At 50.9% G+C, this 249,429-nt stretch overlaps 1 protein-coding gene, 2 long non-coding RNA genes and 1 other non-coding gene across 6 annotated transcripts, besides 32 other annotated features; 3 read left to right on the forward strand and 1 right to left on the reverse strand.

Moving 5' to 3' along the window:
* Positions 440-599: an enhancer, noted in NCBI's record as "active region_19492". NCBI's record gives its function as "activates an Ori minimal core promoter by ATAC-STARR-seq in GM12878 lymphoblastoid cells {active_cell/tissue: GM12878}" and the evidence as "EXISTENCE:reporter gene assay evidence [ECO:0000049][PMID:35858748]".
* Positions 3,346-4,274: an enhancer, noted in NCBI's record as "H3K4me1 hESC enhancer chr3:13557470-13558398 (GRCh37/hg19 assembly coordinates)". NCBI's record gives its function as "activates a minimal SCP1, AML or CMV promoter by ChIP-STARR-seq in naive H9 embryonic stem cells {active_cell/tissue: H9 hESC(naive)}" and the evidence as "EXISTENCE:reporter gene assay evidence [ECO:0000049][PMID:30033119]".
* Positions 5,648-6,537: an enhancer, noted in NCBI's record as "H3K4me1 hESC enhancer chr3:13559772-13560661 (GRCh37/hg19 assembly coordinates)". NCBI's record gives its function as "activates a minimal SCP1, AML or CMV promoter by ChIP-STARR-seq in primed H9 embryonic stem cells {active_cell/tissue: H9 hESC(primed)}" and the evidence as "EXISTENCE:reporter gene assay evidence [ECO:0000049][PMID:30033119]".
* Positions 13,275-13,878: an enhancer, noted in NCBI's record as "H3K27ac-H3K4me1 hESC enhancer chr3:13567399-13568002 (GRCh37/hg19 assembly coordinates)". NCBI's record gives its function as "activates a minimal SCP1, AML or CMV promoter by ChIP-STARR-seq in naive and primed H9 embryonic stem cells {active_cell/tissue: H9 hESC(naive and primed)}" and the evidence as "EXISTENCE:reporter gene assay evidence [ECO:0000049][PMID:30033119]".
* Positions 19,868-20,491: an enhancer, noted in NCBI's record as "H3K4me1 hESC enhancer chr3:13573992-13574615 (GRCh37/hg19 assembly coordinates)". NCBI's record gives its function as "activates a minimal SCP1, AML or CMV promoter by ChIP-STARR-seq in primed H9 embryonic stem cells {active_cell/tissue: H9 hESC(primed)}" and the evidence as "EXISTENCE:reporter gene assay evidence [ECO:0000049][PMID:30033119]".
* Positions 20,492-21,114: an enhancer, noted in NCBI's record as "H3K4me1 hESC enhancer chr3:13574616-13575238 (GRCh37/hg19 assembly coordinates)". NCBI's record gives its function as "activates a minimal SCP1, AML or CMV promoter by ChIP-STARR-seq in naive H9 embryonic stem cells {active_cell/tissue: H9 hESC(naive)}" and the evidence as "EXISTENCE:reporter gene assay evidence [ECO:0000049][PMID:30033119]".
* Positions 23,341-23,841: an enhancer, noted in NCBI's record as "H3K4me1 hESC enhancer chr3:13577465-13577965 (GRCh37/hg19 assembly coordinates)". NCBI's record gives its function as "activates a minimal SCP1, AML or CMV promoter by ChIP-STARR-seq in primed H9 embryonic stem cells {active_cell/tissue: H9 hESC(primed)}" and the evidence as "EXISTENCE:reporter gene assay evidence [ECO:0000049][PMID:30033119]".
* Positions 30,739-31,276: an enhancer, noted in NCBI's record as "H3K4me1 hESC enhancer chr3:13584863-13585400 (GRCh37/hg19 assembly coordinates)". NCBI's record gives its function as "activates a minimal SCP1, AML or CMV promoter by ChIP-STARR-seq in naive H9 embryonic stem cells {active_cell/tissue: H9 hESC(naive)}" and the evidence as "EXISTENCE:reporter gene assay evidence [ECO:0000049][PMID:30033119]".
* On the forward strand, positions 36,501-125,780 carry FBLN2 (fibulin 2). Of its 3 annotated transcripts, none has more exons than NM_001004019.2 (18): positions 36,501-36,584; positions 57,691-59,037; positions 95,438-95,549; positions 96,889-97,018; positions 101,360-101,540; positions 105,452-105,661; positions 106,280-106,393; positions 107,106-107,207; positions 109,151-109,291; positions 113,821-113,955; positions 115,208-115,345; positions 116,281-116,424; positions 116,540-116,668; positions 117,196-117,321; positions 118,075-118,191; positions 118,705-118,833; positions 123,821-123,944; positions 124,938-125,780. In NM_001004019.2, the coding sequence occupies exons 2-18, from the start codon at positions 57,732-57,734 to the stop codon at positions 125,293-125,295; spliced, it is 3,696 nt and encodes a 1,231-aa protein (NP_001004019.1). In that variant the 5' UTR covers positions 36,501-36,584; positions 57,691-57,731; the 3' UTR covers positions 125,296-125,780. The 3 variants fall into 3 exon arrangements, with proteins under 3 accessions (NP_001004019.1, NP_001989.2, NP_001158507.1); NM_001165035.2 differs by lacking the exon at positions 36,501-36,584 and adding an exon at positions 56,116-56,456; NM_001998.3 differs by lacking the exon at positions 109,151-109,291.
* Positions 37,864-38,472: an enhancer, noted in NCBI's record as "H3K4me1 hESC enhancer chr3:13591988-13592596 (GRCh37/hg19 assembly coordinates)". NCBI's record gives its function as "activates a minimal SCP1, AML or CMV promoter by ChIP-STARR-seq in naive H9 embryonic stem cells {active_cell/tissue: H9 hESC(naive)}" and the evidence as "EXISTENCE:reporter gene assay evidence [ECO:0000049][PMID:30033119]".
* Positions 38,473-39,079: an enhancer, noted in NCBI's record as "H3K4me1 hESC enhancer chr3:13592597-13593203 (GRCh37/hg19 assembly coordinates)". NCBI's record gives its function as "activates a minimal SCP1, AML or CMV promoter by ChIP-STARR-seq in naive and primed H9 embryonic stem cells {active_cell/tissue: H9 hESC(naive and primed)}" and the evidence as "EXISTENCE:reporter gene assay evidence [ECO:0000049][PMID:30033119]".
* Positions 43,549-44,336: an enhancer, noted in NCBI's record as "H3K27ac-H3K4me1 hESC enhancer chr3:13597673-13598460 (GRCh37/hg19 assembly coordinates)". NCBI's record gives its function as "activates a minimal SCP1, AML or CMV promoter by ChIP-STARR-seq in naive and primed H9 embryonic stem cells {active_cell/tissue: H9 hESC(naive and primed)}" and the evidence as "EXISTENCE:reporter gene assay evidence [ECO:0000049][PMID:30033119]".
* Positions 45,104-45,153: a silencer, noted in NCBI's record as "silent region_14087". NCBI's record gives its function as "represses an Ori minimal core promoter by ATAC-STARR-seq in GM12878 lymphoblastoid cells {active_cell/tissue: GM12878}" and the evidence as "EXISTENCE:reporter gene assay evidence [ECO:0000049][PMID:35858748]".
* Positions 46,801-47,302: an enhancer, noted in NCBI's record as "H3K4me1 hESC enhancer chr3:13600925-13601426 (GRCh37/hg19 assembly coordinates)". NCBI's record gives its function as "activates a minimal SCP1, AML or CMV promoter by ChIP-STARR-seq in primed H9 embryonic stem cells {active_cell/tissue: H9 hESC(primed)}" and the evidence as "EXISTENCE:reporter gene assay evidence [ECO:0000049][PMID:30033119]".
* Positions 47,303-47,802: an enhancer, noted in NCBI's record as "H3K4me1 hESC enhancer chr3:13601427-13601926 (GRCh37/hg19 assembly coordinates)". NCBI's record gives its function as "activates a minimal SCP1, AML or CMV promoter by ChIP-STARR-seq in primed H9 embryonic stem cells {active_cell/tissue: H9 hESC(primed)}" and the evidence as "EXISTENCE:reporter gene assay evidence [ECO:0000049][PMID:30033119]".
* Positions 56,281-57,240: an enhancer, noted in NCBI's record as "H3K4me1 hESC enhancer chr3:13610405-13611364 (GRCh37/hg19 assembly coordinates)". NCBI's record gives its function as "activates a minimal SCP1, AML or CMV promoter by ChIP-STARR-seq in primed H9 embryonic stem cells {active_cell/tissue: H9 hESC(primed)}" and the evidence as "EXISTENCE:reporter gene assay evidence [ECO:0000049][PMID:30033119]".
* Positions 58,845-59,561: an enhancer, noted in NCBI's record as "H3K4me1 hESC enhancer chr3:13612969-13613685 (GRCh37/hg19 assembly coordinates)". NCBI's record gives its function as "activates a minimal SCP1, AML or CMV promoter by ChIP-STARR-seq in primed H9 embryonic stem cells {active_cell/tissue: H9 hESC(primed)}" and the evidence as "EXISTENCE:reporter gene assay evidence [ECO:0000049][PMID:30033119]".
* Positions 64,207-64,960: an enhancer, noted in NCBI's record as "H3K4me1 hESC enhancer chr3:13618331-13619084 (GRCh37/hg19 assembly coordinates)". NCBI's record gives its function as "activates a minimal SCP1, AML or CMV promoter by ChIP-STARR-seq in primed H9 embryonic stem cells {active_cell/tissue: H9 hESC(primed)}" and the evidence as "EXISTENCE:reporter gene assay evidence [ECO:0000049][PMID:30033119]".
* Positions 64,961-65,714: an enhancer, noted in NCBI's record as "H3K4me1 hESC enhancer chr3:13619085-13619838 (GRCh37/hg19 assembly coordinates)". NCBI's record gives its function as "activates a minimal SCP1, AML or CMV promoter by ChIP-STARR-seq in primed H9 embryonic stem cells {active_cell/tissue: H9 hESC(primed)}" and the evidence as "EXISTENCE:reporter gene assay evidence [ECO:0000049][PMID:30033119]".
* Positions 85,249-85,749: an enhancer, noted in NCBI's record as "H3K4me1 hESC enhancer chr3:13639373-13639873 (GRCh37/hg19 assembly coordinates)". NCBI's record gives its function as "activates a minimal SCP1, AML or CMV promoter by ChIP-STARR-seq in naive H9 embryonic stem cells {active_cell/tissue: H9 hESC(naive)}" and the evidence as "EXISTENCE:reporter gene assay evidence [ECO:0000049][PMID:30033119]".
* Positions 101,145-101,439: an enhancer, noted in NCBI's record as "tiled region #12774; K562 Activating DNase matched - State 8:EnhW". NCBI's record gives its function as "activates a minimal TATA promoter and a strong SV40 promoter by Sharpr-MPRA in K562 cells {active_cell/tissue: K562}" and the evidence as "EXISTENCE:reporter gene assay evidence [ECO:0000049][PMID:27701403]".
* SNORA93 (small nucleolar RNA, H/ACA box 93) lies at positions 105,757-105,924 on the forward strand. Its single transcript, NR_132775.1, has one exon. It is a non-coding gene; the product is annotated as a small nucleolar RNA, H/ACA box 93 (small nucleolar RNA).
* Positions 109,363-109,936: an enhancer, noted in NCBI's record as "H3K4me1 hESC enhancer chr3:13663487-13664060 (GRCh37/hg19 assembly coordinates)". NCBI's record gives its function as "activates a minimal SCP1, AML or CMV promoter by ChIP-STARR-seq in naive H9 embryonic stem cells {active_cell/tissue: H9 hESC(naive)}" and the evidence as "EXISTENCE:reporter gene assay evidence [ECO:0000049][PMID:30033119]".
* Positions 109,937-110,511: an enhancer, noted in NCBI's record as "H3K4me1 hESC enhancer chr3:13664061-13664635 (GRCh37/hg19 assembly coordinates)". NCBI's record gives its function as "activates a minimal SCP1, AML or CMV promoter by ChIP-STARR-seq in naive and primed H9 embryonic stem cells {active_cell/tissue: H9 hESC(naive and primed)}" and the evidence as "EXISTENCE:reporter gene assay evidence [ECO:0000049][PMID:30033119]".
* An 8,708-nt stretch (positions 125,781-134,488) lies between the features above and the next one.
* On the reverse strand, positions 134,489-141,554 carry LOC100293612 (uncharacterized). Its single transcript, XR_110033.3, has 2 exons — positions 141,467-141,554; positions 134,489-135,852 (listed from the first exon to the last, which is right to left on the reverse strand). It is a non-coding gene; the product is annotated as an uncharacterized LOC100293612 (long non-coding RNA).
* Positions 135,575-135,734: an enhancer, noted in NCBI's record as "active region_19493". NCBI's record gives its function as "activates an Ori minimal core promoter by ATAC-STARR-seq in GM12878 lymphoblastoid cells {active_cell/tissue: GM12878}" and the evidence as "EXISTENCE:reporter gene assay evidence [ECO:0000049][PMID:35858748]".
* Positions 138,097-234,011, forward strand: LINC00620 (long intergenic non-protein coding RNA 620). Its single transcript, NR_027103.1, has 6 exons — positions 138,097-138,209; positions 175,489-175,592; positions 205,064-205,136; positions 205,612-205,730; positions 223,012-223,204; positions 233,620-234,011. It is a non-coding gene; the product is annotated as a long intergenic non-protein coding RNA 620 (long non-coding RNA).
* Positions 141,910-142,410: an enhancer, noted in NCBI's record as "H3K4me1 hESC enhancer chr3:13696034-13696534 (GRCh37/hg19 assembly coordinates)". NCBI's record gives its function as "activates a minimal SCP1, AML or CMV promoter by ChIP-STARR-seq in naive H9 embryonic stem cells {active_cell/tissue: H9 hESC(naive)}" and the evidence as "EXISTENCE:reporter gene assay evidence [ECO:0000049][PMID:30033119]".
* Positions 149,725-150,019: an enhancer, noted in NCBI's record as "tiled region #4110; HepG2 Activating non-DNase unmatched - State 20:ReprD, and K562 Activating DNase matched - State 4:PromP". NCBI's record gives its function as "activates a minimal TATA promoter and a strong SV40 promoter by Sharpr-MPRA in HepG2 and K562 cells {active_cell/tissue: HepG2 | K562}" and the evidence as "EXISTENCE:reporter gene assay evidence [ECO:0000049][PMID:27701403]".
* Positions 162,474-162,975: an enhancer, noted in NCBI's record as "H3K4me1 hESC enhancer chr3:13716597-13717098 (GRCh37/hg19 assembly coordinates)". NCBI's record gives its function as "activates a minimal SCP1, AML or CMV promoter by ChIP-STARR-seq in primed H9 embryonic stem cells {active_cell/tissue: H9 hESC(primed)}" and the evidence as "EXISTENCE:reporter gene assay evidence [ECO:0000049][PMID:30033119]".
* Positions 168,948-169,493: an enhancer, noted in NCBI's record as "H3K4me1 hESC enhancer chr3:13723071-13723616 (GRCh37/hg19 assembly coordinates)". NCBI's record gives its function as "activates a minimal SCP1, AML or CMV promoter by ChIP-STARR-seq in naive H9 embryonic stem cells {active_cell/tissue: H9 hESC(naive)}" and the evidence as "EXISTENCE:reporter gene assay evidence [ECO:0000049][PMID:30033119]".
* Positions 184,623-185,242: an enhancer, noted in NCBI's record as "H3K4me1 hESC enhancer chr3:13738746-13739365 (GRCh37/hg19 assembly coordinates)". NCBI's record gives its function as "activates a minimal SCP1, AML or CMV promoter by ChIP-STARR-seq in primed H9 embryonic stem cells {active_cell/tissue: H9 hESC(primed)}" and the evidence as "EXISTENCE:reporter gene assay evidence [ECO:0000049][PMID:30033119]".
* Positions 185,862-186,481: an enhancer, noted in NCBI's record as "H3K4me1 hESC enhancer chr3:13739985-13740604 (GRCh37/hg19 assembly coordinates)". NCBI's record gives its function as "activates a minimal SCP1, AML or CMV promoter by ChIP-STARR-seq in naive H9 embryonic stem cells {active_cell/tissue: H9 hESC(naive)}" and the evidence as "EXISTENCE:reporter gene assay evidence [ECO:0000049][PMID:30033119]".
* Positions 187,965-188,465: an enhancer, noted in NCBI's record as "H3K4me1 hESC enhancer chr3:13742088-13742588 (GRCh37/hg19 assembly coordinates)". NCBI's record gives its function as "activates a minimal SCP1, AML or CMV promoter by ChIP-STARR-seq in primed H9 embryonic stem cells {active_cell/tissue: H9 hESC(primed)}" and the evidence as "EXISTENCE:reporter gene assay evidence [ECO:0000049][PMID:30033119]".
* Positions 215,441-216,027: an enhancer, noted in NCBI's record as "OCT4-NANOG-H3K27ac-H3K4me1 hESC enhancer chr3:13769563-13770149 (GRCh37/hg19 assembly coordinates)". NCBI's record gives its function as "activates a minimal SCP1, AML or CMV promoter by ChIP-STARR-seq in naive H9 embryonic stem cells {active_cell/tissue: H9 hESC(naive)}" and the evidence as "EXISTENCE:reporter gene assay evidence [ECO:0000049][PMID:30033119]".
* Positions 216,028-216,614: an enhancer, noted in NCBI's record as "OCT4-NANOG-H3K27ac hESC enhancer chr3:13770150-13770736 (GRCh37/hg19 assembly coordinates)". NCBI's record gives its function as "activates a minimal SCP1, AML or CMV promoter by ChIP-STARR-seq in naive H9 embryonic stem cells {active_cell/tissue: H9 hESC(naive)}" and the evidence as "EXISTENCE:reporter gene assay evidence [ECO:0000049][PMID:30033119]".
* Positions 234,012-249,429: the final 15,418 nt, after the last annotated feature.

Raw genomic sequence — 249,429 nt, forward strand, 5'->3', positions numbered from 1 at the left:
AACTGAAACCCAGAGAGAGCAGGAGCCTTGGGCCGAGCAGGAGCTGGGACCCACGGGGAGGTGGGTTCAGCAGGGCAGTGTCCACAGCGAGTAGAGCTTGGGTCTAGCTGCTTGGGTCTAGCTGTGCTGCCTTGGGTGAGGCAACCACCATCTTGAGCCTCAGCCGTTTCCCCCATCAGATGCCCTGGCACGTGGCAAATGCTCAGTTAATTTTAGCTAATAATATTACCTAAGTCAGAGTGAGAAAGGACTTTCTCATAGCCAGAACTGTTCACAGAGCACCATGATAGTGGCCAGTGCAGAAGGAGCGCTTGCTAGTTTTGGCACACTCTAGGCACCACGCTTGTATCAAATGGCTTTGTCCTCACGTAACTATGTTTTGCAGATGAGGAAAGGGGACTGGGGGAGGTTTGATGGCCCCCCAAGGCTCTCCCAGCCAGGGTGGTAGAGCCCGGGGCTGACACCTAGCTGGCCGCAGTCACCCCCACACTGGGTGCCCTGTGGGGTGTGACCTCTCACACCCCTCAAAGGGGTGCAAGTGGAGGCTTGGGGCTGTGGGAACCATCTGGGACTTCCCAGTTTCTGGGACTTTCCTAGCCCCTGCCAACCCTGAGAGGCTGAGTTTCTCAGGGTGTGCCCTGGTCTTGGAACCAGAGGGAAGGGATCAAGTGTGAGGGGGGCTCCTGCTGTGGCAGTGGGGAGTGTGCAGGGGCCTTGCCAGAGGCCCGCTCCCTTCTGGGACCCTCCAGCCAGTGTGCGCATTCCACCGGTTGTCTCGGTAACCGATACCAGGCGGCCAGACAAAGTTACCGTGTGTGTCTGGGAGGCTATTTTGTCTAATATGCTAAAAGGCCTTTGGAAATTCCTGGAGCCCATCTGGTCCTAGTTACCCCACAATATTGCTGCCTCTTCAGCTCACAGACAAGGGAACAGTTTTATTTCTCCTTTTGGAGCTCAGGAATGTGCCTTAAACACGAGCCGGCAGACGCCCACTTGGTGCACGAGTTCCTTGGTCACGTGTCACACTCATCGTCCTTTAAAAAAGGACTGCTGCTCTTTCCCCTTGGCTCCCCAATCCCAAAGGGTCCCTCCCAACCCCATTACCTAGAGAGTGATGTGGGGAGGGCAGATGCTTCGGGGGTGGGCCCGCCTGACTGCGATGTGCCCGGCCTCTGCGTTTTCTCTCCTGTGTCCTGGGGATGGGAACTCCTGAGAATGGAATGCAGCCTGGTGTGTGGTAGGTGTTTGGTACATGCAGGTTTCCCAGCTGGCTCTGTGAACTTAAGTAGGTCCCTTGACCCATCCAAGCCCCAGTAGCCTGCTCTGTAAAACCGGGCTGGAAAGTGTGGTACAGGAGTTTAGGAAGGTCTCAGCCACACCAGGGGATGTGGATGATTGGTCCTTACTCACCCGGCGCTTCTGCCCACCCATGGCTGCCTCCAGAGGGTGTGAACACATCCAGGGCTGCACATCTGAAGCCTCTCTTGCGGGCAGAAGAGATGTCTTCAGGTCCAGCTGCTCCCATGCTTTTTGCGGGGCCGGAGTGTGTTTCTTCCCTGGAGTTCTTGTCCCTTTGGGTTTTTCGGGTTCCTCTGGCCGCAGTGCCCAGAGGCTGGGTGTGGCCGCTCCAGGCTGGCTGAGTCTTGGCAGCTGCCCTACATGGTTGCCTGGGGCCAGGTGACATCCTTCTTGCTTCCTTGAAGAGCTCCCTCTCCCCAGTCCCAGGCTGGAACAGTCACAGTGCCCTGCCCACCTAGGCTATGATTCCAGGGGCTGTGTAAGTGTGTGATTCAAGCTCAGATAACCCTAGACCAGGCTTCTTCCAGGCTGGGCAGGCCTGCACCTCCATCCCCTGCATGGCTAGACGTGGCATGTACTTGTTTTATGAACCATGAGCTCAGTGGCTTGTGTGCCCTCCAAGTGGAAGCTTTAAGAGCCAGTGTGCGATTCTCCACAACCCCTTTGCCACAGCGATGGAGGGAGCACATTTCAAGCTGTAGCCCCCGACAGTCTGGGTCCCTGAAATCCCAGATGACTCAGGTCTCCCAGTCAAACCAGGGCTGACATCCAGTGTGAGCGATAAATAAACCTTGATTGTTTAAGCTCCTGATGCTTAAGGGTGGTTTGTTTCTGCAGCATAACCTTACTGATATCAGCCTGGCTGATACACTTTCCATTTCCCTGATCATAGGGATGGTTTAGAGATATCATGTGACTCAAGAGTCCTTACATTACTTTTACATTTTGAGTGGAAGAGGAAGGACTTTATCTTCTGAGTTATCAAGTTTTAGAGAAGCCATATTTCCCACCACAAACAGAAAGCCTGTCTGAGGTATGAAATAGTAAAACGAAGGGAGAAAAAGAAAAAACATGATGGAAAAGAGGGAATTCTGGTGATGTCAAGATAGGGCTGCCATGAGCATCTGCACAGGTTGTGCACTGCACAACTCTCGAGGCTGCTGTTACACGGTAATCACAGTAGATTTGTGTATTGATTAAAATAATTTTCTAGTAGGCACTAGTAAAGTATTTTGAAGAAGTGGAGCCTTTTTCTAATTTGCAAACAATTGCTGCAAAGGCTAGTGACCATGCCATAATCAAGACCCTGATTTTAATCCTTGAGTCCCCAGAGCTTCTCTAGCTCGATAAGTACTTGGTGTAATTTATTATTTTGGTGAATTCCCTTTGTTGTTAAGTTCTGCTCACAGCAGAACCATTGATAACTCAGACACTCACAAGATGCATCAAGCTTATTTTCTACTTTCCAGAGCAAACCCTTAGCGCTTTTAGAAATAACAGCTCAACAATAAGAGAGAGACAGAACAACCGTTAAATGCAGACATAAGAACAAGAATAACAACAAAATATCAGTTTGGGGCCATTTGTGTAGGTGCAAGTAACGTTCCCTATCTCACTGAGCACCAAGACCTTCACTGTACTGGTCTGTGGCCTGAAAATGGTTCACCATGGTAATTAACGCAGAGAAGACATTGTGTAGACTTCATGTCCTCTTAAAATAGTTAAATTATAACTGTGTTGTTGTCTAAAAGGAAAGACCAAAATTATCTAGAGAGTTCTCATCTGTGTGGCTTAAGCTAGATGAATAACGTATCATTGTAAAAGGATAGTGTCAGCCAAGGTCCAGCCCCCAGCTGTCCCCAGTGTAGGAGGTGGCCCCACTGGCAGCATCCCTGACACCACTCTGACCTGCTCAGGACAGCTCTTTCTCACTCCCCTAAATGCCAGGAGTTTCCAGAAAAAGTCTGGGGGAGGCTGTGGGCTCTGGGGTCAGACACTCTGGGGTGGGGTCCCTTTCCAGCAAGGTGACTCTCAGCAAGTGGTTCCCCGACTCGGAGCCTCGGCTACCGCTTCTCTAAAATGGCAATGGCCATACCCACCTGGGGGGCCATTGGGAGGGTCGGGCGGGCCTGGGAATGACCCAGCACACAGTAGGTGCTCAATGAGAAGCAGCTGGCACCAAGGTGGGATCTGGGTGAGTTCAGAGCCCAGGCACGAGGGCTCAGAATCTCAGCTCGGCCTTGCTGAGTGCTTGGGCGATTCACTTCGTCTCCCAGAGCCCCAGTTTCCTCAGCTCAAACTGAGATCCCCAGGGAGTTGAAACAAGCAAGCATTCTTGAGACTGTGTGTTTCCTTGCCTGTTCTTCCTGCCAGGCAGTAAAGGGGCAGGATTGGGTCTGTCCCTGACTCGACCCCCGGAACAGGGCCTGCGGTGCTTAGTAGGCGCTTGGTAAAGACTCAGTCATTTGCTCCAGTCGGGAGGGAAGTTGGCTGGTGCCTGCTGGGGGGCTCCCCCTGCCCTTCTGACTGTGGGGAGCAGGCCCAGAGCCGACTTTGGCCAGGCCGGGGTAGAGGCCTGCTTCTGCCATCCCTGGTGGGCCCCAGCGTCTCCTCTGAATCCCCACCCTGCTCCTGAGCAAGTGCTCCCATCCCCCACCCTGCTCTGGCGGCTTGGCATAGGTGGGACACCAAGCCTGGAGCTCCCGGCTGCTCCAGCCACCCGAGCCAGCCCCACAATTGTTTTTCCACCTGGAGCGTCCAAGGAGTTGCTGGCAGCCAGGCCAGGCGGGGGAGGCGGGGGGCGGTGTTGGAGGAGACATCAGTGGGCGTGGGAGGAACAGGCTTCACCCTTTCCATCCACAGGGGTACCGGTACTGGGATAAACTGGACGGCACTGGTCAGGGCCCACTTTCCTTTGACCTTAGGTGAATGACTTAACCGCCCCAGTCTCATTTACTTCATCCATAAAATGGGGATAATATTAGTAGCTGCCTCTTGGGGTTGCTGTGAGGAATAAATGCGTCAGCTCATGTAAAGCACTCAGAACCATGCCCAGAAGCAAGTGGTCTTGATGGCAGCCCTTGCTATAGGCACTCTAGGCTGGATGCGAGGGTTCTGCCGCACACAGCTGCCTGGTGTGGGCCAGCCACGTCCACTGTCTCTGCGTACCATGTGCACCCACAGCAAGCCTCCGGAGGTGACAGCCCCTCACAGAAGCTGCAGGAAGTAGAAGCGGAGTGGGTGGCAGCTCCCTCCCTTGCTTCCTCAGCTTTCTCTCCCCTTCTTTCTTCCACCAGCCTGGCAGGTGCCCCCAGAGGCAGGGGATGGGTCCCCTGACCTCGGGGAGGACCCCCAGCCCCATCAGCCGCGGAAATGGTGGACCCGCGGGCCCTGGGCTACTGCCATGCTGCAGCCCTCGGAGGAACTGAGCAGGGACAGGGCCAGCCTGGGTCACCCGATGCAGCTGCACAGATGTCAGGCCCGGCATAGCCGAGGTGTGGTCAGGCTAGGTTCCCCTGGGCCCCGCTATGGGAACAGGCTGTCCCGACAGCCTGGCTGCCATCCCTTGCTGCTGTTGTTTGGAAGATAGAGCAGTCATCAGCCCCAGCCCCCGGCAGCCCCACCCTCCCCTCGGCTTCTGCAGCTCCCAGGCCTGGGACAGTCCCTGGCTGACCCAGGTTGTGCACTGGGTGGCCTGAGGCAGGCCCTGACCCTCTGTCGGCCTCCATCTTTTACCTCTACTGAGAAACCGGGGGCGGAGCCCTCTGTCCCTGCTGCCCTTCCAACTCAAGGCCCAGGAAAAAGGACAGGAGGCACATGGTGGGGTCCGGGGCCAGGGTGCTCACATGTGCTTAGTGAGCACCAGGAGCCACCTTAGAAGGAAGGTGAGGGATCTGTAACCTTGGTCAGGACAGCCACACAGGAACTGTCTCCTGGACCCAGGAGGAGCAGCAGGACCCAGCCTTCTAGGCAGCAAGGGAAACTGAGGCAGGAGCCCAGTTATAGGGCCTAATAAACTTGATCCAGGAGGAGGCAGCTACTGCGTGGAGACTTGGGCTCCAAGGTCCTTGTGAATCCAGGGTCCAAGACCATCGACCTCCAGCCCTACCCACTGATGGGAAGGAGGCTGCCATCTTTCCCATGCCCGCTCAAGTGAGGCTCAGGCCCCAAGCATGGCAGGCTGGTTTCAGGGGCATTGAAAATGGGTCCTGGGTTCAATCCTGCCTGTGCCACTTCCTGGCTGTGTGACCTTGGGCAGGTCCTTTCTCTCTTTTTCTCCATTTCTTCTATAAAGCGGGACAGTAATGCCACCAACACAATGCCGTAGAGGTAAAGCTTGGCTGTCATGTACACCAAAGGCTTGGTCTGCAGTCTGACCTCTGTGCCTCTGTCTTCCTCCACCTCCCCTTATCCATCCAGAGGGCCCGAGGAAGGAAGCAGGCACGGGTGGGGTTTGCTCTGGCACTTGCTTCGGAGTCCTTGGATACCTCCAGGCAAGTCCTTGATGCTTTTCCCAAACGATGCCAGCCCAGGGATGGATTCTCTGCCTATGGGAACTTGGGTCCATCCCAGGAATGTAGGCCAGACGGTGGGGAGGAGAAAGTGCAGGGTGGAGGCTCGGCCAGCGTTCTACCAAGGTCTCTCGGGCACGAGGTGAAGAGTGGGCACCCGCCTGCAGAGGCAGTGCCAGGGACTGTCGGCCTGGGCTCAGCACAAATGTTGTGGCTGCCCCCCCAAGGGTTGGTGGCAGGAGGCCCGGGGAAGCCTGCAGGCGGGAGCAGATATGTTCTGCTTGGAAGGATGCTTGGGACAAAGCCAGCTCCGGGAGCTCCTCGTGTGGCTGGACACATGGGGCAATTCCTGGGCTAGGGGAGGAAGGCGGCGCCTGCTGAGGGGAGGGAGGGCATCTTGCCAGGGTTGGCAGAGTCTAGGGCCTGGGAGCTGGGACCAGGCATCAGGGCCTGGGGCCAAGGCCTTGGGAGGGCTGGCGAGACCCAGGCAGGCCCCAGCCCGTGGGCCTCGCAGACCAGGACTCTGGGTTCACTGTGCCTTGGGTGTCGCACACTCAGCCCTGAGTTGTCCTCAGGGCTGGTCCTTCCCTTCCCCGAGGCTGACCCTGGAGGGGCGGCTTCCTGGGTTGGGGGAAGCTTGGTGACAGTGCTTCGGCTGACTTTGTCTCCAGAGTCCCCTCTTCCCTCCCCAATGACTCCAGACCTCTGGGGGTGGGCGAGGCCGGGTATCCTTCCCTCCTCTGATACCCTGGCCCCAGCATTACTGGAAGTCCTGCCCCCAGGTCCTATGACACACAGGGCTGGACTGTTTGGAAGACATTCTAATGAGGACAAGAGGGAAATAAACACGGAGAGTCTGGGGAGTGGGACAATGGTGTGTGTGCGTCTGTTGGGAAGGCCTTCCTGCAGTGGTGCTGATGCTGCCGCCCGATACCCACAGGATTAGGCTGAGACTGCACTGCCCCTACCCCGAAACCCCATCTTTGCCGCTCCTGCCTCCCTGGCTGCCTGGCAGGCCTCTCCCAGCACTGCGGGAGTTCTGCCCCCATTCTCCTCCATCTCCTCTCCCAAGAGGCAGCCAGGCTGAGATTGGGGGCCCTTTCCCTCTTTGGTCCCCCGTCAGGAGGTGGGATGAGGTCCCCAAGGAGTCCCCACCCATTTGCAGCCTGAGCATTGGAGAGACTGCTGGGGCTGGGGCGGGGCCAGGGAGCTGGGCACCCACAGCGACCCCAATGGACCTCAGAGCGCCGCAGCCCCTGTCTCAGCTGCAGGAACATGGAGAGCGTGGGTGGAGCTCCATGCTAGCTTGCAAGTCCTCTAGCTCCGACAAGAATCAAGCCATCAGCTTCTCTTCCTCCTAGAGAGGTCCACTGGCTGCAGAGCCTCCAAGTGTCTGGACCCAGAGCTTCTAGCCCACCCTTGAGCAGCCCAGCAAACTCAGTGCTCTGAAAGCTCAGGGGCTTTCGGCCTGAGGAGCTATTCCAGCCCAAGAGGGCTTCCTGGAGGAAGAGACGTTTGAGCTAAGCATTCTAAGCAGAAGGAACAGCATGTACAAAAGCCCAGGGGCACGAGAGAGCAGGCCCCTTCCAGAAGTGGTGGGTGGCCATGGCTAGAAGCCTGGGAGACTGAGGACAGGGAAGAGCTTTGGTATTTTGGATGCCTTCTCCCCACTTCAGGCCTCATCTTGTTTTGGTCTTCCCCAGCCCCTGACCTGGGCCCCTCCCTGGCTCTGCTACTTGCTTGTTGTTAGTCTTGAGCCAGTTACCTTTTCTCTCTGAGTCTCAGTTTCCCTATCTGTAAAATGGGGTGGAGCCTCCCTCCTCCCACAGCTGTTGTGAGGAAAACACCAGCATGAACTTGGCTAAACCCTCTCCCAAGGCCTGGCACAGAGTAGGGCTAACAAGGGAAAAGTGAAAGAACAAAACAGCAACATCAACATAGTGTTTTCCCCTCCTTGCCTTCCGTTGGAACTTCTGTCCTCAGGAAACCTCAGTCCCATCTCCAGGGAAGAATAGAGATCCTGGGCCTGAAGGCTTTTCTGTTTTGGCCTCCCTGTGTGATGCCAAATGAAACCCACCTCCTTCCCGACCCTCAGTTTCCTCATCTGTGAAATGGGAGGGAGGAACCACAAGGCGGTTTGCAAATGACAGCCAGCCCCGCTGCAGTGTGTCCTCCTTTCTGTCATGAGGAAGACCACCTGGATCGCCTACACTGGGACACTGAGGCCCATGGAGAAGGACGGAGTCCCTGCCCTGCACATGCTGTGTGGCCCTGACAAGTCCCAACACTCCCTAGGCCTCTGTCTCCCCGCTCCTGCTCTTTCCAGGCTGTTCTTGGAACTTGCTGGATGGAAGGGACTCCAAGGCAGGGGGCAGAGAAGGCTGAGGGGAGGAAGGGCGCTTGCCCTGGGCGCCCAGGTGCTGCTGGGGTGAGACAGTGCTGAGCTACCTCAGGGGGCCCCCACCCCACCTGCATGTCCCTGCCCCCAAAGGCCTTTCCACCCCTTCAGCCCCACAAGGCAGGTATCAATCCAGAGATGACCCTGCTAGGCCCAGGGAGAGGCTGGCAGTGTAGCCAGGAACTCTGGGTGACTGCTTGGTACCAGCATCCCTTCCTGACAGCCCCACGGGACACTGGACTCTCAGGCCAGAAGCCCCACTCCCAGAGGGGCCAGTGTGTGAGCTGCTGGGAAGAGCAGCTGTCCCGGGCAGGGAACCTGGGGGTTCCTGAGAAGGGAGGTCATTTTACTACGCTCTCTACTTCTGCTAGAAACTTTCTGAAATAAAAACATACAGCGCAGACCCTGGAGAGCAGCATACACCTGCCCATTGTGGCATGAACCCTTCCACTCAGGCCTTGGTTCTTGACTGTTTTCTCCATGAATACATTAATTATACGGAAGTGATCTGCCCGTATGGGTGTAGATGTGGCAATCTGGTTTACAATTTTGTGTCACATAAATGTGAGCCAAGAGGCAGAAACAACCCAAATGTGCATCAGCTGATGAATGGATGAGTAAAATGTGGTGTCTGCACCCAGTGGAATATTATTCAGCCATAAAAAGGAATGAAGGACTGATGAGCCCGACCACGTGGATGAACCCTGGAAACATCATGCTGAGTGAAAGCAGCCAGACACAAAAGCCCACAGAGTGTATGCTTCCATTTAAGCCCACAGAGTGTATGCTTCGATTTGTCTCCAATGTCCAGAATGGGAAATCCATAGAGACAGAAGCTAGATCAGCAGTTGCTAGGGCGGGGAGTGGTGAATGGGGAATGAGTGCTAGTGGACGTGAGATTTTTTTGTTGGGGTGATGGAAGTGTCCTAAAATTGATTGTGATGATGATTGTATAATCCTTCAAATATTCTAAAAACTACTGAGTTGTTCATTGTATTTGTCTGTTCTCATGCTGCTAATAAAGACATACCCAAGACTGGGTAATTTATACAGGAAAGAGGTTTAATGGACTCACAGTTCTGCATGGCTAAGGAGGCCTCACAATCATGGTGGAAGGCAAAGGAGGAGCAAAGTCACATCTTACATGGCGGCAGGCAAGAGAGAGCTTGTGCAGGGGAACTCTTCTTTATAAAACCATCAGATCTTGTGAGACTCATTCACTATCGAGAGAACAGCATGGGAAAGCCCACCCTTCATGATTCAATTACCTCCCACCAGATCCCTCCCACCACACATGAGAATTATGGGAGCTACAATTCAAGATGAGATTTGGGTGGGTACACAGCCGAACCATATTATACACTTTAAATGGGTGAATTATATGATATGTGAGTTATATATGAATAAAGAGGTCTTTAAAAAGATATGTACTTTATGTGTTAATGTGAGTATGCCAGTATTCAACTATAAGGTGTTTTGTATTGGAAATTGTGAAAATAAAAATTATGGTCTTGGAGTCAGTGTGCCTGTGGTCCTAGGTGTGAGACACCCTCCCTGAGCCTCAGTCTCCTCATCTGTAAAGTGGGGATAATACTAGCACTTCTCTCACAGGGCGCTTGTGAGGATTCGGAGGGGGAAGCAGTCCGGGCTGCCACAGCTCTTACTGTTATTGTCGATGTTATCCTTGTTGGGCTGTGCAGGGAGGCCCTGCCAAGCTCTGGCAGATTTCACCCTGAGTTGGGGCCCTGCTGCCATGAGACAGCAGGTATCTATCGGTAGTACCTGAGAGACTTGGGTCCTCTCCTGACTCTGTCCTGCACAGCTGTGTGCCTTTGGGCAGGCTGGTGAGCTCTGGAAGCTCAGTTTCCCCATCTGTGAAATGGGAATGAAGCCAGCAGAGCTCCCCCACCTCTTCCTTATGTCCCCTCCTCAGAGAAGCCTCCCCTGGGCCCTGTTTTAAAAACAGCCATCCTGCTACTCCCTCTTCTTTTTCCCCATTGTATTTTTTTTTTCACTTGCCACTTCTGGACACAGATGTGTTTGTTTACCTATTTGTTTTTATTGCCTTTCTCCTCCCCCTGGAATGAGCCCCATGAGGGTCTCAGGCAGCACCGGGCACATGGCCAATGCTTGGAAATGTCTCTGGAGTGTGGAATGTATCCCAGGTGTCGTTGGCCAGGACAGGGAGCTAGCGTGTTCCCGCCTCAGGGCCTTTGCACTTGCTGTTCTTTCAGTAAGTATCCACATGATTTGCTCTCTCATTTTATGCAGTTCTTTGCTTACCTATCACCTTCTCAGGGAGGCCTTGCCTGATGTGCCTCATATTTACCCTCCCCTCGTGCCAGCCCCGCCCAGCTTCCCCCTGCTTCCCGTGCCACCAGCTGACCTTCTGCGTGTTGGCTTACTGATGGGCCTGCTGGTGGTCTCCCCACACAGTGGTCAGCCCCAGGCCAGCAGAGATCTGTGCGCCTTATTGCCTGCTGGGGCCCCTGTGTGCATGGTCAGCACTCAGCAAGTATGTCTTGCATTAATGTCATTTATTTCCTGGAGGAGTAACCATGCATGGAAACCCCTTGAAAAATACCTGGAAGCATAGACACCAAAACTCATGACCGTGGGTCTCTCTGGGCAGGGAGGAGAAGCCCTGATTGTCCATTCTGTGTTCTAAGGAGAGGCAGGCAACTGTTCAAGGGGCTGGGCCACAGCAGAAAATGGGGGACAAAGACCCTGACCTTCGTGGGGCCAACAGTCCAGTGGCAGAGGCACAAATAAATCCATGCAACACAGAGGTTCCCGAAGTGTGGTCCGCAGACCCCCAGGAATCCCAAGGCTCTCTTAGAAGATCCACAGGGTCAAATGGTTTTCATAATGATCCTAAGATATCATTAGCCCCTTTCCTTCACTGACATTTGCTCGAATGATGCAGAAGATGAGGAGAAAAGCACAGTCGGGGCCGTGGTGCACCTGTTGGTGGCCCCTATAGTCTTCACCAGCACACCTGGGTCACATCCTTGCTAAGCGCACAGACTAGCAGTGGTGTTGAGCCTGACCCTTGAGTGCACATCTTCTGAATATTCTTCGTGACAAAGTGGGAAGTGCACATAAAGCAAGCCCAAGTGTGATGGTTCTCAGAAAAAAGGCACACGTGAGATGTTTGAGTTGTCAGCCCAAATAGCCACGTTTATATAGAACCCAAGGGTTTCATAAAAATGGCAAGCTATGGTTATTCAGACTTGGTATCGTGGCAGATATTTTCTTGAAAATGATCAAAATGAGCTGTCGCTTCAAGGAAAACAACTGACAGGAATTGTTGCCAGTGAAAAGATTCCAGCTTTCAAGTGAAAATTAGAATGTTAGAAAACTGGCCAGGTATGGTGGCTCACACCTGTAATCCCAGCACTTTGGGAGGATTGCCTGAGCCCAGGAGTTTGAGACCAGACTGGGCAACATAACAAGACCCCATCTCTACTAAAAATATAAAAATTAGCTGGGCATGTTGGCGTGCATGCCTGCAGTGAGCTGTGATTGGGCCACTGCACTCTAGCCTGGGTGACAGAGCGAGACCTTGTGTCAAAACAAAAAAACAAACAAAAACTTGTACCAGCACCAGGAGCCAATACTTACAGACTTTTCTGATGAGATTGGCAGGGATATCAGCAAACTGTGATGTTTACTTATTGAATAATAAGATATGTCAACATTTGGAAGGTGAGTGAACCAATATTCTTTAAATGATCAACCCATGTTGTTACAATATGTGTGAAGGTAAAAAAAAAAAAAAGCCATTCAAAGAACAAGATAGACAGGCTGGGCGAGGTGGCTCACTCCTGTAATCCCAGCACCTTGGGAGGCCCAGGCAGGTGGATCATTTGAGGTCAGGGGTTCAAGACCAGCCTGGCCAACATGTTGAAATCCCATCTCTACTAAAAATACAAAAATTAGCCAGGCATGATGGTGTGTGCCTATAGTCCCAGCTATTTGGGAGGCTGAGGCACAATAATCTCTTGCACCCAGGAGGTGGGGGCTGCAGTAAGCCGAGATCGCACCGTTGCACTCCAGCCTGGGTGACAGAGTGAGACTCAATCTTAAAAAACAAAACAAAACTCCAGGTGCAGTGGCTCATGCCTGTAATCCCAGCACTTTTGGGAGGCCAAGGCAGGTGGATCATTTGAGGTCAGGATTTCAAGACCAGCCTGGCCAACATGGTGAAATCCCATCTCTACTAAAAACTCAAAAATTAGCTGGCGGGAGTGGCACGCGCCTGTAATCCCAGCTACTCGGGAGGTTGAGGCAGGAGAATCTCTTGAGCCTGGGAGGCAGAGGTTGCAGTGAGCTGAGATTGCGCCACTGCATTCCTACCCGGGTGACAGAGTGAGACCTGGTCTCCAAACAAAAAAAAAAAGACAGATGGATTTTCGTGTAACCAAGTATGAAAAGCTCTTCATATGGTTCCAAATTCTGCATCATGAATAAAGTTTAAGAAATTAACACTCGTTGAGTTTTGGTGTTATAGCAAAGAAAAATATTCACAAAGATCTGAAAAGTCTATTAAAATGCTCCTCCCTTTTCTAACTGCATATCTGTGCAAGGCCAGATTTTGTTCACATAGTTCAATGAAAACCACATATCGCAACGAACTGAATGAAGAAACAGCTATGAAAATCCAGCTGTCTTCAATTAAGTCAGACATTAAAAGGATTTGCAAAAGTGCAAAACAACACCACTTTTCCCACTGATTTCTTTGTTTTGAAAAATGTAGCTTTTTCATAAAAATGCTTTATGTGAACATGTATTATTTCTTTTAAAAAGATTCTCTTATACTTTGATAAATATTCTAATAATTCATCTGTCTTAGTTTTGAATACAGTAAATATCAGTTTTCATAACTCACATGAACTACAGCTCTTTGAAGTCCTTGATAATTTTTAAGAGTATGGAAAATAGGCTTGCCAGATACAATGGAAGTGTGTCCTGTGCAATATTTGGGAAGTAGTTGTTCTAAAAAAATTATTTGTTATTTATTTGCAATTCAAATTGAACTGGGCATTCTGTACTGTTATTTATGTAGTAAACCCGGTGATCCTACTAAAGGGATCCTGAGAGCAACATATTTGAGAACTGCTGGTTGGGAAGAAAAATAAATTGGGTAAGAATTCAGAGTGTTCCGCGTGATCAGGGCCTGTGTCATCGGGGCCAGCCACACGGGGAGGAGGGCTCTGGTTCGGGGCTTGGTGAGGGTCAGGGCCTGGAGTCTGGATGGGGCTTGAGGAGCCGGAGACACAGCAAGGAGGGAGGGAGATGTGGTCTCCTGTTGCGCTCAAATCTGTTCCAGGAAGGAGGACACCTCTATGTCCAAGAAGTGGGCTTGCAGAGAGGCAGGAACAAGCCCAGACTTGGGAAGCTAGTGCGTGGCATCAGGAGCAAACCCTCTCAGGCTTGACACAAAGCCCACGCCTGGCCTTTCTAGTTTCTTCTCAGCTGAGGACAGGGATGAGGATGGGAAGGGACGGCTGGCACCGGGCCTGGAGGTGGTGTGCTCGGCAGGGAGCTTCCTTCCTCCCTGGCTGAAGAAAAGGCAGCCATGGGGGACAGGGAGGAAGGGCAGCAGAACAAAGGCCTTTTGTGCAAGGGAGGGTTTCGGGCTGGCCCTGTCTGCACACAGGATTAGGGTCACCAGTCTGGTGGGCAGGCACGGGCTGACCCAGGCTGCCTGCCGGGCACGGCGTCCCTGCTGGTGTGGGGCTTGGCTGCTGCGGCACATCTGCGATGGGTGGACTTACAGCCATCTGGGCTGGGAAAGTGAGAGGGACCCTGACGAGTGTCCCTCTGGGGTCACAGGGCAGAGCCAGAAATGTCCTCATCCCCAGAGACCTCCTCCTCGGGTCAACCCTGCCACTACTTAGACCAGGGGTGGTGATTGCCCAGGCGGGACATAGTCAGGGTGAGGACCGAGGTGGTCTGGTGTCTCCAGGTGGGGGCCAGGGTATATGCAACAGTTTCCAGCCATAGGATCTGTGGGTTAGGTCAGAGGGTTAGGCCTGGGGGCGTCAGGCAGGACCCTTCCTCACAGCTAATGAAGTGCTAGGGGTGTGGCAGGCTAAGGTGAGAGGCAGGAACCGTCTGTCCTGGGACAGCCAGTAAGGGGTGCATTGGCTGCACCTGATGTGAATCAGTAATGAACCCGGCCAAAAGCCAGGCTGCTTTTTATTATCACCATGCTCTGAAAAATCTAAAAAAAGGTGAATGATAGAATATTGCTCCTTGTGCTAAACAATTGCTGTAGATACTGTTAAGTTTTACTAACATGTATGTATGCTCACATTAGCATATTCTGGTGACTTTTTTTTTTTTTTTTGAGATGGAGTTTCACTCTTGTCACCCAGGCTGGAGTGCAATGGCACCATCTTGGCTCACCGCAATCTCCGCCTCCTGGGTTCAAGCAATTCTCCTGCCTCAGCCTCCCAAGTAGCTGGAATTATAGGCATGCTCCACCATGCCTGGCTAATTTTGTATTTTTAGTAGAGACGGGGTTTCTCCATGTTGGTCAGGCTGGTCTCGAACTTCTGATCGCAGGTGATCCTCCCACCTCAGCCTCCCAGAATGCTGGGATTACAGGCGTGAGCCTGCGCCCGGCCGACTTTTGTTTTAATAAGCATGGAGAACTCAGTTATGCAGTCAGCCCCGAAACATGCCCATTCAATGACAAGCATGTGTTTGGAGAGTCTGTTTGTGGTGATTTAGGATCATTTGAGCAGCTTAATATAAACTTGTGTCTCTAGTTCCTGGTGCAGCTACCTACTCTTGCATTTAGGAAGTGGGTTTGAAATAATCAGTGACTGTGCAGTGATTAGAAAAAGAAACATGGCTGAGCCTGGTGGCTCATGCCTGTAATCCCAGCACTTCGGGAGGCCGAGGCGGGTAAATCACCTGAGGTCGGGAGTTTGAGACCAGCCTGACCAACATGGGGAAACCCCGTCTCTACTGAAAATACAAAATTAGCCAGGTGTGGTGGCACATACCTGCAACTACTCGGGAGTGTGAGGCAGGAGAATCGCTTGAACCTGGGAGGCAGAGGTTGCGGTGAGCCGAGATCGAGCCACTGCATTCCAGCCTGGGCAAAAAGAGCAAAACCCGCTCTAAAAAAAAAAAAAAAAGAAAGAAAGAAAAACAAAGAAACAAAAATTGAGTTATTTCAGTTCTTTCTCTGTGCCCACATGGAGTTTTTATTCGAGTTTAACATTTAAAACAGTGAAACAAATGCAAACAGAGTGAAATGGTTTTGCTTGGCTAGTGCACATTTTAGTTCATCCATACAATGTTTTCATTTTGTGATTACTACCAAGAATAACTGTAAAAGTGACCTGCTCTGAGTGTCCGATGTGCTATGTCTGCCACTGGGCCAGAGTAACCACAGAGAGAACCCGGATGGGGTGCAAGACCCTGAGGTATGCCAGGCAGAAGGTCACTCTGAACCCCAGGTCTGGGCGGGGAGGCAAGGCAGGGCCGGGGAGGGGGTGCTGAAGGCACAGCTGAAGTAGGGGTGGGAAAGAGGGCCAAACAGAGGCTGGAGTGCCACAACAGGCCAGGGTGGAGGAGTCTGCCAGGAGCCACCCCACTCCCACCTTCTGCACGTCGCATCTCTGTTAACAGGACCCTTGGCTGCTTCTGACGTCGCATCTCTGTTAACAAGACCCTTGGCTGCTTCTGCTGGCAGACAGCCCGGCCGCCCTGGAGCTGCAAATAACAGCTATTCTGCCCATGCCTCACCTCCTTCATCCTTTCTCTGCAATCTTTTGTTTGACCACAAGGGCAGAACTGGATGGAAGAGGAGGCCTAAGGGAAGGGAAGGAACTCTGACTGAATGCCCTCTCTGCAGCCCCTTGTGGCCTGGGCTTCTCCTGGGCTTCCCCACCCCTTTCCCCCCTCCCCACCCCTTTACTCCGTCCCCACCCCTTTCTCTTGGCTTCCTTCCTGGCTGGCTTCACTCTCCTGTCCCCAAGGTTTTGCCTTATCCTCTGGCTTTTTCCACCGATATCTGGACATTTCCCTAAATCCCACATGTTCCCTTCCCCTCTCTCTGTTAGAACCCCCAAGCACAGCTCCAGTCCCCATGACCCCCGTCTTTTCATCCTTGATGCCCTGGCCACTCCTCCCTGGACCCCAGCCCCTCCCTAGGCTGGTCACCACCATCACTTAGGCTACTCTCTCCACTCCCAATGACACTTCCAGCTCACCCCTGCTCCAGCTACTCCTCACTCCACGCAGCTCCTGCTGTGCAGCCACCTCTGTGCTCCAAGGAGGACCCCTGGGTCAGATGAAGACCTCATTGCCTCCCCAAGGGCCTCACCACACAGTGGGGTAAGGAAATCCCTCTTATCCCATCCCTCCACCTATCTCTCCGTCTCTCTGTTTCCGCATCCATCCATCCTTCTATATCTCCCTCTGTCCTCCCCTTCCTTCCTCTATTCATCTCTTTCTCCATCCATCCATCCATCCGTCCATCCAACCATCCATACCCTTTTCCCTCCATCCCTCCTGCCCTCCTTCCATTGAGCCATCCTTCCTTCTTTCAACCCATCATCCATCCATTTCTCCCTCTCTCCCTTCATCTACCTATTCTTCTCTCCCTCCTTCCATTCCTGCACCCATCCATCCTTCTATCCCTCTCTCTATCCAGCCCTCTCTCCCTGTATCCATCCATTCTTCCCTTCCTCCAGCCACCCATCTCTTCTCATCCTTCCCTTCCTCCATCCCTCCCTTTATCCATTTATTTATTCAATTTTTCCCACTTTGTGCCAGGCTCTGGCTTGGGCATGGGGGCTGAGGCCTGATTCAGACATGGTCCTTGCCCTTGCAGAGCTCAGTCTCATGAGAGAAGGGTAGTAGGAATACATCCAATGGAGAAAGCCCAGGGCAGAGAGCAATGCCTAAACCGGGCTCTGTAGGGTGAGTAGGAGTTTACCAGGAGAAAGAGTGAGTGCAAGGCATCAAGACAGAGAGAAGAGTATCTGCAAAGGCAGAGGTGTGAATGATGTGGTCTGGCTGGAGGGGCAGATGTTAGTAAATGGGGAGGCAGAGCAGCTGAGCTTGCTCACAGGGACCTTGAAGGCCAGGCTGACGCATTCAGACTCCATCCTGAAGGTGGTGGGGGCCCAGGAAGGCTTCTGGGCAGGGGAATAATGTAGGCAGGTGCATGCCTCCAGAAGGCCCTTCCTGGCCACAGTCTGGGATGCAAACTAGAGAGCAGTTTGGGATGCAGGTGAGGGCCTGTGGATGAGTCAGTACATTTCTCTCTGAGCATCCAGTCCCAACTTCCACAGTCAGGTTTTCATTTGGTGTCTGCTTGTAGCCTGAGAGTCCTGGGTTCAAGTCCTGATTCAGCCACTTCCTTAACCTTTCTGCCTCAGTTTTCTCAGCTGTAAAAATGGGAAGATGATGTCCTCCACTCCCCCAGCCTCAGCTAAAGGCTTACAAGCTCCATTGCTCACAGGGTCTCCGAGAGAGGGAGAACGAGTCCAGGAGGGCCAGCAGTATTTGGCCCTCCGCTCAGCATGGAGGAGTACAGGGAAGGGCAGGGAGCGGCAGGCCAGGCCCTGGCTAAGGGGCCACGACGTGGCTCCAGCTGTGGGAATGCAGGCCAAACCAGACCCGCTGGCTTTTCAATACAGAAAGCAAGAAATACAGATTCTTGAACTGTCGTGAGTTTTAAAGTATCCTGGCAAACAAAATGCTTTTGTGGCCCAGATCGGGGTTGCTGTGAAGATAAGCTGAGGCTGCACGTGTGGATGATGCCAACAAATGCAGCCCTTGACTCTTCTGCCCACCCACATCCCTCCCCTTCTTAAAAACAAGCCTCAGAAGGACTGAAAGCAGTCCTTCTGCAGCAAATCTCCCCAATCTCAGTGTCTGAGCTAGTGAGAGAGGAGCCAGTGCTCCTATGGTTTGACATAATTGCAAGCAGGAACTTGAATAGATATTTGTTCCCCTATGTTCACAGCAGCATTACTCACAACAGCAAAAAATGGAAGCAACCCAAGTACCCATCGACGGATGAATGGATAAAGAAAATATATGGTCTATTCATACAATGGAATATTATTCAGCCTTAAAAAGGAAGGAAATTCTGACCCATGCTGCAACATGGATGAGCCTTGAGGACATTATGCTCAGTGGAATAATCCAAGTCACAAAAGAACAAATACTGTATAATTCCACTTACGTGAGATCCCTAGAGGAGTCAAATTCATGGAGTCAGAAAGTAGAATGGTGGCTGTGGGTGCCAGGGGCAGGGGAAGGGGGAACGGGAGTCAGTGTTTAATGGGGACAGAGTTTCAGTTTGGGAAGAGGAAAAAGTTCTGGAGCCCGATGGTGGTGATGGTTGCATAGCAATGTGAATGTACTTCATGCCACTGAAATGTACATTTAAAAATGGTTATCATGCTAAATTTTATGCTGTGTGTATTTTACCACAATTTTTAAAGAAAAGTAGCAGAGGTTCATGTGAGGAAGGGAAAGGCAGGCCAGGAAACTGGTGTGTGGCACTGAGTCAGCTCTGCCTTGCTCCCCAACTCCAGGGACGGCCACCTCTGTAACAAGATAAGGCCTCGTTGAGGCTGGACAGGTACATTTAGTTCCACCAGGGTGGGGCCCCTTGCTACTTCTGTGTGATGGGCCTGGCATGAGAGGTGTTGAGGGACAATTGCCTGCAAGAGCAAACTGGTCTTGAAATAGGACCTGTACACTCATCTGGCCCTATCTTTAATTTTCTGTAGAAAATGAAATATTTAAATATACTTTATGATACTAAGGCAGTTCTTTCCACTGTAGCTTGTAAGGTGTTGCCTTCTGTTTTTTTTTTGTTTTTTTTTTTTGAGATGGGGTTTCACTCTGTCACCCAGGCTGGAGTGCAGTGGCATGATCGCAGCTCACTGCAGCCTCCACCTCCCAGGCTCAAGCGATTCTCCCGCCTCAGCCTCCCAAGTAGCTGGGATTACAGACGCCCGCCACCTTGCCCAGCTAATCTTTGTATTTTTAGTAGAGATGGGTTTTGCCATGTTGGCCAGGCTGGTCTCGAACTCCTGACCTCAGGTGATCCGCTCGCCTTGGCCTCCCAAAGTGCTGGGATTACAAGCATGAGCCGCCATGCCCAGCCTGGTGTTGCCTTTATTATACACATTTCCCTGTCTCTACTGAGGTGATCATATCACTTTCCTCCTTTTCCTTGGTAAGCCAAATGCCTTGCTCTTCTAGGGTTAAGCCAAATTTGCCTTCCTGGATACCTCCTGCTGGCGGGTGATGAACTGCCTTCAGAAGCGGCTGCCCTGGGTTTGTTAGTGTTTGTACTATCGGGTGCTGCATCTCTGTCTCTGCATGAGGCTGGCCTGTGCTTTCCTTTTCTCAAACTTACAACCTCCTATTGCTCAATCACCCCCACCCTGCTCCCCACCCAACCCTTGGCCATGTTCACCAGCTCAGCCATCTGAGCTGGACCAGACACCGAGACCAAGAGCTTGGCCGGGGCTGTGGGGCGAAGCTTCCTGGGCCCTTGGTGGGGATGAGCTGGGGGGGCCTCTGGGGAGGGGAGTTAATGATCCTGGGCACGAGGCCGGTGGCCACTGGGACATAGTCACCGAGGGTGATGGAGACTTCCCTTAGCCTGGAGAGTGGCCATCATGGTGCGTGGGTAAGTGGGGGGCTCCTGTGGCTGAGCCTTAGCCAGACTCCCCTTCCCCATAACCCCCCCATCCCTGGCTCTCCTCCCATTCCTCCTTCATGAAGGGAAGCTTCCCAATCCAAGCACCACCAGTTTTGGGGCAGCCTGAACTCTCTGAAGGGAAAGAATTCTCTTTTCCCTCCATCGGTGCTGTCCTCCTGGGCTCTATGGATTCTGGTGTGCCATAATCTCCATCTGTGGGACATCCCTGCACACTCAGATTGAAAATCCCCATCAGGCTTCTGTCAACTTCCACGCTCCCCCCTCCCCACTGGGTTTGGATGGATGCGGCCTGAGGCACCAGGGATGGGGTGGGGAGGGTGTGGCCTGTCTTTCCCTGAGGCTGGAGACATTGGGGAGGAGGCCGAGTTTGACTCTACTGGCCAATTTCTGTCTCTGTGCCTCCTGGCTGCACTGACCAGTCACCAACGCCAACAATGCCTTTGGTATGGCCTTTGTCCACCAGAGCTTTTGTGATTCTTCCAGAAGTGTTATTGGGGGAGGCCCTCTCTGCATTTGGCTTCTGCTGGACCCCATCCCACCAGCTCAGTTCCTACTCCCATCAGGGTCCCCTGCTGCTGTGGTCCCCCTATGGCCAGGCATCCCTCTCTGGTGTGGAACCAAGGAGACAGCCCATGTCAGGCTCCCTACTGTGGTGACATTTGACTTTCAGAAACGCATGGGACCAACCCTGCCACCCCCCCTTGTCCTGCGGCTCTCTCCAGTTCTCCTCTCCCCGTGCCGATGAGCCCAGGACACAGCACTGCCAGTCTGCTGCAGGAGATGACACCCAGGCTGAGAGGGAGGTGCCTGTCTCCCCACCTTGCAGGTGCCTTCAGTCTCCTGGAGATTTGGCTTTGGGCTTTCCTTTGGCTTTTTTTGGAGCAAGAAGGGAAGTGCCACTCCTGCCCCATAGCAACAGTTCACAAGCCTGGTGATTTCTGAGCTCCTTTTTTCTTCCTGGATGTCTGCATATTTAGGCTGGTAGGGCTGGCTGAGGAGAGGATCTTGGGGTGTTGGCAAGGGCTGCTGGCTCTCTTTAAAATGTGGGCGTCTGGTTGCTTCTTTGTCCTGAGTTTTGGGTCCTAGCCACTAATTCCTGCAAAAGGAAAGGGCTCCTCAGCACCTCGTTCTCCTGTAGGAGGCTCAGGCAAGGCTGGTGACCTGTCTAAGGCCCTGTGGTATGTTCTGATTCCTTCGGAGACTGGCATTACCACCTCCTGATTTCCAGATATGAACAATCCCTCTTGTCTTAACATCTGAGGACCTAAAAGAAGACCTGGGGCAAGGATCTGGGTGCAAGTAGTTTATTTGGAAGATTATCCCAGAGAGCACAGTGACGGTGTGAGGCAGGGAAAGGAGGAAGCCCACAAAGGGTGTGTTAGGCCTGGCACAGGGGCCACGCCTGTGATCCCAGCACTTTGAGAGGCCAAAGCAAGAAGATCGCTTGAGGCCAGGAATTTGAGGTGGCAGTGAGCTATGATTGCGCCATTGCACTCCAGCCTAGGGACAGGGTGAGATCCTGTCTCTAAATCGGAAAAGGCATGTTAATGAATGTCATCACTGGGAGCCGCTGGAGCTCAGTCCAGCCAGGATCCAAAGCGACAGTGCAGAGCACAGCTCAGAATTGTCCCAGCAAGAGACCTCCTGCCCTGTCCCCCATTGCTTGAGAGGGGCTCCTGGAGGCACTAACTCAGGACATGCCTGGGCTGCCCAGTCAACGTGGGCCAGATGAGCTCTTGCAAGCAGTGGTGTAGGTGACAAGTCATCTGTATATGCAGGAGCCAACCATGAGGCTGCAGGTGACCTCCAGCACCAGCTGAAGGACTATAGGCAGGATGTTGTCTGCACTGAACTACTCTAGCCATGCCTTTAGAGACCAGCAACAAAATAAACATCCCTGGGGGAACAGTGCACCACAGCCCTGTCTTTCATCAGCTACCGACGCCTGTATCATAAATGTGTGCACCCTGGCTTTTCACAAATTGAACATACTTGTGGAACTGGCACACAGCTCAAGAAACAGAACCTGACCAGCGCCCCCAATCCCTTTTATGCCCCTTTACAGGCACAACCACCCAAAGGGTACCTGCTCCCAACTTTTTTTTTCTTTTTTTTGAGATGGAGTCTCACCCTGTCACCCAGGCTGGAGTGCAGTGGCGCCATCTCAGCTCACTACAACCTCTGCCTCCTGGGCTCAAGCGATTCTCCTGCTTCAGCCTCCTGAGTAGCTGGGACTACAGGTGCACGCCACCATGCCCGGCTAATTTTTGTATTTTTAGTAGAGACAGGGTTTCACCATGTTGGCCAGGCTGGTCTTGATCTCCTGACCTCGTGATCCATCTGCCTCGGCTTCCCCACGTGCTGGGATTCCAGGCGTGAGCCACCGCACCCAGCCCCTGCTCTTCACTTTTAACAGCATAGATGAGTGTTGCCTGTTCTGGAACTTCACACAAAATGTACAAAGTGCGTATGCCATACTTGTGTACTCCTTTGTGTCTAATTTCTTTGGCTCTGAGCTATGTCTGTGAGCTACATCCACCTTGCTGTATGTAGTTGTGAATTGTGGGTATTCAATTGTGTGGTGGCCCCATGACGCACCTGCCCATCTCCACTGTCAGTGGGTGAGGAGTGGCTTCCGGTTTGGGGAGCTATGGCCAGCCCTGCTGGGGATCTTCTCGTTTGTGCCTCCTGCCTGGAGGACACACGCTGTCCTGAGTGGAAACTGAGGAGGGAGATTTCTGGGTCACAGCACGCACATATGTTCTGTTTTGGTCCCTTCTGCCAAACGGTTTCCCACAATGGTCGCGCCATCCGAAACTCCCGCTGGCGGATAAACATTCCAGTGGTTTCCCTTCTTTGTCCACAGTTGTTATTTTCTGAGTTTCTTGCCTCTTCCACAATTCCAGTGGGGTGGAGCCACAGCTTTTCCATCCTCCCGCCAGCCACCCTTGTTCATATTTCACAGGTGAGAACACAAAGGTGAGGGGAAGGAGTTCCTTACTCCACGTCACACACCCTGTGGGTGGCAGGATGGAGACTGAAGTCTCTCCGGAGGGATGCAGGTGGTAGGGGGAGCCTGGAGGAGCGTGGAGCTGATTTCGGCTGCGTGAAGTTGGCTGTGGGGTTGAGAGCCGCCTCTTCCTTGAAGTTGTCTGGCAGGCCGTATGGTGACATCTCTCCCTGCCCATTCTCGGGCTTGCTGCAGAGAGGCTGCACTGTGCCCACTCTTCTAGAGGGAAGGTCAATATGGGATTTGGCACTTGCTGTGTGCTTTAGAAGACACTGTGGTCTCAGGCAGGAGCCTTGGGGGTGGCCGTACCGTGGGGGTCAGGCTGCCTCTGCCCCTCCTGGCTGAGCCCAAGGGCTTACACCACCACCTCCAAGCATCCTGCATTTCTCATCTGTAAAACGGGCCTGAAAGCAGGGCCTGCCTGGCAGGTTGGCATGAGCCGTGCATGAGACAGGAAGGGTGTATGCTTTGCCTGGCTCCCGCAGCCCCATGGAAGACTCAGATGAGGGCCTGGTGCAGCCGGGGTTGGGGCAGGGGTGGAAGGGAGTTCTCCTCGAAGTCCGTGGCATCTGGCATTCTGGGCAGGGGCCCAGACATTGAGAAGGGTGCTGGGATGCTGGGATGCTGGCCGCCCACCTGCCCCTCCTCCCACATGTTGGCATATGGTTTTGTTCAGCAGGAGCCAAGCTGTCGGGGGAAGTTTCCTCCAGAGAGCCCGGGGAACAAGGCCCCTTTGTCTGGTCTGGGGTCTGCCTGCTCCCTAGGCCTGGAATTATGGGTCAGACCTCAGGCTGGCCATCTAGGGGCACTGTCTGTGATGGAGGAGGCCGGGGTCACCCTCTGTTAGATGAGGAAACTGAGGCAGAGAGAGCAAGAGACTGGTCCAGAGAGCTCAGTTTGCCAGCAGTGGAGGCAGGACTGGCTCTCTGCTTCCCAATCCAGTGTTCTCCCTTCTCCACCCTAAGATGGGTTCCCAGAAGTCCCTGGGTCCCTCAGAGAGTTTGTTTGTGTTGGTGGAGCCACTCTTCTTTAACAACCCCCACTCCTCCAGCCCATCCTTCCCTCCTTCCTGTCCTTCCACTGAGAGTTTTAGAGTTTTAGAGTGTGGCTGTGTGCAGCCACACTCCCAGCTACCAGGAATAGAAGTGTAAACAAAACAGTCATGATCTTGGCCCTCAGGGAGCTTGCCATCCAGTGGCAAAGCCTGACGAACCCACTGACATTGATGTCACAGGAGTAGTGCCCCGAGACAGGCGCTCACAGGTGCTGTGGCTGCACAGTCCAGGGGGTGAGAGTGAGCCAGGAGAGCTCCTGGGAGGAGGTGAGGTTTCAGTTAAGACCTGAAGGCTGACAAAGAAGCAGCCAGGAAAGAATGAGGTGCCCTGGGGGAGGGGCAGGGTGCTCCTGGCAGGTGGCACAGCACAAGCAGGAGCTGGGAGGTTGCAGAGAGCAGAGAGTGGGTAAGCCAGTGGAGGAAGCAGGAGTCGGGGGAGGGGAGACCGTGAGCGGAAACAGGAAACAGCTCCCATCAAAAACGGAGACACAGACTGGAGCCAAACCACTTTAGGACCTTGCCGGCCAGGCTGCCGAGTATGGGCTTGACTCCGAGGCCCACAGGGAGCCACGGAGGGCTTAAAATCAGGGAGTCCCATGGCCAGATTGTGCTTTAGAAATTAGTGATTGCAAAGAAGAAAGCAATGTTTTAAGGGGCAAAAGCCATGAGCAGAAATTTCACAAAAAAGAAAATGCAGATGGATGACGAACATGGCAAGATGTTCATCCTCATTAGTAACAAGGGACATGTGGACTAAAACCACACCAAGGTACCATTTCACACCTACTACACAGGCACACAAGAGTTGGTGAGGAGGTGGCACGCTTGGCAGCAACTGGTGGAAATACACATGGGCACAAACACTCTGCAGCAAGTATTTGGCATGAGCTGATGAGCCTAAATATGTGCATGTCCCATGACCTAGCTGTACGTCTGCCCTAAAGGACTCATACAAATGTCTACAAATGTCACAGGGAGACAGGCACGAGGCGGTTATAGCAGCATTATTTGTAACAGGAAAAACAAAACATGACAAAAACCAGAAAGCAATCTAAATATCCATAGACAGAGAATCATTCGGTATGCAAGAGCTGGTCAGTAGAATACTATACAGCACTGAAAAGGAATGAAGACCACCTGTAGGCACTGATGGATGCATCTCATCTCCTCAGTGCAATGAGGAACACTTAAAGTATGAGTCTCTTTATATCAAGTTCAAAAACAGCCCTAATTGAACAGATTAGGGGTGCATACAGAAGTGGGAACACTTTTAAGGAAACTCTGGGAGTTAGTGTGACTGGGAAGGGGCCCCAGAGAGGATTTCTGGGTCAAGAAGCCCATGCTTTTCACAGAACCCCTTTCTAGTGTTTGCACATGACCCGAATCAGCCCCTGGGCTCATGTCACATTCTCTCCTGCTGGCTAACATTTTTGCAATGGGTGTAACCTGCTTGTTTTATTATTAGTCACCAACCACAGGCGACTTGCTTTTCCATCAGACCCTCGCAGTGTGCTTGGCCTTCGGTTCCCAGCCTAGTGGGAGCCAACGACCCTATGAGATCTGGGTATTTCTGGGTATCTCTGGGCTCTCATTGGCTGGATCACAGGGGCTTCCACGACTTGACAGCCAATCACTGAGGAGCTTGATGAAGTCCCCTTCTGTCTGTTGAAAACTTTAGAGAGAACATATTTTAAAAATGTGTGCTAAATACATATCTGACAGTGTCTGAATTTAATGTCCAAGAAATTGACCTGAAACTCAAGGCTGCAAATTTACCCACCCTTTTGGGGCCATTCATGGATCGCTCTCCAGCATCTGGGAACAGCCCTCAGTTTCCACGTGGAGATTCCTCCCACCTGCTCAGGCCTCTGGACACATATATGACCTGGGCAGAGCCAATCAGCACAGCCCATCCCCACGGCAGTGACTGGTTCCAGGCCTGGGCACCTGAATTGAGTCCCTCCATTTGGGGAGAACCTTAAGACCAGTGCAAAAGTGCTGCATTCTAGCTGGACTTGAAGGGTTATGAGTTGAGTGACAATGGGGGAGAAACTTGCTCCTGGTAACATGTTTGAAGGACTGGATCAAGCTGTGCTTGAAGTCCACCCTTGTACTCTGTCGGTACTGAAGTCAATAGTTCCCTTCTTGACTTAGCCTCTTTGAGTCAAGTATACTGTGACTTGCAGCAGTAAGTCCAGACTGGCACCCTTTCCCAACTTGTCATTCACACCTCCTGAGCCAGAAACCTGTGTGTGTGTTTGTGTGTGTGCGTGTGTGTGTGAGCCTGCCCCTCCCTTTCTCTGGCTCCCAGCATCACACCAGTGTCCTCTCCCCACAGTGTCTCTCCAATCCTACCATTGCCCCCATGCCACCAGCCCTGTCTGAACCCCATCATCTCCCACCTGGACTCTTGCACCAGCCTCCTCCAGTGGCTTCCCACCGCTCTCAGAATAAACATGGAGCTTCTTCCCGTGCCCACAGGCTCCCCCGTGAGGCCTGACCCTGCCACCTCCTCGTCTCCCCAACTATCCCTTCAGTGGACTCCTCAGCTTCCGGATCCCTTTCCCAGAGCCCACTTAACTGTCCTTGAGCACTTCCTGTGTGCCAGGCCCTGTCTGATCCTTCCCACTGGTTAACTCATGGAGCCCTCCCAAAGCCTGGCGATGTAGGAGCTGCTGTTCCTATTTTATGGAAGAGGACAGGAAGCCCAAGTGGTTAGGAGCCTCCCGAGTCTGAGTTAGCACACAGCCAGGCAGCCGGGCTCCAGCTGACCACTGTCCGCACCACCTCCCCTGCAGCACTGCCTCAAGGCGCTTCTTATTGTGTGGGTGTGAGGTTGTTGGATTTATATCTATCTCCCACTGGAATGTGAGCTCCATGTGGTCAGGGGCGAGTCAGCCCTACTCATGGCCAGAGCCCTGGTAGGATGCACAGTACCTGGCACAGAGTGGGTGTCCTGGAAAGGTTTGTTGAGTAATATTAGCTAATACTTATTGAGCACTTACCACATGCAAACCACCTCCTAAGCACTCCTAAGCATATAACTCAGTCTTCACAACAGCATGCCGAGGTAGGCAGTTATTTTATAGTTGGGACCCTGAGACACAGAGAGGCAACTTCTCCCAGGTCCCATGTCTACTAAGCAGCAGAGCTGGGCTTCAAACCCAGGCAGCCTGGCTCCAGAGTCTGACCTGGTAACCACGTGCTATGTCATCCCTGTGTGGGCGGATGGCTGCACAGATGGCTGGATGGACACTGAAGCTATGTTCCTGCTGGGGGTCAGGGTGAGTGGAGATCAGGGGCATGGAGCCGAGACTGGGCCCATGTCCCGAACATGTCGGGAGGCCAGGGCCGACAGATGGAAATGAAGGATCAAGGCACACCTTGCGGGGGTCTTCTCTACTTCCAGGGGCTTGGCCAGCTGGCCAGTGTGGTCCAGAGGATGTGGGTCTCCCATCTGCTCCCTTATCAGGGCCCTGGTGAAGAGGCCTGGAGAAAGGAGGGGTTGAAGCACCTGGGGGAAAGCGGGAGGGATGGGAAGAGACCAGAGGGCAACTCAGTGAAGATACTCAGGACAGAGGGACAGACCTGCCCATGGCCAAGCAGCTCTGGACCTTCAGCTAGGAGGTCAAGGGACCCTGGAGTCAGAGTGTGTTGGCAGCTTAATACATCACCCGGAATAACTACTGCCAGTTTAGGTCACATGGCCTGAAGGCTGGAATGTGGAAAGTGAAAGTTCTCTATGGGCCGTGCAGACCACTCTAAGGACTTGTGCTCAGTCCCTGGAATAGTCCTGGAAGAGGGACGGCTGAATTGGCCCCAGGATACTAGAGCAGCTGGGGTGGCTCAGCCTGCAGAAGAGCAGCCTTGAGGCTTTGGCTGAGGAGAAGCAGACAGGCCAAGAGGACCAGAGGGTGGGGCCAGAACCCAGAAGGGGGTCACCTCTCTGTGCAAGGATGACTTTTCTCTCAACATCCAGAGTTGCTCAAGAAGAGAGGGTGTTGCCCTCCCACCCCATAGCTCAGTTCCTGGCTCCTTCCTCTGGGTTCAGCTGGGGCAGGGGCACCTGGGCTCTTTCCACCCAAGGAAGGGGGTTCCAGGCTCTGTCTTTCCTGGCATTCCAGTGGCCCATTGGGGCCCCAGGGCCTAAGGGCCGGATGAGGAAACACAGAGCCTGCTGGGCCGTGGCCCCAGGCACAGGCTCTGGGCTGAGAGGCCTAGAGAGAAGAGCCTGGGACTCCAGGGGGCTGTGTGACTCACTCATGCTGCCTGGGGGGACCCAAGCTCAGCTGCCTCTGAGCTGTCTCAGTTTTGTTATCTGTGAAGTGGGGACACCCAGTGTTTAACCTTCAGCTGGTGGAGGACATGCAAGGGAGGCAGCTGTGTCTGAGCTTCATAAACTGTATAATGCAGTGACGATTTCAATCACCATTTCTATCATTGGATTAGTTTCGGTCTGTTAAGAAGCCCAAAGTGATTTTGCCAAGCAAGACAGGATTAGATGTGCAAGGAAATTTTGCAGGGAGGGAGCAGGAGAAGGCAGAGAGAAGTTCAGAGGGCAGCACAATTCTGACACTTGTGCTGGGAGAAGGGGAAGAAGGACTGGGCAGGAGGAGTCTTGGAATGTGATGCAATTCCAAAAAGCTTCAGCCAGGATGATGATTGGGCCTGGGAGCTTTTCCAGCAGGTGAGTGCAAGGAGTCCTGGGTCTCTCTGGGATATTGCTGCATTCCCATTCCTAGCTCTGTGCTCTGTCGTTGGTTGGGAGCAGCTCACAGTGGCCTCAGTGCAAATGTGATGGCAGGTGTGGAGGAGCAGTCAGTGACCTATGCTGCAGAGATAAGTCGAGATCTGAGTGATACATCTTCATGGCCACCATAATCCTAATTATCCAAAACCCATCTATACCCAAGATGGGTTGGGTCAAGTCCTGCCAGGTAACCAGAGGTTACTTGGAGCCTCAGAGGCCAAAGTTTGTTATTTAAACAGAGATGTGTTTCCCTTCTTCACATTCCTAGAAGGGGAGGTTTCCAGGTATAACTGGAAATTCTTGCCCCATAACAAGGCAACCTGCTGGAGGACCAGCCATCAGCTGCATGGGACGGGCAGCCAGAGGGGCTTGGGGTTAGATTCAAGGGCAGCAATAAATGAAGGTTTCATGGATGGATGAAAAAAGAACTGGAATAGAATATAGGTAGCTTACTATTCTATTTCTATCTTGGAATAGAGGAAGGCTTTCCAAGCACAATCCCAAAACCATAGACCACAAAGAAAAATACTGGTAGGTCTGTCTACATCAAATTTTTAAAATTCTATGTGTAAAAAAGTATATAACCAAAGCTAAACTAGAGGAGTTTGCAGCATGTGCTTGGCAGACAATAGGTTGGCACTCCTGCTATACAAAAAATGCTTATCGGTTACTACGACCAAGATGGACACCTCCATAGTATATATGCCCTTTGTCCTTGCAACTTCTTGGAAATAGACAAGTGCTCCAAAATATAGAGATTTATGTTTTATTCTTTTTCTTTTTCTTTCTTTTTTTTTTAGAAATAGGGTCTCACTCTGTCTCCCAGACTGGAGTTCAGGGGTCAATCATGGCTCACTGCACTCTCCCATCTCTGCCTACCAAGTAGTTGGCTTTACAGGTGTTAGAAATAAATTTTCGGTGCTGCAAAAGAAATAGCACTCAAACGTGAATTTTCTCAGCAAGGCAATTTTACTTCTATAGAAGGGTGCATCTTGCAGATGGAGCAAAGGTGAGAGCACACAAGGGAGGGGAAGGGGTTCTTATCCCTAACGCAGGTAGCCCCTACTGCAGTGTCATTCCCCTATTGACTAGAATTGGACTGCACAGTCTAAGCTAATTCTGATAGAATACTGGACAGCTATTGACAGTGATTCCAAAGATTTCTGTTATTGATATCTTTGGATATTTGTTATTGATATCTGTTATTGATAGAAAAATGACCATAATATATCACATGATGGAAAATATTTATTAGAAGCTGTGGGCAGGCATACATACATACATTCATATATATCATGTATATGTATAAAACAAAAGCAGTTGGGGCCGGATGCAATGGCTTATGCCTGTAATCCCAGCAGTTTGGGAGGCAGAGGTGGGCAGATCACTTGAGGTCAGGAGTTCGAGACCAGCCTGGTCAAAATGGTGAAACCCCCGTCTCTACTAAAAATACAAAATTTAGCTGGGTGTGGTAGCATATCTCCAGCTGCTTGGGAGGCTGAGGCAGGAGAATTGCTTGAACCTGGGAGTTGGAGGTTGCAGTGAGCTGAGATTGCTCCACTGCACTCCAGGCTGGGCGACAGAGTGAGACTCTGTCTCAAAAAAAACCAAACCAAAACAAAACAAAACAAAAAACCCAGCAAAACAAAAAAAAACAAAAAAAACCAAAAGTGGTTGGATGAGATTCTCTTGGGAAGATAGAATCTCCCAATATTGAATGTTTTATTACATGTAGTTTCTAACTTAGTTATTAAAATCAGAGCCAGTCTCTCTCATTTAACAAATGGGGAAACTGAGGTTGAGAGTGGGCAAGAGCCTTTCTGGGACCAGGCCCCCTGTCTCTGGGCTGCCTTCGCTGTCCTGCGGGCCCCCTTCAGCCCCTTAGGATTTCACAGTGTGGCCTTAGGCAAGTCTCTTCCCTCTCTGGCTGGCTGCAGTGGGGAAGGGGCTCTGAGGCTGCTCAGCCTATTTTTCCAGCCTGCTAGGGAGGTCCCAGCCTCTGAGACCAGCACCCTGCCTCCTCACCCTTCCCCCTGCCTGAAGAGTTGGCCCCAACAGCAAGGCTGGGCCAAATTTCATCACACCAGGCAAAGGAATGGGCCAGCATGAGTCACGAGCGAGCCGGGCCATAGGAGGTAGGGGCTGACCATTCCCAGACGGGAGTTGTGAGGCCAGGCGACTTTCCTGGAATAAGTAGACTGCTTGGGAAAGTGCAGAGAAATCCCAGAGTGGAATAAAAGTTGTAATGCCTCTCCCCCACTCCTCTCCCCAGACACTCTATTCTATGCACTTCAGCCCTTTTTGCCACTCTGCCAAGGGGTCACCCAGTCCTTGTCCACACACCCCAGCTCCCCACTACCTCACTACGATGTTCTCCCTCTTCCTCTAGAAGGGCAGGGAAAAGCGTGCGGACTCTGGAATTGGGCTGCTCCAGGTGGGGGCCCTAGCTATCATGCTGAGCCTCAGTTTATTTGTAAAATGGGGGAAATATCTAGTACCTCTAGAATTGTGTAGAGGATTAAATGAACTAATCCGTGTAAGGTGCCTGTTAAAATGCTTAGTACACAGTATATGGTTAACAGACACGAGTTTATTTTTCATCACAGTCGCTGCCCCCTTTATTTAAGGCAAACCACCTTTGGAGAGAGCCTAGACATCATAAAAAATGGAACCTCAATGGCAAACACCAGTGTTCAAAGGGGCCTGGGAAGTGCAGGTGCTGGACTTGGTGGGTAATGTTGTCTCAGTGAGATGAATTCCATTAGCCAAGGCTCTTGGGTGATAGAAGTGAGCACACCAAATCTCAGGTGCAAGAAACCCCAACTAAACCAACTCAAAAACAAAACCCCAACTCAAATTGGCTGAAGCCCCAAAGAGCATTTATTGACCCCTGTAACTGAAAGATCCAAGGGCAAGATGGCTTCAGGCTGAGCTATAACCAGGTGCTTAAACATCATACCATCAGAAAGCCTCTCTCTCCTTCCCCTCCTCCTCTCAGCCCTTACCTCTGAGCTGGTTTCATTCTCAGCAAGTTCCCCTAAGAGGTGGTCTCCAAGCTACTGGCTCACACCCCCAGCTGGGCAATAGGGCAGAAAGAGCGCTCCCTCCCCTGGCTCCAGGGCAGGCACAATCTGCCTTACATACAGATGCCCCTCACTAGGGCCACATACCCTTCCCTGAGCCAACCACCGTGGCTGGGGAGGGGATTCCCCAGTGGGCCACACCACATCAACCGAATGAACCACATCAACCCAGAACGGAGCCAAGAAGGCTCTGCAGAGGAGCCTCAGGGGCTGGCAGCTGGAGCAGGGGATGGGGATGGGCAGAAACCAAAGATGTAGACTGCACAGGTCTTCTTGGAAGGCTCTGAGTCATGAGCTTTGGTGGGAGACTAGAGAACACAGCTCGTCTATGACTTCTTAGTAGAGCATTTGAGCTCGATATTGAAGTGGGAGGGGTGGTTGTTAGTTGGGTGTAGGTTAGGCTGTTAGCTATAGCAAGGCTATAAAAGACTCATGTGAAGGTACAGGCCAGGTGTGGTGCTCCTCTGCTGCCCAGGGACTCCCTCCATGCAAATGTGACTCTCACCTGGTAATACAAAGTGGCTGTATCATCTTTTCCTTTAAGGCCATGAGCCAGAAATTGTCCACATTACTCTGCCCCAATTCAACAGCACGACATGTTTGTGGTCCCACCTGGCTGCCAGGGAGGGTGGGAGTGAAATCTTCAGCCAGAAAGCCATCTAAAATTTCTATAGTTATGTTTCTTACATGAATGGTGGGGGCCGATGAGGGTTTCTGCCACAGGGTAGGAAGGATGTGGGTAGGTGGAACAGCATTCACAGTGGGATGGACAGGCAGAGAGGTGGGGAAGTTCCTGGTGTAAGAGAAGAAATCAGCTTTTCATTGGGTGAGGAGTAGGGCTCTGGGATGTAAGGACGGGGTGTAGGTGGGTGAAAGGCTGGAGATGCAGTGGGGATCCAGACCAGAGAGAGCCTGAACTCGGCTCCCAGGAGTGACTGTGTCCGGCTCCCAGGAGTGACTGTGTGCCCACATGTCCATGCTCTGCTCATGCTACCTGCCAGCAGCTGCCCTCGGGCCTGGGCCTGGGGTGTATAGACTGGTGTGCAGTCCACTCTTGGGAGGAGGGAAGACGGAAAGAGACTTGTGCAGGCTTTGGGGGTCAGGGCCATTTAAGCAGGGACTTCCGGGCACTGGCATATGATCTGGAAAGGAGTAGGGGGTCATCAGGGACTCCTGGCGGGCACATCTCATTGTTCTCTTAGACTCTTCACTCTGGGGAGGGACAAAGCTGGAAGAGGAAGGCTAGAGGGAGGTACCCCAAGTGGTGTTTTTCAAATCTGGCAGCACATCTTACAACCTACTGGGGATTACAAAAAAAAAAAAAGTACTGATGCCCAACTCCACCCTCTGGAGACTGGGATTTAATTGTTCTGGAGTAGAGTCTAGACAGTGGTATTTCCAAAACAACAACAACAACAAAAAAAAAAAAACAAAAAAGAGAAATTCCCCAGGTGATTCAGATGCACTGCCAGGTCTGAGAAGCCTTGTTCTAAAGCCTGGGAGCGGGTGTGGTGTCCTGGGTCTTCGTTGGGCAGCAGGATGGCAGGTGGGGCTGTCCCCTGGGGGAGGTGGGCCTATGTCTAGATATCTTTCCTATCGTGTGGAATTCTTCCCCTCGAGGGTCTTGGGGGGCCTGGACACTGACTTTCCTAGTATCTCTTGCAACTGGGGACAGATGGGAGACCCACACTGCCCCCACTGTGGCTGCAGCTGCTGTCAAATGGGAGGTGGGAGAGATGACTAAGCAGGCTCAGGGCCGAACCCACTGCTGGGGAAGGAGAGGCACTGTGACCCTTGGAGGGAGCTGGGGAGAAGTCCTGGCGGGGAGTCCGGGGCCCACCATTCAAGGAGTGGGCAGCCCTCACGCTGTCTGCACCCAGGTGGGCAGCGAGATTTTGGGCCCTGTCACTGGGCCTTTCTCCCCGAAGCTTGGTTTCCAGGCACACTGTGATCACAAATTTCTTTTCTCATCCAAACAGCTCAAGTTAATGTTGTTTGTGATTAACAACAACAAACATTTAATGGAGGGCTTATGATATACCAGACACTGCTGTAAGCATCTTAACTTCAAAACAATCCTATAAGGCAGGAACTTCTTTATAGGCTAGGACACTGAGGCCAGAGGGTTGAAGCCACCTGCTGAAGGTCATACAGGGAGGATGTGGATTTAAATCAAAGCCATTGGGTCCCAGAACCCATGCTCCAACGTAGGCAGCCTCCCCAAGGCTACCCAGTGAGGATGCAGACCCAGGAAGCTCAGCAAGGCTTCTCTTCCCAATCCAGGCTGCACAGGTGGGACAAGTGAGCCTCATGCCTGCTGGCCCTGGCGCCTCAGTGCCCAGGGAGCTGGTGAGATTGTCACTGATGTAAATAACTTCGCTGCCCACTGTGATCATTCTGTCTAGGCCTTATCAGCCTGACTTCCTCCAACCATTTCTCAGCCAGGCCCTGGGCCCCAAATTCCTGGTGGGTGATGCGTGCTCTGTCTGCGATAACAGTCTTGGAAGGGCTCTGAAGGGACAGCCGCTTTGGCCGCATCTCCGGCTCAGATAACAGGACGGGAGAAGTGTCTCCACTTTATCTTGTGGAAGGCGGGCCAGGCCTTGGGCTCCCTGGGCTGCAGAGTGAGCTGCATCTGGCTCAGTGCCTCTCCTCCCAGGCCTGGGGAAGGGAGCCTCATTAGCAGCTGCCCAGGGTCTCTATCACCCCAGGCCACTGCCCCTCCTTCCCCCACAGGAGGAAGGATTCAATCTGTCATTTACTCATCAGATATTTACTGAGCACTCCCTTGGGTCAAGTCCCATCCAAAGTACAGATAATCCCTGACTTACGATGGTTCGATTTAGGATTTTTTGAATTTAGGATGTTGAGAAAGTGGTACACACCCAGGAGAAACCCTACTTGGAATCCCCAGGCAATCATTCTGTTTTTCACTTTCTGTGCAGTATTCAATGAGTTACATGAGATATTCAATGCTTCATTATAAAATAGGCTTTGTATTAGATGATTTTGCCCACCCGTAGGCTAGTAATGGAAGTGTTCTGAGCACATTTAAGGTAGGCTTGGCTGAGCTATGATGTTCTGTAGGTTAGGTGGATGAAATGCATTTTCAACTTACTATATTTTCGATTTACGATGGGTTTATGGGGACATGATCCCATTATAATCGAGGAGCATCTGTACTTTCGGTTTGGCTCATTTCGGTTCATTTGATCTTTCCAATAACATTATAAGATAGGCTTTGATGTCGTTATGTTCATTTTACAGTTGAGGAAATAAAGCCCAGAGAGGTGAAGTAACTTGCCCAAGGTCACACAGCTGGTGTGTGGTGACTTTCTTAATGACCAGGTGATCCTACCTATAGTCATTTATAAATGAATAAGAGAAATCAGCCAGTGACAAGTACTGTAATAACAGTGCGGCCGAGTCCCAGGGTGGAGAGTGGTAGTTGCTACCTCTGCTGGGGTCTCAGGGAGGGCTTCTCTGGGGGTGGTGGGATTTCAGCTGCATCTTAATGCAGGGATGAGTCAGCCACGGTGGATCTGGGGAAGAGCATCCCAGGCAGAGGGAACAGCAATGGCAAAGGCCCTGAGGGAACAGCAAGCACAGAGCTCCAATGGGGAAACGGGCCCAGAGGGAAGGCACCTGCCTGGGGTTAGACACAAGTTGGGGCAGGCCAGGCACAGGCTGCCAGCTCAGGCTTTGGCCCCTCCATCCGCTCCTGGCTTCTCTGTGGGTGGCCCCATCTAAGCCAATGGGCCCTTCCTGGCTCCACCTCCTCTCTGCTGTGCGGCCCTGGGCAGGCAGCTGCCCTGCCCTGTGCCTTTGCTCTTGGCTGCCTCACCCCTGTCCTGGGCTGCAGGGAGACCCCTGGGGGTGGGGGCAGGCACACTTTGGGCCCATGGCTGCTGCTCAGATGTGAGGTGGTGACCACCAGGCCATACGTCTCTGGACAGGGATGGGAGAGACTCAGAGAGACACAGAGACCAAGAGATAAAGTCAGAGGGAGATGCAGAGACCAAGAGGGACAAACCAAGGGAGACAGAGAGATGACATTAGATCAGAGATGGAGACCCCGAAAGAGACCCAGAAAGGGATCGGTGTGGGCTGGGGGAAGAGACACCCCGGGGGTCACACAGTGGTCACAGGCATCAGAGCTGGGCTGAGGAAAAGGACAAACTGAACCTGTTCCAAAGCTGGGGGCTCAGTACCGTCTGCCCAGGCACATGCAGCAGCAGTGGGGCTGCAGGCAGGCCCCCAGGGTAGGAAGCAAGGCGGGTGGGAGGCAGGGCCTGGCCTCTGGGCAGTTTTGTAGCCGGGCCCCTCAGGCCCTCACAATGTGCCCAAGGCTGCTGGGCCCATCTTCCAGGGGTGATCACTGAGGCTCAGGCTGGCTGAGGTGGCCGGACCCCAACCCCTGGCCCTGCCCTGTGGGCAGCAGTGCCAGGTCTGGCACTCAGAGGTTAGGCCGGGCGCAGGGAGGGTGCGGGCTCCGCAGCGAGCGCGCCGGGCGGCCTCTAGGAGCCGGGTCAGCGAGTCTGGGCTCTGAGCGAGCGGCGCCGGCCCGGCCCCCTCTCCGGCGGGCGGCCGAGACCCCGCCCCGGAGGCGGAGGCGGAGTCAGGGGAGGGGGCCGGGGGCCGGCTGGTCCCGCCTCTCGCGCCTCCGCCCCGCCCCGCGCGCACACAGCCAGGGGCCGCCCGGGCTCTCGACGCGCCGACGGCCGGGCGGACGGACGGACGGACGCCGAGCGCAGTGCCCCGCGGTGAGTGCACGCGGCCCCTCCCGCCCGGACTCATCCCCGTCGGTCCGCGCCTCGCAGCTCAGGACTCGGGGGCGCTCGGACGCACCGACGGCTCGGCGGACCCTCGGACGCGCCTCGCGGGCTGCCCGCGCCTCCACCCGCGCCGCCGGTCCGACCGGGTCTCGCTCTCCCGGTCCCAGCGCGGGGACGGCCCGCGAGCGCCGCGACCCAGTGTACAGATGCGGGCACAGAGGCCGGCGCGGGGTGGGGGCCAGGGGTCCGCGGGCGGGTTCCCCCACCCCAGGTCCGCAGCTTCCTCCGCTCTGGGTTTCACTTCTCCCCCCTGGGCCGGCTCCCACCAGTCATCCCCTCTGGTCCCACTGCCCACCCCCACCCCGACCGCAGGACCTTGCCGCCCCTCCAGTCCAGAGGGCCGGGTCAACCCCCTCGGGGAAAGAAGACTAGAGTCCCTGGTCTAACACTACCCCCTCCATCACCCCCAAGTCACACTCACCGCCACACACGCACTCACACAAGCAGAAGTTTCTGCACGCTCTGCATTGGCGCGCCCACCCTGCCTGTCACCACATCCTCCCTCTCCCAGCCCCATGCTCACCCCGCCAGCTCCCCCAGGCCAGAATCTCTCACACTCATCTCACGTCCCCTTAGCACACAATGCTCCACACACACATGCCTTGCACATTGGCACCCCTCCGAGGCATGCCTCTAGCAGACAGTTGTGTCTCTGATAAACACATGTGCCCTTACTGCCCTCTGACACGCACACACGTCCGCCACACAGGGGTAGCTATCACATGCATATCTCCATCATATGTATCACACATGTGTCTCTCACATGCGTGTGCTCCTCAAATACCTGGAATCACAAACACTGGGAGTGCCACACACTGTGAGTCTCACATACGAGTCACAGACCCCCACGACTTCACAGTCCCAGCCCCCCTGGCACTCCATGGGCAGTCCTCCCCTGTCCTAGGGGGTGGGGAGCCGATTTTGGAGGAGGGAGGTGGTTCCTCCTGACAGAGGCTGCTTACCATGGGACCTGGGTGGCTGTGGGGAGCATGGGGGTGGCTCAGCCTCAGGCTGGGCCTGACTCCTCACCTCCGTGCATCCTCTCTCCCTTCCCCTGCTCCAGTCTCCGAAATAGGGGTGCCCTCCCTCCCTTTTTTGCTGCCACAAGGAGTTGCCCATATCAGCTTTGCAGTGATCACTTGGGCCAGTCCCAAGCAGGCCTGAGCCAGCAGGCGTCCCCTGACAGGCCAAAAAGAGAAAAAGGGAAGTCAAACAGGATGGTTTGGGTGCTTGTGTCTACCCTGATGCCCCTGAGATGCTGGTCCGGGCCCTCCCAGAGGGAGCCCTGATGAATTGGGTGGCAGCTGAGAAGTGTTCCCTCAGCCTGGCATGGATTGGGAGCTGGTGTGTGTTTGTGGCTGATAGGGGCTCTGGGCCTTAACTTCCCCATATGCCAAATGGGGTGAAGACTCCCCAGCAGGAGGAAGAGAGGGAGGGGGAGCTACTCCCCTGGGGTGCACCCTTGACTTCCCGCCCTCCCCTTCTGCAGCTGAGCTGTGTGATGGGGGTGAGCAGGGGATGAAGTCAAAGAATCTTATTCTGGAGGCACAAACCTGCCAGCCCCGGCTGTGGCTGGCCCTGCATGTTTTGTTTGGCTCTCACCATGTTATTATTATTTTAAAAAATTAATTAGCTGCCTGCATTTACAAATTGGCAGTTTTCACGTAAAAGTCCGGATTTCCGTCTTCTCTTGAAAAGTCACAAGGTCTGGTAGTTCAGGATCTGCATCTCCTGGCTGGTGCTGCCCACCCCCAACCCAGGGGATGGGGCAGGGGCGCTGTTTGGTCCCCGTCCCCACCTGGCCCTCTCATGCCTTCTCAGCTCCTGCCTGGCCTGCGTGGCCTTTGTGCGGCTGTGACTGCTGCATGCATTGGGCTGATTTTGCTCCATTGCCCGCCTCAAGCATAGGCCCAGGCTGGTCCTCCATGCATGGCTGGGGAAGCCCTGGGCGGGCCTCCTACCCTTCGAGGCCTTAGTCGTTGAAGCAATGAGTGGTGCCCAGGGCCCTGGGCCACAGGGCATCTTTGTGATGGTGGCAGACACTTCCTGCTAGGCTGTGGGGGACGGTGGTATGGGGACCCCGTGAAGCAAGAGCTCATGCCAGAGAGCATTCTCCGAGGCAGGCTTTATTCATCACTTTTCTTCCCAGATCCCGACATCCCTCCTGCAGGGTGGAACTCTTGCACCTATTTAAGAGACGGGGAAGGGGAGGTAGAGAAAGGGCCTCCCAGCAGGCAAGGGGGAGAGCTGGGGTTCAGCCCAGGATCTTTTCCCTCCAAAGCAAAGCTCTTTGCCCCTCTTACTGAGCCACTAGTGGGAGGACTTGGTCTCCTTGGCCGTGGGGGGAGTGCCCTGAGCCCATCCACACCTCACACGCAATAGGTGCTTCGTAAATGCTTGGGGCATGCTGATGGTAAGTGAAACTGGGTTCTCTGCAGCAAATTCGGGCCTAAGGTGAAGATTGCACAGCCACTTGACCTCCATCTCTTGACCTCGTGATCCGCCCGCCTCAGTCTCCCAAAGTGCTGGGATTACAGGTGTGAGCCACCGTGCCCGGCCCCTCCTTTTTTTTTTTTTTTTTAAAGACAGGATCTCGTCCTGTCTCTCAGGCTGGAGTGCAGTGGTGTGATCACAGCTCACTGCAGCCTCAAACTCCTGGGCTCAAGTGATCCTCCAGCCTCAGCCTCCCAAGTAGTTGGGACTACAGACGCACACCAGCCAGCTAATTTTCTATTTTTTGTAGAGATGAGGTCTCACTTTGTTACTCAGGCTGATCTTGAACTCTTGGCCTCAAGTGATCCTCACTCACAGCAGGTGCAGGTGATTGGGTGTGATGAGGAGCTGCTGGTGGATTCTGGTTTGGGGAGGGGTGGGGTCTAATTGAGATCCTAAAGGTCCCTTCCCCCACACTGCTGCTGGCAGGGAACAGGCTGGAGGGCAGCTGTGGGGATCCATGCAGCTTCCAGGTGAGAGAAGTTGGGGCTTGGATTAGGGCAGTGGCAGCATTGGAGGTGAGAGTGGTCAGATTTGGACTGACTTTGCAGGTGGGGCTGCCAGGATTTCTTGATGGATTGGAAGTGGAGTGAGTGAAAGGGGAGGCCAGGGTGAGGCCGGCTGTCCTGCCCGGTGGTGGACGTAAACACCATGCATGGCTTCTGGTCCTTAGCAGCCCTCTGTCATCCAGTTTCCTTCCCCAGGTCCCCGAGTGTGGGTGGTGCAGGTGTCCGTGTGGCTGCAGGCAGCTCTGCCTCCAGGGCGCCTTCTGAATGCTGGGGCTGCAGAGGTCTACCCTCCCAATAGACCAGACAGAGGCGCTGCTCCTGTATGCTACAGGGGCAGAGGGGACCACAGGGCTGTACCTCCAGCCAGGCATTATAGGGTGGTGGGAGCAGTGGGTTTGTGGCTTCACCTCGGGAGGGCTGGGAGCTGTGACTGGGTGTTGTGTGGGGGCGGCCAGGGAGGGGCTCCCTGGAGTTGGCGTTCCTGCTTTAGCAGCTCTATGAAACCCTTTGCCAGGGAGTGTGCCCAGGGCCTTGGATTCTCTTCATCACCCCACAGTGCTGGCAGTAGCCTCTGGTGTGGGCCAATGCTGTGCCAGGGGCTGGTGTACAGAGGAGCGGAACACAGGGCCCCTTTTAAGGTCATCCCCAGGGGTGCCTGCATGGGTTGCTCTGAAATGCTTTGTCGGGGCCATCCTGGAGGAGAACGCTGAAGCCATGGGAACTGAGGAGGCATCTAGCTGAGCCTGGGTGGTCAGGGAGGGCTTCCTGGAGGTGGCGCAGGCACTGTGATATGAAGGTACAGGGGTGAGGGGCACCTGGGGACAGAAGAAAGCCTGGCTTCTTTCAGAGTGGGGGCTTGGAGGAAGAGTGGGAAGTAAGGCTGGCAAGGCCAACTAGACCCTGAAAACGGAGGCCCTCCAGTCCTGGTCTGCGAGCGAGCAACAGGCAGCCTCAGGGCGTTCCGAGCAGAGGAGGCGCGGCCAGACTGTGAGGTTGAAGGGTCCCTCTGCAGCCCAGGTGTAGGAGTGGGCCTGGAGAGGACAAGGCGGCAGGTGGGAGACCTGTGAGAGTGACAGGGCCGGGAAACTGAGGCGCAGAGTGGGGCGTGCTTGCCTGCAGTCACATAGCGACTGAGGAGGAAGAGCTGGGACGGGAGCCAGCTCCGTCCACCTCCAGGTCCTGCCTGGCGAGCTGCCCTCGTGTACGGGGCACCACTGCACGCCCACACCACAAACTCGCCTCAGCTGGGCACGTCCTTTCCCAGGGCCCCTCGTGGGTCAAGCCGTGCGTCATTTTGTGCCATTGTCTTCAGTTATTGGAATTTGGAAACGTTGCAGAAATGCCTCTCTCTCCCCTCATATATGGAGATTGTTGCAAAGCAAGTGCTGGTTTGGGGAAAGGTTATTTCCTTCCTCGAGGGTGGGGAGCCTGGCTTTCCTGAGAGGGGCTGTATTGTAGGCGGCCAGTGCGTCCCGCCCAGGTCTGTGTGCTGGTGAGGAAGTGGTGCCACCCACCTGTGCCGGGCCAGGGATGTGGAGGGGAGCACCCATGTGCTCAGGCAGACCCTGCCAGTCCCAGGTCTCACACCTTGTCGGGCTTCTGGTTGCTCATCTGTGAATCGGGGGCGCCCCCCTGGCTATGCTGACATTGTTGCCCAGGAAGAGCCTTGAAACAGGAGGAGGGCTCTGAAGTGTGATGAGGCCCAGCTGGGCGCGTGGGGAGCACCGTGGGAGTTGAGCATTGCCTGGGCCTGAGCCCCCGGAGCCTGCATCATGAGGGATTTGTCTCCTATCCTTAGCTTCTCAATCTGGAAAATGGGCCTGGTGGTAGGGGCCCCCAGTAGGGTTGGTGTGAAGGCTGAAGGATGAATGGAGAGCCCCAGGCCCACTCTGGGGAGGCGGACAGTGCTGCTGGCCGTAGCTGGTTCTTGAGTGTGGCTGAGTGCAGCCACCTGTGTCTCCCGTGGCTTCTGTCTTCTGGCCACGGAGACACCATCATCTGTGTTGGGGCCAGCCCTTGGGCTTGTGATCGGGGTACCCCAGTGCTTGATAAGCCTCCCAGAGTTCTTCCCTCCTTAGCCTGGGACCCCCATCCTGGCCCTGAATTCCCAGCCCCAACCTTGGTCCCAAGTTGAGCTTTTAGATGATCCAGAAAGTTCTGTTCTTCTTAGAGTCTCCTCAAAATGAAAACACATCGTCAAAAAACATTGATGAGCATGCATGCGCGTGCCCACACACACGTTCTCTCTTTCTCTCTGTCTCTTGTCTGTCTCTGAAGATCTCGCTCATCACTGTGTTTTCTTAGACAACTTCCCTAGTCCTCGTGGTGGTTGGTGTTGGCTGAGCATCTCAATGTCCTCCCTCATCTCTGCTCCCCTGCATGGCTGTGGAAACAAATTAATTTCACCGTTTTGGCCCATGGGCATCCCAGGGGCCCTGATGGCTGTTGTCTGATTATGGGGCTGGTAGAGGCAGAGGGCTTCTACGGGGACCTGTGCACTTTCTTGGGGAATAAGCCAGAGGGTGTCAGCTTCCTTTCTGACAGAGTGAGGATGAGTTTCACCACCGTGTTTTCGGCTGCATCCTCCTACCTCCTGTCCTTGACATCATACTTAATAACTTAATGTTATTTTAAAAAATCCCTTCCCTGTTTTGCTTATATTTACTTTTTTTTTTTTTTTTTTTTTTAAATACTGAATTTTACTCTGTCACCCAGGCTGGAGTGCAGTGGTGCGATTCCGGCTCACTGCAACCTCTGCCTCCCAGGTTCCAGTGATTTTCCTGCCTCAGCCTCCCGAGTAGCTGGGACTACAGGTGCGTGCCACCACACTGGGTTAATTTTGTATTTTTAGTAGAGATGGGGTTTCACCATGTTGGCCAGGCTGGTCTCAAACTCCTGACCTCAGGTGATCCACCTGTCTTGGCCTCCCAAAGTGCTGGGATTACAGGCGTGAGCCACTGTGCTTGGCTGCTTATACTTACTTTTAAAGGAAACCTTTGATCACAACTGTAGACAGAAATCAGGATCACTTGTCCTAAACCAGCAATACCCATAAAAATAAATATGGCACTAAAAATACAGTGCTTAGCATCTTAGCCACCTTGTATGCCCTGCCACAGCCTTGAGCCCGAGTGAGTGTTCCCTGTTTTTTTTTTATTTATTTTTATTTTTATTCATTTATTTATTTTTTGAGATGGAGTCTCGCTATGTTGCCCAGGCTGAAGTGCAGTGGCGCCATCTCGGCTCACTGCAAGCTCCGCCTCCCAGGTTCATACCATTCTCCTGCCTCAGCCTCCCGAGTAGCTGGGACTACAGGCGCCCGCCACCATGCCTGGCTAATTTTTTGTATTTTTAGTAGAGACGGAGTTTCACCGTGTTAGCCAGGATGGTCTCGATCTCCTGACCTTGTGATCCACCCGCCTTGGCCTCTCAAAGTGCTGGGATTACAGGCGTGAGCCACTGTGCCCAGCACCCTGGTTTTTAAAAAGAATGGTTGGCAAGCGTCTGAGAGGTGTGGGAGGCACACCCGTGCTGTCTAGAGACGGTCTCCAATAGCCAGATTGGTTCAGAGGGATTCGCGGGGACATTTCCTCACAAGATCACCGAGCGTTGGTGCTTGTCCCTGAAATCAGCTGTCCTTGGAACAGTCATCTCTATCCCTGCCCAGGAAGTCCCCTGTGGTAGGGGCGTCACATACCTCACATCTCCTGGGGCTGCCTTGGCATGTTTCGTGCTAGGCTGGGGTTGATGGAGGAGGCCCCAGCCCTCTAGCAGGAATGTCTTCTCTGAGACCAAGTGTCTGGCTCTCAGGGAGTGGCCATGTCCTCTGTGCCCCCAGCTCCGTGCCCTAAGACTGTCCTGGCGGGTTCCGGCTGCTATAACAAATGTCACAGATGAGTCGGGGAGGAGATTGAAGATGGACATTTATTTCTCAGTTGTGGAGGCTGGAAGTCTAAGCCCTAGATTTCGTTCCTGGTGAGAGTTTTCTTCCCGGCATGCACGTGGCTGCCTTCTTGCTGTGTCCTCACAAGGTGGGGGGTGGGAAGCGGCGGACGGAGAGAGAGAGAGAAGGGAAGAGAGGGAGGGAGGGAGGGAGAGCTAGTGAGCTCTGGTCTTTCTTTCTGTAAGGACACTAATCCACACATGGGGGCTCCACCCATGTAACCTCATCTAAACCTCCTAATGGGGGGCCCCACCCCCTGATACCATCCCACTGGGGTCAGGGCTTTCACATAGAAATGTAGGGAGGACACAGATGTTCAGCCTGTAACAGACTGGTTTAATGAACTGCTGAGGATGGAAACACTGTAACACCAGCTGCCAGTCCCTGTGTGACCCCAAGGCAGGGTGTGGTGGGGAGGCCATGGCTTCCTGTGCATGGGATGGGAGGAGTGACCCCTCTTTGGCCCTAGACGTTGGGGTTCCCAGGGTCTGGTTGGGCATCAGCACATGACACTGTAGCCCACCTATGACCTGGGCTTGGTCCCCCACAGTGACTTCGGAAGTTGGCCTGCCCATTGCTGGAAGCAGGGGCCCCTTTGCACAGGCTTGTCTGTGTCTGAGGCTATTCAGGAGACGTAGGGGCCCCACTACATCCTCCTGGAAGGACTAGTGATCTGTCAGCCCTGGGTCAAGTTGCAGCCACCAGGACTCCCTCACGCCCCATCTTTCTTTTGTCTCTGCCTTTCTCTGTGAGCCTGGTTGATTCTCTCGAAATGAGGCCCGCCACATGGCAGGAAATGTGCCCACCTTCAGAACTTGCTGTTTCTTCCTCTGCAGGTGGTCTGTGCTTTCTTTTATTTCCACTTCAAGAGCTCAGGGAGGAGCTGTGACCAGCCCAGCCTGGGAAGAACATCTGCCCTGGGCCAGTCAGCTGTGGCTGGGGAGGGTCAGGAGGTCATGCGTTGATGTGGCCCCAGGCGCATGTCTGGAGCCATTCCCTGAGCCTGGGGACTGAGCGAGGCAGCCTGCTGCCCTAGGAGGGGTCTAGTCTACTGCAGGGACACATAACCCCAGCAACTCAGACATTTTGGGGTTAAGTCAGCCATGAATACAAGAAGGTGGTTCTTCTTTCTTTGTTTTCACAAATGTCAGGATAATTTTGGTTACAGGTGATAGAAAGTACAATTTCAGCAAAAAAGTCATGGAACTAAAAAAATACAGGGTGTAGCTTCAGGCATGGCTGTATCCAGGGCCTCTGCAGATGCCATCAGGACCGGGTCTCCATCTCTTGCTCTGCTGTTCTCTGTGTTCCATACTCCCAGGCAGGCTCTGCCGTGTGGTGGTCAGGTGCCCCAGCAGCTCCAGGCTCACCCTCGAGCTCAGAAGCTCTGGAGCAAGGCAGCCTCCTCCCAGGAGCATCAGCATGGGCCATGTGACTGGGTCGTGTGACTGCTCTGACCTGTCACTGTGGATGGGGCAGGGACTCCTCTCATTGGCCATCCAGCAGTCCACGTAGCCTGAAGTGTGAAGGGGGGTTCCCCAGAGGAGAAAGGCTGCAGTGATTAGACCCACTGTGCAGATGAAAGCATTGCTGCTCAGAGGGTCACATGCTCCGAGGTGCCCAGCAGCCTAGTGGCAGGGCTAGGTTCAAATTTGAGCTCTGATCTCTGGGAGTCCAGAGCTTGGTCCTGCTGGCTGTCTCCCTTGGCTTTGGCAGCAGGGGCTGACTGCCTTGGGGGCCTCCAAGGCTCTTGAGCCCAACGGTTATACCACAGACTGGGCCAGACCCCGCTGTTGGTTGTACACTGGCCGCCTCACTGGCAGCCCTGAGAAATTCCTAAATTTCAGGGCCGTGCAAATAAATTGGGCACAGCAAAGGCCTGAGGGACTCGCAGAGAGACTGGGCTGCCCGCTCCCCTGGCTGCTGCCTCCTTCCAGATGCTGTGGTGGCCAAGGGAGCCTGGTTCTGCCGTAGGCCGGCCCCGCCTGCCTGTCTCCATCGCTGTCTGTCTCTGGCTGTCTGCTTGGCTTTCGGTCTGTGCTTCTCTCCATCTCTGTCTTGGTCTCTTTCTGTCTCACTAATGGATCTCTTTCCTTGTCTCTGTCAGTCTCTGTGTCTCTCTCTGCCTGTCTTTTGCTGGCACCACTCCCCCCACCCCGCCACCCAAGTCTAGGATCTCAGCCCTTTGTGAGACTAAAAGGCGGACGCAGGAGTGAAAGTGCCTCTGTATGAAAGGTGGACACGTACCTTGGTTGTTTAGGTCACTTAGCCAGTGACTAGCCAGGTGACTTCAGGGAAGCCTTTTCTGTTTCTGAAGGCCCTTCTGGGATACTCACATTCATAATTCATCCCATCCTCTCTGCCAGCCCTGTGCTCGGGCCATACGGATTAATTAATCTACCCCTCTCCACTCACCCACCCATCCATATACCCACACACCCATCCATCCACCCGCCCACCCACCCATCTGTTCACTTACCCACCCATCCACCCACCTACCTACTTTTTTAGCCACCCATCCATTCACTCGTCCATCCATCCATCCATCCATCCACCCATCCACCCACCCACCCACCCACCCACCCACCTACCTACCCATTCATCCATCTACCTACTTATCCCACCCTCAGGGCTTGGCTTTAAAGCATGGGGTGGGATTTGGGTGTTCAGGGTTCTAGGAGAGTTTCAGGAGAGAGGGCATCGCAGGTTGAGCTAATGATGAGAGAAAGATAAGGGGTTGGGAACTAGAGAGAGTTTTCCAGTTTAGCAGGAGTTGGGTTTGTGGAGGACAACAGAGGGGGATGGGTTAGGAAAGCTAGGTGGGGTTAGTTGGTGAAGGGCTTTGAATGTCTCCGTTAGGAGTTTTTTCTTTATCCTTGGGCCACAGGACTTCAGCCAGGGGTCTGTGAGTGGACTGCAGGGAGTCTATGAAACTCCCTCACATAGCAGTTTTAGGTATGTGCCCATATGTCTGTTAAGGCTCTTGGTTGCAAGGGACAGAAAACCTGGTCCAAGTTAGGTTAATCAAAAGGGGTTCATGTCATTGTGAAGTTCAGTTTTTCAGTTAGCTTCAGGCATGGCTGGATCCAGGTGCCAGGCAGCTATCACTATGACCCTGTTTCTCTTTCTTGGCTTTTGTGTATTTTATGAGCAGGTGCCAGCCTCTGATGGTCTCCACTTGATGACAAGATGGCTTCAGGTACCCTTGATGTTAAATCATCTTAGTCTAATACAGTAGGAAAGAGAGAAGCTGTTTGCCCAGTGTTTTACCTGAGGTGGGTCTTATAGTCTCTAATTGTCCTGGTGTCCATCTCTGAGTCAGGTGCTGTTGCAAGGGGAATGGGAAGTGCTGATTGGAGCTCCAGCAGGGTGATAGGGCCACAGAACGAAATCTAGGGGCTGTTCTTGGAAAGAGGCTGAATATGTGCCAGGTGGTCAGAAACCACCCAGTGTCGCTGCAGAGCTTGGTTCATTATGTGCTTTTTTTGGTGGAGCTGGGTGTGTATTATCCATAGCTTTTTGCACATTCTCCAGGGGGCCAGAGCTGATGGAGAACCATTCAGGGTTTGGAGCAGGGATGAGAGGTGATGAGCAGTCCCTGGAGGCAGGATCTCGGTCCAGGAGCAGACCATGTGGAGCATGCCTGGGGATTAGGACTCCCCCCGCCCCAGGCGGGGCATGGGTGTGCCTCCTTCTAGGGTCGGGTGGAGGGTGTGTGGAGCGCCAGGTGGGGAGGGTGGTGATCTCAGCCTTGGCCGTGGGCAGCCTCATTTCTCATCGCTCCCACCCTGGGAGTGTTTCCTCTTTGCAGAGGAGTAACTTGTGGGGAAGGAAAATACCAGCTCCCTTCAATGCCAAAAGCAACATTTTCTTTCTCAAAGGTTGATTAAAAGTCACGGACATTAATCTTTGTAATTTTTCACGTGCTTATGTTGGTAATGAGATTAGTGATTGTGTATGTAGGGTCAGCTCTTACCTAAAATTTAGGGAGCTTTTTATTCATTTCTTGTTTTTTCTTTTTTTTAGGGAGGAGAGGGAAGGGAGGGGAGAAAACCCTGGCTGTTCCACTTGAAAGATTATTTTTCCCAGGGTTTTCATGAGCTCACCCTGTTGAAGGAAGGCCCAGTGACCAGTGAGCGTGTGAGGAGCATGGGGCACCTGGTACCCTAAGCCCCACCTGCGGCCTACAGCTTGGTCTGTACTTCACGTGTAGGGCTTGCCCTGGACCTGCTGTCTCCCTCCTCCTCCTTGGGGTCTCACACCACCCACCTGTGTCATCAGCCTCACCTGTTCAACAGAAAGGACCACAGACCTCTCCTCATCCTCCTGGCCCGGTAGCCCTTTCCTCGCAGCCAAGCTTCTGGTCTTTTGCACATCGTGCTATTATTAAGACATTTGCCCGCGAGGAAATGAAGGCAACTGTAGTTTTCAAGATTGAAGCCAACTTGATTACTTTGCTCTGATAATTTGTGAGTTTCGAATCATTTCCCTTCCTTCCGTTTCTCCTGCCAACACCTTCTCTGGCTTTTGTTTCCTTTTTCTGGATTACTGCAATGGTTCTTTTTTATTTTCTTTAAAAAGTCTCTCTTTCTCTCTCTGTCTTTTAGATACGGGGTTTTGCTCTGTCACCCAGGCTGGAGTGCAGTGGTGTGATTATAGCTCAATGCAGCCTCCAACTCCTGGGCTCCAGTAATCCTCCCGCCTCAGCCTCCCAAGTAGCTAGATACAGAGTCTCTTTGAAGGGAAAAAAACACAAACATACAAAAGAGTACCTAAAAGTCGGTGTAGGGTGGTAGAGGAAATTCTTGGATAACCACCACCTGGGCAAAGCAAGAGGATACTGCCCGCCCCCATAGGTCCTCTGATTTCCCTTACTGGCCACTAGACTTTGATGGTGACAACTCCTGCTTGACTTTCTAGTTCTGGTTCCTACATTTGCAGTCCCTAAATGATGTAGCTTAGATTTCACCAGGTTTTGTACTTTATGACTGGAATCTGTCCCAGATTTCTCAAAAGGGGTGTCTACAGTCTGTTCTTGAATTCCCAGTGTGCTGTGACCTAGTGGTGGCCCTGCCACCCTGTTGGGACAACATCCACTAAATGTACCAGATGTTTTGCTGAGGTCCCTGGGCCCCGGATTCAGTGACTGACTGATCGCCCTCTCCTTGGCATCTCTTCTTCCTTGATGTGTGTCCCCACCCCCCCGCCACCTCTATCATTTTTCTTTGTGCTGCTCACTTCCCAGCGACCACTCTCTTCCTCCTTCCCTGCATGCCGGCTGCAGTGTGTCAGGCTGGTTTCTGCCTCAGGGCTTTTGCACATACTGTTAGTGCTGCTTAGGATACCATTCCCCAGATCTTTGCATGGCCACCACATTTTTGCATGATATCAGCAAGTAGGTTGCCTCCTAGGCCTCCTCGTCTGACCATTCTTGCCAAAGGAGCATGCGGTCTGTCTCTGTCACAACGCCCTTATCTCTTCCCCCCATCAGAACATTGGCTGCATGCGGGTAGGACTTTCTTTCATCTTGTTCGCTGCCATATCCCAGCACCTGCAGTGGGCTGGCCGGTAGCAACTGTTTGATGAATAGCTGCAAACTAAAGGACTCTAGCTCAACTTTCTCGGCCAGACAGACCTGTTCAAATCCCCACACCTTTTACTACTTATGTGGCCTTGGACAGATCATTTACTCTGTCTGGGCCTCAGTTTCCTCATTTGTAGGTATTAAATGGTTAAGGAAAATAAATATCCCTGGAAACTCACAGTCCAGTGATTGGCATTGTGTTGGCACTGAGGAAGTGATAGTTAGACACGAACTTGATTAACAGCTAAAATCCCTACTTGATGCTTTGTGCCAAGAGCAAGTTTATTTTTCCCAGTGAACTAGATGACTTCCTCTTATCAGAGAAGGAGCACCGGGTCACCCTCTAATTTCCCTTTTGGCTTTGGCTGCCAGGAAGCATACTGCTAAGGGGAGGTCTCAGGAGCAGCCCTTATTTCCTGTCCATCTTCAGTGCAGTTCTTCTTCCCTTTCTTCTCCCTGTTCTTTGGTTATTTACGTTTGGCTCTACAGTGCACATTTGTGATTATTGTCCTTTATTTTGGTAAAATATACGTAACATGAAGTTTACTTTTTTTTTTTTTTTTTTGTGACGGAGTCTTGCCGTGTCGCCCAGGCTGGAGTGCAGTGGAGCGATCTTGGCTCACTGCAACCTCCACCTCCTGGGTTCAAGCAATTCTCGTGCCTCAGCCTCCCAAGTAGCTGGGATTATAGGTATATGCCACCACACCTGGCAAATTTTTGTATTTTTAATAGAGATGGCGTTTCACCATGTTGGCCAGGATGGCCTCTATCTCCTGACCTCATGATCCACCCGCCTTGGCCTCCCAAAGTGCTGCTGTTGCAGGCCGCGCCCGGCTGCGATTTACCATTTTAACCTGCTTGAGTGCACAGCTCAGTGGCATCATGGAAGTTCACGTTGTGCAGCCGTTACCACTATCTATTTCCAGAACTTTTTCATTATCCTGAACAGAAACTGTGTCCCCATTAAGCAGGAACTCCTCCTGCTTCCCACCTCCAGCCCCTGCACCCACCATTCTACTTTCTGTCTCTGAATTTGATGACTGTAGATATCTCATAGAAGTGGAATCACACAGGATTTGTCCTTTGGTGTCTGGCTTATTCACCTAGCACAGCGTCCTCAGGGTTCATCTGTGTTGCAGCACGGGTCAGAATGCCCCTCCTTTCAAGGCTGATAATGTTGCATTGTATGGAATATTTTGTTTATCCATCCATCCATTGATGGTCACTTGGCTTGATCCGTGTGACTCGAGTCTATCATGAATAACACTGTAGTGAACTTGGATGCGCAAATATTATTTTTAAAAAATTACTTTCTGGGCCTCAGGTGGTCTCAGGCCCACTAATAAATTAAGGGTAGATTTTTGGACAGTTTCTAGGATCAGGCTGTCTTCCCTGCCTCTGCCTGGTGTGTGGCTGTGTGTCTGTGCTCAGTAAACTCCATGGCCACTGTGGGTGCCCACCCAGGTCTCTCACCTGGAGGTGCACATGTCTCCCAGCGGCCACAGGTGCTGGCTGCTGATGGCTCACACCTGTGCCTTCTCCAGCTGCCTGCCCTTTGCTGGCAGGTGTCACTTCCCCGTGAAGTGCCTGGGAGGTCACTCTCCATGGTCTTTGGCCAGTGACTGACATGCCTCTGAGTGGGATGCACCCGGGGTGCCCCCCACACTGCATGGCTTCTCGTGGGTCACTGGACTCCAGCTGAGATGCAGTCTTGCCCAGCTCCCCCTGGCTCTGCCTGCTTTCCTTTGCCCTTCTCCTGAGCGCTCTCCCCCGACAGACCATGCCCTCAAGCGTCCCTGCCTCGGACTCTGCTTCTGGGGAGCCCCGTCTAAGACAGTGCGCAGCTCACATATCCCTCTGAGCACTATGGGTCTTGCATTACTGTGGGCGTTGGGTTGGATTCTGATGCAGCTGACCTACTGAGGCCAACTACACCATGTGGCTAGAGGTGGTCTCCTTGGAAGAGGGTGAGAACTCCCAGCATCTATCACATATAGAAGAGGCAGGTCCTAACCCAGGAAACCAAGCTATTCTGGAGGCGACCCTGGGGCGGGGTGGTTGGAGGGGCAGGAGCTCCCACCTCATCCAGGCCTCTCTCCTCCTGGTGTGGACAAGAGACGCTCAGGCCTTGGAGTGTTCAGGCTGGTAGAGATGACTCAGGAAGCCCAACGATGCCAATGGGAAGGGAGTGTGCATCCAAATTAGCCCAGGGAAGCCCTGTTGCTGGGCCCCACAGCTTCAGTGTCAAGTGTCCTGACATTAAATGTTATCATTTTAAACTAATTATCAATGAGTAATATTGGCAGCTAATTTATAAAGCACCATGTGGGCCCCACAAACACATCTGTGTGTGAACAGGCTGGGTGGCTGGTTTGTGCCTGCTCTCTGCTTGGACTTGGGCCCGGGGGCAGCCGTGTGGGCACAGCCAGCGGGCCAGGTGGTACTGATTATGGGTTTCTTTGTCACTGTCTTGTCTGTGAGTGTCTTGTGTGTTTATTTCCCTGCTGCCATCCCTAGCAGTCCCAGTTTGCAAGTCCCAGTGTTTTGATATAGCTGCTTATTATTTTTTTAAAAGAGATCCCCTGCAAATATTTAAAAAATTTTAAAGCCATACTGGCGCCAACCTGAGACTTTGTTCTTATCTACAGTTGCCTCATCAAATGGAGGTTGCCCAGTTAAGTTGGAATTTCAGATAAGTGACAGATGTGTGCCAAATACTGTACAGGACATCCTTAAATGCTAGACAGTTCTCCATCATTTCTCTGAGATGCCTGTGCACATCCCAGATCTGTATTTGCTGGATCTCATCAGAGCCAGAAGGGTCAGAACTGGAGGTGGGAAGACCTTTCCTTCCTGATCCAGTGTCATATCCTGTGGCCTGTGTGCTCACTAAGGTGGGACCCCCCCACCTTTCCACAGTGGCAGCACTGGGGATGTCCCCCCAGGTGGCCTTGACCTTCCAGTGTCCTCGCCAGCCCAGAGAGGTTTCATCTGGGGCCTGCTGTGGATGAATGTGAAGGTTAATTTATCAAAGGAGGCAGTGTTGCTTTACTATAGGATGCGTGTTTGTTTTTGTGGTAGGTTGGGGCCCAGCCCTATCAGGACAGCAGAGCGAGGAGCTTGTGGCCAGGTGAGAGAGGCAGCTGGGGCCTGAGCCACATCCTGAGGCACTTCTGACTCTGATGTGCCGGAGCCCTCCCTCCCCATCCTGCCTGCCCCAGGTGCCTTGTGAGGAGTGGGCAGGTCTCTAGGAGACTCACACTGTGTGCTGAGTCACCTGTCCCTGCTGGACACTCCCTGGGGAGACCCTGGCTGAATGTCTCTCCGCCCCCACATTGCCCTGTGCACGTTCAAGTGATGGCCCTGAGTACGTAACCCCAGGTGTGAACCCTGCTGCCACTTTAGAATACCCTGGTCCCCCCACCCACAGCAGGGATTTGATCAACAAAGACCAAAGCTGTGATAGCCCCACCTGCCGCTGGTCCTGTCTGGAGCCTGCTCTTGTGTCTCCACTCCGGTGGCAAAGCCTTGCTCACAGTGCTGGATGCACTCCCAGATGCTAAGTGCTGAGTGCCACTTCATGGTGGCTTGACGTCCTCATTGTCACCTAAATGTCCATTGTCATTTTGGCTCTTCCTGTGAAGAATGGGCCGCCAAATACAGAGGAATGGCTAGGCGCAGAGGCTCACGCTTGTGATCCCAGCACTTTGGGAGGCCGAGACAGGGTGATTGCTTGAGGCTAGGAGTTTGAGACCAGTCTGGGCAGCAGAGCAAGATCCTGTCTCCTGCCTATTTTTTAATGCCGTGATATATGTTACGCACATGATACGTAAAGCGTTCATCTTTTAAAAATGCCAGCAGTTGCCAACCCTCACCCCTCCTAGGGTTGCAGCCTGAGGCCAGCCTGGACAGTGACTGGCCCGGTGGCCTCCACCTGCCAACCTTTCCTGTCCCCAGATGGCAGCCCGGTGACCACCAGGGGCCATATGGACCTGGTACAGACGTCTCTGAGTCGCACACTGGGCGTCAGAAGCACAGGGTCATGGAGTGCATGTGCTGAATTCTCACATGGGTACTGCCTTGCAAAGAGGCTGCTCCAGGTGACACTTCGGCCAGTGGCATAAGAATGATAATAATACCACTATCCTAGTGTTTGCCTTCCTGATGGGTGCAAGGGAGAGGCTGCAGTGGTTTTACTTTGTATCTTGTTGTTTCTTGCGTCCCCACCCGGGAGGGCTGGCTTGGTGCAGTGTGACTGCCTGGCTGGCCACCGCAGCCAGTCCCAGGGGCTTTGTTTGCTGGCCAGGCTCTGACTGCTGGGACTGTCCCCCCGCAGGGAGGTCAGGCCTCCTTCCCCACCCCATCTCCAGGGGCTTCTTTTTTCAGGTTGCTGAGGGGTGGGAGCTGTCTGCAGAAGCCGGGGTTGTGGGAAAACTCAGCTGGAGCTCCCAGGAGGGGCATGTTTGATTCTGTGACCCTGCAGTGTAGAGACTGTGCCCTCCTGCTTCTCTCTTGTACGAGTGTCCCCAGCCCTGCTTGCTTATCTCTGGCGATAGATAGGGAGCTCACTCCTTCCCAGCAGCCTGGTCAGTCCCTGCCCTGGAGGGAGTGTTCTCCACTTGGAGCTGACATCTGCCATCTCCTCCATGCCCCCACCTCCCGCCCCACACATACACGCCCCATTGGGAGCAGCTGTGGAGATGTGAGGACAGTGAGGTCTGCTATTCTCCCAGGTGAGCCACCCCAAGGGGCCTGGGCCCCCTCACCACGTGGGCCACTCCCTCTCGACACATCCCAGATGGTCCTTTCCCCTCCTGAGTGGACATACAACCATCAGACAGCACCAGGATACTCTGAGCTGCATGCATTTGGGGGGGCCCAGACGACTTGGGGAACCTGGGAGCTCACACCCCATGTGACATCTCAGGGTGGCCAGAGCTCTGTGGCTTGAAACAGGAGTTGGAAACCTGAATTTTTATGTGAACGTTTTCAATTTATGCATGCTGGTAACCAATTTAAAATGAGAAACCCACTGTGTGAGCCAAACGAAAGCACTTATGGGCCAGATAATGCTGGTGGGCCCCCGACTATGACCTGAGGTATGGTGGAACACGTTCACTGGGTGGATGCAGAACCAGGGCTCAGAGAGGGCCAGGGCCGTGCCTGGGGTTGCGCAGCAAATGTGGAAAATGCAGAGTCAGGCTTGGGCCTGATGTTCTTTATCATTGCCCTGGGCCTGGAGTGGGGAGATGGGCAAGCCTGAGGTTTGGGATTGCTTAAGCATGGACAGAATGTGATGCTGGGGGCCTGGGGGGCCAAGGGGCCAGGTCACCCTGGGGGCTGTGCCGGTGAGCAGAGCAAGGGGATGGACTTGGTGGACCGGGTGGTGGGGCAGGGTGGGCTGGGAAGGAAGTTCTTCTGGAAGAAGTTCTAGGACAGCCCTGTGTCCTGTGGCTGGGGTACTGTCCTCTCAGGACACAACGTTCATGCCTAGGTGTGTGATGCACCTGAAGGCAGGAGGGCAGGGAGCTTGGGTCTCAGTTCACCAAAGATTTCCTTTTGTTTTGAGACGGGGTCTCCCTCTGTTCCCCAGGATGGAGTGCAGTGGCACGATCTCGGCTCACTCCAACCTCCGCCTCCGGGGTTCAAGCAGTTCTCCTGCCTCATCCTCCTGAGTTGCTGGGATTACAGGCACACGCCATCATGCCTGGCTAATTTTTGTATTTCTGGTAGAGACAGGGTTTCACCACGTTGGCCAGGCTGGTCTCGAACTCCTGACCTCAAGTGATCCGCCTGTCTTGGCCTCCCAAAGTGCTGGGATTACAGGCGTGAGCCACCTCGCCTGGCCAAAGATTTCCTTTCTTAAAAGACACTGTCAGCTGGCACGGTGGCTCATGCCTGTAATCCCAGCACTGTAGGAGGCTGAGGCAGGAGGGTCGCTTGAGGTCAAGAGTTCAAGACCAATCTGGGCAACACAGTGAGACCCTTGTTAAAAAAAATTAGCTGGGTGTAGTGGTGTGTGCCTGTAGTTCCACCTACTCAGAAGGCTGAGGTGGGAAGATCGCTTGAGCTCGGGAGGTTGAGGCTGCGATGAGCTATGATCACACAACTGTGCTCTAGCCTGGACAACAGAGTGAGACCCTGTCTCTAAAAACAAACAGAAAGAACTGTTGAGAGTGGACCTGAGGGCCTCTCCCTTGCAGTCTGGAGGGTCCTTGCTTTTGCTGACTGGGAGTAAAGGCCCTGATTCTCCCAGGGGCCCATTCCTAATGTCAGTGGCTTTACGGAGTCCTCCAGCTTCCTGAGGTGGCACCTCAGTGTGAGGGCAGGGGCGTCAGCCCTCGAGGCCCCAGAGGCTCCCTAGCACTCCGCCGGCCCTGAGCCTGGTCTGGGCATGGGCTTCCATCTCCCTGCCCGTCCATGGCCCTCCACCGCAGCCTTCCCTGCCTCGGTCACACAACTCCCCCTTCCAGGCGCTCCTGGACTTCTGTCTTCTGTCCGCTGCATCCTATCCATCAGCAAATCCTGTGGGTCCTACCTTCAAAATAGATCCCCTGTGCCACCATCTCCTGCCTCTCTTCGCTCACTGCCCTGGGCTCTCTCACCTGCTCCCTGCTGGCTCCCGTGTCTCAGCGCAGTGGGCAGCTGGGTGGGTCCCTTGCACTGGAGAGTCCCAGGCTCCAGCGCTTACAGGCACGCCCAGAGGCCCTCACAGCAGGCTGGAAGCCCGTTGCTCTGCAGTTACCACCCGTGTGCTGATGTGGCTCAGCCCTGGGGGCCCTCTCTGTCCTTCACCTTTCTGCTGCTGGTCCGGCCTCAGCCCCTTGGCCCTGCCACTCCCTGCCTGACGCCCTCCTCAGAGAAGCCCTCCTCTTCCGCCGGACTGACACGGGCTCCCCTGACACTGCCACGTCCTCCTTCCGTCTCCTTGATTCCCTTCATTTATTTCATCATGGGGCTCATGCCTGCCTGGCGTTCAGTTCTCTACAGATTTGCTCTTGGGTTTATTATCTGCCCCTCCACCCCTGAGGGTGTCAGTGCTGTGAGGACGCTGGGAACCTGTCTTGCTGGCTGATAAACCCCTGGTTCCTAGAGGGGCTGGGTGCAGAGGAGGCGTTCCTTTAGAAATGGGGCAGGCTTGGGGACCACTGCTGTGGTAACGAGTCCTGCTGTCCCTCTGTCACTGCCCTATGGGGCTGCGCTTTAGGCTGGGAGTCGGAGAAGGAGCTCTTGCCTGTGACTTTGGGGAGCACGCTGTCTATAAGAGTCAGGTACGGCCACTGGGTCACAAGTGGGGCTACAGGCACTGGGGACTTGGGCCAGGGTGGAGGAGGGAGGAGGCATGAGGACTGGTGAGAAGGTGGCATTTGAGTGGCTTGTGCAAGATGAGAGGGGAGAAGAGCCCTTGGGGGAGTTCAGGCCTAAGGGCCTGTGGGAGGGTCGGGTTGGGATGGCTCCTGCAGGGCCTTGAGTGCCAGGCTCAGCTGGGAATCCAGACCTTTCCTTTCTGGCCATGGGAAACTGGGGCGGGCTGTGGGGCCGTGGCATGTCGGGGCCAGCTGCTCTCAGGCCAGACTGGGTTCCCTGGGAAAGGGGAGGAGTGGTGGGCAGGGAGGTGGCGGGGCTGTTCCAGTGGAGATCAGAGCTGAGACTGGAGTGGGGACAGGGCCTAGAGATGGAAGGAAGGGGTAGAGACCGTGGGGAGGGAGTGGAGACAGATTGCGGGGAGAATGGACATGACTGGGGGAGTTGGTGGGGTGTTAGGGACAGCAAGGCATCAGGATGCATTTGCCAGTGCTACTGGGGAGGGGGACAGGAGCGTCCCCTGGGGCTAAGCCTGCAGTCCCGAGGGTCTCAGAGGTGTGTTCCTGAGTCCTAGGGTCTGCGGGCTGGGGCTGTAGGGGGCGTCTTGTTCTTGCCTAGCATTTCCCCACTGACTGTATTTTCTGGCCAGCAGCTGTGGTGCGTGGCTGGGGACTGAGTCAAGGATCTGGGGGGAGGGATTGGTCGGGTGTGTGCGTGGGACTGTGCGTGTGAGACCGCCCAGGGTGTGTACTGGCACGTGGGCATGCTGTGGGTGAGACAGCGTGTGTAACTGCATAGAGGATTATGGGGCATATTGCCTGACGTGCCCTGGTGAGTGTGACCGAGTGGGTGTGGGGCTGTGCATGTGTGTGTGTGGGCACGAGGGCTCACTCAGAGGACCTGCCTCAGAATGCAGGTGAGGATGGAGGATGGAGTGGCCCAGCAAACACGTGTGGGGCTGTCAGCGACTCCAGGTCAACACCTGTGGCGCCCAGCGACTAGACACTCACCTGTGTGTGATCTGACCCATGTGTGGCGGAGCCTGTGTGTGTGTGTGAGGCAGTGCTTAGTGTGCTCCTGGGGATGAGCGCATGCGTGTGAGGTGGCTGAGGCTGGGCCCCTGCCCGCGTGCGTGCCGGTGTGCACCGTGTCTGTGTGTGCACACCCAGTACTGACAGGCTTCCTTTCTGATTCCCCCAGGGTCTTACAGGAGAGGGGACCGTCCTGGGCTGGCCTGGACCATGGTGCTGCTCTGGGAGCCTGCAGGAGCCTGGCTTGCTCTGGGCCTGGCCCTGGCCCTGGGCCCCAGCGTGGCCGCAGCTGCCCCTCGGCAGGACTGCACGGGCGTGGAGTGCCCGCCGCTGGAGAACTGCATTGAGGAGGCGCTGGAGCCGGGTGCCTGCTGTGCCACGTGTGTGCAGCAGGGCTGCGCCTGCGAGGGCTACCAGTACTATGACTGCCTACAGGGTGGCTTCGTGCGCGGCCGCGTGCCCGCCGGTCAGTCCTATTTTGTGGACTTCGGGAGCACTGAGTGCTCCTGCCCACCAGGCGGCGGCAAGATCAGCTGCCAGTTCATGCTGTGCCCGGAGCTGCCGCCCAACTGCATCGAGGCTGTAGTGGTGGCTGACAGCTGCCCACAGTGCGGCCAGGTGGGCTGCGTCCACGCGGGCCACAAGTACGCCGCTGGCCACACTGTTCACCTGCCGCCCTGCCGGGCCTGCCACTGCCCTGACGCCGGTGGAGAGCTCATCTGCTACCAGCTCCCCGGTTGCCACGGGAACTTCTCAGATGCCGAGGAGGGTGACCCCGAGCGACACTACGAAGACCCCTACAGCTATGACCAGGAGGTGGCCGAGGTGGAAGCAGCAACAGCCCTGGGGGGTGAGGTCCAGGCGGGTGCAGTCCAGGCAGGCGCAGGGGGCCCCCCAGCTGCTCTGGGAGGTGGGAGTCAGCCACTGTCCACCATCCAGGCACCCCCCTGGCCAGCTGTCCTCCCCAGGCCCACAGCGGCTGCTGCCCTGGGTCCCCCAGCCCCAGTGCAGGCCAAAGCTAGGAGAGTGACCGAGGACAGTGAGGAGGAAGAAGAGGAGGAGGAGGAGAGAGAGGAAATGGCTGTCACTGAGCAGCTGGCAGCAGGTGGCCACAGGGGGCTGGATGGGCTGCCCACTACAGCCCCAGCTGGACCCAGTCTTCCTATCCAGGAGGAGAGGGCAGAAGCTGGGGCAAGGGCAGAAGCTGGGGCAAGGCCTGAAGAGAACCTCATCCTGGATGCCCAAGCCACGTCCCGCAGCACTGGGCCGGAGGGCGTGACGCATGCACCGAGCCTGGGCAAGGCTGCTCTCGTCCCAACTCAGGCCGTGCCTGGCTCTCCCAGGGACCCAGTCAAGCCCAGCCCCCACAACATCCTGTCCACATCACTGCCTGATGCAGCCTGGATCCCACCCACCCGAGAAGTGCCCAGGAAGCCGCAAGTTCTGCCCCATTCCCACGTGGAGGAGGACACAGACCCCAACTCTGTCCATTCTATCCCCAGAAGTAGCCCTGAAGGTAAGACCCTGTCCTGGTTCCTTCAGGGCACTTTGTGTGGGAAGGGCAGCCTTGGGCTCTGGCCGCTGCCCCAGGTCTCTGCCTGGGGCTGGGGATGCTGGACTGTGGGGCCAGGCCTAGGGTGGCCACCCCAGGCCCTTGGTTTGGGCAGGAGGCTGTGAGAGTGCATCTTCTCCCAGGCCCAGCTCTTGGGATGGGATGGGTGGGTGGGAGTGGGGTTCCTGTTGTGGGAGGTGCTGGGCCCCCTGGTAGGGCTGCGGTAGTGGTCAAGGGTCCAGAAGGTGCACATCTTCAGAGCTGGGGGCCCTGAGGAGGGTTCCTGCCTCAGCCCGGTAGGCCCCCACGTGTCCTGGCAGGAAATGCGAAGGGCGGTCTCTTCTCAGCTGCCCCGGTGGCTGGCCTGTGGCCTAGGAGCCTAGCATGGCCACCTCTGCCAATTTTTCAACAAATGTCAGCCAGAAAGCTGAATTTTATGTGACATCTTCCCATTTCTAAGTGTCTGCAGCAAATCCTAATCTCACAAGCATGTGTTGTAGAAAGAAGTGAACTCGTGGACAGAGGCGAGGTGGGTGGGCCATTTGAGCAGGGGCGCTGGCCATGCTGGGCCAGTGGAGGTGGTGGGGCCACACCAGCTGTACCCTCACTCCATGGAGGCCCCTCTCCGAGCTGGTCAGGCAGCTTCCCATCAGTCCTTCCAGCAGCACCGAGTGCTTACTACTATGTACGCTGTTTCACCAGTGAGGCAACTGGGGCTCGAGGGTGGTGCTGGAGGCTCAGGTCACACAACCAGTGAGCAGTGGGCCTGGAAGGCCCTGGAGCCTGCACTCCTGACCCTATATCCTCCAAGCCACCTGCCACAGAGTTCAATACACTCCATCGGGCACATCAGAGCAGGCAGCCAGGACCAGGGCACCCAGGCTTCAGATAGGGACCGGCCCAAGGCTGTGCAGAGGCTGGTAGGCGGCCCAGGCCTCTTCTTGCCCATCCATGCCTGCTCCCAGCAGGTCCTCCATAGCCCAGCACAGTCAGACACCCCATTTGAAGACCCCATGAGCTGTGGCGAGAAGGGGAATGGTCCGCTGAGCCTACCTAAGAGCCGTCCTCAAAGGGCGCTGCTGCTAAGCAGGGGCCACAGCCCCCACGAGGCTGACCCCTTCCTGCTTACTTTAGGAGCCTTGAACTCCTGCAGGGGGTGATTCTGTCACAAGAGCTGGGGGCTTGCAGATCCAGAAGCCTGGTCTAGCTTCCATGGGGACCTGGGGTGATGCTCCTAAGACCCCACGCAGGTTTGAAACCCCCGTGGGCCAACACTGGAGAGGAGAGGCTTCAGGAGTCCTCTAGCAAACAGGTTAATCTGGGTGGATAACCCTGTGCTGCCACAGCCTAGGGAATCTGGGGGCCTCACAGACCCACAGACATTGGAAAGGCCCAGAGCTCCGTCAGTGTGAGAGGGGACAGCCCCGCACCTGGGGGGAGCGCCTCAAACACAAATCAGATCATGCCACCTTCTGCCCTATATGGCTCCCTCCGGCCGGCCCCTCCCCAGCCTCTTCTCACACCAGTCAGAGCTTCCTTTCAATCAAGTTCAATTCCCTCTGGCTAAGGGGCCTTTGCACGTGCTGTTTCCCCCGCCTGGAGCACCCCCTTCTCACCACTGCCCACTTATCACCTCATCCTCTACATTGCAGCTCAAGTGGAAGCTCAAGACTCCCTGCAGGGAGCCTTCCCTGACCCCCAGGAGGAGTCAGATCCCCTGAGTGAGGCTCACCACTTCACTCCTCAGCTCGTATCACTGCTCAGAACATCACACCTCTGTGACTGCTGGGGTCTCTATCTCCTCCTCAAAGCCCCAAGCTCCCCAAGGTCAGGGTCTCTGCTGGGTTTTGTGAACCCTGTACATTCAGCATCTTACCGGCTCCTGTGCACATGCTGGGCACTCAGAAGCCACTGTCAGAGGGTGGGCCGGGCGTGGTGGCTCACGCCTGTAATCCCAGCACTTTGGGAGGCCAAGGTGGGTGGGTCACCAGAGGTCAGGAGTTCGAGACCAGCCTGGCCAACGTGGTGAAACCTCAAATCTACTAAAAATACAAAATTAGTCTGGCGTGGTGGCAGGCGCCCGTAATCCCAGCTACTTGGGCGGCTGAGGCAGGAGAATCACCACCTGGGAGGCAGAGGTTGCAGTGAGCCAAGATTGTGCCATTGCACTCCAGCCTGGGCGACAAGAGTGAAACTCAAAAAAAAAAAAAAAAAAAAAAGGGAACCACTGTGAGAGGTTGAAGAGCTGAAGAAGGCAGAAGAGAAGCCTGCTTCCACCACTTTCTGCCCCTGTGTCCACAGGCGGTGGCCTGAGCTCCCTGTAGCCCACTCTCCACTCCTGTAAACTAAGAGGGCTGTTGTGAGGACTACGCGGCTCAGCAATCACAGAGCGCCGAGCACGGTGCCTAACAGAGTCACCGTGTTGAGGGGCGTCTGCAGTGGACAGCAGCAGTCATTTGAGTTTTAGGGTTTCCCTGTTAGCCAGAGCATCACAGCATTCAGATACTCCTGCCCTGCAGAACCTGCGTGTGTGAGGCCCTGAGGAAGGGGCCCCTTTCCTGCCATGCATTCCTGGGGCCACAGGCTGTGCTGAGAGGCCTTCTGCAGGTCAGGGGCTGCCCCCAGCTGCTCTGGGAACCTCCGACCTCCTGAGGGCCGCCCTGCCCGAGGGTTCCTCCGTGTGGCCCTCCATTGTGCCAGCCCTGCGGGAAAAGCCGCCCTCACGAAGCCCCTTGAGTGACAACAGACGTCAGACCCCTTCTTCCCAGCCCAGGGAGCCGGGCATGTGGCTTCCATTAGGCCACATCTGGACATGCTCAGAGGCAGGGATGGCCTGGCCGAGGCAGTCTGGATCCCTGGCAGGGCTCCAGCTCAAAGACAGGACCCCCAGCCCAGCCAGGCCTGGGGCACTGGCTGGAAACCCCTTCTCTAGGCCCCAGGGCTGCCATGGCAACGCGGCTGGAGGGGTCACTTCTGGCCCCATTACCTCCCTTTCTGCAGGGCCCAGGGCTGAGCAGGGCAAAGCCACCTCCCCAGCTTCTCCTCACCAAGGGCTGCTCCATCATCTAGATCCCCCAAGGCCTCCCCCAACAACAGCAGCCAGGGGCGCTAGGGTCCAAACCCCACTTCCCCCAAGAGGCTCAGTTGGGCAGCCCGATCCCCCACCCGCTGGGCTTCCATCTCCCACCCCTCCCATGCTGCGTGCACATGGCCGTGACCAGGGATAAACCTGCCTGTGTACATCCCTGTAACGCCCTCCTCCCCCATTAGACTCTAAACGAGGGCGAGGTTGCGTCTGCCTTGCTCACTGTCGCAGCCTTGGCTCAGTGAGGGTGCTCTGTGAGTATCTGTTGAAGATATCAGCGGGTGGGCTGAGGACAGACGGTGACTAATCATCGTCGCATTTCTAATTGCTCAGCAAGTCCTCAGCTGAGTGTTGGACACAAATTAGCTCATTTAATCCTCAAAGCAGCCCCATGATGCAGGGACTTCCCTGCTGCTTACAGGTGGAAAAACTGAGGCACAAAACCATAAGCCGCATGCTCAGATTCTGTGGGTTGAGCCAGAGCCCATGAATTCGTGATGACAAGTGGGCCATGGGTGGGCAGAAGGGTGAGAGTTGGGGTGCGGCTGTGGATGTTTATCTGGCCAGGCCTGAGCTTCTGGGTCCCCTTTGAATTCATCCTCTACCCCTGGGTCCTTAAACCTTCCATTCCCTGCACACCAAACGCTGCAGCTGCCTGTCCCTGCCCTAACTCTGGTCTCTGGGCCTTTGCGTTTGCTGGGTCCCCTGCCAGATCAGCCGTCAGACAAGATAAGGGGGACTCAGTTGGGGGCCTAACAGCCAGCAGTCCTCATCAAAGCCCACACCTAAAAAATCTATTTGAGAAAGCTCAGGGCAGAGGGGAAAACTGGGGCTCCTGATAACAAAGCTGCTCTCTAGGATCCCACAGCCCAGACCACAGAGAGGCCTCGGGCATCAAGAGGCAGGACTGGGGGCCAGGGGTGGGGCTGCTTCTATTTCAGAAACCCTGGAAGCTGCACTGCATGCACCACGCTTCTGAGCCTGGCTGCATGCCCTCCCTGGCACACGTGCACTTCATTACACACTCCACCCACAACATGCATGTTCCGCTCCTCCCCCATCCCAGCCCACCACCTCCCACCACCAGGTCCCGCCTGTGACCTGGTGCTGCTAGCCACACCTCTTGGACTGTGCTCTGCTGAGAATAGGGAGATGGAGCCTACCTCCCCAGCTTGTTGGGAGGATCATATCACAGAAACAAGAGCCGGGCACCCAGGAGGTGCTCGGCAAGGGCGAGTTCTGTGCCCTGCCCACCGTAAGCAGGCTGGAAGCAGAGTTGGCAGGGGTGGCAGCCGGTAGGCCTGGAGGAACCCACAGAGACCCCAGTTTCACCCTCATTGCATGTGCATGGGCTTTGCACATGGTCCATGCCCAGCAAGTGCTGTGGGAGGACTTGGGAGATGGGAAAACAGGATCCAAGCTGGTTAAGAGCCTTGCCCAAGGCCACAGCTATGGGCAGCAGAATGAGTAGATGGGAACACTGCTGACACTGCAGAGCCCCTCATGCCCCCTCCTTCAGGAAGCCTTCCCAGATATCACACAGGCCTCTCTTCCTCACAGCCCCCAGTCTGTGAACCAAGTCCATACTGGTTCATCTCTGCCTTCCCAGGGATGCCAGGACATGCTCAGAGCTGACACCTGATGAAGGCTGTAGAGTAAATGATATGGGATTGAACAAGACACAGGCATCCAACTGTGGGGACAGATCTCTAGAAACCTCAGAAGGGAGACAGGAAGAAAGTAGAGCTGGAGCTGGGGGAGGGGGATGAGTGAAGGCACAAAGATTCAGGAAGGCTTCCCAGGGGAGGTGCTATCTGAGCTGGCCAGGAACAGTGTAAGCAAATGCTTGGAACAGAGGGGAGAGAGGTCGGAATGCTCAGGATGGCAGGAGAACTAGGGTGAGGAGGAATTACTGAGAGAAGGGGTGGTCAGGGGGATCCCCCCCCCCCGGGTTCACTCATTTATCCACCCAGTATTTATAGCGCTCCAACTGTGTGCAGGCCCTGCTAGAGGCCCTTGGGCTCTGCAGAGAATATGAGAGGTATGGTCCCCACCCTCACCTCACAGTGCTGACATTCTGTTGGGGAAGAAAACAGTAAACAAGTCCATGGGAATTATCTGCTGTAATGTCAGGTATTGCTAAGAGAAATTAAAGCAAGGTGAGGTGGCTCACACCTGTAATCCCAGCACTTTGGGAGGCCGAGGTGGGTGGATGGATCACCTGAGGTCAGGAGTTCAAGACCATCCTGGCCAACATGGTGAAACCCCTGTCTCTACTAAAAATACAAAAATTAGCTGGGTGTGGTGGTAGGCACCTGTAATCCCAGCTACTCAGGAGGCTGAGGCAGGAGAATCGCTTGAACCCGGGAGGCAGAGGTTGCAGTGAGCCGAGATTGCGCCACCGCACTCCAGCCTGGGTGACAGAGCCAGACTCCGTCTCAAAAAAAAAAAAAAAAAAAGCACAGTGAGAGGAAGGGTGGATGGACAGGGGAGTCCTCCCTGGGGCGGTGACCCGAGCAGAGAGCTGAAAGGGGAGGAGCGAGCCACGCGTGCACCTGAAAGAGGGAGCGGCGAGTGCAAAGGCCCCAGGGCAGGAAGGTGCCTGGACAGGAGGCCAGTGGAGCCGAGATAAGTGGGGGAGAGGGAGGGGGATAGGAGATCTGGGAGGTCACTGGGGCAGGCTGTCCAGGGCCTGTGGCCACCATGAGGACTTTGGCTTCTACTCTGAGGTGAGAGCTACAGCAGGGTGTTGAACAAAGGGGTGACACTGGCCAACTTATGTGTTAACAGGATCCCTGGCTAGGAGGAGTGGCAGAGTTGGTACAGGGCCCTCACAAGGAGCTCCCAAAAGGGAACACATCCTCTCTGTTGTCAGTACAGAGACCCAGAGCACAGCTGTGCATAGAGGCTCTGCTGGAGAGAATGGGAGCAGGTGGCTGCCCCAGGTCCACAGAGCTCCGTGGCTGGACAGGTGCCCTGCATTTGCTGCAGTCCCCTCCAGGCCAGCTCCCCAGGTCTCATTGCCACCAGCCCGGGGGCAGCTGGGTTCAGGCCCTCTGCTCAGGGGCATCTGTCAGAAACAGCAAGTTTCACCCTGTGGCAACCTGGAGATACTCTGCATGGACATCCCATTTCATGGAAGAGAAAACTGTCATCTTGGGGCTGTAGCAGGGGGCCCCAGTCTCCCAGTGGAGGAGGAGGGCTTGTGGTTCCCATGGGGGACCTAGAGGTACAAGTGGGTCTGGGTGGCTGGTAGCTGGGTGCTCCCTGTGTTTGCCTGCCTGGGCAAAATGCGTGCATTTCACAGCCGGACCCAACCCATCTTGAGGGTCTGGGGCCAAGGCTAGGCCTGCGGTGGGTTTCTTTAATTTTAAAAACTAACTCTGTTAGTTTATGCAAATAAAACCACTTTATTGAGATATTATTTGCATGTCATAAAGTCCCCACTTTGAGGGAGCAGAATCTAGTGGGTTTTAGTAGATTTGGAGTTGTGCAGACATCCCCAGAATCTAATCTCAGAGCATTGTCATCACTCCAGAAAGACACCCACATCTGTAGCAGTCACTTTCCATTCCCTCTTTCTCCCAGTCCCCGGTAGCCAGGAATCTTCCTTCTGAGTCTATGGATTTGCATATTCTGGATATCCCTGGACTCTCTGGGAATCATGCACTATGTGGTTTCTAGTGTGTGACTCTTTCACTTAGCACGATGTTTTCAGGGTCCATTTCATGTGGTAGCATGTGTCATTAATTCCTTTTCATGGTTGAATAATGTTGTATGAATATACCACATTTCAAAAATCTGTTCATCTGTTGATGGACATTATTCTTCCAGCTTTTCAGTATTATGAGTAATGCAGCTATATATATTCATGTGTAAGTTTATTATATGGACACATGTTTTCATTCATCTTGGGAACATATCTAGGAGTGGCATTGCTGGGCCACATGGTAACTCTGTGTTTAACCCTTAGAAGAACTACCAGCCTGAGGCCGGGTGTGGTGGCTCACGCCTGTAATCCCAGCACTTTGGGAGGCTGAGGCAGACAGATCTCCTGAGGTCGGGAGTTCAAGACCAGCCTGACCAACATGGAGAAACCCCGTTTCTACTAAAAATAAAAAAATTAGCCGGGTGTGGTGGTGCATGCCTATAATCCCAGCTGCTTGGGAGGTTGAGGCAGGAGAATCGCTTGAACCTAGGAGGCGGAGGTTGTGGTGAGCCACGATCACGCCTTTGCACTCCAGCCTGGGCAGCAAGAGTGAAACTCCGTCTCAAAAAAAAGAGAACTATCAGACTGTTTTCCAGAGCGACTGCACCATTTTACATTCCCACCGGCAGTGCACAAGGGTTCCAGTTTCTTCACATCCTCACCAGTTGTTATAGCCATCCTAGTGTGTATGAAATAGCATCTCATCGTGGTTTAGATTGCAATTCCCTGATGACTAATGATGCTGAGCATGTGTTCATGAGATTGCTCTAGAAACTTCTAGAATACGCAAGCACACATCCCATTAGCCTCAAAGTGATGACATCATCACACTGTCATGTAGTCTCCAGAGAAGTCCACTATACACTGCACTGGGGGAGAGTGTATGAAGAAGGCAACCAATGTCCTAATGTTATGACAAACATAATTTTGACCTTATGGATCCCTGAAAGGGTCTTGGAGACCCTATAGGGCCAGGACCACACTTGAGAACCACTGGTCAGTGCAACTACAAGCATGTAGGTGCGTGCACGTATTTTCACAAGCACTAACATAGGACGCACAGCGTTCTGTTCTATGCCTTTTTCAAATAACAATGGATCTTGGAGCTTTTCCCTGTCACTGCATGGAAAGTCCCCTTTCTGTGTTTGATGGCCGTGGTGCCCCACAGCATGCAAACCCCATCTTTGATTTACCGGTTCCCTTACTGATGGATATTCAGGTTGGTTCCAGTCTTTTGCTCTTAAAAAGCGATGCTGCTGTGAGCATCTCTACACCATGCCCCAGTGTGGAATTGTGAGGTCGATGTGTCTGTGCTTTTTTTCTTTGTACGCTGTTCATTGACACATAACCACTAGAACCTGTCAGAAGCACACAACTCAAATGAATTTTCCCAAGTGAACACACCTGTGAAGCTGACCCTCAGCTCATGAGACAAGAGCCGGCCCTAGGAAGCCTCCTTTGTGCCCCTCCTAGGAAACCACCTCTCTTGACTTCTAATGGCAGAGGTTAGTTTTCCTGCTCTTAAACTTTTATAAATGAATGACCGTGCCATTGCGTGTATCGGGAGGGGGTCTTTTTGATTGTTGCATAGTGTTCCGTTGCAGGGATCGACCCTGCCTAGCTTGTTGTTCCCCGGCTGGGGGCATTGGGGTTGTTTCCAGTGGAGGCCATGAGCTTTCTCTGCCAGGCTTCTGGTCCTTATGCCTGTGCATTTCAGTTGAGAGGTGCTGGCTGGCTCAGCTCTAGGAGATATGGATGTAATTTTTTTTTATATGGACGTATTTTTATAGCCCTGGTAGACGTTGTTCACTTGTTCGCCCTGGAGGGTGTACTGGATTTTACTTACACCTGCAGTCATGAGAATGTCTCTTTCCTCGTTCTATTCATGCGACAAATATTTATTGAGTGCCTCTCTCACCATTGCAGGAGCCGGGGAGACAGGGTGAGCAAAACAGACAAGACTGGAGCTGCCAGTCGTGGGGTGGGGATTCACACAGTCAACAAAATGAACATCTGAAATCTGGCACGTTAGATGGTGAAAGTGCTAAAGAGGAAATTAAGCAGGTTCTGGACTTTGCCAGTCTGAGAGGTGGGGAGCAGCCTCTCCTGGTGGTTTTAGTTTGTGTGTGCGTAGCTCTCCACCCACCTCGTCTGATGGTTCCCCAGTGAGTCTCACTGGTCACACTCCCACCAACACTGCTGTGGGGTGGCCTTCCTGCCATTCTCGCTAAACCAATGTTAGTCTTTCCTCCTTGGACACACCTCGGCCATGTATAAATTACCCATTGTCACAGGAATGCAAGTGAGGCAACCACAGCTCCTCCGTAGCGCACACAGTGCACATTTATTATTGCTCCCAAGTCCACGGGCCAGTTGGGCAGTCCTGCTAACCTGGCCAGGCGTGGCTGACACCTGCTGGGCCTGAACGTGTGTCTGTGGTCACCTGGCAGCTCAGCTGGTCCGGGATGGCCTCAGCCAGGATGGCTCATGTCTGTGCCACGTGGTCTCCAGCTGGTTAGCTCTGGCGTGTTCTCATTGTGGAAACAGAGGTCCAAGAGAAAGATTAGAAACACACAGGTGTTTAATTTAGGATCTTGAAGATGGAGAGCACTCCTTCAATGATTAAGATAGACTTGAGATGGAGATTGAGATTTTATTACTTCCTGGGGGATACGTGGTGCACCTGGGGGCCACACACACGCGGGGAAGTCAGGGGCGGCAGGTGGGGGGTGGGGGGGAGGTGTGGGCCTGGGGCACTGGCTTTCACTGGGGTCCAGGATGGGGAACATGAAAGTCCGGTAGTGGTTGGGCACTTTAAAGCAAGCAGGCCTGAGATTTGAAACAAACCAATGCAAAGTCCTTTCCTGGACGGAGGTGTTATTTTGGAATCCTGCTGGCCTGGAGGTCAGGTGTGGGTTTGGGGAAGGAGCTCTCTGGGCTGAAGTAGAGGAAAGACAGCAGGAATTTATCATCTAAGTTAGGTGGCCAATCAGACGTGGAGGCTGAGGTAGTATGCGTGCCGTAAACCTCAACACCCACAGACTCTTGCACCTGGGCTCCGAACTAGCAGGGCCGCTGCTTTTGCCACATTGTGTTGGCAGCCAGTCAAGAGGCCAGCCCAGGGTCAAGGCTCCTGGCCACGAGAGTCACTGCAGAGTCCTGCTGCCATGGTGGGGATTAAGGAGGGGGAGAATGCAGGCGGTCAGTTCAGTGGGTGCCCCCGTGCCTGACCACCAAGCCCCAGACCCCGTGCCAGTGCTTCACGTGCCTCCTCTCATTTAGTTCCCATAGTGACCCTACAGCAAAGGGATTACGAGTCCCTTCCCACCGTGGTGTCAACCTGTGCCTGGCCATGGCCTAGGGCGAGGAAGTGTTGAGCCCAGCTCTGAACCCAGATCTGTTGACATAAAAGGCATCTCTGTGTTTTCTGCTTGGGTCCTGGCACAGGGCTCCCCAGGTTAGAGGCTGGCTCGACCCTTCACTAGCTGTGTGACCTCAGGCAAATTGCTTAACTGTCCTGGGCCTCAAGATTTCTCATCTGTAAAAGGGGCTTACTGTTGGCTTCCTCCCAGAGCTGTGTTCTCAATGGGAAGAAAGCCTGCAGTGGACACCAGGTGCAGGGGAGGCCTGCCACAGAGCAGAGCTCCACTCATGGCTGGCGTCCCGGATGCTGTGGTTCCAAGTCCTGAGGCCCTGCTGAGAGGGTGGCGGCCTTCGAGCCCTGGGCTGCATCCTGTTCACGCACCCAGGCCAAGGCAGCAGATGCGGCTTTCCTGAGGCTGAACCATGCCTAGGAGTCCTTGGCCTCCTGAGCCTTCCAGAATCCTGGGGGCCTCAGTGAGCTGGAGTTCAGGATCTGTGCTGCGAGTTTCCCTGCGGGCAATGTCGGCATCCTCTACCTGCCAGCACCTCCTCGAGGCTAGGCCAGGCTGTGGGCCTCTAGGACCTCTGGCCTGCAGCATCCGGGGCTTTGAGGTGAAGCTTCTGGTTGAGATCAGAATTGTGTGGGCTGGGGCTCTGGTGGGACCTCCACCCCCTTGTCCACTCCTCGGCCTCCATGCTGGGAAAGTGGGCTTGGGGCCAAGTTGCAGTGAGATTGAGCCTGCTTTGGCCCTCAGAGAGTGAATTCCTGCCTCTGCCGCTCGTGGCTGTGTGACCTCAGGCAAGCGACTCACCCTCTCTGAGCCTCAGTTTCTGCATCTGTACAATGGGGCGGTCCTGTTAGTCTCAGGATTACTGAGAGGAGCAGGCGGGCTAACGGCAGCCAGCACAGAGTGCTGCTCCGGGCCACGGGCTGCTTGCCTCATCCTGCCAGAGGTTCTGCAGGAACTGGGGTGGCGGGGGAGGGATGAGAAGAGGGCTTTGTGTTCTTGTTTCTTCAAACAGATGTAGATGTGTATCTTCTGGTGGCCAGAAGTTGTCCCCTCTGGCAAAAGAGCAGAGGAGCCAGGCCTGGCAGGGTTGGGCAGGGGCCGTTCCGCTGCTATGTTTGCCACTCCAGCTGCCTCCAGATGTGCAGCAGCGTGTTCCTCACTGGCTGTCTCCCTCCCATGCTGCACTCTTGTTTCGGCCCCTGCCAACTGCGTCAGCAAACGCGCGAGCTGCGAGACCCCTCCTTCAGCCATACTGCCTGGCTGCAAGGCTGGCTTCCCACAGACAAGGGGAGGGGCACCCTCCTCTACTGAGTCTGCATGCGGGGCCCTCTTTGCCACCCTCACAGGTCACCCTGCATCAGTGGAGCATTTATTATGTGCCAGGCACTGTGTTAATCACTGGACGCGTATCAGTCCATTATGTGTCGTGACCCCGTGAGGGGATGTCATCATTATGTCCATTTTGTAGACGAGGTGACTGAGGCCCAGGCAGGTTAAGTGAATTGTCCATGGTTCCTGAAACCAGTGAAGTAGACGTTTGCCAACCCCTGACTTGGCCCCCTGCACCGGGCACTTCCACCTCCTGCCTGCTGACTCCCTGAGTTTGCCTGGCTGCCCAGTGTGAGCAGGCATTTCCCTGTTGTGGGCAGACTGAGGCTTCAGGACTGTCTGGATGGCTGGCCCTCAAGGGGCAAAGCTGAGCCCAGGGCAAGCTGGCAGGCCTCAGGCTCTGCACTCGCCCCCCTGCCCCAACCCCTCAGGCCTCTCCCTGGTACCTTCCTGGTCAAGGTCTAGGCCGGTGGACCTGGTGGGACTGTGGTTCCAAGTATAGTCAAGGGCCACATAAGGACGTTTTGGTCAGTGATAGACCCCATATATAAAGGTGGGATTAGCAGGTAGGCAAGCCTGCCTGGCACAGAGGGCCCAGAACCTGGGGGTGGAGGAGTAGGGAGAGAGGGAGTGAGAGGCTTTCTCTCCTGCTTCCAGCCCCGTCCTCTAGCCTGCCCCCCTCACCTTTTGGGTGCCAGAGATTCAGCAGGAACCACAAAGGTGAAGACCCTTAGGGATGAGGGTCCCTGCTGTTAACTCCAGCGACTGTGGCCAGCTGGCCTTTAGAATGCATGCAATGGAGAAGCAGCACTAGAAGTCTGGGAGTGAAACAGCTTGTTGGAAAGTGGGGGCCGTGGGGACCAGAGACTGTACCTAGAACACAAGGGCAGTCGCTCCTGCTGTTGCCCTGGGGCCGTGGAGGCCTGGCATGGTCCAAGATTTTGGATTTTCTACAAGAAGCCTGGGATCTGGAACTTCATATGACAGCTCCCAATTTGTAAATATTAGCAATTCGTTCACATATTTTTAAAGCACCCACAAAGTACACTACAGGCACCTGCTTGCTGCCATAGCTTGGACTCTCCCTCTGCCACCCCTCCTGACACCACTAGGATGACACAGAGGTCCAGTGCTGGGTGAGGAGCTGGCTGAGAGCTCTGCAGGTGCAGAGGATGGGGGCCCAGGAGCCCTGACTCCAACCCAGGCTCTCTCTGCCCAGACCTCCCATCCCAGCTGAGTCAGAGCTGGTGGGATCAGTGTCATGGTGAGGCTACATGGAGGGCTGAGGGCAGGGACCTGCAGGTTACTGTGCAGTACCTGGACCAGCAACAGTGGGAGCTCCACCCCTGGCCTGCAGGGGAGACTGGTGAGAGCCGAGGCTCCAGGGAGTAGCCGTGGCCATAGGTAGAGGCAACTGTGCCTGTATGGGGACCCCAGGATGCCACCCTCCAGGCCAGCCTCCCTCAAGAAAGAGCAGGGCTGACGGGTGGAAGGTGGGTCTAGGGCAGATAGGGAGTGGGCAGTAGGCTTTGGGGAGGATGGCCGTGCGGGTATGGTGGTTGGGAATCAGGGACTGTCCGCAATGCCACCACACAGGCATGGGCGTGAGATGAGCAGCCTCAAGCTCATCTCTGTGTGCTCCTCACATGCTCACACGGGAGGAGTTAGAGTGAGCTCAGATGCCCAGGTAGAGATGCCATGTTGGCGGTGGGAACTTGAGCATGGAGCTCAGGGCACAGGTCTAAGCTAGAGGTGGAAGCTGATCAGAGAATGGCTGTGCTTCTGTCCCTTCCCCACCAAGCTGGCCCACCTGGCAGTTGGGGCTGGGTTGGTGGTGGGTGAGTGATGGAGGACGACCTCACAATTCCTCATCTGTCACCGTGTGGCCCCTGGAGCCTGGATGCAGGAGCAGGGAGGCCAAGGGTCTTGCCAGAGGTTGCTTGGCTGGTGGGGGCATGGCTGGGCTTTGAGTGGAGCTCTCTGGCTTCCTGGCTTTGTGCCTCACACCCCCCACCAGCCGTGGCCATCAGGATAGAAGTGTTTCCTGCTTGGCGTGAGGCTGGTGAGCGTGTTACCCTGACCTCTCCTAGGCACCTTTGATCAGTGCTGATTGCTTCACTTTGAGTGTGCAGAGTGGCCAGTTATTCTGCAGGAGCAACTAGACAGAGGAAGGATGTATTTTAGTGGGGGGTGTGCATGGGGGAATCAGATCAATCAGTGCCTGGTCAAGTTCTAGGAAGGCGGGCCTGGTGGTACAGTCAAGCGCTGCATAATGACATTTCCATCAATGATATACTCTATATGTGATGGTCCCATACGATTATGGTGAAGCTGAAGGAGCTGAAAAATGCCTTTTGCCTAGTGACAGCGTAGCCATTACTCGTGTTTGTGGTGATGCTGGTATAAGCAAACCTACCGCACTGCCAGTAATACAAAAGCCTAGCACATGGGCTGGGCGTGGTGGCTTATGCCTGTAATCCCAGCACTTTGGGAGGCCAAGGCAGGAGAATCGCTTGAACCCAGGAGGCGGAGGTTGCAATGAGCCAAGATCGCACCATTGCACTCCAGCCTGGGCAACAAGAGTGAAACTCTGTCTCAAAAAAGCAAAACAAAACAAAACAAAAAGCCTAGCACGTGTAGTTAGTTACAGTGCATCATACTTGATAATGAATGTCTGTGTTACCAGTTTATGTATTTACTATGTTTTTGTTGTTATTTTGGTAGGCCTAGGGCACTACTGTGCGCTAGTGTGTTATTTGGCTTTCTACTTATTTGAAAAATAGTTAACTATAAAACAGCCTCTGGCAGGTCCTTTGGGAGGTATCCAGGAGAAGGCATTGCTATCATAGGAGATGACAGCTCCCTGCATGTTACTGCCCCTTAAGACGTCCCAGCGGGATAAGATGTGGAGGTGGAAGGCGGTAATATTGATGATCCTGACCCTGTGTAGGCCTAGGCTAGTGTGTGTGTTTATGTCTTAGTTTCTTTTTTTCTTTTTTCTTTTTTTTGAGATGGATTCTCGCTCTGTCCCCTAGGCTGGAGTGCAGTGGCGTGATCTCAGCTCACTGCAACCTCTGCCTCCTGGGTTCAAGCTATTCTCCTGCTTCAGCCTCCTGAGTAGCTGGGATTACAGGTGCCCGCCACCACGCCAGGCTAATTTTTGTATTTTTAGTAGAGACGGGGTTACACCATGTTGGTCAGGCTGGTCGTGAACTCCTGACCTCGTGATCCGCCTGCCTAGGCCTCTCAAAGGGTTGGGATTACAGGCATGAGCCACCACGCCTGGCGTATGTCTTAGTTGTTTTTTTTTTTTTTTTTATTGAAATGGAGTCTTGCTCTGTCACCCAGGCTGGAGTGCAGTGGCGTGATCTTGGCTCACTGCAACCTCCACCCCTGGGGTTCAAGCAATTCTCTTGCCTCAGCCTCCTGAGTAGCTGGGACTACAGGCGCATGGTGCCATGCCCAGCTAATTTTTTTTTTTTTTTTTTGTATTTTAGTAGAGACGGATTTTACCATGTTGCCCAGGCTGGTTGCTAACTCCTGAGCTCAGGCAATCCGCCTGTCTCAGCCTCCCAAAGTGCTGGGATTATGGGATGGAGCCACCTCACCCGGCCTATGTCTTAGTTTTTAAGAAAAAAGATTTAAAAGTTAAAAAAAAAAAATTGAAAATAGGCTGGGTGCGGTGGCTTATGCCTGTAATCCCAGCACTTTGGGAGGCTGAGGGCGGATCACCTGAGGTCAGGAGTTTGAGACCAGCTTGGCCCACATGGTAAAACCCCATCTCTACTAAAAATACAAAAATTAGCCGGTCACAGTGGCGCAGGGCTGTAATCCTAGCTACTCAGGAGGCTGAGGTAGGAGAATCGCTTGAGCCCGAGAGGCGGAGTTTGTAGTGAGCCCAGATTGGGCCACTGCATTCCAGCCGGGGTGACACAGCGAGACTCCGTCTCAAAAAAAAAAAAAAAAATAAATAAATAATTAAAAAAATAATAAAAACACATATAGAGTAAGGATATAAAGAAATATTTTTCTATAGCTGTACAATGAGGGCATTTATGTTTTAAGGTAAGCGTTATTACAAAAGGGTAAAAAATTAAAATTTATAAAGTAAAAACATTACAGTAAGCTAAGAGGAATTTATTATTGAAGAAAGAAAAATATTTTAAACTAAATTTAGTGTAGCTGAAGTGTCCAGTGTTTCTAAAATCTGCAGTAGTGCACAGTAGTGCCCTAGGTCTTCAAATGCACTCACCACTCACTCATTGAGTCACCCACGGCAGCATCCAGTCTGCAAGCTCCATGCATGGTAAGGGCCCTGTAAACCAAAAATAAAATTCTAAGGCCCCCCGCCACCAACCATCTAACTGGACTTCCTTCTCAGCAGGCGCTCTTAAAATTTAACTTGAAAGACTGGTTCAGGCCATGAAGGGAAGTGGGGGTCAGAGAGGCCTCATTATATCTCTCACATTAACTTCAGCACAGACTTTAAGTCTGATAAGAAACATTTTACAGCCTAGCTAAAAGCTTCATCTGCATGATAAAACTACACCATGCACAACCTCTTATCCCAACCCAAACATCATTCCTTTCTATTGATCCCAGGTCTTTAGACAAACTCAACCAATTGTCAACCACAAAATGTTTAAATTTACCTGTGGCCTGGAGGCACCCCCCAATCTTGCTTTGAGTTGTCCTGCCTTTCTGGACCAAACTAATGTGTTTCTTAAATGTGCTTGATTGATGTCTCCTGCCTCCCTAAAATGTACAAAACCAAGCTGCACTCCAACCACCTTGGGCACAAGTGGTCAGGACTTCCTGAGGTTGTGTCTTGGGCATGTATCCTCAACCTTGGCAAAATACTTTCTGAATTAACTGAGACCTGTCTCAGATTTTCTGGGCCTGCAGGCCCTATACAGGCGAACCACTTTTTATCTTTTATATCATACTCTTACTGTGCCTTTTCTGTGTCTAGCTTTGTTTAGATTCACAAATACTTACCATTGTGTTCCAGTTGCCTGTAGTACTCAGTACAGTCATGTTCTGGACAGGTGTGTCGCCTAGGAGCAAGGCTATATCATGCAGCCCAGGTGTGTAGTAGTCTATGACACTTAGGTGTGGGTAAGGACACTCTTATGTCCTCACACGATGACGACACCACCTAACCACGCATTTCTCAGAACGTGACCCCTTCGTTAAGTGACGCATGATTGTGTGGGGTGAAGGGAAATGGAAAGCTGCCAGGCGGAGGCACGGGGCGTTTGGTTCTGGAAGGGCCCCAGCCTGGCCCTGTGGCTTCTCATTGGGAACCCTGAGCTCCAGGTCCCAGACCACCTTGGCTTTGCTCTGGCAGAGCACGGCTGGTGGCTGCTCCCAGGGTACCTGCTGCCTCTTCTCCAGGCAGGACTTCTGAGTCAACGCCTCCCCGGCCAGCACGGATCACCCGAGGCTTTGCAGAAGACCACGCTGGACAGTGCTGGTGCCCCACTGCCTGTTTACTTCTAAGAGAAAAAAAGATCCAGTTTATATTATGTGATATTTTTACTTTGATTTTTTATCAATCATTATTTATGTTTCTAAAAAGGTATGTTTACGTTTCTCATAGTAAATACTGGTGTGGGAACACCAAAATTGCTATGTAGTTAAATATCTCTTATTAAACTGTACGTATGATGGGCTGGAAATTAAGCGAGAAAGAAAAAGCAACAGAATTAAATCATTTATAAGATTCATCTATAAGTAACACAAAACATCATTCTAAGAATCAGAATTACATCAAACTTCAGTTTGAGCAGAAGTATAGTCTCTTAGGTAATAGCAGTTCCTTAAATAATAATGAAAGAGAGAATTCATAGTTCTTTCTGAGAAGGGACAGTGCACACTTTTAGTGCCTTGCAAGTTCCACACATTCTTTTTAAACAGAGTTAAACTTGTCAAGAATTTCTGTGCTTCTCCTGAATCAGGGCAGGCCAGAGTTGTGCAAGATACTTTTCTCTCTTTTGCATAGAGTTGGCCCCTAGACATCGCAACAAAAATAACCCATGAAAATGCGGATGACAGTCGCACACATCACTGGCTCCCTGGAAGGCTGTGGAAGGGTGAGGCTTGTCCATGGGTCCTCTGACTGCGAACATACCACTTTCCAGAGCTTTCTAAGGAGCAGCTGGAAGTCAAATACTATGGGGTCTCACAGCCCCTCCCACCCATGTTGTTGAAGCCCACCATCAAGCCCCCTTTGGTAACTGTGACTCTCCCAGCCACAGCTCACTAACATCCCAGGGTTCCACCTGGAACCCCAGTCCACACTAAGCAGCTGGGACAGACTTTCAGTGGGGCTATTTGAGGGGGAAGGGGGCTCAGTGAAGAAGGGCCTCAGCCTCATCATTGTCCAGTGCTCTCTCTCATTTGGGACACACACACACATGGATATTTCAGTCTTGACACTGTATCTTGCAACTCTAAAAAATAGCGATATTCTCTAATATTATCACATACCATGACCCTATACTTCACACAATTACCAATTCCCTAATGCCTTCTAATACTCCAACTATATTAATCTCTCTCTTCTTCTTCCCAAAGGGTACCGTATAGCTCGTTTTATAAAAGCAATGTCTAATCAAGGATGATTAGATATTTGGTTTATTTTTGGTTGTTAATGTCTCCTGAGTTTCCTTCTTTCTTAAAGTTTCTATTGAAGCATAATGTACATGCTCTTGAGTGTCTTTTAATCCAGATTAATATAACAGTACTCGTCTTAGAGCTTTTTATTAGAGTAAAATGTATAGACAGTAAAGCAACAAGCCTTAATAGAACAGCCCAGCAAGTTTCTTCTTATGTGTAAACCCAGGCATTCCACAGTCAAGATAGAAAGCATTTCAAGCACCCCAGAGTTTTCCTGGTGCCCTTTCTCAGTTCTTAACCCCATCGCTGCTGGAAACCATTATTTTGACTTTTATCACCATCTATTACTCTTGCCAATTATTTTTTATTTTTTTGTAGAGATGGGGTCTACCTATGTTGCCCAGCTGGGTCTCAAACTCCTGGCCTCAAGCAATCCTCCTGCCTCGCCCTCCCAAAGTGCTGGGATTATAGGCAGGAGCCACCATGCCTGGCCTAACTCTTGCCTAGTCTTTAATTTATTTATTTATCGAGACAGAGTCTCACTCTGTTGCCCAGACTGGAGTGCAGAGGTGCCATCTTGGCTCACTGCAACCTCCGCTTCCCAGGTTCAAGTGATTCTCATGCCTCAGCCTCCCAAGTAGCTGGGACTACAGGTGCCCACCACGATGCCTGGCTAATTTTTGTATTTTTAGTAGAGACGGGGTTTTACCATGTTGGCCAGGCTGGTCTTGAACTCCTGACCTCAAATGATCTACCTGCCTCAGCCTCCCAAAATGCTGGGATTACAGGCGTGAGCCACCATGCCCAGCCCTGTTTTGTTTTCTGTTCTTGAATTTATTTTGAATGATGGGAACATACAGCGTGATCTTGCTTGTGTTTGGCTTCTTTAGCTCAAGGTAAGGTATTTGAGACTCATGCATATTGGTGCATATAGCAGTAGTTCATTTTTAGAAAATTACTCCTTATGATTCCATTGTAGGAATAAATCATAGTTTTAAAAATCAGTTTTAGTGTCGATGGACATTTGGGTTCCATGCTGCACACTGTTGCTGTGAGCATTCTCGTCTGCGTCTTTGGAAGACTTAGGCATCCATGTCTGTTGGATACATACTGAGGACTGGAGTTGCTGCATCAAAGGTTATGTTTAATGTTAGCAGATACTGCCAAATGGTTTTCCAAAGTACATTGCCAATTTGCATCCCTACCAGCCATGCATGAGAGTTCCATTTGCTCCACATTTCTGCCAACTCTGGCGGTTGCCATTCTTTGTAATTTTGGCCAGTCTGGAGGATGTGCAGTAATAGCTCACTGTGGCCTTTATTTGCCTTCTCTTACAAGTTATGATGTTGTCTACATTTTCATATTACTCTTGGCTATTTTGTTGTCATTTGCCTATTTTAAAATTAAGTTTCTTTGTCTTATTGATTCATAGGGGTTTTAAAAATATGTTCTGGTTATGAGTCTCTTGTTGGATTCCACATAGGTGATCTCATTCTATGACTTGCCTTTTTACTCTCTTAATAAAACTTTCTGATGAATTCATTGCAAATGTTGTCATCTGAGGAACACAAGTTCCAAATTGGAATGAAGTATCATCTATTGATCTATATATTTATGTTAGTACATTTTGTATTAACAAATGGCCCCTAGACATCTCACATGGGGTTTCACCATGTTGGCCAGGCTGCCCTTGAACTCCTGACCTCAAGTGATCCACCTACCTCAGCCTCCCAACGTGCTGGGGTTACAGGCGTGAGCCACCACACCCGGCCAATGTTTTCTGGCCTCTTTTTTCTGTTCCATTATCTGTCTTTGCACCATTACCACTCCGTCTTGATTACTGTAGCCTTGTAGTAATTTTTAGTATCTGCTAGTGAGAGTTTTCCAGCATTGTTCTTCTTTTTCAAGATTTTGTGTCCTGTTTAAGAAATTGATGTCTCTCCCAAGGTCATAAAGATATTTTTCTGTAATATCCTAGATGTTTTATTGTTTTACCTTACACATTTAGCTCCTTAGTGCATCTGGAACTTGTTTCTGTGTATGGTGTGAGTAGGAATCAAAATTCAGTTTTTTACTGATAGACATTCAGCTGGCCCAGCACCATGTGTTGAAAAGGCCATCTTTCCCCTACTGCGTTACATTGTTAGCTTCTCCAGGAATCCAGTGGCTGCATCTGTATGGTCTGTTTCTGGCCTCTCTTTTCTTTTTTTTTTTTTTTTTTTATTTTGAGCCAGAGTCTCACTCTTGCCCAGGCTGGAGTGCAGTGGTGCAATCTCAGCTCACTGCAACCTCCACCTCCTGTGTTCAAGCGATCCTCCTTCTGCCTCAGCCTCCCGAGTAGCTGGGATTACAGGTGCCTGCCACCACACCCATCTAATTTTTGTTTATTTAATAGAGACAGGGTTTCACCATGTTGGCCAGGCTGCTCTCGAACTCCTGACCTCAAGCAATCCACCCACCTCAGCCTCCCAATGTGCTGAGATTACAGGCGTGAGCCACCACACCCGGCCAATGTTTTCTGGCCTCTCTTTTCTGTTCCATTATCTATCTTTGCACCATTACCACTCTGTCTTGATTACTGTAGCCTTGTAGTAATTTTTAATATCTGCTAGTGAGAGTTTTCCAGCGTTGTTCTTCTTTTTCAAGATTGTTTCAGCTGTTCTGGGTCCTTTGCATTTCCATTGAAATTTGGAATTAGCCCTTTTAAAAGGCTGCTAGCATCTCAATTGGTATTGTATTGAATCTGTAGCTCAGATTTGACAGAATTGACATCTCAATATTAAGTTTCCAGCCCATGAACATGATATATCCCCCTATTTATTCAGGTTGTTTTTATTTTCTTTTGGGAGTGTTTTGTCATTTTTAGTGTAGAGTTCTTGTATATCTTTAATTAGATGTATTCTTAGCTAATTGATGTTTTTAATACTATTGCAAATTGTATTGATTTTAACCCTTTATTTTCTAAGTATTTCTGGCTTATATTAGTTTGCTTTGGCAACAGTTTATTTAGCTCATTCTGTGAGTTGGGAATTTGGGCTGGGCTCTGCTGATGGGGGCCAGGTGTGGCTGAGCTCGCTCAGGTGTTTGTGGTCAGCTGGGAGCTCAGCTGGGAGATAGCTGGTCTGGGATGGCCTCTGCTGGGATGGTTGTCTATGCTCTCTCATCCTCCATCAGCCCAGCCCGGACTACAGAGTCCCAGGAGAGACAGCAGAAGCCACAAGGCCCCTTTGGATTTCACATGTGCCATATCCTGTTGTCCAGGGCAACATAGTCACGAGGTCAGCCCAGATTCAACAGGTGGGGAAATAGATGCCACTTCTCAATGGGAGGAACTGCAAAGCATTGAGGTGATTTCTGCAGTCATCACAGATAGGATGGCAATATTCACACTGAATTTAGCAGCCACCTCTGGAGGGTTGGATCTTCATTGGAGTCCTGCACATGTTAACTACCCGGGCATGGGTTAAAGTTAATCTGCACACTCACATTGTGATATAAACATAAGGAAATGTTTTCAAGTTTGTCTCTGGTAGACAACAGCCTGGGCTTTGGGGACAGGCAGAGCTGCATTCCAATCTCAGTACAGTCACTTTCTTCACCTTTAAGGGGAAGGTAATTGGCTGGGCGCAGTGGCTCATACCTGTAATCCCAGCACTTTAGGAGGCTGAGGTGGGTGGATCACGAGGTCAGGAGTTCAAGGCCAGCTTGGCCAGCATGGTGAAACCCCGTCTCTACTAAAAATACAAAAATTAGCCGGGCGTGGTGGTGTGCCCCTGTAGTCCCAGCTACTCGGGAGGCTGAGGCGGGAGAATTGCTTGAACCTGAGAGGCAGAGGTTACAGTGAGCTGAGATCGCGCCACTGCATTCCAGCCTGGGCGACAGAGTGAGACTCTATCTCAAAAAAAAAAAAAAAAAAAGTGGAAGATAATTGCCCCTAGCCTGCAGGGTTGTGGGGAGAATTAAGTGGGTGACATATTCAGAAGTCCCCAGCACGGGCGGCTGAATTAAGTGGGTGACATATTCAGAAGTCCCCAGCGTGGGCGGCTGTAACCATTAGCAAGTATGAATTCTTCTTCTCTCAGCCCTGGAAGCAGCCGGTCTTAAGCCAGTGTACCTCGTCTTCCTCTGCCCCTGACACTGCAAGCTTTTATAACACTCATTTTACCTCCACTTCAGAGTTGAGCTGAGTTACAGTTGACAAGCTGGTATCTTGTAAAATGTATAGACTTTTAAGTGAACATTTTCCCAGTTCTTTTCTGTGGTTGTCTCTTTAGATTTTGGAGCCATTATATTTTCTTCCCAGGCCCAGGAGTCAAGCATTTTTTCTGGAGACTTTTGGAAAGCTCGTAGACCCCAGTGGGTGGGTAGGATACTGAGGGTGCGGTTAAACCCACCCTCCTTGACGTTTGGGGGCTGCTTGTTGAAACATGGGCAGAGTTCCGTCGCTCAGAGACCCACTTGCCCGGGCTTGATGGGCTGGGGGTGGTGCTGGGCAGGGCAGAGGTCCCTGCTATGATGGGCTTCTCTCTGGATGGAGCAGAGGTCCCTGCTGTGATGGGCTTCTTTCTGGGCGGGGCAGAGGTCCCTGCTGTGATGGGCTTCTCTCTGTGCTCAGACCCTGTCTCTCACCATTCCTGGGCTCAGGGGACCTGCAGCTTGGGCAGCTTTGATTCCTGTCCTGGGGATTGGGGATAACCTCACAAAATAAGCCTGTCGTTTAAACCCTGTATGTTTAAACCCTTGGGCACATCACTCTGCCTCCCTGGGTCTTGGTTTTCCCAGCTGGGTGGTGGCTGTTACTAAAGTGATCCTGGCTCCGTGGGCTCTGGAGGGAGGGGGAGCCCTAGCCCCCGACCTGGGCCCAGGAAACAGCTTTTGCCAGGCTTCTCAAGCTGGCAGAGCTGAATGGTCAAGCTGGCTTTCAGGTGACACTCAGCTGGGGACACAGAGGGACCCCAGAGCCCGGGCTCCCAGGTCCAGACCCTATGCAGGATGGTGCACAGCTGAGAGCCTGCTGTGAGAGTGGGCTTGGGGAAGGGGCCAGAGGGGTGGCAGGGAGGGCCTTGCTTCCCTTGGAAGAACTGATGAAGATGGGGACTTGAACTTCCGTTCCCTTCTTTCCTTTCTTTGATGCTTGGCTCAGGAGCCTGCACTCTGGAGCCATGCAGCTGGGGTGAGATCCTGCGGCTGCCCCGGCTGGGTGTGTGGTCTGGGGCAAGCTGTGCCTTCTCTTTCCACAGCTGTCTGCTGGTCTGCAAAATGGGGGCTGAGGCTGGGACGTTCCTTCTAGAGCCAGAGGGAAGATACCGTGGGTGCAGGGTGGGGTCTAGCAGGCAGCTCTGCCAAGCCTGAGATCCGGCCGGTTGGCTGGACTGGCCAGGCTGGGGTGTCCAGACAGTAAACACCCACAGAGGAGAAGGTGATGTGAGGGCCACAGAAAGCAGTGGGGATGCAGAAGCCGGTGCTGAGGGGGCTGGCTGGGGCTGCTCTGCCTGCTGAGGAAGGCATCCCTCAGGCTGAGTTGGGTGAGCTCAGGCAGAGCCCGCTGCCTGGCCGCTCCTGCTGTTTCTTAGCCATCCCCTGCTGGTTTCTGTGATCCCGGGGAGGAAGGCAGACCCAGGTTCAGAAACCCTTTCTGTCTGTCCATTTTACAGTCCTCATAAAAAAAAACTCAAGGCGCCTCCACAGACCTTCAGGTAACCCTCCCACCCTGTCCCTCCACACCCCCAGGAGAACACCAAGGCTGGCGGGAACATCAGGGCTGCAGCCTTCTGTGTGCTGTTTGCTCAGGCCCCACAAATATCCTGTCCAAACAGGGGCCTGGCGGAGATGGCCCTGTCACCACCCTCCTGCCAGGTGTGGAAACTTCTCTGCAGCATTTTCAAAGCCGGAATTCTTTAAGGCTTTAATGTCAAGGGACTGGGACTGGCTAGAGCGGTCATGACCTCTGCACTGGATTGTTCAGGGAACCCATTGTCCTATGATCAAAGGAGCTTAGAATCCTCAGAAAATGGGTAATACCTGCATAAGATAAGAAACAAATACAAATTACAAAAGGGGTAAACAGTCAGTTTCCTTCCTCCCTCCCCAGGGCTGAGTCCTTCCCCAAGATAGCCACAGTTACCAGTTTCTTGGGTATCCTTCCAGAAATAATCCATGCATATCCATGTATCTTTTTAGGAAGACAAATGGTAGCTTATTAGAGATACTATTCAGGATTGACCCTTAAAAAATTCTTCATAGTACATGTGGAAATTCTTTCATGTAAGTGCATGCAGATCTAACGCTTTTTAACAGCTGCATACGATTAGATGGATATAGCATCAGTTTTGCTTTGTTTTGAGGTAAGGTCTTGCTCTGTCTCCAGGCTGGAGGGCAGTGGCGTGATCACTGCTCCCTGCAGCCTAGACCTCCTGGGCTCAAGGCATCCTCCTGCCTCAGCCTCCCAAGTAGTGGGGACCACAGGTGCATGCCACCATGCCTGGCTAATTTTTAAAATTTTGTTGGGAGATGGAGGCTCACTGTGTTACCTAGGCTGGTCAGCATCAGTTATTTAATCACTGCCCTGCAGGTGGGATTTAGGTTGTTTCTGGATCTTTGCTGTCACAAATGCAGGTGCATCAGAATCTGTGATGCTCCTGTTTGTGTTCATGGGAGCATCTCATCTATCAGCAGATTAGATCCCTACAAGGAGAATTGCAGGGTCACAAATTTTTTACACTGCAATGCATTTTTATTATTTTTTAAATCACATAACATGACATTTTCCATTTTTAGTTGTGCTCTTCCAAGGCATAAATTACATCCACCTCGTTGTGCAGCTGTCACCACCATCCACCTCCAGAAATTTTTCATCTTCTCAAACTGAAACTCTGTCTCCATTAAACCCTAACTCCCTATATCCCCACTCCCAGCCCTTGGCACCCACCATTCCATTTTCTGTCTCTATGAATTGACTACTCTAAGGACCCCATACAAGTGGAATCATAGTCTTTATCCTTGTGTATCTGGCTTGTTTCACTTACCTTGATTTTATTTTTAAAATTTATTATTTAAATTTAAAAAATAAATTAGTTTTTTATTTATTATTTAAATTTAAAAAATAAATTTGTTTATTTATTTATTTATTTATTTTAGATAAGGTCTTGCTCTGTTGCCCAGGCTGAAGTGCGGTGGCACGATCATAGCTCAATGCAGCCTTGACCTCCTGGGCTTAAGTGATCCTCCTCCCTTAGCCTCCCAAGTAGCTGGGACTATAGGCACACACCATCATGCCTGGCTAATTTTTAAATTTTTTGTAGAGATGGAGTCTGGCTGTGTTTCCCAGGCTGGTCTTGAACTCCTGGCCTCAAGCAACCCTCCTGCTTCAGCCTCCCAAAATGCTGGTATTATAGGTGTGAGCCACTACATCTGGCCTGGATCTATTTTTAAAAGACTCTTTTAGTCTTTAGTCTTAGAGTTTTCTGATCATACTACCTTTTTCAGTACTGTCTTTGTTTGGGAGGAGAGCAGTTCAGGAAGTGTCCACATGGGCAGCAGGACAGAAACCATAGGGTCGCCCCTGACACCCCACTCCAGTTACCACCGTCCTGATGGCAGTCAGCAAGAGTTCCCTCCTTTTCCTTATAATTTTACCCCCGAACAATCTTGCTTCATTCTTCTCTGTTGTTGAGTCTCACATGAAAGGCTGTGTGCAGTATTCCCCTGTGACCTGCCTCTTTCCCTGGTGCAGTGTTGGTGTGCTCCTTGTGGGTTATTGCACGTGGTGGCAGTGAGGTGGCTGGCATCATGTGGTCACACTGCAGCCTATGGACCCTTTCTCTCATTTGTGGGCACTTGGAAACCACCTGGAGACCACCAGAATACTCAGGGTCGTGGGTGTGGCGCCTTCTGCTTTACCAGGGGACAGTGAGTGGTTTTCCAGAGTGGACCTGCTCTGTGCCACTTGGCGTGGGAACAGCAGGGTTCCTGCTGGGCAAGGGTTGTGCTCACCCTGCTGCCAGGCCCGGAGCCCTGATGCTGTGAAGTCAACCGTGGCAGTGTGTTCTGAAGCTGGGATGTTGCTGGGCCATGTCACTGCCAACCCCAGGAGGCCAGAGAGAATCTCTGAGTTGAGGCTGGGCTGTCAGAGTGGGAGAGCACCTGCGTCTCTCTTTCCACAGTGCTGCTGAGAACCGGCAGGTGGGGAAGGCATTGCTCCCCCTCGGCCTGAGCTCCTGCAAAGCAGCAAAGTGGACAGAAATGGAGAATTCTCGAAAAGCCAGAGGAAAGAGGAGGCAGGGTAGGCGTGGCTGAAGGCTGCACCAGCTTCTACTGCTGAAGGGATGGTTGCTAATCCTTCCATGGATTTGTCTGCCCCTTTGTTAATTAACTTGGAAAGTAGTCACCAAGCGTCTTTTATGTGCCAGGAGACAGGAGGCTGTGTTTACTGAGTACCAGCTATTTGCCATGCAATGAGTCTTACGTTCCCACTTGTGAAATTTGGGTGGGGAGAGTTACTTGCCCATTTTACAAGCAAGGAAATGGAGGCTCAGAAGCCGAGTGACTCGCCCAAGTGCCCCAGCCAGTGAGTGGTAGCCCAACCACACACCTGTGCTTCCAGTGGTGGAAGGACATGCCTGTGCTCATCTTGTGACCCTGGTAGCATCTGCTACATAGAAGTGGTGTAAGGGGAGGTGGCCAGTAAGGATTTGCATTCTTCCTTGTCATTTCCCTAAGGCTGTGCCCCTGGGCTCCCTCTCTTAAACTCTTAGAACCTCTTTTTACGCCTCTGGGGCAGGGAGATCATCCCACCGACCTCTTGTTGTTGATGTGAGCTTTACATGAGATGATATACACCAAGAGCCTGAAGTATTTCACCCAGCCCCAGATTTTACCAGGGACCTGGTCTGTGCTGTGTGCTGGGCACTGGAGACCCTGAAATGATTAGGCTGATTCTTGGCCCATGAGACCCTCCCAATCTGGTGATTGGGACAGCCTGCCACCCGACAGGGACATCATGGTCGAAGGACATGAGTGAAGTCAGAGGAGGGAGCTGCTTTTCCTGGGTGCTAGACAGAGCCTGCTGGACGCACAGACAGGCAGGGAGTCACATTTGGACTGGCTCATGAGGGATGGGTAGTTGGATACTCGCCAGTTGGCCAAGGTAGAAGAAGGGCATCCTAGCATGGAACAGCGTGTGCAAAGGCGTAGAACAAGAGAAGGTGTATGTGGCTGGGAGCTGAGTCTGGGCTGTGCTGTGAAGGCCCTGAGTCTCACTCCAGAGAGAGGCACTTTATCCTGTGGGGCAGTGGCTTTTCTGTGGGATCTGTGGAGCCCCAAGGCTCCCCAAGATGACTCAGGGATGTGGAAGGCCAGGGCATTGTGAGGACGACCAGGTAAGATGATGTGATGAGGGTTGAGTAGGAGTTAGTTTAGATATGGAAGTTAGGGAGACCCTCTCTGAGGAGGAGAGACCCCCAGAAAGAGAAGGAGCCTGTCCCATAGAGAGTGGGGGCAGCAGATGGCACAGGGAGAGGTGGAAGATTCCAGGCAGGCAGCATGGCAAATGCCAAGGCCTTGGGGCAGGACTGAGTCTGAGGAGCTCCTGAGTAGAGAGAGTGAGTGGGAGAGTGAGTTAGAGAAAGGAGGTCAGGAGGGGAAGTGGGCAGGACCCCACCGTGTAGGACTTTGTAAGGAAAGTGGAGACCACGGGGGGTCATAGGCGCAGGAGTGATCCAATCTGATTTGTATTTGTGGACAGTCATTCTATAGCCCTGTGGGTGATGGGCTGGAGGGTGACAGAAGTGGAAGCAAGGAGGGCAGGAGGGGGTGGTGGAGGAGGAGGTGGCTGGTGGACTGAGATGCCTTTGGAGGTGGCCCTGTGAGTGATAGACTGGAGGGAGGCGGGGGATGAGGGATTGGCCTGGGAGCGTCCTGAGGATGGTAGGGCCTTTGTTGACACAGGAAGACCCAGGGAGGGGGTGGCTTGGGAAAATCCGGAGCTGAGCAAATTCCAGCTGGGGAAGTGCCAGGGAGACATCTGGGGTGGTTTCTTGGCCAGCTGTGGGCATGTGCATGTGACATGGGGGGCGGGGGCAAGAGGAAGGTGGCATTGGAAGCTTAGAGATGAGATCAGCCAGGCCAGCGTGTGTTGGAGAAGAGAAGAAGCCCCAGGGTTGAGACTCCAAAAGTCTGGTGCTCAGGAAGTTAAAAAACACGACAGAGAGAGAGAGAGAGAGAGAGAGAGAGCGAGAGAGAGAGAGAGCGATAGAGAGAGAGAGAGAGCGCCAGGCAGGGGCTGGGGACCTGTGAGAGGTGGTCTCAGAAGGAGACCTAGAGGAGAGGAGGTGACTGCTGGGCGGAGCCTTGGAGAATCAGGGTGGAGGGCGGGGGCCTCTGGACATGAGATGAGGGTACTCACTCATCGTGCTGGGCTTTGCCTGGCTCTGCCTCCCACATTTTGGATGGCACCTGGCAATGCTACTCATGGCACCTGCACAATTTCCCCTCCTGCTGCAACTGGGTGGCCCTCCCAGCATAAGGGTCACAGCTCCTGAGCTTTGTTTGAGAAGGAAGGTGGCCAGGAGAGAATGGGGGGAATCCTGGCACCTGATCAAGGAGGAGCAGGCAGAGAGCGCCATTCAACACCCACGAAAGCAGAGCCACCTCTCGAGCTGGTGATGGTTAGAGTCCCAGAGACGACCTTCAGGATCGGCTGCATTAGGTCACCTGTGCAACAGACATGGGGACGCTCAGGCCTGGAGAAGGGAGAGTAAGAGGGGAAATTGAAGCTTGCGACTTCTTTTTTAATTTTGTACACTTTTTTTTTTTTTTTTGAGACGGAGTCTTGCTCTTGTCACCCAGGCTGGAGTGCAGTGGCGCCATCTTGGCTCACTGCAACCTCCGCCTCACGGGTTCAAGTGATTCTCCTGCCTCAGCCTCCCAAGTAGCTGGGATTACAGGTGCCCACCACCATGCCCAGCTAATTTTTGTACTTTTAGTAGAGATGGGTTTTCGCCATGTTGGCCAGGTTGGTCTCAAACTCCTGACCTCAGGTGATCCGCCCACCTCGGCCTCCCAAAGTGCTGGGATTACAGGCGTGAGCCACTGCACCTGGCCATTTGTACACATTTATGGGGCAGGTACATGTGAAATTGTGACGTGTATGTGATTCACAGTGATCACATCAGGGTGTTGAGGGTGTCCATCACCTGACTACCGTGCATTTTTGTTAAGGGTAGTCACTCTGCTTGGGATTTCTAACTCCCCAGCTCATCTGTGAAATAGGAATGCTGACAGTTCTCACTCTTAGTAACTGTGAGGTTCCTGTGCTGGGACCCTGCCTGGCTGGTTGCTAGCGCTGCTATATTTCAGCTGTTACTGTTATCCTCATTGGGCATCCCACTGATGTCATCTGGCTAAGAGCCAGGGACCATAATCTCTGTAAGGCAATCTTGGAAGAGGTTTAGGGAGGAAGGATTCGGTCCTGTAGAAGAATGTTGTGAGTCTGAGCTGTGCAGAAGAGAGGATAAGCCGCCTGGGCAGAGTTGCCTCCTGTCACCAGAAGTATTCAAATAAGGAGAGTCTCCCACATGCCCAGAGTGTAACAAGAGGGGACGAGACATTGAATGGTGGCGTCACTCTCAGTGACCACAGAGACTGAAGTCAGGACTCTGGCATCCTGGGAGGTGGAGGCAGGACTCTGCCTGGCACCTTGTGCTCCTGAGTCCTGGGACAGACATGTCTGAGCCATGTTCCATTCAGATGGTGAGCACTGATCCCGGCCTCCGACACAGCACCTCTCAGTTGCCCAGGGTCTCCTAGATTCATTCAGCAAATACTCATTGAACACCCACCATGTGCCAGGGGGCTGAGATATGGCTATGAGGAAGATAGATAAGAGACCCTACCCTCTGGGAGCTGACATTGCAAAGGAGGAAACAGAGGACTGAGAAAGTAAACTCATCCACAAGAGGCTCTCACAGTGCTGACTGCTGTGAGAGGGTTATTTATTTGTTTCTTTGAGACAAGGTCTTTGTCACCCAAGTTGAAGTGCAGTGGCACAAGCATGGCTCACTGAAGCCTCCATCTCCTGGGCTCAAGCAATCCCTTCCCCTCAGGCTCCTGAATAGCTGGAAATGCAGGCATGTACCACCATGCCTGGTTAAATTTTTTCTTTTTAAGAGACAGTCACACTATGTTTCTCAGGCTGGTCTCAAACTACTGGCCTCAAGTGATCCTCCTGCTTCAGCCTCCCAGAGTTCTGGGATTACAGGCTATGGATTTTATTTCTGAAGAAGATTCTCTTTTTTCTAAAATTATCTCTGTAAATTTTATTCTAATCCTGCCTTTATAGATTTGGAAGTTACTTTCGTGTATGGTGTGATGTGGGTCCCAGCATCATAAATTCTTTCCCTGCAAAGTTTGAATGCCACCTTCATCATATATTCAATTCCCGTATGCACATAGGTCTGTTTCTGAAGTCTTTTCTCTTCCATTGAGCGCCTTGTCTTCTTGTTTTAATTATTAGAACTTTGAAGTGTATTCTGATACCGTTAGAGAAAGTCTACCTTCTCTGTTCTTATTTTTCAGAAATGTTCTCGGGTATTCTTAAGCATTTCGTTTTTTGGATGAATTTTAGAATTAACACGACAAATTCTGTGACAGTTACACTTTGCTTTGGTTGGAATCGCATTGAAGTTGTAGAGTAAGTAGAGGAGAATTGACATCTTTAAGGTACATATTAGATACATGGTATGTATTTTGAATAAAGTGTATGTTATACCCATTAGACAATCAAATTTTCGTCTTCATGTGAATCAAGCATGTTCACTGTAGATTTATTTCTAGGTTTGTTTCTCTTTTGAATGGGAATTTTTTCCTATTAACTTTTCTATTTAATTGTTATGGGGGTATAGGAAAGCCACTAATTTGAGTGTGTTGTTTTTGTTTTTGGCTATTGTATTATAGTCATTATTGTTAATTGTATTAATTCTAATACTTTGTGAGTTTTGAGTCTCTTGGATTGTCTAGGAAGATGAAACCATAACATCTGCCAATAACGACTGTTGTTTCTTCTTTCTATTATTTCTTTGGCCCTTTTTTCTTTCTTTCTTTCTTTTTTTTTTTCCCCAAGACGAGTCTTGCTCTGTCGCCCAGGCTGGAGTGCAGTGGTGCGATCTTGGCTCACTGCAACCTCCGCCTCCTGGGTTCAAGCAATTTTTGTCCCTCAGCCTCCCAAGTAGCTGGGATTACAGGTGCGCGCCACCAAGCCTGGCTAATTTTTTTGTATTTTTAGCAGAGACGAGGTTTCATTATGTTGGCTAGGCTGGTCTTGAACTCCTGACCTCGTGATCCGCATTCCTCAGCCTCTCAAAGTGCTGGGATTACAGGTGTGAGCCACTACGCCTGGCCTCCTTTTTTCTTTCTTTTTTTTTAAGTTTTTTTTTTTTTAATTATACTTTAAGTTCTAGGGTACATGTGCATAATGTGCAGGTTTGTTACATATGTATACATGTGCCATGTTGGTGTGCTGCACCTGTTAACTTGTCATTTACATTAGGTATTTCTCCTAATGCTATCCTTCCCCCCTCCCCCCACCCCACGACAGGCCCCAGTGTGTGATGTTCCCCATCCTGTGTCCAAGTGTGCTCATTGTTCAATTCCCACCTATGAGTGAGAACATGCAGTGTTGGTTTTCTGTCCTTGCAATAATTTGCTCAGAATGATGGTTTCCAGCTTCATCCATGTCCCTACAAAGGACATGAACTCATCCTTTTTTATGGCTGCATAGTAGTCCCTGGTGTATATGTGCCACATTTTCTTAATCCAGTCTATCATTGATGGACGTTTGGGTTGGTTCCAAGTCTTTGCTATTGTGAATAGTGCTGCAGTAAATATACGTGTGCATGTGTCTTTATAGCAGCATGATTTATAATCCTTTGGGTATATACCCAGTAATGGGATGGCTGGGTCAAATGGTATTTCTAGTTCTAGATCCCTGAGCAATCGCCATACTGTCTTCCACAATGGTTGAACTAGTTTACAGTCCCACCAACAGTGTAAAAGCGTTCCTATTTCTCCACATCCTCTCCAGCACCTGTTGTTTCCTGACTTTTTAATGATCACCATTCTGACTGGTGTGAGATGGTATTTCATTGTGGTTTTGATTTGCATTTCTCTGATGGCCAGTGATGATGAGCATTTTTTCATGTGTCTGTTGGCTGCATAAATGTCTTCTTTTGAGAAGTGTCTGTTCATATCCTTCGCCCACTTTTTGATGGGGTTGTTTGATTTTTTCTTGTAAATTTAAGTTCTTTGTAGATTCTGGATATTAGCCCTTTGTCAGATGGGTAGATTGCAAAAATTTTCTCCCATTCTGTAGGTTCCCTGTTCACTCTGATGGTAGTTTCTTTTGCTGTGCAGAAGCTCTTTAGTTTAATTAGATCCCATTTGTCAATTTTGGCTTTTGTTACCCTTGCTTTTGGTGTTTTAGACATGAAGTCCTTGCCCATGCCTATGTCCTGAATGGTATTGCCTAGGTTTTCTTCTAGGGTTTTTATGGTTTTAGGTCTAACATTTAAGTCTTTAATCCATCTTGAATTAATTTTTGTGTAAGGTGTAAGGAAGGGATCCAGTTTCAGCTTTCTACATATGGCTAGCCAGTTTTCCCAGCACCGTTTATTAAATAGGGAATCGTTTTCCCATTTCTTGTTTTTGTCAGGTTTGTCAAAGATCAGATGGTTGTAGATGTGTGGTATTATTTCTGAGCCGGCCTCCTTTTTTCTTGTTTTACTGCATTTGCTAGTATCTCCAGGACAATGCTATATAGTAGCATGGCCCGTGGGCATTATTTTTGTAATATTTAATAATTCAGTGGGGGATGTGTCTAATGTTCCCCCATTGAGTATGATGTTTGCTATGTGCTTCTGGTAGACACCAGTTCTCATTCCTCTCAGTGCCTCAGAGCAGAACAGTAACAGGTTGTGATGGAAGCTGTTTTCCCTGTTTTACAGAAAAGGAATGAAAACTTAGGAAAGCTTGGTAACTTGCCGTGCCTGCTAAGGCAACGCAGCCGATGACCCTCAGTGAGCTCTTGCTCCGGTTGGAGTGTGCAGGTGCCGTCCTTCACGGCATCTATCCCTCAGCCCTGTGCCCTTACGTGAACTGCTCAGGACATTTAGAGGGCTTTGTGGGCCTTAGCACCTACACAGCCATTCAGTCCTCATACAGAGAAGGACACTGAGTCTGGAGGGAGGAGAAGCGGCTGTCAGTGGTAACGCTGAGATGTGGACCCAGGCCCATCAGGCTCAGAGGCACTCATCTGTTACTTGTTGCCCTCAGCACGAATGTCTAGGCATTCTGTATAAACTTGACTTAGGAATGTCACTTTAGACCTCAGGGGCAAACGCTTGGGTTAATTACACGTCTCATTTCTTGGCATGGCTCTTATTATCCTCTTTGCAAGGCTCTTGTTTTATTTATTTATTAATATTTTATTTCCTTTCATCTTCTTTCTCCATTCCCATCCACCACCTCCATCTGCATAGCTGACAGTTTCATCTCATCAGTGTGTTTTTTGCTGTCATGTGTTCTTGCAAAGTATGCATTGTTATTTTATGTGTGATAGTTTAAATTTGTATAGTAGAACTGATTTGGCTTCTTCCTTTTCTCCCTTAGTGCTGTGTTCCTCCACACTTCTGTGTGTTGGTGTGTCCAGCTCATGCTGCTGTGTGTGTATCCAGTCTATTGTTTCTGACAGCTCCTGCATGTAGCATGGCCCCAGATTTTCCTCATCCTCCCCCCCAGTGATGGACACCCAGGCTGTCCGCAACCCCTTTCCACAAATAACACTTGACATGGGCATCCTTGTACTGGTTGTGTTACGGGCTGTCGTGAGGACTTCCCTGGCACAGACACCAGGAGCAGAGCGTCTGGGTCCTTGATGTTGCGTGTGCTTAACTGTATAAGTGGTGCCACATCTCTCCAGCTGGCCGCAGTCTCCTCTCCCACCCTAGACACATGGACATGCAGCAGTGTAGAGGAATACAGCACTAAGGGAGAAAAGGGGGTCCCCACCTCTGTGTGGCATTTCTCACTCTTACTCATATTTCTAGTTTAATGGATATTTTATTATTATTTTTTGAGACAGAGTCTCATTCTGTCACCCAGGCTGGAGTGCAGTGGCTCCATCTCAGCTCACTGCAACCTCCAACCCCCCTCCCCATCCCTGGGCTCAAGCCATCCTCCCACCCCAGCTTCCCGAGTAGCTAGGCTAACTTTTTGTGGAGTTGGAGATTCGCCATGTTGTCCAGGCTGGTCTCGAACTCCTGAGCTCAAGTGATGAACCCACCTTAGCCTCCCAAAATGCTGGGATACAGGCGTGAACCACCACATCTGGCCTAAGGAGTATTTTACTTTGGAGTTCTTTTTTCTCTTGTTAATTTTCAGGAGTTTATTATGTTTTGTAGATGGCAATTCCTTGTCAGTTTTGGACATTCCAGAAACATTTCTTAATATGTCAGCAGTCTATTATATGTGTACATGGAGTTCTTTGTTATACATATTGGAATTTTGAGGTAATCAAATTCATTAATTTTTGTAACCTATAGCCTGTGCCTTTGAGTTTTAAGACATTCTCCCCTACCTTTGACTCCTTCCAGCCTCCCCAGTCACAAATACAGTTGAACCTTGAACAACTCAGGAGTGAGGGGTGCTGACCCGACTAACAGTCAAGAATCCACATGTAACTTTTGACTCCTCAAAAACTTAACTAATAGCTGACTGTTGACAGGAAGCCTTACTGATAGCACAAATAGTCAATTAACACATATTTTATATGTTATATATATTATATACTGTATTTTTTTTTTGAGATGGAGTTTCACTCTTATTGCCCAGGCTGAAGAGCAGTGGAATGATCTCAGCTCACCACAACCTCCGCCTCCCAGGTTCCAGTGATTCTCCTGCCTCAGCCTCCCGAGTAGCTGGGTTTACAGGCATGCGCCACCATGCCTGGCTGATTTTTTGTATTTTTAGTAGAGACGGAGTTTCTCCATGTTGGTCAGGCTGGTCTCAAACTCCTGAACTCAGGTGATCCTCCTGCCTAGGCCTCCCAAAGTGCTGGGATTACAGGCATGAGCCACCGTGCCCGGCTGACTATATTCTGTATTCTTTTCTTGTTGTTGTTTGTTTGTTTGTTTTTTCCCCGGGACGGAGTCTTGCTCTGTCACCCAGGCTGGAGTGCAGTGGCACAATCTCGGCTCACTACAACCTCTGCCTCCCAGGTTCGAGCAATTCTCCTGCCTCAGCCTCCTGAGTAGCTGGGATTACAGGTGCCTGCCACCGTGCCTGGCTAATTTTTGTATTTTTAGTAGAGACAGGGTTTCACCCTGTTGGCCAGGCTGGTCTTGAACTCCTGACCTCGTGATCTGCCCGCCTCAGCCTCTCAAAGTGCTGGGATAACAGGCATGAGCCACCGCACCCAGCCTATATTCTGTATTCTTAAAGTAAGCTTGAGAAAAAAAAATGTTATTAAGAAAATCGTAAGAGAAAATATGTTTACTATTCATGCAGTGGAAGTGGACCATCATAAAGGTCTTCATCCTCACTGTCTTCAGGCTGAGTAGGCTTAGGAGGGGGAGGAGGAGGAGGGGCTGGTCTTGCTGTCTTAGGGGTTGCAGAGGTGGAAGAAACTGCTGTGTTGTTCCAGGGGTCAAGTGTGTATTCAACATAAAACTTCCGTGAATTTCCTGGATGAGCTTAAACTTCCCTTGCTGCCACTGCTGCTGTTTTCGTATCTCTTGCCCTGTCTTAGCATCTTAGGTTGGGTTCCTTAGAAGCAGAGCCTGAGTTGGGGGGTCTTGTGCATGTGTTGGTTCATTTGGGGAGACCTCTCAGGAGAAACTCTGAGGAGTGAGGGATGAGAGGTGGACAAAGCTGTGGCCCACGTGAGGTCTGACCCTGTGGGAGCTCTAGAGTGTGAGTGGCCCCCATAGAACTGGCTGCTTTGAGAGTGGGGGCTGAGCTCTGGCCCCATGTTAACCTGTTATGGGCTGGGCTCCTCCCAGCCCCCATAGGGAGGACTCCACCTCGCAGACAGTTCACCAAAGACAGTTGTGTTGTGAGCTGTTAGCGACCAGCATGCACAGCAGCAGGGGTGGATGAGTTTGCCTGCCCAGTAAAGGAGACCTGGACAGGCCCCTGCATATCTGCTGGACTTGGTGACTTATGAATGGTGACTCTGCCTCATGTTGCTATCCACAGGCTCCACCAAGGACCTGATCGAGACTTGCTGCGCAGCCGGACAGCAGTGGGCCATTGACAATGACGAGTGCCTGGAGATCCCTGAGAGTGGCACTGAGGACAACGTCTGCAGGTAGGGTGGGCTCCCTGGAGCAGGCGGAGCTGCCCATTTGCCTTCTCCAGAACCCTGCTTGCCTAGGACCCCAGGCTCCAGGCAGCCCGGAGAGAGTGCACCTTCACATGCCTCTGGGGCATGAGGGTGATTGGGTGTGGCTGCCGTGCGCCATCTGGCCAGGCTTTCTCCAGGGGTGGAAAGTCCAAGACTGGTCCTAGGAACAAACCAGCCACATAAATTGGTAGCTGGCCTAGTGAGCAAGATCCGAGGAATGTACAATTTGAAACAAGTTTTAAAGGAGTGCTGTCCCCTAGGAATAGTCGGGTGCTCCCCTCACCACATTCTGCAGTTGCTGCCGCACTCATGCCACTCAGGCTTTCTCTCCTCTGCCCTCTTCCTTTCTCTGCTTTGCTACCCTTGGGTCTTCAGGAGGCTGGCCTCTCACTGTGCTCCCTTGCTGCTGTGCTGGTTGTTTCTTCTGACTCTGATACCACAGCAAAGCAATCCTTTATCCCCATGCCTTCCCTTTTCCAGGCCCAGGAGAGCTCTTGGTCAGCTGCTCATGCTTTGTTTTTTTCCAGGGACCCCGTCTAACCTACTCATTTTTCCAAATAAGAAAGATTAAGTTCAGAGAGGCAGTGTGATTCACTCAAAACTACACAGCTCACTGGCAGCATGGCTGGGATTAGACCCCATGTTTCCCAATGTCCAGACCACTCTGCTTCCTATAAAAAAAATTTATGTTCTAACCTTGTCTTTCCCTTCAGCCATTCTACCAATATGGGGCAACTTAGGAGTTAGAGCATGCAGCACTGGGACCCCTGGAGTTTGGGGCTAAGCGGTCCTAGTGCATGCTTGCATCCGTCTTGTGGACGTGTCCCACTTCAGGGGGTGCTGAGCCCTGTCCCCCGTAATCCCCGCCGCCCTGTCCTGGCTCTGGTCTCTGCAGCTGATTTGTCAGCCACCTCTGCCCCAGGCAGCCCAACAGTGACTGGCAGGCAGTGACCAGGGACCCGGAGGCTGTGCTCCTCCAGGCTGACCTGCCAGCCTTTTCTGGGATTAGGTCTCTCTGTCCTCCCCGACCGTTGTGGGGGTGGGGACTCTGATGCCAACCCCTCTCTCTCAGAGGTCATGAACACACATCTCCGAGTCTAGTGGGACCCAGGCCTGCATCTGCATGGTTAAGCCAAGAAATGAAACCCATGCAACCCAGTGGAGGTTGTGCCGGCTCTGCCACCTGCACCGGCTCCCTTGCTGTGGACCTTGGGCAGAGCTTCCCTCCTCTGAGCCTCACTCACTTTCCACTCTGGGAGGATGAGGTGGGCGACTGGGGGCTAAGTTACCCCCTCTGTTTCAGGACAGCCCAGAGGCACTGCTGTGTCTCCTACTTGCAGGAGAAGAGCTGCATGGCCGGCGTCCTGGGAGCCAAGGAGGGTGAGACCTGTGGGGCTGAGGACAACGACAGCTGCGGCATCTCCCTGTACAAGGCAAGCCTGACCTGTGGCCTTCAAGGCAGGGTGGGGTGGGGCGGGGCGGGAGGCTGGCCTGGGCCTGAAGGTCCTCGTGGCCCAAGAAGTTAGGCTGTCCTTGGGGCTCCTCCTGGGAGTGACCCTCACGCCTGGGGTGGAAGGACTCTTAATCTGCGCAGAAAACATCATCAGTTATTATACTGACCAATTAATTCACAGAATATTTGTAGAGCACCACTGTGTGCCCTGGGCATCAGGGATGTAGCAGTGAGTAACACAGATGGCAATTCCCGCCCTCCCAGGGATTTCTTTCTGGCCAGGAAGACAGAGGAAGATCACGATGAATATTTTAGCACCTGGCGTGGTTGCAGGCGATTGTGCTAAGGAGAAAAACTTAAGGAGAGGTGGGATAAGTAGTGTCAGGGCTGGGGAGGGACTGCAGTATCAGCTGACAGTGGCCAGGGACAGCCTCACTGAGGAGGGGACATTTGTGCAATGCCCGGGGTGGGGGATGTCTGTGAAATGCTTTCAGGCAGAGTGCAGCACATGCAAAGGCCCTGGGGTCAGAGCCTGCTTGGCATGTCTAGGCTGTGTGGCTGGAGTGCATCGAGTGACAGGGGGCAGGTGGAGCTGAGCCCAGAGAGATGTCAGGGCTCCTGGCCATCATCGGAAGGACTGTGGTTTGACTGTGGGTGAGGTGGACCCCATGGGGAGTTTGAGGGTCTCTTCTGGCAGTTGTGGGGACCGGTTATTGAGGGTGTTTCTCTCACATGGGAGGTGGGATTGGGATGGGGTAAAACCCCACCAGGCAACAGTGGTGCAGAGAACAGTGTGAACTAACACACAGGCGAGGACGTTGGGAAATGGGGTGTGTGGTCCAGTGGTCTGGCAGCAGTAGAGACAGGCCACCGGGAGTCCTCAGGCTGGACCATAAAGGACAGTAAATGCTGAGAGCTTTCGGCTTCAAGCAGTGTCTGTAAAGCCGTGGGAGGGATTTGCAGCAGGAGATCAGTTTGTCTACTAGAGCTCATGGTGGCCACTGGCGGACAGGGTGTCAGTTTGGCTACAAGTAATGGAAAACTTCCTGGAACACTGGTTTTTCTCTCATATGCTGCAGGCTGGAGGAAGGCAGGGCTGAGTTAGAGGAGTGAGAGGCTCCATGGTCATCAGGAATGGGGCACAGGCATAGTGGTCTTGCCCTGCCAGCTCTCATTTGCCACCTCTTGGTCCAGGATGAACTCCAGAAAGGGGCAGGAGAGCCCCCTTGTTTTAAATTATTATTATTATTATTATTATTATTATTTTGAGACAGAGTCTCTGTCACCCAGGCTGGAGTGCAGTGGTACGATCTCGTCTCACTGCAACTCCACCTCCCGGGTTCAAGCAATTCTCCTGCCTCAGCCTCCCGAGTAGCTGGGATTACAGGCACCTGCCACTACGCCCAGCTAATTTTTTTGTGTTTTTAGTAGAGCATACGCCACCATGCTTGGTTTTGTATTTTTACTAGAGATGGGGTTTCACCACATTGGCCAGGTTGGTCTCGAACTCCTGACCTCAAATGATCTACCCACCTTGGCCTCCCAAAGTGCTGGGATTACAGGCATGAGCCACTGCGTCCAGCTGAAATTAGTTTTGATCATGGTGAAATACACATGATGTAAAATTGATCGTCTGAACCATTTGTAAGCGCACAGCTCAGTGGCATGAAGCACATTCACACTGTTGCGCAGCCGTCACCACCAAGCACCCAAGGAACTTTCTTATCTTCTCAAGCTGAAACTGTTCCCATTAAACACTAACTCCCATTCCCTCTCCCTGTAGCTCCTGGTAACCACCATTCCGCTTTCTGTCTCTGTGGGTTTGACTCCTCTAGGGAACTCATGTAAGTGGAATTATACAGTGTTTGATCTTTTGTGTCTGGCTTATTTCACTTAGCATAATGTCTTCAAGGTTCATCCATGCCATGTGTAGCAAATGTAAGTGTTTCCTTCCTTTCTGAGGTGCAATAATATTCCATTGTGTGGACAGACCACATTTTCTGTATCTGTCCATTCATCGATGGACACTTGGGTTGCTTCCACCTTTTGGCTATTGCGAATAGTAATGCTGCTGTGAACATGAGCAGAAGAAGAGCTCCCTTTTTTGAGGGCAGACTGTAGTTCTGCTTAGATTTCATTGGCTGGAGCTTCATCTCCTGGCTACATCTAGCTGCAAGGAAGACTAGGGAATGTAGTGTCTTTATTCTGGGAGGTCAGGTGCCCCAGTGAACATGAGAAAAAAGGGAAACAGACATTGGGATGGATAGCTGGCTGTCTACAGCAGAGGTGAGGGCAAACTATGACAGTGGCACAGTTTCAGGAAACCTTCCAGAAGGGACCTCATCCTGACTGAGGAGCGGGAGAGGGAATTGAAGAAGCCCAAGGTCTCAAGCCTGGGTGATGGTGACAGAGACCGCTGGATGGTTCTGGCATTTGGGAGAGGATTTTGACTTCAATTTTGGTCATCTTGGGGTCAATTTTTTCCTTAAAACAACTAGTATTAGTGAGAGGACCCTGTTGACAGGGTCTAGAAACGTTTAGAATCCCCTTTTCTGTCTTTATGTTTGACCCTGGACTAGTTCTCTTTTCTTTTCTTTTTTCTTTTATTTTCCTTTTCTTTTCTTTTATTTTCCTTTCTTTCTTTCTTTCTTTCTTTCTTTCTTTCTTTCTTTCTTTCTTTTCTTTCTTTTTCTTTCTGTCTGTCTGTCTCTCTGTCTGTCTGTCTGTCTTTCTTTCTTGACGGAGTCTCGCTCTGTCACCCAGGCTGGAGTGCAGTGATGCCATCTCAGCTCACTGCAAGCTCCGCCTCCCAGGTTCATGCCATTCTCCTGCCTCAGCCTCCCGAGTAGGTGGGACTACAGGTGCCCGCCACCACGCCCGGCTGATTTTTTTGTATTTTTAGTAGAGACGGGGTTTCACTGTTTTAGCCAGGATGGTCTCGATCTCCTGACCTCGTGATCCACCCACCTCGGCCTCCCAAAGTGCTGGGATTACAGGCATGAGCCACCATGCCCGGCCAGTTCTCTTTTCTTAGCCTCAGCTTTTCTATCTATAAAATGAGGATAATAATCCATGTCTTTTTGGGTGGTTGTGGGGATCAGAGATAATGCAAACTAAGTGTTAAGTATGTGATGGGCCTTCATTAGTGGGAAGTGTTCAACACTGAGAGATGCAAGAATAGAGTATCAGTTAGCTGTTGCTGGGTAACATACCATCCAAAACCTAGTGGCCTGTTGCTGGCTTAATGCATGAATTTGTGGTCAGCTGAGTACTTCTGCTGACCTGAGCCACGCTCAGCTGATCCTGGGGGCGGGGGTGAGTGCTTGCTTATGTGGCTGCTGTCAGCTGACGGCTCCACTGGAGCTAGATGACCTAGGATGGCCTTGGCTGGGATGACTTGTTTCTGCTCCCTGCAGTGTCTCAACCCCCAGCAGGCTAGCATGGGCCTGTTCAGTTATGATGTGCAGAGTTCCAAGAAAATAAATAGAAGCATTCAAGGTCTTTTGAGGCCTAGGCTAAGAACTGGCACACCATCATGTGTATCTCATTCTATTGGCCAAAGCAAGACAGAAGGCACAACCAAGAGGTTGGGAAATACACACTTTCTCTTAATAGAAGCAGCTGCAATATCACATTGCAAAGACAGTGAACACAGAAAAGATTGAATAATTGTTGCCGTTATTGCAACCAAAATACTACTGTATTTTAAAATAAATAAAACCAATTTATTTTTGAAGAAAAGCAGCCTGGGCTAGCGTAGATCTACATCTTTAGGAACCTAGTCTTCTATTTTTATGTTTAATTATCTTTAACTTGTAGCTTCCATCTTCAGGGTCACTTCATGGCCCAAGTTGGCTGCTAAAGCTCCAGCCATCACATATGTGCTCCAAGAAGGAGAAAGAGGGGGAGCAAAAACGATGTACTTGATTCAAGTAGAGTCATCCCCAGTTTAAAGCCCTCCTGAAGGCTCCGCTGAGTGAATCTAACTGCAAAGGCCCCTGGGAAATGCCATCTTTTAACTGACTTGAATAGAATTGGGGTTTGCTAGTAAACATGAGGGGATAATGAGTGTGGCTGGGGGGTTATAGTTCCTTCAACTAAAGGCCATTTACTTGTTATCTGTTTCAAAAGACTTACATTAGTCCTACCTGTGCCAGACTTGGGAAATAGAGGCAGAGGACCCCTCTGCCCTGGGAGAGCGCATAGTCTGGCAGAGGAGATAAGATAATGGTGAATTCATCTCCATTTATCAGTCCCTCCCCTGAGCCTAGCTCCAGGCTGGGGCCAGAGATTGGGCAGTGATAACTGTCTCTCCCTGCAGCAATGCTGTGACTGCTGTGGCCTGGGCCTCCGCGTGCGGGCCGAGGGCCAGTCGTGTGAGTCCAATCCTAACCTGGGCTATCCCTGCAATCATGTCATGCTCTCCTGCTGTGAGGGTGAAGAGCCTCTCATAGTACCTGAGGTTCGCCGACCTCCAGAGCCCGCAGCTGCACCACGGAGAGGTGAGTGCTGCTCTTCCCTGGCTGCGGCATATAGGGCGAAGGCTGGTTGACCTCTGGCCTTCTGTGGGGACCCTGGGTCCATCATCACCTGTGGCTTGAGACACAAGTTCTGCTCTAAACAGAGTTCTGAGGATGGTGATTTCATTGTTTTCTGTGGACTACCCACTCCACCAACTTAACCACCAACTACCACCCATCACCCTTTCACTGTCCACTCACCACCCTCCCCTCTCTTTGTCTATACATCTTCCTCCCTGTCTACTTTGTCTATACATCTTCCTCCCTACCCACTTATCAGTTTGCTCTTTTTCCATCCATTGCACTTGTCTCCCACCCATCCTCCCATCCTCTTGTCCATCTCTCCATCCATTCATTCATTCACTCCCTCATTCATCCTCTATCCCATCATCTGTCCATCCATCCATCCATCCATCCATCCATCCACCCATCCACCCACCTACCCACCCAATTATCCATCCATCCATCCATCCATCCATCCATCCATCCACCTACCCACCCATCCACCCATTCACTCACCCACCCATCCATCTATCCATCCATTCATTCATCCATGTATCTATCTACCTATCCACTATCCACTCATCCATCCGTTTGTTTATCCATCCATCCATCCATCCCTCATCCATCCATCCATTTATCCATCTACCTACCCATCCATTCATTCATTCATCTGTCCATCTGTCCATCTATCCATCTGTCTGATCATCTATTCATCTATCCATCCATCCATCCATCCATCCATCCATCCATCCATCCACCCACCCATCCGTCTGTTCATCCATCTGCTTATCCATCCATCCATCCATCCATCCATCCATCCATCCATCCATCCATCCATGCATCCATCCTCGTTGTCCTTGGTGTCACCCCCTTCTTCTTCCCTTCTTGTGCTGTAGCCACTGTTCCAGCTGCCATGTCCAGTCCCTGTCCCCTAGCCAGGGCTGTCTCCTGGACCCATGACCATTAGCCTCCTCTGTGCCTGGTGGGTCTGCAGGAGCCTGATGAGGGTGCCCCAGTGAGTCAGCAGATGTCCTTTTTGTACATGGGCCTTGGTGGCCCTGGGGCTGGTGCCGTGAGAGTCCTGGCAGGCCTGCTTTGTTGGTGTCCACATGTTCAGCCTCAACTGGTTGGGGACCAGATGTCCAGGTAGGTTCCAGAACCACCAGCCCAGTTTTTTCGCTGTTCCTATGGACCGTCATCTGGGGCCCCTGTGGATTTGTCCTGGGCACTTCATGGAGTGGGAATTAAAGCCACAGATGAGGTCCTGGTATCAAGATTAAACTCTTGGCCTCTGGAGTCAGGCAGACTTGGTTGGAATCCTAGTTCCTTTGCTTACCTGGGGCAGGTCACACAGAAGGAAGGCTCCTTCTCAGAGCCTTCACTGTGGCATCTGTCAAATGGTCTTGTATTCTTTACCTTGTTCAGTGCAAGGATGAATGATAGGATGCCTGTCAAGGGCTTTTGGCAGTGCCTAGTGATGCATTCAGCATTGCCACCACTGTTGCTGTTACCGTTGCCGTGCTTCAGCAGCTCAGAGGGGGAAGATGAGGCCCAGAGAAGGGCAGGATCTTGCCCCAGGCACATGCCGGGTCTTTGGCACAGCCAGGACTGGACACCTTGGCTCTAATGACTCCCACTTCTGCCCCAGCCTTCCTGATGCCCTGAGTTTTATCTAGACCCAGTCAGCCTTGGTTCCGATTGACCCAGATCTCTGTCACTATAATGCAAGATGGCAGAAGTCTGTGCATAGGGGTTAAGATGCCTGCTGTCCACAGGTGCCAGGGCTCAGGAGATCCTACAGGAAGAGCTCATATCCTGTGTGGTACAGGTGGGAGAACAGATACCTGGATCTCCCATCAGGGTGAGGCAGAGGCAGGGGTGAGTGTGTGGGGGTTGGACCAGGCCAGACCTGGGCAGATCAACCAGAACAGATGTACCAACCACCCTTGCCAATCCAATGTGGGTACAGAGAGTAAGTCCAGTCCAAGGAAGTGCTACTTGCTGAGATTGGCTCTAAGGGGAATGGTTGAGTACTGGTGTGAAGGCCAGGTTAGTACCCAGAAGAGTCTGGCTGAAGGTAGAGTTTGGGAGGAAGTCCGGCTTCAAAAGTCAAAGGCAGGTGGGTGGAAGGGAGTAGGTGGGCAACAGAGCCAGGCACGATCCTGGCCAGAGATCCATGCTTCCTCCTGTGAGGAAGATGCTGGTGAGGGTGAGCTGAGCCTGAATCCTGGAGGTACTGTCTAGCCTGTGGTGTGCTAGGAGGAGCCCTGGGTCCAGGTCTGTCCGCCGCCTGCCTGCAGTGCTGAGTCTCTGCGGGACCAGACCGCCAGCCATCATGGCCCTGCCTGGAGGCACCGGCTGGGACTGATTGGGCTGCAGCTTAATGTAAACACCCTCCATATGAAACACGTTCCTCATACGTGACTTCATGCAGCTACTCTCTCTGTGGGCTCTGCTGCCTGGGTGGGGTGGGAAGGAGGCCCTGGGCTGGCACAGAGCTTAGAGGGGCTGTAGGCCTCCCCCTGAAGTCCTGGCTGCATGCTTTCCCCACAGTTGTCATACAAAGAGCTTCCCAAGGCAGCTCAGCCTCAGGAGCCTTCTTTTCCACTCTCACCTGCTCCCCAGCACAACCCTGGGAGATGGGTTTATTCCAGAATCTGGAGGCACAGAGAGGCCTAGTGCTGCCCAAGTTGACCCAGCTAGGGAAGGCCCAGGTCAGTGGTCACATCTGATCCAATAGAGCCCAGATTTGGAGCCCTTTCTGCTGCTAAGGATGATCCTCCTTGATGTCACTGAGGTCAGGGGTCTGAATCCATTGTAACACTTTAGTGAGAGCTTCTTTGTGGATCTGACCCTGTCCTATTGTAGAGGACTCAGTGATGAAGACTTGGACCTGGCTCTGATGGGTTCATTCTTACTGCTTGAGGTCTGTTCATTCATTTGCCCATCCATTCATCAATCCATCCATCCATCCATCCATCCATCCATCCATCTATCCATCCATCCATCCATCCATCTACCTACCTACCAGTCCATCCATCCGTCTGTTCATCTGTCTGTCCACCCATCCATCTACCCATCCACTCATCCACTCTTTCATCTACCCATTCATCCATCCATTCAGCCCCACACCCATTCATCCATCCATTCACGTATCCATCCACCTACCCATCCTTCCATTCACTCATCCACCCATCCACCCACTCACCCATCCATCTATCCATCTACTCATCCATTCATCTACCCATCCATCTATCCATCCACCCACCCATCCATCCATTCAGCCAAATACTCATTCATCCGTCTACCCATGTATCCATCTATCCACCCATCCTTCCATCTACCCATCCATCCTCCTTCATTCATCCACCCATCCAGTTACAACCCATCCACCCATCCATCCATCCATCCATCCATCCATCCATCCATCCATCCACCCATCCACCCACCCATTCATTCACCCACCCATCTACCCACCCATCCACCCACCCATCCATCTAACCATCCATCCATCCATCCATCCATCCATCCATCCATTCATCCACCCCCCCCACCCCCCCACCCATTCATTCACCTACCCATCCACCCACCCATCCATCTACCCATCCACCCACCCATCCACTCACTCACCCATCCATCCACCCATCCATCTACCCATCCATCTATACCCATCCGTCTATCTATTTACCTGCCCACCCACCCATCTATCCATCCATCTATCCACCCATCCACCCACCCACCCATCCATCCATCCTGCTTCATCCATCCTTGCTGTCTGCTGGGCACACAGAGGTCTTGATGAGGACCTGCACTAGTTTCCCAAAGCTGGTTGTCTCAGCCACCTACTCTGACCAAGCTGGCTCTGTCTTGAGCTCTAACCCCTGTCCTAGTTTCAGAGGCAGAGATGGCGGGCCGAGAGGCCCTGTCACTGGGCACAGAGGCCGAGCTGCCGAACAGCCTGCCGGGCGATGACCAGGATGAGTGCCTTCTCCTCCCGGGAGAGCTGTGCCAGCACCTTTGCATCAATACTGTGGGTTCTTACCACTGTGCCTGCTTTCCTGGCTTCTCACTGCAGGACGATGGCCGCACTTGCCGCCCAGGTAAGGGCCCTGATGGCCAGGGCAGGGGCTATGGGAAGGGCTGATCTTGCCAGGGGGTGTGGCATTCCTGGGGTGCACACTGTGGGGTCCTTCACTTCCTGTTACCCCACAAGTTGGAACCCACAGAAGCCTGAAGCTTCCAGTGATGGGGGATTTGTGAGGCAGGAAAAATAGAAGCTTTCTTCCTGGGGCTCCATCTGCAGGGACCTGGCCCCAGCACCTTGTCCCATATTCGAGCGCAGGGACAGGCTCAGGCCACAGAGGCTCTCACCAAAACCCAGCTATCTCCCCAGTGCTGGGCCCATGGTGATCCTGAGGGATTTCCTCCCAGTCACTGGTCCCAGAATTGATTGGTTTTTAATCCAGACACTCTTTTTCCTTTCCCCCCTCTCTTCTTCCTTGCCTCCTTTCCTTCTACCCCCTCTGCCCCCAGTAGCTGAGATTGATCTTTCCCAAGGTATATGCACACTCCAAACCTCATTTTCCTCTCCTGTGAAATGGGGTGGGGGATTAAATGTCAGTGCCCTGTGTGAGAAGGGCAGGTGCCTGGAAGTGCCTGAGGCCTGGCTGAAGACCTGAGACCTCCCTGCAACCCCCACTCTGCTCTACCCATGACAGAGGGTCACCCTCCACAGCCGGAAGCCCCACAGGAGCCTGCACTGAAGTCAGAATTTTCCCAGGTGGCCTCTAACACCATCCCGCTGCCACTGCCGCAGCCCAATACCTGCAAAGGTAAGCAGTGTGGGTGGTGTCTCCAGGACAGGGCCCAGGGTCCAGGGGGTGGGTCTGGGCTGCTTGCAGGTGGTGAGCTGTCTGGTGCTGGGTATGTGCAAGATGGCCCCTCCAAAGGGTGTGCTTCTGTTTTGGGGATGATGGGCTTACCCTGGGCTGAGTGAGGAGCTGAGGAAGTCACTGGGGAGATGTGGTGTGGGGACAGCCTAGGGCCTGGTGTGTGACCCCAAACCAGCCAGTTAGCTGCTTTTTGTCTCCATTCTTGTAACGTTGAGGTAGTCAAATCCTGGTTTGCCGACCTGTTGTGGAGGCTGTGTTCAGCGCTGTGTAGAAAGTCCTCTTCTTTGTTGTTCTTCTCCTCATTCCCTTCCCCTGCTTTTTTCCCTGCCCCCTTCCCTTTCTCTTCTTCCTTCTCTCTTCTCCTCCATCTCCCCATTGTTCTTGCTGTCACGCAAGGCATGGGCTGGGATCCGAGTGGTGGGGGAGGTAGACCCAGAACGTCGTCCCCGACGCCAGACGGTGTTGGAGCAGACTTAATGGATGAACCTGTGAAAAGGACCAGGAGTGGCGTTCCTTGTCTCCCAGCATCCCTGCCTTCTAGGGGCCTTGTTTCTGTGTCTCACTAGTAGGTTAGAGCCAGGGATGGGGAATGAGCCAGTGTGGACCAAGGCCAGGGCCTGGTGGTCTCTGATTTCTGTGTGGTTTCCTCCAGACAATGGACCCTGCAAGCAGGTGTGCAGCACTGTTGGGGGCTCAGCCATATGCTCCTGTTTTCCCGGCTATGCCATCATGGCGGATGGCGTGTCCTGTGAAGGTGAGTGCCTTGGGGTGCCCTCCTACCTGTGCAAACCTGAGTTGGCCTGTGATGGGGGCCTCCAGGTGGGGGTGGCTGAGACTTAAAACTTGCTGAGTTTGTGCAGGAAGAGTCTTGGCTGCTATGATGAGCACCCCTAGTGGAGCAGGTTAAACAGTCACTCCCTCTCACCGTACGTGCGGTGTATACATGCACTCCAGGGTGGGCCTGCAGTGTGGCTGCATAGGAATGGGGCCCGGGCTCCTCACATGGTGTCGCTCCGCATTTCCCGGAGCAGTGCTTCTCCTGCCGAGTGTGCACCTGAGTCCCTGGAGGCCTGGGTCAAACAGGCAGTCCTGAGATTCTGCCGAATCCCCAAAGATCGAGTCAATAGGTCTGGGTGGGTGGGCCTGAGAATTTGTGCTTCTAACAAGGTGATACGGATGCTGCTGGTCCGCGGACACCACCTCCACTCACCTTGCCCTTGAGGGTTGCCCTGGTCTGTGCAGCCATGTCCAGGCCTGGGTGGAGAGGGGGAAGGGGAAGCAATGCCGGTTGTTTTAAGGGCAGCCAGAAGTGTCCCCGATGGGGAGTGGGAGGGAGGCTGGACAGCAGGAATGCCTGGCTGAATCTGTTCCCAAATGAAGGACACTGGTGATGATTAGCTGTCCAAGGATCACATACCTTCCACCCCCGTGGCCCCGCCTAGGTCTGGGTCTTGTCTTTGTGGGGCCTCTGTGGGCCAGGACCCCCCACTGTAAAATGAGGCCATTGGATCCAGCACCTGCTGGGTTGGTTCCCACAGTGAATGGCTTCTGAAGAACCAAGCTGAGAGGTCTCAAGACTCTACCTCCTGCCTGGGGGCAGGACAGAAATGGAGTATGCAGAGTCTAGGAAGTATGGCAGTTCTGGCTCAGAGATGAGACCCTGGTGGGTGTCTGGGGGAGAACAGAGTCAAGTCTGCCTGGGTGAATACCCACATCCCTCCCAGAAGCTGAAAGCCCGTGTCCATCCCCAGCCGAGACTGTTCTGATGTGGACAAACACCGTCCTACGAGCCCAGAGAGGACAGTAGACTTGCCCAGGGTACATGACGTGGCAGTGACCGGCAGGCCTTCCTCTCCGATGCTGGGGGCAGCTCTCAGGTCCAGGTGGTGCTGGGTTCTCTGGGCCCCGCCCCCCATCTCCCAGGGCCCTGAAGATGTAAGAGCTGCATCTTTTCTGGGGCAGGCCTCCTTTGGGCCCAGCCCTGTGAGGCCCCTCTGCCTGTGCTGCTCATGCAGCCTAGCCCATGTCTGCGCATCCCCAGGACCCCCTCCCTCCTCTGGAAGCCCTGGCAGTGAAAGCTGGGGTCCAGGTTGCAATGGGCATTCAGAGAGGCACCTGCTCTGCGGAGGAGCGCTGCTCAACTCTGCTGCATTGGAAATAATCAAGTGAGTTCCAAACGTGTTGAGCACAAGAATGATTAAAACACTTCCAGATTTTAGGTTTCTCTTGGTGTGAAATCTGCATACAAGGGGCCCACACCCCTGTCCCCTTTTGGATGGAGCACAGACACTCAGTGTCCTGGAGCCCCTGTGGGCCCTTCCCTGGTTTATGTGGCTGGCCTGGTCCCCTAAGTACTGGACTTTGCAAGCTCTCGGGGGCATGGTTCTCTTGGCGCCCGTGGATGTGGGAAGTATCGAGTGCGTACGGGAGGCAGCCTCTGGTCCTGTCCCCACTGTGACCGTGGGCAGCCACCCACCCTCTCTGAGTCTCACCTCACCACCGTCCTTACTGGGGCAGTGGGGACCAGCTCTGCACACTCACACTTGGGCCCAAGGCCCAGCTACACACAGTCAGGCGGGGAGGCCCCAGACAGGCCCCTGCCCCTTGCTGGGTCTCATTCTCCTGTCACTGGATGCTCCGTGGCAGCCCATGTCCCTCTAACAGTCCTTCTGTTTTTCCTCCTGCGGCTGCCACTAGACCAAGACGAGTGCCTGATGGGTGCTCACGATTGTAGCCGGCGACAGTTCTGTGTGAACACCCTGGGATCCTTCTACTGTGTCAACCACACAGTGCTCTGTGCCGATGGCTATATCCTCAATGCGCACAGGAAGTGCGTGGGTAAGCCAGGGCCCCGCCTGCCGCCCGCCGTCACAGCTCTCCGCTCTGCTCCACGCCAAGCCCACCACACTGTGGCCACATGCCAAAGGGCCTGCCCTTTGCATGTGAGCTCTCAGCACAGCCGGCATCTCCGTGCTCTATGTCGTGCCCTTGTGTCCTGGCGTCTTGTCCCGCTTGGCTGCCAGCTCCACCCGGAGGCTGCTTTCCCCAGGGACGTGTCTATGTGTCAGGGAACTGGATGTGTGGCCTGGTGGATCAGGGACCCCACCTGGGCTGCAGGAAAATGAGGGGGTCAGACATGCTGGGAGCAGGATAGGATGTGTGGGGTCTGGAGGCAGGAGGCCTAGCCAAGCAGGACCCCCAGAAGCTCCGTGGCCTTGGATGAATGACTCGTCTTCCCCCAGCTGTGGTTTTCTCATCTGTAGTAAGGAGGCTGTTGATCCTCTTTTGACGATTGTGTGACATGTATGTGGGGTAGCACAGAGCCTGGGCACCGTGAGCATGCTACAACAGCTACGTGCCTTCCCCAGGGTCCCCCGCAGAGCTGGTGGATGGAGGATGGGGTCCAGCAGAGCCCGCCTCGCATACCAGCTTGGCGTTCCTTTGCTATGTGACCTTGAGCAGCGGAGCTCTCCTCTCTGAGCCTGCCTTTCCTCCCCTCTGACCGTGGGGCCAGAGGACTGGGTGAGGGCTCATACCCGGCACCTGGCCTGCACATCGCCCGGGTTGGTGCTCAGTGATGCCTCTTCCTTCTCCTCTCTTAGGCCCCATGTGGGCCAGGCGCCGTGGCTCTGGGAGTGCTCTGTGCGTACATGTCTGCAGCCTCTGATGTTTTCAGAGAACTGTAAACCCTTGTGTCCTCCAGTTTGTGGTCCCAAACGGAGATAGACCCAAAGTAGCTGGGACTCAGGGCAGACGGTGGTAAATGCCATCACAGAGACACGCGCAGAGGGCGAGGTCATTCCAGCTGGTGGCATCGGGTTAGCATTTGGAAATCAGTAAGGGCATGCAGCGTAGAAGGAACAGCTCAAATAAAGGTATAGAAGTAGGATCAGAACCTAGTGCGTTCAGGGCATGTGACCAGAGCCCCGTTTGTCTTCTCTGTGCTTGGGGACCATGTCCAGCCTGGACATATCCCCTTCCTTCCTCGCCTTTCACCACTGGGCACACGGGCCCATGGTGCTGGGCTGAATGCCTGCTGCAGACATGTTTGCCCTAGGCCTCTAGCCGTTGGCACAACATGCGCCTCCTGACCCTGCTTGCCAGCAGCCGGCCAGCTCTTCCTGTCTGGGTTGGGTCCGTGTGTGTACGTCTGGGAAGGCGGATCCCACCAGGGCCCACGAGCACCCCTCCCATGATGCCCTGCCCTCTCGCGGTGCCTGAGTACGCAGGCTTGTCTAGCTGCCTGGAGATAAAACATACTAAAAGGGATCCCCAGGCAGCTGCAAAGTGGGTTCTGGGAATGAAAGAGCAAGGGCACATTCCATTCAGCAAAATTGATGAGCTCACATGCATTCCTTTCTTTCTTTCCCTCCTTGTTCATCCTGTACAAACCCGTCAGCACCTCTTCATCCTTCCATGCCCCTCGCACACGTGTTCATCCCGTCGTGTTAGTACCTGCCGCGCGTTCTTTCCGTCATTTGTACGTCCACAAATGTCCACTGGGCTCTCCTGCAGTTCATTTGTTTGCTCTGCACTTGTTTATTAACCCAGGCAGGTGAGATGCGAGGCTTATGCTAGGATCAAGAGTGTGGCCTTTGCAGCCAGCCTGCCTGCCTGTGCTGAAATCCTGGCTCTTTCAATTTTTAATCATAAGACCTTAAACCAGTTGGTTAAACTCTCTGAGCCTCAGTTTCCTCATCTGTGAATGAGATAACAGCACCTACCTCAAAGAGTCATTGTGGGGATTAAATGAATTAGTCCATTTAAAGAAGTTGCTACTCTTGTGACATCATTGTTATGATTCAACCAATGTTTCACTGAGGCAACCTGCAGAGGTAGTAAGCTCCCCATCACTGGAGGTATGTAAATCAAAGTGGGACAGTATTGGGTGTGACCTGTGCCAAGGACTCCCCTGTGTTTACCATTTGCCTTTTGTGGTCTGTACTTTGAAGACTGTCTTGGGCACAGGGAAAAGTGTTGCAGGTGGTCCAGGCTGCAAGATGTGAGGGAGGCAGCCCCCCAGCTCTGAGCCCCCCATGAAGTGGTGCTGCAGCAGTGCTTGAATGATGGGTACAAGGGTACAGCTCTGGGCCGGGCACTCTGGCTTCCGTTCTTGATCTGCCACATGGCTGTCCGTGTGACTCTGGTCCAGTCACAGCACTACCGGGAGGCTGATTTCCTCCTCTGAGAAATGGGGCTTGCAGAACGATGTCCTCTAAACCACCTGACCCTGGTGAGCCTCCGCTCATGGTGCTGCTGTTGTTACCATAATTCCTCCAGGCTGTGGGAGGCTCTTGGGTTATGGGCATTTCTGGGGTCCTGGGAATGGTCTCCCTCTGTAAGTCCAGCCTGTAAATCAGAAATCTTTATCTTGCCCAGCCAAGCCTTCCTTGGAAACCACTGGCCCAGAACTTTCCCTTTCCCTCCTCCCCATTCCCAGCCATCCCCGGGTCTGCCTGGCCTGGACACTGTTTGGTTCACCTGTGAGTTTGGGAGGGTCTCTTTCCCCAGGGCCTTGGCCTCCACCTCTCCACCTGGTCCTCTAGTCATCCTTGTAGACTCAGCTCGAATGTCACCACTCCTGAGAAGTGGCTCTGATGGTCCAGACCACAGCAGGCAGTTCTCTGGCCAGAGCCCCCAAGCCTCCACCTGCCTGTCCTTGAGGGCCGGGGCTGGGGCCGACACACCCACTTGGTCACAGGAGCCTAGCACAGAGTTATGTGTGTGGAATGGATGGATAAGCAGGGGACTAGTGCACCTGACCGCCGCCACAAGGTGCAGCACCAGGAGGGGGTAGATGGGTCAGCCTTCCACACTGGCTTAGCGCTGGCCTTGGGGCGGTTTCTGAGTTGGTGGCCTCTGTGGCCCCTGGGCAGTTCCTGAGTTGGTGGCTTCTGTGGCCACTGTGGCCCGGGGGTGGTTTCTGAGTTGGTGGCCTCTGTGGCCCCAGGGCAGTTTCTGAGTTGGTGGCCTCTGTGGCCCCGGGGCAGTTTCTGAGTTGGTGGCCTCTGTGGCCTGGGGTGGTTTCTGAGTTGGTGGCCTCTGTGGCCCGGGGGTGGTTTCTGAGTTGGTGGCCTCTGTGGCCCTGGGGCAGTTTCTGAGTTGGTGGCCTCTGTGGCCCGGGGGTGGTTTCTGAGTTGGTGGCCTCTGTGGCCTGGGGGTGGTTTCTGAGTTGGTGGCCTCTGTGGCCCGGGGACAGTTTCTGAGCCTCTGTGGCTCCCCACCTCCCTTATGCGTCCTCTCTCTCCTTCACTGGCTTCTCCTCTCCCCAACTGCTTATCCCTGGAATCTCCCAGGAGCTGGTCCTTGGCCTCCTCTCCGTGTGATCTCTCCCCTGGGTGGCCTCAGCCATCTGACCATTCTCAAGTTAGTATTCCCACTCAGACCCCTTGTGTGAACTCCAAGGCATGTCCTCAGCTGCCTCTTCACCCTCAAACTCTCATGGCCAGCAGGGCTCCCACCTTCCCCTGCAGCCTACACCTCACAGCCGGCCCTCACTGCCACCTGTCCAGCTGCTTGGCCAGAAGCTCTGGGCCCCTCTTCCTGCCTCACCTTCATCTCATCCATCAGTGGGTTTTGTTGGTTCCAGCTTCACAATACTTCAGAATCTAGCCACTTCTCCCAGCCCATTGAAGGTAGTCCGAGCCACTGAATCTCCTGCCTGGATCCTCACCCCTATTCTCCAGCCCCTGCCAGGGATCCTTGCTCCAAATAAATAAGACCACTTTCTCTTCTGCTTGGAACTCTCTATGGCTCCCTCCATTCCTCCTGCTCACCCTCTTTCTCCCTTCCCTCCCCTGCAGCACACCCACCTCCTGGTGGGCCCTTGAACCTGCACAGCTGGCTTCCTTCTCAGGGCCTTTACATCCCTGACGCCTCTGCCTGGACTGTCTGCATGGCCCAGTCTGTCATCTTGTCACATCTTTGCTCAGATGTCTTCTTTTCTGAGAATCCATCCCTGACCCATCCCGCCCAGCGCCCCCCGCTGTACCTGGGCACTCCCTGTCTCCTGCGTCCTGCTCTGTTTTATCCATAGCACTCATCACCACCTCCATTTATGTTTGTTTATGTATTTATTGTGTCCTCTCCCCTTGAGTGTCTGCCCCACAAGGGCAGGGATTTCTGTCTTGGTCACTGATGTACACCCAGTGCCAAGAACAGTGCTTGGTGCATAGCAGGTGCTCAATAAATCTTTGTTGAATGAAGGGATGTTTGGGTGCCGAGACATCAGCCACATCTCCGAATGGTGAGCTCCCTGAGGGCAGGGCCTGGAGCTCTCTCCCTCCTGGTGGCCCAAGGTCTGCTGGCTGCACTCAGCCACTGTCCTGGGGACTCTGCAGCCTCTGATGGCCTCGCTCTCCCTGCAGACATCAACGAGTGTGTGACGGACCTGCACACGTGCAGCCGGGGCGAGCACTGTGTGAACACACTGGGCTCCTTCCACTGCTACAAGGCACTCACCTGTGAGCCAGGCTATGCCCTCAAGGATGGCGAGTGCGAAGGTGAGAAGGGCCCAGAAGGACCAACTGGAGGCCCCGCCCCATGGCCAGTTTTGCCCCGCCCCTCCCTGGTCCCACCCCTGTCCTGCCCTGGCCACCCTTAGGCCTGGCCACGCCCCTCTCCATCCCCTCCTTTCTAGCAAGCTCCCCTTAGTTGGGTTTCCTGCTGGTGGGAAGACCCCACAATGGTGGTGTTTGGGGCGGAGATGGGAGTCTGAGGCAGGGTGAGGGCAGGCTAGGTCCACCCCGGCTTTGCTCCTGCCTGCTGGTGTCTGGGTGCCAGTTATCCCCCTTGCTGTGGCCTGGTTTGTACATTGAGGTGGAGCCCACAGAGGGTTCACTCTGTCCCTTTTACTGGAAAATTCTAGCCTTCTAATCAGAGGGAGGGGTTTCATCCAACCCTTTCAACAAGTACGTCCTGAGCTGCTCTTATGTGCCTGCCGGGTCCTGGGTACCAGGGATCCAGGGTGGGGTGCTGTGGCCCTTCTCTGACCTTGTGGTTGGGGCAGCGGGGTCCACACAGGCAAACAGAGATGGCAGAGTGACTGGGGGCTGGGGGCCCCTGTAAGTGGTGGGTTCAAGGAGGCCCCTGGAGGAGGTGACGTTGGAGTTGAGACCTGAATGAGAAGCTCCTGGGGAGGGTGTTCAGGCAGAGGGGGCAGCGTGCCAAGGCCTGTTGGGTGTGGGGAGGAAGCACTCTTGGCATGTTCCAGAAACAGAAAGACAGTCTCCGGGGTTGGAGCCTTCTTGCTACCTGTGCTACCTCCCTAAAGTGTGAACACATGACCTTACCTTAGAGATTTAGGCACACGGTGGGGATATCCCCACTTCCGCCCCCTGCAAGTGTGGGACAGCGGCTAACAAAGCAGGCTTGGGAGCCAGTCCCCCGGGTTCTGGTCCTGGTCCAGTGCTCCCCAGCAGTAGAGCCTTGTCTCTGCCTCAGCTTCCCTCCTTGTAAGATGGGGCTTGTCATGACATCTACTTCTTACGGCTGTGTGGGGTTTAAGGAAATAAATCCATCTCAGGTGCTCAGAACAATGGTGGGACCAAAGAGAAGCGCAGTAAACATGGTCACGTTGTTATTACTCCTGGGACAAAGGCCATGCCGGCAACAATGTGGCTGTGCCAGCTTCCCAGGGAGATCTTTGTGGCCATCAGGGTCATGGGTCTGAGGGCGGGGATGTGTGGGCAGGGCTGCTGAGTGTAAAGGCAGGACCTGCCCCCCAGCCCTTGACACCCAGCCTCTCCGCTGCAGACGTGGATGAGTGTGCGATGGGCACGCACACCTGCCAGCCGGGCTTCTTGTGCCAGAACACCAAGGGCTCCTTCTACTGCCAGGCCAGGCAGCGCTGCATGGATGGCTTCCTGCAGGATCCTGAAGGCAACTGTGTGGGTGAGCGGGGGCTGCAGGGCTGGGGATCATCAGCCTAGGGCTCTACTGGAGGCATTGTGGGGGCTTTTAGGGCTTTAGAGACCAGGGAGGCCTGGCTTGCTGCTCCATTCCTCTCCCAGCCCCCTTGTCCCTACCTGTGAATGGGCATGTCAAGTGTTCAACCCTGGGGGCACCACTGTCCCCAAAGTGTAGCTGCTCCTATTACCTTGAGCTGTGAAACCTTGGCTGAGTTATTATTCAGTGGCCTCTGTGAAGCTATCTGTGGGGTTGGACTGGATACGAATGAGTATCCCTTTTTTTTAACCAGTCAGCAGTGGCTATGTGATAGATCATGACCTGGCACAGACATCTACACACATCCAGGAAGAACTGCAATACCAGTGTCCCCACACAGTACTGCATGTGACACCCACTGAAATTTCCCATTTTCAGAGAATGCTAGTGAGACCTCCTAGAGTGATTCCATGCCGTACTCGAGGGTTGAGACTTAACAGTTTTACAGATGCCGGCCTAGTCCCCAAGTGGGTCTGAGATTCTACCCGCTCTGCGCCCCCCATCAACTCCTTCCAAAAAAGGGTTTGCTTAGTCTCTGTGCCTCTAAAACTTCTTGTTAATGTGCTGTGCTTCCCTGGCAGCTAGACCCCTGGCACGTGGTTGGTGTAGTTATCCTAGCACTCAGCCTCGATCCCGCCCTGCCTCCAGCTGCTCTGTTGGGCAGATGTGAGAGGGCGTAGGGCCAGCCATCAGGTGCTTGGGTTCTGGGAGGTGTATCCCTTGGGTAGTGGGGCACAGGGGTAGGACAGTCTGGCCCTGCAACTCTGACCAGGGCAGGTCTGGAGCCCAGGACCGACCCCCTCCCAGTGTGGCCCTGGGAGGGGCTGGGGCCTGGGAGGACACCATGCCGGGCTCCCTGTCACCTACACCTGCCTCTGCAGACATCAACGAGTGCACGTCACTGTCCGAGCCATGTCGGCCAGGCTTCAGCTGCATCAACACGGTGGGCTCCTACACATGCCAGAGGAACCCGCTGATCTGCGCGCGCGGCTACCACGCCAGCGATGATGGGACCAAGTGTGTGGGTAAGGCCAGCCGCCTCCGCCCTGCCAGCCAGCCCGGCCTGCCCGCTTCCCCACCCCTGGGAGGTGTGTGTGGAGGGAGCCCCAGGCCTCAAGGTACCCTGCTCACCCCCCACAGACGTGAATGAGTGTGAGACAGGTGTGCACCGCTGCGGTGAGGGCCAAGTGTGCCACAACCTCCCTGGCTCCTACCGCTGTGACTGCAAAGCCGGCTTTCAGCGGGATGCCTTTGGCCGGGGCTGCATCGGTAGGTAGGCTGGTGGCCAGGACCCCTGGGGAACACCTGGCTGGTCCCCTGCCCTCTGTGCACTCCACCTCCCCATGCCCAGCACCTCCACTGCCTGAGTGGGGCCCACCTGCTGGAGTCCACAAGGTCGCCTTCCAGCTGGCCTCATCCTCCTGCTGGGCCTGCCAGGACCTGGCTCTGGCCCCCGCCCCCACCTTCTCAGTCCCTCCTGTCTCATCTCTGTGCCTCTGCCCCTCTTACTCTGGTCTTTCCTGCTTCCCTCGGTCTCTGTCACCATCTCTTCTTGTCTGTTGCTTTGCCTGTGTCTGTCCCTCTGGCCTCTTCCTCTCGCCTTCCTCCAATACCCTTGCTGCCTCCCCGCCACCTGGTCTCTTTGCCTCTCTCTTTCCCTGTCCTGGCCTCTCCCTGTCTTTCCTTCTGGGTCCCTCTCCCACTTAGCCTCCCCTTCGGCCCTGGATGGCCCTTGGGGGTGGAGGGAGCTGGCTTTAGGGCCACCTACCCTGTACCTGCTGCCTGCCCTCCCACAGACGTGAATGAGTGCTGGGCCTCGCCAGGCCGCCTGTGCCAGCACACGTGTGAGAACACACTCGGCTCCTACCGCTGTTCCTGCGCCTCCGGGTTCCTGCTAGCAGCGGACGGCAAGCGCTGTGAAGGTAGGCTGGCCCTCATCTCTGACCCTATGCCGCCTGGTATCTGTAGTGGGCAGACCCGCCGTGGAAGGCCCAGAGCCTTCTGTGACCCTTCACCCTTACACCTTCACCCTCACACCTTCACCCATGCTGGCCCTTCCTTCCTCCTCTGTCTGGCCCAACCCTCTCTGGCCTCCACTCTCACCTTCCTTCTGTTGTTTTCTGCCCTGAATTCCCCTGCTGAGGTCCTGGGGCTCCAGCTCCCTCAGTCCAGAGAGGCTGGGTCTCTGTGTCATCTGTACCCACAAATAGGGTATCTGAGGCATCCAAGGTCCGTGTACCTACCTGTGCGGGACGCGCCTGTGGCTGAGGGAGGGGCTGTAACATTATTCCCATGTGTGTTCATGGTGCTGTTGGCCCCAGCTCAGTGGGGACTGGTGTGGAGTAAGGCCACCAGGCTGCTCAGTGAGGGGGCGAGGGGCCAAGCCAGAAGGCCATGGGGTCTTGGCCCCATTTACCTGGCACGGTCTTTCCCAGCCCCTCCCCAGCCTGGAGGCAATTTCCTCATTTTCTCCTGGTGAGGTGAGTTGGCTGAGACCCCTGGGAGGCCATGGATCCCTTCCCAGTCACCAGGCCTGGCAGGAGAGCTGGCCCTCGCATAGGTCAACCCCAGTCCAGGCCGGGGAGCTTGGTGGGCCTGGCTGTCAGACAGCATTTGGATGGGCTCTCCAAGGCAGACTTGGGCCCTGCCATGACTGCCTGCTGGTGTCCCTGCAGACGTGAATGAGTGTGAGGCCCAGCGCTGCAGCCAGGAGTGTGCCAACATCTATGGCTCCTACCAGTGCTACTGCCGCCAGGGCTACCAGCTGGCTGAGGATGGGCACACCTGCACAGGTACCTCTCCCCTGTCCAAGGGCCCCCTTCCAGAGAGTCACTCCTTTCCCTTGTGCCAGGCTCCCCGAGAGTCCCTGCTGGGCCATGGACACAGAAAGGTTTTAGCATCAGATCTGAGTTCAAGCCCCAGCCCTGCAGTTTCCTGGCTGTGTGACCTTGGGCAGATTGCCTCTCCACTCTGACCTCAGGTTCCTCCTCTGTAAAATGGGAAGAATGGTCCTGACTTCAGGGGGATGAAGACCTAAGTTTACATAGGTGCCCATGACTGGCATCTGATTGTCCCCTCAGCTGGTAGTAGCAGTCACGGAGCAGCCCTAGGGCATAAGCACTGGAGTGGGAGTCCTGTTTTGCTTCGTGGCCTTGGGCAACTCTCTTCTACTCTCTCAGTCCACTTGTCTTCATTTAAAAAATGGGCCCCTAAGCTCTATGGCTGTGACAGGGACAGGCTGACTGTCAGTGGCTGGGCTCTGTGGGTGGACGAGGTTCACCAGGGGCTGAACCTCTCTCTGACAGACATCGACGAGTGTGCTCAAGGCGCCGGCATCCTCTGCACCTTCCGCTGTCTCAACGTGCCAGGGAGCTACCAGTGTGCATGCCCTGAGCAGGGCTACACCATGACGGCCAACGGGAGGTCCTGCAAGGGTGAGCAAGTCCCCCCACACGCCCCCGCCTCCATCAGGGCCTTGGGCAGGCTCCAAGCAGGCACAGAAAAGCTCACACAGCTTGCGTGCACTTGGAGCCCCCACACCCAGTGAATAAATGCAGGATGGCCAATGCTACCAGTGGCCATGTTAACTGAGGTTGTGCCTGGGATGAAGAACGTGACAGTCTTGCTGCTGCTCAATCCAGCTTAGAATCTTCCAGGCTTGTGCTCAGCTCTGGACCCTGCCCTGAGAGTGGAACAGAGATACTATGGGGTGTTTCTACGGAGGCACGAAGCCTGCCCAGTGAGGAGACGGCAGAAGAGCCGCAGGGGTCCCAGGCAGTGTCCCGAGTCTCTGCAGTGTTATGCAGGGACAAGGGGATCAGGCAGGTCTGTGGACCCAGAGAGTAGGGCGGGATCCTGGGGAGTAGAGAAGGGTGTCATGGGGAGGCTTTTCCCAACCCTGGTGCAGAAGGGCATTCTCCTCATCAGAGCTGTGTAGAGCTGGGAGGGGCTGCACAATGGGAGGGTCCCCCACTCCCCTGCTATTGAGGATGTACAAGAGCTGGGCAGTCACCTGTGGAATTTGCAAGAGAGGGGACTGTGTCCCTGGATAGAGACCGTGTTCTGTGGTATTTAATGTTCCTCCTCTGCTAGAGAGTCGTACTTCTAAGTTCAGTGCCATTTGCCACCGGATTCTGGGCCTGGTAAGCCACCAGGGCAAGGTGAGGGGCCAGGACACAGAAGGGGTCATTGCCCCAGGAGAACCAACCACTCAGCCCCATGGCCTCTTGGCCTCTCGCTCCCTCGGCCCCTCGGTCCCTTGGCGCCGCAGAGCTCAGACCTCCTCCTGACTTCAGTGGCCAGGTCTTCCTCACACATGGAGCTGAGAACCTGGAGTTCCCTGGGGTGCAGCTTTCGGGGTGTGACCAGGGTCCTGGCCCAGCCTTGGGCATTTTCTTGGCCCGCAAAAGCAGAGGGGTCAGAGTTAGCTCCCAGAAGGGTTTGGAGTTAGCTCAGCACAGTGCAGGCTGGTGGTTGCTACCTGTCAGTGGATCCTGAGATCAAGTCGATAGACTTCAGCCAGCTGCCTGTGTTCTCCTTTCCATTAGCATAGAACAGAAAGCAGCATAGGGCAGAGTGGAGTGGCGTGGCATGGGGCAGGTCAGAGTGCAGTGTGACCCTAGGTTCCAGCCCTTATGTGTGTACCTAGTCCCAATGCACAAGGAGTCCTTTGTGTGGGTGGATGCAAACGTATCAGAGTCGTAAGTTAAGTCAGAAGACCATGAGAAGACCCTATAAATCACTGACTGGGAGGCCTGCTCGGCCCACAGAAGCTGGCTTACTTAGGTCTTGCTGGCTGCAAAGCCCTCTTCTTGTTAATTAAAAAAAAAAAGTCGGTATGGACTCCGTAAAAGGTAAGGATTCTATTCACCGTGTGCTCAGCTCGGCAGGAAATATGGCTTTATCCTTCTAGATTGTGATTTCACATGTGACACCAAGGCCCTGTTCCTCCTGGTGGCAGAACACAAGTGTGGCCACTTCAAGGAAGCCCCATCAGACACTGCAGTGACATTTGCTCTTGGAGGAGTTTCAGGATGCAAACCTGTCTGCATTGAGGACAGACTCTCCCTGGCTGTTTATTTTCTGACCTACACCAAACACCTTGGGGGTGCTCAGGACACCTGGATGCCCACATGTGCCTGGCTAGCCACTAGAGAGGGCTTCCCGGGACCTGGCATATGCCCATCGTGGGTGCACCTGACCCTAGCGCTTCTCTCCTGCCCGGGCTTGCCCGCCACCCCGTCTCTGCATCCTCTTCTTGGGGTGGCTGCTCCTCTGCCCCGACGACTTGCTCTGTGTTGAAGAACTGGCGAGGCCAGGTCCCCTCTGCAGGCCCCCAGTGTGCCACCAGCCCCACCAGGAGGTTGGGGCAAGGTAGAGCCCCACACCTGCACATCTGCCGCCCTCGCTTGCTCTCCAGACCTTCCTTCTGGAAGAGCCTTCTGACTCACATGGTGGGCAAGGGCACAGTGGGGGCTGCCGGCTCCCCGGCCTCATCCATTTCACAGGTCACTCCATGTAGCCACTTCTGCAGCTCCTGACCTTCAGAGCTAAGAGGCTGTCCTCTTCTCCTGTTCTGGCTTGGGCCAAACCCTGAGGTCTCTCGGCTCAAACAGGGTGGGGGGAGGCTGGCTTGGGGGAAAGAATGTGTTGGATAATGTCCCCGTTAGCCTTTAGCCTCTCTCCAATAGTTAAAAAAGAAAAGGACAGGAAAATCCGAAGGAATTTAGACTCAGCCCTCTCACCTGGCATGCACACTCCATGAAGGTAGGGCCCTATCTGTCCGGCTCACCAGCATCTAGAGCAATGCCCAGCACATAGTAGGTGCTCATTGGACAGTTGACCCCATGACTGAGCTGAGTGGGAACCACTGCTCATGTTTGCATGCATTTCCCTCCAGTCTTTCCCTTAGCAGATATAAACACACTGCAAACACACACACACACACACACACACACACACACACACACACAGCTGAAAGTCACTCTGAGTCCCGGTCGTTTCTGTGTAGTAAGAGCCCATCTCTGCATGCCACTCGATGGGGCAGGCCAGCTTTGAGCAGCACTCTCGGTCTTGCCCCTGAGCTGTTGTGGGCTTCTGGGCCTCAAGTCCTTCAGAAGCCCTTGGAAGCCTCTCTTCCGGGGCTGAATTTTGCAGGACTCCCCTGTTTCGTCCTTTTTGCTCTGTCACCCACTTTTGCACATCTGAGTTGCGGCTGACCCTGGCTGTCTCTGATGAGGCTGTGATGGCAGCCCTGGATACGGGGCCTAGTCCAGCTCCCACGTTAGCCTGCGCTCTCCAGGGGCCTGGCAGCGCCGATGGGCGAGGCCCTGGGGCGTTAGGGAAGACCTGCGACTGACCGCCTCCCGCGAGCTTGGTGAGGCCAGGCTGTAGCCGCTCACCCTTCTTGGCCCTTCCCTTCTGGGCATCTCCATCAGCAGCAGCCCAGAGCCAAAGCAAAAAGCTCCCACGTCCTTCCTGCCCCACCCACATAAGCTCCAGGGTCACTGGAGCGGGCCACCGGGGGCATAGGCCAAGGAGCAGGAGGAGGCCCTCTCCATGTGGAGTCCACGAGTGAATAATCAGCAGCCTGGGACCACCCGGTTGGGCTCTACCCTGCCTGGCCTCTTGCCGTGTTTTCTCCCACTCACTTCTGCGCCACCCTGGGGCCTATTTTACGGAGGGAGGGAAGTGAGGCCTGGAGAGGTAAATAGATGTGAGCTGACCCGCTACAAGAGAGCCTGGCAGCCAAGAGCCCAGAGTCTGAGGCGGTCCGGGGGTATTGAGTCCTGGCGTTGCCCTGGCAGCTATGTGACCCTGGGCACATTTGTGGACACCTGCACCTGCCCCGTGGGGTTGGCGTGGGTGCAGAGTCCCTCAAGCATCACAGGGATGTCAGGCAGTAAACTCTGGAGGCAGGCTGACTATTGGTATTATTACTATTATGTTGTTGTTATTGTTAGGAGTCAGCTTGGCATCATGACTGGGTCCCAGATTTTGGCATCAGGCATGCCTGACTTGCTGCCCCGCTCGCTGCTGTGTGATCTTGAGCAAGGCTTTGCCCCTCTCTGAGCCTCCACACCCTCCTCTGTCTGAGGAAGCCAGTGACCCTCGCTGCACAGGGCTGGTGTGAGGACTGAGTGAGGACAAATTCCTAAATGGTGTCAATATGGAGGATTGGAAAACAAAAACTGAAGCCCTCTGTGGTTGCCCCTGGAACACCCCCTGCCCCTACCCCACGGGACTTTCTGGAGGCCTCCTGAGGCGGCCCTCTCTGGGCTGAGCAGCTCATCCTCAAAGTTTCTCAAGAACCCATTTCTAAGACCTTTTGTCCTCCAGGGTGCCTGTGGGTTACACACACACACACACACACACACCCACACACACCCCTACCCCACCCCTGCTTCTCTGAGCTTTCGTGAATGGTATCTATTCATATGTCTGTTGACGTTTATATGTGTATGTTTCTTTGTCCCAAATGGGCCTTCTGTGTGTTTGTTTCTGTGCACCTGTGGAGGTGTGCGTGTGCTCACGTGTGTGCTGAACCTATGTGCCTGTTGGAGTTGCACATGTATGTTTGCTTCTGAATGTACAGGAAGCGTGAGCACGTCTGTTGCTCATGGGGGACATTGACTCATAGCTTTGCGTCTCGGAGTCGGGACTTGCAAGTGATGGGTCTTGGACTTCCATCCAGCAAGAAGTATTGAGCGCTGCTCCATGCAGGCACTCCACTGGGCACTGGGGACAGCATGGGAATGAGAAAGACAAACACCCCTGCCCTCCTGGAGCCCAGGTTGAGGGGGGACGGTAGAAACATACAAAACATGCAGCCATACCAAACAGCCTCGGTGTGTTGCAGAGCATGGAGCCATAGGAGGATGATAAAATGGGGTGGGATGGAGGGTGATGGGGCAGGAGGACCACTGTAGAGTGGTCAGGGAGGCCATCCTGGAGGGGGTGACTCAAGATCTGAGAGTTAAAAGATGAGAAGCCTCCAGCAGTAGGAAAAGCTGGGGATAGCGTTCCAGCAGCAGCAAAGGCCCTGGGTAGGATAAGGGTCAGGCTATTGGGGCAGCCCAAGGATGTCCAGCAGGACTGTGGCCTCTGTGGAAGAGAAGGAGCTTAGAGAGGCCAGAGAGCCTTGCACTGTGTGGCTTGGCATCCAGGGGAGGGAGCTGGGCTTTATTCTGGAGCGCGAGAAGCCTTGGGAGGGCATGACATGAGGTGATTGACACTTTAGAGCCAGGCCCCCTGCTGCGGGGTGCCGAGCAGGTGAGATGGGGCATGTGTGTGCAGGGAGGCACGCGGGCTATTCTCACAGGTCCGGCTGCCGTGGGGCCCAGGCCTTTCATGCAGGCTGGGGAGTTTCAGGCTGGGTCCCCCAGCTGTGGGGACCCTGCCATTGCCCCTCTTCTCCCCCAGACGTGGATGAGTGTGCACTGGGTACCCACAACTGTTCCGAGGCTGAGACCTGCCACAACATCCAGGGTAGCTTCCGCTGCCTGCGCTTCGAGTGTCCTCCCAACTATGTCCAAGTCTCCAAAACGTGAGTGTCCCCACCCCAGTCCCAGTCCCAGGGAGCCTGTCCTGGTCCTGTACTATCCAGGGAGAGGCTGAGAGATGGGCGCCTGCCTTGATCACCTCCCTCTCGTCCCAGCCCCTGACTGCTGGGTCTGTGGGCTAGGTGACCAAAACAAATATAAGTAGCTTTTAGAGAGTTCAGGGTTGAGAGAAGGAAGGGGAAAAGACACACAGAAAACACCAGCCCTCTTCCTCATACACACACATGGTAGTTACTGCTGTGTGACCAGTTATCCCAACCAACATTTAGCACCAGAATACAACAGATACTTACTCTTTGTCACGCAGTGTCTGAGGGCTAGGAGCCTGGGAGTGGTGTAGCTAGGTGGTCTGGCTCAGGATCTCAGGGGCTGCCTGTCCGGGGTGCGGGATCCTGCCACTGCTCATGGGGCTCTGGGCAGGAGGCCTCAGCTCCGCATCACATGAGCCCCTCCACAAGGCTGCTTGTGACATGCCACTCCCCAGCTCAGTGTATCAGAAGTGCCAGCGGCAGCCCCTTAACCTCACTTAACCTCAGAACTGACAGACCGCTACTCTGCCACCAGCCACACGGCCCGGCACTTGGGAGGGACCCTGGGAGGGACACTGGGTGCACTGGGAAGAAGGGAGAAGGAGGAGGAAGGGAAGGGGAGAGGGAAAAGGAAGGAGAAAGGAAGAATGGGAGGATGGCAGGAGGGAGGAAGAAAGGAGCATGGGGACAGGTAAGAGCTGTTAACGAGCCTGGCCAGTGCCATGCTAAACTCACCCATTCCAGTGAGCCGGTGAAGGTTTTATTAACCTCATCTCGCAGGCAAGGAAACTGAGACCCAGGGGACGTAAGGGGACTTGCCTGAGGCTTCCCGGCCATTAGGGAGAGAGCTGGCCCTTGATCCTGCCGCTGAGCTGTGCCATCTGTGTCCCCGTCTGGGGATGAGGGGGGTGGGCGAGCTGTGGGTGACCCGGCCTATCCTCCCTGCAGGAAGTGCGAGCGCACCACGTGCCATGACTTCCTGGAGTGCCAGAACTCGCCAGCGCGCATCACGCACTACCAGCTCAACTTCCAGACGGGCCTCCTGGTGCCTGCGCATATCTTCCGCATTGGCCCCGCGCCAGCCTTCACGGGGGACACCATCGCCCTGAACATCATCAAGGGCAATGAGGAGGGCTACTTTGGCACGCGCAGGCTCAATGCCTACACGGGTGTGGTCTACCTGCAGCGGGCCGTGCTGGAGCCCCGGGACTTTGCCCTGGACGTGGAGATGAAGCTCTGGAGGCAGGGCTCCGTCACCACCTTCCTGGCCAAGATGCACATCTTCTTCACCACCTTTGCCCTGTGAGGTGCCAGCACGGGCCACCTGCGGGTGTGGCGCAGCCCAGGGCTCACACTGCGTGGGAGGGACTGGGTCACTATTGTGGTTTTTACTATAACTTTGTAAATTAACTTAATTTTGCTGACTTGACTCCTGTGGCTTCTGGACCCCTCCTCTGCCCCGCAGGAGGAAGTTCCACGGCAGGTGGTGCGTTCCCACGCAGGCACCAAGTGGAAGCTTGCACGGTGGGCCACGGCCGTGGCGGGTGCCCTGTGGGTGAGGCTGGGTGATGACCTGAGGACCAGAGACACGCGACCATGTTGGGGCTCTTGGACTCCTCTGGATGACCCGTCCCCAAAGTTGACATTCCATTTCATGTTCCACTGTGATTAATTCTTTTCTTTTTTAAAAAATCATTTTAAAGTTTTTTGTTTAACTATAAAGTAGTACATGTACATTATATAAAAAAAAGTTCAACTAGTATGAAAGGGTTATAAAGTAACAGAGGAAAACGCCTCTTGGTCCCTTTACTTTTGTAAAGTGTTCAGAGTTTGACAACGTTGTCCAGATGTCACAGGGCTCTATGGCCTGGCCAGCATGTCAATTCATTGATGAAGACCTTGATGTCCTTCTCAACGAGCCCCGAACCTGAAGTTCACTTTGGGATGAGGGCACCCCAGTGTGATCAGTCACTGACCAGGCTCTTTATTCTGCTTTTACCACTTCAGCTTTCCCTCCTCCTTCCTCCTCCCTCCTCCCTCCTCTGCCTTCCCCCCATGAAGACCTCCACTGATGGCCTGTCACTTGGATGTTGTCCAGAACTTGTCCTGGCCCCTGTTGCTGAGCTGTCAGGTCAGGCAGTAGACCTGGGCAGGAGCCTGAAGGAACCTGGGAAACTGAGGCCCTGAGAGCGGAAGCGATGTGCCCCCAGCCCACAGCGAGCATCAGAGCAGGTGTCGGGACCCAGCTCTGATGACCCTGCTCGGGCTCCGTGGGTCTAGAGTTAAATATAGGGGGCGGCAGCCAGCACTTTTAAAATGACGTAGAATAGAGCAGATGAGATATGAGTGCTTCACACCCTGTAAAGAGAAGAACTGCTTCACCAAACCACAGTACATGGGGCGTGTGCACCTATGCGTGGGCACGCTAGCTCTGGCTTTTGGTAGAAAGTGTTTCTCACTGTGGGTGGAGGGAAGCAGGCCTGTCGGGGCGCGCTGGGCAGCACATGCCCTGTGTGAAGGGGGCGCCTACACTTGGCTCCAGCAAGGCCGCCTTCTGGGCGCGTGGCCCGGGATGGCCAGATGTTCTCATTCCTCAACACAAACTCTCTCAGTGTTAAGAGGTGGCGACTTGCTCAGGCTTCTAAAGGACAGGTGTTTGGGAGCCTCTTGCCGGAAGCCTGCGGTGGGGGCCCTCTGTCCCTGCTCCTCGCCGGCCCCCATCCCCAAGGGTGCAGCAGAAGCCAGGTCTTCCCTGTCCCTGTCCGGGCTGTCTCTGTTCCTTCTATTTTGCTGATTTTCAGAAAAACTAGATCCGGCACCTTTGTGGTGCACAGTCCCCACCAGCGGGAACCAGTAGGTGACAGGCTCCATTCAACAGGACAGGCAGGTTAGGGACACCCCTGGCTGGCAGCAGCCGTTCCTGCTCCTACCCAGCCCCGGTTACTCCTTCTGGGACCTCAGGCAAGTGACTTCGCCTCCCCTCACTGGTCTCCCCTGTGAACAGGGGCTCCAGCTGTTCTTCCTGCACAGGCCATCGAGCCAGTAAAATGAACTTGGCACCCAGCGCATCCATACGGAGGGTCTTGGAGAACAACTTCTCTCCGGACCTTAGAGTTTCTAAGGTGATTCTAGAATTCCATGCCGGCAAGTTTGGCAAACTGCAGCTTCAGGGAATAGCCCCTACAAGACTACCCTCACTGCAGACCAAGAACTGCACACCAGAAACAAGCTCAGGCATCCCTAGGACCACCCTCACGTCTGAGCAATGGGCTACAGGTTTGGGGGTCCTTACATCCACCCTCAGGCTCATTAATTCACCTGCATGACTCAGACAGTTTATGGTGAAAGGAAGCAGGTTAAAGTCATTGATGAATTCTAGAGCAGAGTCCAGGAGAGCCCAGTCACGGAGCTCCCGTGTCCTCAGGATGCAGCACAACAGAATAGAGCTGAACAGGGCACCTTTGGGGTCCAGGTGTGTCTGGGAGCTTGACCACCTGGCTGTCAGCGTGGCTGGCCCTAAGTCTCCAGTCCCTCGCAGAGGTCAGAACTGAGGCAGCAAAGCCCCTGAAAACGCTGGTACTCCAGTGCCAGCCAGGACGTTCTGGGGGCCGAGAGCTCACCCTGCAGGCCACCCCCGGCCCCGGCCCCAGCGTTCTCGCAGTGGAATAGTCACGTTTGTCTGGGCAGCTCCTTCAGCGTTGCCTGCTTCCTCCCTTGTGGCAGGGCTGCCCGTGCCTATGAAGCATGTAAAGAACCACCGTGTGCAGGCGTTAGCCCGGGGTTGGCTCCACCTAGCTCTTCCGCAGGTGTCATTCTCCATCGTTGCTACATCCTGAGGAGGCTGGAACTCAGGGTTTCAATACATTTGCCATCACCATCAACGTTATAACCTTATCAACCGTGCCAGGTAGGACCATATTGCAGTCTGGTGGATGTCACCTAAAAAGGAAGACCGGAGTCCCACTCAGTCATAGCAGTTTATCTAGTCCATCACCACATCAGATCAGCAGATGTCCCCCAGGGTGAGGCCACTCAGGTTTGCAGGCTGCCATTCGACCTTGTCAAGTTCCAAAAGCAGAGGCGGCCTTGGCGTCACCCTTTCAGGCATCTAGTGTAGTTGAGCTGAGACGATGCCCTCCACGCCGCTCTTAAGGTAGTACTGTAATGTAGGATTCACGTAAAATTGGATTTCCCGGCCGGGCGCGGTGGCTCACGCCTGGAATCCCAGCACTTTGGGAGGCCGAGGTGGGCGGATCCCCTGAGGTTGGGAGTTAAAGACCAGCCTGACCGACATGGAGAAACCCCATCTCTACTAAAAATACAAAATTAGCTGGGTGTGGTGGCACATGCCTATAATCCCAGCTACTCAGGAGGCTGAGGCAGGAGAATTGCTTGAACCAGGGAGGCGGCGGTTGTGGTGAGCTGTGATTGTGCCATTGCACTCCAGCCTGGACAACAAGAGCGAAACTCCGTCGCAAAAAAAAAAAAAAAAAAAAAAAAAAAAGGATTTCCCTCACTACATAACCCACGTACTGGTTGCTTTACCCTCAGCTCCGGTTCCTCCTTTTCTCCATTTGTATCCAGGTATTTCCACCTTTGGAAGGGCCATGAGGTTCGGCCATGCTGTTGGGCCGGATTGTCAGAAGCAATGCCAGCCTAGCAAGTGCCTCCCTGACAGTCCACTCCGGTTGGTGTAGGATGGGGCTTCACAGGTGTAGAACTAGTGGGCTGTCTCCACCACCAGGCAATGTGCCTGCCCTCACTAGCAGCCCTGATTTTTCCGGATGGGGTGAAGGCACCATCCACTCCATCAGCCCTCAGGAGCTCTGGCATGAAGCTTTGGAGCTAGAGGTGCACCCTCCTGCCTAGGAGTCATTGCTACCTCAGCACTTGCAGCTGCAGCCCTGGTCCTGGGGCCACTGCAGCAGATAGGAAAGGAGGAAGGCGAGGTGATGTGGAGAAGAAAAGAAAAGCAGTCTTACCAGCAACCTCCCTTCCCCAGTTCTCTTAGAAAAGGCATAGGAGGCCAGGCACAGTGGCTCACGCCTGTAATCCCAACACTTTGGGAGGCCAAGGCGGGTGGATCACTTGAGGTCAGGAGTTCGAGACCAGCCTGGCCAATATGGTGAAACCCCATCTCTACTAAAAATACAAAAAAAAAAAATTTAGCCGGATGTGGTGGTGCACGTCTGTAATCCCAGCTGCTTGGGAGGCTGAGGCAGGAGAATCGCTTGAACCCGGGAGGTAGAGGTTGCAGTGACCTGAGATCGCATGACTGCACTCCAGCCTGGGCAACAGAGTGAGACTCAAACAAAACAAAACAAAACAAAAACAGAAAAGAAGAGGTGTGGGACTCTATCTAGCAGGGACCCTCTCCTGGCCCTTCTCATGTTTGGGGTGGACACACACTTGTGATGGCGTGCAAGTCACTCTTTCCTGCCCCACCACCTCTGTTTTAGACAACCAGTATCCATGACATGTTCCAGTTCTCTATCCAACCTTACGCCAAGGATGAGAGTGCTCTGCCCCTTGTGGGACATTCAGGGCTGTAAAGTGTGTCCCTTGGTCGGGAGAAGTGTGAGTGGGCAGTGCAAATTCGTGCACTGTCTCCCATCGCCACACTTTTATAGTACCTCAAGCGTCTGCTGCCAGGGAGGCAAAGCCCAGGTGAGAGTCAGTGGCTCGCCTTTCCCTGTCAGGGCCCATTGGTGGCCTCCTGGGGCTTCTATGTTTGGTTTGTCTTGCCAGCTCCATGCAAGGCCTTCCCTCATGGGACTCTGCTGCACAGCCATCGGCAGTCTCTGTTTCTCTGTCTGTTGGCAGAAAGAACAGCTCTTATGAACTGTGCCTAGGGGGTGCAAGAGGAATGTGTCTAGGTTCATCTGCAGCCCCAATGTCCACTCATTTCGTGGACCCAGGGTGCCACCCCAAGCGAGCACACTGGGACGCCTACTTGCCATCCCAATCACTTCTTGATCCTGGAAGGGGGTTCCTTTGATGGGCATCAACATGTCCCACTTTAATGCACCCCTCAGATTCCCAGGGTGATTCTGCAGGGCTGTGCTCCACACGGGTATCCCTTTAATAGGCCAGGTTTCCGCTGCCCTCCTGCCTGACCATAGGGTCTGACAAGGTCACCCATGAATCAGTAAAAACACAAACACACAACTGAACAGCACGCAGTCCCTCCCACCGAGCTGATTCATTTTCACCTTCTTCCATTGGAGGGCTGGCCTTCCAAACTGTGCTGTCCGCATACCTTGGAACCATCATCTGTACACACTGGCCAGTCAAGAGCTCTCACAGAGCATCAGCCAAGTGACAGTAGGATCTGGCAGCCCCTCGGGTGGTTCTAAAGTTGGCCCTAGGGGAAAGCCTGTCTGCTCATGACTACGCCAAGTACCCCTTTGCATCCCCAGGCAGCACATTCCTGCACAAACCATTTCCATTTTATTAAGAAACTCTGGGGCCGGGTGTGGTGGTTCACGCCTGTAACCAAGTCGGGTAGATCGCCTGAGCTCAGGAGTTTGAGACCAGCCCAGGCAACATGGCAAAAACCCATTTCTACAAAAAATCCAAAAATTAGCCAGGTATGGTGGCGCACGCTGTAGTCCCAGGTACTCAGGAGGCTGAGGTGGGAGGATGGCCTGAGTCCAAGAGGCGGAGGTTGCAGTGAGCTGAGATGGCACCACTGCACTCCAGCCTGGGTGACAGAGCTGGACCTTGTCTCACAAAAAAAAAAAAAAAAAAAAGGAAATTCTGGGTGTTGCCCTCCCCATTAGGGTGTTTCTTTGACATCGTCCAGAACATTATGTGTATTTCAGATTTTTAGATTATTTTATAGCCTTCAATCATAAGAGTGGCCTCAGTCAAAATGCAATCATTGTCTCTCCAATGAAAATTTTCTAGTCCCAAATCCCAGTGGTCACCCCTGGGTGGCACTAACAGGCTTTTGCCGTACAGCCTGGTCTGTGTAAGGACTCCAGGGCTTTTGGGGGTAGTTTTATGGGAAGGAGTTGCAATATTCCTGGACGTGGAGTGTGTACCCTCCAAAGTCTGAATCAGCTGACCAGATGCTGGTCTTCAATCACTATTGCCAGAAGGGCAGGTTTACCTGCCTTCTATTTTACAGCAATTGGTGGGAGAAGCATTCCCCAGCCAGACCATCTCTATCCCCAGCATATGCTCCGATAAAGCAGGTGCAGGCACTTCACAGAGAATTTGTTCCAACATTCCAGTTTTCACCTAAGTATCCACCTTAATTCCGTCAACCATCACATTTCTAAATCCTCCCCATTGAACGAGAGCCTCCATTCGGGCTTCGCTGACAGGTTTGGAATCACAGAGCAGAGGCTCCCACAGACGGAGTCTGTTCTCCTCCCCCGGCCATTTCACTCACCCGTGTGTGTATGGCTTTGGGTCCCCAGCTAGGGGGTGGGCCGAGAGACTCAGGCCTTCTCCTGGTTAGATTGTGAGACCACTGCCTCAGGCAACTTGAGATCAGAATTCTCACTGTCATTTTAGGCCTCCCAGGTTTTAAAAATCTTCCGAACTAGAATGAATAAAGCAGATTTTTTAGGGCCTTTTCACATTGGGCGGCCGGCAGGGTCCATCCAGCTTCTGTGAGTGCTGCATTGAGACCGTTGTTTCGTCCTCATCAATATCCACTTTATTCATCTTATTTCTTAACACCTGTTTAAAAGCTTCCACCCTGCTGGGATGAGTCCCTTGACTCTCTCCTTGGTCCTACCCCTTTGTTTTGTCCATGCTCTTATGAAAACCTTTACTATCTGTTGTCTCGGCACACTTTTCCCTTTGGAGGAGGCTCTGAGGCCAGTAGCTACACCTTGGGTCAACTGACTGTACCCTGGCCCAGCATCGGAATCTACCCCACACATTCCTTGGGTAGGGCTTCAGGCTAGAGGCTGTGGTCCAGGCTGACCAGAATCTTGGCTCAGCACCAGGGTCCCTTCCTACACTCACTTACCTTTTAACCACTGCAGATAACAATAACCAAGGGATTTCACATTTTCCTTTTTTGTTGTTTCTTTGCATTTCCTTATATTCTAGTGAGCCAACTGCTTAGGAGTTGGATCCCTCATTTCTAAATTCCATTGATAACTTTTACCTTACAAAAAATTGATTGTATTGGTTCTACCTGCAAGTGTACTTGAAAAAAAAAAAAAGACAAAAAATGGATTGCAGCACAGCCACCACCAGGAATGAAAGTTTCCTCAGCTCCTACCCTTTTACTCTTCCCAAACCACATGTTCCAGTGAGTCAGGGTTGGTCTAGAAAGTCCCAACTCTGACACCAACTGTAAGGAGTTCAGCAAATGATAGAGTTTAAGGAAGGAGTCCCCACCAGGCTGCTCTTACTTCAGGCACCAGCCGAGAATGGGGTTTCCAGGATCACCGTCCCTTCAGATCAATTGGTGACATAGTCAGAGGTCCCTGTAACCACCCTAAGATACAATCATTCACTAGAATGACTCAAAGAAAAGTATAGCACTCAGGAAAGTGCTATACTTATTACAATTTTATTATAGTGAAAGCATACACATCCAAGCCAGCCAAGGGGAGAGACACAGAGGGCAAAGTCCAGGAAGGGTCCAAACATGGAGTTTCTGGTTGTCTCAGATGGTGTGACCTCCTCCCAGACATGATGTATGATAATACACAAAGAGGATAAACAACCAAGGAAGTTTATCTGAGCCTTTGGTATCCAGAGTTTTTACTGGAGCTCATTGGTGGTTGGGGCACAGATATTCCCCAGCACAAGGTGGCAGCACGATTGCTAAAGATGGCACCAGTGGTGGCCCGGGAACACTCACAGGGAATGCTGGTAGAGGGAATGCTGTGGCTGGGAATGCTGATGCAGGCATTGGAAAAATTTGAGGGAATGATGGCTACAAAGACCAGAGGAATTGGACTGCTGAGTTATACTGCCCTGCAGAGGGATGAGAGAGTCTGAGCTGTGAGTTGGAGGTTGGTGGCCAAGCGGGAGGCAGAAAGCCTATGGCAGCTCACAAAGCGGCACCTGTCTCCTGAAGGGGAAGGGCAGGCAGAGCTGAGTGGCAGGCCGAAGACCTGATTGTGAATTTTCTGTTGAACATAATAAAAAAAAAGTCCAGCTGGATGCAGTGAAAAGCAGGGAAGGGCATGCCAGCCCAAGGGAACAGCACGTGCAAAGCTTCTGAAGCGGAGAAGCCTGATCTGCCTGGAAGGACTGGATGAGGGATGAGGGTGGAGGGGGTGGGGTGAGGCAGGGTCAGCAAGGCACCACGAGCCTCCACCAGGGCTCTGAGCAAATCCCCAGAGCACTGGGAGCAGCTGAAGCACGGGGCAGTGATGACAGCCTTGGAACTGCATTTCCCCATACCCCTCTGGCTGTAGGCTGGAGAATGGATTATAAGGGAGGCCCTGCTGGAGCTGATCCCTCTGGGGATATTGGGATGCTATGGTGTGGGGTCCTGGGATGCCAGTCTTATCATTTGGGCTGTATCTCATGCCTGGGCCCCTCTCTTATCTCAGGGACAAGACAGTGACTCACCCATCTCAGACTGGACAAGCCTGGCGGACCCATCTCAGCTAGAGCAGCGACATTCACACCCATGTTCATGATCTCCACCCTCCCGCATGTGCGCTGCTCTCCCGGCCCTGAGGAGGGGTGTGTGGAATGGAACACAGGTCCCCAGACCCCAGACACACTCATATGTGTTAGTCCCACACGGTCAGGGCAGCACCCAGCCCACCTGCTGGCCTCCCCTGCCAGGGCCTTCCTGCTGCCTGTGGGGCCCACACCTGGGTCAGCCTGCCTGTCCTCTCTGGGCATGGCCAGCCTGGGACCAGCTAGAGATGGGCACACCATGATGGGCAGGTCTGTGCAGCTGCCCCACCATCAGGGCATGCAGAGGGCATGTGGGGAGTGCCTGGGGCCCCTGGCCTTCCTGTTGGGTTAGTTTTGGAGAGCTAGGGGGTGAAGGCTGGCACTCACCCACACCATTGTCCCTGGGGGCTGTGTCAATATCCCCATCCCTGCCCCGCCGGCCTCCATCCTAACACCTTCATTGTGTATCTCTGTGCTGAAAATTGGTTTAGAAAATGGGTACTGTGGTGCGGTGGGCATGTATTTTTTAAAATAAAGTTTTAGTCTTAGAATAGTTTTTGATTTCTAGAAAAGGTGCAAAGATAATTCTGAGTAGTCCCCCACCTAATTCCGTTTACTGTTAACACCTTACATTACTATATGTGCACAGTGAGATATGTGTCAATCAATATTGATACATTCTTAACTAAAGTCCATACTTTATTTAGCTTTCCTTTGCTTTTATTTAATGTCCTTTTTCTGTCCCAGGACCTCCTCTGGGATACACATTACGGTTTCTTAGACTAGCTCTGGGATTTTGTTTTTGTTTTGAGATGGGGGGGGGTCTCTCTGTGTTGCCCAGGCTGGTCTTGAACTCCTGGTCTCAAGTAATCTTCTCACTTTAGCCTCCCAAAGTGCTGGGACTACAGGTACACGCCGCCATGCCTGGCTCTTGCCTTGGTTTTGACGATTTTGACAGTTGAGGAGGACTGGCCCGATACATCGTAGGATGCCCGCTACTGGGGTTTGTCTGACACTTTTCTCATGATTAGACTGGGATTGTGGGTCTGGGGAGGAAGATCACAGAGGTAAAGTGCCCTGATCAGCACATCCAATGGAGGGCAGCTGCTGTCAACATGAGGCATCCCTTGTGATGCTGGCGTTGCCCATCTGGCTGAGGTCGTGCTGATTGGGTCTCTCCACTGTGAAGTTTCTCTTCCTCCCCACTCGCTGCAGTGCACTCTTTGGTGCACATATTTGCAGTTGCTTTGCAGCCTGGTGTTACGGATGCCACTCGGCTCCCTGATTGTGTAGTCAGCAGTGTTAAGTGTTCCTTCCTGTTGGCGCACATCTTGTCTGTTGCTGGTGCCTGCTACGGAGTCCTCCGAGGGGCACCCCACACTTTCCCTGGGATCACGTGTCCAGGCTGCTCCCAGGTACGCACCCCACAGACTCTGCTGCAGAGAAGGGGGCCCATTTGTGGACTTCCCTGGACATGCAACCAAGGAGCGAACTGCTGATCATGGGTGTCTGTACTCCAGTTTTGACCCCATTTTTTCAGGCTGCCCTCCAGAAAGCCTGTGCGTCCCCATCAATCATCCCACTTCCTGAGATGTGCCAAGTGGAGGGGCGTGCCGCGCTTGCTTGCCGGCTGTTCTGCACACGGGCGCTAAGGGTTCTGCTTTCTCTGAGTCACTGAGCTACACCCAAAACCAGCATCCCATCCTGTGGGCTGTAGGCTCAAGTGGGTCATTGCTTGGCTTGGGCACAATATTTAGAAAAGTTTTGAGCCAACATGTCAACACTGAGGAATTTCACGTGCCCTTTTAGGTTTTGGGCTGCTCTGGAAACCCCAAACTGCTTCTTTCTTATGGTTCCCAAGGTAAATCTGTTCTTCTCAACGTTTTTCATTTGGAAGACCCCGTTGCCCCACAGCACCTTATGGCTTCTGCAAAATAGACTGGGTCCACTGCAAAGCCCTGTCTCCAGGCAGAGCTTTTCCCGCCAAGGGCTGGGCAGCCTGGCTGGAGGCAGTGAGCACCCATCGCAGGAGGTATCAGAGCGGCCCCAGCAGGTCCCGGGTGTGGGATGGGGCCACTGACGTTCCCCTCGTTTAGCTTCCATAGCTTTGTGAGACAGGCATTCTCCTCGCCTGCCGCTCTGCAAGCTGGTGGGACAGAAGCACCTTCCAGCTTTGTGGATGAGTTCTGACGCAGCTGCGGGGCAACAGTGCCCCCTCGTGGCTGCAGCCCCAGCCTGGCCGCTCTGCCTGCAACTAATGGAGGGGTGGATTTGGACAAGTGGCACGGGGGAAAGGTGTTTCTGACTGCAGGAAGGGCTGCAAGGCTTTCCCACAGCCAGTGTGGCTGGAGGGAAAGGTGCGGTGGGAGCAGAGGCCAGAGGTCTGTGGGGACCAAGTGGGGAGAGGATGGGATACTGAGTGAGGGGTGGTCCTTGAGGGAATTTGGGCAGAGTGGCCACCCCTCCCTTGAACAGTAGGTCTGTCCATGATCCCAAGGGCTCCCTGGGGTCTGCTCCTCTGACCCATTCCTAAGACCAAGGGATTCCAACCACAGGAATCTTCCTGCAAACAGATTTGTGGGCTGGCTTGGCCTGGCCTGCTCTGCCATGGATGGAACCATCGTTGATAGCTAGGGGCTTTAATGATGGAACTGTGGGCAAAATGCACCCCCAAGGGAATGGAGGTGACTCAGTTCCACCAGCATCTACCGGCAGCCCCTGCCGTGTCCAGGCTCTGTGCTGGCAGGCTCTGCGTTGCTCAGATCCTGTTCCCACCTACAACCTGGAGGGAGGGCTCCCAGCCCCATCTATAGAGGTGGAAACTGAGGTTCAGAGAGAGTGTATGACTTGCCTAGGGCCACACAGGGATTCAACTCTGTAAGGGAAACCTCATTGCTCAGGAGAATGAGAAGAAAAGCCACAGACTGGGAGAAAATATTTGCAAAGGACATAGCTGATAAATGACTATTATCCAAAATCTACAAATAACTCTTAACACTCAATAATAGGAAAACAACCCAATTAAAAAGTGGGCAGAAGATCTAAACAGACACCTCATTCAAGAAGATACACAGATGGCAAATAAGCACCTGAAAGATGCTCCACATAGGTATATCATTAGGGAGCTGCAAGTTAAACCAACCATGAGATACTGCCACGCACCTACTGGAGTGGCTCATATCCAAAGCACTAACACACCAAATGCTGGCGAGGATGTGGAGCACCAGGAACTCACATTCATTGCTGGTGGGAATGCAAAATGGCACAACCACTTTGGAAAACAGTTTGGCTGTTTTTTTTTTTTTTTTTTTTTTTTTTTTTTTTTTTCAGACAGGGTCTTTCTCTGTCACCCAGGCTGGAGTGCAGTGAAGCAATCACGATTCACTGCAGCCTCAACCTACCAGGCTCATGTGATTCTCCCACCTCAGCCTCTTGAGTAGCTGGGACTACAGGCATGCACCACCACGCCCAACTGATTTTTGTATTTTTTGTAGAGGCGGGGTTTTGCCATGTGGCCCAGCCAATCTGAAGCCAATCTGAAAAGGCTACACACTGTATGATTCCAACAATACAACATTCTGGAAAAGGCAAAACTATGGGAACAGTAAAAAGATCTGTGGTTGCCAGGGGTTAGGGGGAAGGGAGCACAGGGGATTACGGGTGGAGTTTAGAGAATTTTTTGGGCGGTGACACTATTCTGTGTGATACAATAATGGTGGATAAGGGTCGTTGTACATTTGTCCAAACACATGGAATGTACAGCTTCAAGAATGAGCCCTCACGTAAACCATGGGCTGTGGGTGACACTGATGTGGCAGTGCAGGTCCCTCATGCACCCCTCTGCTGGGGATGTTGATAGAGGGGAGGTTGTGCACGTGTAGGGGCAGGGAGTGTGTGGGAACTCTCTGTACTTTCTGCTCAGTTTTCCTGGGAACCTAAAACTGTTCTAAAAAATTAAGTCTACTTAAAAAACAAAACATAACAGCCCACTGCGTGGCCCTCCCCATACTCCCAAAGCTCACATTCTAGTGGGGAGTCAGACACAGAAACAGACACAACCATGTTGGCAGTCACTGCAATGATGAGGCAGACACAGGGGGCTGTGGAAACTCAAGAGGGGCCATTATAGTGGCATCAGGGAAGGCTTCCTGGAGGAGGTGTTGCCTCCAGTGGGTTTTGACGTGCAGCAGGAATCACCCAGCCGGAGATCAGGGCAGGCACTGCAGGCAGCATGCTCAAAGGCACGAAGGAGTGAGGTGGTGGGGGAGCAGCGGAAGTTCCTAGCGCAGCGTGGGGGTGCTCTGTGCACAGATAAGTTGCGGGCCGCGGGAAACAGGACCCTGGGGGGCCCCCTAGAGCCTCGCGGAGCGGCTTGCAGAGGAGCCTCGGGGCCACGGCGTGTGTGCAGCGACACCTGGCGGTGGCATGCGGAACTGCGGACGGCTGCGCAGGAGCGGACAGCGGAGAGGCGGTACTGACCGGTGCGAGGCGGTGCTGACCGGTGCGGGCCGGTGCGGGCCAGTGCAGGCCAGGCCCGGCCGGGGCGAGGCAGGTGGCCAGGTCCGAGGACCGCGTCGCACAGCAGCTTTCAGGACCTGGAGAGAAATCGAGGTGGGGGTGCGTGAACGTGGATGGGCAGAAATAACATCTTTTGTACTCTAATTGGAACATAGCATGTCCTTTAATTATGAACGCAATGAGCTATAGTAGCACTACTGATTTCAGAGATGGCGCAATCTCGCTTTCCTTCCTTAGTACTTTGAAATTGCAGTGGGTATTAGACCCGCTGCTAGACCGTGTCATTCACTGGGTTAAGAAGGAAGCCCAGGTAGCGCCACGTCACAGACCCCTTTTAGTATTCTGATAACTATAATTTAAATCTAATCGGCATTTAAGAGCCTACAGGCTTGCCCAGACTGCCAAAGGCGTCTCTGGCACACACACACGCACACACACTAACATGCACACAAGCAGACACACATGCACGCAGACACGCACATGAACACATGCACACGCACACTTGCATGTACACACGTGTGTACACATACACACATGCATGGTTGAGAACCTCTCTGGAGAGGAAAGGCAACACCAGTGTGTCCGCTATGTAGTGGTTTATCAGACAGTTTATTGTGGACATGGACATGAATAAGAAAGGGGCACTGCTAATTAGGCCAAGGCAGTGGATATGAGGTGGGACTGTCCCTAGCACACTGGGACCAGGGCTACCCTGAGGCCTGCAGGACACCGGGAGCTGTGTGTGAGTTTGCATCTCTGTAGGCGCGTGGCTGTGAGTGTGGGGGAACCTGGTGAAACGCATCTGAGGAGGGGAGGGGGTGTCTGCCACTGTTCTGGGTGTGTGTGTATGTGTGTGTGTGTGTGTGTGTATAGGGCATTCTGATCTCTAGTACCTGGGTTCTAGCAGATGCCTGACCTACAGCCCTGTGTTCAGCCTGGTCATTCCAGCTCTCAGAGAGACCTTGCCCAGCCATTTCCTGGGGTAGCAAATGGTCTGGAACCAGTCTGTCTTGCCTCCCCTGAGGGAGACAGGCGGGCTACTTGTGTAGCCTTCTTACCTCACTAAACTCTTCCTTCCTTCCATGATGATCCCCGTTTTACAGACACAGAAACTGAGGCCCAGAAGAGCTGAATATTTGGCCCAGGCCACACAGGGAGTCCAGCCACGGGTGATGAGGGGCTGAGGATCGGGGAGGGACAGGAAACCTGGCCTTTCTGAGCCTTGCTGTCCTTATCTGCTGCGTCAGGAGGTGAGAGGAAGATGTTTGGGGCTGAGCTAGCAGAGAGGACACTGAGCTTTTGGCCTCTCCCCTGTGTAAACCCCACCATGACTCCCCATTGCCACGGCATCAAGTCCCAGTTCCATGGCCTGACATTCCGGTCCCTGCCCCCTTCAGATTCATTGCCCATCACTCCCCGTCCACTCCCTGCACTCCAGCCACCCTGGCCACCAGCCCTTCCTAGCACCCTCCAAGACCCTTCTCATCTCCACGCCTCTGCCCATTCTGTACCTGGCAAACTCCTACGCATCCTGCAATGCTCAGCTCTGAGCACCCCACACAGAGTTGGCATCTGCCTGCTGTGTGCCCCCACCGCCCTCACACATCCCTGCAGGTAGTCCTTCTCAGGACTGATGCAGCAAAATAAGATCCGAGTCCCCAGCACCTAGCACCGTGCATAAAGCAGGCACTAACAAATGCGTGTCGAATGAATAAGCAAATGTGTGCGTGCACACTCCACCCGCCCCCCTCCTCATGAACTGCTTGAGAGAAGGGCTGGGTCCTTTCCAGCTACTCAGGTGGCAATCGGAGTTTGTCCAATGTCCAGGCTGGAGCCAGAGTTGAAGGGAGGAGCAGGCTGGGGGTGGTGGTGGCTGCATTTGGTGTTAGGAGGCCCAGGCTGGGCCTGTGAGCTGGACACCCCACCCCAACACCTGAGGTATCTGCTCCAGGTCCCTCTCTGCATGCTCCTGGATGGGGCTTGGCTGTGGCTTCCACTCAGGCCCCTGGATATCCCCACTGCAGCTTGGCCCTCTGTGACTCACTCTTTCTTGGCCCTAAAGGTCAGTGCAGGGCCAGGCCTCGTCCTCTTCTCTGTCCATTTATCAGGTCGGAAGCTCAAGGCTGACCTGGCTGGGGCCAAGGTTTATGTGCTTGTTCACCCCACCCAGCACCTCTGACCTTGTGAAACATGCCAGGAAGGGTGGGGACAGGAAGGTGACACTAGGGCCTCTGTGTCTGCCCCGGGGCACTGTCAGCTGGGTCAGGATTTATGCCCTGATGTTCCCACCCCCAGACCTGGTCACCAGGCCCACGCCCTAGGTCTGGTGCTGAGCCATCCCTGCAGGGGGCCCAGCAAAGCCTGAGGGCTGGGAGCTGGCTGGGGTGCGGGGTGGGCCGGGGTTGGGGGTTGGCAGGAGGCAACTGCAGATTAGGTCCCAAGTGAACACTGCTAGCGTCTTTGTCCTGCTGAGAGACATCGGCTGGGACATCTTGCCTCCTGGGGCCTGTTTCCGCAACTGTAAATGGGCATTGCCTTAGTAGCCACCCTTTGGGGCTCTTGGATAGCACATGTCCACAGAACCTCAGCTAATGTGCCTGCCTGCAGTGTTCCCCATTTTCTTTTGGGGAGCTCCCCTTGCCAGTACCAACGCACATGGTCTTTGCTGGGCCATCCTTTGCACACTGTATCTCCAGACCTGGGGCTTGAGAGGGCGCCTCCTCAACAAGGGCCCCAAACGTGGGCTGGGGCTCCAGGGGCAGGAGGTAAGGGAAGAGGTGGTTTTAGTGGGTTTGCTGGCAGCAATCTGAATCCAGGGGTTGCAGCGGAAGGAATTGGAGATGGGAGGAGGCGCAAGGCCAGTTGGATCAGGGGATACGCAGGAGATGGTGTCTTTGGTCACCCAGTTGCTCAGTCGGAAACCTGGACAGCCTGGCCCCTGCCCGTCCCCTCATCTCCTAGCCAGCGGTGAGTCTTGCACAGCCCTCCGCCCACCCACTCCAGCACTCGCCACTTCCTGCCTCTTCCCCTACCTCTACTGCCCCGGCCTGCTTCCACTACCTGCGTCTCTCACCGACGTCACTGCAATCGCCTCCTCGGAGGCCTCTGCCTCCTCTCTTCTCCACACCCTCACCCTCCATTGTCACTACCTTGCTCCTCACAGCTGGCTAAGCCATTATGACTAATGACTGTTCTCAGCTCCCAGCCCCATGGTTTCCATCACACCAGGATACAGTCACATTCCTTGCCGTGGCCTGTGAGACCCACAGAGTCCTGGCACTGCCGCCCCCTGAACCTCCTCTCCCTCCCCTTTCTCTGCCGTGTCCACAGCTCAGTGAGCCCATTCCCACCTCGGGGCCTTTGCACTTGCCGGTCCCTCTGCCTGGCACATGCTGGCTTCAGTGTTCATAAAGCTCCCTCCCTCCCGTCACTCAGGTCTCTCCTCAGATGTCACCTCGTCAGAGTGGCCTGTGCTGACTGCCATATCTACAATACCCTTCCCAACGCCTGGCATCCGCCTCCTCACTCTTGTATGAGTGTCTTCAAGGCACGTTCACTTGTGGCTATTGCTTAATATATTTAGTTGCAGGAGTATAATCTGGGGGCCCCTGGGAGACAGACCCTGGCATGATGGGTGTTGTGATGGGGGAAACCGGGCCATGTCCTGGGGACTGAGAGCAAGTTGCTGCCCTTCTGGGCCTCAGTTTCCCCTTCTGTTCCGTAAGGCCCAGGCTCTCTCCCTGCCCGCTCACGTGTCCTGGGAATGCTGAGCCTTTGCTTTGTCCTGGAAGTGGGGTTGCCATGGAAACAGAGGCAGGAGGCTCCAGCAGAGGCAGCATCCGCCTCCCTTTGTTAGACCCAGGGCCTGCTTTCTGGGGGGCCCCCTTCTGTGGAGGAGTCTGTGCTTCTTGAGGGGCCAGTAGCCTCTACTTGGCCCTGCTCTGGCCGTCCTGCTCCCAGCCCCCAGCTTGCAATTTGCTTCACTAGATTGTAAAGCAGATGATGAAAGGGCAGTGTACCAGGTTAGGAGTGGAAGGTCAGGGGCATCAGGACCCAGGGCACCGGGAAGCAGGAGTGTGTTCTCACCTCAAGTGGCTTTAGACAGTTCCCCCATCGTCCTCTGTGCCCCTAGCCCTGGCACTCCCTCTGCACACAGCTCCGCTTTGATCAAACCAGTGCCTGGCCCACCTCCCTGCTCCCATGCCCACTGGGGCAGGATGTGGGCTTGGCGGGGAGTGACACATGGCAGCCCTAGGCGTGGCGACAACTGGAGACATCCCGTCTGCCTCAGGTTCCCCCTTAGGGCCGGGCGATACAGGAAGGGGGACCTGCTCGTGAGCACAGCTGGGCGATGGGATGCCAACTCCTTGCCCAGGTAGCCCCAGGACGGCGCTGCAGCAGGAGTGTCCCTGATCCCGGGTGGTCGCTCTCCAGCCCGCCAGGCTCTCCGACGGGCTCAACCCGCAGCCCCTGGCCGGGGCTGGGGCCGGGACGCCAGGCCCCTGTGGGGACGGTTCCCTCCAGCAGTTGGCGAGGCTCGGCCGGCCAAGGGGCCGGTTCCTCCCGCTGGCAGCCGCCCGGCCGCCGCCTTCCGCCCTTGCCCGCCCGCGGCCGTCCCCGAGCCGCTCCCGGCCGGGCCTTGAGCGCCTTTTCCTCTTCCCGGCGCCCCGGCCGCCCGGCGCGTCCAGCTAAGCAGGAAGGGCCCGCCCGCGCCCAAGGCCAGGGCCTCAGCCGGAGGTCGCCCGCCGCCAGGGGCCGCTGCGGCGCCGGGGACGCGCGAGGCCTGAGGGTCTCCCAGGCGCGCCCAAGACCCATCCGCGCCGGCCGCCTGCCCTGCTGCGTCTGCCCACTGCCCCTGGGGCGCGTGATGGTCCCCTCGACGCTCCGCCCTGGCTTCCCCCATTAGTGCCATTAGTGCCTGTGTGAGTGGGACCTGGGTTGGAGGGACCTGCCAAGCTAACCCTAGGGGACCCCTCCTCCAGGGAGCCACCTCCCCCTCGCACTTTCGAGGGGAGTGGCTGCCCAGAGATAACCAGAGACTGCAGGGCGCCTTGGGCCACCTCTCTGGAAGGCACAGACAGGTGCCATCCTTTTCTGGGCCTGAAGGCTTTCCCAGAGAGCAGGAGGAGGAAGTCCCGGGAACATCCCATTAAGGAGATGACACTCTCTTAGGTGTCTATAATATCGCTGCTTTGGAATCTCAGCGGCAGAATTCAGGACCCCTGCCCTCAGAGTTTCAGTACAGTGTAGCCATGAGGCACCCGGATGGCTTGGGTTCAAATCCCAGCTCTGCCATTTTCCAGGCAAGTCCCCTAACTTCTCTGGGCCTAGGTTTCCCATCTGTGAGATGGGGCTGCTGATGGTACCAGCCCCATCGGGTTGTGGCAAGGACTGGACACCCAGTGCAGTTAAGCTCTAGCACAGCACCCGAGGTGATGATTACCATCACTCGCTACAGTGGATTGGACTCACAGGGTCAGGAGCCCAGAGACTTACATTGGAGCACAGAGATTCAGGGTCTTGAGAAAGATAGCAGGATCTACCTTGCAGGGAATATTTGGTCCAAAATTTTCTCTTCCTGGGAAGAAAAGGAAAATGAGAGGCCCCAGTACATTGAGCCACAGTGGTGAAGTCTGTGCCAGGCCAAGACTGAGGCCTTGGAGATGCAAACCAGCTAGGTGGCAGGGGCCAGTTGCAAAACACTTTGAGCCCCAGGCTCCCCATCTGTAAAATGGGCACTGCTGCCTCTCATGCGGGGCACGTCAGGGATGGGGTGTAGCACACATAGGTGCTTAGCAAACATGGGGAGGAGTCTCCCCTACTTTATCACACAGCAAGGGAGGCTTTCATGGGGAGACTGGGCCGGCTGTCTCCTTCTTCCCAGGAGAGAGTGATGACAACAGCTGTCGGGCCATCCTCGAAAGGTGCTGGGCAGGTGGAGGGCAGCCCTCGGTGCCCCTGGTTGTCCCCTGAGCCATCCATCCCTCTTCCCTGCTGTGGCTTCCATGCCCTGAGCAGCAAGTGGGAGGTGAACAGTAGTTGGAGAGGGGGCAGGTGGGCACACCAGGTGTGGGTGCTTATGAAGGCACAGATTCAGAGCAGGGACAGGTTCAACATCAGTGAGATGGGGGCTTTGTGACCATCTTCAGTAGCCTCGCACTGTACCTACATGGAACTGAAGCAGAGGAGGATAAGGGACTTGCCCAAAGCCACATGGCCAGACAGAGGTGTGTAGGACGAAGTGGGCCAAGCCCGTATGTCTCTTGCATGAGCAATGTCCATGCCTGATTCATTTCTATAGACCCCTCTGTATCAGCATGGAGCAGCATGAAGATATATTTGTTGAGTGGATGACTGTGTCTGTCAGGCCACATTACCAAAGGTCTATACTTGCAACGAGGGAGGGGACATCCAGTTTTGCTTTATTCTCTGAGCTCTCTGGCTCCTATGCTCAGCTCCAGACACATCAGTGGACCCTGAGATGAACAGCAAGCCCTGGAGACAGCATTCTGTCAGGAGATGGGGTGGCTCAGCTTGGAGGGGGTCCCCACTGCTGTCCCTAATTCTCTGCAGGGTTGTCCTGGGGCAGAAGGGTTAGGAGGAGCTGGTAGATCTGTGGGCAGGACCGGGACCTTGGGAAGACAGGTCCCAAGCTTATGAAGAAGTCTCCCAGTTTTACTCATAGCTGCCGTATGGGGGTGAACAAGTTGGGACAGCTATTTAGTGGAAATGTTCATGCAGTTATTTTTCCAAAAGTCTTTATCGGTCACCTACTGTGTGCCAGACACTGGAGCTGATATTATTTTACTGGAGAATTTGATAGTCAACAAATAAACAAATCGATAGTATGACATTAGATGGAGACAAGTAGGAAGATGAACAACAAAGCAGGACTGGGGTCAGAGGGCACCAGCGAGGGGCCTTGGTTAGACAGCGGGGCTGCCATTGGGCGGGAAATGGGATGATGTGAAAAGCGAAGCGAAGAGTGCGCCAGGCAGAGGGACCTGCAGGAGCAAAGGCTGGGAAGTGGGAATGTGCTGACAAGAGGCGTGGCTGGAGTGTAGTGAGCGAGACTCCCGGGCAGTACTGTGCCCTGCACCCCAGTGCCCTCTTGCCTTCTGCCCGGTGCAGTCACCCCTTCCTTACTCAAGCCCGTTCCACAGCCCCAAAGCTCCACGGCCCCAAAGCTCCACAGCCCCAGAGCTCCACAGCCCCAAAGCTCCACAGCCCCAGAGCTGCGTGGCTCCGGAAGGCTGCGTCAACCCCAGCGACCACACGGAGGCAGCAGAGAACACGGCTGGGACGAGGGCGGAGGGTGAGGACTGAATCTGAGCACCCTGGGGACTCCCAGGTAGCCGGGGCTGGAGACAGGACCCCTCCCTTGCTGCTTCTTTGTACCCAGCATCACATCTCTCTTCGAAAGTTCCTCCCTCCTAAGCAGCATGAACAGTGCCTGCTGAAATTACAGCTCCACTCCACTGCTCTGGAAGGCTCATCTCTTCAAGCCTCCATGCCTGCATCTGTGAAGTGGCAGCAAGCAGAGTTTCATCTCTAGGGGGGTACATCGCAAGTGCTCGGGAACGTTGTCTTCTTGCAACCATGTGTGCCTCACACAACTACCTGTGTGACTTTGGGCAACTCCCTGAGTCTCAGTTTCCACCCTCGTAAAGTGATGGTAGGACTATGGTGTGGGGATCTTCTGTATGCCAGGTACACATGCATAATGCATGCACAGATCCTGGCACTTAGTCAATGCCCAGTGACAATAACTAGTAATCATGACAATTGCATTGATGACCTGGGGGCTTAGAGTCGGGAGAGACCTGCTATTCGGAGGAGAACATTGAAGCTTGGGAAGAAGAGGTGTTTGCCCACCATATACTCACCAGGAATGAGAGGCCCAGGGGTCCCCTCAAGACTTTTGTCCATTTGACAGATGGGGACGCTGAGGTCGGGAGAGGGTTGGCAGCCTGGCCAAGGCCACCCTGTGGCAGGCATAGGACTAGAATCCAAGATGCCTGCTTCCCTTCACGGCTCATCCAACCATGTCTTGGGGCCCTCCCTTCTAGGGCAGGTGGTTTCTCAGGCTGCAGCTCCGGATGTTCCTTTTTCTTCTCCAACCTCCCCCCGCCCACACCCATGCCAGACTGTGTAATCTTGGAAAGCTGCATTCTTGGAAATCTGGTCCCTTCTAGTCTTTGAATTCTTCGAACTTCCTATTGGAGCTGCGGCCCCTAGTTCCCGATGGTGCCTGGGAGGGAGCCTCCTGATTTTGATGTTTTTCAGAGGGAATGAGGTGTTTCCAGTAGGTGGGCAGCCCAGGGTGGGTGGGTGGAGGTGGCAGTGTGGATGGCAGTTGGATGCAGAGAGGAGGAAGGGGACTTGGGGGGGCACCTGTGAGCCCCCTTCCACGGGACTTTTCCCCGGGGTGCACTTTCCCCCTTGGCTTGGAGAGGAAACAGTTTTCCATGTTCCTTTCTCTCTGTGTGCTTGGGAGACACCCACAGCCCTCTTGGAATAATTCCTCTGAAACCTCCAATACCTCCAGCGTCTCCCGGGGTATTTTTCTTGTGGTTAAGGTGGTATTTACAGTGAAAACAGCTATTGAAACGAATCGCAAAAATAATGTCAGTGTTTCCACTTTTGACAAAAATGGGAAGGCAGGTGGTTTCATGTCTGCGATAAGCGCATTGCTCCTGCAATAATTACTATTTGAGATAATTATGAAAAAGAATTTAAATACTTAAGGCATGCACAGGGGCCAGGACAACTTTCTTTTGCCTTATTCATAATTTCTGCTGCAAGTTGGAGTCTTGTCCTGACTGGGACGTGGGGTGGGCGTGGGATGCTGAGGAGCAGTGGGCCAGTGGCAGACCCAGCACTGAGACCTGCTCGAGGTTTGAGGGGCATGGTTGGGCCCAGAAAGAGTGCACATCTTGGAGTGGGACACACCTGGGTGGAAGATGAATGTTTTAGCAAGGCCATCCTAGGCAACTTTCTCTGCACCTCAGTTTCCTTATCTGTAAAATGGGGTGAATATTTGGGCCTTCCTTAGAGCATTGTATGGAAATTGAAGCAGACAGTGTATGAAAAGCACTCAGTGCTCTACATGGTCTACAGCCAGGGCTCAACACGCGCTGGGTCCCTTCCTGTGACATGGGAGGCCTGGGTGAGCTTCCGCTGCTCTGTTATCCACTGAGATCAAAGCCCAGAGTCTGAGAAGGCCCCAATGAGTCTGTATTTTCTTCCCTGCTCTCTCCTGCTTGAACTTCTTCCCAAAAGCAGAATTCAGAGAGTGGCAGGGCAGCAAATGCCCATGAGATTGGAGAGAAGCAGCCTCAGGGAGTCCTGGTCTCTGCCCCTGCGTGAGCCCAGAGGGTAAGCTGGGGCCAAGGACTGGAGGCCAATTCCACCTCTGTGTGTGGCCCGGGTTTCCCAGTTGGAACTCAGCAGGACTGGGCTGGACTGGGAGGGAGGAACCATTCTCCCAGTCACCTGAGATGTCCAAGCAGCACCTGGCTGACCATCTGCCAGTAATGCTGTGAAAGGGGCAGGTGTTGGGCTGTTGGACCCCTGAAGACCTCTAGTCCTGAGACTTAAGGGTGAGTCAGAACCAAGGTATCCTAGGGGCTCACAAGAGGTCAAGGCAGGTGCTGTTAGTTCTGCCCTGGCTCTGCCCTGACTCATCGCATGGGTCAATGCCTGACTCAGGCCTCACTTGCCCCATCTATGCAATAGGAGGGTTGGACTGTAAATGAAAAACCCAAAGAACAATGGCTTCAAGAAAGGAGAAATTTCTATCTCATTCATATTTAAGCCTCAAGGTAGGTGGTACAGATCTGGCATGGGGAACAGCTTCCTTCTAGCTCCTGGCTCCACCTAACCAAGGAGGAAATCTGGTCCTTGTGGTCCAAGATGGCTGCCAGAGTTCCAGCCATCACATCTAAGTTCTAAGTAGGAGGGAAGAAGAAAAAAGGACAGACTGTGGGTATCAGATGTCTTTTAGGAAAGGCTCCTGGAAGCTGATGTGGGACACTTTTGCTTATATCCTACTGATCAGAGCTTCATCACACAGCCACCCTTAGATGCCAGAGAGGCTGAAAGTGAGGGCTTTATTCTGGGAGCCCAGCTGAAATTCAGGGAAAGAAGGGGAGGATTGTCCTGGGGTCTACCAGCTGACTCTGCCACAGGACAATCTCGTCGGGTCCTTCTGCTTTGAGTCTTGGAGATTCTGAGGCTCTGGAAAGGCACAGTTTTCCATGACCCAGGCTTTAAGAACAGAATGTGGGCTAAGCTGAAATAAATGAGTTTTCAAAATTATAAGATTCTGGAATTTCCAAACACAGTGTGTGTGTGTGCATGGCATGTGTGCATGCATGTGTGTATGTGGCGTGTGTGTGTGGCGTGTGTGCCGAGGAGCACAGGTAGCAGATGTGGGGCTGTCGCAGGGCGGGGGCTGCTGGTGCCCCTTGGTGGGCAGCCTCTCTGGGCTCGCAGGCTGCTCCCTCAGCTCCTGGAATCTGCTCCTGCCGGCCTGTTTGTACACGTGCCTGTGTGCACTAGAGCCCCGGGGCCGGGGTGGTGGGAGGGGGGCGCCCAGGAATGCCTGCTGTTTTTAAGGCAGAGTTGTCTGTGCAGACTCCAGAGGTCTGGCTCCGCTGACGGGTGACTAGGGGGTGAAGGGCGCCCCAGAACAAGTTCCAGGCACCCAAGTGGGTGCGGAGGGGGTTATCAGGGTCAGAGCTGAGCTTCCATCTGATGGCCTCTCGGTTCTGAGTCAAGTATGAATTTTGTACCTACTTTGTGTAGGTTCTGGCCTTTAGGAGGTTGGGGCATTTTAATGCCTGTTCTGGAGGCAGGTGGAGGCCATGATCTGATTGGGCCTACACTGTCATATGCCCTGGGCAAAGGAAAAGTCTCTGCCCTCCAGGAGTCAATTAATACAGTCAATTAACAAAACAAATAGGCAAATAAATGGCCTGCACTAAGCTCTAGGGAACAAACCCAAGCAGGAAGTGGGGTGGGAGAGATGGCAGGGGTTGGAGTGATGGCGAGGCGATGGTCAATGACAGACTCACTGGAAAGGTGACTCTTGGGCAAACATTTGCAAGAGGAGGAGTGAGCCAAGTAGGCGTCTGAGACAGGGGCCTTCCAGGCGGTAGGCACATCCCAGGCAGAGGCCCCCAGGCAGGCATGGGCCTGGTGCGCTTGAATACTGTGCAAGGCCGGGGAGTAGCAGACTGGGTGCAGGGCGATCAGAGAGGCCACATGGCCAGAAGGTGTGCAGCACCTTGAAGCCACAGTATGGAGTTTGGTGTGGGTAAGGACTTTGGGCGGGGACCCTGTCAGGAGGTTCTGAACAGTGGAGGGTGGTGGTCTGACCTAGGTTTACATGGCGTGCTCCTGGCTGCTGTGGGGAGAATGTAGATGAGATAGAGGGTGGTGACTCAGTTTCCCCACAGGCTGTCTTCTCTTCCCCAGTGCCACAGAGCTCCAGGTTTCCCGGTTCTCTCCAGAGTCCTCCTGTTCTGGCCCCCTTTGGCCCTTCTCCACAGCCATTGTTCTGGTTCAGGGCTCATCTTCCCTTACTGGCGACTCTCTTGCTCCTGCCTCCTCTGGTTTTTAACTCCCTCATGATCGCAAAGTTGCTGCAGTGGTTCCAGGCGTCTCTGGCAGGATTTCCCGCAGAGCCAGCAGAGGTTCTGGCCTTTGGACCGATTGGCCCATTTTTATGCCTGTTCTGGGGGCAGGAGGAGGCCATGCACTGATTGGCTTGGACCTGGTTCATCTGGACCAATCGTGGAGAGAAAGGGGCGGGATGTCGTAGACCGGCCTTGGGTAGCCCGGCTAGCCGTTCCTAGTGGCCCGTGTGTGGCGTGGTGGGAAAGGGAGTACCCCGCCATGCCCACGGCTGTGCCCACGCTAGGAATGCGGTCTTTCCCGGGGGTAGCTTAGTGTCCCGTGGGAGGCGTGCCTGGGGCTCCCTCATGCCCCAGCTGCTCCTGCCCCACGCCATCTTCAGGCTGGATTATTTAATATATACACACACACACACACACACACACACACACATATACACACATATATATATTATTATACTTTAAGTTCTAGGGTACATGTGCACAACATGCAGGTTTGTTACATATGTATACATGTGCCATGATGGTGTGCTGCACCCATCAACTCGTCATTTACATTAGGTATACCTCCTAATGCCATCCCTCCCCACTTCCCCCACCCCACAACAGGCCCCGGTGTGTGATGTTCCCCTTCCTGTGTCCAAGTGTTCTCATTTTTCAATTCCCGCCTATGAGTTAGAACATGCGGTGTTTGGTTTTTTGTCCTTGCGATAGTTTGCTGAGAATGATGGTTTCCAGCTTCATCCATGTCCCTACAAAGGACATGAACTCAAGGCTGGATTATTTTTCTATGGGGCTTGTAGCAAATTCCCACAAATGGGGCAGGTGAAAACAACACACACTTATTCTTTTGACGGTTCTGAGGGCCAGACATTCAAAATGGCTTTTATGGGACAAAATCGAGGTGTCGCCTGGGCTACATGCCTTCTGAGAAGCCCTTTCTGGCCCTTTCCAGATTTTGGAAGACACCTGCTCTCCTGGGCTCAGGGCCCCTCCCTCCATCCTCAAAGCCAGCAGCGAGGCCACCCCATCTCTTCCACTCGGACCTCCTGCCTTGCCCCATCTTTTTTTTTGGAGACAGGATCTCACTCTGTCGCCCAGGCTGGAGTGTAGTGGCAGATCTTGGCTTGCTGCCACCTCTGCCTCCCGGGTTCAAGGAATTCTCCTTGCCTCAGCCTCCGGAGTAGCTGTAAAGCGGGTCCATCAGTCCCAGGCATGGGCCACCAAGCTCGGCTAATTTTTTGTATTTTTAGTAGAGGTGGGGTTTCATCATGTTGCCCAGGCTGGTCTTGAACTCCTGAGCTCAGGCAATCCACTGGCCTCAGCCTCCCAAAGTGCTGCTTCCCTCTTATGGGGACCTTGTGATCACATTGGGCCCACCTGGGCAGCCTGGTGTAATCTCCCCATCTCCCCGTCCTTGATTAAACCACATCTGCAAGGTCTCTTCTGCTCTGCAAAATATTCCCGAGATTAGGATGTGGCCTTTCTTCTTGGCAGGGCGTGGGGGAGATGCAACATTTTCCTACCACAGTGGCTTCATCCTACTCGGTGCTGGCATGGGGACTCTCTAACCCCGACTCCTCTCGGCCGCAGGCTGCCCCGATGGCTCAGGGTGGGTAGCTGAGTCCAGGCAAGCCCTGTGGCTGTCCCGTCCGCTGTCTCAGCTGCTGAGAGGTGTGTGGTGTTGGATGTGCCCTGGGTGAAATGCATGAGACTTGAGGTGGGAATGGTTTCCTTTTGCTCCCACCTCTGAACCAGAGCCTGTTCCCAGCTCTCCCTTCTCACCCTTCCCATGCGGGCCTTCCCACCTGCTTTCTGGGCTGGGGAGAGAAAAGGAAAGTGTCAGTGAAGACACAGGAATTGCCCCAAACCTGCAGCCATGGCTGCAAATCCAAGGGTGCACACTGGGGTGTCCTTGGCCTGAGTGCCAGCCTGCAGAGAGCAGGAGTGGGCCACTTGGGGACCCCATCCCACCAGGAAGCCTGAGAAAGCCCAGGGTGAGCCCGGCCCTGTGGAATTCTGGAGAGCCCGAGAAGCATTTGCACAGTCACCCAGCCGGGTTGGGACTGATGGACCCGCTTTACAGCGCAGGGAACTGAGGCTCCAGGTTTAGGGCCAAATTCCCCTCCCTCATCCCCAAGTTTCCCTGCTCCCTCACCACAGGCGCCCTTCCGTCCATGAGGGCCCTCTCTGGAGGGGCCTTCTTCAGCTTGCAGGGAGGTTTTATCTGAGACTCAGTGTTTTAAGTGATTCAATGAGGAGATTTCACATAGAAATCTGGATTTTTTTTTTTCAAAAACAATATAATAACACCAACAGGAGCAGCTGAGCTGCCTCTCTCATCTCCCTTCTGCTACCTGCGTTGCCTTTACAGCCCCAGCTGGTGCAGGGCCTCACCTCTCTTAGCCCCTCCTAGGACACTCTGTCCCACTGCTCTGAAGCTGGCGGGGCCTGGGAAGCAGGGACACACTTCGAAGCCTCGAGAAGCCACGATATCCTGGTCAAATCTGATACAGGGATATCAATCCCCAGGGCAGGGTGCTGAGGACAGGCCCTGTCGCTGGAGGGACACATGGCAGCTGCCCGCTAATGCACAGGGGCCAAGCGAGTGGGTGGCTGCAGAGAAGGAACCATCCTGCCACAGCCTTCTCCAGATCACAGGCTTTGAAGATTTCCAGTCCCCGCAGACTTGGAGTGTAGACACCCAGCCCCGTCTTTGACTAGCTCTCTGACCTTCAGTGCTCCCTTGACCTTTCTGAGCCATAGTTTTCCCACCTGTGAACAGGTGCGTGGGTTGGGTGACATGTTCTATAAGAGGCTCTCCAGCCCAGGTGCTGAGATGCAGCCCTGAGCAGCATTTTAAAGTCATAAGGTGCTGGGTTCAAAGCCTGTTTCCATGTTACCCTCCCCAAACCTCCACTTTCCCATCTGTAAAGAGGAGTCATTGGTCCCCCTGCCTCCTTCACATGGTTGCTGTTAACTGTGATGACAGTTAACTTGAACTTGCTTTATTAAGCATCCAGACTAAGGAGAGGAGGGACTTAGTGTATATGAAGTCCCTGCTGTTTGCCAGGCACTGTGTTTGACAGTGGAACCTCATGGCCATCCAGTAAGTTGGATTCATCCCTCCCTTAGTCGCACAGGGAAACTGAGGCTCAAGGAGGCCATGTGAGCTGCCCCCATGGGGTGGCAAGTGTGGGGAGATGTCTGGATTCGAACAGAGGCTCCTTCCTCCCACCTCAGCACAGGCGAGCCGCTGGGGAGGGAATGAGTTTGCGCTCCCTGAGGATTTCAGTGCTGGCTTCCAGCCTGCTGTGATGGGCGTGGGAGGTAGGTCGAGGTGCTGGGCAGGGCTGCCCAGGGTGGGGGCAGGAAGACAAGGGGGCCTTGGGTGCTGCCAAGAGGTATTGATTCCAGGCATCAGGCACTGGGCTGGGTCCCAGCCAAGAGATGAGGTCATGAAGGACGGGGACGGTGACTCCGGGGGCTGTGGCGTCCCCGCCGATGACGTGATTGCCAGACGTGAGGAATCTCTGCCTGGAAGATGCAGGCTCTCTCCTTCCTTCTCCTTGACAGTCCCCTTACTCCAGCCTGTTGTGTCTGGGGAAGGGAGGCTTATGGGCCCTGCCTTGCTGCTCTTGGGCTGTGTGACCTTGGACAAGTCACCACCCCTCTCTGGGCTTCCTCGGAACTCCAGGGCTCTGGCAGAACCTCTAATGGAGACCTTTGATCAGTTCTCACCCAAGGCTCTCAATCTCTTGGGAGGTTCAGACAGGTAGACTGGACTGTCTGGGAAGTGGGTCATCAGCAGCTCCCTGCAACCACTCACAACTGCCTCGGCTTCCCCACCAAGTCGTTAGGAATAGAAGGCAGTTATCCTCCTGGCTCCCTCAGGACTTCCCCCAGTATGGAGGCTGGAGTGTGCAGTGGGGAGTCAGGGCTCCAGGCTCTGCCACTTCTAGGCTGGGTGGCCTCAGGGAAATTGTTTAACCTCTCTGTGCCTAGTTTCCCATCATGGTGAGGGCATGTGTAAAGCTGCCCTACACAGGGCCCGGCACGTGGTTGGAACTGAGAAATGGTGAGTGGGTGGGTAGAATAAGTTGTGCTCTCATCCAATCACAGGCTTCCAGAGTCTGTTTGAGTTTGGGTCCCAGCTTTGGCGATGCTTAGCTGTGAAACCTTGGGTGGGTTGCCACCCTTCCCTGAGCCTCAGTTTCCCCATCTGTCAGGTGTCAATAGTATCTCCCAGATTGGAATCTGTGCGGGGTAAGCTTGGACACAGGGCTTGGCACCTGACGGCATGAAAGGATAGGTACTGCATCACCAGAGGACTGCAGATGGCAGACGGACCCATCCCAGGGACCAGAGTCATGAGGCCACCATTCTGGGACCCCTCTTGGCTATAGGACCACAAAGCCATGCATCTCTTTAAACTTTCCCTGTGAACTTAACCTGGGAATTGAAGTGGCTTTTAGGTGAAAAAATATTCAGATAAACAAAAGGAGGACAAGAATACTTGCCTGCAAGTCCCTCTCGTAGAGACGGTCATTAGCATCGCTAATCTCTTTTCTTATGCCCATATATACATATGTATATTTAGAAAGAAAGGACCATGCTATTTTTCATTTTAATACTATATAGTGCTCATGAATTTGTGCCATTAAACATTTCTCTATAATACCATTTCACACGGCCGCATAGTATCCGGCGCCTTGGCAGGGTGTGATATGTGCAGCCAAACCCTCCATCAACACTGCAGTGTTTCCTAGGTTTTCCCTGCTGTGGTGAACATGCCCCTGATCACCCTTGCCACTCAATCTTTGTCTACATCTAATGCTGCTTCCTTAGAATCAGTGTCTTGAAGCAAAATTGCCTGTTCAGAGTGAGCATTTTTAATGTTTGATTCGTGACACCGGTTCCTTACTCCCACAGCTGTGTGTTAGTTTTTATGCAAAATGTTCTGGGATCAAAAGTGATCCATGCTACGTTTGTTTCCTCCTTCATACAGAATTCCCCATGCTCTGGAAGAGCTGATACCCTCTAGGGAGGCAGGCTTTCTTCCTGGGATCCTTAACGCCAGCCTCATCGCCTCCTGCTGTCTGAACTGGATGGAGTTCACTCTGGGTTGCATCATGCCGGCCACCTCATTGCTTCTGAAGCATATGCCAAACATGTTCCTGCCTCAGGGCCTTGGCACCTGCCGTTTCCTCCGCCTGGAATCTCTTCCCGCAGATAGCCACCATCTATCTTTTTCTCCACAACTCAAACTGTATCTCCAGAGAGGTTTACTGGTTACCCACGTTGGCTTAAATGTGCCTGACCCGCCCCCATCCCTTCACTATCCTATCTGTCTTCATCACGGCAGGATCACTTTGGGAATGTGTCTTTTTACATATTTGTTTGCTTGTTTAAAGTCCAGATCTCTCAGGGGTACGGTGTGGCACCAAATAAAGGTAGTAGTGGGTGGTGGCTGAAGGTCAATCCTGGTCTCTCCATAACAGAAAAAGCAGGGACCTCATCTCTGTTGCTCCCCGCAGCTCCTCAGAGCCCAGACTGGTGCCTGGAAATGAGAATCAGAATAACTGTGAACTCGGAAACAGGTGGGCAGTGACCCAAGTGTGGGCACCTTTGCTTTCTTGTTCAATAGAACACAAAGTGGCCATTTTTGGGGTAGGGAGTGCAGCAGGCTGGGCTTCCTTCTTCGAGTCTCAGTTTCTCCAGCTGTAAAATGTGAACAACTTTCTAACTAGCGTGTGTGCTGTGAGGAAGAAAGGTGAGGATGTATGTGGTGTGCCCAGCACTCTGTCTAGCACACGGTAGGGCAGACATGCAGAGCTGCTGCCCATTTCCAGGTGGGGGGACCGTTCTTCACATTCCATATAGACGACCTCATTTCATCCTTCTAACACTGTGTGGTGTGGGGTGAGTCCTATACTAATCCCATTTTACAACTCGGCAAACTGAGCCCAGAGAGGTCAATGTCCAAAGACACCTGGCTCACGTGGGGTGGAACTGATATTCCACCCCAGAAATGTGTCCCCCTTGTCTAACCACTGCATGGCCCAGACTAGTAAGTGGCAGAGATGCCTTAATAGAGCAGGAATCCAGTCTGGCCCCAGAGGTACTGGGAGATCTTTGACCAGCCCATCTTCTCTACAGGCCTCTGTTTCCTCATCTGTAAAGCACACAACACACTCGTGTCATGTCCACTTTCAGGGGTTCTTGGGGGGAAGTGGGTTGAGTCTTTAGGAAGCTTCTGGCTGGAGGGGGACTGCAGCCCCCAACCCAGGATAATGGGGGAAGCAAAGAATGGAAAATGAAGACACTGGGAGGCAGGGCAAGGACCAGGGTCTGACTCAGGCACTCACCACGAGGTCACTGTGCTGCCCTCCCCTCTTCCACTCCCCCTGCCTACCATGGCTTCCTCAGGGAGAAATGTCTCCATATCTGGCTCCTGGCTGCGCAAAGAATGGTGAGGGGCATTGGGCTGAGGTGGAAATGGCTCAAAACCCTGACTCAGGACTCACAATGGCTTTGTCATATTGGCAGGAATCATGCAAAGTGAATTTGACTAGGAATAAATGTCAATTCCAGCACTTGGGTCCAAAAAGCAAACTGCACATGGCCAGGATAGGAAGATATGGCTTAGCACTGTTCATGGTGCTTAGGGGCTCAGCCCCGTGTGGCACATAAAAGCAAATGTGCCCAGAGGCCACATTACCTAGGGCATAGAGCCTAGAAGGAGGGAGCTGATTGCTGCCTCCACCTCTGTACTCTTCAGAACCCCCTAAATGTTGCAGCTGGGATCCTTTACCGAAGGACAGGCATGGACTAGGTTGTGTCCAGTGGGTGTGGCCAGGCAGGAGAGACTTCACTTCGTGAGGGGCAATTGGAGGAGCTGGGTCACTCAGTTTGGAGAGGCAGCCTCAAGGGTCCTGGTCACTACCTCCTCCAGTGTTTGCAGGGCTGCCCTGAAAGGGCCGGAGGTGGGAGGAGCAGGAAACTATGTGGGCTGGGACCCTCTATGTATAGGTGTCTGATACTGAAGGAAGCTGGGAGCTCTGCCTGAGTACGTGCTTGTTCCTAGTCCTAGTTTCTTAGAGAAGGGATATCTAGGAAGACATGTATTCCATCCATCCACCCATCCATCCACCCACCCACCCACTCATCCACTTATTCAGCCACCTACCCACCTATTCACCCACCCACCTACCCATCCATTCATCTATCCACCCACCCACCCACTCATCCACCTATCCACTCTCCTACCCACGTGTCTGTCCATCCATCTACCCATTCAGCCACCCACTGACCTACCTATCCATCAACCCACCCACATATCCACTCACTTAGTCATCCATCCATTCAACCCACCCACCCAACTGTTTATCCATCCCTATCCATCTATTTATCCATCTAATATTTATCAAGACTTTGTACTAGCCTGGGGAGAGTGATGAAAATTGGCACCACCTCTGCCCTCACAAAGCACACCGTTGAGCTGGAGTGAAGACTAAACAAGCAATAACACCTAGAAGGCAAGCACCTGACTGTGGAGGTGGAGAGGCGGCTTGCTGAGGAGGACTTTAGTTGTCAGTCAGCTAGGAGGGTGGGTGACATGACCTTGGGCTCTGTCAGTAGGAAGGGGCAGGTCATATGGGGGCCCTGACCTCAAGCTGTCGTTGGCCTTACAGACCCTGATTCCTAGCCCTGGAGGCCATCCAGAGCATCTCATCCAGGGAGCCGAGAGGTCCTTCCACCACCCCGCTGGGGTCCAGCGCAGCTGGGCCAGGAGAAGGGTGGTACATCACTCCTGCGAGTCGAAGGCGAGACAGTGTGTGAATGGGGCCTGGACTGCCCAATTCCCTCTACCAAAGCAACTAGAACCTTCTTCTGCATTAGGTGATGGGTACCTGCGTGAGCTGTCATTTGAAGACAGGGTTCCAGAGCACAAACAAATTGGAGCCCCTGGTCCTCTCAGCTGGCATCTGTGGATTTGGCCTGCCTGGCGGGCCAGGCCAATCAGAGAAGAGAATGCCCTATTGGGCACAGTGATTGGGGCTCTGGCATGGTCACATGACATGAGACAAGCCAATAAGCATGGATCCTGAGATTCTGCTTGGCGTCTCCTGGGCTGTACTTCCTGCTTTGTGCTGGGATTGGGGCCATGCGGCTGTAAGTCCAGAGCTACTGCAGGCCTCTTGCCACTGTGGGGAACCCAGCCTAGGATGAAGCACAGGAATGGAAACAGCTGAAAGAAGCAAGACACAGGGTCCTGACCACATCTGTTGGAGCCTGGATCCAACCTTGCCTGGATCTGCAACCACTACTGAGCTTTTCATGTACTTGGTGCCAATATATTCCATGTCTCCATTTTTAAAAGTAAATTTGAGTTGGATGTCCTTTTGCAACTAAAACAATCCTGACCTATATATTCTTTGGCATTGTCCCTGTAGAGAAAACTGAGACCCACAGAGGGAAAGTGACTTGCCCAAAGTCATCCAGTGAACTGGTAACAGACCCAGCCAGAAGTCTCCTGCCTGTAGCCAGCACTCACTTCCCACGGTTTCCCATGCTTTAACCTGGACAGTATGGCTTCTGGGAAGCATAAGCCAGGAGGGGGCAAGGAGCCCCCTGCTTGGGCAGGGAAGGGTGAGCCAGTTCTTCCACCCCTGCAGCAGGGGTCCTGTCTCTGCCATGGCGGCACCTGTGGGCAAGGAGGGAGCCAGCACAGTCAGAAATGAGCTCAGTGGTGAAGGCGTCTTCCCACCACTGCAGAACCCAGAGCTCCATATCGGAGGTGTGTCAGTGCCCAGCTTATGCTGAAATTCAGCTATTCATGGAGCCGCAGAGTTCCAGGGGGTCCCTTGGCATCTATGGTAGGTGGACTGGGAGAAGAACGACTACACTTTACGTCTTTTTTTTAAAAAAGTTTTCCTTGAATGGTTTTGCTTGAAAAATAAATAGGGGTTCAATTCTAATACATTGGGCTTGGGTCTACAGCCATTTTACAGAGAGGAAAACTGAGGCTCCATGCAGTCAGAACTTTGCCAAGGACTTCCAAGAGGGCAATACTGGCTCTGGGATTCTGATTTTCTCTCCCCTCCCACAGCCTTGGTGCGCTGGCTCGCCATGTGACAAAGGCAAGACCTCAGGCCCCCTTTGAGCTTCTGTGGGATGAGGTGGTCTCTAGGAGTGCACCAGGCTCACTCTCTGCATCCCCGGCCGCCTCCTGGGTTCTCCTGTCCTCATGGTTACCTTTAATGAAACAAGAAGTCATTTCTGTCTTTACAGAAAGGACAGATGAATCAGAGGGTTGTTCAGCAAAGGGACTAATGCACTTCCCCAGCTGACTTCGTCATTCCTTTGTGCCTTGAATGAAATTCCTCTCCAGTACATGCCTTTCAGAAAAAAAGAGAACATGGTGCAAAGAATCCAGAGAGATGGATTGACCCTGATAATATCAAAGAGTTAATTTCTGAGCTCATTCCTAAGCTGTCAGGGGTCTGGAAGACTTTCTGGAAGCCATAAATAATGCATTTTAATAAGGGGGACTTTGATTCCTCTCTGGGGGCTGAAACTGTATTGTGATTCAGGTGGCAACTTGTCAGGACGCCAACGTGGGGTTTCTCTGGCACTTATTAAGGGATTACATATTTTGGGCATGTGCAGGTCTTCATGGTCTACTGGAAAACCATCCTGCCAAAAATGTTTTTGACCTAAGGAAATGGACTTTTAGTGGAAAACAACCCCCCTCTGTCTCAAGTTCATTGTTTATGAGTTTCACCCTGAATTTGATCGAAAGTGATTTTTTAATTATTTTCACCATTCCTTTGGCGTTGTGGCGGCTGTATGACTCAAAGATGACTCCAGTTTCCCACCTCATGGAGCCCCATGTCTAAGTTCACTGTGGATACTGGAATTCTGGTGTCCTGGGGACTGTAGAAACCCTGTCTTAGACAACCTTCAGGCTGAGTTCTGTCTGGACCAGGTTTAATCTGAAAGAAAACTCGGAAGACCCGGGTTCTAGCCTTTGCCATGAATTTGCTGTGTGATCTTGGGCAAGTCATTTAACATTTCTGGGCCACATCTCCTCCTCTGTGAAATAAGAACCTTAAGTCCAGTGACTCTGTGGATTGATGTTTTTTGAGGTTTGGAGAAGAGGCCGTTTTCTGTCCTATAAAATGGGGATAGTGACACTCTTCTCCACACAAGAGGTGCTTGGTTCCTTTTCAAATCAACAAATATTTGTTGAGTGCCAGCTGTATGTGCCGGATCCTGCTGCAGAAACTGAAGACAGAGACACAAACAAGGCAGACTGAGCTTATAGCTGCCCCCAAAACCATAGGGCTTATGTGCTCATTCCAACATTTGTGTGTTTCTTTATTCTATAAAGGATGAAAAACAAAAATATAGGTAACCTTGGTAGACATTGCTATTTAGCTAACCGATACCCATCTCCCCCTCTTCTCAGTAATAGGGCTCTGATTTTGTTCAGAGCTACCTATGCCCAGGTAAAAACATTTCTCAGCCTCCCTTGCAGCTAGAAGTGGACGTGGGACACAGCTGTAGCCAATGAATTCTAAGCAGATGTTGTTGAGAGAGGCTTCTGGGAAACTCATTTTGTTGTTTGTTCCCTGGCAATTATTTCCCTTTCTGCCTGGGATGTGGATGTGATGGCTGGAACTCTGTAGCTGCCTTATGAGCATGAGAAAGGGGCACACCTGAAATAAGGCAGAGGAGGGTGGAATGGAGCCCAAGTACTTGGGAATAGTGTAGAGTAGGTGTCTAGGTCTGGTCTGTATACCTCCTGGCTTCTAGTTCTATCATGTTTTAAGCCACTGTTATTTAGGTTTTCTATGCTATACAGCCCCGCAGACATGCAATGGCAAACAAAAACTTCAGGGAAAGGCAAAATAAAAATCTAACTAGAAATCAAGTCTGGGAAGGCCGTAGGAATGCACCCACATGGGTCACAGAATTCTGCATAGCTTTACAAGCTGACCTGCAAATTTGGCTTTGAGCCTCCTAGTGGCCAAGTAAAGGAGGAAAGGCCAACATGGATTTCATTCTCATCATCCCCAAAAAGGAGGTGTTGGGCCGGGCACAGTGGCTCATGCCTGTAATCCCAGCATTTTGGGAGGCTGAGGCAGGTGGATCACCCTGGCCCTGGCCAACATGGTGAAACCCTGCGTCTACTAAAAATATAAAATTAGCCGGGCGCAGTGGTGTGCGCCTGTAATCCTAGCTACTTGGGAGGATGAGGCAGGAGAATTGCTTGAAACGAGGAGGCTGAGGCAGGAGAATTGCTTGAACCCAGGAGGAGGAGGTTGCGGTGAGTGGAGATCGCACCACTGCACTCCAGCCTGGGTGACAGAGAGAGACTCCATCTCAAAAAAAAAAAAAAAAAAAAAAAAGGAGGTGTTGAAAATAGAGTTTCAGAGTTTCAGTTTTTCCTAGTACTCAGTCGTGCTACATCACAAACAGAATTTTCCCCAGTGTCTGGGCCCAGTACCCGGCAGAGAGTGGGCCCTGATCAATGTTTGTTAGGTGCTATTGTTGACTCTTCTGTTTATGTGGAATGTAAGTGGCCCCTCAAAACCCCCTTTGGATAAACCAAACTAATCTGAAGTACTTTTGTCATTGTGCATCCTCTATGTGCCCTTCCCACTGCAGGAACCACTTTCAGAGGTAAATTATCAAACTGGGCCTCCTACACCCCAATTCCTGTCCCCGCCAAAGGCATGCAGCCCACTGTCCAAGGCTCTGGGTCTGTCTCCCTCCCACCACCCCTGGCCAGCTTTGTCAGTTACCCCCCTCCTGGGTCTTGAACTCTCTCTCTCTACTGGCTTCTTCACTCAGCCTTTAAACATGTGTGAACAACATGCATCAGAAACATAAAGCCCTCCCTCACTTCCTTTCCCCATCCTGTTTCTTTTTCCCATTCACCACCAAACTTGCTAAATGAGTCCTCTATACTTGCTGCCTCAGCTTCTACGCCTCCCACTTTCTGGATTCATCGCCAAACTCGGAGAGGACTATTTGCAGACCTTATCCTACTTGAACTTCATTCATTCATTCATTATGCAAATCTCACTGACCACTTACTATAGGCCAGGCATCTTCTAGGCATGGGACACAACAATGAACAGAAAAGACACGTGGAGCTGCTTCCAGCTGCTAAATCGCCCAGTATTTACGCTATGGAGAGAAATAACTCAGGGCAGAGGATGCAGAGTGCTGTGGGGAGGCAGGGGTGTCGTATGAGGTAGCTAGGGAAGACCTGTCTTTTCTGCTCATTGTTGGGATGGAGCTTTGCAAAATCTCCAGTGCCCACTGTCAGTGCAAAGTCCTGCAGGTGTAAATATGCTTGGCTTGTTTACAGAATAGTGAGGAGGGCAGCGTGGCTGAAACACAGTAGGGAGAGAGTAGGGGAATATGAAGTTGGAGAGGTGGGGTGGGAGGTGGCAGGTCTTCAGGGTGTTGAAGGTGGTGGTGAGGATTTTCGGGCTTACTCTAAGGGAGGTAGGAGCCACAGGGGTTGTGGGTTGTGGAGCGGAGGAGGAGTGTGACTTGGCTTAGGTTTTGCTAGGCTCCCTCTGGCTGCTGTGGGAGGACTGAGTGCAAGGAGTGAGGGAGGAAGCAGGAGGCTGAAGCTGCTTGAGGGGCTGGTGGTGTTGACTCAGGTGGGAGGTGGTGCTGGTGAGGGCGGCTCTGGATGCACTGTGAAGACAGCACCCAGGGCTCAGCGGTATTCCACGCAGGTACCCAGCCCTCCTTCTGGAAACCCTCTCTGCATTCATCTCCTGCCTTTCTCTGACCACTCCCTCTGCTCCCCGAGTCTCCATCAGGTGTCCACATCCCCAGGGCCCTGTCCTTAGTTCCTTCTCCACCCTCAGCTCCTCCTCCCCTCATCACCTCAGTAGCGCAGTCACCAACACCTGTCTGCTCCTCCCCTCTCCCTCCCTCCCAATTCCCTCACCTCCTTCCCACTCTGGCCTTACATAATCAGCCCCCCCGGCCTCCTCCTTGGCCTCCCTGCCTCCAGTCTCCTCCTGCCAACCTGTCCTGACCCACAGTTCACCCTGTAACTCAGCATCATCCTTTAAAGCCCTCCAGTGTTCCTCACCCCACCACCAGCCTGCAAGGGAAAGTCTGAACTCTGCCACTTGGCACTGAGCCGCCCTCACCCACCTCCAGCTCTGCCAGCAGCCTCACGCATCTACCACTCTCCATTCCTAGGTCGCAGCACTCGCCCCCCACCCCTGTGTCCTCAGCGCACTGCTCTCTTGGCCTGGAATGTTCTTTTGCATCTTGCCCACCTGCAAACTGACTCACCCTTGAAAGAGAATCACTTAGGATGCTTTTGGCTACAATAATCCGTCCACCAAGGACATTCATTTTTATCTTAAAGTAGCCTGGAGATGAGGGGGCAGACGAAGACATCAGGGACCCAGACTTTGCCGTCCTCCCATGCGGCTGCCCCGGTGTGTTGACTTTCCCCTTTGGGATGGTGCTTCATGGCCCCAAAATGGCTGTGAAAGCACCAGACATTGTAAAGCCAAAGCAGGAAGTGGGAGTGCAGGTTACAAAGGGGCTTTCTTTGGATGTGCTTCTCTGTTATCAGGGAGGACATGTTTTCCCAGAAGCCTCCAGCAGACTTCCCCTGATGTCACATGGTCACCCCTTGTCCCATTGCAGACAAATGATTATGGGCGTCATGATTGGCATGGACAATCATCATTTGTTCCCTAGGACTATGCATTTTAGCCCCACAGGAAGGAATGACTGTTGCATTGGACACCAAGCAAGTTTCTTGTGTGAAGCCTGCTCAAAGGCCCCCTCCCCTGTGACATCTTCCCCCTCCCCTGGAGTGTCCCGAGCCTGAACCCAGGGCTTAGCATTTCACAGCCCTTATCTCACAAATGTATCCCTTAGCACTGTCGCCCCCATTTTACAGAGGAGGAAACTGAGGGTCACAGCTGGAAAGGATGGAAGCATACATCGGGGGTCAGAAGGGAGAGGGGACTGCCTGGGGTCTCCCACTGAATTTCTGCTGGAGACAGGTTGGCCAATAGAACCTTCTGCAGTGATGAAAATGTTCCATGCTGCGCTGTTTGATATGGTAGACTAGCCATATGGCCACTGAACACGTGGAATGTAGCTAGTGCAACTGAGGAGTGGGTTTTAAATTTAAACAGCCATATGTGGCTGGCGACCCTGTGTTGGCTGGTGCAATGTTAGAGCCAGTACTGGAACTCTCAGTTCTTCAGTTGTAGCCCAAGGATCCAGACCCCAGGCTGCAGGCAGAAGGTGGCCAGGCAGCAGACAGATAGATGGCTTTAAAACGTGTGAGCGGAGTTTGCCACACCTTGGCCCTGGAGGGGGAGCCCCGACTGGGAACCTGTCACGAGAAATGCAATTATGGTCTTGGAAAGGGCTTGTGCAGGGTTGGGAAATCATTCACCCACCCAGTCATCTACTGGAAATCATTCACCCTGAGAAAGAATGAGAAACAATGCCCTAGCAATTTGTTCTGTTCAGATGCATTTGCCCGTGGAGCCCACTCCACCCAAGTGGCAGGTAGTGGGCCCTAGCCTCCCACCTAAGACTCAAACTAGTCCATCAAGGCCTGGGCTCTGGGAGTTAGGGCAGGGTGGAAGTCGAGAGGCAACATCCAGGCAGCCCCCTTATATTACTGGAGGGGAAACTGAGGCCCAGGTAGGGACATGCCAGTGATAGAGGAGGTAGTACTTTAACCCATATGACATAGGGCTGGACACCTGTCAGAGTCCTCATGTGGCCTCTTCAGCACCCAATCCTGTCCTCACCCCACTATGCAGTGATCATGACATATTGAAGGTGACTATCTTTACCTTAGCTCTACCATGAGCGAGCACTGCTTGGCCTGAACAAGGAGGCACAGTCTCATTTCTTTTGTCAGAGTGATGGAGCCATAGTAAGTGTCTAAGCCAATCACTGCATGAGGACAGTCACCCTGAGGCAAAGCCAACATCCAAAGGGCTGTAGAGGAGAAAGAGTTGTAGAGAGACGAAGTTGGAGCCTTGATCAAACCATGCCTGAAACCATCTACTTTTGGAATGTTCTGTTATGTGATCTAATAAATTCCCCTTACAGTTTGGACTAGTTAAAATGGGTCTTCTGTGACTTGTCACGAAAGGCATCCTTCCTGATGTAATATCTGACATCCATTCTGTCATCTACTCCACAAATTCTCCTAAGATAGTAGCGACTATTCCTAAACTGTAGATGAAGAAGTCCAAAAAGTGACAGAGGTGTACCCCGGGTCACTCAGTCCATCAGGGGAAGAGGAACTGAAAAATTGCAACTGTGCCAGATCCTATCATTTTACTCCATTTTCACAACATGTCTGTGAGTCAGAAATTAGTGCCCTTTTTTACAGACAACAAAGAATACTGAGACTCAGAGATGAGAGGGGAGCTGCCCTACTTTGCATGATATTCCGGCAGGAGTAATGGGACCAGTTATTCTGAGCCCCAGTTTAGAGGGATTAAAGAGCTCTGACAGTCACTTTTTTGCATGAGCTCCAACCAGCCAGTGTGAGTGTGACTGCTTTTAATTCCTTCTCTTGATCTTAAAGGACTTGGATCTAAGAAGCTGGATGGGTGTTCTTCTTTTCTTTTTTCTTTTCTTTTCTTTCTTTCTTTTTTTTTTTTTGAGATGAAATCCCGCTCTGTAGCCCAGGCTGGAGTGCAGTGGCGTGATCTCAGCTCACTGCAACCTCTGCCTCCCAGGTCCAAGTGATTCTCTTGTCTCAGCCTCCTGAGTAGGTGGGATTACATGCGGCCGCCATCAACCCTGGCTAATTTTTTTGTATTTTTAGTAGAGATGGGGTTTCGCCATGTTGGCCTGGCTGGTCTCAAATTGCTTACCTCAGGTGATCTGCCTGCCTCGGCCTCCCAAAGTGCTGGGATTACAGGCATGAGCTGCTGCGCCTGGCTGATGGGTGCTTTTCAATTGCAGCTGGATTTAGGTAGCTGTATCAGCAATTGCCATGTAACAAAACATCCCCCAAATCAGTAACAATAATTAAAAACAAAGTTAGAAAATAACCATCATTTATTGTTTACAAGTTCAAGTCTGCTGGTTGGTTCTTCTCATTGTCTTGAGGAAATGGGAATTCATTGAAGAGATAGTGGGAGAGCACAGAATCACTGGGGTCAGTTCAGAAGGTGGCCAGAAGATCCAGGTTAGCTGATGATGGACAAACTCTCCTCCACTGTGACACCAACTCTGAGTGCACTTCTAAGAATTGCTCACATGTGTGGGCACCAAGAGACACGTAAGCCTGCTTTCTCTGTCTGTAGCGGCTAAATCTGAAGACATCTGCATTAGTTAGCTATTGTTACATGACAAAACAACCCAAAACTTGCTTGCTTAAAACATAAACATTTTTGGGAGGCTGAGGCGGGCGGATCACGAGGTCAGGAGATCCAGACCATCCTGGCTAACACGGTGAAACCCTGTCTCTACTAAAAATACAAAAAAAATAGCTGGGCGTGGTGGCGGATGCCTGTAGTCCCAGCTACTCAGGAGGCTGAGGCAGGAGAATGGCGTGAACCCAGGAGGTGGAGCTTGCACTGAGCTGAGATTGCGCCACTGCACTCCAGCCTGGGCGACAGGGCGAGACTCCTTCTCAAACAAACAAACAAACAAACAAAAACAACCACTTTTGTTATTATGCTTGAATCTGTGGCTCATCTGGGCAGTTCTGTGGTAGTCATACTTTGGAATAACCATACAGCTATTAAAATGAATGAACTTGAGCTACCAAGGTCAGCATAGATAAATCTCAAAAAATACAACACTGAGCCTGACTAAGCAAGGTGCAATTGATACCTCTGTATAAAATGCAAAATCAGTCAAAATAATACTGTGTATAATTCACAGATATATGTCTACAGAGAGCAAAGGGACAGAAAAGTGAGGGGCTCAATCATCACTGAATCTGGCATTATGTTTACAAAAAAGGGACCAGTCTGAAGCGCTCTCTGGGGAGCTGGCAGGGACATGTGGCCTTCCTCCAGCCTTCCTCAGTCTTCTAAAGCCTGTGGGTGGCTCTCTCAAGACCTAGAGTCCTGGGCTGGACATCTGGCCAGCTCAGCCCATATCCATGCCTGCATGGAGCTGCCATAGGGCAGAAAGCAGGGAGCTGGAGCCTTGGACTTCCATGGTGGGAGGGGAGTACCTCTTTCTGCCAAGAGGACCCCTAGAATGGCAAAGGGGAGATTCTGAGAGACATCTGGGGGCTTGAAGAGAGAGATTGGATGCTGCCAGCTAAAAATCACAGCCTTTCCCTTACCTAGATCAAATCCCCCTTTACTCTTCATATGCTCCTCCCTCAGGGCAACTCGGGGGGTCTCCTCCTCTCTGAAGCCCTCTGGGATTTGCATTCTGATTCAGTACCTCCCTCTCTGGGGCTTTTCCAGAGCTTCTTTCCTTCGATTCCTCTCTTAGGGTTTCAAGAAACTTTAGCTGTGCAGCACACATGAAGTCTATTGTAAACAGAGTGTGGAAGAATGTAAGGGCTGAAAGACGATCTGGAGAGAAAGGACAGGTGGATGGAAGGAAGGATAGAAGCAGGCGGGCACCTCCATGAGGCTGAAGAGGCTGTGGCTTCACCCACCTGTATGCGCCCCCCACAGCTGCAGCACCCAGCAGGCCCTCAGTGAATTTTTTTGACTGGCTGGCTATGGAATTCCTTAGGGAAGATGGTGATAACGACAGTTCCCTGGTTTTCCTCCACGTTGACAATGACTGTCAATCAACTTTGTGTCTTTGGACACTTTCCCTGGAGATTGCAGGTCTTGGCTGCAAGGGGCCCCCTCTCCCCAGCAGCTTCCTTCTCTACACACTGCATCTGTCTCCCTCCTCTCACTTTCAGGTGTACTCAGGTCTTCGCTCTGTCCACCCAGTCTTCCCGCTGCCACCCTCGCTGCTCAGGTTGCTTCCCTAGGAGCAGAGCCTGAGACAGGGGTTGGGTGCCTGTGGTTACTGATGGAGAGAAGCAGGTGAGGCGGAGGATGACACCAAGCAAGCATGAGGGTGCAGGAGAAGTCTAGACTCAGCCTGACCTCACGAGGGGTGCTGGGGGGTAAATGGCACCGCGGAGCTGAAGTCCAGTCCTACAGGATATTGTAACAGCTGCAGGCAGCCCTGGGGGTGCGAGTGGGATGATACATAAAGCTTCGTGGTATTTCCAGTGCTTTTGGTGCTTCTCCAGTTAAGCGTGGCTGTGAGTCAATGGTGGAGACCTTGGCAATGGCTGAGGGATGGGTGTACCTCCTGACAAGGGGGATCTGGGCTTGGCACCAACACCACCTGCTGCCTTCACCAGCCCGGCCACTCCCATACTCCTTGGGGACCTGGGCTAGACTTCTGTCCTAGTGCTGTGCATAGCTGGGCCACTAAGTTTCGTGGAGACCCCAATTTGTTTTCAATAGAAAGAGAGCCTTAGATGAGGGGAGAAGCCATTGATGTGAGTCCATTGTGCACCTGGGGCCCACAACCCTGCAGGTCCATGGTCAACGGCTCTTGGCAGTGGAGTCCCTGCTTCCAGAACACGGGCTCTCCAGCTCCCCATGACCCACACTAGCCCATTCCCTTCATTTATGGCAACTGTTGGGCCCCTGTGGACCTCTGAGTTTTCAGCTTCCTCTGGGAGTCTTTGATCTCTAAAGACCCTTGGGCTCAGACATTGTGTTTCTGTGCTTCAAGTGACGATCTCTTTACTGAGCACCTACTGTGCGTGGCACTGCAGCCTGCTGCTTTATGTCCAAAGGTGGCAAGTGACTCTCTGCCTTTGCCTGCACAAAGCTTCCACTTGCTGGGAGCAGGTGGCAGTAACAGAGGTACACAGATTTGGGAAGTTACGTCAAGGAACTATTTATAGAATCTTCCACACCCTGGAGACCCTTGGAGCACAGACCTCTGTCCTGAACCCCAGGCTTCTGTATCCAGTGGCTTCCTTGCATCTTCTTTGGGATGTGCCATGAACACCCCAGACCCAGCACACCCAGGCTGAGCTCAGGAGGGAGGCTGGGGGAACTTGGCTGCGTGGGGTCCACTCCTGCCACAGTGGGCTGTGTGTTTCTGGGCTGCTGGCTCCTCCCCTGACCCCAGGCCTTGTGGAGACTGTGGCCAGATAGTACCCCCAACTCCTGGCCTGTGGTGGCTTAGTGGGGATATGGAAACTGACCCAGGCGAGGCCAGAGAGGAGCCCTCCTAGGAAGGGGAGTGTGTGAGTGACTCGCAGAAGGCCTGGGAGCGGGTGCAGGACCACAGTGGGAAACAGAGGCCCACTTGAACTGGAAGGGCATGGGCTGGGGTGGGGAGGGGAGATATTCAATCAGGGGACTATTTCCAGAGAAAAGGGCACAGTGTCTAGAGCCCATTGTGCAGGACGTCAGGACTCAGGGCTGGTGGCCACAAGGGTACTCCTCCTGGGCCTGAGGAGCCAGGAGAGAGGAAGACAGGAACAGAGAAGAGGGCTGCGAGACGGATGCTCTAGCCAGGGGTTCTCTTCCTCTTCCAGGGACTCTACGCGGAAAATATCTTTCCCTGCTCTGAGCTTTGTGGCATTTCTTAATTCCTCTTTCAGGCCCGTGTCTGTGTGTGTATGTGCATGTATGTGTGTGTGCATGCGCACGTGTGTGCACGCATGTGTGTGTGAGTGTGCATGTGTGTGCATGCATGTGTATGTGCGTGTGCGTGTGCGTGTGTGTGTGCACGCGCCTGGGTGTGCACATGTACACATCGGTGGACTGCCACATGCACGTGTCTACAGGAATGTGTCATGGAGCCGCTGTGTGGTCCGGGCAGGAGGTGGTGGTGGCTTGGCCCGATGGTTGCGGTGGAGACCAAAAGCTGGGGATGGGTCCCTGAGAGATGGAGAAGAACCTAGGGATTTGGCGGTGGGTTGGATGTGGGGCCAGAGAGTGGCTGGTCAGGACAGCGCCCAGGCATCTGTCTCGGGGCCCTGGCTGACTTGCAGCTGAGCAGGTGAGGGTGTAGAGGGAGCAGGGCGTCCCCCGGCTGTCCCCTGGGCCTGCCCCACAGGGAGAAGGGTGGCCCTGGACCCAGACTACAGCAGAAAGGCACCGGGCCTTCATGGCAGCCTGGAAGGAAGGTGCTGTCCTCTCTCCAGAGGTGGGTGCCAGGGGCAGCGGTCTGTCCAGGGCCTGCAGTCAGGCCTCAAAGAAGGAACTATACCAGCCCCCTCGGCTGCTGCCCCAGCCTAGGAACCCGGGGACCCTGGGTGAGTCAGGAGCCAGCCCCCTCCGTCTGCCCCAGGAGGCCCTGAGTAGGAGAGGAGGGCCCTGGGGTGGCTGAGCACCCCCAACCCTGAGACTCGCGGCCAGTGCCTCACCTCTTCCCTGCCACCTCTCCTCTGATCGCATCCAGGGAGGAGCTCAGCACTGTTCCTGCCACCGGCCCATGGCTGTCCCACCGGGCTGGGGCAGGCAGCCCACCTCATCCACCAACCTCCTTGTCACACACACTCACCCACAAAACATACTCGCAACTCATACCCACATTCTCTCTCATAACCCTCACACACAGGCACACACTCACATCCACACAACTCACACACACTTACACCCACACCCACACTCACAACTCACATCCAGAGTCCATCTCACAACCCTCACACCAACACAATTCTCACACTGTCTCACACACACACTCACACCCCCCACACACAACTCATCCAGAGTTCATCTCACAACCCTCACACCACACAACTCTCACACACTGTCACACACACACTCACACACTCAGACCCACACTCACATCCAGAGTCTATCTCACAGCCCTCACACCCACACAACTCACACGCTCTCACACACACACACACCCCACAACTCTCTCTCACACACACAACCCTCACACCCACACAACTCTCACACACACACTCACACACTCACACCCCACACACACAACTCACATCCAGTCTATCTCACAACCCTCACACCCACACAATTCTCACACACTCTCTCACACACACTCACATACCCACACCCACACTCACCACTCTCACACCCACATTCTCACAACCCTCATACACAGGTGCATACACCCACACAGCTCTCACACACACAGACTCACACTCTCACACGTGCACTCTCACATACACTCTCACACACAACTCTCATCCCACATTCTCTCACAACCCTCACATCCTCACACCCACACAACTCTCATATACTCACACTCACACACACACTCGTAACACAGTCCCGTGTTCTCACACATGCTCGGAGGCTCACAGCCTCCCATACTCCTGCTTCCTCACTGTGCCGCACCCTGGGCTCCCCTGTTGCCCCACCAGCCCCCTGTGCCCACACTGCACAGTCACACTCATGAGCATGCACACTCACTGATGCACTGCCTCATGGCCGCATCCTTAGAGGCTGGGGTCACACACAGCTGCACACTGGCTGAGCTCCCTCAGGTGCACACCCCGCTGCTCCGATCCATGCGTTTCACCCACGAGTTTACGCAATTCCAAGTGCAAATCATTCACATGCACCTTCACTCTGGAGTTTTCACCAGAACCCTCAGGCCCCTGTGGCAGGGCGCTGTCTGCCTCCCTGGGTAGCCTGGGACACCGAGAGCCACCTGAGGTGACTGCAGTGTTCGTCCCCCCATCTCTGCAGGGCTGTATTGGGCTGGGGGAGGAGAGGGGCCTGTGACCGAGAGTGTAGGGCCGGCCCATGGGAGTGAGATGGGAGAGCACTGGGGAGCTGCTCCAAACCCACGAAGGGAGAGCTTTGTCCAGGCCAAAGCTGGCTGGGCATGAGAGAGAGCTTCCCATCACAGGAGGTATGCAAGCACTGGCCAAACCACTCTCTGATAGAGAAGGCGTGGAGGGGCCTCCAGACTGCCTTAGAGGTAGATGGGGTTGGAGGGAGAGTCCTGCAGAAGCCTCCGGCCAGACACCCTGGGAGCCAGAGGTGGGGGTAGAGGAGATGGGCCAGGGCAGAGGGGGCAGGAGAGGGCGGGCAGGGGCAGGTAAGGGTGGGGCCGGCAGTCCCGGAGGGTGGGGGCTGTCTCGCCGTGGCTGCCATAACTCAGCCGGGATGGACAGTTTCCTTTCTCCTGCCTGATTTACTGCCTGCTTTGGAGGGGTGAGGCCCATTCTTTGAACTTCAAAGGGAGCACTGAGTGCAGCCACACTGGGGTGACAGCCTGCTGAGCTCGGGGGTCCGTCTCCTGGTCCCCCGGAGAGGCCTCGGGTCCTGGGTTTATGGACACGCACCAAGCCTTGCCAAGCCTCCATCCTCTCATCTGTAAAATGTGGTCCTAGCTCCCAGCCCCTGAGAGGACAAGATTTACCTCCATGGCCTATTTTAAATGCCAAGGGCTGTGACACCCAGAAACCTGTTCTAATTTCTTAGTCTAGGAAGCTCTAATCAGGACACGGAGGGACCTGTCACTTCTCCTGATTTTAGGTTTGCTTACGTATTTCTTCTACCCATGATTCCTTTATCATCTTCACAAAGTCAGAAATGAAGGGAAGAATTCATATTTTTTTCTTTCCCTATTTTGCAGGTGGGTTAATTGAGGCCCAGAGACATTAGGCCCGCCTCCTAATCACCCAGAGAGGCCTCTAGCCCCGTCGCTAGTCTCTGCCTGAAACGGCCCCAGGTCCTGTGCACACAGGGATGGGAGCCAGGCAGCATCTGTTTGCTGTTTTTCATCCCTTTTGCTGAAGGACGGGCTGGCTGCGCTTTGCCACTGAGCCCCATGTAACCACAGCCGCCTTCCCCATCTCTGGGCCTCAGTTTCCTTGTCTGTAAAAAGGGCCTGTACGTTCGTGCTCTGAAACTGTTATTTGGAAAGAACGCCAAGCCCCATACTGGCAGCTGTGGTGCTTGGGTCAGGCCTGCAGATGTATTTTCTTTGTCCTGTGTTACGTAAAACATCAGGGCAGGTGTTGACGTTCAAATGTAGGAGGTTTCCCATACAAATTTGGGTTTCCACCTTCTCTTGAAGAATTAGAAACTTTGGTTGTACTGGTGATCCCAAGCTGCTAACCTCAGGCTGGAGCTGGGGGCATTGCCCCACTAAGGAGGTGGACGTGTCTCCCACACCACACCCCTTTTGAGCCAGGGCCCTCATTAATGTGCTCTGCCTGGCCCCTTAGCTGCCTCTGTTTGTGACTCCCAGCTCATCTGAACTAACCTTCTTGGACTCCCTGCTCTGTTTCTCACCTGCCATGTGACCTTGGGCAAGTCACTTAGCTTCTCTGAGCTTCGGAGTGGACTAAAGTATGTGATGCCTGGAGCGGGCTCAGCACAGGCCTCTTGGCATTTTGTCTGTGCTCAGGAGGCGTCATGGCTGACTGCTGCTGAGCTCGGTGGGGACAGAGGAAGGAGACCTCTGCCCTGCCCTCCTGCATGGCATCAGATGGAGGCAGTGGGCTAAGGGGAGCAGCTCAGGCTGTGAAGCCAGAGGGACCAGCAAGTAGAACCCTGGGAAATCAGAGACCCAAAGAGGTGCCATTGAGGAGGGAGGCTGGGCACTGAGAGAGCTGCTGGGAGGCCAGGAAATGGGGATAGTGTGAGAATGACCCTGCCTGAAGGGGGGACAAAAAGGAGCTGGTCAGACCGCAGCTCATCTGGGAGGGGGCGCAGGGGTGGCAGGGTGGCTGGCAGAGGGCAGAGGAAGCCACCAATGCCCTCCGACCACAGAGTGGGGATGGGACCCATGGAGGCTCTTGAGCTGGGGGCACCTCTGCTCTCCAAAGTCAACAGAGATGCGAAAGTATGCAGTCACCTAGCGCCTCTCCTCAGAGGTTCTGGGGCCCATGGACAGACCAGTGCCAGGGGAGGGCGGGTCTGGGTCTTTAAACCTGCCCACCCTGGATGTGAAGCTGTCCCTGCCCAGGTGAGTCAGCCAGGACTTTGGGTCTCAGCTTCACCTCCATGTGGCCCTGGTAGATTCCCTTGCACCCCTGAAGCCTTGGTTTCCACATCCATAAAACTCAGGGATGAACCACTTGGTCTAGAAGTTTCCTTCAGTGTAGGCAAGTTCTGGTTCTTCATCTTCAAGGGTGAATGTGTTCCTTAGAGGAGGGGTATGGGGGCAACTGCCTTCAGTCCCCTGCTGGTGAGTGGTGAGCGGTGAGCGTACAGCCAGAGCTGAGGTTCTATTTGTGTGTCTGGTAGGGGGAGGGGTGGCAAGGGCATTCTAGGGAGAGGGAACCCTCCCAATCCATCTTTCGGTGCTGCCACTAGGCAGAAATACACAAAGACAGAATATTTGTTAAGCGTTTACTATGTGCTGGGTTTTGTGTGGGGCCCCACAGAGCAGACACCTCAGACAGAAATGCACCAACTGCCTCGTGTCCCCAAATGTGGCAGCCAAGGGCCTCCCCAGCTCGCCCAGAGAAGGGAGCTGGTTGTACCAGAAGGAAACCCTCAGTTGGGAATGTGTGCTGTCTTTTAGAAATGATTTGGGGGCCATAAATTTTCAGTGGCAAAGCAACCCTCAGACTTTTCATAACGCTGAAGAGTTTAGACTTGTCTCGAGGGGTAACAATTTCACCCAAGTAGTGCACCAGCTCCAACTATTTGTTATTGCAAAGGTTGATTTTTTTCCCCTTAAGGTGGAATCTTCAGATTTCATGCTGTGCTTTAACTTGTTTTATTTCACCCGGAACACAAATAAAAATAGCCCAAAAGATGTATGGATCGACTTGAGAGAAGTTTCTTCCTTCCTCCTTGTGTGGAGGGAGGACGGAATGTTGAGTGTTCACATGTCCTGGGCCTTGCTTTGGGCGCATGAGAGCCCCTGGCAGCCTCTGCCCAGGGCTGGGTGGGGTTGTAAGGACCCCTCTAACTGGTTGCATCCTCAGGACAGCTCCCCCACAACTTAGCCATTTTACAGTGAGGAACGAAGACTCAGAGGCATCTGGCAATCCATCCACAGTCTCACCGCTGGGCATTTTGGTAGCCAAGGTTTAAACTTAGGTCTTTGTGACTTTAAAGCTTGTGTCCGTTTTGGGGCAAATCTCTTGAATCTCGAGTCAGCACTCACCATCTGAAGCCACGCTCACCCTCTCTCCAGCTGAAGTGGGAACTTTGAGTGTGAACAAGATCGCAGGGGGAGAGGATGTTTAGCATAGTTGGTTCCAGGGCTGATTTGAAGTCTCCTTAAGCACCGTGGAAGCACCGTTTCCATGCCAACAGCTGCTCTGTGCCACTTACAGGCATTTATATCTACTCGCTAAAGCAGGCCCTTAAAGAATGCCAAAGGGAGCACTTTGGGCTCAGAAGCAGCTCATTTGCATTCTCTTTGCATATCCAGTAATTTTTCTGGATTCTCCCAAAATGGGCCAGCTGACACAGTGAATGTGTTGTCTCTAGGGCCTGACTTGACAGGATAAAAGGTCTCAAAATTGTGCTGTTTGTTATCAGAAGGGAGGGTCTGCGGCTGCTGAGCCTTGTGGGAGGTAGGGGGCCTGTGGCTAAGCCCTGGCTTCTGCAGGCTGCCCCAGGACAGGGCATGCAGGCAGACACAGGGCTCAATGGGGTGGGGAGCAGATTCTAGCTCAGTCAGCCAGAATGTTCTCTAAGCAGAGCTGTTGAGATGAAAATCTTCGACTTTTGTGAGCACCACGAGGTGCTTTATGTATGTTATGGTGCATTCTCCCGTGAGTGAGACGTGGTTGTCCTATTCCACAGATGAAGAAGGGAAGTCACTTGCTTCATGGCCAGGGAAGGGCTCCAGCAAGACATGGGCTCCTGAAAGTGACAGTGTGTGAAGGCCCGGAGAGGCACAGGACCTGGTGAGCTGAGCGGGGGGAGAAGGCATTCCAGGGTGAGGACGGAGGTGTGGAGGGGATGTATTCACTATCACAAAGAACCACCAACAGGGGACCTTAAACAAGAGAAAGGGTTGCTTTCTCCTGCAGCCTCTCTCCTTGCTTGTAGATACCGTCTTCTCCCCGGGTCCTCACATGGTCTTTCCTCTGGGCATCTGTGTTCTAATCTCCTCTTCTTATAAGAACACCAATCAGCTTGGATTAGGGCCCACCCTAAGGACCTCATTTCACCATAATTACCTCTTTAAGGCCTGTTTGAGATATAGTTTCCATTCTGAGATACTGGGGGTTAGGACCTCAGTATGTGGATTTTGGAGGGTGACACAATGCACCCAAAGCAGTGGAAATTGTCATGTGGGTGTTGGTGGGAACACTGAGAAGGGAAGGAAGATGTAAGACAGTGGATGGGGGAGAGCTTGGTTCTGGGAGCCTTGCCTGACAAGCTGAGGATTTGGTCCTCTCCTCCTGTGTGATGGACACATGCCATAGTCCCCATGGCAGGGAGTTTCAGGATGAAAAGGACTTTGGAAGTCAACTAGGCTGATGCCAGCTGGGTTGGACTGGGTTGGGGGTACCAGGGGAGGCAGCTGTCTTTCCAGGAGCAGCACACTCAAGTGTCGGGTTTTCTCTGAACAGGCCAGTTTTCTGGGGGCTTAGGGGCCCTCCAGTCTGGCAAAAGTAACCGGTCTTGCTCAGGGTGCAAGAACAACATCTGACTCATCTCCATGTGCCCAGCCTGTCACAGCACGGAGCCTGGCACGGAAGAGGCACTGATTGGTGTCAGTCAAAAACCGGATGTCGGTCAGGACACTGGCTCTGAGCAGCAGGTGGCTTCTGTTGGTTATATTTCTTGTCAGCTTAAAAAATGTGTTTTTTAGCCTGGGCTCCCAGCTAAACACAGAGCCTGAGGCAAGGGTTTAGGACTTGGCAGTTTATTTTGAGGCGCAATCCCAAGGACAAGGAGGATTGAGGGGAGTGAGATGGAAGCCCCCAAAGCCAGTCCAAGGGGGCATTATTGAGCCAGTCACTGCTGTGGGCAATGAGGGCTCAAGCCTGCTGGGGGCCCTCTGTGGAGTGTGTCGGGTGCCTCAGGATTGTCCTCCCAGGGAGGGGGTTAAGTCCTTATGGAGTGGAGCGTCCCTTCCCTCCCCGCACTTCTGGTTTGCCCATGTGTCAGCATGGCTCTGGGGGAAAGTACCCTGTCCCATTTGGCGGCTTCAGCAGGCCCATGAGAGATCATCAGGGCTGGGATGTGAGGCACTCTAGGTTGATCCTATGCAGAACTGGTTGTTGCAGACACAGCTGGAGGGCAGGCATGGCCCAGCACATGTGAGGTGGGAGACAAGAGATGTCAGATACATTTTCCAAGCTGGCAGGAAGTATAATTAATGGAAGCCACCTGTCACTCGGAGCCAATGTCCTGGCTGACATTTGGTTTTTCACAGACACTAACGGGTGTCTCTTCCATGCCAGGCTTCATGCTGTGCCACTCTGGGCACGTGGATCTGAGTCAGGTGTTGTTATTGTATCCTGAGCTCTGGACGTCAGTTAAGGGGACCATTGCCATCCTCATCGAGGAGTGCTGGGAAGAGGCCTGTATAGACTACAGGGCAGGCACAGAGCAGGGACTTGCCATTTCTGCCTGGGGTGGATATGGGGTGGTTAGGGTCCCCCCATATCAATTGTGGATCTTAGTTACAATCACCCAAAAGTGGCTCTGGCTTGGGCAGAGAGAAAGGTTTGGGTGGTTGTGGCAGCTGCTGCTGCTGATCTACCCTGCACCTGTTCTCCTCCCCTCCTGCCTGGGGGAGGGAAGTGTCACCCATGGATCAGAACCCTGGAGGCTGTGAAGGCGTGCTCTAGGCAGAATGGAGGCATCCAGGCAAAGAAGCATGAACTGAGGCCCCTGTGGGCACCTGCTAGACCCCAGATCTGAAATCTGGGGTGCTGCCATTCTTCCTGGGCACACAGATAAGCACATCCCTCAGGCTGACCTGCAGTTAGGGACTGAGTTCTGGCCCCTGGGCTGTGGACGGAAGTAATGCCTGCCATTTTGAGGTCTGGCCCAGAAAAGGCGAACTCCTCCTGCAGACAGTCTGTCTCCACTCACTGGCTGGAAGATGCCAGGGTGCCCTCCAAGCCGCACAGTGAAGACACTGGTGCACAACATGGAAGGAACCTCAGTCCTGAAGTGACCGCGTGAAGCTGAGCCCCTTGGCCAAGCCTCCTTGAACTACAACAAGAGCGAGAAATAGATCTTCATGGTGATGAGCTGCTGAGATTTGGGGCTGTTAGCTTTCTCCAACCAATACAAAAACTGGTAATCTGAAATGGGCATTACCAGAAGAACCTGTAAAGTGTGGCATTGGCTGTGGAGTGACAGTGTGGAAATTGATATTAGAGGCTGTGAAATATGGCAGTCCACGTTATGAAGTGGCAAAGTATTTGGGAGAACAGTTGCCTATGATAGCTGGGAAGACAGAGCATACCAGCATTGAGCCTGTAGCTCCAGGGGAAATGGTTGGAAGGAATTAACAGATTAGTGTGTCTTGGCTACCATGGGCTGCATTTGGCAAGGTCTTACAGGAAAGAGATGAGCTCAGGAGAGTCACAGCTGGTTTGAAACAGAAACAAAAGGGAACAGAAAGAGGGGCTTTTCAGGGTTGGAAAATTAAGCACATCTGGAACTGAAACAGTAGGAAATAAGAGCGAGAGACACTTCAGACTGCAGTGAAGATTAGAAGAAGGATGTGACATTTCCACTCAATTACATAGCCTTGAGATTGTCATTATTATGTTGGGAGGAAAAGGCAGGGAGGCAAGGAAGCAGGGAAAAAATAAATGGGGCTGGACAATTAAGCCTAGGAAAGAACCACGGGTATGATCATTGACTGGCATATAGGACTGACAGGAGGCGAATAGATCAGAAAGTTAGCTATGGAGGGAATTGCATTGATAAGGACACAATGATCCTGGACTCAGAAGAGTCTTTGACTGAAACTTAAAATACCCTTGGGGTCCCCTACTATCCACAAGCAGGAAGTAGGTTCCGAAAATTCTGTGGCATCTGAGGAGGGAACTCCACTGCACTCCCACATCAGAGGCGGCCGCGGAGGAAAATTAACAAAGAAGAGCTCATAAAGGGTGAACTCGGGTCAGGGGGGAATGGAGAAAATTTTACTTTATTTTATTACTTTTTTTGAGATAGAGTCTCCCTTTGTCACTCAGGCTGGAGTGCAGTGGCTCGATCTCGGTTCACTGCAACCTCTGCCTTCTGGGTTCAAGTGATTCTCTTGCCTCAGCCTCCCAAGTGGCTGGGATTACAGGTGCACACCACCAACCCCAGCTAATTTTTATATTTTTAGTAGAGACGGGGTTTCACCATGTATTGGCCAGGCTGGTCTCGAGCTCCTGGCTGCAAATGACCCGCCTGCTTCAGCCTCCCAAAGTGCTAGGATTGCAGGTATGAGCCACTGCACCCAGCTGGACAAGGGGTTTTCTTTTTATTATTATTATTATTATTATTATTATTATTATTATTATACTTTAAGTTTTAGGGTACATGTGCACAATGTGCAGGTTTGTTACATATGTATACATGTGCCATGTTGGTGTGCTGCACCCATTAACTCGTCATTTAGCATTAGGTATATCTCCTAATGCTATCCCTCCCCCGTCCCCCCACCCCACAGCAGTCCCTGGTGTGTGATGTTCCGACAAGGGGTTTTCTAGGAGAGCAGAGCCAGAGTCTAGTCAGGGGACACCCTTGGCCGCCAGGGTAGAGAAATCTCTCAGTCCCTGCCCCTGTGCAATGGACTCTGCACAATGGACTGCTTGCTGTTGAGTGGTTGCCATTCCTTTCTCTTCGGAATGGGAGTTTTTACTGAGGTTATCTTATCCCTGCCTCACGATCACATTGTGTGTGTGTGTGTGTGTGTGTGTGTGTGTGTGTGTGTGTCTATGTGTATGTGTGTGTATGTGTGCATGTGTGAGTGTAAGGGGATGATGAACACATTTTCTCTATAGTTCACAGGCCACCAGACAATGCGGTGGCTGGATGAGTTTTGGGTTGTATCCCTTGGGGAGAGAATGAGCTTTATCTATGTGTGGGAAGGAGGGCCTCATGGGTATGTGGTGGCAAGGGTGGACTGTGGCAGAGACTGCTAGTGGAGAGCAATATCCATGTCGCCTCCTTTCCTCCTGGGTACTGAACGAGGCCACATTCCCTGCTCCTAGCAGTTAGCAGGGGTCATGTGATTGAATTATGGCCAAAGCAATGTGGGCAGAAGGGACACACACCACCTCCAGGCCTGGCCTCCAAAACCCTGCATCCTCCTCCCCATGTTCTCTGTTTTCATTCGCCAGCTGGAGGATGCCAAAGTAAACTTGGTGGCCACATGTCAAAGACGGAGATGCACAAAATGGGAGGAACCTAGATCCCTGAATGACTTTGTGGAGCTGAGCCCCTAGGCCACCCTGCATTGGATGTGAAATGAGTGAGAAATAAACCTTTGGAGTTTCAATCCACTGTGATCTGGGGCCTCTTTGTTACAGGATTAATTTATTTTGACTCATACACACTTCTCTTGGCCCCCTCCAAGCCTGGATGATCTTTAAAAGTCATGTTAATCTTCTGTGGAAAACTTGTGGCTGGTCCTGTTGCTCATAGAGCAGTCACAAACCCTTACTGCAGCCCACAGGGCCCAGTGCCAGCCCTCTCCTATCTTTCCAGCCCTTTCTCCTTGCCCTCTCCCTCTTGTTGTCTGTTCTCTGGTTATGCTGGCTTGCTTTCTCTCCTTCAAATATCCCACGCTGTCTTCTCCCTCAGCATTTCCCTTCTGTTCCTTCTGCCTGGAATTCTTCTCTTGCCCTGTGTTGTCAGGGTCACCCCTAGTATCCTTTAGATCTTAGCTCAAATGTCACTTCCTCAGGGAAGATTCCCAGTTCCTTCAGGTGGATCGAGTTCCCCCCATGTGGATCTTAGTTACGATCACCCAGAAATGGCTCTGGCTTGGGCAGAGAGAAAGGTTTGGGCAGTTGTGGCAGCTGTTGCTGCTGCTGATCTACCCTGCATCCATTCCTCTCCTTCCTTCTTCCTAACAGACACCAGTTTAGTTCAGAGGAATGATATGTCCTTGAAGCTCCTTCCCCAGATGCCCTTCTGGCTAGAGGTGGCCACTAGACCCAGTTCTGTCTAGAGGGATGTGACACTCTGCTTGGTGGGTTCCTAAAAGGCTATTGTTTCCTGAAAAGGCTGGCACAGGCCTTTCCCTCTCTACCCTCCCATCTTCTTGCTGCCTGCGTGAGGATGAAAGCCACATACTAAGGATGGAGGACCACGAGCTGGAAAGAGCCTGTGATCTAGATGACAGCCACAAGCAGCTGCCCCAGCCCTGGCCTGCCAACCTCCAGGGAAGGCCAAAACCCTATTTGGCAAAGCATGGAAACAGGGTTGTCTTTGTCCATTTTCTGTTGCTTGTAACAGAATATCTGAAACTGGTCAATTTATAAAGAAAAGGAATTTATTTCCTACAGTTCTTGAGGCTGAGAAGTCCGAGGTCAAGGGGCTGCATCTGGCAAGGGCCTTCTTGCTGCTGGGGGCTCTCTGCAGAGTCCCAGAGTGGTGCAAGGCATCATATGGTGAGGGGGCTGAGTGTGCCAGCTCAGGTCTCTCTTTCTCTTCTTAGAAAGCCACTTGTCCCACCCCCATGATAACCCATTAAGCCATTAACTCATTAATCCATGAGTAGATTCATCTACTCATGAGGACAGAGCTCTCAAGGCCCAATCACCTCTTAAAGGCCCCATCTCTCAGTACTGCCATATTGGGGATTAATTTCAACATGATTTTTGGCGGGGCCAATATTTCTGTTTTTCATCCTCAAACATATACAGAGCCCCTACAATGTGTCAGGCCCAGGGCCGTGTGTTGGAGACACAGCACTGAGCCAAATCGACCATGATTCTGCCCTCCTGGAGCAGTCTTGGGAGGAGACCAGATGTCACACACACACATGCATGCACACACACAGGCGCACACACACGCATGCACACGCAGGTACACACACACACACAAGAAGTTACAACCTCTGGAGGTGTGGGGAGGGCTATGAAGATAGTGAAATGGTGCAGAGAGAGACAGTAACCGGAGACTTGCTGTAGGTTGGGGAGAGAGGTGCAGAGCAGGGCCAGGCAGTCTTCTGGTGCAGGCGACACTAGCTCAAGCAGGGAGGTTGGGGAGTGTGAAGCAGGGTCACTGTGCACCATGTCAATCCCAGGGGAGGACTCTAAACACCTCGCCCACTGCACTTTGAGTTGTGTTAATTTATCACTTGCATGAGTCCAGTGAGACAACACTCACCTACGGCAAGTTACACAAACCAGACTTGTTAATTAGAGATAGGTAGCAAGGGACAGCAGAGCCTAGGATTCAGGGTGAGCTGGTCCCCCAGGCTCGGGAAAGCTGCCCTGGGTGGATGGAGTCTTGTCTGCATGTGCCCCATTTGCACTGCAGCTGAAGGGCTCTGGAAAGCAGTTGGCTCTGGGTTTCATATCCCCGGGACAATGCAACTTGCTGAGCTAAATCTCTGTAGGACATCCTGCTCTAGGAGGGACAGGAACAGAGCCCAGGGTGTTCTGGCCAGGTCCTTCTTATCCCCGGATGTTGCATCCCCAGCACATTCTACAGCGATTCTTAAAACTTCAAGTAAGAATGGCATGAGAGAGTTGGGTGGGTCCAAGCCACCCTTAGTGCCATCCTGCAGGGAGAGGTCAGATGAACAGAGTGGAGACGAGAGTGGTCCTGGGGGAAGGCCTGGCTGGGCTAAGGCTGCAACCCTGAGGGAGCGCACTGCCTGTGTTTGAGGACCAAGTGCAGGCCCGGTGGAAGAAGCACATCCAGTGAGGGAGATGCATGGTCAAGGATAACACAGCCAGACCAGGCAGAGTTCCCTCTGAGTGAATTGGGAGCCACGGGAGGTTGAGGGCAGGGAGGGACATTCTCTGATGATGTTTTAAAAAGGTCACTCTTGCTGCTGAGTGCATGAGAGACTGTAGCGGGTGAAGGTGAAGGCAGGGAGACCAATGGTGGCTGAGGCTGGGACACACGGTGGTGAAACTAGTGGGAAGCCATGGGTTGGAAGAAATTTAAGAAGTAAAATCAAGACTTGGTGATAACTTGAGGAGGGTGGAGGGGATGAGAGAGACAAAGGTGACCCCCTAGGATTCTGGCCTGGACCCCTAAGTGGCGAGGGGTGCCATTTACTGTGATAGGGAAGACCAAAGCATGAACAAACTTGCAGTTCAGTCCGGAACACACAAGATTCGCCTTGCTTCAAGGGGAGAGGGAGACAGGCATTTGGATATGCTGGTCTGGGGCCCAGGAGAGATCTGCTTTCTTGTTCTTCCTACTCCTTCCACCACTGTCTCTAGACCCCTTCTCCGTGCCTGTTCCTGAGCTGGGGATGGAAACAGAGGCTCAACCTTTCCTGGATTTCTAAAGCTTATGTCCACTGGCGCCCCTGTGCATCCTTCTTGGTATCACATAGGGTATAGTCTTAGCTGCTGTGATTAGGAGACTCCCAAACACAGCGGCTTAACCAAAAGGGTCAAGATAGGAGACACGGCAAGGTTGAGAACAGGTTATTTCTTTCACTTTATGGTCTAGTAAGGTGTTTCAGGGCTAGGAGGGGACTCTGGTATCAAGACCTCTGTCTCTGAGTTCAAGGTGGCTGCTCCTGTGCTCGCCTCCCCTCAGACAGCTGGGAAAGGAGGGGACATGGGGAAGGCACAGTTTTTTTTACAGGTGCACCTGGAAGTGGCGTGCGCCTCTTTGGCTCACCTCCCATTGGCCAGGACTTCCTCCAATGCCCGTGTCTAGCCCCAAGGGAGGCTGGGAGATGCAATCTCCTGGGGGATGGTGGGGCATCATGATCCCAGAAAACTGGTAGAGGGTTCCTTATTGTTCAGAAGAAGGAGAATGTGGAGATTTATGGACAACCATGGTCTCTGCCTTCTTCTCTGGGAATTGGAAGCCGCGCAGTACAGCCCAGGGGAATCTCCCTCACGACGTCCCAAGACAAGTAGCCTAGCATGTTTAGGTATGGAAGGTCTTCTGGGAACCACAAATGAGTGGTTAATTTTAGCAAGCAGGTTGGCTTCTTACTCAGTCTGGGAAGCCTGATTATGGGACCTTGTGGGAGATTCTCCTGAATGTTTTTACCAGGCAGAGTCCCTGGATCCCCTCTGCAGCCCCACCAGCTGCTCCTCCAACCTGGCTTGCATACTTCCCCTGATGGGAAGCTCACTCCCTCCTGGATACCTGTCCCTTTCTTTGGCCTCCTGACTGGGAGGAGGTGCTCCTCATAGGGAGCTCTGATTTTCCTCCTGTGATCAGTCCCCTCCTCCCATTAGTCCTGGCTCTGCCCTCCATTCTCCCCCTACCCCAGAACAATCCTACAGAAATTTGGAGTGAACAACAGAGGCTTCTAAAGCACCTTTTCTATCAGTAAAAGAGAAACATATGACTGAATGAGACTCCTGGGACATTTGAGTTCTCATGGCCAGGGTCAACCCCCAGATACCTATGTGCTATGACGCTGGTGGTCCAGTGTCCCAGCTCTGGACTGGGCTCCAGGCCAGGCTCAGCCAAAGCCTGGCTGTGTGGCCCTGGGCAAGTGGCTTCAGGGCTGAGTCTAACTCCCAACTCTGACCCTGGTCCTGGGGTCAGGTGTGCCACCCATCTGGGCCTCATCTCCAAAGCAGAGGTAGTGATGGACAGTACTGACCCCATGAATTTTCTAGGAGGCTTAAAGAAGCTGCTTACAGAGAACTTAGCGTGCTGTTGGCTACAGTAGAAGAGTTGGAGGGCTTCTATTTTGAAATATTAATGAATAGTTCTTTTTCCCCAAATAGCTTGTGCTACCCCTTGGTCCCTTTTTGCCTTTTCCTTTTTTCCATCAATTCAGTGAACCAGCTTCTTCTTAGCTTTTGGTTTCGAAAACCTAGACCCAATGGGAACGGAAAATCCCAGAGGAGGTCTTTAAAAAGGTAATGAGAGTTCACCAGGTGCTGAGCACTGTTCCCACTGCTGTGCACACGTGGTCTCCTGGAATCTTAAGGCCAGTCCGTGAGGCAGGTGCTCTCATTATTTCCATTTCACAGATGAGAGAACTGAGGCCCAGAGAGGTTATGTGTGTTGCCCAGGGGCACACAGCTAGCGATGTCACAGGGTGGTGACTTTCGGGGGCCTGGATTCTTCACCACCGTGCCCTTCTGCCGTAGACTGTGGTGAGCCTGGAGTCCGAGTCTCCCCAGTCTCCTCCCTGCCTGCTCCAGCTCACAGGGAGGTTTCCCAGACTTGGGGGTGGTGGAGACGAGGAAGGAGGCTCAGGGGGAAGCTGGCTGGGCTCTGGGTGCTCAGGCGGGCTGTGGGCTCTGATAGCAGGCAGGTCTTGCTCTGCCACTCCATGGGAGTGGTGGCTGGTGGAGATCTTCCCTGGGTGGGGCACCGGAGGATCAGAGGGACCTGGAGGGGCACACAGGGGCTGTAGGCACATGCAGGAGAGTTGCAGGGCTGACGGCCTGGTGGCCTGTGGGGTACTCAGCAGACCAGGCCAGACTGAATGGCTCCCACCTCAGGTGCTCTGGGGGAAAGGTGGGCATACCAGCCTGGCCAAGATTAAATTGCTATGAGAGCAGGACTCAAGAAATGAATTTGAGATATAAAAGAAACCTTTTGCCGGGCGCGGTGGCTCATGCCTGTAATCCCAGTACTTTGGGAGGTGGAGGCGGGCGGACCACTTGAGGTCAGGAGTTCGAGACCCACCTGGCCAACATGGTGAAACCCTGTCTCTACTAAAATACAAAAAAAATTTAGCCGGGTGTGGTGGCACATGCCTGTAATCCCAGTTACTTGGGAGACGGAGGCATGAGAATCACTTGAACATGGGAGGTGGAGATTGCAGTGAGCCGAGATCGCACCACTGCACTCCAGCCTGGGTGACAGAGTGAGACTCTGTCTCACAAAAAAGGAAAAAAAGAAATCTTTATTAAAAATTTCTTGAACACCTGAGGCTGTGGCTGGAGTGCCATTCAGGCGGTGTGCTCAATGCATGTCCATTACTCTGGTCTTACTGCTGTTTCTGTGCAGCTGCGAGGGCGAAAGGGAGTTGTATTTGTGTGTGTGCCTGTCGCATGCATGTATGCCTTTGTGTGTGTATGTGTGTGTTTGTGTGTGCCTGTGAGTTTGTATTTGCCTTTGCATGTATTTGCATGACTGTGTGTATGTGTCTTTGCGTGCATGTGTGTGTTTTTATGTGTCTGTGTGCAAGGCATGCATGCTGTGTTGCCTGCACCCAGGCTGGCTGTGCACAGCCACACTCCCTCCCCGCCCCCAGACCCCAGAATGCTGCTCGGTTTCTCACCCTTTCATATTCAAATACTGGCCTAGCCCCAGCATCCCCTGGGCATTTATGGGCTGATCATGTATTGTTGGTGCAGGCTGAGTGGGTGAGCTCATCGCCAGGCTTGGGATGGGAATTCCTGCCGCATCCAGGGGACCTGGGGCTCCCCGATGTGCTCCAGAGGGGCTTGCCTAGGTCCTGCCCTATCCCACCCCATGCCAGCCGCTGCCTGGGTGCACCATTCATTCAATCCAGAAATATGGGACAATGCAAACAACAACTCACATTTGTATATTGGACACTCACTCTGTGACAGACACAGAAGCCCTTTCCATGTTGGCTCCATTTTGGCTCCATTTTATGGATGAGGAAACTGAGGTAGAGGACGATGCCCCAGGGCAGCAGTTACTAGCTGGAATAATTTGAACACAGGCATTTGGTCCCTGAAGGCACGCCCCAACAATTGCACTGCTGCCAGCCGCCCCTCATCCCCCGCCCTCCCGTGGCTCAGCTGTTGGGGGCAGGCGCAGAGCTCCTCGGGAGGCTGGGTGCCCTCCTCGCCCCTCCCCGTCAGCCCCATTGTCTGCCCAGGCTTCCTGTCCCCCAGTCTCTGCAGGGCTCTCCTGGGGTGCGTGGGGGAGGCAGAGGGCAGAGCTGGGACCAGTACTGACCTGCCCAGCAGGGGAGGTATGTAAGTGAGGCTGCTGGGTGCTTCTGCTGGACTTGTACCTGACCCTGGTATCTAGAGTTGGGAAGAGCTGCTATTGCCCTTAGCTGCAGACATGGCCCAGTTGGAGACTGGCTCGGGTTCTGAACCCACACCCCATCACCTCAGATGCCTCTGTTCCACCCCTGGCTGCAGGGGAAGAGAAGCAAGGGGTCTCTCCCTAGGTCCAGGCAGAAATTCATGAATGCAAGGAGCTGGTTAGCACAGTTAGCATCTTGTCTGTAGTTGCCACGGGATGGCTGGAAAGATGGGGTGGGGCAGAGCTTTGGAGTCAGATCCTTCTGGCTTTCTCTCCCTCCTCTGCCCACTGCCAAGTCAGCAAACATCTCGGAGACTCAGTTTCCTCATCTAAGAAATGGAACAACATTGCATCCCCAAGTTGTTGCAAACACCAAGAGTTTCCCTCTGGGAAGGGCCTGCATATGAAGGTGAGGGCTGTGAGGATGATAGTGGCGATGATAATAGTTATTAGAGTATCCTAATAGAAGCAAGTTATGTGTTCATCATCCCTCGGGCACACTTCTAGGTGCTTTACACCTACTATCTTATGTGATTCTCTCAGCAGCCCTAGGAAGGTCTTATTTTTATTCCCATTTTATAGATGAGGAAACTGAGGCCCAGAGAGGTTAGGAGACTTCCTGTGTTAGGCAGCTGGTAAGTGGTGGATCTCAGAGCTGAGATCCTGGGAGCCAAGAGACAGGAGTGGTTATCCCTGCCAGGAGGGTGGGAAGGCTGTCTGGGGAGGCATCATTTTACCTGGCTCATCTGAGAAGGGCCTGCATATGAGAAGGGGAAACATTAAAAAAAAACCAAAAAGGCATTTCTACAAAAGGCAATTTGGTCCCCTGTGCATTTGAGATTCTGTTTTCCTTGGAGTCCTGGGATGCCTTCTCCTCTTGCCTCTGTGATTTCCCTGAGCCTCAGTTTCCTCATCCATGAAAAGGGGATAATTATGGTTTCTGCTTTATTTTGCAGCTCTGAGGATTAAGTGAGATAAAGGTCTTAGCACATAGCAGGTGCTTGTCCTCCTTGAGTTTGCATCTCCCCACCAGCAAGCCTGCCTATGTCCCCTTGCCTGGATCCTGAGGCTCGGGTGTCAGAGAGGCTGCCCTGCAGGCGGGAAGAGGGGTCAAGGATCCTGTTACTGTCGGGCGGGCCCAGCTCTCAGACAATGGGAATCCCATTAACCTCCGCTAGGGAGATCACCATCTGTCCAAACAGTGGGGACTAGGTGTCCCACAGCCTGAGAGTCTGAAGCATCACGCAACATTGCATGCTCCCTCCCCATATATTATCAACAGATTCACCTCAGCCAACCGCACCCTCCCTGCCCTTAGTCTCCCTATCTGTACAAAGGCATCAGCTTCTCTGCTCCAGGTTATAAGCACACAGCTGTTGCTCCCAAAGCTCTGTGATGTGAGCTGAGGTTCAGGTATGACTGGAAGGACCGCCAACAGTCCCTGACCCTACTCACTTTAGATGTGGGGAAACTGAGGCGCAGCAAAGGAAAATTAGTCATTTGCAGTCACTGAGTAGGCCAGCAGTGGGGCTGAGAGTCAGAGCCAGGCCTTTGAGATTGGCGAGGCGTCTGGGTACTGTGAGTGCCATCAGGGTAGGATACAGCCAGGGCTTCAGTGACAGGGGCTTGCCAGCAGGGGTGACGCCCAGGTGAGGAGGAGCTCAGGGTTTACAGGGAGGGCAGCCCAACTCAAGGCGGGCTTTGGCCTGCCATTGCTCAGGCACCGTCCTGGGTGCTCCTGCCTACAGGGCCAGAGAGACTTCCCAAGGCCAGTGTACCAGGCTGTTAACCCCAACGTTCCTGAAGCCCCAGTCCCACTGAGCCAGGCTCCCTGCTGGAGCACGTCCTACATTCCCCATCTCCAGGCCTTGGCTTATGCTGCGCCCAGCCCAGAAGGCCCCTTCCCTCTGTCAACCTAATGGAGCTTTTCCAGTCTAATTTCCTACTGCGCTTCCCCTCCTTCCCTCCACTCTGCCCTTCTCGCTGTTCCTTGAGAGCATCCAACACATCTGCCACAGGGCCTTTGCACTTGCAGTTCTCTCCCCTGGGAGCATTCTTCCACACAGACCTTCACTCCAAGGTCCCTGCTCCAGGGGAGACCAGGAACCTTTGAGCCTTAGTTTCCCCATCCATGAAAAGGGGCTGATGATGGTCCCTGCTTCAAGTTGCAGCTCTGGGAATTAAGCAAGATAAAGGTCTTAGCACACAGCAGGTGCTCCTCCTTGAGTTCAGGTTCTTGAGTTCAGATAGCCTCTCTGACCATCGTATCTAAAATAGACCCCATGGTCACTCTCTGTCCTCTTACCCTGTTTTATTTTTCCCTATGTATATTGGTTTCTTGATGTGTATTTACTGCCTGTCTCCCTTGCTGGAGCAGGAGCTTGGGAGGGCAGGGGCCATGTCTGTCTTGTCCACTGGGGGATGCTAGTACCCCCAGTGTCCAGTGCATGGGAGCCCCACTCAAGAAACAGCCGTTGGATGACTGAGTGAATAGATGTATGAAGAACCTTCTAATGTGGCCCTCATTAAAATGCCTCATCACCATCATTTTATACCTTTCTTGCACCAAACAAATTGGGAACTCCTTTAGGGCAGGGGCATGTGTTGTCCTGCTACGTGCCCCCAGCACCTATCATCAGGTCTATGTCAGATGATGTGCTCGATAATCCACAATAAATAAGCCAATGTGGTACTGTGTTTGCAAAGACAGCTCCCACAAATTCCTCCCTTCCTGGCCACCATGCCTCTCCAAGGTGGGACGTGTCCCTTCCTCCCACCCATAGCCTGGGCTACTTCCCCTCCCCTTGGACACATGACTTTATTTGGCCAATAGAAGGTGGGGGAAGTGATGGCTGTGCCTCAAGACACCTTGGGGCTTCTGCTTCACTCTTGAAGCACAGCCTCAGATGCCATGCACAGAAGCTGTGATTGGGGCACATGGAGGAGACAAAGGGGACCTTGGTGTGAGAGGCTGGTCTACCACTGGGGTGGGCGCACGACAGGGAACTGAGAGGACCACTGAGTGAGGAGGCTGGCCTACCATTGGGGTGGGGGCACATGGAGGAAACTGAGGAGACACCCAAGTTATGGGGCTGGTCTACCATGAAAGTGGGAGAAGGTGGAGGAAACCGAGAGAACCCCCATATGGGGAGGCTGCTCTACCTTTAGGGGGACACGTGGAGGAAACAGAACCCGCATGTAAGGAGGCTGGTCTACCATAGGGGCGGGGGCAGGTGGAAGGGACTGAGGGGACTCTCGTATTAGAGGGCTGGTCTACTGTGGGGGTTATGTGGAGGGAACTGAGGGGACCCCCATGTGAGGAGACTGGTCTACCATTAAGGTGGGGTCACATAGAGGGAACCGAGGGAATGTCCATGAAAACAGGCTGGTCTACCACTGGGGTGGGGGCACTTGGAGAGAACTGAGGAAACCCCTGTGTGAGAAGGCTAGTCTACCATTGGGGTAGGGGGACTTGGAGTTGAACTGAAAGGACCCCTGTATGAGGAGGCTGGCCTACCATCATAGTGGGAGCACATGGAGAAAACTGAGGAAGCCCCCATGTTAGGAGGTTGGTCTACCATTGGGGCAAAAATCACGTGGCGATGATTGAGAAGACCCATGCGTGAGAAGGCTAGTCAACAATTGGGGTAGGGGGACTTAGAGTAGAACTGAAAGAATTCTTGGGTGAGGAGGCTGGTCTACCATTGGCATGAAACGTGGGATGAAAAGGGCAATGTGGAGTTAACTGAGGATAACCATGTGAGGAGGCTGGTCTACCACTGACATGGGGGCACGTGGAGAGGGACGGAGGGGATTCTTGTGTGAGGAGGCTGGTCTACCATTGGGGAGGTCACATGGAGGGAGCTGAGGGGACCTCTGGATGAGGCAAGTAGTCTACCATTGTAGTGGGGCCACGTGGAGGAAACTGAGGGTATACCCATGTGAGAAGGCTGGTCTACCATTAGGGTGGGGGGCCATGTGGAAATAATTGAGAAGGCCCGAATGTGAGTAGGTCATTCTACCATTGGGGTGAGAGCACATGGAGGGAACTGAGGGGATCCCAGTGTGAGGAGGCTGGTCTACCGTTGAGGGGTCCCCATGGACGGGAACTGAGGGGAAACCCATGTGAAGAGGCTTGTCTACCATTCGGGGGGCACATGGAGGGAAATGAGGGGACCCCCATATGAGGAGGCTGGTCTATCATTGAGAAGGCCACATAGAGGGGAACTGAGGGAACCCATATGTGAGAAAGCTGGTCTACTGTGGGGGGGATGTGGAGGAAATTGAGGGGGCCCACATGTAAGGTAGTTTGTCTGTCATTGGGGTGGGAGCACTTTAAGGGTACTGAAAGGACCCCCATGTGAGGAGGCTCATCTATCGTTGGTTGGGTACATATGGAGAGAACTGAAGGGACACCCAAGTGAGGAGGCTGGTCTACCATAAAGGTGAGGGTACGTGGAGGAAACTGAGAGAGCCCTCATGTAAGGAGGCTCATCTACCATTGGGCTAAGGGCAATATGGAGATAACTGAGAAGGCCAGTGTGTGAGGAGGCTGGTCTACCCTTGGGATGAGGAGGGTTTTCTACCACTGAGGGGCCATGAGAAGGGAACTGAAAGAATCCCCTTGTGAGAAGGCTGGTTTACCATTAAGAAGGGAATGTGGACAGAAGTGAGGGGACCTCATGTGAGGAGGCTGGTCCACCATTAGGGAGGGCCATGTGGAGGGAACTGATGGGACCCCAGTGTGAGGAGGCTGCCCTACCATTGAGGAGGCCGTGTCTAGATAACTGAGTAAACTACTGTGTGAGAAGGCTGATCTACCACTGGGGGGCCAAGTTGAGGCAACTGAGGGGGCCCCCATGTTAGGATGCTGGTCTACAACTCCGGTAGAGGCATGTGGAGAAAACTGAGTGAAAACTTGTATGAGGAGGCTGTTCTACCATTGAAGTAAAGGCACATGGAGGAAACTTAGGGAGAAATAAAGGCACATGTGAGAAAACTGGCCTACCTTTTGGGGGGTCACCGAAAGCAAACTTAGGGGACCCTCATATGAGGAGGCGGGTCTACCACTGGAAGGGTCTCCATAGAGGGAACTGAAGAAACCACCGTGTGATGCAGCTGGTCCACAATTTGCTGGGGTGGGGGGCGGGGTGGGGAGGCACACATGGAAAGAACTGAGGAAATGGCCATGTAAGAAGGCTTGCATACCATTGAGGTGGGGGCATGTGGATGGAACTGAGAAGACCCCTGTGTGAGGTGGTTGGCCTTTCATTGGGGTGGCAGCACATGGAGGAAAACAGAGGAAACCACTGGTGGGGAGGCAGATCTACTATTGGGAACTGTGGAGACCTTCATGTGAGAAGGCTGGTGTACCATTGGTGGCGCCATGTGGAAAGAAATAAGGGGATTCCCGTGTGAGGAGACTGGTCTATCATTGGGGGCCAAGTGAAAAGAACTGAGGGGACCCCCACTTGAGGAGGCTGGTCTACAATTAGGGTGGGGGGACAAGGAAAAAATTGAGGGATCTGCAATTAGGGTGGGGGGACAAGGAAAAAATTGAGGGACCTTCATGTGAGGAACTGGTCTACTATTATGGGGGCATGTGGAGAGAACTGAGTGAACCTCTGTGTAAGAAGGGTGGTCTACTATTGAGGGCGCCACATAGAAGGGAACTGAGGAAACACCCATTGTAGAAGGAATGTATACCCTTTGGGTGGAGGCACATATAGAGAACTGAGGGGACCCCTGTATGAGGAGGCTGGTCTACCATTGGGGTTGGGGCATGTGGAGGGAACTGAAGGGATGCCTGTGTGAGGAGGCTTGTCTGTCATTGAGGAGGCCATGTGAAGGGAACTGAGGAGACCCCGTGTGAGGAGGCTGATCTACCACTGGGATGGGGGCACATAGAGGGAACTGAGGGGTCCCTCGTGTGAGGAGGCTGGTTTACCATTGAGTAAGTTATGTGGTGAGAACAAGGGGACCCCCATGTGAGGAGGCTGTTCTAACATTAAAAAGGTAGGGAACTGAGAGGATCCAGTGTGAGGAGACTGGTCTACCATTGGGTGGGCACTTGAGAGGAGGCTGAGTCAAAACAACTGTGAGGAGGCTGGTCTACCACCAGGGTGGGAGCACATGGAGGGAACTGAGGAAACTCTTGTGAGAGAAAGCTGCTTTATCATTGGGGCAGAGGCACATAAAGAGAAACTGGGGAATCCCTGTGTGAAGAGGCTGGTCTTTCATTGAGGGGGCATGTGGAGAGAACTGAGAAAATCCCTATGTAAGGAGGCTGGTCTACCATTGTAGATGGGGCACATGGACAGAAGCACTGTGTGAGAAGGCTGGTTTACCATTGGAGGGGGGCATGTGGAGGCAACTGAGAGGAACACCATGTAAAAAGGCTGGCCTACCACTGTGGTGGGGGCGCGTAGAGGGAACTGAGGAGTCCCCCATGTAAGGTGGCTGGTTTACCATTGAGCAGGCCACGTGGAGGGAAATGAGTGGTCCCTTATGTGAGGAGGCTGTTCTATGACTGGGGTGGGGCCACCTGGAGAGGAGATGAGTGGACTTTTGTGTAAGAAGGCTGGTGTACATTGAGGGGGGTTCACCTAGAGGGAACTGAGGAAACACCCCTGCAAGGGAGGAGGCTGGTCTACCATTGGAGGGGACTGTGTGGAGGAAACTGAGTGGGCCCCCTTGTGAGACATCTGGTCTACCATTATGATAGGGGCATGTGGAGTAAACTGAGGGGTCCCCCATGTGAGGAGGCTGGTCTACTCTTGGGGTGGTGTGTGCCTTGGAATGGAAATGAAAAAAACCCCATGTAAGGAGGCTGGTCTACCATGGGGAGTACACGTGGAGGGAACTGAGAGGACCCCTAAGTGAGGAAGCTGGTGTATCATTGAGGGTCCACATGGAGGGTACTGAAGAGACCCCCATGTGAGGAGGCTCTTTTATTATCGGGATGTGGGCACATGGAGAAAACTGAGAAAAGGCTGGTCTACCACTGAGGGGGCCCTGTAGAGGGTACTAAGGGGCCCTTCATGTGATGAGGCTGGTCTACTATTGAGGGGGCCAAATGGAAAGAACTGAGGGGACCATCGTGGGAGGAGACTGGTATACCATTGAGGTGTAAGCATGTGGAGGAAATTGAAAGAACCCCCAGTTGAGGAGGCTGTCCTACCTTTAGGGAGTCTCATGGAGGGTACTGTTGGAACCCCCATGTTGGGAGGCTGGCCAACCATTGGGTCTGGGGCACTTGGAGGGAACTGAGGGGACCCTGGTTTGAGGAGGCACCTGTGTGATGGGGGCTTTGGGAGGAAGCTGAGGTACCCCTGTGTGAGTAGGCTTGTCTACCACTGGGGGAATCACGTGGAGAGAACTGAGGTGACCCTTTTGTGAGGAAGCTGGTTTACTGTTGGGGTGAAAGCACATGGAGAAAACTGAGGGTACCCCCTTGTGAGGAGGCTGGTCTACCATTTAAAAGGCCACATGGAGAGAACTGAGGGGACATCTGTGTATGGAGGCTGGTCTACCATTGAGGGGGCAATGTGGAAGGAATTGAGGGGACCCTTATGTGAGGTGGCTGGTCTACCATTGAGTTGGGGACATGTGAAGGAAAGAGAGGGGATCCCCCCCGTGAGGAGGCTGTTCTATCATTGGGGGACCATGTGGAGGGAACTGAGGGGACCCCCCCCGTAAGAAGGCTTATCTACCACTGGGGTAGCAGCACATTGAAGTAAATGAGGGGACCCCCGTGTGACAAGTCTGGTCTACCTTTGGGGTGGGGGCACATAGAGGGGAACTAAGGGGATCCCCGTTTGAGAAGACTGGTCTACCATCAGGGTGGGGGCACTTGGAGGGAACTGAGGAAACCCCTATATGAGGGGATTGGTAGATCACTGGGGTTAGGAAATGTGTAGGGAAATTGAAATGACCCCTGTAAGGAAGGCACATGAAAAATACTGAGGGGATCCCCGTGTGAGGCAGCTGGTCTACTATTATGGTGAGGGCACATAGAGGAACCTGAGGGGACCCTCGTGTGGAGAGGCTGGTCTATCATTGTGGTAGAGCCCACATGGAGATAATTGAGAAAACCTGTGTGTGAGGAGGCTGGTCTACCATTGGGTGGGTACATGTGGGGAACAGAGGGGAAGCCCATGTGAGGAGGCTTGTTTACCATTGGGGTAGGGTAACATGGAGGTGAGTGATGGGACTCCTGTGTGAGAAGGCTGGTCTACCTTTGGGGTGGGGGCACGTTGAAGGAAACTAAGGGGACCCCTTTGTGAGAAGACCAGTCTACCATTGGGGGGCACATGGAGAAAGCTGAGGGGATGCCCACGTGAGAAGGCTTGTCTATGATTGGCTTCGGGGCACATGGCCATAACTGAGGAAACCCCAATGTGAGGCGGGTGGTTTACCATTGGGGTTAGGAAACACGGAGGGCAACTAAAAGAACTCCAGTGTGAGAAGGCTGGCCTGCCATTGGGGGGTACATGGAGGGAATTGAAAGGATTTCCATTGAGGAGGCTGGTCTACCATTGGGTTGGGGGCACGTGAAGGGGAACTGAATGGATTCCCATGTAAGGAGGTTGGTCTACCATTGTGTGTGGTGGGGGCACATGGAGAAAACTCAGAGGACATCCATGTAAGGAGGCTGGTCTATTATTGGGGTAGGGACAAGTAGAGGTAACTGAGGGGAATCCCTGTGTAGGGAGACTGGTCTACCATTGAGGGAGCCCTGTGGAGAAAACTGAGGAAATTCCATGTGAGGAGCATTGTCTACCATATAGGTGAGGGCACGTGGAGGAAACTGAGAGAATTCCCGAGTGAGGAGGCTAGTTTACCATTGAGGTAATCACATTTAGGACACCAAGGAAACCCTCATGTGAGGAGGCTAGTATACCACTGGGGTGGGGGAATGGGGAAGTAACCGAGGAGACCCCCATGTGAGGAGGCATGTTTACCATTGGGGTGGAGGTACATGAGGGAAATTGAGGGGACCCCCGTGTTAGGAGGCTTGTCTGGCATTAAGAGAACCACGTGGAGAAAACTGAGGGAACCCACATGGGAGGAAACTGATTTACCATTGGGATGGAGGCACGTGGGGGGAACTGGGGGAACCCCCCTGTGAGAAGGCTGGTCTACCATTGAGGAGGTTACGTGGAGGGAACTGAGGGGGCCTACATGTGAGGCGGCTGGTCTACCACTGGCAGGTAGCACATGGAGGGAACTGAGGGGGTCCTCGTGTGAGAAGGCTGGTCTACCATTGAAAAGGCTACATGGAGGGAACTGAAGGGGCTCCTGTGTGAGGAGACAGGTCTACCATTGAGGGAATCATGTGGAGGGAAGTGAGGAGACCCTCCTGTGAGGTAGCTGGTCTACCATTGGGTTGGGGGCACTTGAAGGGAACTGAGGGGGCCCTTGTGCTAGGAGGCTGATCTATCATTAGGGGGGGTCATATGGAACAAACTGACTGGACACCAAAGTGAGGAGAGTGGTCTACCATAGAGGTTAAAGCATAAAAAGGAAAGAGAGCCTCTGTGTGAGGAGGCTAGTCTACCATTGATGGGGGCACATTGAGGGAACTGAGGGGATCCCTATCTGAGGAGGTGGGTCTACCATTGGTGTGGGGAGATGCGGAGGGAACAGAGAGGATTCCTTTGTGAGGAGGCTTGTCTACAACTGAAGTTGGAGCACATGAAGAGAACTGAGGGAACCCCTCATGTGAGGCAGATGATCTACCACTGAGGAGGGGGATGAGGAGGAAACTGACAAGACCCCCATGTAAGGCCAGTCTGTTATTGGGGTGGAGGGCACCTGGAGGAAATTGAGGGGAGCCCCATGTGAGGAGGCTTTTCTATCATTGTGATGGGGAAACGTGGAGAGGAACTGGGTGGATCTTCGTGTGAAGAGGCTGGTCTACCATTGGAGGGGGCCACGTGGACATAACTGAGGAAATCCCCATGTAAGGAGGCTGGTCTACCTTTGGGGAGCCATGTGGAGGGAAGTAAGTGCACCCCCTTTTGAGGCATCTGGTCTACCACTGTGGTGGGGGCACATGGGGAAAACTGAGAGGATCCCTATGTAAGGAGCCTGGTTTACCTTTGTGGTGGGGGCACGTGGAGGTAACCGAGGGAACCCCCCTGTGAGGAGGCTGGTCTATCATTGGAGGGTGGTTATGTGGAGGGAATGGAGGAAACCTTCTTGTGAGGAGGACTGTTTATCATTGGAGATCACATGGAGGAAACTCAGAGAACCCCCTTGTGAGGAGTCTAGTCTACCTTTGAGGTAATCATGCTTAGGGCACTGAGAAAACCCCCATGTGAGGTGGCTAGTATACAATTGGGGTGAGAGAATGTGGAGGGAACCTGAGGGGATCCCCCTGTGTAAAGCGTCTGATCTACCATTGAGGGTGCATGTGAGGGGAACTGAGAAGATGCCCAAGTGAGGAGGCTGGTCTACCATTGAGGGGGATATGTGGAGGGAACTAAGGGGACCCCTGTGTGGGGAGGCTGGTCTACCATTGGGATGGGGGCATGTGGTGATAACTGAGGGGACCCCCATGTGAGGAGGCTTGTATACCTTTGAGTGGGCCACATGGATGGAACTGAGGGGACCTACATGTGAGAGGGCTGGTTTACCATGGTGTTGGGGGCATGTGGAGGGAACTGAGGGGATGCCAATGAAAGAAGTCTGGCCTACCATTAGGAATGGGGAATGTGGATAGAAGTGAGGAAACCCTTGTGTGAGGAGACTGATTTACCATTGGGGTGGGGGGACTTGAAGTGGAACTAAAAAGACCCCTGTGTGAGGAGGTGGGTCTACCACTGGGGGTCATGTGTAGGAAACTGAGAGGATCCCTGAGTGAGGAGCCTGATCTATCATTGAGGGGACCACGTGGAGGGAACTGAGGAAACCCTGGGTGAGGAAGCTGGTCTACCATTGAGGGGGCCACAAGGATACTGAGGGGACCCCCGTGTGAGGAGGCTGGTCTACCATTGAAAAGGCCATGTGAAGGAAACTGAGAGAATGCTTGTGTGATGAGGCTGGTCCACCACTGATGGGGCCACGTGGAGGGAACTGAGGGGTCCCTCTTGTGAGGTGGCTGGTCTACCATTGGGTTGGGAGTGAGTGAAGGAAACTGAGAGGACCCTTGTGCTAGGAGGCTGTTCTATTATTGTGGATGGAGGTGATGTGGAGGGAACTGAGTGGACACCCAACTGAAGAGACTGGTTTACCATAGGGGTGGGGGCATGTGGAGAAAACAGAGAACCCCCATATAAGGGGGCTGCTTTTTCACTGAGCAGGGCACATTGAGGGAACTGAAGAAATTCCTGTGTGAGGAGGCTTGTCTACCACTCAGTGGGCTATGTAGAGGAAACTGAGAGGACCCCTATGTGAGGTGGCCAGTCTACCATTGTGGTGGGGGCACATGGAGGAAACTGGGGGTATCCCCTGTGTGAGGTGTCTGGTCTACCATTTGGGTTGGGGCCTTGTAGAGATAAGTGAGAAAACCTGCGTGTGAAGGGACTGAGGGGAACTGAAAAGAGTGGTCTACCACGGGGTTGGGGGCACCTCAAAGGAAGTAAGGGAACCTTTGTGTGGGGAGGCTAGTCTACCTTTGAGGGGGGCTACATGAAAGGAAACAGAGGAAACCCATGTGAGGAAAGTGGCCTACCTTTGCAGCGGCCACAAGGAGGGAAGTGTGGGGACCACTATGTAAGGAGACTGGTCTATTATTGAGGGGGCCACATGGAGGGGAATAGAGGGGATCAGCATGTGAGGAGGCTGGTCTACCATGGAAGAGGATGTGGAGGGAACTGAGGGGACCTGCATTTGAGGAGGTTGGTCTACCATTAAGGGTCCACATGAACAGGAACTAAGACATCTGTGTGAGGTGGCTGGTCTACTATTGTTGGGGGCATGTGGAAGAAATGGAGTGGACTTCCCCCTTGTGAGATATCTGGTCCACCATTGTGGTGGAGGCACATGGAGGAAACTGAGGGACTCCTGTGTGAGGATGCTGGTCTACCATTGGGCTGGGGGCATGTGAAGAGAAACTGAGGGAATCCCCATGTGAGGAGGCTTGTCTACCATTAAAAGGGCCACATGGAGGAAAGTGAGGGCACCCTTGTCTTAGAAGGCTGGTCTACCTTTGAGTGAACCACATGAAGTGAACTGAGGGGAACCCCTTGAGAGGTGGCTGGTCTATTATTCTTGGGAGCACGTGGAGGGAACTGAGGGGACCCCATGAAAGAAGGCTGGTCTACTACTGCGATTGGGGGGTATGTGGAGAGAACTGAGGAAACTCGGTAGTGAAGCTGCTTGTCTACCATTGGGTGAGCACATGGGAGGGAACTGAGGGGACCCCCATGTGAAGAGTCTGATCTACCACTGTGATGGGAGCATGTGGAGGGAACTGAGGGGACCCCCATGTGAACAGTCTGATCTACCACTGTGATGGGAGCATGTGGAGGGAACTGAGGGGACCTTTATGTGGGGAGGCTTGTCTATCACTGTGGTAGGGGCTTGTGAAGGGAAACGACCCCTTCCCCCACCCCTTGTGAGCACGTTGGTCTACCATTGCGGGGGCTTGAGAAGAAAACTGAAGGAACTCCTGCGTGAGGTAGTTCATATACCTTTGAACAGGCCACATGGAGGGAATTGAGTGCACCCACGTGTTAAGTGTCTGGTCTACCACTGGGGGAAGCATATTGAGGGAACTAAGGAGATGCCCATGAAAGGAGGCCGGTGTACCACTGGGGTTGGGTCACATGGAGGGAAATGAGGAAAATCCCATGTGAGGAGGCTTGTCTACCATTGAGGTGGGGGGACTGAGAAGACCCCCATTTGAGGAGGCTGATTTTTATTCAGTGAGCCACGTGAAGAAAACTGATGGGACCCCCATGTGAAGAGGCTGATTAACCATTGGGGTGGAGCCTCCACTAGGGTGGAGGCATGTGGAGAAAACTGCAGGAAACTTCAAGTGAGAAGGCTGATCTAACATTTGAGGGAACCCCCGTTTGAGGAGGCTGTTCTACCACTGAGGTGGGGGCACCTGGAGAGGTAATGGGTGGATCTTTGTGTGAGGAGCCTGGTCTACCACTGGGGTGGGGATATAAGAAGACAAACTGAGGGAATCTCTGTGTGAGGAGGCTGGTCTTTCATTGAGGGGGCACGTGGAGGAAACTGAGAAGATCACCATGTGAGGAGGCTGGTCTTCCATGGGAATGGGGGCAAGTGGAGAAAACTGAACAGGCTCTCATGTGAAGTGTTTGGCCTACCATTATGGTGGGGTCATGTGGAGGAAACTGAGGGGACCCCAATGTGAGGAGGCTGGTCTAACATTGAGAGGGCACATGGAGAAAACTGAGAGGGTTGCCATATAAGCAGGCTGGTGGTACCACATGGAGAAAACTGAGGTGACTTTGTTGTGAGGAGGCTGGTATACCTTTGGGGGGGCCACGTGGAGGAAATTGAATGGACACCCCCTTTGAGGTGTCTGGTCTACCATTGTGGTGGGGGCACGTGGTGGAAACTGAGGGGACCCCATCTGAGAAGGCTGTCTACCATTTGGGGGGCTAAGTGGAGGAAACTGAGGGGACACCCATGTGAGGAGGCTGGTCTACCATCGAGGTGGGAGAATGTGGAGGAAACTGAGAGAACCCCCTTGTGAGGAGGCTTGACTACCTTTGGGGTGGGGGATCATGAAGGGAACTGAGAGGACCCCCATATTAGGAGGCTGGCCTACCATTGAGGGAACCATGTGGAGAAAACTGATGGGAACCACACATGAGGAGGCTGATCTACCACTGGTGTGGGGGCACATGGAGGGAACTGAGGGAACTCCCATCTGAGAAGGTTGGTCTATTATTGGGTGGGGTTATGTGGAGGGAACTGAGGGAACATTCACGTGAGGAGGCTGGTCTACCATTGGGAGGCCACCTAGGGAGAACTGAGGGGATCCCCATATGAGGTGGCTGGTCTACCAATGGGGGAATCACGTCTAGGGCACTGAGGAAATCCTTGTGTGAGGAGCCTAGTATACCAGTGGAATGGGAGTTCTTGGAGGAAATTGAGGGCACCCCTTTGTGGAGGTGCTTGTCTACCATTGGGGTGGGGGCACTTGGAGGGAACTGGGGAGACACCCATGTGAGAAGGCTGGTGTACCATAGCGGTGGGGACACGTGGAGGAAACTGAGGAAACCCCTGTGTGAGGAGGCTGATCTACCATTGGCGGACCACCTGGAGGAAACTGAGAGGACCCCCATGTGAGGCAACTGGTCTTCCATGGTGGGGCACATGACAGAAACTGAGAAGACATTCATCTGAGGAGGCTGGTCTACAATTGAGGGGGACCTGTGGAGGGTAGTCTGTGTGAGGAGGCTGGTCTGCCCTTGAGGTGGCCGAGTAGAAAGAAGAGAGGAAACCCTCGTGTGAGGAGGCTAGTATACCATTGGTGTGGGGGCATATGGAGGGAACTGAGGGAACCTCCTCATGTGAGGAGGGTGGTTTACCATTGGGAAGGCTGTATTGATAGAACCCCCATCTGGGGAGGCTCATCTAACACTGGGGTGGGGGCACATGGAAGGAACTGAGTGGACCCTTATGTGAGAAGGCTGGTCTACCTTTGTGGTGGGGGCTTTTGGAGGAACTGGAGGGGACACCCATGTAAGGACACTTGTCTATTATTGGGGTGGGAGCACGTGAAGGGAACTGAGGGGATGCTTCTGTGAGGAGAGTGGTCTTTTGTTGAGGGGGTCACATGGAGGGAAACCGAGGGAACCCCCGTATGAGGAGGCTGGTCTACCATTGAGGGGGCCACATTAAGAAAACTGAGGGTACCTGATTTGAGGGGGCTTGTCTACTATTTGGTTGGGAGGTAACCGAGGGGACTCCTGTGTGATGAGGTTGGTTTACCACTGTGGTGTGGGGCATGTGTAGGGAAGTTAGGGACCACCATATGGGGAAGCTGGTCTACCACTGAGAGGGCCACATGGAGGAGAACTGAGGGGAAACCCATGTGAGGAGGCTGGTCTACCGTTGCAGGGGCCACATGGAGGGAAGTCAGGGGACCCCCATTTGAAGAGACCCATCTTTTATTGAGGGGGCCACATGGAGGGAAGTCAGGGGACCGCCATTTGAAGAGACCCATCTTTTATTGAGGGGGCCACATGGAGGGGAAGAGAGGGGACCCATGTGTGAGGAGACTGGTCTATCACTGGGGGGGCACATGGAGAAAACCGAGGGGACCCCTATATGAGGAGTCTGGTCTACCATTAAGTGTCCACATGGACGGGAACTAATGGGACCCTTGTGTGAGGAGGCTAGTCTACCATTAGTGGTGGCATGTAAAGGGAACTTGGACCCCCATGTGAGGCAGCTGGTCTACCATTCATGGGGGGCTGCGGAGGGAACTGTGTGGAGGCTGGTCCACCTTTGAGCGGGCCATGTGTAGGAATCTGTGGAGACCCCAATGTGAGGAGGCTAGTCTACCATTGGGGTTGGGGGACAAAAAGGGAACTGAGGGTACCAGTGTGAGGAGGCTGGTCTGCCATTGATGGGGCTATGTGGAGGGAACTGATGGGCACCCTGTTTGAGGAGGCTGGTCTATCATTTGGGTGGGGAAACATTTAGGGAACTGAGGGGGTCCCAATCTGAGGAGACTGGTCTACTATTGAGGGGCCCAAGGTGGAGGGAACTGAAGGGACCTCCGTGTGAGAAGGCTTGTCTACTGGTGGAGGCACATGGAAGAAAGTGAGGGGACCCTTGTGTGAGTAGGCTGGTTTACCATTGAGTGGTCATGTGGAGGCAACTGAGGTGACCCTTGTGTGTGGAGGCTGTTTTTCCACTGGGGTGGGCACATGGAGAGAACTGAGGTGGTGGGGGCCAGTGAGTCATCTGGTCTGCCTTTGGGGTGGAGGCTTGGGAAGGAAACTGAAGGGATTCTTGTGTGAGGAGGCTGGTCTACCATTGATGGGACCACGTGGAGGGAACTGAGTGGGTCCCTATGTGAGAAGGCTGGTCCACCACTGGAGGTGGAGGGGCACGTGTAGGAATCTGTGGGGACCCTAATGTGAGGAGGCTAGTCTACCACTGGGGTTGGGACACACAAAGGGAACTGAGGGTACTCCTGTGTGAAGAGGCTGGTCTACCATTGACAGGGTTACATGGAGGGAACTGAGGGGACCCCTGCCTTGTGAGGAGGCTCATCTGCCACTGGGAGGCCACGTGGAGGGAACTGAGGAGACCTCTACATTGGGGGGCCATGTGGTGGGAACTGAGGGGACCACCATGTGAGGGGGCTGGTCTACCATTGGGGGGACACTTGGAGGGAACTGTGGGGACTCCCATGTGAGGGGGCTGGTCTACTATTGGGTTTGGGGACCATGTGAGGAGGTTGGTTTCCCATTGTGGGGGTCACGTGGAAGGAACTGAGGGGGCCCCTGTGTGAGGATCCTGGTTGGCCTTTGGGGTGGGGGCCATGGGAGAGGAACTGTCACTCCAGAAGACAGCTAACACCCATTGTGTCTTGAAATTTTCAGCCCAGCTGAATGGAGCTTCATGGGTGAGTCCAGGCAAGACCAGCCAGAAACCTACCTGTATTTGCTGACTAACAGAATAGAAAGTAATGGTAAATCAGTGTTTTAGGTTGCCCCATTTGGGGGCGGTTTGTTGCTCAATAGGTCACTGCTCATGGTCCATGTTCCTAGTTGGAAAACTAAGAGCTCCTGAGGCAGGCCCGGCTTTGCAAGAGAACCCAGGTTCCCACAGCAGGCTGGCCTATCAGTGACATCCCTTTCAAAGGGAGGACCAGGGATCCGGTGACTGGGATCTGATTATTCATGAACTCATTCATTTGGATCTATTTTCTGCCCAACTCAGGGCTGCAGGCTGAGAATCCAGAGATGGTCACAGCCTCTATCCTTGTATGTACTCCCCAATTCATAAGCGAGACAGACAGGAAAACCACCAATGACAGTGTGAGGTGGGCTGTGAGGGTGATAGTGAGGATGATTACTATCACGATAGTTAATAGAGTGTAATAATAACAAGTTATGTGCTCACCATGCCCCAGGCACGCTTCTAAGTACTTCACATGTACCAGCTTATATAATTCTCACAGCAGCCCTAGGAAGAAGATCTTGTTATGTTCATTTCCATTTCACAGATGAGGAAACAGAGGGACAGAGAGGTTAGGCGACTCTCCTTAGGAAGTGGTGGATCTCAGAGCAGCGAGGGAGCCCAGCCCAGAGAAAGGCCCAGAGAAGGGAGCGATTATCTGCCAGGAGGAAAGAGGAAGGCTTTTTTTTGGGAGGGGTCATTTGATCTGGCCTTTGAAGGATGCTTAGGAGTCCACCAACCAGAGAGGCAATGGAAATATGTGCAGGCCTGAGGCAAGAAGAAACCAGAGTGAGCCCAGCCAGAGACATAACACTGGGTCTGCCTTATCCTTGGGTATGGGAGCCAGGCAAAAGATGGAATGACAGCCTAAGAGACAGAAGCGGGGAACTGCAGGACCTGGGAGGGCAGTGAGTGGCCTGAGAAACCATCTCTGCAATTTAACCCTGGTGAAAATGGGAAGTGACAATGAGGCTGCTCAGCCCCAGAGTCCTCCCCTGACCCTCTCAGGATCCTGATCCTCTGTGAGGGGCAGCCCTGCCCTGGGAGAGACACAGGGATAGGCTGGGGTGACAAGGGCCTGTGCAGATGAGCAGCATGGGGGGATGTGGCTTTGGCGACCACGTTCTCTTCTGTATTCACTCTTCGTTTGGCCAATGGTTTGACTCAGGGCATAAATAGTTTTTGCTCCAAGCTAGGGCATTTTGGGAATGAACAGGGGCATGATTAACAGCTACCCCAGGATGACAGGTGCAAATCCAGACATTTGGTCACACAGATTACATGGCACCTCTCATGAGCTTGACAATTATTAATCCATTTAATCCTCCTGAAAACCTCAAAAAGAAGGTTGTTATTATCCCCACTTTGCAGATGATGAAACTGAGGCACAGAGAAAAGAAATGCATGCATATTAGCACCTACTCTGGATTGGGCACTGAGCTAGGCCATTTTACATAAATCTTGTTTAACCCTGACAATAGATATGCAAAAGACATGCTGGGAACCCTGTTTACTGATGACAAAACAGGCTCTGAGACCCAATCTGTCCAACTGATCCTCAACCTTAGCCTCTTCCGCTGCCCGACTGGGTCTCTTAAGAACATCTGTCCGATCTGAATCTCTGGCCTGCCTGTGTGTGTGTGTTTTTTAAATTTATTTTCAGTCCCCTCGCCCTCCTTGGATTGCAGCAAGGAAAGAGGTGTGTCTTCCGCAGAAAAATGTGCATGTTCTTTTAGGTGAGATGGGAACAATGCGGGGAGGGGGCCTGGCTATGAGGGCAGGGGCTGTGGGTGGGGTGGGGGAGTGGACTGTTGGCAGCAGAACCTGCTAGGTAGGCTCACTAGACTCAGACACGCACGCTCTCTCTCTCTCTCTCAAGAAAACAGGTGCACAAATTATTAGGTTGGTACAAAGTAATTGTGGTTTTTGCTATTAAAGTAATGGCAAAAACTGCAATTATTTTTGCACCAACCAAATACATCCATGTGGATGGGGCAGCCTTTTCCAAGGGATTCCACCATGCAGGGCTGGATCTGGCCTCCTGGCTGTGTGACTTTGTGCATTGTCCTTCCCTCTCTGGGCTGTGGTGCCCCAGCTGGAACTCCAAGGGCTGAGACTCAAGGGCCTTGTAGAGCCTTGGCTCTGTACCCAGCTCTGTGGTGGATTCAGGGTTAGGGGGCCTGGGTTCAAATCCAGACCCTGCCTTTTCAGATGTGTGGCCTCCGAGCAAGGTATTTAGCCTGCCTCTATGTGCTCACCTGGAAAATGGGGTGATGAAGAAGATGATGATGATAATGGGAACTCCCTCTTGGAGCTGCTGTGCAGATGAAGTGAGTGAATATAAGATGGATGCTTAGAGCAGTGCACGGAAGAGCTGTGCTGTTTGTTATTATCTTCTAGGGGAAACACAAGAAAACCAACTTAGGGAGGAGGCAGCCTGTCCTGGAAGGGGAGGTCCCCACAAAGAACACTGACTCCAGCCAGCTCCTATCTTCAGGCCAAAGTCCCAGCCCAGGGTTTGCTGTGAGGTGGGGGCCTCTAGAGTCTGAAGGGCATGTCTGGTGTGGGCAGGCCCAACCTGACCAGGCACCAGAAACAGACAGGACATTGTGCACTGATAGGAGTCCTACAGGCTGAGGGAGCTGTGCCCGGGCACCCGCTGGGAACCAGGCGGCAGTGGAGGGTGGGGAGTGGGCCTTGTGCCCGGGAATGCGGCCCCACCACCACAGCCAGAGATGGAGGGGACTACAGCCCCCAGCCAGCCCGGCGTCTCCCCAGTCTCAGTCAGTTGGGTGCCACCTTTGAGATTTTTGCCTTATGAGTGAGCATTACTATAATTTATTTCATGGTTGTCTTAATTTTTAATTTATTTTTACATTTAATTTTTGTTTGGATCTGAGCTGTGCTCACATGGTTCAGAAATCAAAAGTTTAGTAAGTGCTTTCAGGGGAGTCTGCCTCCCATCCTGTCTCCCACCCCGGCCCCTCCCCCAAAGCCATGATTATTATTTTACATCAACGAATATGAACTATATGTATTTGATATATTTTTCCAATTCAAAGACAATTTTTAGTATGCAATGCACACTGCCCTACAACACGCTTTTCTCACTTAGTATTTTTAACTTCTCTACTTAAGTGAGTGTAAATGAAAAAATACACCACCACCTTCTGTAAACAGAAGGTAGCTATGACAATAGCACATGGTGATGGAGCAAGACCATTACGTTCCAGTGGGGTCCTGTTGTCTGGGGAGCCCCTGAGCTCAAGGTCTGACCTCTACTCCCTAGTTCCAGAGGGACTAGCAACTGTTGATGGCACACTGAGGACACCCAACACCAAGCTGACACTTTGGCCGGGAAGTAATCAAAAGGACTAAAAAGATTTGGACAGGAAATGCCTCTCCTCATCCTGGTCCTGGTGTATAGCAGCATTGCCATTCCAACAGTGGTGTAAGTCCACACTTTGGGAAACCCTCATCTAGTCCAACAACCCTGGCACTTTAAAGACGGGTAAACTGAGGCTCAGAAAGGGTGGAGGACTTAAAATGATGCAGCTAGTTGGTGCAGAGCCTGGGCAACACCTCAGGTTCCCAGGACCCTATCTACAGCCCCTGGACTAGGCAAATGGGCTTTGTTTGGAAACAAATGTGCCCAATCCCTGCTCCTCCTCAGCCCCCTCCCCAACCCCAAATTTTCATTTAGTGAACCTCTACAATTTCATCTAGATTATCTAATTTGTTGGCATACAATTGTTCGTAGTATTCCATTTTATTTCTTTAATATTCCATTTTATTTCTTTAAGGTTGGTAGTAATGTCCCCTCTTTAATTTCTGATTTTAATAATTTGAGTCTTATATACTTTTTCTTGGTCAATCTTATACATTCTGTTAATCTTTTTTTCAGCTTTTGGTTTCATTGATTTTCTCTTTTGTTTTTCTATTTTCTATTTCATTAATTTCCTTTAATTAATCTTTATGATGTCCTTCCTTCAGCTTGCTTTAAATTTAGTTTGCTTTTCATTTTTCACTGTCTTGAAGGTGGAACTTAGATAATTAATTTGAGATCTTTCTCATTTTTGAACCTAGGAACTTACAACTATAAATTTCCTTCTAACCACTGATTTAACTGTATCTCATAAATTTTGTGATGCTGTGTCTTAATTTTCATTCATTTTAAATATTTTCATTTCATTAAAAGTATTTTCTAATTTCCCCTGTGATTTCTCTTTTGATTCATTAAAGTGTGTTGTTTAATAGCCACATATTTGTGAGTTTCCAAAATTTCTTTCTGTTAATGTTAACCAATTTTATTCTTTTATGGTTAGAGAACATACGTTCTATGATTTCTGTCCTTTTAAACGTATTGGTGTTTATTTTGTGGCCTAAGATACAGTCTATCCTGGAGAATGTTCCATGTACCCTTGAACGCATATTCTGCTGTTGTTGGGTAGAGTGTATTGTTTTGTTTTGCTTTTTGAGACGGAGTCTCACTCTGTTGCCAAGCTGGAGTGCAGTGGTGTGATCTTGGCTCACTGCAGCCTCCACCTCCTGGGTTCAAGCGATTCTCCTGCCTCAGCCTCCCAGGTAGCTGGGACTACAGGCGGGACTACAGTCATGCACCACCATGCCCAGCTAATTTTTGTATTCTTAGTAGAGACGGGGTTTCACCATGTTGACCAGGATGGTCTCCATATCTTGACCTTGTGATCTGCCCGCCTCAGCCTCCCAAAGTGCTAGGGTTACAGGCGTGAGCCACTGCACCTGGCCGGGTAGAGTGTTTGATAGAAGCCTGTTAGGGCTAGTTGGTTTATAGTATTGTTAAAGTCATTTGTTTCCTTTTTGATCTTTTGCCAATTTTTTGTGTACATTATTAAAAATAAGATATTGTAATTTATAATTATTATTGTTGAACTATCTTTCTAGATTAGATATTCTAGAATTAGAATATCTAATTCTATTGTTGAATTATTTTTCCCTTCAATTCTGTCAGTTTTTCCTTCATGTACACTGGGGCTCTGGTGTTGGCTGCACATATGTTTATAATTGTTATATCTTCCTGATCTAAAGAGTATTTCTTATAGACAGCATATAGTTGGATCTTGGTGTTTTTTTTTTTTTTTTTTTTTTTTAAATCCAGTCTGGAAATCTCTGCCTTTTGATTGGATTGTTTAATCCAGTCACATTAATGGTATTATTGATGTCATTGAATTAACATCCACCATTCCACCATTTTACTTTTTGTTTTCTCATGTCTTTTCTGTTCCTCTGTCATTATTACTTTATTTCCTATTAAGTGATTTTTAAAATGTAGCATGTATACCTCTTTAATTATTTTTACTACATATTTTTTAGTTATTTTCTTAATGATTGCTCTAGGGCTTTCCCTATACGTCTTACATTTTCAGAATCAGCTTTAGATTTATATTAACTTAAATTCAGCTAGAAATTGAAATATTACTTCAATGCAGCTCTATTCCTCCCTTTCTTTTAGTGATATTGTTATACATATCTATAAATATTACAAACAAAATAATACATTATTATAGAATTATTATTTTATGTAATTTTATATTTTTGAAGACAATATATCATCTTAAATTTTCAGAATCACTTTTAGATTTATATTACCTTAAATTCAGTTAGAAATTGAAATATTACTTCAATGCAGCTCTATTTCTCCCTTTATTTTAGTGATATTGTTGTTACACATATTGCATCTATAAATAGTACAAACACAATAGTTCATTATTATAAAATTATTATTCTATACAATTTTATATTTTTGAAGAAGCTAAGAGTAGAAAGAAGAACAAGTATATCGTATAGCTTTTGTTATGTTACCCTTCTGGTGGGCATTTCTGGTTGTCTTCATTGGTTCTTGTGGATTTGGGTTACCATCTGGAGTCATTTTCTTATCCCAGTACAGCTTTTCTCTCACACATCTCCTTGTGCTGTAATTGGTAAATATATTATATGTCTGTATGATAGGGCCAATAATACATTATATGCAAATTGCTTCATATAATTACTTTTTAAATCAATTAATGGAAGGAAAAAGTACGCATTTGTAGTGCCTTTTATACTTGCATAATTGCTTTTTTTCATGTGGAATCAAATAATCATCAGGGGTCATTTGTTTTCAGTCTGAAGAACTTCCTTTAGTATCTGTTGTTAAGGCTGATCTGCTAGTAAATAAATTATCCTAGTTTTGTTTATCTTGTAATGTCTTGAATTAACCATCATTTTCAAAAGACAGCTATGCTGGATCTAGGATGTTTAGTTGACAGTTTTTTTCTTTGAGCACTCTGAATATGTTATCCCATTGCCTTCTGACTTCCATTATTCCTGATGAGAAGTTCATTGTTAATCTTATCAGGATTCTCTTGTAAACTGAGTCATTTTTCTTTCATTGCTTTTGAGGTTTTCTTCTTGTCTTTGGGTTTCAACATTTTTACTCTGATTTGTCTGTTTGTGGATCTCTTTGTGTTTATTCTACTCAGAGTTCATTGAGATTCCTAGATGTATAGATTAATGTTTTTCAGTAAATTTGGGTTGCTTTCAGCCATTAATTCTTTTAATATCTTTTCTGATTCTTTCTCCTTCTTCTTTCCTTCTAATACTCCCACTACATGTATTTGTTGTGCTTAATGATGTGCCACATTTCTCTCAGGCTCTGTTCATTTTTCATCATTTTTTTCTCTCTGCTCTTAGATTTCATAAGCTCTATCAACTTTTCTTCAATTTCACTAATTCTTCTGCCAGGTCAAATACACTGTTGAGCTCCTCTAGTTAATTTTTTGAAAATCTCAGTTATTGTACTTTTAACTCCCGATTTCCATTCGATTATTTTAAAAAATAATTTCTATCTGTTTATTAATATCTCCACTTAATGTGGCTTTGTCATCATATGTTCCTTTACTCCTTTAATCATGATTTCCTTAAAGTTATTTGAACATATTTACAATTACCACTTTTAAGTCTTTGTGTGTTAAATCCAACATATGATTTCTCTCACAGGCAGTTTCTTTTGCTTGCTTTTTTACCTCCTGGTGTATGAGTCATACTTTCTTGTTTCTTTGTATGTCTCTTAAGTTTTTTGTTGTTGAAAAGTAGACATTGTAAATAATGTAGCAACTCTGGATAAATTAGTCCTTCCTTCTGGAACTTATTTACTTGTTTACTTTTTTGTGACTTGCTGGATTATTTTAGTTAAGTTGATTTTCCTGCATGAAGGCTCTGGTATTGCTCTTAGAGGGTACATCCTTGGGTATGCCCACAGTCACCCTGAGATGACAGTGGTTTTTGCAGGGCTGTCTTTAATTTTATCTTTCTCTGACCACACTCATCTGTTAAGTTCCACTAATTGGTGGCTGATTGCCCTATTGTTTTCAACACTACATATATTTCTTTAAAGACTGATCCCATCAAAGCCAGACTCCTTTGAGCAGATAGTTCCTGAGGTCAGTGTTTGAGATCTGTTGTGACCCCCAGGAGGACTCTTTCCAGCTGTCTCTTTCCTTGATTCTCTCCAGTAAAATAGCTGTTTATGGTTTAGCCTATATCTCCAATGAACCCATCAATTTCCTCCCAGTTGCCTTTCACCACAACCTGCAATGTTTTTGAGAGGGGTCTTAGGCTTAAACTTGTCCACATTTGGTTGCAAATGAAGTCAGTTCCTTTGGGGAGAAATTTAGAGCTCTCTCTTCTATGGTCTGCTTCTTCCTCCAGGCAAAAATCTCTGAAGCAAAGCTCTAGTGCTGGAAGTGTGGCAATGGTAAACTTTTCTCTGAATGACACACCAGATTTAGGAATTGAGTGCTCAGTGTATAGGGGAAACAGCCTCAGGTCTCCTCAGCTTGCCTCTCTGTATGGAATCCTTGCTCCATCAGTGGGGCAAGAGTGATTGGGTCTCCAGTAGTCTCTGTGGATCTGTGCCCAAGGTAGAACCTCCATGCCATGAGTTGGGCCGGATAGAAGAAGGGAGCCCTCACTGCCTGGCTGAACTTGCCTGGAACATAGAATCAGCAACAGGCAGCTGCGAACAGGATGAGAAATGCTGACATTGTGCGCCTCTCGGGAAGCTAGCTCCTGACTAGGAGCTGGAAGGAGAGGAAACCCTGTGTTCTTGGCTGTACCCATATGGAGTAAAGTTTCTGTCTCACTGAGCTGGATGAGAGGAGGAATAAAGTGATTTTTTTGTCTTTTTGTTGTATCAGTTACTGTGGGTTTAAACACAACAGACTCTTGCTGTTCTTCCTGAATTTTAGTATATTTGAAAAAATAAATGTTTATTAATTAGCTGTACACCCTTAGAATTACTTCCAGATACATTAAATGATTGTTAAGAATTTTTTTTTCACCAGTTACTCTGGGAGTGGTCCATAGGATATCTCACACTATCATGCAGGAAGTAGAACTCACAAAGATATTGCCTCATAATAGTTTTTAGAAGCTACATTACTTCACCTTTCATATTTAGGTCTACGATTCTCCTGAATTTATATTTTTGTATATGATGTGAGGTAGGGGTCAGGTTTCCTTTTTCTCCTGTATTGAAGAGACCATCCCTTCCCCATTGCCCAGAAGAGTCTCCTTTGTCATAACTCAAATGTTCAAATATGGCTGGGACTGTTTCTAAACTTTGTATGCTGCTGTACTGATCTATTTATCTATTCTTGTGCCAAGAGCACATTGTGTTAATTATAAAAACTTTGTGATCAATTTTTATATTGAACTTGGCTATTCTTAGCCTCTTATATATTCGTACAAAATTTAGAATTATTTTATCAATTTTCACAAAATAACCTGTTGTATTTTTTATTGGAATTGCATTGATTGATTCTTTAGATTACTTAGGTGTAAACTCTTGAACATGCTTTTATCTCCTTTTATTTAGGTCAAGAGTTGGCAAACCATGACTAGTGGGTCAAATCTTGCTGATAGCCTGTTTTTGTATGACCCTGGAGCTAAGCATCATTTTCATTTTTAAAGAGACTTTTTTATATGAAAAGAATAACATGTGAAAGAGACCATATCACTGAATTTTAATTACTATTATTTTAAGATTTTTGCTTATTTGTTCATAAATAAGATTGGGCTGTAGTTTTCTTTCTTATGATTCCCTTGTTGAGTCTAGGGTTTGGACATCAACATTATACTGCTCTCATAAAACTAATGGGGGAGTTTATCTCTTTTTCTATTTTCTGGAAAATTTGCAGAAAATTATTTTGTTTCTCCATGGTTTTTGTAGAATTTGCCAGTATATTTATTTTCTGCATGAAAAATATTTAAATACAGATGAAAATTTGAAAATGGTTAAATGACATTTCTATTTCTTCTTGTCACCATTTGATACATTGCCTTTTAAAGAAAAATTTGTCCATTTTACCTAATTTTCAAATTTATAGGTATAAAATTGTTTGTAACATCATTTTTTAAGTGTCTATAGGATCTATAGAAATATCTCCTTTTTAATTCCTATTATTAATAATTTGTGTATTTACTCTCTCATTTTCTTGATCAGTTTTGTAAGGAGTTTATTGACCTTATTGCTTTTTTCAAAAAGATAAACTTTTGGCATTATTGATCATCTTTGCTATGTTTTCTGTTTTATTAATTTCTGGTATTTATTATTTTCCTTCTCTTACTTTCTTTGGGTTTATTTTGTTATCCTTTTCTAACTTCTTGTGATGGGTCACTGATTTCTCAGCCTTTCTTCTTTTCAAATACTAGAAGTATTAAATTAGCCATTAATCATTGCATTAGCTTTAGCCAAAAGTTTTGATATGTAGCATTTTCATTACCTTTCACTTAAATATATTTTCGAATTTTATTGTGATTCCTTCTTTGATCTATTGGTTATTTTCAAGTGTATTTTTTAATTTCAAAAAAAGTGATAATTTACAATACAATTAAGGTAGAAATATATTACCCCCTGCCTCCCTCCCAAATTATTGATTTCTACCTTAATTGTATTTTGGTGACAGAATGTATTCTAGGTGATTTCAAATCTTTGACCTGTGTTAAAAGTTGCTCTGCAGCTTAAGATATGATCAATTTTTTTATCAATGCTCCATCTGTGTTTGAAAAAAACAAACATTTTGTACTTGTAGATGCAATGTTGTATGTGTTAGGTAAATCTGTTTCTTGTAGAAAGCATATAGCTGTATGCATATAGGATCATATTAGTATCTACCCTGCCAATCTGTAATTTACATTTAATATAATGACATTTAAATTTAATGTAATTAATTTTTGCCTGGTAAGGGCTATGTCTGCCATTTGCTTTTCGTTTTTTCCCTCTGTTTCTATTTCTCCATTTTTTCCCTCATTTCCTGTGGTTACTTAGACAATTATTAGAATCACATTTTGATTTATCTACAGTGTATTTGTGTGTATCTCTTTGTATAGATTTTTTGTGGTTACTATAGATATTATATGGTACATACATAACTTATCAGAGCCTACTAAGTATTGACATTTTACCAACTTGAGTAAAGTGCAGAAACCTATCTCTCTTCACATTCCTTTGCCCTCTCTCATTTATAATTTGTCTTAAATATTTGCTCTGCATACATTGAGAACTACATCAGATAATTTTAAAAGTTTTGTGACTCCAACAAAATTTTGAAAACTCAAGAGGAGAAAGAACATCTACTGTATTTACCCATACTTTCATTCTTTCTTTTCCTTCTTGATGTTCCAAAATTCCTTTTTTTAAATTACTTATTTTCTCTTTCAAGAACTTCCTTTAGCCATTATTTTAGGTTAGGTCTGCTGGTGACAATCTCTTAGTTTTACTTCATCTAAGAATATCTTGATTTTCTCTTCGTTTCTGAAGAATAATTTTGTTTGGTATAGGATTCTGAGTTAAGTGTTCTGTTCTTTCAGCACTTTGAAAAATGTCATGCCAATTTCTTCTGGTCTCTATGGTTTCTGATGAGAAATCTACTGTCATCTGAATGGTTTTCTCACATAGGAAAGTGTCATATTTCTCTCACAGCTTTCAAGATTTTTTCTTTGTCTTTTGTTTTCAGGAGTTTAATTGTGGTATGTCTTGGTGTGGATATCTTTGAGTGTATCTTATCTGGCATCAGCTCAGCTCTTGAGTATTTTCAGTCATTATTTCTTTGGATACTTTTTCATCCTCACACTTTTTCCTCTCCTCTGGGGACTTTGATGACATGTTAGTTTTTTTTTTTTTTTTTTTTTTTTTTTTTTTTTTTTTTTTTTTTGATAGTCCCATAGGTTGCAGAGGCTCTGCTGTTTTTTTTTTTTCTGTTTATTTTCTTTCTTTATGCAGATAAGGCAATGTCTATTGCTCTATCTTCAAGTTCATGGATTCTTTCCTTTACTCCCTCCATTCTGCTGTTGAACCTATCCATTGAGTTTTTAATTCAGTTATGTATTTTCCAGTTATAAGATTTCCATTTTGTCCTTCTATATGTCTTCTATTTCTTTGTTGAAATTTTCTATTTTTTCACTTGTTTCAAGTATGCTTATAATTGCTAGTGGAAGAATTTTTATGATGGCTGCTTTAAAATCCTTGTCAGATCATTCTAATTTCTGTGTCATCTTAGTGTTGGCATTTGTTAATGTCTTTTCTCATTCTAGTTGAGTTTTTCTTGGTTCTTGGTGTGATTGTATCCTGAACATTTTGTGTGATACATTAAGAAGCTCTGAATCTTCAATTAGGAGTGGAGGTCTAGGTTTTTTTGTTGTTGTTGCTTTTTTTTTTTTTTTTTTTTGAGACAGAGTCTTGCTCTGTTGCCAGGCTGGAGTGCAGTGGTGCAATCTCAGCTCACTGCAACCTCCGCCTCCCGGATTCAAGCGATTCCCCTGCCCCAGCCTCCCAAGTAGCTGGGGTTACAGGCATGTGCCACCATGCCTGGCTAATTTTTTGTATTTTAGAAGAGACGTGGTTTCACCACGTTGGCCAAGAAGGTCTCCATCTCCTGACTTTGTTATCTGCCCACCTCGGCCTCCCAAAGTGCTGGGGTTACAGGCATAAGCCACTGTGCCCGGCCGGTCCAGGTTTTTTAATAGGCCTCCATGGACATCCCCCAGAGCTGACAGTTTGTTACTGCTGGGCGCGGAAAGTCCTCAGTAGGCCTCTGCCGACACAATATGGCTTTGAGGGAGAGGGACACTTTGTTACCTCTCATGTGGCTTCCACTGACATAATGGGGCAGGTTTCTCATTACCACTAGGCAATGGTGAAAATCTTGTTTTCCACTTGGCCTTCTCTGACAACACCCAGAGGGGAGAAGGAGGGACAACTTATTATTACTGGGTGGGGACAAATGTCCTGGCTCCCTACTCAACTTTTGCTGATAAGAGTGGGGCTGAGTACACAGGTTTTTTTGTTTTTTGTTTTGCCATGTAGGAATAGGGCTGTTTGGAGGGCAGTTATTTTCTTAAAATTTTCTGTCTGGCTAGGTTGCTTCTTTCCTGGTCCTTTGGCTACAGAAATCAGGCTTTAAGTAGGACTTTAAAATTTCTATAACCATTGGTGTTTCTGGTTTTTCTAGCACACAGTCCGAGATCTAGGAGGCAAAAGGACACTTCAGGGAGCACACTGTTAATGTTGCTTCTTGGGTCTCAAGGTCTTTAGCTGTCTGCTCTCTTCTCTCCACTTTCTGGCGTCTTACCATTGTTTTACATATGAAATGAGGTTTTTAAGCTGTAGTTAAGAGAAGAATAGGCCAAATTGCAACTACTCCATCTTGTCCTGTGTGAAGATTTTCATTCTTAATTCAATTTCTTTATTATAGTTGTATTCAGATTTTCTATTTTTTCTTTAATCAATTTTGTTTATTTGTGTCTGTTGGAAATTTGCCTATTTCCTCTAAGTTGTCTAATTTGTTGGTATAAAGTTGCTTATAACATTTTCTTATAATCCATTTCAGGGTAAGTAGGGATGTCTCCTCTTTAATTCCTGATTTTGGTGATTTGTGCCTTCTGTCTTTTTTTCCGGGTCAGTCTAGCTGAAGGTTCATCAATTTAATTAATCTTTTCAAAGAACCAAATTTTGGTTTTATTGATTTACTCTACTGTTTATTTCTTATTGATTTCTGTTCTAACCTTTGTTACTTGCTTTCTTCTGTTTTCTTTGCATTTAGCATACTCTTCATTTTCTAGTTTCTTAAGATGGAAAGTTTAAATGTCCTGCTAAACACTAGTTTAGTGCATCCCATAAATTCTGATATTAAAAAAATTAGGTCAAAATATTTTCTAACTTTCTTCATTATTTATTTTGCACTCATGGGTTATTTGGAAGTGTGTGAGTTTCCAAATAGTTGAGGATTTCCCAGGTTTCTTTCTGTTGTTGATTTCTAATTTAATTTCTTTGTGGTTAGGGAACATATTTTGTATGGCTTCAATTTTAAAAATGTATTGGGACTTGCTTGTGGCCTAACATATAGTTTATCCTGAAAAATGTCCCGTGTGCACTTGAGAGGAATGTATAGTCTGCTGTTGTTGGGTGGAGTGTTCTATAGATGTCTGTTAGATCCAGTTGGTTGTTCATGTCTGCTATTTCCTTGTTAATCTCCTTCCTGAGTGTTCTATCCATGATTAAAAGTGGAGTTTTAAGTCCAACTATTGTTGAATTGCCCATTTCTCTCTTCATTTCCGTCAGTTAAGGTTTGTGTATTTTAGGGCTCTGTTGTTGGAAAAAATATGTTTACAGTTACATGTTCCTGATAGAATGATCCATCTATTATCATAAAAATGTCCTTCTTTGTCTCCAATTATTATTGTTGAATTGTCTATTTTTTCTTTCAATTTTATTAGTTTTTCCTTCATTTTGAGGCTCTTATTAGATGTCTATATGTTTATAATTTTAAAAGTGAGGCAGTTATATCTTTCTGATGTACTTAATTTTTTCATTCTAACATGTCCTTTTTGTCTCTAGCAATATTTTTTTAGCCTGAAGTCTATTTTGTCTGATATTAATGTAGCCACTGTGGCTTTGTATAGTTATTATTGTACAGTATGGATCTTTTTCCATCCCTTTGCTTTCAACTAATTTGTGTCTTTAACTCTAAACTTTGTCTCTTATCAACAGTTTATAGTTAGATCTCACTTTTTTAATGCAGTCTAACCATCTGTGCCTTTATATTTGGGTAGTTAAATCATTTGCTTAATGTAACTATTAATATGGTTAGACTTAGATTGGCCATTTCACTATTGTTTTCTGTCTCCTGTCTTTTTTATTTCTCTGTTTTTCCTTGACTGCTTTCCTTCATGTTAAGTGAATATTATTTAGTGTACCATTTTAATTTCACCGATTTTTTTCTATATTTTTGGTTATTTTCTTAATGATTGTTATAGAGATTTCAATATGCATCTTAACTTATCACAGTCTACTTCAAAAAATTTTTAAAATTATGCTTTAAGTTCTGGGGTACGTGTGCAGAACGTGCAGGTTTTTTACATAGGTATACACATGCCATGGTGGTTTGCTGTACCCATCAACCTGTCATCTACATTAGATATTTCTCCTAATGCTATCCTTCCCCTAGCCCCCCATCCCCTGACAGGCCCCAGTGTGTAATGTTCCCCTCCCTATGTCCATGTGTTCTCATTGTTCAACTCCCACTTATGAGTGAGAATGTGTGGTGTTTGGTTTTCTGTTCTTGTGTTAGTTTGCTGAGAAGATGGTTTCCAGCTTCATCTATGTCCCTGCAAAGGACACGAACTCATCCTTTTTATGGCTGCATAGTATTCCATGGTATATATGTGATACATTTTCTTTATCCAGTCTATCAATGATGGGCATTTGGGTTGGTTCAAAGTCTTTGCTATTGTCAACAGTGCCGCAGTAAACATACATGTGCATGTGTCTTTATAGTAGAAGGATTTATAATCCTTTGGGTATATACCCAGTAATGGGATTGCTGGGTCAAATGGTATTTCTGGTTCTAGATCCTTGAGGAATCACCACACTGTCTTCCACAATTGTTGAACTAATTTACGCTCCCACCAACAGTGTAAAAGCATTCCTATTTCTTCACATCCTCTCCAGCATCTGTTGTTCCCTGACTTTTTAAGATCACCATTCTAACTGGCATGAGATGGTATCTCATTATGGTTTTGATTTGCGTTTCTCTAATGACCAGTGATGATGAGCTTTTTTTCATATGTTTGTTGGCTGCATAAATATCTTCTTTTGAGAAATGTCTGTTCATATCCTTTGCCCACTTTTTTATGGGGTTCTTTGTTTTTTTCTGTAAATTTGTTCAAGTTCTTTGTAGATTCTGGATATTAGTCCTTTGTCAGATGGATAGATGCAAAAATTTTCTCCCGTTCTGTAGGTTGCCTCATCATTCTGATGACAGTTTCTTTTGCTGTGCAGAAGCTCTTTAGTTTAATTAGATCCCATTTGTCAATTTTGGCTCCTGTGCCATTGCTTTTGGTGTTTTAGTCATGAAGTTTTTGCCCATGCCTATGTCCTGAGTGGTATTGCCTAGGTTTTCTTCTAGGGTTTTTATGGTTTTAGGTCTTATGTTTAAGTCTTTAATCCATCTTGAGTTAATTTTTGTATAAGGTGTAAGAAAAAGGTCCAGTTTCAGTTTTTTTGCATATGGCTAGCCAGTTTTCCCAACGCCATTTATTAAATAGGGAATCCTTTCCCCATTGCTTGTTTTTGTCAGGTTTGTCAAAGATCAGCTGGTTGTAGATTTGTGGTGTTATTTCTGAGGCCTCTGTTCTGTCCCATTGGTCTATATATCTGTTTTGGTACCAGTACCATGCTGTTTTTGTTCCTGTAGCCTTGTAGTATAGTTTGAAGTCAGGTAGGGTGATGCTTCCAGCTTTGTTCTTTTTGCCTAGGATTGTCTCAGCTTACAGGCTCTTTTTTGGTTCTATATGAAATTTAAAGTAGTTTTTTCTAATTCTGTGAAGAAAGTTGACGGTAGCTTGATGGGGTTAGCATTGAATCTATAAATTACTTTGGGCAGTATGGCTATTTTCATGATACTGATTCTTCCTATCCATGAGCATGGAATGTTTTTCCATTTGTTTGTGTCCCCTCTTATTTCCTTGAGCAGTGGTTTGTAGTTCTCCTTGAAGAGGTCCTTCATATCCCTTGTAAGTTGTATTCCTAGGTATTTTATTCTTTTTGTAGAAATTTTGAATGGGAGTTCACTCATGATTTGGCTCTCTGTTTGTCTATTATTCGTGTATAGGAATGCTTATGATTTTTGCACATTAATTTTGTATCCTGAGACTTTGCTGAAGTTGCTTATCAGCATAAGGAGATTTTGGGCTTGAGACGATGGGGTTTTCTAAATATACAATCATGTCATCTGCAAACAGAGACAGTTTGATTTCCTCTCTTCCTATTTGAATACCTTTATTTCTTTCTTTTGCCTGATTGCCCCGGCCGGAACTTGCAATACTAGGTTGAATAGGCATGGTGAGAGAGGGCATCCTTGTCTTGTGCTGGTTTTCAGAGGGAATGCTTCCAGTTTTTGCCCATTCAGTATGATATTGGCTGTGAGTTTCTATAAGTAGCTCTTGTTATTTTGAGATATGTTCCATCAATACCTAGTTTATTGAGAATTTTTAGCATGAAGGGGTGTCGAATTTTGTCAAATGCCTTTTCTGCATCTATTGAGATAATCATGTGGTTTTTGTCATTGGTTCTGTTCATGTGATGGATTACATTTGTTGATTTGCATATGTGGAACCAGTCTTGCATCCAGGGATGAAGCTGACTTGATTGTGGTGGATAAGCTTTTTGATGTGCTGCTGGATTTGGTTTGCCAGTATTTTATTGAGGATTTTTGCATCAATGTTCATCAGGGATACTGGCCTGAAATTTTCTTTTTTTTTGTTGTGTCTCTGCTGGGTTTGGGTATCAGGATGATGCTGGCCTCATAAAATGAGTTAGGGAGGATTCCCTCTTTTTCTATTGTTTGAAATAGTTTCAGAAAGAATGGTACCAGCTCCTTTTTATACCTCTCGTAAAATTCAGCTGTGAATCTGTCTGGTCCTGGACTTTTTTTGGTTGGTAGGCTATTAATTACTGCCTAAATTTCAGAACTTGTTACTGGTCTATTCAGGGATTCGACTTCTTCCTGGTTTAGACTTGGGAGGGTGTATGAGTCCAGGAATTTATCCATTTCTTCAAGATTTTCTAGTTCATTTGCATAGAGGTGTTTATAGTATTCTCTGATGGTAGTTTGTATTTCTGTGGGATCAGTGGTGATATTCCCTTTATCATTTTTTGTTGCGTCCATTTGATTCTTCTCTCTTACCTTCTTTATTAATCTTGCTAGCAGTCTATCTAGTTTGTTGATCATTTCAAAAAACCAGCTCATGGATTCATTGATTTTTTTGAAGGGATTTTTTTGTGTCTCTATCTCCTTCAGTTCTGTTCTGATCTTAGTTATTTCTTGTCTTCTGCTAGCTTTTGAATTTGTTTGGTCTTGCTTCTCTAGTTCTTTTCATTGTGATGTTAGGGTGTTGATATACGATCTTTCCTGCTTTCTCTCGTGGGCATTTAGTGCTATAAATTTCCCTCAAACACTGCTTTAAATGTGTCCCAGAGATTCTGGGACGTTGTGTCTTTTTTCTCATTGGTTTCAAAGAACTTATTTATTACTGCCTTAATTTTGTTATTTACCCAGTAGTCATTCAGTAGCAGGCTGTTCAGTTTCCATATAGTTGTGCGGTTTCGAGTGAGTTTCTTAATCCTGAGTTCCAATTTAATTGCACTGTGGTCTGAGAGACTGTTTGTTATGATTTCCATTCTTTTGCATTTGCTGAGGAGTGTTATACTTCCAATTATGTGGTCAAGTTTAGAATAAGTGCGATATGGTCCTGAGAAGAATGTATATTCTGTTGATTTGGGGTGGAGAGTTCTCTAGATGTCTATTAGATCTGCTTGGCCCAGAGCCAAGTACAAGTTCTGAATATCCTTGTTAATTTTCTGTCTTGTTAATCTGTCTAATATTGACAGTGGGGTGTTAAAATCTCCAACTACTGTTGTGTGGGAGTCTAAGTCTCTTTGTAGGTCTCTACAAACTTGCTTTTTGAATCTGGGTGCTCCTGTATTGGATGCATCTATATTTAGGATAGTTAGCTCTTCTTGTTGCATTGATCCCTTTACCATTATGTAATGCCCTTCTTTGTCTCTTTTGATCTTTGTTGGTTTAAAGTCTGTTTTATCAGAGAGCTAGGATTGCAACCCTTGCTTTTTTTTTGCTTTCAATTTGCTTGGTACATCTTCCTCCATCCCTTTATTTTGAGCCTTTGTGTGTCTTTGCAAGTGAGATGGGTCTCCTGAATACAGCACACTGATGGGTCTTGACTCTATCCAATTTGCCAGTCTGTGTCTTTTAATTGGGGCACTTAGCCCGTTTACATTTAAGGTTAATATTGTTTTGTGTGAATTTGATTTTGTTATTATGATGCTAGCTGGTTATTTTGCCTTTTAGTTGATGCAGTTTCTTCATAGTGTCAATGGTCTTTACAATTTGGTATGTTTTTGCAGTGGCTGGTCCCAGTTGTTCCTTTCCATGTTTAGTGCTTCCTTTAGGAGCTCTTGTAAGGCAGGCCTGGTGGTGACAAAATTTCTCAGCATTTGCTTGTCTGTAAAGGATTTTATTTCTCCTTCACTTATGAAGCTTAGTTTGGCTGGATATAAAATTCTGGGTTGAAAATTCTTTTCTTTAAGAATGTTGAATATTGGCCCCCACTCTCTTCTGGCTTGCAGGGTTTCTTATGAGAGATCCACTGTTAGTCTGATGGGCTTCCCTTTGTGGGTAAGCTGACCTTTCTCTCTGGCTGCCCTTAACATTTTTTCCTTCATTTCAACCTTGGTGAATCTGATGATTGTGTGTCTTGGGGTTGCTCTTCTCAAGGAGTATCTTTATGGTGGTCTCTGTATTTACTGAATTTGAATGTTGGGCTGTCTTGCTGGGTTGGGCAAGTTCTTCTGGATAATATCCTGAAGAGTGTTTTCCAACTTGGTTCCATTCTCCCTGTCACTTTCAGGTACACCAATCAGACGTAGATTTGGTCTTTTCACATAGTCCCATATTTCTTGGAGGCTTTGTTTGTTCCTTTTCATTCTTTTTTCTCTAATCTTGTCTTCTCACTTTATTTCATTAAGTTGATCTTCAGTCTCTGATATCCTTTCTTCAGCTTGATTGATTCAGCTATTGATACTTGTGTATGTTTCCCAAAGTTCTCATGCTGTGTTTTTCAGCTTCATCAGGTCATTTATGTTCTTCTCTAAAGTGGTTTTCTGGTTAGCAATTCCTCTAATATTTTTTCAAGGTTCTTAGCTTCCTTGCATTGGGTAGAACATGCTCCTTTAGTTTGGAGGAGTTTGTTATTACCCACCTTCTGAAGCCTACTTCTGTCAATTCGTCAAACTCATTCTCCATCCAGTTTTGTTCCATTGCTGGCAAGGAGTTGTGATCCTTTGGAGGAGAAGAGGCATTCTGGTTTTTGGAATTTTCAGCCTTTTCGTGGTGGTTTCTCCTCATCTTTGTGGATTTATCTACCTTTGGTCTTTGATGTTGGTGACCTTTGGGTGGGGTCTCTGAGTGGACATCCTTTTTGTTGATATTGATGCTGTTCCTTTCTGTTTGTTAGTTTTCCTTCTAACAGTCAGGCCCCTCTGCTGCAAGTCTGCTGGAGTTTTCTGGAGGTCCACTCCAGACCTTGTTTGCCTGGGTATCACCAGCCGAGGCTGCAGAACAGCAAAGATTGCTGCCTGTTCCTTCCTTTGGAAGCTTTGTCCCAGGGAGGCACCCACCAGATGCCAGCTGGAGCTCTTCTGTATAAGGTGTGTGTTGGTCCCTGCTGGGAGACATGGGGGTCAGGGATGCACTTGAGGAGGCAGTCTGACCCTTAGCAGAGCTTGAATGCTGTGCTGGGAGATCTGCTGCTTTCTTCAGAGCTGTCCGGCAGGGATGTTTAAGTCTGCTGAAGCTGCACCCACAGGTGTCGTTTCCCCCAGGTGCTCTGTCTCAGGGACATGGGGGTTTTATCTGACTGGGGCTGCTGACTTTTTTTCAGAGATGCCCTGCACAGAGAGGAGGAATCTAGAGAGGCAGTCTGGCTACAGCAGCTTTGCTGAGCTGTGGAGGGCTCTGCCCATTTGGAACCTCCCAGCGGCTTTGTTTACACTGTGAGGGTAAAACCACCTACTCAAGCCTCAGTAATGGTGGATGCCCCTCCTCACACCAAGCTCAAGCATCCCAGGTCGACCTCAGACTGCTGTGCTGGCAGTGAGAATTTCAAGCTAGTGGATCTTAGCTTGCTGGGCTCTGTAGGGGTGGGATCTGCTGAGCTAGACCACTTGGCTCCCTGGCTTCAGCCCCCTTTCCAGGGGAGTGAACGGTTCTGTCTCACTGGTGTTCCAGGCACCACTGGGGTATGAAAAAAAAAAAAAAAACTCTTGCAGCTAGCTTGGTGTCTGCCCAAATGGCTGCCCAGTTTTGTGCTTGAAACCCAGGGCCCTGGTGGTGTAGGCACCGGAGCGAATCTCCTGGTCTGAGGGTTATGAAGACCGTGGGAAAAGCATAGTATCTGGGCCAGAGTGCCCTGTTCCTCATGGTACAGTCCTTTACCACTTCCCTTGGCTAGAGGAGGAAGTTCCCTGAACCCTTGGTGCTTCCCTGGTGAGGTGATACCCCAACCTGCTTCGGCTTGCCCTCCATGGGCTGTACCCACTGTCTAACCAGTTCCAATGAGATGAACCAGGTAACTCAGTTGGAAATGGAGAAATCACCCACCTTCTGCGTTGATCTCACTGGGAGATGCAGACCGGAGCTGGTCCTATTCAGCTGTCTTGCCAGCAGAAATCTCCTGTCTACTTCAAATTATTAATACTGGTAAAATATAAACTCTTTGTTCCAGCATAGCTCTATTTTCATATCTCTCCTTTGTGCTAATATTTCAAAACCTATTATATTCATATATGTTATAAAGCAAACAATACAGTGTTGCAATTATTGCTTTATGCAATACTATGTATTTTAAAGACGTTAAAGAAATGAGAAATATATATTTATAGTCTTTTATATTAATTAATGTGCAGGTATACCTTGTTTTATTGCACTTTGGAGATACTGTGTTTTTTGACAAATTGGAGGTTAGTGGCAACCCTGTGTTGAGCAAGTCTATTGGCACCATTTTTCCAGCAGCCTGTGTTTACTTCATGTCTCTGTGTCAAATTTTGGTAATTCTCACACTATTTCAAAGTTTTTCATTATTTTATCTGTTATGGTGACTGCAATCAGTGATCTTTGATGTTACTATTGTAATTGTTTTGGAGTGCCACAAACTGTGCTTATATAATACAGTGAATTTAATCGATAAATACGTGTGTTCTGACTGCGCCCCCAACCACCCATTCTGTGTTTCTCTCTCTCTTCTGGCCTCCCTATTCCCTGAGACACAACAATATTAAAGTTACACTAATTAATAACCCTACAATGGCCTGAGAGTGTTCAAGTGAAAGGAAGAGTTGTACATCTTTCTCTTTAAATCAAAAACTAGAAATGATTAAGCTTAGTGAGGAAAGTATGTTGAAAGCCAAGATAAGCCAAAAGCAAGGTCTCTTACACCAGTTAGGCAAGTTGTGAATGCAAAGGAAAACTTCTCGGAGGAAAGTAGAAGTGCTGCTCCAGCAAACATACATGATAAAAAAGTGAAGCAGCCTTACCGCTGATATGGAGAAGGCTTGAGTGGTCTGGATAGAAGATCAAACCAGCCACAACACTTCCTTAAGCCAAAGCTTAATCCAGAGAAAGGCCCTAATGCTCTTCAATTCTATGAAGGCTGAGAGAGGTAAGGAAGCTGAAGAAGGAAAGTTTGAATCTAGCAGGGATTGGCTCACAAGGTTTGAGGAAAGAAACCATCTTCATAGCAGAAGTGCAAGGTGAAGCAGCAAGTGCTGATGTAGAAGCTGCAGCAAGTTATTGAGAAGATCCAGCTATGGTAATTGATAGAGGTAGCTACACTAAACAACAGATTTTCAATGGAGATAAAACATACTTCTACTGGTAGAAAATGCCATCTAGGACTTTCACAGCTAGAGAGAAGTCAATGCCTGGCTTCAAAGCATCAAAGCACAGGCTGACTCTCTTGTGAGAGGCTAATGAAGTTGGTGACTTTAAGTTGAAGCCAGTGTTCACTTACCATTCCAAAAATCCTAGGGCTCTTACTAATTATGTTATTAATTAGGCTAAATTTACTCTGCCTGTGCTCTAGAAATGGAACCACGAAGCCTGGATGACAGCACATTTGTTACAGCATGGCTTACTGAATATTTTAAGCCCACTGTTGAGACCTACTGCTCAGCAAAAAATATTCCTTTCAAAATATTACTGTTTATTGACAATGCACTTGGTTGTTCAAGAGCTCTGATACAGTTGTATAAGTAGATTAATATTGTTTTTATGCCTGCTAATACATCCATTTTGCAGCCCATGGATCAAGAAGTAATTTTGATTTTCAAGTCTTCTTAATTAAGAAATACATTTCATAAAGCTATAGCTGATATAGATAGTGATTCCTCTGATGGATCTGGGCAAAGTAAGTTGAAAACTTTCTGGAAAGAATTCACCATTCTAGATGCCATTAAGAACATTCATGATTCATGGGAGGAGGTCAAAATGTCAACATTAACAGAAGTTTGGAAGAAGCTGATTCCAATCTTGATAGATAGCTTTGAGCGGTTCAAGACTTCAGTAGAGGAAGTCACTGCAGTTGTGGTGGAAACAGCAAGAGAACTAGAATGAGAAGTGGAGCCTGAGGATGTGACTGAACTGCCACAATCCCATAATACAATTTTAACTGATGAGAAGTTGCTTCTTATGGTGGTAAAATAAAGTGGTTTCTTAAAATGGAATCTACTCCATTTGAAGATGCTGTGAACATTGTTGAAATGGCAACAAAGGATTTAGACTAATACATAAACTTGGTTGATTAAGGCAGCAGCGGGGCTTAAAAAGATTAACTCCAATTTTGAAAGAATTTCTACTGTGGGTAAAATGCTATCAAACAGCACCACGTGGTACAGAGAAATCTTTAGTGAAAGAGTCAATCAATGCAGCAAGCTTCACTGTTGTCTTATTTTCAGAAATTGTCACAACCACCCTTCCTTTAGCAACCAACACCCTGATCAGTCAATAGCCATCATATTGAGGTAAGATCCTCCACCAGCAAAAAGATTATGACTTGCTGAAAACTCAGATGGTTTTTTTAAAGCATCTTTTAGCAATAAAAGTATTTTTAAATTAAGGTATGTACATTTGTAGACATAATGCTATTGCACACTTAATAGACTACGGTATAAAGGTATAATTAAACATAACTTTTATATGCACTGGAAAACCAAAAAGTTTGTGTGATTTCCTTTATTGTGATATTTGCTTTATTGCAGTGGTCTGGAATTAAACCTGCAATATCTTTTATGTATGCCTTTATTTACCGTTTCTGGTGTTTTTCATTTCTTTCTGCAGATTTTAGTAACTCTCTGAAGTCATTTCTTTTTAGTTTGGTAGACTTCTTAGAGAACTTCTTCTAAGGTAAGCCAGTCAGCAATAGATTCTGTCAGTTTTTGTTTTTCTGGGAATGTTTTTATTTTGCATTAATGTTTGGAGGATAGTTTTTTTGGGTACAGTAATTTTGGTTGATGGTCTTTTCCTGTCATCACTTGGAATGTGGTATCGCACTGCCTTATGGTGTCTATTGTTTCTAGTGAGAAGTCAGGAAAATTAATTTTACTCTTGCTCCCCTATACATGAGTCTATTTTCTCTTGCTGCTGTTAAGATTTTCACTTTCTCCTTAGCTTTCAACAGTTTTACTGTGGTGTACCTATGTGCATATGTCTTTGTATATTTTCAGCTTGGGGTTTGTTGAGCTTCTTGGATGTGTAATTAAAAATGTTTAAATTAAATTTAGGAAGTTTTGGCCAATATATTAATATATTAAAAAATTCTTTCTGCCTCTTTCTCTCTCTCTGTGTATTTTTGGGACTCCCTTTATGCATATATTTGTGTGCTTCATATTGTCTGACAGGTCTCTGGGGCTCTCTTTATGATTTTCAGTCTCTTTAACTCTTAGTTTTTCAGATTGAATAATTTCTACTGATCTTTCTTCAAGTTTAAGAATTATTTCTTCTATCTCAAATATGCTGTTGAACCCTTCTAATGATGTTTTTTCATTTCAGTTATCTCACAAGAGTGCAATAAGCTACCCAGACATAGGAAATCAGGCTTAAGAGTAAAAACAAGAATAAAAAACTGGACAGAGACATCAGAAGGCACACTGTGTAAGGGAGACAGATATCACACTTTTAACCAGGCAAGTTACTAAATAAACAGCTCCAGAATTTCATTTTGGTTCTTTTTTTATAACTCATATCTCCTAATCAGTGATCTCTTTTTGTTGATTTGTTGTGGTTATACTTTCCTTTAGTTCTTTAAATATGGTTTCTTTAGTTATTTGAACATATAGTGTATTTGAAGTATTTTTCTGCTAAGTCGAACATCCAGGAACCATCAGCAATAGTTTCTAGTGAGAGTCTTTTTCCTGAGTATGGGTCACATTTTACTGTTTCTTTTCATGTCTCATAGTTTTGTTGAAAATTAGACATTTTAGATAAAATATTGTAGTAACTCTGGATTCTGATTTGTTCACTCTGACAGTTGTTGACACTCTGTTTGTCTGCTTGTTTATTTAGTAAATTGCCTAGTTAAAAGTGTGAAATCTGTCTCCCTTACACAGTGTGGCCGCTGATGTCTCTGTCCAGTTTTTTATTCTTGTTTTTACTCTTAAGCCTGATTTCCTAGGGGTCATCCCTGTGTCTGGGTAGCTTAAAATGATCGTGCAGAGGTTGCGCTCACACACTTTGAGCCAGTATGGCTTTTGTCTTCTGCTGATGTATGTGTGTGGGGGAAAGAGTGCATTCAAAGTTCAGGATGTTTTCAAGTCTGCTGTGGTTTTCACTTTCTTCTGGGCACTGTCATGTCTCTTAGACAACTGTGCATAGACTCAGGGTTGGCCAACATGTGTGCATAGCCTTCTCCATTCTTTATTTCACACATGCTGCTGGGACTCTCTTTGCCCCAGTCACAACGACAACTCAGAATAGTAGAGCTATTGGCCCGCCTGTTTCCCCATTCTGAGATTATCACTTTCACCAAGTAGCCATCACACACTGCTCCACATTGAATGAGCCACCTTTAACCATGGCAGCCTCATTTCTGGTTCTCATACCCTAGAGAACCCTCTGTGTCAACTGGATGGGGGGATTGGGAACAGCCCTAGGCACTATAGTCACAGTCTTACCCTGTTACTAGTTGAATATCAGTAAGTTTTCAAGCATGACAGCTCTCAAATGGCTGTATGTATATGGCCCGTGTTCAGCATGCCTAAATGGTTGGTCTGTCGGTTTTATCCAGCTCTTCGAGCAGAGTGTTTGCTCACATCCTCACACAACCATAGCTGGAAGTCTTATGCATTCCCACCACAGCATATTATTTTTATTACTACCCTTCATTTAAAAAATTGAACTGATGAAATTACATCTGAAATTATTTCCTTTTTGCCTGAAGAAAACCTATTAGTGTTTCCTTTATTCATGTCTGCTAGTGACAATTCTGTAATTTAAAATGTATCCGAACTTGCCTTTATTCATCTTTGTTCTTGAAAGATATTTTCTCTGGTTATAAAGTTCTTGGGTTGGTAGTTATTTTCTTTGGCACATTGGTATTATCATTCTATTGTCCTCTGTCTTTTGTATTTCTTGTGGAAAAGCTAGCACTCATTCTAATTGTTACTTTTTAAAGGTAATTTTTGGGTACTTCTGCCTGTTTTTAAGACTTTCTCTTAGTCTTCAGTTTTCGGCAGTTTTATTTTGAAATATTTGTGTAGGCTTTGAAAAATTGTGCTTGGGATTTGTTGGAATTTTTGAATCTATAGATGGATTTTTTTCATCACCTTTGGACAATTCTCAGCCATTTTATCATCATTTATTGCCCCTCTATCTCATAGCTTCTACTGGATTCCAATGAAATGTATTTAGACCTTTTACTGTGTTCTCTCTGTCTTTTATTCCCTCATTTGTTTTCCTCTCACAGTTTTATCTCATTGTGCTTCATTTAAGACATTTTCTTTTTAATCTATCATCTAACTTAATTCTCTCTTTAGCTGTGTCTAATCCACTGTTAACCCATCCATTGTGTTTTTTAATTTCAGTGTTTATATTTTGAAATTGGGGAATTTATTTATATTTAGCTCAAATCTGCCATTCATTTTTTAAAATATAGTTTTCAATTCTCTGCTGAAATTATCAATCTTTTCTGTTGTCTCCTGGGACTTATAAACATAGTAATTGTAAAGACTTTTCCTGATCATCTCAATATCCAGAACCTCTGTGTGTCTATTTCTATCGTCTGTTGACTGCTGGTTTCATTCATGTTGTCTTGTCTCTTCATTTGCTTAGATATGTTTAGCTATTTGGTAGATATTTTATATGCTAAATTGTTTGCCAAAATAACTCGAGGCCTAGGATTGTAGGTATTCTCTTTCAGAGAATATTTGTGTTTGCTTCTACCGGTATCCTAGTGGACACTAGAATTTGGCATCACCTCAATGCAGTTTCACAGATTGAGAGCTTCTGGGTGTCCAGATGACTGGAAGCTGGACTCGCCAACTTCCTGTTCACTTCTGCGCATCAGATCTTTGTTAATGCAATCCACATATACAGTTTGCTTTTTGAACTGGTACCTCCCATGGGCCAGTTAGTATGAGTTAAGGTGAGGCAGGGGCAGCACCAGGGGTGGGAGACCATAGGACAGAGCCAACACCAGCAGACTTGGCAGGGAGGGAACCAAAAGGAGCAGCTTCCAATTTAGTGTGAGAAAGATTCCTCCCCCTGGAGCTGTCCAGGGAGGGTTTCCCAGGTGGGAGGAAGCACTTTACCATGGCAGGTGGGGAGCAGGGTTTGGGTGCTGGAGGAAGTGCAGAGGGGAATTTGGGCATTTAATGCGGTATGAGAGACAGGGAACTGGATTCCTTTGAAGGCCTATGAGGTTCTATGTCTTCCTGGCAGAAACAATTCCATCTGATTGGTGAGAAGCTCCCCCAGGCTGCCTCTTGAGAGCACAAATGCCATTTGTATCACCTTAGCACTCAACTCATTGCTGTGCGAAACTCATTTCCCATCAAAGGGAAAGGAATTATTTTTAATTTTAATTTTAGATTTAGGGGGTACATGTGCAGGTTTGTTATATATTACATGATGCTGAGGTTTGGGCTTCTATTGATCCCTTCACTCAGATAGTGAACACTGTACCCAATAGGAAGTTTTTCAGCCCTTGCCCTCTCCCTCCTCCTTTTGGAGTCCCTGCTGTCTACTATTGTCATCTTTTTGCCCATGTGTTCCCAGTGTTTAGCTCCCACTTACGAGTGAGAATGTATTATATTTGGTTTTCTATTTCTGTGTTAATTCACTTAGGATAATGGCCTCCAGCTGCATCCATGTTGCTGCAAAGGCCAGGATTTTATTCCTTTTTATGGCTGTGTTGTATTCCATGGTGTATATGTACCACATTTCTTTATTCATTCCACCGTTGATGGGCACCTGGGTTGATTCCATGCCTTTACTATTGTGAATAGTGCTATGATAAACATACCAGTGTAAGTGTCATTTTGGTAGAACAAGTTATTTTCCTTTGTGTATATGCCTAGTCATGGGATTGCTGGGTCTAATGGTAGTTCTATTTTCAGTTCTTTGAGAAACTTCCAAACTGCTTTCCATAGGGGCTGAACTAATTTACATTCCCACTAACAGTGCACAAGCATTCAGGAAGGTAATCTTTTTTTAAATGAGGCGCAGGACAAGCATCCTGGTTGTTTCCCTCAAGGCCAGCTACCCCATTGCCCATCTTGCCAGCCCCTCCACCTCCCTGAGCTTGGCTCTAGCCTGTCTTTAATCCTTGCACAGCTGGGCTTGGTCCAGCCTCAGGGCCTTTGCACCCGCTCTTCTCTTGCCTGGGGTGCTCTTTACCCAGTTCCTCACAGCTCTCGCCTCGAATGTTATCTGCTCCTGACTACCCAGTCTAAGGTGGATCTCCTTCATTCTCCATCACAGCAATGTCTGCTACTTCCTCTTTTTTATTTCTCAAATCCCCATCTGCAATTATTTAAATTACATAAGTATTTGTTTCTGGTTTGCCTCTTCCTTTATAAAAGGAAACCCCACAGGCTCAGTGTATTAGTCTGTTTTCATGCTGCTAATAAAAACATACCTGTGAGACTGGGTCATTTATACAGGAAAGAGGTTTAATGGACTTACAGTTCTGCATGGCTGGGTAGGCCTTACAATCACGGCAGAAGGCAAGGAGGAGCAAGTCATGTCTTACATGGATGGCAGCAGGAAAAGAGAGAGCTTGTGAGGGAAACTCCCCCTTATAGAACCATCAGATCTTGTGAGACTTATTCACTGTCACGAGAACAGCATGGGAATGACCCACTCCCATGATTCAATTACCTCCCACTGGGTCCCTCCTACAACACCTGGGAATTGTGGGAGCTACAATTTGAGATGAGATTTGGGTGGGGACACAGCAAAACCATATCCCTTGGGGACCTGTCTATCCTTCACATTGCACTGGGACTGGTGCAGAGCTAATACCCATGCTAACAAATGCAGAGGGAATGGGTAAGTGAATAAGGGAGGTAGAGAGGGAATGAATAAATGAGTCAGTGATTAGTGCCTGTGATCTTAGAGCACCTTGATGTAAAGCTCCTGGGTGGGGGCAAGAGGAGGGGGCATTTGGGCCTGCCCCCTGCTGAGAACCAGGGATTCACATGTGTGTAAACCCAGGCTGTGTCTAATTGCCCAGAAAGCTTTATTGGTGGCCTATGATGTGCTGGGAGTGAATCAAAACTGACTGAATTTCCTGAAGCTTTGGCAAACACAATAAATAACTCCATTATATACTGTCATTTAATATCCTCTATGATAAAACAGCTCCTCTATGTTAGAAATAAAACAGAGAGGGGGAGAAAGTGCTGGGAGGACCAGCTGCAATTTAAAATCATGTACATATCTCCCCAGGGGTATTACAGAAAAATAAAATATAACACATTGCATGTCATATTCATTCTAATATTACAGACAATACATCCCTTGTTATATTTATATGTTATAACACTGTAATATAGTGTAATACAGTAATATGACATATAATACAATATGTTATATAACATGTAGGTAATTATAATTATATGATATAATAAATTATATGTGATGATGATATAGAATGATATATTGTATTATGTGCTCTATTACTTATATTCATATGGAATTCTGACCTCCTGCAGGCAGGCTCAAGGCTGACTTCCATGGGAACATGGGGAGTGCCTTGGGCCCCCTAAGATTCAGATACCAGGTAGCCTCAGTTCTGGTCCCGTGACCATCACTGCATGTCTCCAAGACTCAGCTGCTCACCACAAAGGTTGTGGGGATGATTACATGAAAAGGGATGAGGGAATTATCCTTAATAAGCACCTACTGGGTGCCAGTTAATTTTCACACCCAGCAGAATGAGTCTTCCAACATTGCAGGCTGACATTCCTTTTAACTTATTATGATTATTATTGACATTAAGAAACAGCTGAGAATTGGAGGGCCCAGCATAATCATTATACAGACGCGAACTCTCCCGCACCTCTGCCCCAGCAGCAGCCGTTGTTGTCCCATTCTGCTGCTCTCATTTCATCCCAAAGTCCTTAGTTGTGTGTGTGTGTGTGTGTGCACGCGCGTGCGTGCGCCTAGGGGGAGGGGCTGGAATGTTTTTAAGGAAATCCTGGACTTTACAGATAAGGATTTAAAAAAAAAAAGTAACCACAAAACTCTCATGGCATCCAAAAAAATTGACAATAATTCCTTGCTATCTTCTAGCTTAGTCCATGTTCAGCCACCCATGGTCCTCTCAAGGGTGTTTTTTCACACTCAATTTATTCAAATCAGGATCCCCGTAAGATCCACATAGTGCTTTTGGTTGATAAGTCTCTTAAGTGTCCCTTATAACATGTGCTCCTCCTGCTTTTCATTTCCATGCCATTTATTTCTTAAACAAGCAGGGTCAAAGTGTGTCCTATGGACATGCTTTGGAAATGAATGAATGAATGGTGGAGTGAGTGAATGCATGACGGCTCACACTCATTTCTCTTTGCAGGAAAAGTGGGCAAGTTTTGAGTTCAACGTGAGGCCTCAAGGATGTGTGCAACCCATGGTACTTGAATTTACTTATTGACTGTTTTTTGGAAATCCTTATTTCCCAAAACTCGTGGAAGGAGCTGACTTCTGGCAGGAAACGTGGAACTGGCAGCGTGTCGTGCAAGCATCTGCAATCCCAGTCCTGAGCTGGACTTCTCAGAGAGGCTGGGCATTATTTATGGAGATGTCGGAGTGACAGGGGGAACTTCTGGCCAGGAACTGCCGGTGGTGTCACATCCTTAACCTGGCTGACATCGGAACACCCTGGGGGGAGCATTTCTCCAGGAAAGGATGGTGGGTCAGGAGCCCGCATGGTGTCTTTTCAAAGCAATAATAAAGATATCAGAAGGGCAATCTGTCAGGCACAGACACTACTGGGCCTTGCTGAAGCTGGGCAGATGGTGCAGAGGAGAAGAACAGGGCTGGGAACCAGATGTTTCATTTCCTGAAAATAGACATGTCAGGTCTTCGGGGCTGTCAGATGCCCCCTCATTAGCCCATCAGCCTAAATGGAGCCATTGAGCACTGACATCTCACTCAGCTGTGGCACCTGGCAGAGGACCCAGGCCCAGAGCTGTCCAGCCTGGGGCCCTGGCCTGGGGTCTGAAAAGGCCGGTAAGGGGCAGCTACAGTGGACAGTCCTTTCCCCTCTACAGATGAGGAAACTGAGGCCAAGAGAGGGGACGGTGCTTCAAAGAGTGGCAGCGATTCAATGGCAGAGATGGAATGGACCAGGTTTCAGCTCAGGGGTTCATAGAATTTCAGTGCTCAGAGTCTTTGGGAACCCATACGAGAGGGCTTCTGGTTGGTTCAGATGCTCCTGAGTTGTTCTGGAGCTGCCCTGCCCCTTCCTATTTTTGCCATATCCTCGGGAGACTTGTCTTTGGGCTCATCTTACTTCAAGCACACTCACGTTTTTCCACTTAAGCAAATGGAAACTTGATAAACTGCCTTCAACAACAACAACCCCAAACCCAGCATCACACACCATGCATGCAAGGCAGTGTGTGATGAACACACTGAACAATGAACCCAGTGATTTCTAAGGAGTGGTGACGAATGCTGGCGAGCATGTGTCTCAGGATGCCAAGCCTGAGGTCCATTCCCTTGGCTAATAAAGGTGGTGGGCGGACATTGGAGGGCACTAGAGACAGGCTGGCAGCAACCGAGACCTTCCCTATGCAGCAGTCAGCGGGAGGAGGAGATCATGGACCTTCTCATCAGGCAGGCTCACATTACTTAGTGTTCTGGTCCCATCTAATGGCATATTTTGGGAAACTTGGGGAACCCAGGCCCAAAGAAGAGGGGGCAAGTTCTTAAAGACCCACAGCAGGAGGCTGGTTCTGAAAGACTCATGGCTAGGGGGCTGGCTCCGCTTTCCAGAGACCACCAGGTGCTGGTGACCACACAGAGAGACACACAGACAGACACACAGATACCAACACACACAGACACAGTCACGCACACACAGAGACACATCCATGGAAGCACACAGATGCACACACATGCACACACACACACACACAGGTGCAACCAGATGCAGACACACAGATGCACATGGACACACACACAGACACAGACAGAGACACATGCACACAGATGCACACAGATACACACACAGACACACAGGCACACAGACACACACACACACCACGTAACCGTGACCCTGGGGGAAGCGCCTGCCCTCTCTGGGACTCAGTTTTCTCATCAGTACAATAGGAACCATAACTCTCCCTTTTCTAGGTTGGTCGTGAGCTGTCATTGGGTCATTCAACAAATACTTGCTGGACATTGGGTGTGAGGCATGTAGTAGGTGCTCAACATACAGAACCTCCTTCACCTCTCAAAAGAGGCTCTGACCTATGAAGCACCAGGTATCAGCGCCCACTCTGCAGCAGCACATGGCCAAGGCTTTACCTGCCTGTGCTCATTTGTCTGCCACTCCTTATGCTGGGTGCCATCTAACCATCTAACCCATGAGGAAACTGAGGCTCCCATTCATGAAGTCGTGTGCTCAGGCATGAACAGGCGCTCTGGACAGTAAATAAGCTGGAGGCTCCTGGCAGGCAGAGGTAGCTCTGAGACTAAGATATGGACCTTGGGACCCAGGAAATAGAGGCCCAGGGAGAACAGCCTCGCCTAGGGCCACCCACCCTCTATGTGAGCATCCAAGCTGCCTGCTGGTAATTCCAGATTCAGGGAGCTGAATTTCCAGCCCTGGGAGAAGAGCAAAGCCTGTCTCCGAGCCCCTTGGGGGAGAAGATGTGTAATTATTTCTGCCGATTGAATACTCTGACAAAAAAAAAGAGGGAGGAGGGAACAATTTGCCCCGCTTTGCAGGCCGCTGGTATTTCTCTTGCAATGAGCACTGCAGCCCGAGACGCTGTAATTAGGCTTTGTAATAACAGGCTCGGTCGCTCCCGCGCCCTGTCAGGGAGAAGAATCCATCTTACAGGTAATTGTAGGGTTGGCGGTCTCTGAACGTCTCTTTCCGCTAGCCTGGGCCTTTCCTGGGGGTGGCTGGCAGGGCTTTCTGAGTGAACACTGCCTGGGCCGGGGTGCAGGGAGGGGTGGGGGTGGGGACAAGTCTGGAGAAGCCTCCCTAAGAGGTGGGATGAGGAACTTCTCTGCCCCACTCCTGGTTATCTTCTGGTCCAAGCCCCCAGCCCCTGCCTGGATCGTTGCCACAGCCTCTCAATTCACCCTCCTGTGCTCCCACCACCCTCCTATGATCCCTTTTCCTGATGCAGCCAGAATGCATGCAGCTAAACTGGAAGTCACGGCACCTTCCTCCTCTGCTCCACACCCTCCATGGCTCCCACCTTCCTCGGAGGCAGAGACAAAACCCTCCCTCAGGCTGCAGGCCCACATCATCTGGCCTGACCCTCTCTATCTACTTCCCCTGGCTCACTCTGCCTCAGGCCCACGGCGTCCTATTTCCTGAGCACGTGCCCTCTCATCCTCACCTCAGGGCCTTTGCACGGGCTGCTCCCTCCTCCGGTGGTGCCTCTTCTCCAGATGCTTGCTCCCTCACCTCCTTCAGGTCCTGGTTCGATGCTCCTTTCTCAGGGGCATTCACTCGGGCCTCCAGCACTTCCTATTTCCCTGTTCTACTTCATTTTTCTTCGTAGTTCTCACCCCTAACTCACCATATATTTTACTCATAACTTTCTTCCCCACAAGGCTGTCAGCTCCATGAGGTCAGAGGTTTTTCTCTGGCTGGTTCACTGCGGTACCCCCAGTGGTGAAAACAGTGCCTGTCACGTAGTAGGTGCTTAATAAATGACACAACTCACTTCACTCGCAGCACATGCTCCCCTTCTTCACTGAAAGTTCTGGTCACCACCGAGCCTCCATGCAGAGGCACTCTCCTCCAGGAAGCCTGCCTGGAATCTCCCATGGGGAACACTTGCCTGCTCTCCCCTCAGCCATTATCTGTTCCTGAGCCTGTTGCTGTGGCCTCCTCTGGGGCAGATCCAAGGCCGAGTGTCCTCTGTATCTCTAGGAACCAGCATACTCTCAATGGAGAGTGTCCCACGGCCAGGCACTGTGCTGTGGGCCCACCTGAATCCTCTCACTTCATCTCAAAGTAACCCCATGAGAGAGGCATTATTACCATCATCCCCATTTTGCCAAAAACAGAGGCTCTTTTAGCCAGTGGGGTCCAGACTATTTTGATAGCACACGCTTATCAGCAAAAAAAAAATCCAACTTGATATAGATCCCCATGTTCTGCCATCTATTCATTTATAAATTATGTGCTAGTTTTTATTTATATGTATACAGTTTATATTTATTTTATCAAATAATATATTAAAACATTGAATAAACATTTATATTTGTAAAAATAGGTGCTAATAGCTATACAAACAATTGCATAAAACATAATATTAAAGAGATGGATAAAGAGAAAGATGTACTTATGTATTCTTCCTTTCCACCATGGATCATGCCCAGCCTCTGGGCCTGCATATCCCATTTTGGAGCTCAATATGCTGTGGAAAGGTGAAGCAAGGAGTGAGGGCAGGAGTGAATGCGCGTGAACCATGGTGTTTAGGAGCAGAGGCTTTGGAACCAGATTGCTTTGTTGCCTTCGTCACTTATTAGCTGTGTGTCTTTGGGCATGTTGCTTAACCTCTCTGAGCCACGGCTTTCTCAGTGGGCATGGTAATAGCCTCAACTTCAGAGGGCTGTGGTGAGGATTAAATGAGATCATTTATATAGGTGCTTGAAACAGGGCCTGGAATCTTGTTAGGTGTTGCTATTGGGAAAATATTTCATCCTGGAAATAAGGCTGAAAAAAATAGCGGCAGTCAGAAAGGGAAAGACTGAGAATTCAGGAAAGAAAGCTTGTCATCAGTTCCCTGAATTCCTTGTTAATGCTGATGTGCACCTGGAGTGAAAGCCCTCTTTTCAGTCAGCATGTGACAAGAGTGGGTGGACTAGGTTGTGTGTGACCAGACCAACTTCCCCATCTGCACAATGGGAGAGCAGTGCACAGTGGCTGGGCTGGGAGATGTGGATGGCCTAATGGGAGTGAAAGGGCTTTGCTGGCCTGAGGAGGAGGTGGGGGCTCTGGAAGCCAGAGCTGCAAACCTGAGTGGCTTTTGGCCAAGTATGTTTCTTGTGAGGGCCATAAGTTATTTACCCTTTGTCCAAATTGCTGGCCCTGGAGCTGGGTGCAGTGGTGCATACCTGTAGTCCCAGGAGGAGGCCTCTGAGGCTGAGGCGGGAGGATCCCTTGAGGCTAGGAGTTTGAGGCCAGCCTGGGCAACATAGAGAGACTGTCTCAAAACATTTTCCCCCTGACTAATCTGTGGGCAGGCTACATGAGAATCACCTAGAGGGCTGTTAAACAAAAACAAAACGAATCCCAGGTCCTGTCCCAGCCCATTGGAATCACAGGAGTTAGGGCTCAGAAATCTTTATTTATAACAAGTTCTCCCAGGAACTCTACAGCATGGCTGATTTGGAAATGGTTGTATTACATAATTCATATTACCTGCTTTATGATTTTTGAGAGACTAGGAATCTCTCTCTATGAGGGGTTATGGACCAGTGGTCAGGGTTGGACAAGGCTAAAGTTCAAATTTTATTAGCAGTATGATCTTGGATATTTTATTTCTTGCTCTGAGCTTCTTTTCTTTTCTTTTTTTTTTTTGAAACAGGGTCTCACTCTGTCACCCAGGCTGGAGTGCAGTGCCTAGATATTGGCTCACTGCAACCTCCGCCTCCTGGGCTCAAGCAATCCTCCTGCCTCAGCCCCCTAAGTAGCTGGGGGTACAGGCTCAAGCCACCATGCCTGTCTTATTTTTGTATTTTTAGTAGAGACAAGGTTTCACCATGTTGGTCAGGCTGGTCTTGAACTCCTTAGCTGAATCATTCCACCTGCCTTGGCCTCCCAAAGTACTGGGATTACAGGCATGAGCCGCTGCACCTGGCCTCAGCTTCAGTTTTTTCACCTGTAAGATGGGAATAGTAAGAGCACATATTTTTTCTAGAAAATGAGGTCTGATTCTTCTGGCAGAGGTCTGTGTCGGAAAGGGCTTGATATGTAAGGAGGCACGGTTATTGCTATCATCATCATCATCATCGTTAGTAGTTATTATTGTTGTATTACATGTAAAATATTTCTTCCAGGAATTTAAATTCAGAAAAGGTAAGAGCTTAGATGTCACAGAAGAAAAAGCCCTTTGCCACCAGTTCAGAGCAAAACAGCATGTAAGCCATTTGCTAAACAGGTAGAGAGAACCCTCAAAGCAAAATTGAATCCTTCCTCCACCTTCGCATGACTGTAACAGTGTCATGTGTTGTGCGCAGGTGTCAAAACCCATTAATTGCCTCCTCTTTGTTTGCAATAAAAGAATGACTACATACACAGAATCAAAGGCTGAAAATAAGACAGCCATATATTGAAACACAGACACTATTCTTCAATGCAAACACATTTTTAACTTTTCAGCAAACTTAAAATGGCCTTAGCATAATTTGATACTAGCAAAATCATGGATAGATATAGCAACTCTAAAGTATTTAGGGTTTTTTAATTATTTTTATTTTTCAGAAATTTTATTTTGTTGATTAGGAAATATAACATGGTTCCTTCAAATTTTAGGTGGATAAATTATAAAACAATATGCCCTTTGTTTAATTTCTTTTTTTTTGAAGGTTTTTTTATTATTATACTTTAAGTTCTAGGGTACATGTGCACAATGTGCAGGTTTGTTACATATGTATACATGTGCCATGTTGGTGTGCTGCACCCATTAACTCATCATTTACATTAGGTATATCTCCTAATGCTATCCCTCCCCCCTCCCCAGTATTTAGGTCTTTAATTGCCTAGAGTCCCTCAGTGAAGGAGCCTGGCCTTGGTAACCCCGTTCCTCCCTCATTAGTCCATTATAAATAATTTTTAATTGGGCGAAAGGGCATCCTGCAGGTCCCTTGATGGGAGCTGTCAATAATAAACTAGGAACACACTGAAGAAAATGGGAGCCTGGCACTTGGTATCATGAGAACAGTCTAAGCATACTCCAGAGTGGTTTGAAGTTTTTCCACGTGATTTTTTTTTTTTTTTGAGATGGAGTTTTGCTCTTGTCACCCAGGCTGGAGTACAGTGGCATGATCTTGGCTCACTGCAACATTTGCCTCCTGGGTTCAAGCGATTCTCCTGCCTCAGCCTCCCAAGTAGCTGGGATTACAAGCACCTACTAACATGCCCGGCTAATTTTTGTATTTTTAGTAGAGATGAGGTTTTGCCATGTTGGTCAGGCTGGTCTTGAATTCCTGACCTCAGGTGATCTGCCTGCCTTGGCCTCCCAAAGTGCTGGGATTACAGGCGTGAGCCACCATGCCCGGCCTCCGAGTGATTTTTAAAATGACTTTATGCAAAGCACTCATTGCATCTGTGGTGATCCTGACAGTTTGACTGAAAACATTTCTTAGGCTTTCACGCAAATATGATTGAAACAACATTGTAAAAGAATACTTTGCCCTTGAAATCTTGTTCTAAGTGTATTTACACTTAGAGTACTTACAATATGAAACACTCAGTGAAAAGGACCTTTAAAAATCAGCCCCAAATCAGGGCTTTGGCATCCTGGCTTTCTCTGGAGTAATGGGCAGGCTTGGATGATGCAAAAAATTTCTGTGACATCATCAGAGCCCATCAAAATTTTGGCCCGGGGAATCTGGGATGTGGGAAACACGAGGTTTAAAAGATCCTTTTCATGTAGCTCGTAGGAAGATAATAATATTATTCTTTAGGCGTTGATCCACGATTCCAAAAAAGTCCTGTCCACCCTTTCATTCAAATGTCTTGTCCAACAGCTGTTACATCTGAAGCAGTTTGTCTTTTCTAATATTTTCGAAGGCTACTCAATGCTTTAGGTCTTCAACATGCTGGAGAAATATACATGCAACCTCTTTGCACCTCAAAGAAATCAAGGCAAGCTACACTCTTCCTGGATGATCTGAAGAGGAGTTCTAGCTCTGGGACATTCAGGGTGAACTTGGCTGTCCAGTGGCTCATGGGTATAACCTTCATAGCAGTTGTTCTTTGTGCCTTTCAGAAGAATCACACAGTGAGCCCACTATGTTGGGATTTGTAATTTCCACCTTCAGAATTTCAGATACAGGAGGTTTGGAGTGGGGCCCTGAAATCTGCAGCTTATCCCAAGTCTCCTAGTGATTCTTAGGCAGGAGGCCCGCAAACCACACTTTGGGAAACAGCTATTTGCCAACTCCTGTCTATATTTCCTTCAGTACTGGGTGCGTTTAGCCCATTAAAGGTCTGGGGGAGGGGTCTTTAATATACTGCACCACTGACAGGATGATTGATTACTCTGTGGGTCACTGGAATAGAGATGCACACAAACATTTGTGGAATGTCATCAATGGTATTTTCAAGAAGGCCCATCAGAAATGAAAATATGTGCAGTACTGTGATAATACCATTGCCGGATTTTAACGAAAACTCAGGCATCACTATTTTAATTACGAGAGTTTTAGAACACTTTCTCATATCTGATAAGGCAAGCCTTTAATCTTCTTCAGGTATGTCCTGTCCTGTTTCTTCTTGTCATATGTATATGTATATGTGTGTACATATATGTGTATTTTTATATATGTAAATGCTATATAAAAATATATATAAATAAAATTTTATATATGTAAATACATATATATGTATTTTTGGTATTTATCCTTTTTAAAAAAATTGAGAGATATTATACAACTCAGGGGCTTTTAGCATATTCACAAGATCGTGTTAGCATTACCACAACCAGAACATTGTCATCCCGAAAAGAAACCCTGTCCCTATTAGCAACACTCTCCATTGCTCCAAGCAACCATACATCTACATTCTGCCTCTATGGATTTGCCTATCCTGGACATTTCACATAAATGGAATCATGTAATACATGGCCCCTGTGTCAGGCTTCTTTCATTCAGCATCATGTTTTCAAGGTTCTTCCTGGTCACAGCATGTGCCATACTTCATTCCTTTTCATGTCTGCATAATATTCCAGCGTGTGGATAGACCACATTTTGTTCACCCATTAATCAGTTGATGCACATTTGGCTTGTTCCCACCTTTTGGCTATTGTGAATAGTGCTGTTATGAACATCTATGTACAAGTTTTTATGTGAATATGTGTTTTCATGTCTCCTGAGTATACACCTAGGAGTGGAATTGCTGGGTCATATGACAACTCTAATGTTTAACTTTTGAAGAGCTGTCATATTGTTGTTCATAGCTGTCACACCATTTTACACGGCCACAAGGAATATATGAAGGTTCTAATTTCTCTACACTCTTGCCAGCACTTGCTATTGTTTGTCTTTTTTATTGCAGTCATCCTAGTGGGTGTGAATGGTATCTCATTATGGTTTTGATTTGCATTTTTCTTATGACTAATGATGTTGAGTATCTTGCTATGTGTTTTTGACCATTTGTCTTATTTGGAGAAATGTCTATTCAAATTGTTTGCACATTTAAAATTAGACTATTTGTCTTTTTATTGTTGAATTGTAAAAGTTCTTTATTTATTTATTCTGAATACAAGACCCTTATCAGATATGTGATTTACAAATATTTTCTCCCATTCTGTGGGCTGTCTTTTTCACTTTTTTTCTTTCCTTCTTTTTTGGGGTGGGGGAAATGAGGCCTTGCTCTATTGCCCAGGCTGGCCTTGAACTTCTGGGTCCATGTGACCTTCCCACCTCAGCCTCCCAAGTAGCTGGAACTGCAGATGTTCCAAGTAGCTGGAACTGCAGCTGTGCCTGGCTGCACTTTTAAAATGGTATCCATTGAAGCATAAAAGTTTTAAATTTTGATGAAATCTAATGTATCTATTTTTTCTTTGGTTACTTGTGCTTTAGGTGTCACATATAAGAAACTGTCACCTAACTCAAGATTGCCAGAATTTACTCCTATGTTTTATTCTCAGGGTTTTAGAGTTTCAGCTCTTACATTTAGGAATTTGACCCATTCTGAGTTAATTTTTGTATATGGTGTGAGGTAGGGGTCTAAATTTATTCTTTTGCATGTGGATTTGCAGTTGCCCCAGGACTATTTATTGAAAAAACTATTCTTTCTCCTTTGAATTATCTTGACATCCATGCTAAATATCAATTGATCATAGACGCATGGATTTACTTCTGGGCTTTTAACTTTTTCCCATTTATCTATGTATCGTTCTTATGCCAGTACCACACTATCTTGATTACTGTAGCTTTACAGTAAGTTTTGAAATTGGAAAGTGTGAATTCTTCAACTTCGTTATTTTTCAAGATTATTTTGGGTCCCTTACATTTATTTGGGTTCCTTACATTTCCATATAAATTTTGGGATCACCTGGTCAATTTATGCAAAAAAGGAAGTTAGAGTTTTTATGGAATTGTGTTGTATCTGTATGTCAGTTTGAGGATTATTTCCATCTCAACAGTATTAAGTCTTTTGATAGATGAACATGGGATGTTTTCATTTTTTTATTTAAGTTTTAGGGTACATGTGCACAACATGCAGGTTTGTTACATATGTATACATGTGCCATGTTGGTGTGCTGCACCCATTAACTCTTCATTTAACATTAGGTATATCTTCTAATGCTATCCCTTCCCCCTCCCCCCACCCCACAACAGGCCCCGGTGTGTGATGTTCCCCTTCCTGTGTCCATAACATGGGATGTTTTATGTTAATTTAGGTTTTCAGTATCAACACTGTTTTATAGTTTTCAGTGTACAAGTCTTGTACTTTTTTTTATTAAGTGTATTCCTAAGTATTTTATTCTTTTTGATATTATTAAAAACAGACTTGTTATCATATTTTCATTTTTGGATTATTCATTGCTAGTTATAAAAACATAACTGGTTTTTGTATATTGATCTTGTTTCTTACAATTTTGTTTAACTTGTTTATTAGCTCTATTTTTTGTGGGCCAAATAATATTTTGAATCAGCTTGCTAAGGTCCCCAAATAAATCTGTTGGGATTTAATTGGAATTGTATTGGATCTATAGACAGTTTGTGGTTAAATTGACATCTTTGCAATATTATATATCCCTATTTATGGTCATAAAATATCTCTCCATTTATTTAGGTCATCTTTAATATCTTTTAGCAACATTTTAATTTTCTGCATACAAGTGTTGCACATAGAAATATTTTCTTAGATTTATTCCTCGGGAGTTTGTATTTTTTCTACACATTTACAAATGTGTCTTAAAAGGCAACTTTTAAAAAACCATTTAGCTTCAGGGGTGCATGTGCAGGTTTGTCATATAGTGTCATACAGTTACGTGTCACAGGGTTTTGGTGTACATATTATTTCGTCACCAGGTAATAGGCATAGTAGCCCATAGGTAGTTTTTCAATACTCTCCTTCCTCCCACCTTCCACCCTCAAGTAAGCCCCACTGTTATTGCTCCCTTATTTCTGTCCATGTGTACTCAATGTTTAGCTCCTACTTATAAGTAAGAACATTTGGTATTTGGTTTTCTGTTCCTACATTAGTTCAATTGTGGTAATGGCCTCCAACTCCATCCATGTCCCTGCAAAGGACATGATCTCATTCTTTGTCATGGCTTCATGGTATTCCATGGTGTATATATAACACATTTTCTTTATCCAGTCTACCACTGATGGGCATTTAGGTTGATTCCACATCTTTGCTATTGTGAATAGTGCTGCGATAAACATATGCATGTATGTGTCTTTATGGTAGAATAATTTATATTCCTTTGGGTACATACCCATTGACAGGATTGCTGGGTTGAATGGTAGTTCTGTTTTAAGTTCTTTGAGAAATCACCAACTGTTTTCTACAATGGCTGAACTAATTTATATTCCCACCAGCAGTGTATCAGTGTTCCCTTTTCTCTGAAACCTTGCCAGTATCTGTTATTTTTTTGAAAAAGGTAATGTTTTGAAATGTTTTTTGTTGGTATATAAAATACAATTGCCTTTTTCATATTGATCTTATAGTTAGTAACCTTGCTAAGCTTTTACATTATGTTTAGTAATTTATCTATAGACTCTTTGAGTTACAAAGAGTCCAGGATTAAGATTAATCAGATTCTGTGTATTTGAGAATAGGACAAAGGGAAAGAACAAAACTGATGTCAATTTAAGTAAAATATTATTTGTTTCCTGATGGCATCACACTGAACTTAAACACAGTAAGCCATGCAATAGCATGGTCTATGCTATTAAAACCTTCATCTCTATTGGTTCTTTTATTGATCATGGGCTTGGATGTAATTCAAGAGGTGCAGAAGCTTATCCTCATCATGGGTGGAAGCAGAGTCTACAGAGGGCAGAACAGGAAGAGCAGAATTGGCCCTGAATTTCTCCTAGTAAAAGTTGAGGGGGGCAGTTAATGGAGTTAGACAGGAATTGTCATGGCACCATGCAATGGAGGATTCATTTTGTGTTTGCACTCAAGCAGGAAGAGACTACTCCTCAAAGCCACTGAACAAACCTATTTTCTGGTACAGAGATTTCGGGGGCCACAGTCCACAGGCATGGGTGAGTCTGAGTGAGAAGACAGAAGACATAATCCTCCACTCACCAAGCCAAGACCTAGAGCACCCTGAATTTGGAATTAAGGCCTGAATTGAGGAAGTAGGTAGGGCTATTGCCTTGCATAACTCAATCTGGATACACAATCCACATTGCATTCTAGAATTACCATTTAATGGGCACTTACTCTGACCCAGTCCTGTTCCAAGTCTTTTACTCCAAGGGCTTATCTCATCCTGCCCACATCCTTACTATTCTATTATATTATCCCTGTTTGTGTGATGAGGAAACTGAAGCTTGGAGGAATAAAAGGGCAGGTTTAAAGTCACCATCTAGTAAGCAGCAGAGCAGGGGCAGATTCTAGAACCCTGGCTCTCAATGGCTGTACTATATGACTTCCCAGCCAGGAATAGAGAATATGAAACAGAGAAAGCCCCAGGGAGAAAGAAAGAGAGGGGCTCTGTCTGGATTTCCCCTGAATTTCCAGGTCTTAGCTCCTTTCACTTCTCAACCATTCTAATAAATCACTTGAAATTGCTTTTTCTTTTTTGAGACAAGGTCTTGCTCTGTCACCTAGGCTGGAGTGCAGTGAGGTGATGACAGCTCACTGCACTCTTGAACTGCTGGGCTGCTGAAGCAGTTCTCCCACATTAGCCTCTCAAGTAGCTAGGACTACAGGCGTGCAACACCATGCCTGGCTAATTTTTTAATGTTAATTTTTGTAGCAATGGGGATCTCGCTATGTTGCCCAGGCTGCTCTCAAGTCCTTTCTTGTCCATCCCTCTTCATGATGCTGTCTCCTCCATCTGAAAAGTCTCGCCACATTTCTCTTGCTGAAAAACCTGCTTCAAAATCTGGTGTACCATGGAACAGAATACAGAGCCCAGAAATAATGCCGCACACCTACAACCACTTTATCTTCTACAAAGGTGACAAAACCAAACAATGGGGGAAAGGACTCCCTATTCAATAAATTGTGCTGGGAGAACTGGTTAGCCACATGCAGAAGATTGAAACTGGACCTCTTCGTTATACCATACACAAAAATCAACTCAGATGGATTAAAGACTAAACGTAAAACTGAAAACCATAAAAACCCTGGAAGATAACCTAGGAAATACTACTCCAGACATAGGCTGTAGCAAAGATTTCATGACAAAGATGCCAAAAGCACTTGTGACAAAAACCAAAATGGACAATTGGGACCTAATTAAACTAAAGAGCTTCTGCACAGCAAAAGTAATTATCAACAGAGTAAATAGACAACTTACAGAATAGGAGGAAATATTTGCAAATTATGTATCCAACAAAGGTCTAATACCCAGAATCTATAAGAAACTTAAACAAATTAACAAGAAAATAATGAACAACCCCATTAAAAAGTGGGCAAAGGACATGAACAGACACTTTTCAAAAGAAGGTATACACGTGGCCAACAAACGTATGAAAAAAATGCTAAACATCACTAATCATCAGAGAAATGCAAATCATAATCACAATAAGATTCCATCTCATACCAGTCAGAATGACTATCACTAAAAAGTAAAAAAATAACAGATGCTGGTGAGGTTGCAGAGAAAAGAGAATGTTTATATATTGCTGGTGGAAATGTAAATTAGTTCAGCCGTTGTGGAAAGTGGTGTGATGATTTCTTAAAGAACTCAAAACAGAATTACCATTCACTGGGTATATGCCCAAAAGAATAGAAATCATTCTACCATAAAGACACATGTACTTGTGTGTTCATTGCAGCACTATTCACAAGAGTAAAGACATGGAATCAGCCTAAATGCCCATCAACAGATAAAGAAATTGTGGTTCATATACACCATGGAATAGTACACAGTCATAAAAAGGAATGAGATTATGTCCTTTGCAGCAATATGGATGGAGCTGGAGGCCATCATCCTAAACAAACTAACACGAAAACAGAAAACCAAATACCAATTGTTTTCACTTATAAGTGCGAGCTAAACGTTGAGTACAGATAGACAAAAAGAAGGGAACAATAGATACTGGGGCCTATATGAAGGTGGAAGGCGGGAGGAGGGAGAGGATTAAAAAAACCTATCTATTGAGTACTATGCTTATTACCTGGGTGATGAAATAATTTGTACCCAAAACCCCCACAACACAAAACACCTATGTAACAAACCTGCACATGTACCCCTTAACCTAAAATAAAAGTTAAAAAAAAGTCTGGTGTATTCCATTGAGTCTAAAACATCACTGATTGTAAGATGCACCTTTATTATATACACATCTGAGGAAAAAACATTCTGCCACTTGAACTTTGATGCAATGATTTCTTTTGAAAGCATTGGCGTAATGCTTATCTTAAAAATTCACTTGGAATTCTTATTTCATTTAAGAGCTCTTCTGTACATAGGTTTTTTCATTCATCCCTCTGGTGCGTAAAAAGAAAGAGAGTAATACATTGGTTAGGTTAGTCCTAAAGCTTTTTTACACTCAGAGTCTGAGTGTTTTGAATAATTTTTGACTCAGTCGTTGATGTCTGGTTTTCTATATAGTATTGTCTGTGTCATCAAGGTCATTGATGCTGCAGCATTTCTAAAAACTTCTGACACCCATTCTGCATGTTCCTGTGCTGGTGTTTTCTTGCTTGGTGTGTGGTGGTCAACCAACTCACATGGTTCAGTAACAGAAGGTGACAGAGCTTTGTCTGTTTGTGGAGATCTTCCCCGCTGGGGCCTGGTAAAGTATTTGGTGGTCACTCTTCAAGAAAATATGATGATTCCTCCTATGGAAACATTTGCTTCACTAATGTTGCCTTTATACTCTATTTCCAGAGGCAGTTGACAGCCGCACTCCACATATACCTGGTGATGAGGATGGTGAGCTGCTGAGGTTCCTTCTCAGAGATGTTAGAGAAAAACAGGTGCATGGCAGAATTAACAAAATACACTATCAGATGCTGCCTGCTGCCAGGAGGTGCCTGTGCTGGCTGGCATTCTGTTGTCTTGTGGCTGTGTGTTTACCTGATGAGCCCTCTGAAGATGGTGAGCTCCTGTGGGCAGGTGATATGGCCCATTTTTCCTGGTACCCCCAGGGCCTGGCCCAGGGAAGTGTTTTGGGGCAAATAGATGAATTGAGTTAGACACACAGTAGCTGAGGGCAGAGATGGTGTAGAAAGATTCCAGAAAACACTACAAAGCAGATGTGAGAACTCAAATCACAGAAGTCTGGGGCCAGGTTGTGTAGGGTCAACATGCCCACTTTGCCTGAAATAGACTCTGAAAGTGTCACAGCTTTCCAGCACAGAAAACGGTTGGTAATGATATAAAGGCAGACCTGAGAGGCTCCTAAGAGATCTTGTCCAACCCTCACCAGATAATTTATGGAGGATCCAAGATTCAAACGTAAGTGGGCCTGGCTCCAACCATGGTGCCACTGTTCGCCACCTGTGGCCAAGCAGGGCTGCCTTGGGTAGCACCCAGCTCCCTGACACTTGAGGTTTACAGGTAGTGGCAGGAAACTTGGAAACTGGACCCAGTTCCACCTTTGGCAGTAGACAAAGGAGGCTATGAGATGTCCAGCATTTGGAAGTCTTACCAAATAAGTTTAGCCCAGCTTGAATGTTTTATGGATGAGAAAATGGGCTCAAATATCACCTCCTTTAGGAAGCCTCTCCTTCCTCTTCCAAACACCCTTCAGTGCCCCAGGCCATTTGCCACTCGGTTGGTGGTTTGCCTGTTCCTCTACCATAGTGTACCAGCCATTC

The sequence above is a fragment of the Homo sapiens genome, chromosome 3, assembly GCF_000001405.40.
Source record: "Homo sapiens chromosome 3, GRCh38.p14 Primary Assembly".
Lineage (NCBI taxonomy): Eukaryota > Metazoa > Chordata > Mammalia > Primates > Hominidae > Homo > Homo sapiens.

Bases quoted from the DNA above. Each gene is read 5' to 3' on its own strand.
- FBLN2 (NM_001004019.2), top strand. From the start codon at position 57,732: ATGGTGCTGCTCTGGGAGCCTGCAGGAGCCTGGCTTGCTCTGGGCCTG. The intron at 97,019-101,359 runs GCAAGCCTGACC...CTCTCCCTGCAG, and splicing joins GCGGCATCTCCCTGTACAAG to CAATGCTGTGACTGCTGTGG. The intron at 117,322-118,074 runs GTAGGCTGGCCC...GTGTCCCTGCAG, and splicing joins GGACGGCAAGCGCTGTGAAG to ACGTGAATGAGTGTGAGGCC.